This window comes from Mustela erminea, chromosome 6 (assembly GCF_009829155.1).
Source record: "Mustela erminea isolate mMusErm1 chromosome 6, mMusErm1.Pri, whole genome shotgun sequence".
Lineage (NCBI taxonomy): Eukaryota > Metazoa > Chordata > Mammalia > Carnivora > Mustelidae > Mustela > Mustela erminea.
In genome coordinates, this window is record NC_045619.1 from 3,094,886 (window position 1) to 3,338,728 (window position 243,843).

Sequence of the window (243,843 nt, forward strand, 5' to 3'; positions counted from 1 at the left end):
ATCTGACCATCTGCTACCCCAGAACGCTTGCTGGACCCTTGCTTGCTGGGCCACTGTGCAGGGAGGGAGATGGGCACCTGTCTCCAGTGAGGCAGCGACTGTGTTCGGCCACTAGAGGCCAGTGCAGCCTGAGGGGGCCAGGTGGGCGTGCCAGGACCAGCTCAGTGCACCTGGGGAGCAGGGTGGGGCCAAGGTCCCTTGTTGCCTCCAACCCCAGGGTGCTCTGAGGTGCCACCACTGCCTGGGACATGAATCCTGTGCCCACCACCCTGTGCTCACAGTACTTCGAGTTAGCCCAGAGACTGGGACTGTGGAGCCTGCCCAACTAGCTTCCAGAGCCTTCCTGGAGCTGAGGCCTGGCCAGGAGTGGGCAGGTGCAGATAAGTAAGGTGCTGGCCTCTCAGGGAGCACCTGAGGGAGTCAAGCTTCCAGGAGGGAACTTCACCTAGGGGAAACCAAGGGGAAACCTTGGTTTTGGGCCCCAAGGGCTCCAAACCCCAGTCTAAGGGCCTGGGAGCCTGAAAGAAACTGCAGCATTTCTATTTAGAAGGTTCTGGAAACTTGTAACCAAGACAACAATTTTATTTTTTGTCCTGATGATATCTGGGTCGTTCAGGGAAGCTCTAGCCCATGAAAGTTCTTGCCGGGGTTCCGAATCCCTCCACTCTCTTGCTTCTCCCAACATCCTGATTCGTTCAAGGTCTCCTCTTTGTTTTCCCACCAGTCAAAGCTGACCAAAGGAGAGGGCCACTGGGGAGGGGGTGGAGTCGGGGTGGAGTCGGAGTAGGAAGAGGGGCTTAACCAACGGTTTGCAGGAGGTTTTCCCCTCTGAATTCCAAAAACAGGGTAAAGCGGGGGCCCAGCCTGGACTTGCTTCTTGGCTTTTCCCACTGGGGTGTTTCTTTGACCCCTCATCATTTCAAAATTGGCTCAGAGATTTTTTTTTTTTTTTAAGATTGTATGCATTTATTTGTCAGAGACACAGCGAGAGGGAACCTGAGCAGGGGGAGTGGGAGAGGGAGCAATAGACTCCCCACTGAGCAGAGGGCCCAATGCGGGACTCAATCCCAGGATGCTGGGATCATGACCTGAGCCGAAGGCAGATGCTTAACTGGCTGAGCCACCCAGGTGCCCCTGGCTCAGAGATTTTTTGTGTAAGAAATGGATTCCGGAATTCATGTGGGTTCTGGTTTGAGCCCCTAGCAAAAGTGTTTCGAGATGCATCTCAGAACAGGTACAACACTAGAGATCCACAGCTTCTACCTTAAGAAGAATTTTTTTTTAAAGCACTCACTTCCCGTGAAACACCGCCTGGGCATGTGCAAACTATAGAGGTCAATTACATTCACTGCGCGCCTGACCCTGAGGGGGGCGGGGCTCCAGGCACAAGGAGCGGCACTAAATGGGCACACACTCCAGGCATGGGCACCCCTGCTAACCTCCAAGCTCCTCCCACTCTGATGTGATCCCCCCAGCCTCCGAAGGGCCCCAGAGTCAATGAGTGCGCTGTTGGTCCGCAGAGCGGGTGGGCCCGTGGGAGAAGGGGGGAGAGTGCTTGGAGCCGCCCTCTGGGGAAGGGCAGATGGCACGACACAGCCTCACGGGTGGTGCCAGCCAGGCCACCAGACATGGGAGCCCCTTCCTGAAGCCTCAGGCACTGCCTTCGCTGCCCACCGCTCGCCAGGGCCTCTGTTCACTTTCTGTGAACACAGAGTGGACTGGAGCAGGGGCTGTGCTCAGACAAGCACCCCCCATCCCCCGACACTGGGAGAAAGTTGCAGCCTCTGGCTTTCCATGAGCAGGGACACGGGCCTGCAGCCTTCAGCTCACATCTTCAGCCCTGAGCACCAAGGCAGGGAGGAAACAGTTGTGACCCATGACCTTGGGCTCACTGACAAGGACACAAGAGTAGGAAAGGTTAGCCCCTGGTAGATCTGCACCCAAATCAGGCCTGTGCCAGTCTCTTTATGCACTCTCTCCCTCTCTCTCTCTCTCTTTTCTTTCCCCCTTTTAACGTTGTAATCTCTACACCTAACTTAGGACTTGAACTCCCCACTCCGAGATCAAGAGTCGCATGCTCCACTGACTGACCAGCCAAGGGCCCCTTTGCGGCCTTAAAGACCCTGCAGCCACACTGGGAATCTAGACTACTCTTGTCTCCAGCATCTCCTCCAGACCGGGCCCTGGCGAAGGGCCCACAACTGCCTAGTGGCAGAACTGGAAGGTGACCCTTGCAAGGTGCTGGCCCTTTGAGAAGTGTGCCATCTGCTCACGCGGCTGGAGTCCCTGGATCAGGGTGGGAGCCGCCTTCGGTTTTCACCCCCATGCCCGCCCTTTCTCACATTGGTGGACACAGGGCTGGGGCACAGAGGCAGTCCGCCATGTGCGGAGTTCAGTGTATGATTGCAAAGCCAACCCTCCACGACCCCCCGCGTCCCCCGCTCCCTGGCGCTCCTCCTGACCTGGCTCAGGTCACCCCCTTGCAGTTCCCAAAGCTTTCCCCTGTTGGTGTGCCTTCCTAAGCACGCAGTCTGGGCCTTTGGACCCGTAAGGGACTGTAACAGCAGTGTCTCCCGGCCTTTCCCGAGACATCAGGTTAGCGAGATCTGTCCGTGCGCCCCTCCCTCTCCCGTCCCTGGGACCAGGAAGTGGCCCAGGAAGGGGCCCAGCCCCGTCCCGCTGTCACCGTGCAGTCCGCAGGTGTCTTATTCCAGGAAGGCATGCCCACGCCCAAACTCCGTCACTGCATCTGAATTTTCAAAAACCAGCAAGCACAGTGTAACAGAACCTTTTGTTTATGTAAACCCAGCCCAACCTGTTTCAAGTCCTGTTGAGAGAGGCACTCTGGGTTCTCTCCGGCCTGAGTCCCCCTTGTCTTCCCCACCCTGGCCTGGAGCTTTCCACTGCGGAGCTCTGGCCTGGGGGGGGGGGGCCTCCCTGCCCTCCCCACTCTCAAACTCCTGCCCTTTGATCCTCCCCAACCAAGAGGAAGGACCGACCCAGGATGTCCTGGACAGTCACGCTTGAAGGACCAACTTTTCTCCTTCCTTCCCCTCCCTTCACAGACGCCTTTCCGGGAAAGGGCTCGCCAGTGGAAACTCCCAGATTAAAAGATCCTAAAGCAAATCTACCTTTAAGGCTAATAACCACCTCTTTAAGTCTTGCTAATAGGAAGAAAATGCTCATATTTGGCTCTAGCCTAAAGACATTGTTAACTGGTAACTTTGAGCGATATTGTTTGTGTTGATTTTTTGCCGCCTCCTCCCACCCCCATCCGCACTCAGGTTGGAAATGCAGAGGCCGGAACCTCCCGTGTCCAAAGGACCTGCTTGAAACATCTCTCACTGGATCGACCCGGTGGAGCCTTCTGGGACGGAGACTCCACGGACTGGCAAGGGGCGGGAGTGGGGTCCCTGCGCCCCGCGCTCTACTGAGGGGCCAGTGCATCTTCCCGCCCCGGGGTGGCACAGTCCTAAAGTCCCTGGGGAGATGAGTGTCAAGTCCTAACCCCGCCCTTTAAACCGTGCTCTGCAGAAGGCGGGGGGGGGGGGGGTTCCACTTAGTTCTAAAGCCCCCATCTCCATCTGTTTCCCCACAGAAGGCTGAGGTGCGGAGGTCAGTTCCAAAGCTCCCTCCCCCGGGCTCGTCCCCGCAGGCGACGGGGGCGGGGAGGCGGGGAAAGGGGTGCTGCCACACTTCTAAATCGCCCGCAGGTGGCTCTCCGCTCCCGGCCGCGGCGCTTCAGAAGGAGACAGGAGGTCCCCGGACGCGGACCGCGCGCGTCCACGAACGGTCGGGCTGGTTCCTCCCATGTCCCCACTCCAAATCCTAAATGTCAACGCAGCCCGTTTTCCTTTCCGTTTAAAAGCTGCGCTTTAAACTCGGTGGGACCCGGATCCGGTTAGTTGCCGATGGCATTTCCAAGTTTTGTCGGGGTGAAGCACTTTAGCCTCCCGCATTGTGCTGTGAATGTGTGACCTCCCTCCAGCCGCGGCCGCGGTCCCCGACCCCGGGCGGGCCATGCGGCCCCCTCGCGGGCACCTCGGCACCCGCCCTCTCCCCACCCTCCCGGGCCCAACCTGCGCGGCGGCCCGCGCGGCACTCCCCGCGGACCAATTCTGCCAGCGTGGTGGCGGCGGTGGGGGTGGGGGTGCTTCGGGCCGCGCCCCGCCCGGGACCCGCAGAGCCGCCGCCCCACCGGTAGCTGCCGCCGGGGGGCCCCCCTGCCCTGCCTTTGCCGGCCCGGCTCCCTCGGCCCCGCCCCCCGGGGAGGTCGGGTGGGGAGGCCGCGGGGGAGTGGGCCCGGCCTCCCCCGGCTGCGCCCCCGCGTCTCCATAGAGATCCTCCTGGCGCTCACCTCCGGGCCGGCTCCCCCCCGGGCTGAACAATGCGCGGCGGGGCCGGGGGCGGGGCCCAGCTGGGCCGGGGGCGGGGAGAGCGCGGGCCGAGGGGGCGCCGGCAGAGCGCACCGCCCAGGCAGCAGCCGGCCGCCGGGGTCTGAGCGGCGCGGTGCGGCCCCGCCGGCTCCGGGAGCGCCGCCCCCGCCCTGCCCCGGGCCCGCCCCGCTTCCCACGCCGCCCGGCTGAGCCCGCGCGGGAGCCACCTGGAGCCGCCGGCAGCCGCCGCCACGGCAGGTTGATGCGCGGCGCCCTCCCGGGACGCGCACAGGAGCCATCTTGAAACCAACTTCGCAAACTTTCGCAAAGTGCTCTCGAAGTGGAAGCTGCGGGGGAGCCCGGGAGCGCGGCCGCCGGTGTCCCCGCCGGGGCCCCCGGGGAGGCAGGGCGCGGGCCGCCCCGAGGGCCCGGCGCGGGGCGCGCAGGAGCCCTCCCCCGGCCGCGCCGGGTGGATGCGGAGCCGCGCCGGGTGCATGGATTGTGCTCGGGCGCCCGGCTCGGGCTCGGGCTCGGGCTCCGGGCCATGGCGCCGCCGCCGCCTCCCGTGTTGCCCGCGCTGCTGCTCTTGGCCGCGGCCGCCGCCCTACCCGCGCTGGGGCTGCGAGCGGCCGCCTGGGAGCTGCGCGTGCCCGGCGGCGCCCGCGCCTTCGCCCTGGGGCCGGACTGGACCTACGCGCTGGACGCCGCGCGCACGCCGCGGGCGCTGCGGGAACTGCTGGACGTGAGCCGAGACGGGCGGCTGGCGGGGCGGCGGCGCGGACCGGGCGCGGGGCCCCGGGGCTGCGTGCGCCTGGGGGGCAGCCCGCTGCCGCTGCTCGTCCGCCTGGCGTCCCGCGGCGCCCCGACGGCCCTGAGCCTCCGCCTGAGGGTGCGCGCGCACGGCCCGGGTTGCGGCGCCCGGCTCCGGCGCCGACCGGCCACCGGCGCGGAGCTGCGGGCGCGGGCTGTGCTCACGGTGCCGGGGCCCCGCGCGGTGCTCTGCATCCCGGCCCCCGGCGGCGGCGGCGGCAGTGGCGGGGCCACGCTGCACTCGGCGCTCGCGGCCCTGACCACCTTCCCCGCCTGTAGGTGCCCGCCGCACCCCGGCCCCCGCTGCCCACGCAGATCCGTCTGCCTGTCGCCCGGGGGCTCGGCCCGCCTGCGCCTGCTGTGCGCTCTGCGGCGCGGGGCCGGCGCCATCCAGGTGGAACTGGCGCTGGAGGCGGCCGCGGGGACGCCCTCCCCGGCGCTGGCGCTGTCTCTGTCGCCGCCGACCCAGCCCCAGCCCCAGCCCGGGGCAGTGGCGGCTCGGCGGGCTCGGCGGGGCGCTGGCGGCAGCACGACCCCTCAGTTCCCGCTGCCTAGCTACCAAGTATCCGTGCCCGAGAACGAGCCGGCCGGCACAACGGTCATCGAGTTGCGCGCGCACGACCCGGACGAGGGCGAGGCGGGGCGCCTGAGCTACCAGATGGAGGCCCTGTTCGATGAACGCTCCAATGGCTACTTCCTCATCGACACCGCCACGGGCGCGGTGAGCACGGCCCGCGCACTGGACCGCGAGACCAAGGACACGCATGTGCTCAAGGTGAGCGCCGTGGACCACGGCTCACCGCGACGCTCCGCCGCCACCTACCTCACCGTCACAGTCAGCGACACCAACGACCACAGTCCCGTCTTCGAGCAGTCCGAGTACCGCGAGCGCGTGCGTGAGAACCTCGAGGTGGGCTACGAGGTGCTGACCATCCGTGCCACCGATGGCGACGCGCCCTCCAACGCCAACATGCGCTACCGCCTGCTGGAGGGCGCGGGCGGCGTCTTTGAGATCGATGCGCGCTCGGGCGTGGTGCGCACCCGGGCAGCGGTGGACCGGGAGGAGGCGGCCGCCTACCAGTTGCTGGTGGAGGCCAACGACCAGGGCCGCAACCCAGGCCCGCTCAGCGCCACCGCCACTGTGCACATCGTCGTGGAGGACGAGAATGACAACTACCCCCAGTTCAGCGAGAAGCGCTATGTGGTGCAGGTGCCAGAGGACGTGGCTGTCAACACACCTGTACTGCGCGTGCAGGCCACTGATCGGGACCAGGGGCAGAACGCGGCCATCCACTACAGCATCGTGAGCGGCAACCTGAAGGGGCAGTTCTACCTGCATTCCTTGAGCGGCAGCCTGGACGTCATCAACCCACTGGACTTCGAGGCCATCCGGGAGTATACGCTGCGCATCAAGGCGCAGGATGGAGGCCGGCCTCCGCTCATCAATTCCTCGGGGCTGGTCCTGGTGCAGGTGCTGGATGTGAACGACAACGCCCCCATCTTCGTGAGCAGCCCCTTCCAGGCGGCCGTGCTAGAGAACGTGCCCCTCGGCCACTCGGTGCTGCACATCCAGGCGGTGGACGCGGACGCAGGGGAGAACTCCCGCCTGCGCTATCGGCTGGTGGACACAGCCTCCACCTCCGTCGGGGGTGGCGGGCCTGCGTCCCGGGACCCCGCATCTCCCCCGGACTTCCCTTTCCAGATCCACAACAGCTCGGGCTGGATCACCGTGTGCGCGGAGCTGGACCGCGAGGCAGTGGAGCACTACAGCTTCGGGGTGGAGGCGGTGGACCACGGGTCGCCGCCCATGAGCTCCTCGGCCAGCGTGTCCATCACGGTGCTGGACGTGAATGACAATGACCCGGTATTCACGCAGCCGGTGTACGAGCTGCGTCTGAACGAGGACGCCGCCGTGGGGAGCAGCGTGCTGACCCTGCGGGCACGTGACCGGGATGCCAACAGTGTCATCACCTACCAGCTCACCGGCGGCAACACCCGCAACCGCTTTGCCCTCAGCAGCCAGAGCGGCGGCGGCCTCATCACCCTGGCGCTGCCGCTGGACTACAAGCAGGAGCGGCAGTACGTGCTGGCCGTGACCGCGTCCGATGGCACCCGCTCGCACACTGCTCAGGTTTTCATCAACGTCACTGACGCCAACACCCACCGGCCGGTTTTCCAGAGCTCCCACTACACCGTGAATGTCCGCGAGGACCGGCCGGTGGGCACCTCCGTCGCCAGCATCAGCGCCACCGACGAGGACACCGGCGAGAATGCCCGCATCACCTACGTGCTGGAGGACCCCGTCCCGCAGTTCCGCATCGACCCGGACACGGGCACCATCTACACCATGACCGAGCTGGACTACGAGGACCAGGCCGCCTACACCCTGGCCATCACCGCCCGGGACAACGGCATCCCTCAGAAGTCCGACACCACCTCCCTGGAGATCCTCATCCTCGATGCTAATGACAACGCGCCCCGCTTCCTGCGGGATTTCTACCAGGGTTCCGTCTTCGAGGACGCGCCGCCATCCACCAGTGTCCTCCAGGTCTCCGCCACCGATCGGGACTCGGGCCCCAATGGCCGCCTGCTGTACACCTTCCAGGGCGGGGACGACGGGGACGGGGATTTCTACATCGAGCCCACGTCTGGCGTGATCCGCACCCAGCGCCGCCTGGACCGGGAGAATGTGGCGGTGTACCTCCTCCGGGCCCTGGCTGTGGACCGGGGGAGCCCTGCGCCCCTCAGTGCCTCAGTGGACATCCAGGTGAACGTCTTGGACATTAATGACAACCCCCCGGTGTTTGAGAGGGACGAGCTGGAGCTGTTTGTGGAGGAGAACAGCCCCGTGGGGTCTGTGGTGGCCAGGATTCGTGCCAATGACCCCGACGAGGGCCCCAACGCCCAGATCATGTATCAGATCGTGGAGGGCAACGTGCCCGAGGTCTTCCAGCTGGACCTGCTGAGCGGCGACCTGCGTGCCCTGGCTGAGCTGGACTTTGAGGTCCGGCGGGAGTACGTGCTGGTAGTGCAGGCCACCTCAGCCCCGCTGGTGAGCCGGGCCACCGTGCGCATCCGCCTTCTGGACCAAAACGACAACCCGCCCGTGCTGCCCGACTTCCAGATCCTCTTCAACAACTACGTCACCAATAAGTCCAACAGCTTCCCCACGGGCGTGATTGGCCGCATCCCGGCGCACGACCCCGACCTCTCCGACAGCCTCAACTACACCTTCCTGCAGGGCAATGAGCTCCAGCTGCTGCTGCTGGACCCGGCCACCGGAGAGCTGCAGCTCAGCCGGGACCTGGACAACAACCGGCCCCTGGAGGCGCTCATGGAGGTGTCTGTTTCGGGTGAGTGGCCGCCCGGAGAGCCTCAGGGACCCGCCGGGGGCCTGCCCTACCAGCCGGGGCGCATCTGGGCAGGGCCCAGGCGGCTCTTCGGGGATCTGTGGGCTCCGGTTGGAGGATTGGTGCCACGAGCTGCGGGGCGTGCTCCCCGCTTAGGCCAAGGGAGTGGGAGGGTACGGCACTGCTTCCCTCAGCACTTTTGCTGGGAGCAGGCTCGGGCTGCCTCAAGTTCAGGACCGGGGCTTTTTTTTTTTTTTTTGGCGCTTTCCTCCACGGGCTGTGTCTCCTGATTGTGCTATGAAAAGTTGGTCTGCAGGGCTATCTGAGTTGTCTGGTTTGCTTGGTACCGTTCTGTGGTCAGCCCTCCGCCTGTCTGGAAAGATCAAAGGTCACCGCCCGCCCGGTGTGCTGCATGGAAATTGCTGGACGGTTCCCTGAGTCACCCTGTAATCGGGTGGCAGTTGGTTCCCGTGATGTCTCTTTTCTGTCTCCTGCAGATAATAACAATCCCGCTTATGTGTGCTCGTCTGTCTGGGAGCGCTTTGAAAAGCATAGCCTCGTTTGATCTTGGCTTCTGCTCCTGGACACGGGCTTGTAATTTGGGTCTTACTGAGAGGCCTGCCCAGTGTGGTGGTGGAGGAGCTCAGTGCGGGTTCCCCGGTGTGGGAACCCAGAGGGCCTGCTCGGGGCTGGAGGTGCGCAGTCGGGCAAGGTGGTCTCGGCTCCGTCAGCCTAATGCCCGGCAGCAAAGAGCGCGCCCCATGCCGCCGACCCCCGAGTGCCAAGCGGGGCCCCCAGGGCCGGGCGGATAGAGGGCGTGGGAATTGGGAGACACAGCGGCTCCTTAAGGGGGCCCGCCTGTGGGCAGGGTTGGCTGGTGCAGACAGGTGCCCTTAATGACGAGACCAAACTATTACCAAGAAAGGCTTGGACCGTGGGTTGTTTGAGTCAACGTTTCGGCTGACTTATTTGAACAATAAATGATTTCAACACAGTGTCACCGCGGGAGCCCTCCGAGAATTAAAAAGGAAATTCTCTGATCTGTTTTGTTTTCACCTTTGGTTATCAGTCGTTATACGCCAAGGGTTGGGTGGCAAACAGGTCCCTGTTCCAGTTGTTTGCTTGTGAGATCCGGAGCTCAGGGTCCAGTTCTGCATGGTGCGACCATTCGCCAAGGCTTTCGGCGGCACAGTCTCTCCGCAGGTGCATACTGTAGGTTTTGTGGGGTCATGTACATGCGCAGGGGATACGGAAGAGGCCCTTAGGGGGAAGTTGTTAGCGGGCTTATGGGTATTCCGAGCAATGACCTGATACCAAAAATTGTTTCCTTCCCAAATCCCCACTTGGGTTTGCCCGGTTTTTGATCCTTCTACTGCTCTGCGTGCTTCGTACGACACAGTGGAAAACAGCCCGTGCGGAAATGACTTGCAACACCCTGGGGTTTTGACTGCACAGGGGACACAGGGGGCCTTAGTGGGAACAGTGCGTGTGGAAGCAAGGATGTTGTGTGCGTCTGAGGCGTCAGGAATGTGGGCCCCCCTGTGGCAGCCGGATAACAAGGCTTAGGATGGATTTCATCCCCCCAGAGGGGAGTTACTGAGAGCTGGCTTGCCTACCTGGAGGGGCCGCTGCTTTGGACCACAGCTGAAGGTGGGCTGGGGTCCATGCCACGTGGGGGACTGTCGCAGTGGTCTCGGTGACCCAGGGCCGACATAATGCTTCTGCCCCTCGGGCACTGGGCCTTCTGGGGGGTCCCCCAGGAATAGGTGGTTCCCTTTCGCTGGGTTCTGATCCGACAGCGGGTGGCTTTATAAACCCTTGCACTTAACATGGACACGCACCCTTCCGGGAACTGGGAGGTGAGCGGTGTTAGGATCCTTGCCTGCGAGAAAATTCTGGAGGAATGCGTTGCGGGGCTGACCATTCCAGCGCCAAATCCTCGCTCAGTGCTGAGTCTGTGCTGAGGTTTGAGGGGGGGACACCGGGGTGGGCTGTGGCCCTCACCCCTTAACTGCTGCTGAGTGCTCGGGCAAAGCCAGTGGCTGGAAACTCTTAAAATCTGTGATTCCAGACGGCAGAGCGTGGGGTAGGAACAAAACAGAGCCCGAAGTCAGTCTTTGAATGAACCGGGGTGGATTCTTAGGTTTTGTAAAGGAACAATGGAGAAAGCTGTTATGGGGGACTCACACCCTGTTTTCATTGAAGTGTTATAGGCTTTTTGGGATTTACAGCCGTGCCCTAAAGCCTCTGATGCCTTATTACCGCCCTCGCCCTCGAGGTGCTGGATGGAGCAGTTCTGTGGGCGCCAGGCCAGCAGGTCCCCGGCAGAAGAGGCTGCTGGGAAGGTGCGCAAGGGGGAGGGGCGTGCAGGGGGGAGGACTGTGCGGGGGGGGGGGGGCTGTAGGGGAGGGCTGGGGGGGTGGGAGGCAGGAGGAAATGGCTTCAGGAGAGAGCAGCTTGGGGGGACCCGGGGACCAGGAGGGCCTTTCCTTTTGCCAGACCAGGGGTGTCGGTTAGCGGGAACGTTTTAGTAGATGATACTGATGGTTTCACACAGATGCCCGAGGTCAGAACACTGTTTGAAAATGTTTTTGAATTAAAAAATAGGCACGTTTGAATAACGGCCAGTGTTTGGAGGACAGCCAGCCCCACAAAATGCTCATTCTCTGTGTGACGGTTTTTGAATGAGGTTTAAAATTCTGTGATTGGGACCTTTTTATGGCTGTTGTATGAAAGCCGTGTTTGCATTTTTCAAAGCAGTGTGGCCGCCAGCCCTGTGGGACCTTCAGGCACCTCAGGCTTCCCTCTAATCTCTCTGGATGTCAGGCCTTCGTCCCATTGGCATTTTCAGTCCAGCCGCAACGTGTGTGCCCGTGGGGCTGGGGCTGGACGCGTGCGCAGCAGAGCGTGGCACTTGGTGGGAAGCGGTCCTGCGTCTGTGGGTGTTGCCAGCCCGTGGATGCGGGAATGTTGGCGTGTGTGGGGTAAGAATGACCCGTGTCGCTGGGACACGCCAGAAGATGGGGCAACGCCGTGAAGTGAGATCGGGCAACCTCAGGGCGCCTGGGGGGCACCGTCGGCTGAGAGCCAGACCCTTGATCTTGGCTCAGGTCTTGCTCTCGGGGTCTTGAGACGGAGCCCGGCATTGGGCTCTGTGTTGGGCGTGGAGCCTGCCTCAGAGATCGGCTGTGGTTTGCCTCGGTGGGGAGTACGTGGCCTAGGGCCGCCTCGGCCTGGTGGAGCTTTAGAGCGCATCTGCCTCCTTAAATACAGCGAGCGGGTGGAGGGGACTTTTCCATGGGTGATGCAGAGCCAGAGTGGAGGGCGGGCCGCTGTCCCAGCAGCGCCAGGATGCCTGGTGTCAGGGCTCTTCCCAGTATCACTGGGAGCTGAAGCCGTGTGGCTGTGGAGCTGGATTCTTCGGTGACACCCAGTGCCCCGGGAGTTCGGTGCTTCTCACAGCCGGTGGGCATCGCAGGGCCTTCCGAAGCTCTGGGGACAGTCGCTTGCTAGCTTACGTTCAGAAACACCGGCTCCGAGCCAAGAGCGTGTTTATCCTTCCACTGAGCACCTACTGTGTGCCAGGTGCGGCCCTGCTCTCCCGGACGCCGGTGGGGGACGGAGGATCGGAAGAACGCAGAGGAACACAGAACTGAGATCGTGGGGAGGGAGATGCAGGGTGGGGGAGGCGGCGTGGGGACCCGTAGTCTTGCACACGAAGCACCTTCCCAGCTGGGGAGCGTGTGTGGCGGGAACCCCCCCCATGCAGAGGGCCGACTCCGGAGGGTTTGGGGCCCATCCGGGAGATTTGGGGAAGAACCGGGTGTGTCTGAGCTGCACATGGGGAGGTGGCTCTAGGCGGTGAGCTGGGAGGCGTGGGGGTGGCCGAGGAGTGTGGGGGGACAAGGCGGGGCCTGCGTGGTTAGACGGTGAGATGTGGGGGGGATGGGCTTGAGCGGCCCGTGTGCTCTGCACCGGGGCCTCCCCGGGCACTGCCTGTCTGCGCAGGGCGTGGTCCTGCCAGGAGCACGCCAGGGCCCCCGAGGCTTGACAGCAGCTGCTTGCAAGGGCAGTGCTGGGGTTTGAACCCATGGCTCCGAAGCCATGGTCTCTCAGGCTGTGCTTTCCAGAGAAAACGGGCTCCAGGAGCACGAGGATGAGGTCAGGGAGGAAGGCCCCCTGAGCCGGGTGTCCTTGCAGGGGGGGTCTGGCTTTGGAGGCAAGACCAGACCACGTGCGGCTGGGGAACCTTTGATCTTTGTCACTGTGACGGCTGGACACGTAGGTCTGGGCAGAGGCCAGCTGGAGTCCTGGCCGGAGGCGGTCAGCATGGCCTCAGCAGTGACAGAGAGGGCTGTTGTGACTGGGGGTGGTCAGTGACCAGTCTGCAGGGGTGTGAGGGCATTAGGGCAGGGGATGTGTGTGACGGGAACGGGACCGTGGTGCAGCCTTGAGGAGCCGTGGCCGGAGTGGCCCGTGGGCAGGGGTGGATCAGCCTCGCAGCTGGGGCAGAAGCAACCACACCCAAGGGAACCCTCTGGGGGCTGAGGGTCCCACCGTGGGTCACCCGTGGGGCAGAAATGTGGCTTGAATTAACCAAAAGGAGGTCCTTGGTAGCGTCACGAGAGCCAGAGTAGCGGGGGGCTGGGCAGCCCCTCTGAGGAGCAGGGGAGAGGCTTGCAGGGGTGAGGGAGCCAGGCTGAGGGCAGGGGGGTGGCTGTGGGGACGTGGAGTGAGCAGTGACCTGGCTGGGTTGAGGGGCGGGAGGACTAGACCAGTCGGCATGCACCACCACCACGCTGGCCACCCCGTCCCTCTGTCTGTGCGGCTGTTCACCCTGTGTGATTCCGGGGGCACCGGGAGTGAGGGGGGCACCGTGATGGCAGAGCAGTATCTGTCGGGGCCGCGTCGAGCGTAGACAGGGCTGCCCGGGAGGGTCGGTTCTACTCCTCTTTGACTCATAGGACCTGTGATGGGGGATTAGGGGGTCCAGGGCCAGGGCCACGGGGCTCCTAGACTGCTCAGGGCCAGGGCAGCCCATCTCAGCACTGGCTGCCTGGTGACAGGAAGTCTCCTGGTGGTCCCACCTACCAGCTAGAGCGACAGGGAGACTGTTTACATGTGGGCAGAGCGACAGGCAGTGAGCCCCTTGGGAGGAGGGTACACAGACCCTGTATGATGTCGACTGGCATTGGCAGTTTGCCGGCGACACCCAAGCTCCGTCCAGGGCCGGGTGCCCGCTTTGGACAGCCCTCTCGGGGCCGGGTGGACACGCATACCTGCTCCCGGCGACGCCCGAGAGCTGAAACCTGCGGGGGACCCGGGGTGGTGGGATGGGGGCTGCCTGGGCCTGGCAGCCGCCGAGGCCCCGAGAGGTGTGTTGTGTAGCTCAGGGCCACGAGCCTCCTCCCTGCCCGCACTCGGATGCAAACAGAGCCAGATTTTATCGTGTGGGGCAGAGCATGTGGAAAATCTTCCCGAACTGGCATGACTCTTCTCTGCTCACAGCCTAGGGGGTCATAGTTTTCTGGTGTTTCTTCTTGTCCTGTAACCTGAACGCGCAGGTTCGTACGAAAGCCCGGAGGGTTCCTGGATCCCGAGGGGTGGAGTGAATGTCCCCCCGCTTTCTGTGGGTTGGTTTTGGGAGGGTCACAGGGGCGACCTGAGGATGTGTGGCAGGGTTGGGGTCCCAGGTTGTCAGGGTCGGGGACCTGGCCTGGAGTTTGTGGGGGATAACAGGGGCCCCCTCTGCTTTTCCCCTGTGAGTAGGTGGTCCACAGTGGTCGTTTACAGACAGAGCCCCAGGGGCCTGGGAGAGGGTCCCCCCGCAGAGACTGCGGCGGCTCGTCTGCCCCCCACTCTGGGCACTGGGGGGAGGCTGACACAGAAGACAGGATGCAAAGTGATCCCTCCCAGCACTTTGGATCCCTCTGTGCCTTGGGGGCTTGGCTCCGGGGGAACGTTCTACAGCTGTGGCTGATTCTCACGACTTTGCTTCAGGTAAGGACTTGCGGATGCCTTGGAAATCGGTTCCCCTTTTTGGGTGTGAACATTCCAGAGCTGGGGAAAGCCTGTCACCAGCCCTTCCTCGTTCTGTCACTCCAGTGAACGCCTCCTGACGTCCTGGAGATGGGCCACGATTCTTTCTTAAACACGCACACGTGTGCACCTGTGCTCACACACGCACGGACACACACATGTGCATGGACTTCAGCACACGCACACACAAGCATGCTCATGTGTGTGCACACATGGACACAAGCACACACACGCACATAGACATACACGTGCAAATGCACGGGCACAGGCACATGCATGCATAAACGCACGCATATGCACAGACACAGGTACAAACATGCACACGTGTGCACACAGAGACACACATGCAAAAACATGTATGCACACACACGTGCCAGGGATCATACATGAACAAACACACAGACACACAAATACATACACATACACACGCACACAAATCCACACAGTTTGACCATTTTGGAGGCAGACTGTGTCGCATAAGCTTTCCTTCCAGCCACCCCAACCCGACACTCCGTGTCGACATCTGCAGCCGCGGTGGGGTCCTGTCGGCCAGTCTGGTGATCCCTTGGGGCTGGTGACATGGTGCCAAGCTTGTGGGTGTTCCATGGACCGTGGGCCTCCCGTGAAAGGGGTTGTGTTAGCCTTTAGCTTCCAGGGTCAGCCACTGGGTATTGAGGCATCAAGCGTGCGAAGTGTGGCTGGTCCCTCACAGTGGCTGTTGGGACAGATTCCGTGGCTACTTTTGCACAGCTGTGTCCGCGGCGTGCCCTCAGTGAGCAGTGAGCAAGCCCCGGGCTGGTGTCCTTTCTGCACTGATCTTGTGCGACGGGATAGTCCCTCCACCTTCTGGGCGGGAAGCAGATGGGGAAGGACACACAGCCTGCTTTGTCGTGTGGAAGTGTTAGAGGGGACACGAGCCCGCCCCCCCCAAGGCAGGGCAGGGCGCCACCTCCACCCCTCTGATCTTCCCATCTGCCCGCCTCCGTCTCTCCCCTGGGGCTTTGAGGTCAGGGGGTCAGTTTCTGATCTCGGCACCCCTGGAAGGAGACTGGCGTCAGAGCCAGGATGATACCCCAAGAGGTGGTCGTCTGAGAGCCTGTCGCCCCACTGCCTGGGTTTGCGTGCCCCCTCCCCAGGCTCTGCCTTGTCCCCTGGCTGCAAACCTGAGAGTGCCCATTTCACAGGCAAAGGTACTGAGGCTGCAGAGCTCCTGGCGGTAGGTCCAAGTCTGGAACCATGGGTGGCCCCACTGTCGGCCAGAGGCTAAGCCCTGCCACGAGGAGCTGTTGTGACAGCAGCCCTGGGGACCCAGAACAGGAGGGCTGTGGGTCACGTGTGTGTCACGCCTGATTCCATGGGAGCGCTACGGTGAGCAGGGGTGCAGCTGCTGCACAGTGAGGGAGAGGGGGTGCAGGGGTGCAGCTGCTGCACAGTGAGGGAGAGGGGGTCCTGGCGGCTGTCCCTGAGTCTTTATGAGCCTCCTATGGGCAGAGCTGTGTCACGGGAAACTGGAGTGCAGGACCTGCGTGCATCAGGTACGGGGACGGACCGGAACCAGTGCTGTGGTCAGGGTCAGAGGCAGCCGGGAGGTGGCCGGCATTGTGGAGCTCACGTGGAACTGACGTGCCCTTGGGGGCCCTCCGGCTTCCAGAGCAGATTCTCCTGGCCAGGGACCGACCAACCTTCCTTCCTCCCTTCTCTCCTTCCCTCTCTCCATCAGTCAAGATTTTTCCTTCTTTTTCCAAATAGTCTGTTTTCACTTCCACTTCTGGGTGTGTGTTTTGTTTTGCTTTTGTCTGTTTTTTTTTTTTTTTTTTTGTTTTAAAAACTGTCTCATGGAAGTGACACTTGGTTAGGGTAAACTTGGAGCGGCTTGTTCAAACAAAGTCCTGTGCTGTGTTAGCATTCGGAGATAAGAACGCTCTCCTGGGGCCGCAGACTTTCATCAGGGAGATGACTGGTGAACGACTGTGGTCACAGAGTGAAATCGGTCCACCGCCGGGCAGCCCCGCTTTGGAGACGGCCTCCTCAGCCGTGGTCTCCACAGCTGTCCCTCGTTGCGCTCTGACGCAGCCCGGTGTGGGACAGAGCATGGGGTTTCCCTGGCAGTGAAGCCCGATGGCCCCCTGAGTGCTGATGGCCAACGCTGGTCAAGTCAACCCCCTCTGGGCCTCACAGTCTCCCCTGGAATGAGGCGGTGGGACAGTCATCGTCCAGGACCCCCGTCCTGGCTCCAGCCCTGGAATCGCGCTGTGGGTGAAGGACCGGAAAAGCAGAAACCCAGCCTGAGGGTCTGGCTGTGTCTTGGGAAGCCTGTTTGTCGCGGTGAACGTCGCAGGTGCCGAGAAATGACCTCGTTTAAAAGCTATCATGAAGTGTTCGCGAATCACGTTTCTAGTAAGGGACTGATGTTTCGAATACGTCGAGAACTTCCGCAGCTCAACCACGGAGAAACAGACGACCCGATGGAAAGATGGCAAAAACACTTAGTTGGACGTTTTGCCAGTTGAGACGTGCGCACGGTGACGGACGCACGAGAGGGCTTCGCGCCACTCATCCTCGGGGATGTGCAAACCAGAACCGTAGCGAGGTGCCACGCCCCACCTTTAGGACGGCTGTTGTAGAAACAAAAACAGAGCAGAAAGTAAGGCAGGGCTACCACAGGGAGAAATTGGACCCTAGTGCTTTTTTGAGTGAAAATTGGTGCAGCCACTGTCGAGAGCCGTGTGGCGGCTCCTCGAAGGATTCAACCTGGAATCCTGGTGGGGTCCAGGAATCCCGCTTGCGCATATCGATGCAGAAGTAAAAGCAGGACCTTGACCGGGTTCCGGCATCTGTACGCTCAGGGCGGCTCACGATCCTCAGAAGGTGGAGGCTCCCGGGGTCCACGGGCAGACGGATGGGTGAGCGGAAGCAGTGGGTTCTCGTTCAGCTTTGAAGGGGAGGGAGAGGGGACCCGTGCTACAGTGTGGAGGAGGAATGAGACCCTCGTGCTCCGTGAAATAAGCCAGACACGAGAGGACCCCTGTTGGAGCAACGGTGAAGATTCTGGGGTAGCGGTGTTCATGGACACTGGAAGCAGGGTGGTGGTCGCCGGGGCGGCGGGGGGGAGGCAGGCACCGACTGGGGACCGGCTTTCAGTTCTGCAAGGTGAGGAATCCCGGAGACCCATGGGGTGACGGTGGCACAGCGCGTGGACTTAATGGCACTAAACTCTATGCTGAAACATTGTAAAGCGTTAAATTTTGTGTGTATTTTACGACCCCAAAAAGCTGATAAAACCCAATGTTCTGACCACTCGGGCTGGACGTGTGGGAGCAGGTGCCTCTGCCTGTGGTTTCAGGTGTTTTGTTTCCCCCGGAGCTGAACAGCCCCACCCGGCCCCTTTGGTCCTGTCCTGGGCCCTCATTCTCCACCGGAGTCCTGACCCTGTCCACAGCCATAGGGGCGGGGGCTTTAGGACGATTTCTGTGTCTGAACATGCGTGACATCTCTCTGGTGCTTGATCGTGTGTTAGGAGCTGCAGGATAAGCCGAACCTTTAAAAGCCCTGGGAGTGAGGAAGGCCCTCGGGGCGTCGGGTGCCACGGGGACCCTAGTGCCCTGCAGCCCAGCGGGGGGGAGGCTGGGGCCTGGGGACCGGGCCCGACCGCACTGCCTGGGCAGAGGAGGGGTGTGAGGGTGTGAGGGTGTGGGCCCGAAGGCCGTCGTCCTTGCCCGTGGGGGCCTCCGGCCACGCCTCCTCCCCGGGACGGGTCTTGGGTTCAGTACCACTTGTCTGAGCACACGTCTGGGCATTTGTTGGCATTTTAACATGTTTAAGCAACTGGGCAACTGGGTTTGATCTTTCCCTGTTTCATTTTTTTAAGATTTTATGTAATTATTTGCTAGCGAGAGACAGCGAGAGAGGGAGCCCAGCACAGGGAGGGGCAGAGGGAGCAGCAGACTTCCTGCTGGGCAGGGAGCCCTACGCGGGGCTCGATCCCGGGACCGCGGCGTCATGACCTGAGCCCAAGGCAGACGCTTAAACCCACTGAGCCCCCCAGGCGCCCCCTCTTTGATTTTTATTAAGGGTGTGATTTGCCCCATTAAAGCGTATATTTCTGTAGGCATTTGGTGCGTTACAGTGATATGCTACCCCGCCTCCACCTGCTAAAGCCCTTTCGTCACCCCCAGAAGAGACCCCAGGCCCATCCCGGTCGCTCCTTGTGCCCCTGCCCCAGCCCTGGGGAGAAGCAGCAGGCGTGCCCGGCCTCCGTGGATAGCTGGGCGGCAGCTTCTGTGCCCCGTGCGGGCTCTCGTGTCTGGCTGCTTTTGTCGAGCGCCTTCCTGGGGGTTCGCCCGCCTGGTGGCCTGTGTCCGTGCCCCAGGCCTCTTCATGTCGGCTCTCTCGGGCCACCACGGCCACCAGACTTCCGTGGGCGAGTGACTTCTGTCACCATATGCACTAGCGCAACCTCGGAAGACTGGAATATTCCATGGGAGCACCCGACGCAGTGTCAGCTCCAAGGGTGACGCCCTGAGGCATGAGGGGGACACTCACCAGGGTCCCAAGCATGCGCTCCCTCCGTCTGGGACTTACAGCTCCCTGGAGTTCTGGCGTCTTCTGCGGCTCAGCCCTGTCTTCAGGAGTCGCCAGAGCTGCTCCCTGAGAGGGTGCCAGGTGTGGGGTCACCAGCGGAGGCACCTGGGTCAGGACAGGTGGCAGCCCTTGCCCGTGGGCCCAGGTCTTACGGGGTGCGGGGTCGCTGACTTCTGCGTGAGCGGAGCCGTGAACCTTGTGGGTTGGGGAGACCCTGCGGATGGGGACGGTCGGGAGACTTCTCAGGGAGGTCAGGAGCCCGCAGGGTCCTGGGTGGGTCCCAGTGAAGGGTGGGGGCAGGGGGCTGAGTGTCGGTGAGCGGCCCCGGTTAGGGGCTTGGAAGCTGCATCTTCTGGTGGTAGGAGGGGGGGCCTTCTCAGGAACGGACCGAGCTTGTGGTGCAGCCGAGCCACTCCCAGGCCTCAGGTGCTGGGCTGCAAGGTGGTGGGGTCCAGGGTCAGCCAAAGTTCCGTCCTCCAGGTCAGAGGCAGGGGTGAGGGCAGTGTCTTGGGATTGCTTTTGGCTCTGCTGTGTGAGATCCCTGCTGGGCACATCCTCTCCATCTTGCGTCTGTCCGGGGCTTGTGCGCACAGAGGATCCGAATTCCGGATTTGTAGCCCTCCACCACGTGAAACGTGTAGCACAGGCCCCTCTCTGTGCCCCCTGGAAGGTCCTGCTTCCCTTCAGATCCTCGTGGGCCGCCTCCTGGGTTTCACGCGGGCTTCCTGGGAAGCCAGAGTAGCCGTGAGCGGGTGCAGGGGAGGTTCGGCGAGGGGCCGGGCCGGGTTCCTCAAGGCGACGGGCTTCCTGTGTCGGCTCCTGGGGCTGTGACACGGCTCCACAGACCAGCAGCTCAAGACAACAGAAATGTATTCGCTTACGGCTCGGGAGGCGGGAAATCTGGAATCAAGGTGTCGGCTGGGCAGCCTTTGGAGCAAAGGGGCTGGGAGGCTTCTTCCTGTCTCTTCCAGTTCCCGGTGGCCCCAGGATCCTTGGCTTGCCTCGGCTCACCCCGGCTGTGCTTCTGTTGTCCCGTGGCCTTCCCGCATGTCACCTGTGTGCCTTCTCTCGTGGTAAGGACACCAGTCCTACTGAGTTGAGGACCCACCGTACTTCTCTCAGACCCCATCTCAATTTCCCTCTTTTTTTTTAAGTAGGCTCCATGCCCAGCGTGGAGCCCAGCGCGGGGCCTAAACTGAGATCAAGAGTCAGATGCTTAACCGACCGAGCCCCCCGGGCGCCCCCTTAATTTATATCTTTATTACATCTGCAAAGGCTCTGTTTCCAAATCGGGTCACACTCACAGGAACTGGGGTTAGGACTTGAACATCTGTTTTTGGGGGACACGGTTCAGCCCCTTCCAGCACCTGCCTTCACGTTCAGGCACGTAGCTCTGGTGTCGTGTTCTGTGGGGTGACGGAGCTCTGCTTTGCTGGTGGGACCCCCGAGTTGGCCACCGGAGTGGTCTCCCTGATAGTGATGCCACGGGACCCACCGGGGTCCTGCCCCTTTGTCCTCCTCTCCCCTTGGGCTCCTCCCGTGAGACCGAACAGCGCAGGGGTTAAGGCTCCCGATCCCCGCGTCACTTGGGGGAGGAGGGCACGTGCTCCCGGGCATCATGTGGGAAGGAGCAGGCGTGGCGTGTGTGGACCAGTGAACAGGGGCCCGGAGGGGCGGGGCGGGTGGGCGCGGTCCGAGAGGTCGGCACACCCCGCCTTCGTCCTCTGTGCCTCGGTGCCACGTGACACAGCTGTGGGAGGCGCCTTTCCAATGCAGCTGTCCATCCTGAGTGTGGAAAATTCTCTGATGTGGAATTCAATGTTCTGCAAACCTTCAAAGAGGAAAGAATGGAAAAATGTGAACGTTTATTGTTCTGAGCGGTTTCCCGTGCATCCGGCACGTGGCCGTCGGGGGTCAGGGGTGTGTGCGTGTGTGTGCAGCACAGGAAGCTGAGCGATGAGTTCGAGCGCCTCGGCCGGGATGCCTCACAGGACCGCAGATGTGCCCGAGAGAGCGGTCAGGGGCTGGGCCGGGGGCTGGGCCGGGGGCTGGGGCTGGGCTCGGCACCCGGCCGGCGCCGCTGATCGCCAGGTAGAAGGTGGCAGGTGCTGGCTGAGTCTGCGGGGAGAACCAGGCTGGGGCGGCCCCGGAGGCAGGAAGCCGAGGGCGTCAGGGTCAGCACGGCTGTCCGAGAGTCCCCGGGGGGCCTGGGAAATCCACTGTGTTTGTGGTGGGGATTCTGTTTCCTCCTCCCGTTGGTGCTGCCCGTTGGCCTGGCGATTTTAGAACCGAAAGTGAAGTTGGAACAGTGTGAAAGCGGGCCCAGCTCCTTTCCCGCAGCCCGGGGACCTGAGGTGGGGGAGCCCACGGGGCGTTTCTCCCCGTCCGTGCAATGGCCTGTTGGGTGAGGGCTCGCCTCGGCTGGGACGTTCTGGGTTCTTCCAGAGCGTTTCTACTTCTGAGCTCTTGGAAGCGGACGACACCAGCCTCTGAGTCGTTCCCTAATAACCGCTTCTTAGAAGAACCAGAAAGATGGTCCACGACACGGGTTTGAGTGGGAGCGCAGGGGTCAGCGGCACGTGGATTTGGGAAGTAGGGAGGGGCGTGTGGTGGGGGGTCCCTTGGCTTTGTGTCCCTGCCCTCGGGGTGCTGCTTGTGCTCGGGAAGGTCGTTCTCACACCCTACGGCCGTGCAAACCAGTGAGAGCCCGAGCGAGGGGACTCTGCTGCCCGGGAGCCGAAGGCGCCGTGGGGGCTGAGGGGGTTCGGGAAGCCCCGGGGGTGCTGACGCGGCCAAAAGGGGCTTTGCCGGTGTGTCCTGTCCTGTTTGGTTTGCCGAGCTCAGACTGGGGCCACGGTCCTGCAGTGTCATGTGGTCGTGTCCCGTGGGTCGGTTCCACACACTCATCGGTGACGGCGTCTGGGAACGGGTGGCCGCCTAGCCAGCCGCCTGCTTTTCGGATTCCCGAGGGCGGGCTCAGGTGCGAGGGGTCCCCACGCCCACGAAACGCACCTGCTCAGCCATCTCCAAGTGGACAAGCCCGGGGCATTTGGGACATTCACACAACCTGCACCTCCGCTGTTCAGTTCCAGAACATTTTTCTCACCCCCCAGCTGTGCGGCTTTGGGGTTACTTTGTTGTTATTTGAAGAGATAGAGCCAACGAGACTTCTCCGTGCCGACGGATCGGTGGCGGCTCTCGGCAGCATGGAGGCCGCCTGTCTGGCGGGGAGGGGGTTCTGTCCATCATCATCTCAGGGTCGTGGGGTGGTGCGTGCCGGGACGGGGGGAGGGGGCCAGAGGGGCCGCTGTAGCCGAGGGCTTGGTAGGTCTGCCCTTCTGCACCGGGTCAGAACCGGGAGCTTCTGCCTCAAGAGCTGGAAACACAGCCTTAGGGCCTTTGCTGCCATCCGTTGCAGGCGGCCTGTCTGCCGGCCCTGGAGTGACTGGTTGGCCTGGTTGCTGGCGCTGGAGGGGCTTCAGGCTGTGGGACCGCAGTGCTCAGATGGGGAAGGGTCTGGGCAAAGCAGGCTGCGTGGCCTTCCTTGCTGTTACCTCGCTGGACGGTCCCTTTCACGTGGTGCTCTGGACGCCGTCGGAGCCTCGGTCCTTCAGTCCAGGGTCCCCCCGGCGCTGACCGGGCCCCTTCCCGAACCGCCAGTCTGTCCATGGCTCCATATGTGGCTCCTCCCCCCCATCTTCTTCAGTGCTGGCCCCTCTGCCTGGACTGGACAGATAATGTTCACACCTTCGTCCGAAATAGAGTTCTGCCCTCCCCCCCCAATATCTCACTTCCTGCAGCCTCAGCCGTGGCTGTGACAGAACCAGCTTGGAGACTTGGCCCGGAGGTGGTGGGGGTCCCGGTGGGTTCCTGCACTGAGAGCCCCGGGTCACCCAGGACCCTTCTCTCAAGGCACTTGTTCATGGGATGGAAGCCCAATGGCGGGGGCATGGAACTCAGGGTGCTGGGCCCGGTGGCCCCTGTGGCTTCCTGGTCATCTGGTGGGCATCCCCGCTGTGCGCCCACTGTCCCCGTCACCCGCGTCAAAGCCTCACCCTGCCCCGGCAGCCTGCCCAAAGCCAGGTGTCCTTCCCATGACCCTCTGGCAGCCATCTGCGTCCTAGAGCTTGGCCCGGACGCCCGCTGGCTTGCTCGGGAGCCCGAGCACAGATGGGCGAGGCCAGGCAGGGTGAGCGAGGCCAGGCGGGGTGAGCGGGCACGCAGAGGGAGGGTTTAGTGCTGTACCCGGGAGAATCGGGCTCTCCGGGGCGTTCCTGTGCTCTCCTGCTTCTCAGAGACTGGCTTTCCGACCCAGATGGCCCAGGCAGTGTCCGCGGTGGGAGCAGAACCGCCCAAGGGCGAAAGGAGCGGGAGGGAATTAGGGCCGGAGGAGCAGAAGGGAGGCTGCTCCCACCTCTCGCCCCTCGGTCATGGCCTCTGTGTCCGGGGCACAGGTGCTGTCACCCTCTTAGAGCTGTCCATGCCCCCCAGGGCTTGGACTAGGTCAGCCGAACTCTCCCCAATCTGAGTTAGGAATGAATCCACTCTAGCTCGGTGCCCCCGGGGGGTGGTGGGGGCAGGGCTCCTGCAGGGGCTCACAGGAAAATGTGGGCATCGGCGGAGATGCAGAGCCGAGAACTGAGTGTGGAGGTGCCCGTGTGGGCCCCCCGCCTCCCAGGGACGGACGTGTGCAGGAACCCCGCGTTCTGAAGGTGACACGGGCTCTGGGTGTGGGGCTTGATCGGATGCCAGGAGGCCAGAGCTGACCAGGGTGCTCACCTGCCGGGCTCAGGAGCTGCAGGCGCAGACAGGCATCCCTGGGTGGGGGGCTCTGGGCTTTTCCCGCAGGGACTTGCACTTGCTGGCGGCTTGCGGGGACGACTCAGGTGGTAATGCCGGGGTCACGGCTCATGTGGCTGCACAGCCGAGCTCCTCACTACAGCTCTGACCTGCAGGGGGCAGGGGCACTTGGCTCCTGATGCTGGGAGGGGGACACCGGAAGGGGCGGCCGTGTGAGAGGCCCTTGTCCTGCCTCCCTGCAGGGGTCTGGTGATGACCGATGGCGTGTGCTGTCCTCGAGCCATATGTCCCTCCAGGACCAGTTCCCACTGACTCGCAGCTAGACAGGCAGGGCCTCAGGCTTCCAGATCAGGACGTGGTTTGGGCCTCAGAGAAGGAACCTGGGGGCCTGTTTCAAGGTGGGGCTTCTGTGTCACGCAGGTCAGCCGGGCACGTGTGGTGTAGCTAGTACAGGCGGGAGCCTCCCTGGCTGGCCTTCGACATGGTCATCTTGGGGTCCCGGTCCCTCGGCCTGCCCCAGGTGGCACGGCGTTCCCGCTGGGTGGGGGCAGGCATGCAGTCAATGTTGGAGACTTGTCCATGCTCAGGGACTTGGGCTTGCTGGCGGCTGGGAGGTGGGAGGAAGGTAGGGAGCCGGGGGGAGCTCTGGGAGGAACACTACGTTGGGCATCGGCGCGGTCTTCATGCAGCTTTTAGTCTCTGGGCCCCTGTCCAAGTGAGCATCGTGCAGGTGAGTGTGGGCCGGACGGACTGACGGACAGGATGGAAGTGTGCTCCAGGCCACGCCTCCCCAGCCCCCCGCTGTGCGCAGGGCGTAAGGGTCAAGGAGAGCAGCCCCCCCAGGTGGGGTCTCATTATGGCAAATCTCAAGCCCTCCAGCCCCCCGATGGTCTTTGTTCCTGTTGATTAAGGGGAGAGCGTGGTGTGCGGCACTCAGACCAGAACCGCCATGAGCAGAATCACCGCCGCGCCGGTGTAGACGTTTTGGTGGAACTGCTTCAGACCTGCCAGTGTGGACACAGGGGCCGGCTGACCCGGGCTTCCCAAGAAACCTGACTCAGGACCCTCCATGGGGGAGTGGCTTTGAGCGTGGATTTTAACTTCTTGCCAACGTACAGACTGTTTGGCCTGCAGTGCCAGGGGCATGGTACCCCTCATACTGTCTGGTTTACGGAGGATTGCAGTCGGCAGGGAGACCCGGGCTCGGGGCGGGGATGTGCCAGCTCAGGGACCTCAGGACGGAAATGACTTGTCCTTCCCCGAAGGCAGCAGGATGCCAAGCGTGTCGTGGCAGAAAAAACTGATGTTGGGAAGAAAAGGGAGGAATCCGTCACTCCACAGTTATGTGGCCCGGGCAAGGGGACGCGTTCATTCAATGCCTGGGCTGAGTTTCGAGAAGGGAGGCGGGTAATTGGGTCTAATTATCTGGAGACATTCGCAGGGCTGGCAGCGCCTGGATGCCGAGGGTGCCCGGGCCCTCCGACCCTCCTCCTGCCCGCCCACCCGCCCGCTCTTCCCGCCCCCTCTGCCCTGTGCCCTCCGTGTCACCCCCGGGCTGCCCCATCATGCCTCGGGGGTTCCAGGGAACCGTGGCCCCGCGGAGGGTCAGCCCCGCTGCCCGGGCGCCCCAGGCCGTGGTATCTCTCGGCTCTCGGCGCTGCAGATCCCCAGCCCAAGGGGAAGACATGGTCCGTGTGTTTGGAATGAATGACGGGAAGCACGCCGAAGAGAGCACGGCTGATGCTGTGTCGTGGAACGGAACAGAAGGAAAGGTTTACTCCAGGTCCTGCCTGCCCCGGGGAGCTGGGACAGCATGACCAGCGGTGGCTACGTGGACTTGCAGAGCCCGGGGGAGCCTTGGGGGAGGCCTCTGGGCCGCATAGTTTTGTGCTGGTTGCCCGCATGTTTTCTCTGTATCAATTGTGTTTTTGAAAAGAAAACCAGAAAAACAGCCGAGCAGACATAGCACAAAGGCCAGCACCGTCCATTTTTAGTTTTTTAAAGCTTTATTAGGGGATATTAATAGAAGTTGCTTTTCAGAATCAGAAGCATGTTTGGTTCATTCACAACGAGAAGCACACTTGTTCTAGAAAATTCTGTGTAAAGGAGAACACAGGAAATCACCCCAAAGCCCAAGCCCCGAGTGAGTCCTTGCTGCCCTCTGGGTTTGAGTCACAGTTTCTCTTCTGCTCGTTTGGCCCTTTCCTGTGGCCGTGTGCTTGCGGGGCGGAAGGTGGCCTTCCTGCTACTCAGAGAGTGACCGTGGGGCTCATCCTGGATGGGCCACACGCCTCCCTCCAGGCCCTGGTGGCAGGGTTGTCATGGCGATGGCGCTCCCCAAGCATTCAGGAGGCACCTCTGGGGCCGGTACACTGAAGGGCCGGCCCTTTGTCCCGGAACAGTGGGACCCAGAAGGACTGACCGTGTGTCCGGCTCACTTTAATTACCTTGCAGGGATGCCCCGGGGAGGGGCGCTGCGGTCCCCTTGGGATGAGCCCAGCAGCCGGGCGGTCTCTTCCTTAAATGTTCAGGTGTGGAGCCCTCGCTTCAAAACAGTCCTCGGGTCATTTCCCAGCAGACTTAGCTTCTGTGGCTCCTTCACCTTAATGGATAGGCCCGAGGCAGACTGCAGACAGCTGCCCAGAAGCCCGTCCCTGCGTGCTGGCCGGCGGCGCCCGTTCCTGCATGGTGGATGGCAGGGCTCATCCCTGTGTGCTGGCTGGTTCAGGGCCAGCCCAGGTCACTGGCTCCACAGCCAGCTCCTGAGCATCTCTGTGTCCTGTCACCAAGCGCTCTGGAAGGGACATGTCCCTCTCCCGTGGCAGCCCCACAGCCAGCAGCTTCCTCTCCTCCTGGGCCTGTGTGCTGCACGCGGAGGGGCTTTCTCGGAGGAGAGGGAAGCTCCAGCTCGGTCACCTGTGCCCCTGAGAGGGACGTCGTCAGGACTAAACGGAAGAGAGGGCGGCTCCGGGGTCCTGCATGCCTGCTTGGCTGGGCCACATACTCAACAAACGGCCTGCTGTGTGCAGGCCTTAGGACCGGCCCTTGTCTGGGGCTGCCCCGGGCTGTCCGCCATCCCCAGGAGCCACGGAGTCCCTCTCCTTGCCTCTGTCTGTTCCCAGAGCAGGCCTGCCCCCGATGCTGTTGACCTTCGCGGCTGGGGTGGTCTCTGGCGGGGCTGTCCCGAACATGGCAGGGTCCGGAGCAGCGTCCCTGGCCTCCAGCCACTGTGTACCAGTTGCTACCCCAAGTCGTGACAACCGGACACATCTCCAGACGTCCCCACATGTCCCCTGCCCCCCCCCCCCAAAACACTGAGACGACTGCTCTCGAGCCAGGCAGCCCGTCCAGAGGGCCCGCTCCAAGTCTGTCGGTCACCCTGTGACTCCCTGTGCCTGACATAGCCCCCAGCCCTGGGGGGCACCCAGGAACCCTGCAGGGCTCATGGTGTGTGCAGTCTGGTGGCTTTGACCTGGGACCGATTGCTTTAAGACAGAGCAGCATGGTAAAGGCACGAAAGAGAGGTCCAGCCCGGGTCCCGGGTCCTGGGTGGAGAAGCTGGCTCAGCCTGGCCGCGTCTGGCTCTATGATCTGGGGTCCCGTCACCCTTTCTGAGCCCTCGTCTCCTCGTCAGTAAAGGGGTGTTGTAAGTGCCACCAAGTGGACATCCTGGGCCCTGGCAGCCTGCCCTGTGGTCACCTCCATGTCCCAGGTCCGCAGATGCAGGGTGGGCTCAGCTCCCAGGGCACACTCATACGGCAGAGGCTTCCCAGCATGCCCCATGGGACATGTGCTCTTTATAGATTGTGGAACATACTTGGTCTTGGGATCAGGCAAACCAAGGCTCGAGAGGATCCTTGGAGGGAAGCAAGCTTTGGAACTGGGGCTGTCGGGAGAGACCCCAGCGGGCAGCTGCGGTGGGGAAGGGGGGCCCATGGCGAGGCATCAGGGACACTCGGAATTTGGCAAGTAAGCTATGTGCTTTGGGGAGGGGAGGGGCCCGTGTATGTGAGAAATGCCACAGGTCGAAGGCTCTTCCAGGAGGACTCGGAGGGGCCGTGACACCAGCAGGTGACAGGTCTGCCCCACAGACGCCTGCTGCCCAGCTCTCCATGCACGGGTACTTGCAAGCGCATGACCTAAACCTGCCCGGGCTCACCCGGCCTGCCTACCAGAAGCTTCCATCCAGGAGGCTGGTCAGCTTTGAAGGTCAGCTAGCGCAGGGGACATTCGGGCGAGAGTTGGGGGGGAGGGGCTCTGGTCAGGGGCCGAGAATGACCCCCGTGTCAGGACTATCGCCTGGACAGACGCCCGTGGAGCACCATGGGTGTCTGGGCAGGGCAGGCCGAGGGCTCTCCCCGAGCTTCCTTTCTCGGGGGGTGGGGGTGAGGGTAGGGTGCACGCAGCAGGGAGTGTGTGAGAGGGAATGCCGTGGAGGAAGTGGGTGTGGGGGAGCAGGACCTCAGGGCCCAGTCAGGAGGTGCTGCTCTCCAGAGGAGCCGTCCCAGGGGCCTCCATTTTCGTTCTGGGAGACTGTCACCTGCCTGCCCACCTGGACAGGGGCCTGGTCATACACGCCACTGTGTCCCCAGCTCCGTGCTGGCTCCTTGCAGGGTCCACCATGGTGGCTGGGAGGGCCACTGGCCATCAGGGGCACTGGCTGGGGGGCGGGCAGACGTGGACGCAATGTAGGGGCGTGCAGAAGGCCCTGGGGCGTGCCCGCCTCTGTGGCGCTGAGTCTCAGAGAGGCCCGGGCTGGCTGCTGGCTGTGGGGACCAGCAGACCAGGACTGCGTCTGCGAGCACTGTGTGGCCGTCACAGCCACGGGGGCCTGGCCCCCCAGCGTGGTTGTTCTAAGCAGTCCACGGCCAGGGGACAGGTGGTCAAATGGACGTAGCTCGAGATGGCATGCAGAGGGGGAAGCAGGTCCTGGGAGGTGGGCGGGTTCATCTCTCCATTGGGTCAGCCTGCACATCCTTATTGAGTACCGAGCGTGTACCAGGCTGTGTTCTGTCCCGAGGACTTGACGGAGAATGGAGCAGGTAGCACGCCCCCTCGCGGCACTTACCCTACGGTGCAGACCACTGTCCGGCCAGACAGGGGCGCCCTGCACTTCAGGGCAGGGTGGGGAGCCAGGGGTCATGGCTGGCCTGTTTGGGGGCAGGAAGGGCCCAGTGTGCAGCCTCTGACGCCTGGGTGCAGGGCGTGGAATGAGAAGTGTCAGGGACAGGTCATTCGGGCTGAAGGGCAGTGAGTGGCCTGCTGTGGGGGCCGTGGGAGGAGCGACTGGTGGGGGTGTACCCTCCCACTGCAGGCGGTGGGGCTGGTCTGGGGGGCCCCAGCCTGGGCAGGTGAGGGCCGCTGCAGCCCCCCACCCGGGGCCATGCAGGAGGCTGGTGGAGTCCACGCTGTGCTCTGTGTCGGGTGGTGCGGTCAGCGTAGGGACCCCTTACACGGCCTCAGAGTGCAGATCTGCCCACCTACGGGGGGGTGGCCCCTGGTCTCCCCCACCCTGCACTGGGGAGCAGGACAGAGGCCCCCGACAGGCCTTGCTGGGGCCCCTGGCTGCTGCTCTGAGGGTCTCCGTTGGAGCCGGATTTCTGGTGTTTGGAAGTCGTGCTCACTGTGTGTGCGCCTGGTGCATCCAAGGGGTGCCGACGCCCGAGAGTGGGCAAGCCCCCCGCCCCAGCCTCTGTCCCCCGTTAGCGGGCATCTTGCACAGGGATCCTGGCGTCTGTCCGCACGTGGACAGCGGCACAGAGATCCGAATGTCAGAACACAGTCAAGCGTCGTCAGCTTGGTGTGGCTGCTGTGCTTTGTGGGGAGCCAGGCGCCCTGAAGGCTGTTCTAGAACCTAAATGTCCATGTTCTAGGACCATCTCCCTGAAGCAGTGGTCTTGGAAGAGGGTGAGAATTCTGGAGGGTCGGACACCTGTCTGCATTCGCTGGGACTTGGGGGTGGGTGGGGGAGCAGAAGGGGACCCTCGGTGGTCTCAGATCTGTGAAGGGAAGGGTTGAACTGGGGTCTGGAAAACAGAGGGGAGTGAAGGCGTCTGAGGAGGGCAATGGGCTTCCCCCCGGAGCCGCCGGGCCGTCGGGACAGCTGTCCTTCCTGGTGCCGGCTGCTCAGAGGCACTGCCCTGTGGAAGCTTATCAGTCCTTCCAGAACCAGCTGTCATTGACGTCTTTTGGGGGGAGGGGAAGGATGGGTGAAAGAGATTTATTTTACTTAGGAAATTCTTAAGACTCTGACTAGTCAAAAAAGTAAAATGACCTTGTGAAAATTCAGGTGATCAGAAACAGAGTCACCGCTTCCTGCATATCCTCCTAACGTTTCTGGGTGTAAATGTGTGCAGTATTTCGGCATTTCCCCTGTGCACCCCCAAACGTAGCTCGCTTTGTAAATGAGTCAACAGACTTTCCATCCAGCTTATGAGGACCGACCCTGCTCTTCTTAGTCCTTGTGGCGTCTGCCGTTGTGCGAGTAGAATGTGTTGTGTTCAGTTCCCGCTTACTGCGTGTTTGCTTCCAGATTCCCCTTTTGCTCTAAGAGTGTTCCAGCAAACATGGGTGTGGTGCGTGTGCGTGTGTTTAACTTGGAGGTTGTCCTGAATAATACATTTCTAGGCACTAAACTGTTGGTGTCGAAGTTCTGCTCACTGTATTCTGGTAGCCGTGGTCTGATGGCCTGTGGGACGTGAGGACTGATTTGCACTGGAATGAGCGGTGTTTGCAAACCCTCAGTGTTCGTATCGTCATCGCGAAGACAAGTCTCATCATTCCTCTGTCATCCCTGATCCTTCTGAGAATTTGCCAGTTTCTTTCTGCAGTTAGATCCCTTCTCTTTTATGGATGTGTAAGATTCAAAATGTATCTAGAAATACACGGATACATATTGATACATTTACTCTTTAATGAGGATACATCTGTCTATTTCTTAACTTGTTACAAATACTTTTTTGCAATTTTGTATTTTCCTTATAATTGATGATATCTTTTCAATCCAATCACTGGGATCTTCACGTTTTTGTTGTAAATACAGTCGTTTTCATTTATGGCTTCTGCGTATCCTGGGACACCATGCTCAACCTTTTTGGGCTCCAGTTTCTATTTTTTAAGATGGCCAACCTTGTAGGGTTGCTTGAGGATTAAATGAAGGAATGATAATGATGTCCAGCCATCAGGACCTTGCCTGGCCTCTGGCCCCTTGTCTTCTCCTTGCTGGGAACTGACCCCCGCTGCCGCCAGTCGAGTTCTCTCCATCAGTGACCGCTGGTGGCCATCATGGAGTGATGGGAGGACAGGGAGCCTCCGGCTGGCTCCGCTCCTGGACAGACAGCCACGAGGAAGCAGACAAAGCCTGGTCGCAGCTCCTGGCCTGCAGCGTCAGTGTCCTCTAGCTCCTAGTGGTGTCCGGCATGACAGGGCCACTGGAAACAGATGCTGAATCTTCTAGCACGGGCTCTGGCTGAGCAGCAGAAAGCCCCCTGGTGACTTGATTCAATACCACCAAACCGCGGCAGGTGTGGTTTGTGGGTACAGGGCCCCATTCCCGGGGGTAGGCCTCTGAGCCTGCTGGGTTCTTAGGCTCTGTCCCTGTGAGGGCCAGAGGCTGCCGGGTATTGTTAGTAGAGTCGAGTGGGACAGCCACACCACGATGTCACGGGGAAGGAGCCTCTCGGGGCAGAGATCAGAGAGTGTCCTGGAGTGGCAGGCCCAGTGAGAGCCCTTCAGATGCTCACCTCGTGCCCTGGGGTGCGGGTTTCCGGGGGGCTCCGGGAAAGGGACCTAACCCGACCAGTCCGGGCGTGAGCGCCTGCACAGCTCCGGCTCCACGCCAGTATCGGGATGCCTCTCCTCCCTGTTCTGCCTCCGACGGAGTGTGCGTCCTGCCAGAAACCTCTCCCTCCTGATTTGTTATTGTTCAGTAGTTAAAGTTAAGGGGGGAAAGTCAGAGAGAAGAGGGGAATGTGCGGATGGATCTGGGGTCCAGATGTCGCCTGGTGACCTCGGGTTTGTCACGTAACCTCTCAGAACCTTGACTTTCTTGCGTGATAAATGGGGACTGTGGTTCTCATTTCGCAGGTGTTTGCGAAGCGGATAGCAGAGGATTGGCCAGAGGATTGGCCCTGCCCTGTGCCCTCGGGGCTCTGGGAGTGTCACCCTTGTCACTAGTGATTTCTAGAGCGTATCGCCCAATAAAACGTCCCGTTTTCTATGAGGCTCTTGTGCATCGTGAAGGAACCTGTCAGGAGTTTGCCCTGTTCCCTCAGAGTAGAGACGGGTCCCAGGTCGCGCTTGCTGTGCCTTCTCCAGTACTTCCCCGAAGGACAGTGACCAGATGGTTTGGTTTTACCTTCTCCTCAAGTCAGGGAAGCTCGCAGTTATGCCGCAGGGGACTTAGGAAATATCCTGTGATTCTTTCTGGGGAGCCAGTCCCTGAGTTAGTGGGAAGAGGAGTTCAGTTATTCCTCATCGGAGATGTTCAAATCAAAGGCTGATGCGGGTTTCAAAATGACGTTTCCGGGCACCCAGGTGGCTCGATGGAGTGATTCAGGGTTGTGAGTTCAAGCCCTGCAGTGGGCCTAGAGCTTACTTAAAAAAATAATTGAAAAATAAAAAAATAAAATAACGTTTCAGTTCTGCCTTTGTAGAGAGCCTTAAACCCCGGTGTTAGGAGTGTGGCTGGGGAGCGCCTGGTGATTGGGCTCTGACCGGCCCCCCACACAGGGGCCCCCTCGCCCGGGTCATGCGTGTTGGAGGTTTTCATTGTGCATTTGAGTGGCCAGGAATTCAGACCCAGGATGGTTCTAAAGTGCCCTTCCAGGACCCCAGGACGGAGTGCCTGCAGAGTCATTGTTGTAAATTCCCCCAAAGACCAAGAAGCCCAGGTGTGGGCCTCCTGGGCCTCTGTTCTTTTGTGACAAGTTACGGCGTCATTTACACCCCCTGTGGAAGGGGGAGCCCGCGTCACTTTGCCAGTGGCCTTTGTGCGGGCCCCATTCAGCCCGCCCAGTCATCTGAATAGGCACTGAGCCTTCGCTGTCATTGTCCCTGGGGTTACTCATCAACGCGGGGCTGCCCGTTTCCGTGGTTACCGCGGAGCTGTGAATGTGACCCCAGCCTTGGGGGAGGGGCCCAGCCGCTGTATAAAAGGGCACCTCCAGCAGGAGTTGAAACCCTGCACCGGGGTTTGGCTGCTGTGATCCGAGAACTTTTCCTTCTGTTCCCTGTGTCCCTCCCTTGGGGGGCTGTGAGCCCAGTTTTCCCATTAGAGCAGCACCGTGGGCCTGGGGTGAAGGGGTGGCCCCAGGGAGAGGGTCAGGGCTTTGGTCTAGGAGGGGCCTGAGCTGTGGCACCTGGCTGCCTAGGGTTCTGGGAGGCGAACACAGAGGAGGCCGGGTGATGGGGCGATGGGCCAGGAGAGCAGGGGTTGCTTGACTCGCCCAGCATAAAGTTCCTGGGGATGGAACACCCTGTGCTCTTGCTTGGGGTGGGGGGCGGCTGATGGTGGCCCCCGTGGGCTGTGTCCCCGTTCTTGCTGTGGTAACAAAGTCGTGAGCATCCTTGGGCCGGCCGTCTTTGCGCGTCTACACCACAGCTCCCTGAAACAAGCAGACACATACAAGTGGATTTGCCATTTGGAGCGTGTAGGATATCTACATTGAGATCAGATCACCAAATTGTTTTCTAAAAGCACGTTGACTTGTTCACGTGTGTTCCCCAAGCTTGCTGTTGCTGTCTGAGATGTTTGCCTGTCTACTGGCTGGAGGATAACCTGTTGCTGGGTTTTTACCTTTCCCGGATTCCTTTGAAGGGGAGCTTCTTTTCCAGTGGGGGTGTTGGCCTTTAGCGTTTCCTCTGGGGCCGGTTCCTGGTCTTTTTCTGGGTGGTTTCTGGTTGGGGTTGAGCATCCCCGCTTCAGGGTCTTAGAAGTGTCCTGTGTGTTCAGTGTTTTCCAGTCTTATCTCCGGTCAGACCCGGCTCGGCTGTGGGTGAGATGGTATGAGGCCAAGGCTGTTTTTCCCAACTGTCTCAACAACTTGATTTGCGGACTCCAGGCCCATCTCCTTTATCGCAGATGGCAGCCACACGCCCCCCATAGCATCCCTACCCGACACCACCCCACTGTTTGAATTACAGGTACATTACAGTGTGTTCCGAAAGCAGTAGTTTTTTCCATAATTTTCTTGGCCACGCTTATGGATTTTCTCTTCTTTTTTTTTTTTTTTAAAGATTTTATGAATTTATTTGTGAGAGAGAGCGCACGTGAGCATGAGTAGGAGGGAGGGGCAGAGGGAGAGGGAGAAGCAGACTCCCCGCTGAGCAGGGAGGCCGACGTGGGACTTGGGACTCGATTCTAGGACTCTGGGATCATGACCTGAGCCGAAGGCAGACGGTAACCGATTGAGCCACCCAGACACCCTAGATTTTCTCTTCTATGTGACCTTGATATGTACCTTATAAAGGTCTGTTGAATTTAAAAAAAATCCCCCCCCTTTTAAAGATTTATTTGAGAGAGAGAGCACGAGCACGAGCAGGGGGACAGGTGGAAGGGGAGAGACTCTCAAGCAGATTCGCCACGGAGTGTGGAGCGCGAGGTGGGGCTCGATCTCACGACGCTGAGATCATGACCTGAGCCGAAATCAAGAGCCCGATGTCGCTTAACCAACTGAGCCACCCAGGCGCCCCACTCCTGGGAATTCTGGTGAGAATCCCATTGTGTTTATGGATTATTTTGTGTAGGGGTTGAAGAGTGGTCTTCCCAAAAGACACATTTATCTAGAACCTGCGGCTGTGACCTTACTGGGAAGGGGTCTGGGCAGAGATAATGAAGCTAAGGGCTTCTGGGTGAGATTTGCTTGACTTGCGGTGGGCCCTCCATCCAATGACAAGTCCTGAGAAGACGAGGGAGGGGACACAGAGGGAGAAGGACCCTTGACGGCCGAGGCAGAGACTGGGTGGTGCAGCGCCGAGCCCAGAACCCAAGGATTGTTGCCGCCACCAAAGCCGAGAAGGGCGGGGCACAGATTCTCCTTTGAGCCTCCAGAAGGAGCTGGTCCTACCAAGCTGGCACCTTGATTTCAGACTTCTGGCCCTGTGGGCTGTGAGGGAATAATTTTCCCTCGTGGTAGGCCACGAGTCTGTGTTAATTTGTCGTGGCAGCTCTCGGAGACTAATACACTTTGGAACAAAGTGGTTTCTTCACGCTGTTTTCCTTTTTAGAAACATGGTACCTTTCTTCATTCCGTCATATCTTTTGTAGTAAAACCAACCACGTTTACAGCAGATGTATTTCATTTCGGGCTCACTTATAGGGATTTGGTCGGTTTTGCTCTGTTGCGGTAAGGACTCTCTTGTTTTCAGTTGCCTTTTCTGACTGGCTTTTGCTGGTGTTGAAAAGTGATGACTTCCTGCCCTGTGATTTTGCACCCAACCACCGTCTCGAGCTCCCATCTTAATTAAAATAATTTCTCCTTTGTTTTCTCTAGGAGCGCTGTCGTGTGGTCACCACATACCATAGCTTTTGTTTCTTTCTTTCCGCTCTTTTATCTCCCCTGCCTCTTTTTTCTGTCTTCTTTCATGGTCAAGTGGTGTTCACCCTCTCAGACGCCGTGCAGACCCTGTTTGTTCCCGAGCAGGTTCAGCCCTCCCGGCGTGGAGTCCCGTAGTGAGCTCTTGAGCAGAGAGACGCGCTGATGCTGGTCGCTGGTGATTGCTGAGCTCCGTTCTGCCAGCGCGTGAGAATCGAGGTCGTTCACTTCCTCAGTCAATATTCATTTAGTTCCTCCTGTTTGACCAGCTTTGTTTGAGATGCCAGCTAGGCAACACTGGATTGGGAGTCTTAGCCCCAGAGTGCCTGGGTGGCTCAGCTGGTTAAGCCACTGCCTTCGGCTCGGGTCATGATCCACTCTGCAGGGAGTCTGCTTCTCCCTCTAACCTTCTCCCCTCTCAGGTTCGCTCTCTCTCTCTCAAATAAATAAATAAAATCTTAAAAAAAAAAAAAGAAGAAGAAGAAGTCTTAGCCACAGCAGTAAGGCAAGAAAAAAAACCCCAGATATGCTTTACTGTAAATGATAACACTCCTATTGTACACAGATGATATGGTTACACACAAGGAAAACCTGGAAGAAAATGCAAATAAATGATTAAAATAATAAGTGAGTTCAGCAGGGTTGCGGGAGACTTGGCTAATGCACAAAATCAAATGAAATATATTATTTTTGGTAGCATGGAAAGATCAAAGAGCCAAAAATAAATCTAATAAAAGTAAAGCGCTTGACAGATTCAGGAAGACTTGAATAAATTGGAGCGGTCAGAGTGGTTAACCATTTCCACGGATTAGAAGTCTTCATATTGTGAAGATGTCATTTCCCCCAGACGTTTGCACGGATTTAGTGCAGTACTAACCAAAACCCGTGTAAGTTTTATATGTGTGCCAATTGTATGTAAATTTTATGTGGAAATAAAATTGGCCAAGAAGAGCCCAGGCAATCGTGAAGGAAAACTAGGTGGGGGACCTGGTCTGCCGGATGCCCAGGCTTGTTAGAAAGTCCCTGTGGTTAAGAGGGTCTGTCAGTGGCCAAGGATAGCCCCAAAGAAGCTAGCAGCATTGACTAAAGCGCCCAGAAAACAGACTTCACTATTTAAAAGCACAGCTGACTGGGGCACCTGCTGGCTTAGTTGGTAGAGCGTGTGACTCCGGATCTCAGGGATGCGAGTTCAAGCCCCAGGTTGGGCACGGACCCTACTTTAAAAAAAAGAAAAAAAGAGCACAGCTGGTCAATAAGGAATAGATGAAGAAATCAGAGCTGAATTACTAATCTTCTTCAGTGTGAGGTATCTTCCAAGGGGTCTTGTTTATGCGTCCCCCTCACTCCTGCCTGCACCCCTGCACGCTTGCTCTCCCACAGAGGCAGCTCTGGACATGGGCACCACTCCTGCTCGCGGGTCCTTTCCCTCTTAACCAAGATGCTGCTGGAAAACGGGAGAATCCCCTCAAATGTAGCTCACAAGAAGGGCTGTGGGGTGTAGGTTTCCACGTGCGGGGGTCAGGCTCCGTGTCGTTCTGCCAAAGGAGCCCCGTGTGGGAGAGAGAAGGTGTGCTGCCCTGCTCTGTACCCTCCTTCCTGGGGGCACCTGCACAGACCCGTGGGCGTAGTCCCCACGCAGACTGACTGGCTCCACACCTGCAGGCGAGGGCCCACGCAGTGGCTGTGCATGGCTCTCCTGGGCACCCCGATGTCAACGGATCACCCCGCAGCCCAGCTGACTGCTCTGTCCCAGAGCAGGTGCTGGGACCTAACAAACTTTTTGGGTGGGAGGGCGCTCCCTTGGGGTCCCACGCGGGGCACGGGCTTCTGCGTGGGGTTGGTGCACAGCGGGCCTGACCGGCTGCAAGGAAGGATTTGGTTCAGTCTGTTTTCTTATATACAGGTCTCTCCCCCAGAGAGACTTTGAATAATTTCTGTGTTCACTTTGCCTTTTAATCCTCCCTCCTGTTACCAAGAGCCTGTTTCTAATGCAGAAGAAAATGCCTCGATGTAAGAACAACACAGGCTGTTGGTTTTGAGAACCGCGGGGTCAGTTGTCGGGAAGAGGGAAGGAAGGAGGTCGTTTTCGGCTGTGGCTGGACGTTAGCCAGGAAGACGGGGCAGTTAGAACAGGAGGTGTTTTTGAGTGAGAATTACTTAAGCTCCTTGTTTCTCGCTTATATAAACGACACAACAGACCCGTTAACTGAGACCACTGACGGCGGACGCAGTGTAAAGTAGAATTTTACAACGGGAAGGTGGACTTGTGTTTTGCAACGAGGCGAGCCTGGGAGCGCGGAGATCTCCGGCAGCCGGCCGGCATGTTGGTCCGCCTCTTCCCTGGATGGAACGGGGTGCGCACGCCCCGGGGTCTAGCCTGGAGCCCGGGAGCATCTGGGGTGGGCATCCGGCTCTGACCCCGCGGGCTGCCGCGGCCCCAGCCCCCCCTTCGCCTCCCGAGTTGTCCCGCGTCGCGTCTCACAGCTCACGGACGTGGGGACTTGGCCTTGTCTTCGTTGCTTTTTACAAAATAGGGTGACTTTGTCTTTTCTCTCTCTTTTTTCTTGCTAATTTATAAGAAAGAAATCTTTAAAAAACCTTTCTGGCTGGGTCTCCTCAGTGTTCCCCAAACAGGGGCGATCTTGCCACCCAGGAGACGTTTGGCGGTGTCTGGAGGTGGTTTGGCTGTCGCGGGATGGTGTGCGTGCGTGTGCGCATGGGATGGTGTGTGTGTGTGTGTGCACATGGGATGGTGTGTGTGTGTGTGTGTGCGTGCACATGGGATGGTGTGCGTGCGTGTGTGCACGGGATGGTGTGCGTGTGTGTGTGTGCACATGGGATGGTGTGCGTGCGTGTGCGCACGGGATGGTGTGTGTGTGCGTGCACACGGGATGGTGTGTGTGCGCGTGCGCACGGGATGGGGTGTGTGTGTGTGCGCGTGCGCACGGGATGGGGTGTGTGTGTGTGCGTGCGTGCACATGGGATGGTGTGTGCGCGCGTGCGCACGGGATGGTGTGTGTGCGCGTGCGCACGGGATGGTGTGTGTGTGTGTGCGTGCACATGGGATGGTGTGTGTGCGCGTGCGCACGGGATGGTGTGTGTGTGCGTGCACATGGGATGGTGTGTGTGCGCGTGCGCACGGGATAGTGTGTGTGTGTGCGCGTGCGTGCACATGGGATGGTGTGTGTGCGCGTGCGCACGGGATGGGGTGTGTGTGTGTGCGTGCACGTGTGATGGTGTGTGCGTGCACGTGGGATGGTGTGTGTGCGCGTGCACATGGGATGGTGTGTGTGTGTGCGTGCACACGGGATGGTGTGCGTGCGCGTGCACGTGGGATGGTGTGTGTGCGCGTGCACGTGGGATGGTGTGCGTACGCGTGCACGTGGGATGGTGTGCGTGCGCGTACACGTGGGATGGTGTGTGTGTGTACGCGTGCCCGTGGGATGTGTGCGTGCGCGTGCACATGGGATGGTGTGTGTATGTGTGTGTGCGTGCACACGGGATGGTGTGTGTGCGTGCGCGTGCACGCGGGATGGTGTGTGTATGTGTGTGTGCGTGCACGCGGGATGGTGTGTGTGCGCGTGCACGCGGGATGGTGTGTGTGTGCGTGCACGCGGGATGATGTGTGTGCGTGCACGCGGGATGGTGTGTGTGCGCGTGCACACGGGATGGTGTGTGTGCGCGTGCCCGTGGGATGGTGTGTGTGCGCGTGCACACGGGATGGTGTGTGTGCGCGTGCCCGTGGGATGGTGTGTGTGCGCGTGCCCGTGGGATGGTGTGTGTGCGCGTGCACGTGGGATGGTGTGTGTGTGCGTGCACACGGGATGATGTGTGTGCGTGCACATGGGATGGTGTGTGTGCGCGTTCACATGGGATGGTGTGTGTGCGCGTGCGCACGGGATGGTGTGTGTGTGTGCGTGCGTGCACGTGGGATGGTGTGTGTGCGCGTGCACGTGGGATGGTGTGCGTGCGCGTGCGCACGGGATGGGGTGTGTGTGTGTGTGCGTGCACATGGGATGGTGTGCGTGCGCGTGCGCACGGGTTGGTGTGTGTGTGTGTGTGTGCGTGCCCGTGGGATGGTGTGTGTGCGTGTGCGCACGGGATGGTGTGTGTGCGCGTGCCCGTGGGATGGTGTGTGTGCGCGTGCCCGTGGGATGGTGTGTGTGCGCGTGCCCGTGGGATGGTGTGTGTGCGTGTGCGCACGGGATGGTGTGTGTGCGCGTGCCCGTGGGATGGTGTGTGTGCGTGTGCGCACGGGATGGTGTGTGTGCGCGTGCCCGTGGGATGGTGTGTGTGCGCGTGCACACGGGATGGTGTGTGTGCGCGTGCCCGTGGGATGGTGTGTGTGCGCGTGCCCGTGGGATGGTGTGTGTGCGCGTGCACGTGGGATGGTGTGTGTGTGCGTGCACACGGGATGATGTGTGTGCGTGCACATGGGATGGTGTGTGTGCGCGTTCACATGGGATGGTGTGTGTGCGCGTGCGCACGGGATGGTGTGTGTGTGTGCGTGCGTGCACGTGGGATGGTGTGTGTGCGCGTGCACGTGGGATGGTGTGCGTGCGCGTGCGCACGGGATGGGGTGTGTGTGTGTGTGCGTGCACATGGGATGGTGTGCGTGCGCGTGCGCACGGGATGGGGTGTGTGTGTGTGTGCGTGCACATGGGATGGTGTGCGTGCGCGTGCGCACGGGTTGGTGTGTGTGTGTGCGTGCACGTGGGATGGTGTGTGTGCGTGTGCGCACGGGATGGTGTGTGTGCGCGTGCGCGTGGGATGGTGTGTGTGCGCGTGCACGTGGGATGGTGTGTGTGCGCGTGCGCACGGGATGGTGTGTGTGTGTGTGCACGTGGGATGGTGTGTGTGCGCGTGCACGTGGGATGGTGTGCGTGCGCGTGCACGTGGGATGGTGTGTGTGCGCGTGCGCACGGGATGGTGTGTGTGCGCGTCCCAATGGGATGGTGTGTGTGTGTGTGTGCGCGTGCACGTGGGATGGTGCGCGCGCGCGTGCACGTGGGATGGTGTGTGTGCGCGTGCACGTGGGATAGTGTGCATGCGCGTGCGCACGGGCGTGAGTGTGAGCTCCTGACATCTCAGGGACGGGGCCGGGGTGCTGCTCAGTGCCCTTCATTGCAGAGGACACCCAGTGCAGCAGAGAACCATCCAGTATGAAGGTCCACAGTGCCCGGGGGGGACCCCTGCTTTGGAAGACCCCCGCCGCGTGGATTTCAGCAGAGCCCCTTCCTGTGCCAGGAGCGTGCCTTGACCCGGTGGTGTCAGAGTCCCCAGAGGAGCTCACTCCGTCCTGTGACAGGCAGCGGGCTTGGTGGGCGGCACAGGCCGGGGCCCCCGGGGGCATGTGGGTTTGCATTTGGCGGGTCCTTGACTGGTCCGATGACCCTGGGTAGGTCATTTAAGCTGCTGACCCTCGGCTGCCTGGGCTCTAAAACAAGGGAAATGGAGGAGGACGGAGTGTGGAGCTGGTGGGGCCAGCCAGGCTGGGCCCTTGCGGGGGGGGGCGAGGGGTTTGTTCATGGGGGGGACATGGGGGACAGGAACTGGACCCAAGGGTGAGCAGAGGGATGGCCCGCAGGACGTTGCTGTGGACTCTCCTGTTGTTTACAAGTGAAGCCCAGCCCCCCCCGACACCTACAGGTGGCAGCTGGTGCCATGCGAAGGGGCTGTGTCCCACTCCAGGTCGTGTTTCAGACCAGGTGATTGTGACCCTAGAGGGCCGGGTTTGTCTGTCATTGTGACGTCCAGACTTCAGATGGACGGAGACCAGGAAGGTATGGATGCAGACGGCCACAGGTGTCCCCACCCGTTTCTGGAGCCCAGCTTGGCTCAAAGGTCCCGGGGACCCTGGAGGCTCCCTTCCTCAGCTCCTGTCCCGTGAGACGTGAGTTCACGTGGGGACCCTGTGAGTCTGAGGACACGTGCTGCGCACACTCGGGGAGCTTGGCCCTTGCCTAGGGTCTCACGTGGCCAGCTCAGCCCTGCTGAGGCTGAGCCCACAAGGGGAAGGAGGAGCTTGCTCTCCCGCTGACCAGGCCCAGGTCTGAGACCTAGTGTCCTTGGAACCCGGAGGCCAGAGAGTGTAGGAAACCCTGGCATTTTCCTGGACAGCCCGAAAGCTGTTTTCAGGGGCTTGTGAGAGGGCGGCCTAGGCCTGCCCCAAACGCTGGCCTCTAGGGGCCTGCAGAGCCCGGGGCTGGGGACCATCTCTGAGGGTGGGGGGCTGGGGCAGCAGAGGAGCCTCGGAAGTGGAGTGGCAGCAGTCCTCTCATCACAAAGGGTGTGACAGTAACACCCCACCCCCCACCCCGGGCACCCGTAGAGGCTGGGGCGCTGGAGCTCAGGCCCTTCCTGCCATCAGGGCGTATGCCCTTCGCAGTGGCGGTGACAGATGGCGTCTTGCTCTGCCCCCGGGGTGGGAGCGGTGGGCAAGCCAGGCCTCAGGGTAAGAGTTCAAGCACCACGTTGGGAAGCACACCCCCCACCCGCACCCCGGCTGGGAAGAAGACCCGGAGGTGATTACCGTCTGGCACTTCGGGTGTGACAGCTTGAGGAATCGGGACCACGACTTGCCCGTCAACAATGCAGGGCCAACAGAAAGCCCTCAGGCCCTCTTGCGACTGGTCACAGAGCAGAAGCCCAGCGCCAGTCCTGGCCATGCACTTCTAGGTGAGCGTATAACCAGCAGGAGAGGGGCCTGGCCCCGTGGGGCGTGGGCACTCGGGGGTCTGAGCTCAGCTATCCCCCCCGCCACTCTGGCCCAGCTGTCCCATGCTAGAAAGCGGCAGGGAAGGGCGAAGGGGCGGTCTGCCCACTGCAGCTGTGGCGGCTGTTCCTGGAGACCGTCCTGCCGTGGCCCGGGGAGCCATTGCCCCCTCTGTGTCCTTCCACGCGGCGAGTGGGCCACCCTGCGAGTGTCCCCTGGTGCCGGGCGCAGCTGCATTGGCTCACTCGCCTGGGGAAGGGGGTCTCTGGCTGTTAGAACCACATCCCCCTGATGGTCTCAGTGGGTCCACACGTGGCTCTACAGGCACACATGCAGGCAGGGAGATGCTTATGCACACGCACACACACACACGTGTGCACACATGACTCACTGGGCCTCTCTGGACGCTCCCCGTGCTGCATTTCCTGTGTGCTGCACTTGGGTCCTGCAGCTAACTGGTGTGGGCAGAGGCTTGGGGCAGGCCTCTCCCCCACAGCCCTCCTCCCCCTCCCGCCAGCACCCTACACCCTCCCCCTAGCATCCTCACACCCGTCCCCCCCACCCCCCCCCCGCACCCTGACACCGTCACTCCCCCCAATACCCCCCCCTCCCCCGGCACCCTGATACCCTCCCCCCCACTTCCCCCGCACCCTGTCACCCCGATACCCTCCCCCCCACTTCCCCCGCACCCTGTCACCCCGATACCCTCCCCCCCACTTCCCCCGCACCCTGTCACCCCGATACCCTCCCCCCCACTTCCCCCGCACCCTGTCACCCCGATACCCTCCCCCCCACTTCCCCCGCACCCTGTCACCCCGATACCCTCCCCCCCACTTCCCCCGCACCCTGTCACCCCGATACCCTCCCCCCCACTTCCCCCGCACCCTGTCACCCCGATACCCTCCCCCCCACTTCCCCCGCACCCTGTCACCCCGATACCCTCCCCCCCACTTCCCCCGCACCCTGTCACCCCGATACCCTCCCCCCCACTTCCCCCGCACCCTGTCACCCCGATACCCTCCCCCCCACTTCCCCCGCACCCTGTCACCCCGATACCCTCCCCCCCACTTCCCCCGCACCCTGTCACCCCGATACCCTCCCCCCCACTTCCCCCGCACCCTGTCACCCCGATACCCTCCCCCCCACTTCCCCCGCACCCTGTCACCCCGTCTTCCCCACCGTCATTCTCACCCCCCCATGGCACCTCCCACACCTTAATTGTCTGTGGCCCCGTCTGTCGCCCGCACCGGCTAAGAGGGCAAGGCCGGTTCTTCGTCCTGGCAGCCCTACATCTGGGCCTGGCGCACGGACGGCTGCAAGTATTTGTTGAAATAATGAGCGACAACAATTTTAATTAGTTAATTTGAGTTTAGATTGCAGATTAGAATCTTTAAAAAGGTTTATTAGACCAAATACTTTCTCGGTAGACATGAATTTGTAGGCGCGGTCGCTCCGGTGGCTCTTGAGGGAACTCAGACGTCCTTTGCAGGACCCGTGGGGTAACTGTGCGGGGGGGGATCCACCTGGTTACTTGTAAGTCGTCTCTTAATCCTTAATAACAGGAAATCTGATATTAGACTAATCTCTTCATCTGCTCAGGCCCACGCTGAAGGCGCCGGAGCGAACTCAGAGCTGGTGTTCTCCTGCCGAACCTTGCAGGTGTGAGTGTGTCTGTGAGTGTGTGTGTGTGTGTATGTGTGTGAACATGTATGCGTGGGTGTGTAGTGAGAGTGTGCTGTGTGGTGTGAGTGTACAGTGCGTGAGTGTGTGTGTGTGTATGTGTGTGAGTATGTATGTGTGTATAATGTACGAATGCAGAGTGTGGTATGTGTGTATTGTGTGAACATGTATGTGTGTAATGTGTGTGGTGTGCATAGTAGAGTGTGTAGCGTGTAGTGTGTATGTAGTCAGAGTGTGTAGTGTGTGAGCATGTGTACGTGTATGTAGTGTGTGACTGGTGTGAGGGTGTGTGTGAGCGTGTCTGTGAGTGTGTCAGAGCGTGTGTCTATGAGAGCGTGACAGAGGCATGGTGAGGAAGAGGGGCAGGGCCTGGAGGCTCTAGCCGTGCATACAGCAGGTGCTCAGTGCACAGCCAGGTGGCCTTTGGGGGTGGGGAGCAGAGGTGAGACCCGCTGGCCTTGAGGGAGTGGGGCTCACAGGTAGGGGTGGGGAGCCCCAGGTGGACCCGGCTGCGTCTCCGCGAACACTGCTCCCGGCCGGGTCCTGAGCTGTGGCCCTGGGAGGTCCCTGCCCACTAGAGCTCCCTGAGAGCAGAGTCCCATGGATTGTCATGGTGCGGAAGGCCACCGTGGTTCCCTGTTCTCCCCTTTCTGGGGGTCACTGCTCTGGTTCCAGCCCGTTCCCAAGACCACTGGGCCGCGTGTTCACCTGGGATTGTGCGGAGCCCGCCGAGCCCCCACCCCAGGCGCAGATGTGGCTGGCAGGGGATGGGGAGCCGGCTCAGCTGCCCGACCTGGGGACGCTCAGACGCAGGGCGTGCCGTGAAGCCAGAGTGTCGGCCGGCCTGGTGGGATTTTCGGCTTCCCTGGAGGTGTTCCCTCCCCTCAAGGCTCCCCTGACCCCGAGCCCGACTCCGAGCCTGACCCCGAGCCCGACTCCGAGCCTGACCCCGAGCCTGACTCCGAGCCTGACCCTGAGGCTGACCCCGAGCCTGACCCGGAGCTCTCCGCCCGTGCCACCTGCTCCCACGCCGGCCTCACCCGTCCAGACGGAGCTCCGAGTCTTCCTTGCATCTGACCGCTCGCCGCCTTCCGACCAGGCCTCCAGCTCATTAATTTCAGGGGCAGGGAGTTGGGGGGCCGCTAACAAAGGCGGCAGAGGGGGACCCACCGAGCGACCGAAGAGGAGGAGGGGGGCTTGTCTCCCGCCAGAAACACATGCGAGGTGGGAGGGGCGTCTTTGTCCTGCTCCGTGAATCCGGGAGACGAATGTCCCCCTGTGGGTGGAGGGAAGGAGCCCCGAAAGGAGTAATTAAGAGACTCAGCAGCAGAAGCCCACGTGGGGCGTGATGAGGGCGGGAAGGAAGGAGCCGGAGACTCGGGGTCCCCGGAGCATGGGCGGGACTCCGCTCCCTCGCCCTCCGCCGGCCTTCCCAAACCACCGCGTCCCACCCCACTAATGTCACGCTCAAGCAGACTCTTGAAATTTAGGATAGGAATTTCCTTAGCAAATATTTAACCAGAAGAAAAAAAAAAAATCCTTGCTTTTCTGTGCTCAGCACTTGGGATGTAAGTTGCAAATTAATAGACGTCTGGGCCAATATTTGATCTTTTCTCCAAAAGAAAATGATTTGTCGGCTCTTCACTCGGCTGGAGGGCAGGGCCCCGGCAGCAGCAGAGAAGACGGGCTGCTGTTGGTGGGAGGCTTTCCGCGCCCCCCACCCCGAGGGCGGGTGGCCAGGCGGCTGTTGGGTCCCCCAGGCAGCATGTGGCGGGGTCCCAGCAAGCACTCAGGGCAGCATCTCCCACGGGGAGGGGGCGCTGTGAGCGGTACCCACCTCCCACCCCGGGCCTGGCCAGAGCCCGTGTGGCAGGGAGTGCGGCCATGGGGGGGGCGGGTGCTGCTGCTTCTGTGGGAGGGCACTTGCCCTCTGCCCCACAGGGGGCCTGGCTGGCCTCCACCTTCTGACTTGGGGAGCTAACCCATCAGGGGTCAGGGGTCTACTATAGCCTCTCAGGGCTATTTGCATTTCAAAAGAGGTGCCAGTAAAATTCTTCTGGAAGGGACTTCAGGGCCCCAGAGCAGGGAGACATTCGGGGATACAGAGCGTGGCCCGTCTAGTCCCTGTCAGATGCTGTGCAGTCTCTTAAGGATGGTGAAGCCCACGGCGGGCAGCAGCTACCCTAGGCTGGGCAGGACGGGTGGGGGGGCCCCGTGCCCTGCAGGGGCTGAGCTGCTGGCGGAGGGAGAGCCGTGTATATTCCAGCTGCCCTGGCCAGCTCCCCGCCACCTCAGGGAGCCCACCAGCACCTCTGTTTCTCTTCCCCCTTTCCCCGGACTCTGGACTGAAGGGCCTCAGAGGCTCTTTCCCACAGGGGCATCAGAGCTGGGCCGGGTCTGGAGCCCACAGGGGCATCAGAGCTGGGCCGGGGTGTGGGAGCCTGGGGAGTTCTGACCTCTGTCTGGCTCTGGGCTCCCTGTGCTCATTGTCCTTACCTGGAAGCAGAGGAAGGAGCGTCTGATGCTGTCGGTCCCACTTGCCTTTGTTGCTGCACATTTGCTCTTGAATAGGTACAAATTATTGGTATTAGACATCCTTACAGCTCCCTCTCCTCATTAAGCCTCCGCAGTTAATAATTATTTTCTCTCTGTAAAGTGTTGGTGTGAAGCAGCGGGTAGACACGGGCAGGCTGCCAGGCCGCCTCCCTGTGCCATGGCAGGAGGACTGTAACCTGCATCCCCATCACTGAAGGCCGTGGGCCCCGGGCGCACCCCTGAGCCTCTCTGGGCCCCACGTCTCTCACCTCCGGGGGGTGGGAGCCCTCACAGATCTCTGGGAGCAGGAGACCCCATCACCCTGGTTTTCCTGGAGAGGAAACTGAGGCACGGGAGATTTGGGAGCCTGCCCAAAGTCACCGGGGTGAGTGGCAGAACAGGGTTGTCTCAACAGTGTGTCTGTGAGGGCCAGGCAGATGCATGGGGCCCTTCCTGACCAGCTTTTTGTGACCCAGGTGTCACACGGCGGCGCTCTGCCCTCCTCTGCTGGTTGACACCGTCCCAAGCCCACCTGAGCTCCAGAGGAAAGGAACCCAGGTCTCACCTGTCGCTGGACGGTCGTCGCAGCACCTGTGGTCATTTTTTTAAACCACCACGCTCTTGAAGCCATCGAGCCCCAGACAGGGACAACTTCATGTCCTTCCTAAGCGTCCTGTCTCTGGGCACAGTGTCCCCGTTCAAGCCGGAAACCCTTCCGCCTCGTTCCTTTGTGTGAAATCCTCCACGCCACCCCACTGCCATCTAAAGAATTTTTCTCGTTTGGGAAGAGTTCAGACATGACGTGGAGGTGGGATAAAATGTGTGCGTATGTGGTATAAAGGACAGCAGCGAATGCGTGTTCCGTTTTTGCGGGTTCTGTGGCTATGTGCGGCCATATACACACCGTATTCGGGATTTGAAATCCCAGAACCCTCTGATCCCACAGGTTTCGGATAAAGGGTTCTGGACCGGTCCCATTCTGTTCTGGCCATTTCCCACCAGCAGGGAACAAGCCGTCCGTCTCCGCTTGTCCTTGTCATCACCTGTTGGTGCCTGGTGGCTTCTTAATTTTTGCCAGTCTGGTGGGTATAAGATTGTACTTCATTGTGGTTTCAGTTTGCTTTTCTCAGATTACTACTACTCAGATTACTACTACTACATTGATCATCTTTTTTTTATTATTTTTTTTAACCTATTTCAGGGTCAAATATGCTCCAGTTTGTGGCTTGTCTCTTTGTTCATTTTTATAATGAGGTTCTTGGCAAAGTGCTTGTATTTACTGTCAAAATTATACATTTTCCTTTTAGGTTAGTGTTTTATAGGTCTTAAGAAATCCTTACCGATCTCAAGATCATACATGTAATTTTGCAGGATCTCTTCTGAAATTGGTTTTACCTTCACATTTAAGTTTTTAACTCCCTGGGATTTAGTTCTGCATTCGGTGTGAGGTAGGGATACAACTTCATCTTGTTCTCCATATAAATGAGCGATGGTCTCCGGACCCTTTATGGGGTAGTTCCACGCTCCCCACTGTCCGTCCACTTGTCAGGTTTTCATGTGCATGTGGGTCTGTCCTGGGCTCTCTGCTGTCCACAGGTCTGTTGGTTTGCTCCATGCTATACTCTGGCTCCTGTAGATGAAGACAGGTCCTGCCTCTCGTAGACCTTGTCCCCTCCCTTCTTCACGAGTGCCCTGGCTGTTCCTGGCCTGCCCATCTTCCGTGTAGATTCGTCTGGGAAGGACCCTGTGGGGCTTCTGGTGGGAATGGCCTTGCATCGGCAGATCAATTTCAGGAGCTACCTTTCCTACCGTGGCTCCCCATATCCGTCTTTGTCCGTAGTTCTTTATCTGTGTCAACAATCCTTTGCATCTGTCTGTTCTTATTTATAAAGGGCGTTTGTGTCCTTTATTAGATTTATTTTTTTTTTCAAAAAAAGAGTTTAGTTATTTATTGTAGAGAGAGGGAGGGAGGGAGCACGTACAGGCACGTGCGCATGAGCGGGGCAGGGCAGGGCGGAGGGAGAGAGAGACTCTCAGGCAGACTCCACACTCCGCAGGGACCCCGGCGCTCCATCCTATGAACTGAGGTCACGAGCTGAGCTGAAATCAAGAGTCGGACGCGTAACCGACTGAGCCACCCCGGCGCCCGTGTTACTAGATTTATCCTTAAGTGTGTTGTATTTTGGTGCTATTATAAAAGATAAATTAAAAATTGCATCTTACGAGACTGGCGTAAGGAAGTGCGTGTGGTTTCTGTGCGCCGCTCCTCTCTCCAGCGGCCGTGCTGAGTGCCCCTGTGCCTTCGGACAGTTGTGGAGCCTTCGGGGTTTTCTAGGCGGACAGTCATATTTGTGAATAATGAAGTTGTGTCTTCCTCTTTTCCATTCATTCGTTCATTCGTCATATCATTCATTCTTTCCCCTGCGCTGGCCTTGGCCTCCGGTCCAGTCTGGGGTGGCGTGCTGATGGGGAGCACCACGGCTGAGAGCGGAGTTGGCTGTTGGGTTTTCGTGGACGCCCTTCATTGGCTTAAGGAAGTCTCTTCTGTTTGCCAAGAGTCTTTATTTCAGAGGGTTGCAGAATTTTATTGAAGCTTTTCCTCTACTCATTGGGGTGCACATGTGTTCTCTAACAAAGGTGGTCTGCCATGGCACCCTTTTTCCAGTGCTGAATTCCCGAGATCAGCCCAGTTTGGTCTGGAAAGTTCTCCTTTCTCATATATTGTTATGTTTGCTTGACCGTTTCCTTTCTCAAGGAGGCGCTGCATCGTGTGCAGGAGAGACTTGGCGGTCATTCTTCCCTCACGCGCTCCTTGTCTGATGTTTGGCGTCACGGCTGCAGTAACCTCACAAAACATGGTCGTAGTGTTCTGTTCCCACTGCCACAAATGGCTGTGGACTTGGCAGCTTGAGACAAACCCAGATTTGTTCTCCTGCAGTTTAGGAGTTGAAGGTCCTTCGTGGACCTCCCTGGGGTGGAACTGAGGTGCGGCAGGGCTGTGCTCCTTCTCAAAGCCCCGGGAGAGCCAGTTTGCCGGCACCGGAGTTCCTGGGCGCATGGCTGCCTCCTCCCTCTTCACGCCATGGGGCGTCTCCCTGAGTCCGCTCTGTCCACGGCTCCTCCTTCTTGGCCACCCCCTCTCTCCTTGTGAGGGCCCGGGGATTGCACTGGGTGCACCTGGCAAGTCCGAGCTGCCCCCTATTTAAGGTCTCTCGTTGACCAGCGACCTTAACCTTCGCCACGTAGCCTAGCATTCTGACAGGTTCCGGGCTTTCGGACCAAGCCCCTTGCATAGGAGGCATGATTGTGGCTGCCATACGTTGCCTTGGTAAGATTTATGAAAGTGCCAAGGGACAGCAAGAAGTGCCCTGCCCACCTGCTCCTTGGGGCCACCCCCAGGGTCCATGTCTCCTGCCCACAGGCCACCTTGTCTCCTGCTTCCTTCGACCCCCTGGAAGATTGTGGGCAGTCGGTGGTCAGAGGACGTTTTCCCCCCAAGACAAGGCACCTGGCTATGGAGCGTGAGGCCTCTAGAGCCAGGCCCAGGTTGCGGTTCCCCACCGCCCTGGGCAGCTGCTATGGGCATCCTGCTCCGGAGGGGCTGCAAGGCTCGGGGCTTGGGGCACCTTAAACTTGGTCACCCGTGGCTCCCAGGGACAGTCCAAATTTCAAAGGCACTGCTGGTGACATTCCCCAGTGTGTTGGGCAGCTAGAAACTTGCATTATTAAACGATGCTAAGAGAGCATTCTTCAACTAATACGCGCAGCTCCAGCCAGGGGAGGAGCAGAGGAGGAGGAAGGGCACGTGTGGATTCTCACCCGGTTACCACCTGCAGGGAGGCCGAGGGCCACCGGGCACTCTGACCGTCTGGGTGGCTGGAGGAGGAGCTCGAGCTGGGGTCTCCCTGGCTGGGTGGTGGATGCGACAGAGCCTGGGACGTTCCAGACTATCCTTCCCAAGTCTGTGGGCCGGTGGTGGGCCGGTGGTCTGTGCGGGTCCCTGGGCTCCGTGACCAGCAGGCTGGGCTGCACTGGTGGGTTTGTTAGTAATCTTGTCTTTAAGGTTCTCTTGGGCCGACGGCCGCTTCCTGACGTGTCCAGGGCAGGAGAATATGGGGGGGCCCCCGTGCGGGTATCGGGAGCCACATTGTCTCGCTGGAGGGTGTCGTTGGAGAGCAGGGAAGGCTTACTGGCTCTTGGAGATCGTTTTGGTTCATGGGGCCCCTACATCGCTGCTTCTGTCCTGGGCCCAAAACCACTTGTTTCAGGCCTGGGTGACCACCGTGCATCCCAGCCAGGGGTTCAGTGCGGCTGGACTTCTAGATCCTGTCCAGCGGACATTCTTACAGATCGTGTGGTCGGTCCTTGGCACGAAGCAGGGACAACAAGTGTTTCCTGGGGAAACTCTCCACGTGATTCCGATGAAGCCCGAGGCATCTCACCACTGCTGTGGACCACCCCGCCGTGAGGCTCCTCTTTCGATCCTGGGTTAGCTCGGTCCCGGCAGTAACCCAGCGCTTCCATGGCGGAGGGCTCCGTCCAGCCGCCGGGCCTGCAGCGGCCGCCCCGCTTCTCCAGGTCCGCACGGTCCTTTGCTCATCCCCGACTCTCTCCACGGCATGGCTCTAGGGAACCGTTCTTAAAATGCCTTTTAAAATATCTGTTCCCCTTCGGATGACATCACGCCATAGAAAGCAGATTTTTATGACACTTAACTCCTTTTTCCTTTTGTTTTCCACGGAGGTGAAATCGGCACAGCACGGAAGGGTCCGTTTGGGAGCGCTCTGCCCGCCGTCCGCGCAGGTGCCCTCCCTTGCCCCGGTCCGAGCATCCCGTCGGCCCAGAGGAGGCCCGCGCCCGCCAGCACTCACTGCGCTCCCTTGGCAACCCCGCGTTCCGCGTCTGCTACCGTGGACCCGCCTGCTCGGGACGTTCCACATAAACCCGTCATACAACACGTGGCCTTTTCTGCCTTTTCCACTGTGTTGGAGGCGCAGCAGTGCGGTAGCCTGGATCTGCTCTCGTGCCCGTTGGGGCCGAACAGTGTCGCAGGGCAGGGATGGCCCACACTGGGCTTCCCCGCTCCTCTGCTGACGGACGCTTGGTTCCGCTTTTTGGCTCTTGGACTCTCACTGTGACTCGTGTGCAGGTTTTTTTTGTTTTTTAAGATTTCATTTATTTATTTGAGTGGGAGTGAGCACGAGCGGGGGAGGGGCAGAGGGGGAGGGGAGGCAGGCTCCCCGCTGAGCAGGGGCCCGACGTGGGACTCGATCCCAGGACCCTGAGATCATGAGCTGAGCCGAAGGAAGAGGTCCAACCGACTGAGCCACCCAGGCGCCCCTCGCGTGCAGGTTTCCTGTGTAGATTTACGTTTTCGAGTCTTTTGAATTCTGCCAGGGAGTGGCATTCCAGGTCTTCTGTTAATTCTGTTTAACTCCTTGAGGCTCCAACCCTTAACTTGTAACTGGAAGTTCTTTATCTTGACAAGAACGTGTTTGCTCGGGGTCTCAGCGCTCTGCTTCTGTGGCCCGGGCTTCCCCGGGGAGTCTGTTACGATGTCGTCTTCTAGAGGGTTCCATCAGCACAGACTTGGTGAGCGAGGTCAGTGTTGGGGGGGGGTGGTGAGCAGGGAGTGGTCGGCCGGTTGTGGGCCCACAGATGGGCTGGGCCGAAGGAGGGGCCGGGGAAGGGGTGTAGGTGGGGGGCCCGAGGTCACTTCAGGTGAAGGAAGAGTGGGCTGGGGGTCGCCCGTGGTTAGCGGGGACGGTGCACGCTGTGACCGGAGGCTGGGCTTGGAGCCCTGCAGGAGTGTGGCTGCCCCCAAGGTGGGGGTCCAGTGATGAGCACCGGTGGCTGTGGGGGAGGCCTGGGGGTGCTGGCAGGGCAGGGGCTGTGAAGACCTGCCTCCAGCATTTGGAGGGAAGGGTCCAGGGGTGGATTTATAGGGTGAGGAGGACTGGGATTGCAGAGGAGAGACCCAGGGGGTGGGCTTCCCCAGGGGGTCATGAGTGGCCCTCTCTCTCTGTTGTTAGGCCAAGGTCGCAGGCACATGGGGAGGGAAGAGGGGGCCGCTGGCTCTGCCCTCTTTGACCCTCGGCCCCTGGCACCAAGCAGAGGTGCGTCGGCACCTTCAGTGCCTTGCAAGGTCACTGCTAGGTAAACCCCGGGGCGTGTTGGGAGCACGCGTGAGCGGCGTCCAGGTGTTGGTGGACGCTTGAGGGCCCCTCCCCCGTGGACAGAGCAGGGGCGCGGATCTTCCCTGGCGGAGTGCCCGTGTGTCTGACTCTGACGTTTGCCCCACTGTCCCCCATCACGTGTGTCACCCTGTTCCCATGAAGTGAGCCCACGCCCAGAGATGCAGGTTCTGGGTTTGGCTTTTGCTGCTACAAGAAGAAACCAGATGCCGTCCCGGTAGCAGATGGAAACGACCTGCCTGTGGTCTGCCCTCAGTCTGGCCTCAGAGAAACAGCAACCGCCTCCCGCCCCCCAGAGAGGAACTGAAATCCATTTCAGACCCAACCCCGCCCCAGCAGGCCCTCCCTACCTGTGGTGAGGCTGTGGGCCGGGACAGGATGAGGGACAAGCGAGCAGCCTTTGTCTCAAACCGGCTAGACGGCAAACGGCGCCCTGGGGATTCAGCCACTGCCGGCATCCCGGGCTGTGCCTTTCAGGCCTGGCAGGGCGTTGCCAGACCCTGGGGTGCACTGGGGTGAGGTGGCAGAGACGCATGGCAAGTGGCCTTGTCCCCTCCTGGCACCGGCTTGGTCTTTAGCTGGCTGTCCCCGAGTCCCCAGGCGATCAGAAACTGCTGTCTCCTCCCTTGTGGGCTTGGCAGACCCTCCTAGGTCAGGTCGACAGCCGTCTGGGCCCTTCACCCCCCGTCCGTCGGACTGGAACCCATTCTGGGTGGGCCTGCCGCCTGCTGCCGAGTAGCCTCGGCTGGGCTTGTCCGTCAGCCCCTCCGTCCCTCAGGGTCCTCATCTGTGGAGGGCCTGCAGGGGTGTCCCTCGCAGGCCGTGACAAAGGTGGAAGTGACGGTGCCGGGGAGGATGTTGGCCGGAGCCTGTGCTTGGGCCACACTGTGAGAATCTGGATCTGTCCCCTATGGTGAGCACAGGGGCCAGCGGCCTTGACCCATGTGCCTCCGGACCCTTGCCTCCCCCCACACGCTGCATTTCCATCTGTCCCGGGTTGACTAGCAGGCCCTCAAGTTCATGTTCACCTGGAACCGGGTTATTTGGAGACAGGGTCTGTACAGATGTGATCACAGTAAAGCTTTGGGATGAGCTCATCCTGCATTGGAGTGGGCCCCGACCCGACGACTGTGTCCTTTTAAGAGGGGAATTTGGACACAGACACACATGGGGAGGAGGCCCCCAGATGGCCAGGCAGAGACTGGAGAGAGGTACCCGCAAGCTAAGGGTTGCCAGCAGCTGCCTGCCCCGGGGAGAGAGCTGTGGGACAGACTCTCCGTCAGAGCTCCAGGTGGAACCACGCTGGGACGCCTGATCTCAGACTTCGGGCCTCCAGACCAAGAGGATGAACGCTGCCTAAGCCGCCCAGGCTGTGTGCTTTGTTATGGCAGCCCCAGGACACTGACGCGCCCTCTTGCCCATGATGGGCCAGGCCTTGCCTCTGTTTTGCTGCCTTTTTTTTCAAAGACTATATTTATTTATTTTGAGAGAGAGAGAGAGAGAGAGTGAGCGCACATGAGGGGGAGGAGCAGAGGGAGAGGGAGAAGCAGACTCCCCGCTGAGCAGGGAGCCTGGTGTGGGACTGGATCCCAGGACCCGAGGATCATGAACCAAGCTGAAGACAGATGCTTAACTGACTGAGCTGCCCAGGTGCCCTCTTCTTTGTTTTTTGTGCCGAGAAGGTGTTTCCTCTCCAACCGAGACGACCACCATTCCTCCAGGACACCCACCTTCCTGCCGCCTTCTGGGGTCGCATTGGCACCACGCCTTACCAATGTGGCTCTGTCCCCTGCGGGCTCCCGGCTCCTTGGAGGCTGCAGTGGGACCTCTCCCTGCAGTGCCCCAGGGGTGGGCTCCCCACCAGGGACAAGGTCGTGGGATGGCCTCTGTGAAGACCCACGGAGCAAACCTTCACTCGTAGTATCTGTGGCTCTGCGGGAAGCACCTGCTGGTGGATGTCCCGCCACCATGGTGGGACTGTTCTGTCTCTCTCTTCCTGTGACCTGGGGACAGCGAGGTGACTCACCTTGCTGAAGAAAGCAGTGGAAATCGCACTGGCCTGATTTGGGGCACCTCCAAGCTGGTTTGTGGCCCTTGCTTGTGGGCAGAGCCCCAGGGGAGCTCCGCGTCTCCTAGAATGAAAATGGGCTCTTCAGGGATAAACGCTGTATGAAGTAAAATGGTGCAGGAAGGTCTAGAGGGGAAAGTAAAAGTCACCTAAGTAGCAGCAAAGTGACAGCACTCCTCCGAACTGTCAAGGTCACCAAAGCAAGGGCCATCTGGGAAGCTGTCCCAGCAGGGCAGAGCTAGAGGACGTGACGGCTGGCGTGTGAGGTCCTCGAAGGGGTCCTGGACCAGGACAAGGGCAGCAGGGAAAACTAGGGAACTAACGTGATTCTGTCCATGATAGGGGGACACGGTGCTGAGTATGTACTGTCTCGCGACACTTCTGTAAAACTGTCCATGATAGGGGGACACGGCGCTGAGTATGTGGAGGCTCCGTACTGTCTCGCGACACTTCTGTAAAACTGACACTGTGCTCAGGTAAACGCGCATCGAAGACAAACAGGGACACGAGCAGGACCCGTCACCCTCGCAGGTCTTCGTTTACTTGCCGATAGCTCTAGGGCTCTGCACAAACGCGTGTTCTTGTCTGTGGGAAGAAGCAGCTCACTCTTCCCCTAGCATCACATCGTCAGATCTGCCTCACTGTCACCCTCTGTTGTGGTGGGGACACACAGCGCCCCATGTTGGGGACAGCCGCAGTGTTTCCGTGGCCCCCGAGGATGGGCAGTCGGGCGTGTGCCTGTGGAGGCCCAGAGATCCCGCCCAAGTGACCCAGGTTCAAAGCGAAGCCATCATCTCCACAGGACCTGGGGTGTCCGGGATGATCGCGGGTCTGAAGGAGGTTGACGGTCAGAGTCCTGGCAAGAGGGATGCTCTGTTTTCTTGCGCGTCCGACCTGAGTTAATGTGTCGGTGCTTTGTCCCCGAGTGGAGCGGTCTGTCCCTGGAATGCAGCTCCCTGTTCCCGGGCGTTCCTCCATGCAGTGCCCTCCCGGCAGCCTACAGGACGGCGGTGGAGATGACAAGGGTGTTTCCTAACAGCTGGCATCGGGAAGCAGGCACACACTACCCTGTATCCTGTATTATTATCATGGGAAGAAGGAAAGAAAGACAGACATCACCAAAAAATTAGCTTACGTGGCACACTGAGACCCAGATCTGTGTGTGTGATGTCCGTCTTGGGGTTAAAGAGATGCCAGTGCAAACCCTCGTTTTTCCCTGCCCCTCCCTCCTTGCGTGCCCCCTCCCATGAAGGTTTATCTGGCCACTTCGGAGTGCCAGCAGCTGGTACAGCAGGAATGAGACCTGAAGGTTCTCAGTCCTCATGGGCTCCCAGGGGAGACACGTACACACAGTCCGGTCGGGCCCCTCCTGAGCAGGAGAGTGGGGGTGTGGCAGAGTGTGGATGGGGGAACATGGGGGGTCCCTGTGACGGGACCCAGATGACTGAGGGAGTACCCTCCAGCCGGCAAGGAGGTCGCACGCTGGGCAGAAGATAAGGTGTGCAAAAGCCCTGGGGCAGTGAGGGGCGCCCAGGTGGCTCAGTGGGTTAAAGCCTCTGCCTTCGGCTCAGGTCATGATCTCAGGGTCCTGGGATTGAGCCCCACATCGGGCTCTTTGCTCAGCGGGGAGCCTGCTTCCTCCTCTCTCTCTGCCTGCCTCCCTGCCTATTTGTGATCTCTGTCTGTCAAATAAATAAATAAATAAATAAATAAGTAAATATATTCGTTTTAAAGAAAAAAGGCCCTGGGGCAGGGAGATCACATAGGACCCCCAGATGTTGTACGAAGTGTGGGTTTTATTCTGGAAGCCACTGGGGGCCCCGGGGCCTGGCGGGATGAGGTGGGCGTTTTGGGATGCCTGTGCGAGGACCATGGTGGGAGGAAACCGAGGCAGCTCCAGGTCAGCCCACATTCCGGGGAGGGGCACGGCCTGTGTGGGGGGAGGGAAGGAAGGGACCGTGTCCTGCCACAACGTGCTTCTTGCCTTAATTTACTTCTGACTTGGCGGCCCCAGGCCCTTTGAATGTGAGCTCCCAACTCCGCTCCGTTGTGGCTCTGAAGAGGTTGTAGGCGGAGTGTGCCCTTCCCTTGCGGGCTCTCCACACCGAGGTGACGCCGGGCCTGCTTCCACTTTCTAAATTTGGCCCTGCTGGGTTTTCGTGAGGACGAGCTGGACCAGTGGCGGAGCGCCCCGTGCCCGTGCTCCTGAGCCGGGCTGCTGTCAGTGGGGCGCACACGGGGCCCCCTCCAGCTGTGAAGTGGGGGATGCCGGTTTTCTCTGCATCTGAGGATCTCGGGTCTGCCGTGGCCATCAGACGAGGTACCCAGAAATACTGCGACTCGGGGACACTTATGTTTTTCTTGTTGGGACAAGTTTGGTGACTCAGGTCCCTCCCGAAGGGGCGTGTGGTGCTCCAGTGGCCGAGAGAAACATTCCCAGTGTCCACAAGCTTCGGTGCGTCTGTCCCAAGTGATTTGGGGCTTTGTGGGGACTGTGCTAGGGCCACAGGGACAAGGTGGCCCCCGGGTTTCGCCGTGTGACTTGCCTTCTCAGTCATCCTGGTTTTCCAGAAACAAGTGGGGAAGGGTCCCTGCGTGGCTCCTGTGCTCTGGGGAAGCACCCCAAGGCTGCGAGTTACGAGCGGGTAGGAGGGGTCCCCCCAGGGCTCCCTGGCTTACACAGATGTCTCTGTGCCCCACGGAGCTGGCGGTGCACTCGTGAGGGGCACCGGCTGGAGCACGTTGGGGGAGTAGACGGGAGGATTGGGCACAGCTGCAGGGACGGAGAAACCAAGCCGGGCCAGAAGGGTGTGAACCTGCCAGGTTTTTCTCAGGGACCCCTAGCACATTGGGGGTGAGGCCTGGGAGGCAGGTGAAGGCCCCCTGGGCATGGCAGCTGCGCCTGTCCGGGTGCTGGGGAGGCTAATGGTACCAGCCTAGAGCTACGCTGGGAGAGCCCCCGTGGCCGGCCCTCGGACAGCTCCGCTGAGGCTGGGCTCAGAACCGATGCTGTGCTCAACAGCGTAACCCGGATGTTGCGCCCTCTCTGGCCTCACAGCCCTACCTACCTCGACGCGGGGCTCGCTTACCTCTGTCGGCGCGGGTGCACCTCGTCTCGTGTGTGTCTTTCTAAAGCAGCATTTGCTGAGCGTCTCCTCCGTGCGGGGCTCGTAGGGAAGCATAGAGTAGAGCCAAGGGAAGACGCGCCGTCTGCGTGGTGCAGACCAGGGTCGACCTGGACAGCGCCCTCCTGGACACTGTGGGGTCTGAGCTGGGCGGGGCTGGGTGGGATCAGAGTGGGGTCTGTCTTCTAGTGTCTGGAACAGCTACAGAGGTGGCAGATGGGGCTCGGTGTCCCCATGGGTCTGGAGCAAAGCGTATGAGGTGGGGGGCTCGGGCGGCACGGGGCTGGGTTGTGGGTGGTCCTGGGATGTCCTGCTGAGCGGTTGGGGGGCCCATGGGGTTCCTTTGAGCAAGACAGACTCCGTGGGAGCCGTGCTTTGGGAGGCCGGGTGTGGGGGGAGAACGGGGGCTGGGAGCAGGGGTCAAGGGGTGGTCACTGGCGGGGCGGGACGTGGGGCTTGGGGAGGCTTGGGCTCGCCTCTGCCACACTGAGTGCATCCGAGGCTGTTTCCAGGTGGGACTGGAGGGGCCCAGGACTTCGAGTGACCCCGACCCCCTGTGTCCACAGATGGCGTCCACAGCGTGGCCGCGCTCTGCACCCTACGGGTCACCATCATCACGGACGACATGCTGACCAACAGCATCACCGTCCGCCTGGAGAACATGTCGCAGGAGAAGTTCCTCTCCCCGCTGCTGTCCCTGTTCGTGGAAGGCGTGGCCACGGTGCTGTCCACCACCAAGGACGACGTCTTCGTCTTCAACATCCAGAACGACACGGACGTCAGCGCCAACATCCTGAACGTGACCTTCTCGGCCTTGCTTCCCGGCGGCGTCCGCGACAAGTTCTTCCCGTCGGAGGACCTGCAGGAGCAGATCTACCTGAATCGGACGCTGCTGACGGCCGTGTCTGCCCAGCGCGTGCTGCCCTTCGACGACAACATCTGCCTGCGCGAGCCCTGCGAGAACTACATGAAGTGCGTGTCGGTGCTCAAGTTCGACAGCTCGGCGCCCTTCATCAGCTCCACCACCGTGCTCTTCCGGCCCATCCACCCCATCACCGGGCTGCGCTGCCGCTGCCCGCCCGGCTTCACGGGCGACTACTGCGAGACGGAGATCGACCTCTGCTACTCCAGCCCCTGCGGCGCCCACGGCCGCTGCCACAGCCGCGAGGGCGGCTACACCTGCGAGTGTCTGGAGGACTTCACGGGTACGTGGGCTCCTGGGGAGGCGGGGGCGGCCCGGGGGGCGGGCGGCGGCCTCGCCATGATGGGGGGGGGGCCGGCATCTCCTTCGTGACACGCAGGCAGGCGGCAGGTTTCCTGCCAAATGCCCCGAGGTTGCTGTGGACCCCGCGTGATTGGACTCACCCTCTTTTTTTTTTTTTTTTAATTAAGATTTTATTTATTTGTCAGAAAGAGAGAGAGCACGAGCAGGGGGAGGTAGAGAGTAAGGCAGGCGTCCCGCTGAGCAGGGAGTTCGATCCCAGGATCCTGAGAGCATGGCCTGAGCTGAAGGCAGACGTTAATGGACTGAGCCCCCCAGGTGCCCCCGGAGTCACCCTCTTGGTGAGGAAGATGATAGAGCGAGGGCCACCTAAAAACCCGCACCCGTGACGTGGCATGCGCTGCTCTAAGTGGCTTCAAACCGGAAGGGCTTGATTCTGGCTTTCAGGTTAATTGGTCCTTGTGCGTACTGTCCCTGGGGAAGCCGGGAATCCTTTGGGTTGGAGAGACGGGGCTCGTTGTTCACGCCCTGTTGTCCCCGTGGAGATGACTCATCTTCACCTTGAAGGGGCTCCTGCCTGGAGACGTCCTGGCCAGGTGCAAGGATGCATCTGCCTCTGCTCCAGCGGCAGCTGACGATTATTTCTGGAAACACGGAGGCCGAGCAGTACAGAAATGCACGACCTTGCCTTGGCCTTCCATCGCAGGTCACGTAAGATTTTGGCCCGTTTGAGAGAGACATTTCCGGGGGCCCGGCGGTGAGCAGCCTGGCGTTCGGGAAGGCTGTCTGGGATCCCGTGGGACCTCACGCGTGCCGGCGGGGGCGTCGTGATTCCCGTGCGGACCGTGGCCTCGGCTGTGCTGTTCGGAATCCACAGCTGAGACGTCGTCGGCGGCTCGTGTGGGACAGGACACAGTTCTCGGGCTTAGAGCAGGGATGTAGGGTATTAGTGGCTGTTTATGAAGCAGGGAGAGAGTGGGGTGGGGGGCACGGAGCGAGACGGCGGCTGTTCACGCGCTCTGCATCGGAAGAGGAGGGAGGGGCTGTTGGCAGCCGGGGGAGATGGGGTGCACGCCCCGGCTTGCTGGGTCTGAGCCCCGGACTGGCCGCAATCCAGCGGTGCGGCGAGAAAGGCACCTGATTGCCGGCCCCGTGTCTTCCCCTCCCCCGCCTGTCTGGGGCGGGCTGTCCGTCTGTCTGTCCCGCTGGGGCCCGGAGGTGTCTCCCCCACTGTCTCCCTGAGTTGTAGCCCTGAACTCCTGCCTATGCCGGGGCATGGTGGTGAGCGGGGAAGGAAGGCTAAGGAGACCCCTGGGCCCCTGCTTCCTGGACGATGTAGCTGGGGCTCTGGTCGTGCTGCGAGGCCAGGACCGAGCTCCCGTCTCCCTGGCTTCTCCCTGCCCCGAGCTGCCGTGGGAGCTCCGTGGAGCTTCGCCGCGTGGTGGTGGCAGGTGCCCGCCTCTCCTTCCCTGTTCGCTGCGGTGAGCCGGCCTCTCGGCCTCTTATGCGGTGGCTGACAGGCAGCGGCTGGTGATGCGGCAGCCCCCCCTCCCCCCCGTGAGCTGCCGTCCCCTGTCCCCTCCCCTGCACGTGGCCTCAGCCGGGAGAGTGCTTCCTCCTGTGACTCCTGCTTCTGATGGAGAAGCTGTGGCCCCGGATGCTGGGGTGCTCTGGGGACGCAGCTGGTGTACAGTTACTCCCTTGCTCCGTGAGTATTAACTGAGTGCCTACTGCTCGCCTACCCAGTGCCCACATCAGACTTGCCCCTGCCCAGCTGGGTGCGCCACCCATGGTTGTCTGCGCAGCTGGCCCTCTTTGGGGTCAAGACAGGTGGCGATGGGGACCAGGAAGGGGACAGCCCCTCAGGCAGCCTCCACATGCTGGCGGAGGCCTCGGGTGGGGTCTGGTTGGTCCCGGAGACCAACTTCACCTTGGGGGCCACAGGAGGCCTGGGTTCCAGAGGTCCTGGATGTAAGCGTGGGGCTTTGTCTGGGCGGGGAAAACCGGACCTGTGGACCCTTGATTCCCTCCTAAGAGGGCTCGAGCCGCTGGGTGGATGGGACGTTTTCATCACGGGAGTCATTGCTGGAGAAATAATGACCGCGAATGGCCCGGTGTGTCATCGCCAGGAGACCCACAGAGTGCCGCGAGGGGCAGGGGCGTCATTTGAGTGTCTCTGGCCCTAAAGTCATCACATGTGTTTCCCTCGGAGATGAGACAGGCTCAGCCTGATTGCTTTTCCTCGGTCCCCCTTCCTCGGGGTCTCCCGGGCTCCCTTTGAAGCTCTCCTTCTCTTGCGAGCGATAATTGCGCTCATTTGCTGGTGCTGAAGGCACGCCTGTCGTCGCGAGGGTTTTGTTACCTGCTCCCTGGTAAGCCGAGCCCCGGCCGCGGCGGGGAAGCTGGACTCGGCCCAAGGCCCCCGGAAGACCCCGGCTTCCTGTGTGCCGCCGTCGGACAGGAGATGGGCTGCGCGAAAGAGGGTGTCTGTTAATCTCAGGCAAGGCTCCTGAGTCTGGGCAGAATATCCCTGGCGGCTCTCCTGCGTTTTTCTTAAATCCGTGCTGGGCTCAGAGCCCCAGGGACGGGAGCACCGTTGTTGCAGGGGAGCCCGGCCCCGCTCCCGGAGGAGCAGACAGGATGGCGGACCATGCTGTGCACGCCTTCTCCTGGGTTCCTCCTGAGCCCCGCAGATGTCGCCCAACGAGCTGTCCCCTGCCCTGTGAAGGTTCTGGAAGGTTTCCCGACATCCTCGGTGCCGTGTTTATGGGTCAGTGGCTCTGCTGTCATGTTGGGTAGAGATTCCCTTATTTCTGTGCCTCTCAGGGCAGTGGTAACTTGCTGCTAACGGTCCTGAGCCTTCTGTGTGCTGTGCTGTTCTAGATGATTCCACATTTGGTATACCCCGAGTCCCCACGTTGGCAACAGGCCCTGTCTGTTAGTGGGGTGACTCAGGTGCAGAACGGAACAGTGTCTAGTGGTTCTGACTGGGGGGATTCTGCCCCCAGGGACATTTGGCGCTACCCGAGGACATTTTTCTTTTAAGATTTTATTGATTGATTTGAGAGAGAGTGAGAGGGAGAAAGCGTGAGCATGGAGGGCAGAGGGAGAGGGAGAATCCCAAGAAGACCCCGCACTGAGCGTGGAGCCCGACACGGGGTTCGATCCCACCACCCTGCTCGTGGTCTGAGCTGAAATCTGGAGAATGCTCAGTACAGTTCGCCACCCGGGTGCCCCCCCAGGGCATGTTTGGGGCAGGTGTGAGAACGCCCGGTGTGCTGCCCAGCGTCGCACGGCGCCCAGGACGGCCCCGCACAGAGCCATCCCGCTGGCCAGTGTGTGCTGGGGCAGGGGAGCCCACGGCTGCCGGCGGCACGGGGACCCAGGATGCCAGCCCAGTGCTCTGCTTCTGGGCTCTGGCTCGTCCACCCTCTGGACTCAGGGGTGGCACGGCCAGGCTGTGACCTGGCCCTTCTGGCAGGTGTGTCCCAGCTTCTTGTAGGAGGTGCCTCCCATGTGCAGTGCACGGAGGGTTCAACGTGCAGCACGATGACGGGTGCAGGAAGGGAAGTGATGCTGAGCAGGCCAGCCGCCCGGAGAGGCCACCCGCCCGCTGCCCGTGGGGCCGGCAGGATGCTCTTCCTTCCCAGAGACACTGGACCTGATTAAACCAGGGCCTGACTCCGAGTCCTGGTGTTGTGGTCTCTGTGTCTGTCCCTCCTCATTCCCTCCCCTGCTGACGCTCACCGACGGTGGCTGTGGCGGTGGCTTTGGCGGTGGCTGTGGCGGTGGCACGGACGGAGTGTACCAGCCTGGCCCTTGCCCCGTGTCTCTGACAGCCCCATGAGGTGTGGGACCATCGTCATCCAGTCTTCAGAACACCAAGTGGAGGAGCTGGGTGGGGGGCCTGGGGAGCTCCGTCCTGAGCTCCTGTGCTGCCCAGGCCAGGCTCGCCCACCCCCGCCCCTCCTCCCTGGGCTCACAGGACATAAACCCCTCGTGCCCCCCATGACTCATCAGCCAGCACAACCCGACAGTTGTGGCTCCATGTCCTGTCCCATCTCTCCAGCGCGCCTGGGAGACATTGCCCCTGGAGTGGGGGGGCCTCACCCTGCGTCTCCCGCCCCGCGAGCTGCTCTCTGCGGAGTGCCCCGAGAGGCCAGTGACAGGTGCGCTGGGTCACGTCCGTGCTGCTTAAGCCTTCCCAGGGCCCCGCTGCTCTCATGCATAGTCGGTGGCCCAGGTCCGCCGTGTCTCCAGTGGCCCTTCACTGGCCTTCCGGAGACACGGCTGCTGTCGCTGAGGACCGGCGCGGGAAGCGCACCTTCCCCCACGTCTGTGCCCTAGTCGCGGCCCCGACCCCCCGTCTGCCTGGTGCCACCTGCTCCCTCCTCGGTGCCGGGCACACAGAACCTGCTTAATCGGTACCTGCGCACAGGTGACGGGGTCTGGCCCGTTTGTCCGTGGAGGCCAGAGAAGACGTCCTAGGGGTTCTCCTGTATCGTGCTCAGAGCAGTGCCCTTGCTGCTTTTGTCACTGAGCTGGAGCGGGCAGGAGAGTCCCTTCTCGGGGGTGGGGGGTCACCAAGGTGTTTATGACTCTGCCCTGCTGGTGGGACGCCTGGCCAAGCGCGTGTTCTTGCCGCACAGCCGTGGGCCGACGCTCGCTCCCGGGCTTCTCACGCAGGAGTGTCTTCTTGTGGAGCCCTGCCAGGTGGTTTATGGTCCCAGGTGAACGTTGGGCCTCGGGGTGCATTCCTGAGAAGGCGGCAACTTTGATATCTCGGGGGGCGGGGTGGGGAGGGGGCAGGGTCTCCTGTGGAGGGAGGCCTGGCGGTGGCCACACCCAGACGGGGACCATCGGGGTGCCCCTCCGCTGTCGCCATGGCCAAGTCTTGTGCTTACGGTCCTGGTGACATTAGACCCCGAGAGCGCCTGACTGGACTCAGGGTGATTCAGCAAGTCCCAGAGACCAGCTCTGCCGCACAGCGGGAGGCCTGTGGCCCACCCCGGGCTTCGGCGTCCGGGCTGTGGACACGGCATGGTAGCGGGGGCTCTTCTGCTGACAGTTGGCCTGCTCTGGGGGTCAGTGGGTCAGTGGCCACTTAGGAGAGTCTCAGTGATGCTGGCTTTTTGTGCTAACCACTCCTGGGTGGAATGTCCCAGTTTTCCTGAGGGAGGGCCTTCTGGGGATCTGTCCTTGTGCTGGCACCCCCAGGGCCGGGGCCCAGACTATCCCCTGTGCTGACCCCCTCGGGCTGGGGGCCCTATCCCCTGTGGGGAGCTGTCCAGGACCAGGGCATTCTGAGAAAGTTCAAGGCCAAAGAAACTGTTAGTATAAAAACCTAATAACCTTTTCTGCTAAGAAAAACATTTAAAATCAATTCTGGCCCCTCTTGGATTATGTTGTTAGAAAAACGCACGTCACTCCAACCGCATGTTTTATCTTGAATTCTCTTGTCAGCGTCCAGACCCTGTGGTCATTACGTGACACATGAACGTGCGGCACGGTCCCAGGCCTGGACCCCGCGCCTCTGTGCCAGTGTCGGGGTGGGGAGCACCCACACAGCGCAGGTTTGGGGGCTCGCCAGCGCTGGCCGCGGTCCCCGCGGTTAGAGGCCCCCCCTCGGAGCCATCCGCGAGGCCGGTTTGGTCCTTAAACCGGAGGGTTCCTGGTTATTCAGAGTGAGAATCATGGCCTGGCCGGTCAGGAAACGCCTGAGCAGAACAGAGTTCGCCCTCGGGAAACGGTGCTTTTCGGGTGGTGGGCGCGCTGGGACCCCCTCTCCCGCCCTCTGGCTTTGGCTCTTTCTGCAGACCCCGGGGCAGCCGCTGGCCCTTTTTGGCCCGTTACCGCACAGCTGCGTGTCGCTGCCCTCCTGGGCGACTTTGTTCTCTTAGACTCGTGCACTGGGACTGCGGCGAGGGTAGATTGAGCCGGGAATCTCGTGTTCACGGAATTCGCAGTGTCCTCCAGTCCCGGCTGCGTGGCCGCGGGGGGCGAGGACGGTCGTCAGGCTGACCCCGCGCGCCCCGGTGGGCTCCTGTCAGCCCCCTGCAGGCGCCCACACGAAGGAGCCCTCGCCGGGGGGCTGGACGCCACAGAAACCGGTCATCTCACAGGCCCGCAGGCCCCAGTCCGGGACCGAGCAGGGCAGCCGCAGCCCTCCGGAGGCTCGAGGGGAGGCTCCTTCCTGCCTCTTCACTTCCGGTGCCTTGGGTGGCCCTCGGCGCTTGTCCCTGGTCCTGTCCCTGGCCCTCCCCCGGCGTGTGGGCTGGTCTGCGTCCCAGTGGCCGCTTGAAGGACTGTGGCGCTGAGGCTGGGGTCCTCCCTTGTCTAGTGTCATCTTGTTTTAACTTGATCGCGCCTGCAAGAGCCTGTTTCTGAATAAGGTCACGGCCGCAGGTGCCCGGGAGTTTCAGGAGTCGAGTGTATGGTTTGGGGGCGGGGAACACCATTCCACAGGCTTCGGGCTGCTGGTGATCAGCCGTGATGTCCCCCCCCTTGCCAGCCTGCTAGTCGGGCATCCGCTGGGGCCAGAGGACCCTCCTGGGCAGGTGCAGCCTCCTGCGGTTTGTTTCTCTCTTAGGGACCTCAGCCCGAGAGCCTCCCCGCCAGCCTCACGTGGCGGGCAGGTGAGCTGGCCGTGGGAACGGGCTGGCCAGGAGCGGAAGTGTAAACAGCATGTCCAACGTCCAGCGGTGAGCCACCAGCCCGGGGATGTGCCTCCTGCAGGCCCAAAGCCCCCCCGTGCTGTCACGCTGCGCCGTGGGAGGGGGACGTGGCTCTGGGCCCGCAGAGGCTGGGCTCACCCGGTCTCCCCTCAGCCAAGCTCCTGCAACAGCTACCTCAGGTCCACGAATGAGCGGGTTCAGTGGCTGTTCGCGGGTCTGTTCTCTTAGGGCTCCTCCGGGAGGCTGGGGGGAGGCTCTCCGTTTCCAGCGTCCGGCCTTGGCCTGAACTCCTCGGCTCCTTTCCCAGAGGGAGAAGGGGAGAGGGAGAGAAGCTGCCTCCTTGCTGAGCCGGAGCCCGACGCGGGGCACCATCTCACAACCCTGAGATCATGACGGGTCCTCGACCGACTGAGCCCCCCGGACGCCCCAGGACACGGACATCTTGGGGTCTCGGTCATTGTGTTGAGACACCCCTGCCCCCCCAGCAGCACCTGGTCCCCACTCAGCCCTCAGCAGACATCTGTGGCAGGCATGGGTGAGCAAGGCCTTTGCCGTGGCACCCCGTGGGGGTCGGCTGCACCCCCCCAACCCCGGTCTGGGCCCAGGGCCATCAGGAGATGCTGGGAAGTCTGGCTTGCGTCCCTGACCTGAGTTTGGCAACCCCAGACATCCCCAGGGAGAGTGGTTTCTGGTGGCATCCATTCCCCAGTGCCCACGGCTGAGACCTTTCCCCGGGGTGGACAGACACCCAGTGCTCTGCTGTGCCCCCCGTGGGGCTGGACGGTCAGGAAGGCAGGGCTCACCCGGAGCTGCCGGCCACAGCTGGAGCGGGGGAGGGTGTGTTAACCAGGGCTCTTGGACTCTTCTGCTGACTCCAAGCCACGAGTCAAGGAAATGGGTTCTTTCTGGACATCGATCTTTCCCGCCTCCTCAGCACCCCGTGGGAAGTGGAATTTGAACTGTGTAGGGGCCGAGCGGCTGTGTGTGGAGGACGGAGGTTTCCATCAGCATTCCAGCTGAGTTTGGACACGTTTGCTGTTTGAAAACTGGCTCGGTTTCCCTACAAACCGATAACGTAGGGGGGGAGCCCCCTTCCCAGCCTCGAGGCGCGCAGGGGCCAGCTCTCCCTTCCACCGCCAGGTTCTGCCCCGCGGCCAGGGTATCCTGCCCCGCCCTCCGCCCTCCGCCCTCCCCCAGCTCACCGCTCCGCCTGGGCGGGCCCTGCCTCTGTCCCCCTGGGGGCAGGGCCCCACCCGTCCCCACCCGTCCCCACCTGCACAGCCTCTCTTGAGGAGACCTCCTGCACCCAGCCTCCCTCCCACCGTCGGATGTCTCTGTGTCATTAGGACTAAATCATAGTCCTGTGTTGATGGTGTCATCTTGGAGATATCGCAGATGGACGCCCAGGCCACAAGGTGCCGCCCGGCCCTCCAGCACCCCCGCAGCACCTGGAGAGAGGCCGCTGCAGAGCCCCAGATGGGCGCACAGGGAGCCCTGAAGTTCCCACCAGGGGGACTGTGGCTTCTCAGGGTGTGGGTGTCCTCTGGGAAAGCTGTGTCCCGCCAGGACCAGGGGAGGTGGGCTGGGGCCCAAGCGGCCTGAGTGAGGACCCTCTCCCAGGCTGCGTCTCACTGTGGTCCTGACACACCTCCCAAGCGGCCGCTAACATCCTTCTGAGCCCACGCCCCGGGCCCGGCCCCTGACTCAGAAGGATCGTGACTTCGCTTCAGAGGTGTTGGAGGTGCCCTTGTTGAAGGGGCTGAGATGGGGATCTGGGCACTCGGTGCCGGTGGTCAGCTCCGTGGACCCCGGTCCCCATGGCATCCAGGGCCCTCTGGTTGGCCTCCCCCAATCCCCACCCCTAGTCTGCGCAGCTCAACTCAGTGAAGTTCACCTGAGTTATGTTCCTTCGGCGCCTCCTGGGTCCTCGGCCACTGGCAGCAAGGGCCACCACGAGGGCCTGGGGGTGCAGAGGGCACTTTGCCACCAGCAGCTCCTGGTCCCCTGAAGTTCACGTGCTGCAGCTTTCTCTGGAGGCCGGAATCTGGCGGGTGCCCTTGGTGTGACTCAGATTGGCTCCGGGGCTTCCCTGGGGGCCTTCCAGCGGCAGGAGTGCTTCTCACGGTTTTAGAGGCCAGAATTCTGGAATCAAGGTGTCACGTCCCTCCTGACGGCTCTGGGGAGGGTCCTCGTCTCCTGCAGCTCCCGGTAGCCTGGGTGGCCCTGGGCTAGGGGCCACACCCCTGGCGTCTGCCTTCGTGCTTGCACGTGTGGCAAGGACGTGGGATTGCTGGGGCTGCTGGTCCGAGGCGGCTCGATGTGACCGCATCTCTGCCGCGCAAGGCCGTGTTCACTGGTTCTGGTAATCAGGACGTGCACGTAACTTTCGGAAGCCTCTGTTACCTGCCCTCAGGGTTGCCTACTGCCTGTGCTCCCCACGGCCTTCTGGGCATGAGGAGGCAGAGGGTGGGGAGGGCAGCCCTTTCCTGAAGGGAGGGGTCCTCGGGTGCAGCGGGCCTGGGGCTGGCTGGGACTGGCTGGGCCCTGTGCCTGCTGGAGCCCTTCTGCTTTGAGCATGAGGCGTTTCAGACGCACACTGATCTTTCCGGTCAGCCGGGTTTCAGCCCTCCGGTGCACGGGTGACTCCAGTCAGTGGAGCTGTGGGTAAGCCCGACCCGTTTTTCTTTCCTGCTGGAATGCAGTTTTTTATTTATATTTTAAAAAATGGGTGTGTCGGGGTTCTGGGAAATTGCTCCAAAGACAATAATGAAGTCATTTGAGAAGGCCCAGAGAAGGCCCAACCCGGACGAGCCTGCAGTGGTCGGGGCTTCCGGCTGCCCCTTCCTCCCGGTGCGGGGCCCAGGCAGGGGGGCCGGCAGGTGTCTGTGCTCTTTGCAGAGGCCTTTTCTGGCAGCCTTGCCTCCTGGGGGAGGAGGCTCCAGGGCAGAGACAGTCACCGGGAGGTAAGAAAAGTCAAATAGCGGAGGGGGGAGTGGGAGCGGGCTGTGGGGGGGCGGGCGGATGAGGCCTGCAGTGAGCCAGCAGGAACAGCGGGCCGGGTGCTCAGCTGAGAACTTGACAGAATCCTCTCCTTCCGCCTTGACACCAGCCCCCGGCAGCCCCCTGGGGCTAGGGATCGCTCCGAGGCAATGCCCAGAAATCCTGCCTCCGGGGAGGGATTTACAGCTGGGGAAACTGAGGCACTGGTGGGGAGCCTGCTGGGGACAAGACAGCTCTGTCCCTGGCACCCATGCTGGGGGGGATTGCTGAGGCCCTGGGTGGGCGGAAGGAGGGAAGGGCCAGTTTTCCTGGGGTTTAAGCATCTCTAATGTCCCCTCCCCTTTTTCCAGAGACCCTGAAGCGTCGCCGGCCCCTTGCTCTCTGTGCTTCTCCTGGGAGTGAGGCTTCTGACACGAACCACACGTCTGGTTCTGTGGTTCTGTCCGTTTTGTTCAGCTGCAAGAACCTTTCGCGACCTGACCTCCGCTGTGAGGACGGGTCAGCGGGCTGGGATTGCCGTCAGGTTCCGCGTCCTTGTGTGCGAGGACGTGTCTCCAAAGCCATTTCATGTCGGAGCTGCTGGGCCCTGCGCCCTCTCCTGCCGCTCCGTCCTCCGCGGGCCTTACGGATCCGCCGCCCTGCCCCAGCGTCAGGCCTCAGGGTGCCTGGAGTGCGCCTCCCCTGGCGTGCCCTCCCCTTGCTGCCTTTGGAAACTATCATTTTTCTAGTTCGAAGCCCTTAGCTAGATCTTCAGACTAGAAGGGAGTTGTCGTTCTGTTTATCGAACAACTTAAGTCTTCAAATTTGTGCGCACCCTCCCCCTCGTGGGGCCCGTCCCCAGACCTCCTCCAGTCCCGAGTGTCTCCGCCATCTGGCTGTGCCCCCTCCTGGCTGGCCGGGACCCTGTTCGTCTGTCTCCAGCCCCGAGCATTCCCGGGGGCAAGTTCCGAAGCTGGCTGTTGGCAGATGCTGGTCTGAATCCCCATCAGCGTCTTCTTGCTTCCGGACCCGCCCTCCGCTCCGTCCTGCCGTGACCATCACACACCTCCGCACGCACACCCTCCACAGCCCACACATGGCACACACGCATACACGTACACACATATACACAACACACACGCACATATCACACACCACACACAACCTACACATCACACCCACGTCCCCTACGTCACACACACACCACACACTCACACCTCATGCACACACACACCGTACGTGCACACTTGCACACACGCCTCACTCTTACGCCATCTGCTTCCTTGGTTTTGTTCGCCCGCCGGTTCTCTCTATGGTGAGACCAAGGGGCTCGGCCTCCCCCTCCTCGCTCACAGACCTCCTGCCGCAGCATGGTGTCCTGATGGCCGGGATCGGGGTCCTCCTGCCCTTTCTGGGGCTGAGTGGTCGCCCGGCCCCTCACGCCACAACCCCCCAACATCTGGGCAGGTCCCGCTCGAAGGCTCCCACGCCCAGGCACATCTCTTCCTTGCATTTTTGTTACGTACAAAAAATGGTATGTTTGATACCTTCTGCCAGGCCTCAGTTTCCCCGTCTGCAAGATGGCCACATAGACAGCCCCCTTACCTGGTGCTGTGGGGTTCAGAGCAGTAGGGAAGCAAGTGCGGGGCTGGCCAGCAACCGCCCCCCCATAACCCCGTGTTTCTAGTGGTCACGTTGCAGGCACACCCTGGCCTCCAGCCCAGTTTTCCAGGGGATTCAGCTCCCTCAGCTGGAGGGTCTGTGGCTCTGACACCGAGGGCTGGGGCCCTGGGTAGGCACGCAGTGTCCCCTCACTCCCAGCCCCAAGGCTGGTGTGGGACAGGCATCCTGTCACAGGTGTGTGCGTGAGGCCATGGGGGGAGGGGCCTCGGCTCCTGCCAGCTTGTTTTCATGGTCAAGAATGGTTTCAGGCGGTTGGGGGGACTCTCCAAAATTTCCGCTTGGGGTTCTGCCTTTGTGGTGTGAGCAGGAGACTGCGCCTGGGTCCCTTCCCTGCGGGGGCTCGTGGCGTGGCGCGTTACTATGCATTATTGAACATGGGTGTCGGCTTGCGCAGGTGAACCCGATCCCGGGCATGGGGGCGGGGCTGGCAGTTGTCTGGGGGGGCGGGGCACGTGGTAGGAGCCGCAAGCCTCGTCCCAGAGTGGAATGGCCCAGAGCAAGTGTTTGACTCCAAGCAGGATGTTGGGATGCGAGAAGCCCACGCTTCGTTTGAGAATTCCCAGAAAAGGGAAGAGGACGTTCACTCTGGATAGGAAGTCTGTCTGGGAACACTTGGAGTTCATCCTAATAGTCGTTTCTTAGGAGAACTATATCAAAACTTAAAGATGTGGGGCTCACTAAGTTCGATCCAAGTTCGTTCCCTAAAGTGAGATGATTTTTAGCGTTAAAAACGACCTTATCGCCTCTCTTCCGAGCTCCGTGCTTGGGGTGTCAAGTTGGAAGCTTGAAATGGGCCACGCGGGGAGCGTGCACGCCGTGGAAGTGGGGGAGTGCTACACATCGGGGCCCCCCACCGAGGCCTGGCTCCTAGACCTGGCCAGCTCCCCACTGCATGGGACAGACATCACAGAGGAAGCGCTCATGGACGGACGATCATGTAGTCCACCAGCCACAGTGGCGGCTGTGGGAAGCACCCTCAGGAGACCTGGGGTCACGGAGTGGAGGTCCCAGACCCCCGACAGGGGACGCTTTGCAGGCTCACCCAGGTCATCGGAAGCCCCACTCAGATCTCTCACTGGCCTCTTCCGAAAAGGCGTGTTTAACTATGAAAGTAATTCTTTGTGTGTTACGTCAACATTTTCCCAACACCGCGTGAATCAAATACATGAATTATGTAGGTTTCACAGTTTCGTGCAAGCATTAATCACTGGCTCGGACCCGGGGAAAACCTGGCATTTCGTGACTTCATTTCAGGAGCATTTGCCGTGTACCTGCCACGTGCTGGGTATCGTCGGGTGCCCCCTCTGTGTCTGGCCCCCTCTGTGTGCCGGACATTCCTAGGCTTGGCTCCAGCAGCCCCTGCCCCCGCCCTGGAGCGTGGGGAGGCGGCCAGTGTGAGCCCGAACCGGAACTCACTCTCTAGAGGGAGGCTTTTGGGCTCTTTAGCATCTGTCGTGGGACCCTGGTCCTGGTCAGGCAAGCAGGGGAGGTTTGCTAAGGGGAGGATGCCCAAGACGGTGTTGCATCTAGGGCCAGGGAAGCCACCCGCAGAGGCCAGGAGAGAGGCCCAGCCCCGTGGAAGACGGTCACCGCTGGGTTATCTTTGTTCGTGGTGAACACCCATCCAGAATGTTGGGACCCTTGCATTAACCCGTTGCATCCCCCGACTGCCCCGTGAGGAGGGAGACGGTGTGGCTGGAGTGTGGGGTGTGCAGTGGGCAGATGTGGTGTGCACGGGGCCAGGAGTGTGGCTAAGGGCCAGGCCCCAGGGCTGAGGCGGGTCTTCACGGAGCCAGTACCTCGCAAGGCCAGCCTTCTGGAAAGCTCTGTCTGGCGTTATGTGAGGCACAAGCAGGTTTGTAAGTCAGCAGGTGTCTGGCCTGGAGTCAGGGCGTCCGCGGCGAGGTTGCTGTGATTGTGCGGATGGGGGGAGCTGCATGGCTGGGGGTGCGGGCGGCCATGCAGGTGCATGACACGGGACCCCAGGAGGCGGCTGGGCGGCATGAGGGGGAGGACGGGGGAGCGAAGGGGGTGGCTGGCTCTGGGCTTGACACCCCCGGACAGAGGGTGGACCCCGGGGGATGGGGTTTGAGCTCTGGGCTTTCTGGGGCCGTGGTTGGGTTGGTTGGGGGCTGGGCCCAGAGGAGAGCACCTGAGGCCTGGCCATGGGGGGTGGGACGCTGCCTCCTTCGCTGGCCTCCGGACCAGGCTGGGGAAGAGCGCTCCTGAGGCCGGAGATGCGAGGTCTCTGGGGTGCAGCCCCAGAGTCAGATGCTGCTGCCCTCGCACCACACGCTGAGGCCAAAATTTACTGCGATTGTAACTTTAGGACGAACATGGAGGACTGTAGTAGGTTAAGTAGTGCCCCCGCCCCCCGCCATTCAGATCCAGAGCCTCAGGATTGTCCTCGCTTCCAGATAGGGTCTTTCGAGTCGTATTAAGTTGAGCCTCTCAGGAGGAGAGCCTCCTGGAGTTGGGGTCTGCCCTAAATCCGGGGACTGGGTGTCCTTGTGGGGGGGGGTGGATTTGGGACACAGGGCAGGTGTGCAGGTGAAGATGGAGGCAGACAGTGGAGATGTGGCCACGAGCCTGGGAGCCACGGGAGGCACGGGAGGCAGAAGGTGCTAGAAGGATTGGGACCATCCCCTGGAGCCTCCAAGGAGACCAGCCTTGCCCACACCTTCATTCTGAACTCCTGGCCCCCAGAACTGTGAGAGATTACGGATTCTGTGGTTTTAAGCCACCAAATTTGCTGTGATTTGTTCTGGCAGCCCTAGAAGATGAATAGAATCAGAAATGAAAAAAACAGCAACCCAAAAGCGTTACGGTTAAATCAACACAAACAGCCCCACGGGGACCTGGTTTTATTTACAGCTTATTTAACATCACATGATCTGCCAGGAGCGGGCAGGGAGAGCCCCGTGGTAGCGTCTCCACCTTTCTGTGGACAGCGGCCGGCGGGTCCCCGCGAGGCTGTCCTTCCTGCTCCCTCCGAGGAAGGACGTCTGCGGCCGCGGAAAACTGCTCTGGCAGCCGGAATGCCGAGCAGCGGCGCGGAAGTCGGATCTGCCAGAGCGGCCGAGCTCTCTGGCCGGTGTGCGGGGCCTCCTGTCTCTGGGCCGCGGAGGACATTAGAGGCCGGGTGAGGGGCGGGGCCCTCCGGCCAGGGGCTGCTGAGGGCAGACCTCGTGGTCCACGGCCACGCCGTGGGAGGGTGGTGGGGGTGGGGGCTTCACACTCGGCAGGTAGATGTGGGAGCGCCTGGCCCGGCCCGGGGGCGGATTCTGGAACAGCTCGGGGCGGAGCCCTGGGGGAAGGGCCGAGCCTGGCCTCCCTTTGTTTGCCGTCAGGGTTTGGGGCACACCCCGCCCTGTCCCCGCACGGTGGCTCTGGTCCAGGATACACTGTGCTTGGCCACCGACATGCCCACCTGGAACTTGGAAAGCAAACACTCCCAGATGTCAAACACATTTCTCCAGCAGAGATTAGAGAACGTGAAGTGTACGCAGGACAAACACCGCAAGCAAAGGGTGGAAAATGGGCGCAGAGAAGTTAAGAAGGCCCCAGGCCGTCCACCCAGAGTGTGTGGGGGAGGGTGTGTGTGTACGAGCAGGTGTGCGACAGAGTGCGAGCATCGTGATGTGTGACACCATGTGTGCACATGTGTGAGGGCACACGTGTGTGCACAAGTGTGTGCTGGCGCGTGTGAGGGTGCACTCGTGGGACTTTATGAGTGCGTTGTAAGGGTGTGTGTGTGCAGCTGTGTTAGTGTGTGTGCGAGAGTGCATGTGTGTGTGAAGTTATTATGTGTGAGGATAAGTGTGTGGGGGGTGGTGTGCATGCACACCCGAGTCTGTGTGTGTGCAAGCACAAGTCTGTGTGGCGCTGTGGCGGGGCCCAATGCCGTGGCGGGCAGAGCACCCTGGTAGCGGGAGCCGACTGGGGGACAGCAGTGCCTTCGAGGGTGGAGCTTCGAGGGGGTCTGGCGGGTCGGTGGGCTTCTGACCTTTTCCTTTCGCTTCGGAGCAGGGTGCGAACCAGGCCTTTCTGTGAGCACTTGCCTGAGGGGCAGCCCGGCCCGTGCCCGTGGGGAACAGGTGTGTGGGCTGCTGGGGCTCCGGGCCTCAGCCTCCTTGCTTGGCCCGGCGGGGCTGGAGGGGTGGGCTCAGCCCCGGGGCGGGAGCGTTCACTGGCCTGCTGGATCTGCGTGGACATGGGATTCGGCGAGTCGTCAGCAGTGTGCAGCCCCCTCCCCTGTTTTTGACGGGGCTCAGACTGGAGGCACCTTTGCTGAGCGAGTTGTGTTTTCTGGGACTGTTGCCACCGGTGATGAAGACGGGGGGGGGGGGGTCAGTCAGGCAAGGAGGGGGGAGGCACACGTGTTCAGGAGCACCGTTTGTTTCCCATGTTCATCACAGGTCCGTTTTGCCTGTGTCCCCAAAATAAGCTCCTGTGAGGATTCCGTCAGGCGACCCAAAGCCTCTCCTTAGTCTGTCGGTGACCGCGCTGTCTGAAACCTGTGTGTCTGCGTCGCCTGCCTGAGACGCGCTTCTGGGCTCTGCGGCGGGCTGCAGAAGGTGCTAGAAGGAGCCGCGTGTGGCGGCGGGCGTGGGGGGCGCAGGGCCGTCCTCTGCTGTCCTGTCTGCCCGCTCCGCGATGGCCAGCCCTGGGCCGACTCCTTGCGGGCTGCTCATGGCGTGGGACCGGCCCCAGCAAGGGCAGCTTCTCGGCCGAGGGGTTGTGCAGGGACGACCTGGGTGCAGGGTCCCAGCTGAGAGGCGTCGGTACCCGGCTTGCTGGGGCTGCAGAGGGATCGGTGACCTCCCATGCGGAGACGCCAGCGAGCTCGCTGTGCACACACATGCAGGGGACGGCTGCGTGAGCACCGCGAGCTCCCGGACACCCGGGGCACTCGGCCCGCGACACCCTGATCACGGACGTCCAGTCCCAGATCTGTGAGGAACGAGTGTTGTTCAAAGCCACCGGGCCTGCGGTGTTCTGTTAGTCGGCCCGGACGGCCGAGACAAGGCTGGGGGCCCCGGTGACAGCCACTGCCGCGTGAAGGCTGCCGTCGGTGGGCAGCAAGGGGACTCGGGAGGTCTGTGACCTGCACCCTGTCCTGCTGGCCCCCATTGATATTCGTGACCGTCTGTGGATGGAACATTTCTGTGTGGCCCCAAATACATGAACAAAGGCGAACCTCAAGCTGATCGATGTCGCCAATAAGACACAAAGGGACGCTGGCCTCCCCCGAAATAAATGCACAGAGGGCGCCTCTGTCGTTGGCCACAAATGGAAACTCTCACAGGGCGCTCGCACCTGCTGCTGCTGGGGGCCGCTACGTTCTGCCTCCTGTTTGGAGGGCAGCGGGGAAATGTTTGTCATAATTATCCGAGTCTAGACTGTGTCCCCTCTGCCTCAGTGCGGGGAGGGCCTTCCTCGGGGGGCACGAAGGCCAGGCCAGCACGGAGGGGCCAGAAGAAATTGGCAATAAAAGAAGCTTTAGAAGCACCCAGTGGGTCCGCTGGTGACCCGTCTGCCTTCGGCTCAGCTCATGATCTCAGGGTCCTGGGATCGAGTCCCGCCTCGGGCTCCCTGCTCAGCGGCGAGCCTGCTTCCTCCTCTCCCTGCTCTTATACTCTCTCTCTCTCCCTTTTCAAATAAATACATAAAATCTTTTAAAAAAGAGGAAGTAGCAGCAGAAGCTATGAATAGCTTATACACAGCGACAGTAGCGCCGGTGGGTCGTCCGCGGGGTACCGAGCAGCCGTGAGCAGTGGCAGAAGCCCAGGCGCCAGGGAGAGCCCTGGGCAGCACCAGCCGGGCATCCAGCGTCCCCAATCGTTCCTCGGTGGGCGTGCAGGAGACCGCTGACAACTGGCACTCTCCGTGCCGTGTTTTCGTGTAGTGATTTTTTCTTAGATGTGAATACCGTACTCTCATTTTATTTTTTATTTTATTTCTTTATTTTTAAAGGATTTTATTTATTTGAGCAATCGAGCGAGCTCACAGAGGGAGAGGGAGACGCTGACTCCCCGCCGAGCAGGGAGCCCGACACCGGGGCTCGGCTGGAGGCCTCCCGCGGGGGTGGCCCGGGCGCAGGGCGCTCCCGCGGCTCCCCGGTCTCCCTCTGCTCTGACTGCGCGGCCGCCGCCCCCGCACGGGCGCTGGAGGGGTGTGAGGACCCCTGTTGGTCTCATCACTTCCAGCTGATTCTCTCCTAAGAGAGGGTCCTCACGGCTGCACTTGACTCTGCCCCCCAGAGGGTGGGGCCCCCGCAGGGCTGGGATGGGGATGGGGCCCCCTGCGGAGGAAGCCCCGGGCGTGGATGCCAGCAGCACGGTTCCGGGAAAGCCGGGTCCCACAGCGTCTACACTGCACCTCGGCCCCCGGCCCTGCCTCGCGGCTCCTTCAGGCGGCGGCCCTGGCGGCTCGGGGCCCGGGGCTCGGGGTGACGTCCCCCGCCTCTGTCTCGTCCTGCAGGAGAGCACTGCGAGGTGAACACGCGCTCGGGCCGCTGCGCCCACGGGGTGTGCAAGAACGGGGGCACCTGCGTCAACCTGCTCATCGGCGGCTTCCACTGCGTGTGTCCTCCTGGCGAGTTCGAGAGGCCCTACTGCGAGGTGACCACCAGGACCTTCCCGCCCCGGTCCTTTGTCACCTTCCGAGGCCTGAGGCAGCGTTTCCACTTCACTGTCTCCCTCACGTGAGTGTGGCCCCGTGCCCCTGCCGAGCTCCTGTCGCGGGAGGGTCATGGGTCCCTGCGGCGCGTCTGTCCGGGTGCCCGCGGGGCTGCGTCTGCTGGTCAGGCTTGGCTGTAGGACTGGCTGGCCGATCGGGGGGTGGGGGGCTGCACATTGGGAATAGGGGACCCTGGGGCAAAAATGTAGACTTTCAGGATGGCGGCCATGGAGGGCTGAGCCCAGCGTGGGTCCCTTACGGTGGCCCAGGTCACACGGCGGGAAGCCAGCCCTTGCCTTTCGGGTCCTGCCCACTCGCCGACACCTGGGTGCCTCTGACACCCGGCGGCCGGAGGTGGAGGGCGCTTGGCGCCAGACGGCGGACTCGGCTGGGCTTCCTGCCTCGCGTTCCGGGGCCCAGCGGCCCGGAGGCCCTGCTCCCCACCTGAGATCACGGCGTGGGCTTATCGTGGGCTCTGCTCGCTCTGTCTGCTGATGTTTCTCCAAGAGAGTGGAGGTTTAACTTAATTGTAAAAAAAAAATCTATCATTTCTACTTTAAAGATTCCATCAGGTTTAACTTAGGGAGGTGGATGTATTTTTTGTTTGGTCTTTAGTGCCGTTGTTTGGGGACTCTTACCGTGGTCTCCTAGTGGGAAGGTAGCGCCCCATGTCCTTCGAGCAGGCACCCCCTAAGCGGCTCCCCTGCGAGCTGCCCTTTGAGGACAGGCTCCTCTCTGGGGGTCCTACCCTTGAACCGGTGAGGGGTGCAGCCCAGAATAGTCGGGAACGAGGTGTGATCTCCTCGGTGAGTGGCCAGGACGCAACCCCGCTGGCCCGAGCCCCCTGGAGCCAGGAGTGGCTGCGTCAAGGGAAGAGATGTCCCTGGGAAGTGCAGTGAGCGTGCTGGGGACAGGGCAGGACAGGGCAGGACGCTGGGGACGGGGCAGGAGGTGGGAGCCAGCTTGTGCCAGCATGAGGGCCACGCAGCGCGTTCTGAGTATTAAGCGCGGTTGGGCCCCCCCCGTGCGCTGTTTGCTCTGGCGCTTACTGACCACTTGTCATGCATGAGGCGCTCTGGGTGAGATTAGGTAAGTCAGAAAGGATTTTAAAAATGTCCCTAGGGATCTTAAATCCAAGGGGGCAGGACCCTGGGTGTCAGAGCTGGGGAAAGGGCCCTATTACGTGGCGATCCCAGGTGAAGCCCGCTCTGGCTCCAAGGGCTGGGCCGTTGGACACGGGGTTCAGGCCCGCCGAGCTCTCTGCGTAGGCGTCCCCAAGCTTCCCTCCAGAACTGAAAGGAACATTTCTCTTCAGAGCTGCTTGAGGCACAGGGCCCACCTCGGCCTCTCCCTGAAGCGCTCACTCTCAGTCAGGTCCTGTCCCCTGTCTGGACATTTCTCCCTTCACGGTCCCCAGCACCTTGGTCCTATCCTCTCTCCGTGGTGACCTGGCGTGACAGCGCCGGACTCATCTGCTTGGCCCGAGTCAGCCTGAGTCCTGCCAGGCCTGCCCACTGCCGGGGGTAAAGCCTGCCCTTCCCAACGGGATGCAAGTCCTCTGTGGCCTGGGCCCGAGTGCCCCCCAAGTCCGGCATCTTGTGCCCTGTGATGGGGCCGCCCTCCCTCGCTCGTGGCCTCACCCAAGCTTTCCCACCTCCTGCTGGCCCACCCACCCCCACTGCTTCCTCCGGGGGACCCCTCCCCAGGCTGGACAGTACGTGTGTTCCAGCTCTGGCTGGGCAGGTGGTCACTGCCCGCTCGTGCACTCCCCTCTCTCTGGTGTCCCTGCCTGTGGGGTCAGGCTGCTGTTGACCCTGGTGCTCTGTCCGCACCTGCCAGCCATTGGGCTGAAGGTACAGGGGCTTTTTGTCTTATATCCTGATGCCCCAGGTACCCCGAAGTCAGCAGGCGCTCGGCCGCTTCTTCCTGGCCAGTGACCTCAAGATGCCAGCTTTAATCAAATAAAGCGCTGTGATCATGGAGCCCAAGTGGGAGCTCGAGGCCTGGCATCTGACCCGAGGGTGCCACCCCCTCCCTGGGGCCCGAGCGGGGAGACAGGACACGGGAATCTCCTCGGCTCTCCAGGACTGCACTGTAGGTTCCTGTGACTGTAACCGCCGTCCTGAGACTCGGGTCACCTGGGGGCCCGCGGTTTTGAGGTTGTTGCTGTTTTATTTCGACCCACAGTCCGCGGCTCTGCCCCATTCTGTTAGAACAGCTAATGGGGTCCATGCCTGGGCCGTGCTGTGAGGGCTTGGGGTGCAGACGACGTGCCTGGCTTTCGGGACTTGGTCCGGCCCACCTGTTCCCCAGGCTGCAGCAGGAGCGCATGGCGTCTGCCTTCGGCGTGGACGGCTCAGCTGGGCCACGCCTGCCTGGCCCAGTGTCCTGGCTCTCTGCCCACAAGACCTGCCCCAGAAGGGCTACCCCATGGGCACGGCCTCCAAAACGAGGGCTCTGCCATGGGATGGCTCTGGACGCTCTGTGCTCCACGTGGCTTGACGTTTAAAACATCACGCTCCCGCGGGCATCCGCCCTCCAAACCAGACACGTTTGTGTCTTCAGGCAGACGTGTCCCTGGCATGTGACGGGTGTTGGTTTGGGAGCACGTGATGTTGACATCTGTAAGGTCGTGGCAACCCTCCCCCCGCCCGGGGCGTGGCTGGCAGCCTGCCTCACATGCTCGCTAGTGACCGTGGGTGGCTGGTGGGGCCCCTGTTGGGGACTGACCTAAGAGGTGACCGGAAGTCCCGGTGGGGGAGCAGAGACTGACAGGAAGTCTGCGACTCCGGACTCCGCGACTAGGAAGTAAAGCGTTTGACTCAACGTGCGGGGAGCTAACGGGACGCCCACTTGCTTGTCAGGTGCAGCGTTTTCAGGTGATCCCCCTGCCGGCAGCCTGTGCGGCCCCGGTGCCTCCGGGAGTAGATTTTGAAGGAACGACTTCCAGAAACCATGGAAAGTCCTCCCAAAACTTGAGCAGAGGAGCCGCCCTAAAACTGTTCATTTTAGGGAACTCAGGGAAGGCTGGAGGCCCATGTCTGAGGCTGGTTCGAACAGAGGCTCCTTCAGAAACAGAGAAACCAGCCTTGACCCAAAGGGAGTAGTTCTGCCCCCCCTGCCAGCCCCCCGATCCAGCCCACTTGGGACCCAGTCCCAAGTTTATACAGGACACCTTCTAGGGTCTCTGTAAGCGGGTGTCCGGAGGCGTGGCTGTGACGCAGGGATCGCTGGGTCTGAGGGGCTGGCCTTCCTGGGACCATGGGGTTGGGAGTAGGACCTCTGAGGGTGTAACTCTTGTTGAAGTAAGTGGCTCTTAGCTCTTCAGAAGCGTGAGGTCTGACAGGTCTGTTTTATTTCACGAACCACTTTCTCAGTTAGTCATGCTTTCCATGCGTTCACCTGTTCAGCCCATCGTTATGAAGCTCTTCTGTGGGCCCCGTCTTGGGCTCCAGGATGCAGCACAGAATGAGTCATTCCCTCGCCCTTAAGGATCGTAGGTTCTTTTTTTTTTTTAATTTTTAAAAAAAGATTTTATTTATTTGACAGAAATCACAGGTAGGCAGAGACGCAGGCAGAGAGGAAGGGAAGCAGGCTCCCTGCTGAGCAGAGAGCACGATGTGGGGCTCAATCCCAGGACCCCGGGATCATGACCTGAGCCGAAGGCAGAGGTTTTAACCAACTGAGGCACCCAGGCGCCCTGGGATCATAGGTTCTTAAACACAAATAAACAAGCAGGATAAGTTCTGAAATCGACTGCATGATGTGATAGATTCAGCGGGGCTGGGGGCACAGTGTGGGTAAAATGAGTTACAGAATAAAGCGCATTAGAGTGTCTCTGGAGAGATCTGCAGAGAGGGGGAAGATTTGGCAGAGGGAGCAGCAGGTGCAAAGGTCCTGGGGCAGGGAGAACTGTAATGTTTGGGAGGAAAAGAGCTGGTGTAGGTGGCGTCCAGTGGTGGAGACAAGGGACAAAGGCCCTGAGGTAGTCATCAACACAGCCTCCCTGCATGAGGGGACCGCGTACCTGTGTCCTGGTGAGCGCGCATGGGGATCCGTTTCTAGGAGCTGAAGATTCCCGCCATGTGCTCCTGTTCAGACATCTCCGATTGGTTCAGTGGCTTTTAGGACACCATTCAGATGTCATCTATTTGTATTCTGCAGCCTGTGGAAACCAGATTCCTCTGTGCAGTCTGGTTTGCTGCTTCCAGAAAAGAACATCGCTAAGCAGGTTTTATGGGCTGTCAACCGCTCATGAGAAAGATGAGTGCCCGGGCATCAGTCTTCCCTGTGTGTGGCCCTGCGCTCAGCCGTGGCGGGCTGGCCGTGCCGCGTTGTGGCCGCCTCTTGCTTCTACCGCCCGCATACCTTCTGTGCGGGGCTCATTCGTTCTGTGACGTGCTCCTGCTTGGTCCCGCAGGTTTGCCACCCGGGAGAGGGACGCCCTGCTGCTCTACAATGGGCGCTTCAATGAGAAGCACGACTTCATCGCCCTGGAGATCGTGGGCGAGCAGGTGCAGCTCACGTTCTCAGCAGGTGGGCCCCCCTTCCCCAAAGGAGCAGCTCCCTGAGCCCTGCGCGGGCACCTTGTTGGTGGGAACCACCCCAGTCCTGGGCAGCGCCGTTTCGTGTGCTTACCCACCGCTCCCCTGTTTCTTCTAGGAATCTGTGCTGGGGTGGGGAGGGGTAGGAATCCAGAACGCACAGTGGTGTTCATTGCGGTGTGCTCCATGACACCGAAAATACGGAAGACATAGCTCAGATTTCCAGGTGGGGAGTCACTGTACGTCTTCCATCAGCGATATTTGAGAACCCGTTAACTGCGTTATCCTCACTGTCGGCACAGAGCGTTCTTCTGGACTGTCTTCTTCGTGGCCCGCTAATGTGTGTTCTCTCCGACCTCCCCCCACCCCCCCGCCCGCAGGTGAGACTACAACCACGGTGACACCCCAGGTTCCCGGGGGCGTGAGCGACGGGCGCTGGCACTCGGTGCAGGTGCAATATTACAACAAGGTAGGACGGGCCCCTCCCCCACACGTCCCGTCTGTTTTAAGTCACTTATACTCTGCAATTTAAAAATGGCTATACTCACTGGAAAAGGGACTGAGGCAATGAGCATTTGTTGAGGGTGTGTGTGCTGGGGTGGGGAGACCTGGGGACCCCCAGGGGTCACCCCGCGGCACAGGAAGGCACGGAAGGCGATCACACATTGCGGCTGCCTTGGCTCGAGTCATTACTGGTGGCCTCGATTCCTGGCCATTCACACGTGAACCCAAAGCCCGAGTTATCCACTCCGACCTGGACGTGACCCGAGGCAGAGTCAGAAGGGTCTTGGAGGAAATGCTGCGAAGCTGTAGGCCGTTTGGGTTTCGTTTTATTTGGCTGTGCACGGGCTTGTAGGGAGACACGTTAAGTGTTTTCATCAGAATGCTCTGTTTTCCCTCGCTGTGGTTTTGGCAAATCACTTTTCTCTTTCCCGGGGAACTCCGGGGCGGCTCCCCCCATGGGAAGGTGAGGGACAGCAGCCTTCTCTTGGGCACAGGTGAGGAGACGGCACCCCTGTGTCCTGGAGGGTCAGCGGCCCCCCCGAGGACAGGGCTGTGTCTCCGTAGTGTGCGGCCGAATCCCTCTGAGCTCAGGGCTCTTCTGCTCTTCTGTCTGCCTGAGTCTGCCCGCGCCGGCAGGACAGATGTGGACAGAGCCACGCTCCGTGGGTTCTCTGTCTGTGGGATGTGGGCTGCTGCATCCAGCAGGAGCCATGAGGACAGATTGGTGGCAGGGCTCCTCTGAGGCTGACACCCCCCCCCCCCCCCCCCGAATGGCCCTAGGATGGGGACTTGGAGTTAGTGGTTTTTCTGGCCTGGACGTATCCAGGCTTTTGCTGGAGTGTTGCCCGTGCCCTTGAGTAGAGGGAGGGAAGGTCAGCGCTAGGGCACCTCTCATTTCCCGCCTCCGCAGGGCCAAGAGGTGCCGCCACCAAGCACGTCCCGCCCCATGGTCTGGCCCCTGCGGGCCTCTGAGCCAGCCCCGTCTGCCTCTGGGCCTTACCCCTGTGGTGTTCACAGAACGCCGGGGGCCCACGCTCTCTGGTGCCGTGTGCTTCTCGGTGGCTGCGTGCCAGCCGGGGTGCCAGTCCACCTGCTTGGGCCGAGAGGCCCGTCTGGAGCCCAGGTCCTGTCGGAAGCAGAGAAGGCCCACCTGTGACTTCTGCCTGCTTGCGTGGGAACCTGCCTCCCCAGGCCCAGCTGATGGCTTTGGGCTATGGCGCCGTGTCGGCCTTGGCGTCCCCGTTGGGGTCCCTGCACATAGCATGTTCTAGAATCACCTGTGGATGGTCCAAGAGCCACATGTCTCAGTTGAGCAGGGTCGGGACTCCTAGTGGGGTCACCTCTACTTGGGTCCTAATATGTTACCCTCGGCCGTCACCTATGTGCCGGGAGCACCCGCCGGGGACCTGCCCACGGGTAATGTCCCCCCACAGTGCACCCCCAGAATGTCCCAGAGGAGGGAGCCTCCCGCCGGGAGCCGCGCAGGGGTGCGTCCTCATAGCCTGCGGTTTCCGTTCCCAGGGCAGCAGCGCTGAGCCAGGCCCTCAGCCTGGGATTAGGCTGCTCCTTTCCTGGGGCTCAGCTGCTTCCTCCGTTGCCGAGGTGATTCCACGCGAGGAACCGAGCGGTTGTCGTCAGGCTTCCGTGGTGGGGTTTGTGGGCCACACAGCTGTCTTGTGGGGGCGGGGGAGGGGGCATGTTGTTTCCACAGGACTCTGCGCCCGGGGCTTTTTTTTTTTTTTTTTTTTTAAAGATTTTATTTATTTATTTGACAGACAGAGATCACAAGTAGATAGAGAGGCAGGCAGCAGAGAGAGGAGGAAGCAGGCTTCCTGCCGAGCAGAGAGCCCGATGTGGGGCTCGATCCTAGGACCCTGAGATCATGACCTGAGCTGAAGGCAGAGGCTTAACCCTCTGAGCCCCCCAGGCGCCCCAATGCGCCCGGGGCTCTTAACGTCCCCAGATGCGGCCACGTTCTTTGGCGCGGTCTGTAGCCCCGGGATAAGGGGTGAACGTGACTCAGGAAATGGTCCTTAAGGGCTGGTGGCTCTGCCCTCCGGACCCTGGTTCTGTGGTCTGTGCTGACTGTGGCCCTTGGTGCAGCCCCACTCGCCTGGGCCCCCCAAGTATCTCAGCCCTGGGCCCCTCCCCTGCGCTGTGCATAAGACAGCGTGTCCGAGTAGTTCGGGCAGCCCGAGTGGGAGGCTGAGTCAGGCTGAGACCACCTTCAGGCCTGGAGGGACAGGCGGAAAGCAGAGCCCACAAGGACAGAGTCGCGGAGAGAAGCCACTTACGTGGGACAGTGACCTACCTGGAGGCCCTTCTGAAGGCTTGCCCTGCCCTCCCTCTGATCCCCTGTTGGGCTCCCATGGGCCAAAGCCAGCCAGAAGCCAGACGCAGTAGGTAGGGTCCATGTGGGTTGGCCTCCGACGCAGGGAACAGGCCAGAGTCTGTTTACTTTTTCTCTGCTTGATGACATCGTAGACAAGAACGTCCGTTGGGGTCATTTGCTCTCCGTGAAGGGAAGACGCGCGAGCGCTGGGTTCTCCCTGGGAAGGTGTCTCTGAAAGCAGATGCTTTGCACAAACATGTTGGTCTTTGCCGGGCCTGGCGGAGCCCCTGCCGCACCTGGTCTGGGGCAGCTCGGGAGGACCGAGGACTGGCGATCTGACGGGCAGACGTGCGTTTCTTCTGAGGCTGTTTTGCGGGATAAACGTGCACCACCAACGCGCAGAAGAGCGAGCGTGCCCGATGGGGAAGGCTGTGCCTCCCCCCGCCACCGGGAACTCAGGCTTGGGCGCGGGGCGGGGAGAAGCGCGCCCCTCACGGAAACAGCTCTCACGTGGGCGTCCGCCTTTTTGTTCTTTCTGGAGAGACTCTGCGAAAGGGGGTCACACCCTCCCTGGGAGCCTTCTGTGTGCCTGGGGCTACTCTCAATGGGCCGCCTGCCGGGGTCCTGGGGAGGCCCCTAGCTCTGCTCCAGCATCTCTCAGCCCCAGGCTGGGGGCACAGACGTCATTAAGGGAGTGTTCCGTGAGATCCTGGGGAAACAGGATGGCTCATCTGCCTTGGCGGTGCCCACTAGCCGTCTGCAGGGTGACCTCCTGGCCACTGGGCAGACAAGGACTGTGCAGGGCTTGGGCCTCGGAGCTAGAGCGGGTGCTGGGGGTGGGGTGTGAGCAGGGCCGACGGGCTGGGGATTTTGATGTTGGGGAAGAAGGGACTTAGGAGGGGTGCAGTAGGTGTCTTCGCCTCAGCACTGTTGACACCTGTCCGTGGTGGCTCAGTCTCCATCCCAGGGGCCTGCAGGGTGCTGAGCAGTGTCCCTGGCTTCTGTCCATTAGCGCCAGTAGCACCCCTCCGTCGTGACAACCAGAATTATCTCCCGTCCCTGTCACGTGTCCCTGAGGCCTCAGCAGGGGACACTGCTGCGTTGTGTGGCCCTACATTCCTGGACGAGGCGGTGGAGCCCCTCGTCACTGGGCCGGCGGCACAAGCCCCAGTGGGCTTGGCCTGCCCTGGCCCAGGGCCACGTGGGCTACCTTTTGGAAAGTGCTGGAAATATTTCCATAGAGCGCTCCGGCGGAATGGAAACTCTCCCCTCCGCATCAGTGTGCTCGGCTTCTCATCGGGCGGAACATCCAAATGCCCGAGATTTCCATGACCTTGGGGAAAGGGGCCAACCAGAGCAGGGGTTGTTGGGAACTGCTCTCCTGGGCATTTCTTCAAATCACTCATCACCTCTTGGGTCTGAGCCTCACCCTTAGAACTCCAGGTGTCCTGAGGGACGTGGGCGATGCTCGGTGCGGTGCGGAGGGATGGCCCCACACGCCGCGCTCTGGGGTTGGGGAGGGCGTGGGTCTCTCTCTGCTTGACTGAATGTTCCAAAACACTCAAGGGCTTCAGAGGCGAGGTGTGTACTTCTTTCCAACACCGTGCACGTGGCAGCGTTCGTAAGGGTCACGTTTAATAGGCCGCGAGATGTCGTTCCCTGGTAGAGCCCCGCCTCCAGAAACGCAGGACTTGTTCAGTAGAAAGGAGGGTCGTGCGTGCAGTGCGGTGTCGCGCAGCCATGAGAAGGGATGTGGCCGAGCTCTGTGTGCGGATGTGGAAGACCTCTAGGAACATGGCTCGAGGGTTTAACAAGGACACTGAAGACCAGGTTGTGGACGGGACAGTTTTTTTTGTTTTTTTTAAAAGATTTATTTATTTGTTAGAGAGAGAGAGAGAGAGAGCGTGCACCCAGGAGAGAACCTGAGCAGAGGGGAGCAGAGGGGGCGGAGGGAGAGAGACCCGAGCAGACTCCTTGCTGAGTGTGGAGCCCGACCCTGAGATCGTGACCTGAGCCAAAATCAAGAGTCGGACTCCAGCCACCCGGTCGCCCTGGTCCGTCCATGTTTTAATTTCAAACTGCAGACTTGCAGAAAAGTTGCAAAGTTAAAACAAGAACTCATGTTCCCTCGGCCCAGGTGCCCCGTTGTTGACATTTTTCCACTTTCACTTTACCATTCTCTGTCCGCCCTCCCCCAGCACCCGCAAGCCCGTCCTCTCCCAGGCTTGCGTCTGCTGCTCCGAGCCCCTCGGTGGTCAAACCTGTGTCCGGCGTCCCTGTGCTGGGTGTTGGCTGTGGCTAATTCCGTCAAGCCATCTGCGTGTATTGGTTGGCTTTCCGCTGTACCGAGGAGTTCTCTCTTCCTTCTGTGTATTTATATTATTGTGGTTTCACAAACTCCTGTTTTATTAGATGGATCATAATCTCCTTTCATTAACCTGACGTGCAGATTGTTTCCTGTTTGGCCTGCGTCTCAGACGTGGCAGTAGGGATGCAGGGGTAAGTGCTGGCCATGCGTAGCTCCGGGCTTTTGGCAGCTCCATGGTTTTTATGAGTGCTCCTTTGCTTTTTGGCAGAAAAAGACATTCCAGGCTTATTTTGTACTTTCTCTGTCCCAACCCTGGAGTCAGCCATTTACTCACAGAGCTCTGGATCCTTTGCGAGAATGGCATTTGGGAACCAAGATCGGGGTGCAGGTGTTCTTATTGCTGCCGGGGTGTCTTGCTCACCGTCTCTATCACCGGGTGGAGTTGGGACGTGTAGCTGTGTGTAGGTGTGCACACACCAAAGTTCTGATTTATTTCAATCCTACTTCTTGAAATCCTTGAACTCCATCCCAACACGACAGAGTTAATCTAGTTTTTCCTTTTTTTTGAGATTTTATTTATTTGACGGAGAGAGACACAGTGAGAGAGGAAACGAAACACAGGCAGGGGGAGTAGGAGAAGAAGTAGCAGGCTACCTGCCAAGCAAGGAGCCTGATGCAGGGCTCCATCCAGGACCCCAGGATCATGACCTAAGCCGAAGGCAGATGCTTAACGACTGAGCCACCCAGGTGCCCCTAGTTTTTGCTCTTTCATGTTTGTAACTCTTTTCTCTCAGTGAGAGACCTGTTCCCATTATCCTCAATATGGTTATTTATTTTCTCAGTCCACTGTTATTTAAACAATGTGTTGGCCCACTGGACCACTGACTTACAAGCTGCTCACTCCTTGGGCCTCTCTACCATTGACTTCAGCAGGTGCTAGGAACAAGGGGCCCTAATAGAGATTTGGCTGATATAATAGATTATTCAGAAAGTAGAGGAAGGAAAGAAGGAAGAGAGTTTGCTTAAGATTGTTATAAACTTAGAGGTGATGAAATGCAAAATTCCAAGATACGTGGGTTTGCAGCTAGAGCAGTGCCTCGAGGAAAAGTCATAGCCCTAAAACTACTAAGGAAGAAAAGGAAAGTCTCAAATCAGTAATAAGCTTCTACCTTGAGAACCTCTGAAAATAAGAGCAAAATACACTCAAAGCAGGCAAGCAGAATGAAGGAAATAATAAAGAGAAGAGGAGAAACTAGAGGAGTCGAAAACAGAAAAACAATACAGAAAATTGATGAAACAGAGAGCTTTGGAAAGATCAATAACACTGGTAAGCTTCTAGAATGACTGACGAGAAAAGAAAGACAACACAGTTCCCTCTGTGAGGAATAAAACAGGACATCCGTACAGACCCTGTGGATCCCAATGGGTAGCAGAGAAATTTCACATACAACCCTACCTACATGCATTTAAGGCCCAGATGAAATGATCTAATTTCTCAAAAATACAAGCCACCACAACCCACCCAATATGAAATAAAGAATTCAATGACCGCATTACTATTAAGGAAATAGTACTTGTAATTTAAAAACTTCCCCCAAACTCTGCAGGCCCAGATGGTTTCACTGCAGGATTCTACCAAATGTTTAAAGAATGACACCAATTCTATATGGTCTCTCCCAGAAAAATAGGAGAGGAGGGGTTGCCTCCCAGGTCACTGGGCCTTTTGTAGTACCCCGATGGGAAACCTAGATGAAGACGTCACAGAAGAAGAAAGCCAGAGGCTGGTGTCCCCCATGGCTCATGTCCCCACAGAGGGCCCCCCAGTGGCCTCAGTGGGTGAATGGTGAAACGGCCGGTGGTGCACCCCTGCCACGTTATGTGGGCCATGACCCAGGATGGCCCAGGGTACTCGCAGCAGAGTCCTGTGCGGAGTGACGAACGCCGGCCTCGCCAGCTTACATACCGCACAAGTCCATTTATAAAACATTCCCGAGGTGTCGAAAGGACAGAATTGGACAGGAGATTAGTGGCTCTCCGGGGTCGAGGTGAGGGCAGGAGGGAAGTAGGCGTGGCCGTCGAAGGACAGGAGGTGGGGTCCCGGGGGCGACGGACCGCCCTCTGTCCTGCCTGGTCAGCACCTGCACTAGGCAGGCTCCTGCCGCTTGACGATGTTCGCTCTTGGGGGAAACTGGGGACCAGCGCGTGGGATCTCTGTTATTTTTTACAACGGCATGCGCATCTAAAATGATCTCGAAATAAAAGGCACAATTAAAGGAGCTTTGAAAGGTAGATAAATGGGTGCTGGTGTTTGTCTATTGTCTCTGAAGGGCACCCCCTCCCCCCCAAACCCCAAATCCATCAACAGCTTGTATGAGAAACCTTCTGCTAGGTCACAGACCACCCCGAGGTGAGGTGTCTTAAAATGCCAGATAGTTCTTATTCCTTGGGGTTCTGTGTGGCGGAAGCATCATGGCTTTTTTGGGGCCAGCAGTCTACCCGAGGTGAGGCGTCTTAAAATGCCAGATAGTTCTTATTCCTTGGGGTTCTGTGTGGCAGAAGCATCATGGCTTTTTGGGGGCCAGCAGTCTACCACGTGGTGGACAGATCTGGGGTTCCCCGGGCCCGGAATGTCCTCTGTTGCATCTGCATGGATGGGTAGTTGATAAATACCGAGCATCAGTGCTCTTGTGACAGAATTGGAGGGCCGTGTCTGCCACCGCTTTATGCTTCGCCTGGGCCTGAAAGGTTCGGTACCCCCCTGGGGCCCCAGCAGGCAGAGAGGAAAGCCTGGCGAGCCGCCTCTGTGGGGGTCTGGGCCGGCGGTCCCCAAAGGAGGGGAGGGCCCAGCCTGCGGGTGGCCCAGGGACTGGGACTCACACGCTTCCTGTCCAGCACGCGGCCTCATCAGATGCTGGATGGTCACCTGGTTGGAAACATAACTCCTGCCCAGGACTCACACAGCCCCGCCCTGGGGCCTTTGTGTCCCACGGCCTGGCCTAGAACGTCCGCCGCGGGCCTGGGCTCCGGGTCTGGCAGCCGTCGCCGTTCCGCACCTGCCACCCGCCTTGCGCTCCCGCCCCTCCCAGCTTTCCCTCCCCGGCCCAGGCTCCCCGCCTTTCCTTGCCTCAGCCCCACCCCCGGGACGAGGACATTACTGACCAGGGCCCTCGCCTCCCTCCTTGGAGGAGGAAACGGAGGCCCCGAGCTAGGCTGTGGGGGCCACAGGTGGGCCAAGCGGGTCCAGTGCCCACGGGTGGCTTCGTGGATCCGAGGGCTAGCACGGATTCCCAGAGCCTGGGGGTTTGTGCGTGGCCCAGGGGAACCAGGGGCCTGGGGGGGTGTCTCTGTGTTGCTGTCCAGACTGGGGACTGAGAGGGGCCTGTTAGGGTCCCAGCAGGAGCAGGCGAGGGTTTGCACGCGCGTGTGTGTGTGTGTGTGTGTGTGTGTGAGCACGTGCATGTGTGTGCTAACAGACGTGTGTAGTCACAAGTGCGTGAGTACGTGTGAGTGTGTAAGTATGCATCTCCTATAAGCCTTTCTCCCGTCATCTGAGGCGGCTTTCTGCAAAGGTGTCCTGGGGGAGTGGGTTGAGTGCTGAGCCCACCTCGGTGACCCCAGGAGCCCCTCCCTGGCGCCAGGGCCCCTTGCATGGGACCCTGCGGGCTTTTGCTCACAGCGCTCCCTGCCCCACCTGTTTCCAGCGGGAAGTAGCCGGCCGTCAGACCTCTAGACCCCACTGTGGAGGGCCGTGAACTGCTCATCCAGGGCCTGGAGGTCCCCCCGGTTTGGTCGAGTAAAGCCCCCCAGAGAAGGATCATTACCCCAACTTTCAAAAAAGGTGTGGTTTAAACTTTAGGAACCCCTACCTTGAGCCCTTCGCTTGACCCTCCTTGGAGCAAATCTGCATAAACTCCCTGGTTCCCAGAAAACCCCGGGGAGCCTGCTGGCCAAGCTGGCCGCAGAGGGGGGACCGGACCTCTGCTGGCAGGGACAGTGGTGGAGGCTCCTGGCCCCCCGCACAGACTGGGGAGCTTTTGTCTGGGGCAGTGAGGGGCTGGCACTGTGCCCCGTGGATCTCGTCCAGAGCAGAAGTCACCCCCTCAGAGATCACTGGGGCCTGGAGGAGACGCTCAGGACCCCGGGGCCAGCACACAGGCCTTCCAGATGCAGCTCCGGCCGTGCCCTTGTCGTATACGTCCACAGAGCAGCACAGGGCTCCCTTCTAATCTGTGGCAGGAGTTGTTCAAGAACTAGGCTCGGACACCTTGCCTGAGGAACAAGGCACTGGTGTGATTTTTTACTTTTTTAAAGAAACTCTAGCGTGAGCTCTTGGTTCTAACCCTTGTTGAAAATCTTCTCTTTTTAATGCCCCCAAACACGGAGCATCTGCTGGCCCCATCCAGCATTTTCTGGGGCTGCTCCAGAGAGGAACCAGGGGCTTCCCCGAAGGCGTGGTTACGTGCAGGCTGCAAATTGCTTTTTCTCTAAAGACGTAAAAGAGGTTTTTTTTTTTTAACTATAAGAAAATATTAGGACAACAATACAAAGAGAGCAACCGCTTGAACTTTTTTTTTTGGGGGGGGGTTTCATCCCATCTTTTTAGCAACACATGGCAGCAGGAAACTTTGGGGGAGCACTCCCCCCGCCACGCCTGGTGTGGAGCCAGACCTCGCATACAATATGCATTTAGTCCTACAAGGAAGGTGCTATTCTTACCCGTTTTACAGATGAGTCTGACGGGTAAGGAAGTCAGGTGACTTTCCTACGTGGGGTCAGGATGTGAACTCTTGGCCTCCGGGAGGTGATGCTCATCGTAGGCTGTGGACGCCGCTGTCCCGGGTCCCCCGCAGCCTTCGTTCTCACGGCTGGGCGTCCCGTTGGCGTGAGACCAGCTTCAGGCGCTCTGCAAAGGGGCTCACAACCACTTCTCCGTCCTCTTCCCGAAGGACGCTAGAGGTGGTGGCTGTGAACTTTTCCAGTCCCCGGAAGAGGCTGCCCAGGCGCCGAGTGGTAGGGACCCTGCCCCCGGCCACTAGCGGGTGAGGGAGTCGGGAGCCCCGGCCACTCCCCAGCTGCAGCTGGCGCAGGAACTTGGCCTTGTCTCCGAATGCAGAACTGTCTGCCCCACCTGGTGGCTAGTCAATGGCCTTGCCTGAGGGCCCAGTCCGGCCGCCTAAGGGGGGAGCTGTGTCCTCAGGACAGAGGTTTCTAACGTCCATACAAGAAACCAATCAAGAAATCAAGAGAGATCTGGGCTTTTTTTTTTTAATTCTTAACGTTAAGCTTGAGGACTACATACTTTCATACCCTAACTTTGGGGAGCTTCTGCTGGCCACTGAGTTTTTACCCTAGCCCCTGACTGCAAATGCAGGGGAGGAGGAACAGGGCAGTGAGCTGTAGCTCAAGACCCATCTCCTGGCCTGGGCGGTGCGCCCCAGCTCCACTCGGAGGGCGGGGCAGCCCGGTTCTCGGGGAGCAGGCTGTTTTGTCCTCGTGGAGACACAGCATGGTGCGCCGAGTTCTAAAGATGCCCTGGGGAAGCCCGTGTCGTCCGTGTAGCTCGCGGGCAGATCCGGTGCAGGTAGGCCCAACGTTCGTGGCTCCCGTGCATGGGTCTGATATGGCCAAGCCTTGTTTGGGGATCCGGCATAAGCGGGCAGGTGGGGTTCCTGCAGCAGGGACTTGCTTGGGGGGTGGGGAAAGCAAGGCAAGTCGGGGAGAGAAAAATCTAGTAGCCTGGGGCGCCTGGGTGGGGGTGGGGGGCTCCGTCCTTTCAGCGTCCGCCTTCAGCTTAGGCCTTGATCTAGGGTCGGGGGTTGAGTCCCCTGTCAGGCTCCGTGCTCAGCAGGGAGGCTGCTTCTCCCTCTCCCTCTGCTCCTCCCGCTGCTTGTGCGCATCCCCCAAATAAATAAATAAAATCTAAAAAAAAAAAAAAGGCAAAGGAGACATCAAGTAGCTTAAGAGCTTGAAGAAGAATCAAAGGGTGCGGTGATGGCAAGTGGTTGGGGCTTGAGGTTAAACCCCCCAGGTTCCTTAATCTGTCTTTCCTACATCCCTTCTCTGGCCCTTTCTTGTGTGGTGCCGGGGTGCTTCCCCGCCAGCACCTCGATGCCCCGGAGTCCAGCTTGCCTGGGGCAGGGATCCTGCCAGGAGGGCAGCAGGGAGGCCACACCCATGTGGTACAGGTGGAGAAACTGAGGCTCAGAGTGGTTTCCAGCTAGACCGTGGTCTGCTGCCTGCCTACCAGCGTGGGCGCTCCGTCCGGCCCCGCTTTGGGCCTCCCGGGAGTCCGCACCTCAGTCCTGTGTTTGAGTCCCTCAACGTCCTGTCGGGGGCCCCCTTAGGAATCTGGTATGATCCTGGAATTATGTGTGCTTCTGAGGGTTACTCTCATGAGCCTGTCTTCCCATTCGCTTCAAAGAAATGCTGTGCCTGCTTCCCAGGGAGGGCTGTTCGCCTCCGAGCAGGGATTGGGGTGGGGTTGGGGTCCGGCCCACGTTTCCCAGGGTAGCGGCCGTCACCCGTGGGCTGTGTTCAGCAGACCCTCACGTCCGATCTGAGCCTCCCTGCATGTGAGAAGTGACAGCTTGGTACATGTTCAAGGCTGCATTTTGACTCCTTGTGACATTCCCAAAGTCCACCCAAGTGTGAATTCTTTGACGTGAATTCTGGTTGATCGTTTCTGACCCAGAGCACGAATCCATTTACTTCCCAAGACTTGCCGCTCCTGGTGTCTGGTTTCGAGGCGCCCCCACGCTGCCTTCCCCCCCACGTCCAGCACTTGAAACCGAACCCCACCAGCCTCCCTGATGAGGAATTGTTTGCCGCGGGGTAAAAGGCTGTAGAAATGTGAGCACTTCGTAAGGACCCAGCGCTTTTGTGCAGGCAAGAAAATCTCCACCAGCTGCTTGAGAGCATCTGAATGGAGGTGCGGGGAGGGTCTGCATGTGGAGAAGAAAATAAATTGAAGGAGAAAGTGATGACTTCTGATTGCCTTCCTGAAAATCAAGAACCTGGATCGGTGCGGAGTCACAAAGCTTTTTGCTTTCAGGTCCCCTGCCCAAAGCACATGACAACCCTCTTGGTTTTTCTCAGTTGATGGCAGGGGTGAGCATGGTGGGGTCTGTCCTTGCTGGCCCCAATTCTGTCCACCTGCCCCGTGGCTGGCTCTGCTCAGAGGCCCCTGTGCACCCTGGTGTCCAGGCCGGGCTGCTGCAGGTGTGGGGTCCCCCGAGGTCTGGCTGGCCGCCCCACCGGGCAAGCTGAGCCCAGGGAAGAGAGAGGCAGGGATGCCAGCCTTTGTCCTACCTGTGTCCAGCTCCCTCTAACGTGAGAATTGTTGCCACGTGACCCCCTCACTTCCCGTGTCTTTTTCTTGTGTGCTAATGCGTGGCGAAGGTTCACAGTTCTTAAGAATATTAGAGACCGTTTGTTTTTGTCTTGTTCTTTATCTCATTCCTCTGTACCCGTGCCAGCAGAGCCCCCGTGAGCTCTCTCATTCGCCTGTGCCAAATCCCCACGTCCGCGCTCTGAATGAGCAGCTTAAACCGTTCTCTCTTCTTCAAACACGAGAGCTGGACACATGGAAGCTGGGGGGGCTGCCACGGCGCTCCGATTTCTGCCCCGTGGGGAGTTCCTTCCACACACTGGCCGAGCCGGGTAAGACATGCTTTGTCTTCCGTTGGCAAGAGCCGATGACCCGAGTCCCAGTCTAGTGCTCCTGCCCGTGTGTTCGATTCGCTTCTCAGCCCGACCCGGGCTGCCTGCACCCCGCCCGCCCGCGAGCCGCTGCTCTGTCCCTGCATTTTATTGCGGGTGACGGTCTTGACACGTGGGCCACGAGGTGCATTTTATCCCCACTTTCCAGATCACAATGGGAAGGAGCTTCCCATCTACCTGGTTGCCCGGGTAGATCGCGCCACGGGGGTCGAGGAGGGCAGCCGCCCATCCGGACCACCGCGGTTCACGTCACGGAAGAGCCGTTGTCATGTGAGCGTCTCCGAGCCGCTCGGCGCGTTGGTGAATATGGTGCCACCGCCACCTCTGTCTAGGTCGGAGATCTTTCCAGTACCCTAAGAGGACTCTGTACCCCCAGCACTGCCTCTGCATCTCCCCCAGCCCCCAAAACCTCCGGGCTGCCTTCTGTCTGTGGATCTCTGTGTCCTGGACATTTCACATAAGTTGAGTCCTGCGGCACGGGACCCTTTGTGTCCAGTGGCTGTCACTTAGTGTCCTGTTTTGGAATCCCATTGTGCTGTAGCCGCCATCACTGCTCCGTCCCTTTTATTTTTTTAAAGATTTTTATTTATTGATTTGACAGAGATCACAAGTAGGCAGAGAGGCAGGCAGAGAGAGAGGAGGAAAGCAGGTTCCCTGCTGAGCAGGGAGCCCGATGCGGGCCTCGATCCCAGGACCCTGGGTTCATGACCAGAGCCGAAGGCAGGGGCTTTAACCCACTGAGCCACCCAGGTGCCACTGCTCCATCCCTTTTAAAGGTGGCATCATAATTCCGTGGAATGCATAGGCCATGTTTTGTTCACCCATCCTTCCGTGGACAGACGTTTGGGTGGTCTCCCCCTCCTGCTATTGCCTACGGTGCTGCTGTGGATATCGGTGAGCAGATTTTCGCGGCAGTCCCTGTGCTCAGCTTCTCGGGTCTGTCCCCAGCAGGGGAGCTGCCAGGTACCACAGGGACTCTAGGATGCGCACCCCCCACGTGTCCCCAGGCCCCCGCACGTGCCTCACCTGGCATGCCCTGCATGTTCTGCTGCAGCGGCTGACCACATGGTGGCTGTTGGCATGTGGGGCGGGCGTGGCAAGTCGCTGCCCCCCGTGCTGCGTGTTCTGGGGCCTGAGAAGGGGTGGGACAGTGGGGCACTCTGTGGGGCACTGGTTTTCCCGGCTACTTCATGGTGTCTCTCCGGCTGGTCCCTTTCATTCCCCATCTAAGAATGCTCGCTCTCGTGGCTGGAAGGGCCGTCGCTTCTGACCTGACCGCCCGTGGGTCCGGGAGCGGGAATCGAGAAACAGGTGTTGGATGGTGTTTATCAGACCCTGTCTGTTGTCCCGAAAGCCAAGCTTGCTGCTTTGGTGAAGTGTCATCAGGCTCTGAAGTCTGTCTTCGCGGTGGGCTGTCCTGAGTCAGCAAGTGTGCTCTCAGCACAAGTGTTGGCGTTCGTGGGGCCTTAGCCTCCTGTCACCCCCCCCCCGCCCCGCCCACTGCTCTTGCTTGCATCCCGGGACCTGGCCCGGTGCTGACGGACAGCTGTTAACCATGACTGCAGTCTCGCAAACGGCAGCTCAGCCTCATGAGAGCTTTCTGAGGATAAATGCCACTTACGTCTTCAGAGAAGTCTCCCACCCAGCCTCCAAAATGTAAATTATAAGTTGTAGAGCTAATGCGGGGCTCGCACGGCCTGGGGACTGTTCTTCCTGAGGACAGCACCTAGCACTTAAGCAGCCCTTAATAGGCACTTGGACGTGTTTTTCCAAAGCACGCTGCTGTAACAGAGTGAGAAAACAGATCATTTTTTTTTTTTAAAGATTTTATTTATTTATTTGACAGACAGAGATCACAAGTAGGCAGAGAGGCAGGCAGAGAGAGAGAGAGAGGAGGAAGCAGGCTCTCCGCAGAGCAGACAGCCCGATACGGGGCTCGATCCCAGGACCCTGGGATCATGACCTGAGCTGAAGGCAGAGGCTTTAACCCACTGAGCCACCCAGGTGCCCTGAAAACAGATAATTTTTTATACTCATCTCACCGTTGCTGAATCAAAGGTGGAATCTTTGAGGATGCAGCTTCTCAGATCTTGTGATCTCATCAACTGATACAAAAGAAAATGAAGAAGGTTATCCAGGAACCAAGGTACTGGGTGGCCTGGTAAAAGCCTCCCTTGGATTCACCCAAGAAGGGTTCCTGGGACAATCATGTGTCTTCTATTGATGTCACTCTCGAAGTCCCTGTAACATAGAGAGGACAGGCATTCTAATATAAAACGCTTTTCTGTGGGTAGAGAAACCGAGGATCAGTGATGAACCTTTTCTAGTCAGATGGTTGGCTGAGAGGGAGTATGAGGCTCAGGTGGGGTCACCATGTACAGTGGTGCAGGCTGTGCACTGCACAACACAGGGGAGGAGAGCATTACCAGGATGAAGAGAGCAGCCCGTGGCGTCGCAGCTTGGCCACCTGGCCGAGCTCCTGTTATCAGCAGCTCCTTGTCCTGCCCAGTGTCCTCCATCCAATAGGTACTTCTCTACTCCTTTGAAGACCTGAAGTTTTCTTTTCGAATGAACTGTGCAGTTGTCATTTCCTTGTTAAAAGACATGGATTTAATTAATTTAATTGATTCAATTAAATTCTCCTCTTTTTTTACAACTGCCTGTTTTGAATACCGTTGTAAAGAAGTATAAAATTGTACCATATTACAAACTCAGGCAGACCCAGAGCTCTCACGGTGGACACCAAGTCTTGTTTTTAGGGGCTATGGGAAGGGCTGTCAGGGCCGGGAAAGCACGTCCCCTCTGTGGGGAGGAAGGAGCCCTGTGTGCCGTGAGCTGATTGGGAGGCCTAGAGGCACTTCATACGCACCACGGGGTTAATCCAGGCCACCCGCTGCGGGCCGGTCTTGTCGTCACCCGGGCTGGACAGATGGGGACCGTAGCTGCCTGGCCCAGCCCGAGCCGGCTGTCGGGCTGCCCGCTCCTTTTCCAGAACTTTGAGACCTGCATGCTCACATCGTTGGTGGCGTCAGCAGGCTCCCGGGCCCGAGCCGGACACCATCCGAGGGCTGTCTGGAGCACGTGCTCGGGTGCTAGAGGGGCAGGCTGGGAGACTGGGGGGTTCCAGGGACAGGGTGGGGTTGCCTGGTGTTGCTGTCATGGACACTGACCACAGCCTCCTTGAGAAGGGACCCTGCTTCTTCCAGAAGTGAGCCAGCTCTCTCCAAAGCCACCAGTTGGGGAGGAATTCTTATAACCAGTGCTCGGTGGGGAGACCGTGTGCGTGAGGCCCTCAGGGGCGGCCGAGGAGGGAGAAGCTCCGAGGCAAGTGGGGCTTGGCCTTGGGGCTGGAAGTGTGTCTGGCCTCCAGTAAGGGGCACAGGAGGGTCATTCCAGGATGAGGGAAGACCTGGCCCAGGAGTGCCTGGGGGCCCAGAGGGGCCACTCCCTAGAACGTGAAAGTGTGCGTGGGACCCGGGTCAGGAGGCGTGTGGCCGCGGGACCAGCCATTGCTTGGACACCAGGCAGAATATGGGGCAGGAGGCGTCTCGGGCTGTGGTGCTGGCTGCTGTGGCAAATTCACAAACCGGGTGGCTAAGGACACCAGAAATTATTCTATGATGGTTATGGAGGCCGGCAGCCCAGGATCGAGGCGTCAGCGGGGCCGAGCTCCATCTGAGGGCTCCAAGGGCAGGCCCCCCTTTGTCCCTCAGATGCGGGTGGTGCTGGCGGCTGTTGGGGCTCCTGGGCCTAGGGTGCCTCCCTCTGTCTTCCTCCATCGCCACATGGCCTTCTCCCAGGGCTCTGTCTGGGCCTCATAAGGTCGCCAGTCACATGGGACCAGGGTCCACCGTCCTACACTACCTCGTCTGCTAATCACACCCGCAGACCCTTTATTTCCATGGAAGGTCACGTTCCGAGGTGCTGGCAAGGACATACGTTTTAGGGGTACCCAGTACAGCTGGTTTAGGGGACTAATTTAAAACAAGGCTGTCCACACGTGGCCTTCCTATGTCCTCGGTGCCTGTGCGCGATTGGCACGTGCCGCCGGTGGGAGCCCACGCTGACGCCTTCTGTGCTTTCTCTTCCCGCAGCCCAACATCGGCCGCCTGGGCCTGCCGCACGGGCCGTCTGGAGAGAAGGTGGCTGTGGTGACTGTGGACGACTGTGACACGGCCGTGGCTGTGCGTTTCGGCAGCCTCGTCGGGAACTACAGCTGCGCTGCCCAGGGCACACAGAGCGGCTCCAAGAAGTGAGCATCCCGGGAGAGGGGAGGCCCAGGCACCCCCCCACCCACCCCGCCATGACTGCTGCTCCCCAGCAGGGTCATCCAGGGCAGGACCCTGATTGGATGCAGGCGCCTTGGACTCAGCATCCTGGCCGCCCCAGTCCAGGCTGAAATCAGGGTCCCTCCCATCGTTCGGGGCACCTTCTGTCTGAATGTCAGAACCTTCTAGAATAAGTCCCCTTACCACTTCTGCCAAAGTAATGGCGAGGCCAAGTCTGGCTTACAGACCCCAGAGACCATGGGGTCGCCGGCCCCCGTCCGTTGGGCATGGATCCCTGTGGTCCGGTCCACCTCCCTCGGTGAGAGCCTGGAGATTCTCTGCGGATCGTGCTAACTCAGAAACTGACCTGCTAGTGCAGACAGCCGACAGGCCGTCCCTCCAGCCAGAGCAGACAGTCCTGTTCCTTTCTAATCGTGTTTTGGTGGCATATTCGGCAGTAAGTTTGGAAGCCCACTGTTCGACCACCCAATCTGTGCCGAGTGTCCGGAGTGGTGTGGGGGAGGTGGGGTCGTGCCCATTTTATGGATAAGAAAGATGTCACTGGACAGATTAGGCCCCTTCTCCGTGGCCATGCAGGTGCTCACGCAGAACCAGGGTCTAGTTTGCTGTGAGCTCAAGGTCATCAGAGGTCGGAGGGGGTCGTGCCACTGTTTGGCATGGGCTGGACTGGTCGTTCTGCGTGGGCTGGGCTGGCCCGGCTGCAGATGGGACTCCATTTGGATGTGGCTTGGGTTCGATGGGCTGGTGGTGGCCCTGGAAGTAGGATCTGGCTTTTGTGTCCTGGCCCATTGGCTGCCTGCTTCCCTGTTCAGTTGTCGGTGCTGGGGGTGTCCGGTGGCATACGCCACCGTGATGGGATGGCAGCATCGGGACCCCAGCGCCCCCTCCGGCTAGCCTGACCCAGAGGCCGGACGGGTCGGCTTTGCATCCCCAGGTCGCTGGACCTGACGGGCCCTCTGCTCTTGGGCGGCGTCCCCAACCTGCCTGAAGCCTTCCCGGTGCACAATCGGCAGTTTGTGGGCTGCATGCGGAACCTGACCGTGGATGGGAGGAACGTGGACATGGCCAGCTTCATTGCCAACAATGGCACAAGGGCAGGTAGGTTGGGGACAGCCACCGCCGCAGCCCGGGCCATGACTGCTGCTCAGGCGGAGCCCATGTTCCCCTAGCTGTGGGCCTGCAAGTGGGGAGCCCCGGCTCATGGAGGTGCTGCTCGGGGGCTGGGCGTCCTGCAGCGTGCGATGCCGGGTGCCACAGGGCTGGGCAGTGCACCCCTGGTGTCCCAGCAGGACAGGCATGTGTCCTGTGCCACTTCTGATGGTCCTCCAGCTCGTGGGGGTCTCAGGCCAGCCTGCCTCCCCTCAGGGCTGTTGCTCCTGGGGCTGTCTTCCCACCACACGGGTTGGTCTCAGCAACCATTCCCCTGCGACCCATGCAGTCCCCTCGTGTTCCCCGCTCTGTGTCCCCAGGCTGCGCTGCTCAGAGGAACTTCTGTGAAGGGACCTGGTGTCAGAATGGGGGCACCTGTGTCAGCCGGTGGGACACCTACCTCTGTGAGTGCCCACTCCGGTTCGGCGGGAAGAACTGCGAACAAGGTGAGAGGCTGGCCTGGGGGCCTGCCCAGCCTCGGGGCCTCGGGGACCTCCCTCCGGGGCGTCTGGGCTCCCACGGTGGCGTGTGTGTCCTCAGGCATGGGCTGCGGTGGGGCGTAGGAGCACACGCAGGACCCGGCTGGGGGCGGTGTGCAGGAAGCTGGGGCGGCGGCTGGGCGGACACGCGCCCACCCCAGAGTTCCTGTTATGGAGACCGTGAGCCCAGCCAGAGAAAACAGATGCCAACGCTGGGTTCAAAAGAGCAGGAAACAGACAGCCCGGGGCGCATGAGGCTGTTGCCCCCGGAGGCAGCCCCCAGTTGGTGTGCCCTGTGCTGTCATCGGGCTGTCCCCTTCGGGGGTGCCCCTATGTGACACCCGGGGTCTGGAGACAGTGAGGCCCACCCGGCACCCGGTTTATCTGAGTGTAACAGACCACACGAGGCTCTCAGTCCCCCCATTGTCACCTCCCTGGTCTCCCCCAAAATGTGCCGGAGCCCTCAGCTGGCCAGCGGCCTCCCCACTTCCATGCCCATCACCAGGAACAGAGCAAGCGACAGTGGCAGGTGTGCCTGGGGGTCGGAGCCCACCCGGACACAGATGAGGGCTGGTTAGGCTGTGGGGTTGGGGTGGGGTGCTGGCACAGGTGTGGTAGTCACGGCAGGCCCATACTGTCCTGCTGGGGGACCCTGCTCCTGCCCCCCGGGTGTCCCAGCCAGTCGGTGGGAGGTGGGACACGTGGGTTGTGATCACAGTCCCCCAGCACCCCGTCTGCTGAGCCCAAGGATTCAGGCCACCGGGTTGTGCCTGCCAGCCGGCCCGAGAGCCCCTTGTCATGCCCTCTCTGGGACTGAGAACCTCCCCACAAGCCTGTCTCCCCCTCCCCGGGAAGGCGGCAGGTGACTCAGGGGTGGGCTCCTGGAAGCCTGCAGCTCCCGGACTCAGGATTGGACGCTGGACACGCAGAGTCCAAGACTGGCCTTTGAATTGAAATGAAAATCCTGCCCGACCCCACCCCTGCCTCCCCGGGAGCCTGCCCTGCCCCCCTGCAACTGAAGAAGGCTCCCTGCGGCATGTCTGATGTCCAGGGCCCCGCACTTCTGTGTCCACAGTCATGCCGCACCCCCAGCGCTTCAGCGGGGAGAGCCTCGTGTCCTGGAGCGACCTGGACATCACCATCTCCGTGCCCTGGTACCTGGGGCTCATGTTCCGGACCAGGATGGAGGATGGCGTCCTGATGGAGGCCGTGGCGGGCGCGTCCTCCAGGCTCCGTCTCCAGGTGAGGGAGAACCGCGTCCACCCCCACCCCCTCCCCGGGCAGCGGCGGGGCCGGTGTGCGCCCGAGGCGGGCAGCCCGAGCTCCCAGGCCGCATGCACGGGCCCCTGGCGCCCAGGGGCAGGGAGGGGACCTTGCCACTTTCCGCCCCCCCTCTGCCCGCACCGGCCCGGCGGGGTCCCCAGCGAGAGTAAGAAAGGAAACACGAGCCTGCTTTCCCAGCAGGCCGCACAATCTCGCCATTCATACGCGGGAAGAGCGCAGGGAATCCAGCGTGCATCTATGGTTCCCACGGGGGGGTCGATTCCAGCGCTTTCTTTCTTCTTTTATCGCCGAGATGGAGTAGGTGCGGGGCTGGCTGGACCCATGGCCCGGCCTCTCGGCTGCAGAACTCAGCCAAGGTGTGTTTCAGATCCTGCCTGTGGCCCCCGGGTGTCTGGCACTGGAGGTGGCGGCGAGCACCTGCAGGCCGGGACAGGGGTCCCTGAGGCTCGAGGCTGCGGCCACGGGCGTGAGGGGGCCGTGTCGACTGGCACCCTGACGTTCCTGGGTCCTCCTGAACTGGGAATCCCCTTCTGCGGGTGCTGTCTTAATCTCTCTGGACTTTACTGTTTTGCTGATTAAAAGCGTCGGGTAAGCAGTCGCTAAAACCCTTTAAAACGTGAAGTTGGTACGCCGTCCTGGTGTTTGGTTGTTGACACGCCGTCCTGGTGTTTGGTTGTTGACACGCCGTCCTGGTGTTTGCTCCACAAGCAGCTCCCCCTCGCGTCCTGCCAGCTCCGTGGACATCTCATTTGGGGGAACAAGGGGCGTTCCTGCAGGTTGTGCAAGTCACCCAGCGACGCCGGCGGGCGGGCCAAGTCCCGGACCTCCCACCCGCGCCGCCAGCCTGGGGTTTGATGGGCTGCAGGGTTCGGGGGACTCTGCCCCGGCGGGGCCCCGGGTGCAGACCCGCCATCTCCCGTCTCCGGGCGCTTTCTGTCTGCAGCGATGGGGGGATGGGAGGTTCTTGAGCAAACCCTCTCTCTCTGAACACCCTGGACTGGGGTGCCACAGCCCAGGGTTCTCCCCCGCTCCAGAAAAGGCCACCTTGTGACCCTTTTCAAACCCCATCTGCCTCCCCACATGGCGGCGGCCGGTGGGACCCAGGATTAGAAGGAATCCCATAGCCAGGTTGCTTTTTCCTGCCTTTCTTCGGGAGTTCTCTTCAAGTACATGTACGTGTCTGTGCATGTGTGTGTGTGGACATGCGTGTCTGCACACGTGTGACGGAGGATCCGGGTGCACGTGGCCACAGGAGCGCCGACCCCCTTCGCACGGGTCCTGCATGGTCTTCAGCCACACCGAGTCTCCGTCCAGACCGAGCTCCTCTCCTGCCTCGGGGCCGGACTGGCTCGGAGCTCCGCACTGTGCCCCAGGGTCGGTCTGCCCGGCCGTAACGGCTCCCCCGGCGGTGGGGGTTCCTCACGGAGCTGTGTGTCCTTCCTCGCTGCTGCCCTGGGCCCCGGGGACTGCACGTCCTCGTGCGGAGTGGACTTCTGTCCCCAGGCAGAGCGGGCTGTGCTGCGGTCAGAGGTCAGACGTGAGATGGACCCCACGGAGCGTCCACCCCCGTCTCTTTTCGTTCAGGGAAGCCTCGTTCCCTCATCACCCAGCCTCTGTGGCGTCCACATCACCCCCTTCCATCGCTCCTGTGGGCTGCACGCCTGGAAACACCTGTGAGTGGCGGGGACAGCAGGCAGGGACAGAGGCACTGCCCGGTGCCCCCTGTGAGCTCCGTGTCAGAGGTCAGCAGGGGCGGGACCCACAGACCCGTGAGGACAGGGTCTCAGGGGGCTGTGACTCACCCTGTGCGGGCAGGGGGCTGGGGGCCACAGCCCCCCAGCAGAAGCCTCTCTCCCCAGACCTGCCCTGCTCCCCTGCCTGCTGGCTCAGCCCCAGTGCGAGCCCATTCAGGTCACAGTGAAGGTGCAGGCTGTGTATCCCATAATTACAGCTGTCACTGTGTTCCCCTTATTAACTCGTGATTTCGTAGGTTTACCAGCAGTTCCAGAGGCTAGCTCTGGGCCAGCACTTGGCAAGCTCAGTTCTGCCTCGGGATGGTATTTTTCCTCTGTGGTTGTTTCGCTGTTGGAACAAATTAAATTGGCTGTTTTGGACTCAGGTGATGAATTAGAACTTGCAGGTTGTCATTTGGCAGTGGGGGTCTCTGTAGGAAAAAAGTACGCTATCAGGAGGAACCAACAGTGAAAGCCAAAAACTCCCGTGTTGTTTGAGTAATTACGTTATGGATAGCTAATCCAAAAATTTAGGGTTTGCTTTTGGCCGGGGACTATGGCCAGCTCCTCCCTGTGGAAGTCTGGGTGGCAAGACAAGTGGCCCTGTGGGGATCCTCCAGGTCCTCCAGACCCAGAAGTCCACTCCAGGGCCCAACGGGTCAGCTGGGGAATACGGGCATGTTCTGCGTTATTTCTACGTGGTGTGTCTGAAGGCAGGCCTCCTGCAGGCTTGTGAGCCCTGTGGGGCAGCTGCGTAGGTGTTCCTGGCGTCCGGGGCAGCCCGACCAGCTACAACCAGCTACAGCCAGCTGCGCAGTCATCCCGCAGCCCACACAATTCGGGTAATTGCTCTCAGGCGCCCTCACTCCGCCTGCATTGTCAAGGGGGATCACCTGGCTATTGTCGAATGCTCCCCTCCGATCCGGCAACAGACGGGAGAGGGCGGGCAGTCGCGGCGCGTGGGCCTGGGAGTCGTGCTTTCGCCTTTGTCCGTAGACAGATGTCATGTTTATTGTTGATCACCGGCCTTGGGCTTCTGTCGGCAAGGGGGGTGAGAGAGCACAGCCAGGGGGGTGCGGGAGGTTGACTGCACTCCTGTGGACGAAGAGTCACCTTCTTGCTGTCACTCCCGACTAAGACTAAAGGCCAAAACACATAATTAGTTGTATTGTCTTTATAATCAGCTGAAAATACCTTCTGTTTTCCCATCATGATCTCTTTCTTAATCCGTGGGGTACGTAGAAGTGTTTCGGGGTGCCTGGTGGCTCCCTCGGTTGAGCGTCTGACTCTTGATTTCAGCACAGAGCGTGATCTCGGGGTCTCGAGATCGAGCTCCGTGTTGGGTTCTGCACTGGGCGTGGAGCCTGCTCTGGATTCTGTCTCTCCCTCTGCCCCTCCCAGCACCCGAGCTTATGCACACTCTCCGTTCCTTTCAAAAAAAAAAAAAAAAGAAGATTTCTTTTTAAAGATTTTATTTATTTATTTGCGAGACAGCATGCGCACATGCAAGCGGCAGGGAGGGGCAGACGGAAAGGGAGAAGGACAGACTCTTGAGCAGACTCGGTGCTGAGCACGGAGCCCCAAGTGGGGCTCGATCCCACGACCCTGAGATCAAGACCGGAGCTGAAATCCAGAGTTAGACGCTTCAGTGACCGAGCCACCCAGGCACCCTGGGAGTATGTTTGTGAATCAGCAAACAGGTGGCATTTTCTAGTAAATCATTTTGTTGATTCTGGCGTAGCTGCAGGTCGGAGAAGGCATGCTGTGGGACTCCAGAGCCTCGAAGTGCGTGGCACTTGCTTCCCAGCCCAGCATCTCATCTTTCTTGTGAATGTCCCACCTTTACGTTCCGAATATGTGTCCTGCAGTTGGGTTCTGGGTACATCAAATGAGTGAAGTTTGCTCATGGGGGTGCTCAGACCTTCTTTGTCATTGATTTTTTTGGTGGTGGTGTTTCTCTGCTCGGTTACTGAAGAGACGTGAATTGAAAAAGTTTGCAGCCCTCCTGGTGGATTCACATCTTCGCCCTTTTAGTTCTGTCAAGTTGCGCTTTGTGCATTTTGAGGCTGTGTTATTAGGTGCATACAAAGTTAGAATTGTTTTGTCTTCCTGGATAAGCAGTGCTGTCATCAGTATGAAAATTGCTTTTATCTCTGGAATTTCTTTGTTTGCCTTCAGGTGTCCTTTGTGTCATTCCTAGAGCTACACCAGATCTCTTTGGTTGGTGTTTACATCCTGTCTTTTTCCGGCGTTTTACTTTCAGCACTTCTGAATCTTTACATTTTAGGCGTGTCTCTTTGAAACAGTGCGTTAATAGTTGTTCGTGTTTTTCTAAACTGTTCTTTGCTTGCGATGATCTTTCAGCGCGAGTGTCTTATGTGCGTTGCCCGGCTAGGTCCTCACCTTCTTACACATCTTCAAACTGGCTAGCTTGAATCTTGTCTCCCGAAAGAGAATGTTTATCCACAAAAATAAGAGTCTAATGGTCACGGAACTTGTTTCCTTGCAAGTTCTGTGGTTCCCACTATTGTTCTCAAGTCTGTGTCTGATGACTCTATTTTACAGACCCCTGGGCGGGGCGGGGGCGGTGCTCTGTTTCCAGCCTCTCTTGGTGTTCACGCGCACCGGCTTGTCTCCTCCCGTGCTGGGTTATTTTTGATCGAGTGCCGAGCATCATATCGAAGACAGTGAGAACTGGAAACTAGAATGGTGCTGTCCCTGCCCCTCATGTTTGCTTCCAGCAAGCCCTGCCCCCACCCTGACCGGGGTCTGAATTCTGGTTTTTATTATCCCAGCGCCGGGAGACTGGAAAGCTCTGCTGTTTCCAGCCTCCGCTGTGTCTTCCAGAACCAGCTGCCAACGGTCAGCAGAAGCGAACACCCCAAGTCCGGTCCTACAGATTGCCGTCTTCTACCTGGTTGTGGCTCCGTCAGTCTGCCTTGAGTCACTCTGACGCCTTCAGACGGCGATGCTTTAGTGTCTGTCTCGCGGTTCTCGGTGTTCTTGGGGGGTGCTGGTGCCAACTACCAAGTCCCTCATTAGGACAAATAAGATCTGGCGTCGCTCCTGGCTACGCTTTTTTTGAACATGAACACCTTAGGCCAGTTACTTCGCCAGCAGCTGTTTTTTTGTTTTGTACAAACACATAAACGTGGTGGCCTGAATCCCGTCTCATAAAGTGGAACGCGCGCCTCCAGAAACTCCAGAAATAAGAGCTCGGAACCGCACCTGGGGTTGTTCCCGGTAATTAAGTCCAGTGGGCTTTATCTTACCCAGTTCTGTCCACAGTTGACCCTTCTTGCCCCAGAAAAAGGCATGTAAGTCTGAAGAGTGATACAGGCGATAATTAGAAACGAAACTTGGCCTCATTTTTAGGTCCGTCTTCGGCCCCGTGCCCTGGGGTAGGTCTGTGTACGTGGCTTTGTTATTTAAGCGACTGCAGAGCATTTTCTGTTCTGTTGTCATCAATTCAGCTGGTGGGTCTGGCTCTCCCTGTCCTCCAGATCCTAAACAAGTATGTCCAGTTCGAGGTGTCCCATGGTCCCTCAGACATGGCTTCCATGAGGTTGTCCAGGTCCCGTGTGACTGACGGGGAGTGGCACCACCTGTTGATAGAACTGAAGAGCGCCAAGGAGGGCAAAGACATCAAGTACCTGGCGGTCATGACCTTGGACTATGGGTTGGACCAGGTGAGTTGGCGCCTGTACCCTCTTTGGAACAGACACCTTCCCCGGGCCCGTGAGAGAACAGAGTGACCCCTCCGTGTGCCCGGACCTGCCAGAGTCCTAGAGGACTTGGGGACACACATTCTGGGCCCCCGCCTGAGTTTGGGTCTCACAGGCTGCCTTATGCTGTGGGCGCCAGTATCTGTGCCTTTCTAGACGGTCAGCTCCTGGACTCTGTGTGTCCCGTCACAGTGCCGTTAGCACCTTCCACGGTGGTTCCTTGTAGCAGAGCTGTCCTGAGTCATGACAGCGTGCGCGGTTCTGTGCCTCTGGGGCACATAGATGAACAAGGCACGGGTCCTTACCCCAGCATGGTGCTGTGTGACGGCGGCTGAGCTCATGAGCCCCGGGGACCAGAGGGGGCCAGGGCACACCGGACAAGTGTCCCAGATGGGCACGTGGCACTCCAGGCAGGGCTCACTCACAGCACGCTTGGTGAGCCACACTCGATGTCCATGGTTTGCAGACAGTAGCAAGAGGCCTTTTTTTCTGGGACACTTTGGGCTCCTGTTGAGTTCTGTGCCCTTAGAGTCTGGGTGCTTCTCCCCCTTGGTTCTGAGAATAAGCAGCTGTCATGTTGAGGACGCAGCCCTCCAGGGCCTGATGGTCCAGTGGGAACATCCTTACTTCTGGCCACGGTGCACGTAATCTATACCCACTGCCATCTTGCTGCCGTCTCCCGAGCTTACCAGCGCTTTCTCAGAGCGGCTCGGGAGTGGCGCCACTACAGAGCTGGCAGCATTGCCCGTGTCCCCCCAGTTGGCCATCTTGGCTGTGCTGGGATGGGGACGTGTGTCCTGCGACCCAGTTCCCACTCCTACCCGTCCCCCACACACAACCCAGCTCACCCCCCGCCCACCCTGTTTGGAGGCCCAGATGCCCTAGGGCTGTGGGGAGTTGGTCAGAGTGACCGTGTTTCGGCCTTCGAGCACGTTCCTCCCAGGGGTCCCAGCCCGTGGTTGTAGCCCCCTCTCCCCGCTCAGGACACGGTGCAGATCGGGAACCAGCTCCCAGGCCTCAGGATGAGAAGCGTCGTCGTGGGCGGCGTGTCGGAGGACAAGGTCACGGTGCGCTACGGCTTCCGGGGCTGTATGCAGGTACGGCAGGGCCGTGGGGCGTGCCCGGTCACAAGACGCCCGCAGAGGCGTTGTTCAGCCCGCTGGTTTTCAGTAAATGAATGACGGGTCTCAGCCAACCCCACCGTAGCAGGTCCTGCTTCCAGCTCAGACTCATCCTCCCCGCGGTCCCCCTCCAGGCCTCCCCCTGCATCCCCGTCCCCACGCCACAGTCCGCCACCTGCAGCTCTGCCCTCGTGTCCTGTCTGGAATGTGGCCTTTGCTGCCCCCTCCCCGTCCCCCACACTCACCTGAGCGGTGCCACCGTCGTCGTCCCCTGGAGCAGGTGTCTAGCGGCAGCCGGAGTGAGCTGTTGATCAAGTCGCCCCGGTCATGCCCCTGGGCCTCCCGCTGCAGAGAAGGGAACCCTATGTGCCTCCCCTCCACGCGCCCACCCTCCCCAGGGGCGGCCTTCCATCTCCCTGCTGTCCTCCAAGGTGGGACTTGCTGGGTGCGGCCACGTGGTCCCCATCCTCTGCCGGGATGCCCCGTCCCCCGAGGCGCCTCGCCTGCCTTCATCCACGGCCGCGCTCTCCCTCCGCGTCCGCGGCCGCGCTCTCCCTCCGCGTCCGCGCCCGCGCTCTCCCTCCGCGTCCGCGCCCGCGCTCTCCCTCCGCGTCCGCGGCCACGCTCTCCCTCTACCCTCGCTTACTTTTTCTTCACGCACCAACCATGGTGCTTTGGGTCTTCGTTTCCGGGCAGCTGGTCCACCTACCTGGACCACACGCCCGAGGGCAGCACACGTGACCCTGCCCTTCCCCGTGCGGGTCCAGCTCTACACAATGAGGCATTCCTTCTTGGGGACCCGAGAGAGTTTGGGGCTCTCTTAACCCCTGGTTGCCTTTTGAGGCCCCTGCAACCCCAAGAGGCTGGACTGAGCCTGGCTGCCCCTTCCTAACTCAGGGAGTGAGGATGGGGGAGACGTCCACCAACATCGCCACGCTGAACATGGACGACGCCCTCAAGGTCCGGGTGAGGGACGGCTGTGACGTGGAGGACCCGTGCTCCTCCAGCCCCTGCCCTCAGCACAGCCGCTGCCGCGACACCTGGGACGGCTACTCCTGCGTCTGCGACAAAGGTGGGAGCCCGCGCCCGCACCCCGCCGTCCTGAAGCCCGCGGGCGGAGGGCTGTGCTTTGGTGTGGAGAGTGCATCGGGGCACGCGAAGCAGGAGCACCCCCGCCGGGGCTGCGGGTCTGCGAGGCCTGAGCCTCCCTGACTGGGAAGAGGGGTCACTTCTCAGAGTGGATTCGTACATTGGTCCTCACTTGGGACGTGGGGCCTCCGGGCTTTATTCTGAGAACGCATGATGAGAGGGGGAGGGAATTCGTGAGAAATCCCCACGTTCAAAGTTGATACTTTCAGTGGCTGCCTGGATTTTGAGGGGCTGCGATCCCACTGTGTGACCTGGGGTGGCCGGGACTCCCGTCCCGGTGGAGGGGGACCCAGGAGGCCCGCGTCGCTGCGTTTCCAGGTCCAACCCACCGCACTGTTGGACACACTGTGTCCCGGGACACCGAGCGAGACACCACGTCCCTCTGTGGCGGCGTGGCAGGAGGAGTAGAGTCTGGGGAAGATGCAGACGGCCCGAGACGTCTTCCCCCGAGGCTCTGGCTCTGCGGCGGGGACGAGGAGCGTCGCGGGCGGGTTCTGGGGTGGCGGTGACGCTGGCCTGTCCCCACAGGGTACTTCGGAAGGCAGTGTGTGGACGTGTGCCATCTGAACCCCTGCGAGCACGTCTCGGCGTGCGTGCACAGGCCCGGCTCCCCGCGGGGCTACGCGTGCGAGTGCGGGCCCGGCCACTACGGCCAGTACTGCGAGAACAGGTAGGGCAGCCCCTCGCGAAGCGCGGCCGCCACGTCCTCCCACGCCTCTCCTCTTGGTCGCGTCACACAAAGGCACACAGAATTGGGGCTAACGTGGGCAGAGTTCGGGTTTTTTTTTCAAATTTGTCATGAAATGAATAAGACTCTGAGCGAGCATCTCCAACTAACCCCGTTGGAGTGGGTTTGCAGCTGAACCACGGGGCAAGCGGAGCGCCTGCTTCCAGAGCCCCACCGCGCATGCAGCCGTGGGTGCCGAGCCGCAGGGACCCACCCCGTGAGCCGGAAACAGAACGTGGCTTTGTGGGGCTGTGGGAGCCTCGAGCGGTGTGGCCGACTGGAGCCCGGGTCTCCCAGGGCCCTAGCTGCCGCGTGGAGCATGGGAGGAGTAGGCGGAAGTGGGAGGTGGGGGTGGCCTGGAGGCAGACTGTGTCCCCAGGGGCTGGCACTGCAGGCACAGAGGGCTGAGGGGGCTGTAGGGAGAAGGGGTCACCAGAGCTCCGGGGTCCCCCTGTCGTACATGCAGACCCACAAATGTACAGAACCCCCGGCTCAGCTGTGTTGCTGTGGTGGTTTTTATGCTCATGCTGTGTATACTGTTGGTACTTAATAAATAACTGCTTGCCAGGTGAGCGAGTGAGTAGGAGAGGTGGCCTGCTGGTCAGGTGGGTGGACGGAATGCCGTCAGCCGAGACAGAAAGCCCAGGGCGGCCCTTCGTTTCGAGGAGCCTGAGGGGTTTGGTTGGGGCATGCGTCCCACGGGTGGGTGAGCGGTCACTGGGGAGCGGCAGGGGTTGGGGGGGGTGACAGCGACCAGCAGTGGCCAGAGCCTGGGAGGGGTGAGCCTGACCTCACGACCTTTGATGTCCCACGTCTTGGGGCCTGCTGGGCGCTCAAGAGCAGGCCTGGGCACGTGTCCTGATCCCAAATCCACCAGACCCAGCCCATGGCTGCTCAGAGCTGACCATGGCGCCTGTCACGTCTGTGGAAAGGCAGCTTGGCTGGGGGCACACAGGCAGTGTTTGCCTCAGGGCACCCCAGAAAGCATGGATGCCCCAGGATCCCGTGTTTGGAACTGCCCACAAGGGATCTCATGTTGACAGACATCCCAGGTCCTACAGGATGGTTTCCCGGGGAGGCCGGGCTCCGTGGGTGCCACTGGGGCTGGGGCTGCTGCTGGAGCTGGCCCGGCTGTGGGGTCACCTGTCACTGAGCTTCCCCATGAGCCAGGCGCTGTCGTCCCAGTGCTGGGACAGAGTGAGCACAGGTCAGTGCTGTTCCCCCCTGCAGGGAGTGTGGCAAGGTCATGCTCCTAGGAGGCCCAGGTTGGGATCCTCAGCTGTGTCTTCCAGGTAAAAAAAAAAGTGAGCAACAAACCATTTTAGAAATAAGTTTTGTAGTAGACGCCTGGAAGTAGGCTTCTATAGACCTGGGACCCCTGGAGTCTGGGATCAGAAGGGGTCAGGGGCGAGTGAGGTTGAGAACCAGCAAGGGGAAACTGAGGCTACTCCGGGGGAGGGAGGGTCCAAAAGCAGGCCCGGTGAGGCTCCTGGCCTCTGACATCTTCCTCTGGCTCCGAGGATGGTTATGCACACCTACCCTCTGCTCTCCTATTTCCCCAACAGGATTGACCTTCCGTGCCCCAAAGGCTGGTGGGGGAACCCCGTGTGCGGACCTTGCCACTGTGCCGTCAGCAAAGGCTTTGATCCTGACTGTAACAAGACCAATGGGCAGTGCCAGTGCAAGGTGAGCCCGGCTCGCGGGCAGATACTGGCTGCGTTCCCACCCCCCTCCGGTGGCCACGCCTAGAGATAGTTGTGTGCACACCCACGTGCACACACACATGCACACTCAGGTCCTGAGCCCCGAGAGATGGCTGTGTGCACACCCCTGTGCACACACACGAGGTAAGGTCCTGAGCCCAGGGAAGCAGCTGCTCACCGAGGCACTGAGTACCCTGGGCTGGTCTTCACGTGGACACTGATGTGGAGCCCTGAGAACTGAGTCGTCAGCCGCACAGCCACTTGGTAACAGGAAACGATAATTTCCATGAGGTTTGCTCAACCTCAGCACCGACCACTGTTCGACCTCTGGGCCGTTTTCCTGGGGCTCTTGTCACGCTGGCCCTTGAGGATGGCTGAAATTTCTAAACCACGGAAAGCTTTGCCCACACCCCAGCCGGAGCGTCTGTGTTCTGTGCAGCACAGTCACCTCCTCACAGCATCAGACCTGCCGCCGTGCTCCCGGGCAGGCCCTGGGTTGCTGCCCCCTGCGGCATCCTGGGGAAAGCCACTGCCCTTCAGAATCGTGTCTGCACGGCTGTTGAGCTGCCGGTTGTTTGGAACCCAGAGGAAGGATCTGTCTCGTTGGATGAGGACCGTGTGCTGCGGGGCGTAGTTTGCCGGCCCCAGAGGGGAGGTCGCCGGCACGGGTCCCGTCCGCACTCCGGGAGCTTTAACACTGGGAATGTCCCCCCGTGTGCTCATGCACTTCTGGAAACACAAATGTCTGCTGAAACGTTTAAATGAAAAACCGCACGGGCGGGAGCAGATGGGGACCGGGGAAGCCACACAGAGCCGCATGGCAGTCGGCACATCCATGGGTGGCGTGGTGGGCAGGAGGGAGGCTTGGAGCGCATTTCGAGAAATTGTGCCTCGAATGTTTCCTCATCAGAAATTATAGAAAATACAGAAAGGTGTCAAAAAGTGACGCCCATGCTCCTGCCCGGGTGACTGGTAACGTGTTTGTGCCTCCTCCCAGGTGCTCCAACACACATGGTTAGACCTCCCTGTGGGGACGGTTCCATGTCCCTGCCTGACATGGGACCGGGACACAGGCCGTGGCTCTGCTGAGTCACAGCCCATCCCACTCTTCAGCAGGGGACGCTTGAGTCCCCTGCAAGGGCAGTATGGCCAGAGATGGGCACTAACCCAGGACTTGGCAATCTGAAGCCCGTGCCCTTGACCATTCCCTGACCTGCCCAGTGGTGGACCTTCAGGTGCCTTCTAACTTTTCACAATGAAAAAAATACACCACGTACATCTCCATCTGAATCCAGGGTTTTTTGAGGACAGATAGGTAGGTGGCCCATGACAAGTATTAGCTAAGAAGTTAGGGGGTTACTTTCCCAGACAGTGCACGTGCCCCGTCGGGCACAGCGGGCAGCTCAGAAGCCACTCGGAGAGGGGGATGTGGGTGGAGGGCGGCGGGGAGAGGCCCGGGAGCCCGGCTGTAACCTTGGCGCACCCAGGAGCCATCCTGCGGGAGAGGAGCCTGAGTCCCATGCTCCCCTTCTGGTTTTGCAGGAGAATCACTACAGGCCTCCTGGTCAGGACGCCTGCCTGCCGTGTGACTGCTTCCCGCACGGCTCGCACAGCCGGGCCTGCGACATGGACACGGGGCAGTGTGTCTGCAAGTCTGGTGTCATCGGCCGCCAGTGCAATCACTGTGACAACCCTTTCGCCGAGGTCACCACGCTCGGCTGTGAAGGTCTGAGTTGCCCCTCGACCCCTTCGGGCCATGTCAAAGGGACAGACTACTGGGCTCTGCACACGTGCCCGTGTCTGCGTGTGCACCACACACTCCTGGGGTCCGGGGAGCGTTCAACAGCCTCATGGTCTGACAGTGTGCGCTTGGCCTTCCATGATCTGGCCCTCCTGGAGGGCACGGGTCAGAGCCTGGGTCCCACCTTCCCCTGTCCTAACCCAGATGAGGGTCCGGTTCTTGGTGGGGGCAGAGGACTCCAAGAGCCATGCACACTTGTGGGCATGGCCGTGGCTGGCTGAGCAGCCTTCTTTTCCCCCTGTGACCCCAGTGATCTACAACGGATGTCCCCGAGCATTTGAGGCTGGCATCTGGTGGCCACAGACCAAGTTCGGGCAGCCGGCGGCGGTGCCCTGCCCCAGGGGGTCCGTGGGTAAGTACCATGGCCTCTGGCATCCATTCCAGGCAGGAGCTTGGTCGAGGCGTGCAGCTTGCGAAGATTTGGCCAAAGCGTCCAAACTCGTGGGATGTTCTTTAGCCAAAGTGTTGGGGGAAGATAAAACCTTGTTCTTTAATAATAAATGACAAAACCTGGAAAAGCCGTAATGCAAACATGACACACGCCTATGGGCCGGGACGCAGGCTGCTTTGCCCCTCCCAGTGCCGGGTTCTCTATAAAATGGGGGTGGTAGCTGTGTCTACACCCTGAGGGGTGTCCGGAGACCCAAGGGGATAACCCACCAAAGCACCCGGCTGTGAGTCGGGTTCGTGGCTGGCGTGCAGAGCCCACAGATGCTGTGGGTATTTGGCAAACGATGGACTGGTTTCTCCCTTTGTGGACTTGCTCACGTGTTTGCTCACGGCGGCTGGGCGGCTTGGGCAGCTTCAGCGTGGCCCCGGGCACGTGGGGAGAGAACTTGGGTTGGTTTTGTGGCCGTGGCACCTGCCTGTTCCTGGGCTGGCCGAGGGGTGTGCATTGAGCCTGGGGTTCACACCTCCGCTGGGCACACTGGGTTCCGGTACACACAGATCAACAAGCACGATCACTAACTGGGGTTTCAGGTCTTCCTCCCTGTTCCCCGTTCCCTAGGCAACGCCGTGCGACACTGCAGCGGGGAAAAGGGCTGGCTGCCTGCGGAGCTCTTCAACTGCACCACCGTCTCCTTCCTGGAGCTCAAAGCCACGGTAGGCCCCACCTCGGGGAGCTGCGTGCACCTCGGGGAGCTGCGTGCGTGCGGGGTCGGGGAGCGTGGCCGGCGCAAGGCCCTGCATCCCTCTGGCCGGGGGCTAGGCCCGGCTCAGGACCGTCGCGCCCACGTCTGTCCTGAGTGCCCACGGCGGGGCACAGCTGCTCTTCCCGTCAGGACCAGCCCTGCGTCTGGGTCTGCAAACGGGGGGTCTCCATATTCTGGCCCGCTGCCCCGACCTCGCCCTTCCTCACTGCCACTCCCCCGGTGTCTCTTTCCAGCACGTTTTGGCCTGACCGTCCCTCCTCTTTGGTCCCAGAGTTACTCACCAATGTCCCTGTTTGGTTTGGGTTTTCAAGTTCTTGCCTGAAAAGGAAGTTTCTACGAGAAAGGATCAGGTTTTCTGAATCACAGGAAGGAGCAAAGCAGCCGTGGTGGGCATGCAAACATCTCGTGTGCTCCCCCTCCCCAGAACGAGAAGCTGAGCCGGAACGAGACACGGATGGACGGCGACCAGTCCGTGCGGCTGGCCAAGGCGCTGCGGAACGCCACGCGCCTCCCGGGCCCGCTCTTCGGCAACGACGTGCGCACGGCCTATCAGTTGCTGGCCCGTGTCCTGCTGCACGAGAGCGGCCGCCAGGGCTTCGAGCTGGCGGCCACGCGGGACGCCGACTTCCACCAGGTGATGGCGTGCGGCGGGTCACCCCCGGGGGGCCCCGCGGTCCTGTGGGGCTTGAGGGCGGTGGGGGGTCCGTGCTCAGCTGTGCGACATCCCTGCTCTCCACGTCCTCAGGGCAAAACTTCGCTCTGCACCCGGGCCGGGCCAGCGTGGTGACCGGGGACACTGGGTGCGAGTGCTCGGGGCGTTTGGGCGAGGACACGTGTGGGGCATAGTCTTGGTGGTGGGGACAGTCACCGTCACTGACAACTGACCCTTAGTACCGGCCAGCAGTCTGCGTGGCTTCCGTGTGTTAGCCACTCGCTGCCTGCACGGCCTGTGATGGTGCGTGGTTGCTGCCCCATTTTACAGGTAAGGAGACCGAGGCAGAGAGAGTCAGGGGCATGTAGCTCCTCGGGGGCTCAGAGTCTCCGCTCCCGCCTCGGGGTCCTGCTTTCAGAGATACGAGGTCTCATATAGAGACCATCCTGTTCTGTGTTTAAGTAACGGGTCCCTAAGAAATGTCTGTTCATGGTGGTCGCTGAGGAGACCCTCATTCATCCTCACATGTCTGAGCTGCTGGGCAGTGAGCGTCGGCAGCCATAATGCCTCTGGACCCCTCCCCAGGCCTCGCCGTCTACGCAGAGACCCTCGGGGAACCTCTCTGTCCATGCAGAGAGCCCCTGGGGAACCTCCCTGTCCACCCCCGGGGAACCTCCCCGTCCACGTGCCTTCTCCCCTCTGCATCTTGGAGTGTACGTGGGGGAGCCCCCAGCAGAGTGTCTCCCTGACGCACGGCTCCTGTCCCCCAGGGTCTGTCCCGTATCTGATCCTGCCCCGCCTGGTCTCAGGGAGCTGGAGGCTTTCCCGAGCCTGATGTGCCCCTGCCTCCCGCCATGTCACCTCGGCCTCCTGGGGCCGGGCTCACTCACCTGCTGAGCGCCGTCCGTCTGTCTGTCTGTCTGACAGGACGTGGTCCACACAGGCAGCACGCTTTTGGCCCCAGACACGCAGGCCGCGTGGGAGCAGATCCAGCGGAGCGAGGGGGGTGCCGTGCGGCTGCTGGGCGGCTTCGAGGCCTACGTCACCAACCTGGCGCGCAATGTTCGGAGGACCTACCTGAGGCCTTTTGTCATCGTCACCGCCAACATGAGTAAGGCCGCGAGTCTGCGGGGCTGAGCGGAACGTGCGTGTGCTCCGGGGTCGGACCCCAGGGGGCCTGTCAGGGGGGCCCTGCTGGGCTGTCTTTAGGGGACGGTCAGCAGCTCTGGCCTCTGGTGCCTTGTCTGCAGCAGGGAGTCAGGACCCTCCTTGTCCTCAGAGCTGAACCAGGGAAACACACACGTGACTCCTGGGCTCTGAGCGGGAATCGGGGCGGGTCAGAGGCTGTGTGGTCGGCTCTGGGAGGTCTGCAGGCCTCTTGGGACAAGGGTGTGAGGCTGTCCAGAGGGGCATGGCCGGGGTCAGGCTGCGCGTTCCTCCCTCCAGACTCACCGGGGGAGGCACAGACCCAGGGAAGGACAAGGGACAGGCCAGCCAGGTACCTGGGTGGCGGGGGGATGTCTGCCCTTCCTGAGTCAGGGGCTGAAGGTCAGCAAGCAGGTACCTCGTGAACCGAGTCACCCCCAGCGCCCGGGAGGTGCCATCCTGAGGTCCAGGGGTTTCCACGGTCAGACTCCTTCACAGGGAGAAAGCCCCAATGGTAGAACCAGCCCCCACCTGACCCACCCAGATGGAGCTGGCCAAGTCCCTGAGTGGGGGTCGGGGCTCTTGCAGGGGAGGGCCTTGCTTTCTCCTCTTGCGGATGTTTATTAGGCCGCCAGGCAGGGCGATGGGGAAGCACGGGGCGGGGTGGCGGGGTGGGGGGGGGATTGCCTTGTGCACACCCGTCACTGGAGGGGCTGAGCCTTAATCTGGAAGTGGTGGCCCTCACTGGAGCCCAGCCGCCAGCTGGGGCGCGGCCTCCAGAATGGGGCGGGGCCTCCTGAATGGGGCGGGGCCTCCTGTGCTGGCCAGGAGATGTTCTGGCTTCTGCATCTCCTGGGCCCTTGGTGGGAGGGGGGGCCGACGGGCCTGCCTTGTACCGGGGTGGCGATGGGCTCAGGGCCCCGTCATCACTGGGGGTGGGAAAAAAGGATGCGCGTGCTTCTGCAGAGCTGGCCTCGGGGCCGGACAGGACCCGGACCCGGACACAGTGCCACCTGCAGCCCAGGGCCTCCTGGAGCACTCAGGCGGTTCCAAGTGTCCTGCCTACTTCTGCCTGCAGCCCCTCTGGCCTTGTCCCTGATGCTCTGTGGTGGGGAGCTTCCGTCCTGCACTGGGTCCTGTCTGTCCTCCTGTGTCCCGTGTCCCCTGCCATCCCTGACCACCCAGCAGCTCGGGGTGGGTGCCTGGCCTGTCTGTGTGGGCAGCTCGTGGGCACCCTTCCTGTGGGGCTGTTGGACCAGTCAGCTCAGTGGGATGACGTTGGGGGTCATGTGCAGGGGTGACACTGGGCCTCTCTGTGGGGAGGCTCCTCAGAGCGGTGGCGGTCGGTGCCAACAGAGGGGTGACCCCCAGCCTCCGAGAGCCAACAGGACTCAGGAGCCCCTTGGGTCGATCCGAGTGTCCACTCGGGCTCTGCCTCTGCCGGCTGGGGAGTGGGTTCCTATTCTCCGGCCATCTTGTTCTACCCCAGCCGGCCGGTCCCCGATGCCGCCGGGACGTCTCACTTCACCCTCAGGGCTGGCGCTGTGTGACTCAGCGGGTCCGGAGGGCGCGGCAGAGCGGAGGCCACTCTGTTAGGAAGGCTGTCGCCGGTCAGGGTGCCGGCTCTGTTCGGTCTGGATGCGGAGCCGGTGGAGGGCGCTCTCGGGAGGAGCTGGGGGCTGGATGACACGGGGGACCTGTCCCCACAGTTCTGGCCGTCGACATCTTCGACACGTTCAACTTCACGGGAGCCAGGGTGCCGCGATTCGAGGACATCCGTGACGAGTTCCCGAAGGAGTTGGGGTCATCGGTGTTCTTCTCCGCTGACTTCTTCAAGCCGCCGGAGAGCAAAGGTGAAGCCTTGTGGACGCCACGGTGCCCCGCTGTTCGGGGGAGGGGTGGGGGCCTCCGAGGGTCCTGTGGGTAGGAACAGAACGGTTCCTAGTAGCGGAGCGTGTTGTGTGCGTGTCACACGCATGCCCTGAGAAGGGGGCCGCCGTGGGGCGTGAGCTGGCGTCGGACCCCCGTGCCGTGGCCAGGCGTCTCCGGCAGGTACTCGGCTAACTCATGACGTGACAAATGAGATAACACCTGACACACGTGTGCACTAGTCTTCCCTGATGGGTGGGGGAAGCTGCCTCTACCTGTGGGTAATTGTAGAACCTGCCCGCCCCCCAACCCCCGCCCCCCAACCCCCGCCACCGCCAAGCCAGTTTTTCAGTCCTGGGTTGGGGTTACATTACCAAATGGCTTAAACGTTCAGAATTTTCTTTTTCTTTTTCTTTTTTAAAAGATTTCATTTCTTTATTTGAGACAGAGAGAGTCAGAGAGAGCATGAGCAGGGGGCAAGGGTAGAGGGAGAAGCAGGCTTCCCACCGAGCAGGGAGGCTGAGGGGGGGCTCGATCCCAGGACCCCGGGATCATCCCCTGAGCTGAAGGTAGACACTTGACTGAGCCACCCAGGCGCCCCTGGGATTTTCTTAGAGTGTATTTTTCACGGATCCACTCCAGCTACTGAAAATGTCTTAAAATAATGGGGACGTGACAAGGTAAAATTCTGTAGTGGACAATTTACAGTTTGAGGTGTTCTTAGTAAATCAGTCGGTCAGCTGCGTGGCGTTATTATTCGGGTGTCGGAACCTCTGGAAGAGGATTTTACTGCGATGCGGGATCCACACCGACACCATCTTTCATACCGTCTTTTGGGCCGGCCTGGGTTTTCCCGCCCTCGGCCGAGTTCCCAGCGGTCGTCAGCACTGACGGACGTGCGGACCCTGCAGATACCGCCGCTCATCCTGACCCAAAAGCATTGTCCGTGCTCGTGCTCCTTAATGGACCCCGGTCCTCCTCTGTGTCCGAGGCTGAGGCATCCGGAGTGGACACGCAGGAGCCTCGTTTGCTTTAGACAGTCCCGCGAGAGAAGCTTCTGGTGCTTGCTGCCCTCCTGGCCTTGGGACGGCGGCCGGCTGACATCAGTCCCCTCAGCTCCGTACGTGATGCCACGTTCAACTTGTCTGTTAGCCGGAACCATCACCACGGAGTAAACCCCGCCAGATCTTTTAATGATGGGAAGCCTCGGCCGCAGGGCTTGGGTGGCTCCTCCCCCTCCCACTGCCCAACACCTGACAGGTCCCCTGGAAGGCAAGCAGAGGAAGAAGCATCCTGTGCTCCCAGAGCCAGAACTCAGGGCAAGATCTGGGTGGACGACCTTGCAGGAGCTAGAGAGGGTGCAGTCTAGCCCCCGGCCCCTGGCATGCCCCCGCCTCCTGGTATCCCTCCTGGAGGGGCCGCCTCTCTTCTCTGAGTGCTTGATGTTGACATAGAGCCCTAGGGCTTGGCCCCAAGGGCTGACCTCTGCCTGCGTCGGTCCTCGGCCTCAGGCCTTGGCAAGCCAGTGCAGACGCTGACCTTCCCACCTCGGCTCAAATCCTTCTTTGCCCCGACCGGCCCCTGGACAGGTTTCATCCCAGCCCCGGACTCCGGGCCCTTCTCCCCCCCTGCCCTGGCCCAGCCTTGGCCCAGATAGTGTGTGTGTGCGCGCGCATGCCCGTGGGAGCACGCATAAGGCTTTTCTCCCGAGGCGAGGGAGGGGCCCCTGCCTGCCCTCCCGGCAGGGCTCCCCTGGGACTCGCTGGCTAGCTGACTGGTTCGCTGGGGATGCAGGGAGCCACTCGAGTCGGGGAGGAAAGTAAGGTTCCGGCCACAGCCATGCACCGGCGCCGGGAGCCAACACCGGGCAGGGCCAGGCCTGGGGTCTGTGAGCGCCCCGGGACGCGGTCCGGTGCGCCCACCACTGCCTCTGGTATGTTCGAGGCTGCCCAGAGTTGCCGGCCCTGCTGGAGGAGCGCCCCTGGCGAGCGGCCGCGGGGACTCAGCCGCCTTCCACTGCCGGGAGCAAGCCGCCGAGAGGCAGCAGGACCTGGGGGGACTGAGTTGGCAACTTTCTTTGGCCTCTACTCTGTCGGTTGTCCAGGAGTAAAGGACCCATAAATGTCACGTCTGACCCATTGGGTGGCGTCTGGCCCATGGGCAGAGGCCTGGGGAGGGTCATCTGGCCTGGGGCAGCACCTGACCCTCTCACTCAGGAAAGCCCCCGCCTATATCCCCCCCCCCGCCCCCGGAGGAGGAGCTGGGTGTTGCTGAGCAGTGTTGTCACCAGTCATCGGCCCTGAGCAGGGTCAGGAAGATGCTGAGGGTGCGTGTGCCTCCTCAGAGGGGCAGATGCTGTTGGTCACACGGCATGTCGCCGGCACTGGTGAGCCGTTCTGAGCTGCAGTGGCCCCCCGCACGGGGGCCAAGAGGTTCCCTGCCCCACTGCACCTCACAGCCCCTCCACAGGCTCCCCTGGGTCTTGCCCTTTCTAGAAGCCCTGTCCCTCAGGGCTCGGCCCTCCCGCCTCCCTGGAGCTCAGCCTCCCGTGCTCAGTGCTGGGCGGTCTGGGTGGCTGCAGAGCTGGCTTCTGGGCCACCCAGGGCATTTTCTTGGTTGTTGAGAACGTGAGTGAGTGTGGCCAGGCTAACAGAACGTCAGAGGGGACTGTCCCTCGGCCGCTGGGAAGGGGAGGGCCAATACTCCCTCCCGTGAGCCCGTGTGGACACAGGGGCTGGGGAAGTTTTCAACCTTCCTGCGCCCGTGCTCCCGTGCCCCGGTCAGTGGCATGATATCGTAAGCGCCTACGCCCCAAAATACGTGTGCGGACGTATTTACGCGGGCCATATGCGACTTCTGTGTCCTTAGAGCACGTACAACTTCACACACCCCTGTCATTCACGTGGAATCAAAGCAGGGGGCACAAACCCACGCAGACGGTTCCCCGTCCCCATCCATCCCTCCCAGAGCAGCCCCGGTGTCGCCCCCTGTGTGGGGTGAGGGACTCGGCCGCTTAGCCCGTGACAGCTATCACCTTTTCCTGGGTCGAGCTGAGCTGCTGGGAGCCGGCGCCGTCCTGGTCGCTCTGGGAGCGGAGTTTAGTCACGTTCCGTCCGTCCGCAGTGTTGGGCAGGCACTGCCACCTTCGTCCCCAGGAATGACAGTCTGTCCCTGTCCCCTCCCCCAGGCCCTGGAAGCCTCTGTGCTGCAGTCGCGTGGGGCTCTGTGTTTACTCCGCCGGGGCCCAGCGAGCATCTGTGACCTCAGGAGGCCCCTGCTCTGGCAGGAAGCGGCCTGGTGGGCGCACCGCCCCGCGCTCACGCTCCGCTTGCATTGCAGGGACCCCCACGGTGCGGCCAGCCGGTCGGAAAGCTGCCCCGCAGGCGGCGCCCCCGGGGCCTGGCGCAGAGGGGGAGGCCCCATTCAGGAGGCGGAAGAGGCACCCGGACGAGCCCGGCCGGTTCGCCGTCGCCCTCGTCATCATCTACCGGACCCTAGGCCGGCTCCTGCCTGAGCGCTATGACCCTGACCGCCGCAGCCTCCGGTAAGGCCTGTTTCCGGAGGATTCCAAAGGGCTTCCCCAGGCATCCGTGTGAGGACATTCCGCCGTGAGCCTGGGCCACGGCCACAGACCACTGCCCTGAGAGCCCCCGAGATGAGGTTCTGGGCATCCAGGTGGCCCTTCCATGGTGCTACTGCCCAGCTGGAGGTGACCAATGCCCCGCACACGCCCCATCGCTCACAGAGCCGCGGCCACAGCCCGGGGCCTTTCTTGGGGACAGCGGCTGGGGCTCTGGCTCCGGGCCTCCTGGAGAGACGTCTACAGTGCGTGCTTCTGGGGTCGTCAATGCACAGATTTGAGACAGGCGTCTTCTAACTGTACCTTTTCCCGTGTTCTCACTTCTCCGCCCCAGGCTGCCCAACCGGCCAGTCATTAACACGCCGGTGGTGAGCGCCGTAGTGTACAGCGAGGGGGCCGCCCTGCCCAGCCCCCTGGAGAGGCCTGTCCTGGTGGAGCATGTCCTGCTGGAGACCGAGGAGCGCACCAAGCCCGTCTGCGTGTTCTGGAACCACTCCATCATGTAAGGGTGCCGCCAGCGTGAGGACCCTTCGTCCTCCCCCCCCGCCGGAGCTGGGCCCCGTGTGTGGGGTCTGCCATGGCTGCTGGAAGCTGGGACGGACGTCGGTGCAGCTGGGCGCCTGTTCCTGTGCAACCCAGACAGACGTGCCCGCACATCGTGCTGCAGACGGACTGAGTCGGTGTCGCCAAGCAGGCTTCCAGCCGGGAGCTGGTGGCCAGCGGGAGCGTGCGGGCGCCCGGCTGCAGGGGGCTCGTGCTGGGAAGCAGGCTTGGCTGGGCAGGGATCTCGCGGCTCCTTTACTTTCCAAAATCTAGTTAATGAGCGAGCAGCATCGTGCCGGCGTGTGAGAGACGCTTGGCTTACAAAGGCAAGAAAGAAGGGCCACTTGCATGGCAAGGGACACGCGAGGAGGGGCCGTCTCTCACGGCGCAGGACTGGATCTTAGCAATTAGCTGTTGCCTAATTACCCTCTGTGCCTCCGCAGTGCTTCTCATCCCCAGATCTTGGGGCTCTTGGCAGACACGTATTAGCCTTCACTGGCCCTTTTACAGATGAGTAACCGAAGGACCAGAGAAGTTACTTGATTTTCCCAGAGGGAGGGAGGGCGGGGCTCTCTCCGAGCCCGGGACACACCCTTCAGCCCCTTGTCATTTGGGGCTTCCCATCCGTAACAGGGAAGTCATAATTGGGCCCTGCTTGCAGGCGGCTGCCGTAAAACATCGTGCAGTCTGAAGATGAAAGTGCAGAACGAACGTGGGGTATTATTTCCTGAAGCGCCTAGACTCCAAAGAAGGCTGAAGTACAAAGCAGCCCTTTTAACAACTGACTAATGTGTCCGACAAAAGGGGCGTGCGGTCCGCCTGAGACATCCCGGTTGAAGTTTTATTGTGAGATGACACAGAGACCGTGCACTTCAGAGGATTGCTTTAGGGCGCTCCCCAGCCATGAAAGGGAAGAGAGAGTGTGCACGCAGTCCCGAGGGCCGTTGTCCTCACAGCACGCGGCGTGGGCTGGGGGAGGCAGGCGGGCCAGCCTTGGGGGTGCTGGATGGGCTTTCCCAGGGGCGGCGGGGCCTCCGAGACCCTGCTGGTGGAAGGCGTCCCTCTCACGCCTGCCTTTTCTCTGCAGGATCGGGGGAACGGGAGGGTGGTCGGCCAAGGGCTGCGAGCTGCTGTCCCGGAACCGGACCCACGTCGCCTGCCAGTGCAGCCACACGGCCAGCTTCGCCGTGCTCATGGACGTCTCCAGACGCGAGGTGGGCGTGGCCCCCTGGGCAGTCCTGCCCTCCCGGCGAGTGTGTCCAGGGATGAGTCCCTTTGGAGAGTCCGTGCGGCCCCAAATTGAGTCCACGATTTACGCCTGTGTTCGGGAGGGTTGGCTGGAATCTGCCAGGATTCCCAAAACAAAACTCCTTGGAAACTCTTTTTCAAAGGGGCTGGGTTGTAAATTAAAAACCCGGTGGCAGACCCCCAAGCCTCAGCCCAAAAAGAAAGCCCTGGAAGAGCCTCACTTCGAAGCTGGATTCTCTGTGTTCTCTTGGATGGTGCTGTGCCGGCCCCACTTTAAATTTTAAGGGAGAACAGAGCCGGCTGTCCGGAACAAAGGGAGGGTCTCCCGTTAGCACCGCATGCACTGGCCCGGAGACAGAAGAAGGGGCTCAGTCAGGAGCCCCCGCAGCCAGCTGATGTTTAACCTCTGGCCTTTTCCTGGGCCTGGGAATGCAAGGCTCTGGGAGCCTGCGGGTAAATAGAGGGAGCAGGGCCGCGGCCCCCAGTGGGCGGGCAGCAAGGTCAACCTGGGCTCTGACGGGTGCAGATCCTGGTTTCTAGGAACCAGAACAGAGGCCTGGGGGGCTTCACCTGGCACCTTTTCTTCAGGACTGGGATGTGTCCCAGGAGGCCAGGTCATTGTCCCTCCCAAAAGCTCTGTGGCTTGCAGGTTCCTGTCACATTGTTAGGAGGGTGACTGCTGCTGATAGCGGCCAGGGAGACAATAGGGAAGGGTGTGGCCTCAGGTCTTCCCCTGACTGCCAGGCTCCCGTGGGCAGGCAGCACTTTTGAGCTGGGAGCCCCGGGGTCCTGGCCTGGAGGAGGTTAGTTATTAGTAGTCTCACAGGCAGGAGGAAGCCGAAATTTAGGGAGAAGAAGTGGAACTAGAAGCGGGCTCACTGCTCCCTGCCCTGGGGCCTCAAAGCCAGTGCTGGTCCAACAGCAGGAGGCAGCCCCTGGGCCTCCGGAGGGCAGGAGGAGAGCCCTGAGCCCTGAGCCCTCAGCCTCCGGGGCCCAACCCCCTCCCGGCTGCCCAGCAGCTCAGCTCCCGTGGTAGCCGTGGCACACCCGCCTTCTGTGTGCAAGCCCCTCCCGGCTCCGAATTTGGGGGGGGCAGGCTGTGCATCTCCTGGATGGTAACATTTATGTATGGAGGGTTGTTTTGTTTTAAATGTTTTTTTTTTTTTTAAACGTTTTTTTATTGGGGCAAAATACACAGGATAGACATTCACCACCGCAGCCACGTGTCAGTGGATGCCGACCCGCTCCAGAACTTTCTAACGTCTCATTAATCCATTCGGTGTTTTCCGTGGTTTCTGGCAGCCTGAGAACCGTGTCAGTCGTGCAGGCTCTGCCCATAGTAAAGTCGACCTTAAAGTGCCTTTCCTGTGCAAAGCCCCACCCGGCCAGGCCTCATGTCCACCCCCCCCCACCTGCAGCACGGAGAGGTCCTGCCCCTGAAGATTGTCACCTACGCTGCCGTGTCCTTGTCGCTGGCCGCCTTGCTGGTGGCCTTTGTCCTCCTCGCGCTGGCGCGGACGTTACGCTCCAACCTGCACGGCATCCACAGGAACCTCATCGGGGCGCTCTTCTGCTCCCAGCTGGTGTTTGTGATCGGGATCACCCAGACCGGAAACCCGGTGAGTTCCCGGGCGCTGCCCCCGACCTCTGTAACTGACAAAGGAGCGGGTGGAAGTGACCGCGCCGGAGACCGGAAGTGGGTCGGCCTCGAGGGAGGCGAGGACGGGGCGGCGAGCGGCGGCTGGCAGAGCTTCCGTGGGGGGCCTGAGATCAGAGCCCCTGTGCGGGCTAGGGGAGGAGGGAGCGGGTGCTGATGGCCGGGAGGCCTGAGATCAGAGCCCCTGTGCCGGCTAGGGGAGGAGGGAGGGGGGGCTGTTGGCCGGGGCAGGGTCCCTGGGGCGTGGGGTAGGGAGCAGCCTTGAGGCTGAGGTGGTGGCACAGCCGGTAGGACGCGTGCGAGAGCGAAGCCGGGAGCTCTGTGGCTTCCGCGGTGCCTGCCTGGTGGCAACGTGATTTTCCATTTTTACAGCAGGATTTACAAAACACAGGGTCAGCATGCTGACCCCGGAGGTGGTGGGGGCACGGCGGGCGGCGGAGGCTGTGTGCCCGAGGCTTGACACACACGCTTGGGCTCGCTGAATCCCCCCCGGCCCTGGGAAGGGGGAGCATCCCTTCACACGGGAGAGGCGCCCAGGGACCAGTGAGGATGAGCGAGTGCCCGTGGCACACAGTTCCTTCCATGCGGGTTCCCTTACGTGTCCATCGCGAAATGGGGACCCTAGAGCCCTGAGGCGCCGCGAGGCCGGCTGATGGGCACGTGTGTATGTGGGGACTCGGGAAGTCTGGAGGTTACTCTCACCTAATCCCGATCTCTCCGAGGGTGAGCGGCGGGCTCTCGGTGGGCCATTCCAGTATGGCCAGCACATGCTGTTGACAGAGCTGTCATTTCTTCCTTCCCCATGCGGCGAGGACCTGCTGGTTGTCTCTGGGTTCCGCCTACCCGAGACCCAGGTCCAAGAGGCCCTCCCGTCCCCGCCCAGGGAGCCCCCCTTCCTGGCACGGACACGAGTGGTCGTCGTAGAGTGTCACAGGCCAGAATGGTGTCCCGGTGGCAGGTTGGGGAGTCGTGCTTGGTTAGGGAAGGACTGACCATCCGGTGGGAGAGGTCCAGGAGAAATCGGGACAGGTTGGGGAATCTGGTCCCCCAGAGCCTGAGGGGCCCTGCCGGGCAGTGCCGTGTTCCTTTTGCAGGCAGCTCGTGCCGCGGAGAGCGCAGCCAGCCAGTTAGGAAGCTGCCCAGAGGTCAGCAGAGCGGCAGAGGGGCTATCCTCATAGGTCCGCTGCAGAGGGGCTATCCTCATAGGTCTGCTGGGTGGAGGTGAGGCCCAGAGCCGAAGCCAGGACAGCGGGCAGGGCGGGAAGGGCAGGAGTCAGGGCGAAGTGGGCAAGGAGGGAGGAGGAAGGGTACCGCAGGTCTCCGGAAGGGGGACGAGCAGGGAGGACACCCCAAAGTGAGGTGAAAATCGAGACAGAGTGACTGGTCTGGGTGTGGCTGGCCAAGCCCTTGGAGGCCGAGGGGAGGCATCTCCCCCTCGTGGAGAGGAAACGTGTCTGTGGGGGTGGGTCAGCCCTAGGAGAGGAAGTGTCCTAAAAGGCAAAGAGGGAATGTTCTGGCTCGCTGGTCAGGGCCGCTGGCACACTTGAGCTCTTCCTCCTCGTTTGCTGCTGGCAGCGGGCTCCCCTTGAGACCCTCTGGGGCGGCCAAACCTCCTTTGAAGGAAGGGGTAGGTAAAGGCAAAGTGTCACAGGAAGACGGCCTTGATGGCCCCGGGGGCTTCTTAGCGGTGACTCGGGGAGCACCGGGCCTGGCAGAGGAACCCCCAAGCGCAAACTTCCTTGCTGCTCTCCGGGGCGCTGCCCGTGGTGCTGGGCCGGGGTTGGGGAGAGGCGCCATCGCCACGTGGGGCCCTGCAGGGTTTCCGTGCATCCGGCGGGCAGGTGGACCTCTCCCTGCCTGTCCTTATCAGCGCATCAGACAGGTGAAGGCTCATCTCCAAACCCTTCAAGCGTGCCCTTGAGTGGTCTCCACAGAGGCAAGCCACGCCTTGCAGCCACATACCGCGTGTGAAAGCAGCGAGGCTGTCCGCTTCTTCCAGGCGCGGAGCGCGAGAGAAGGAATGCTGGCCGCGTCATTCGAGGGCCTTGGCCCCTTGCCTGGGTTTTATGGGTTTTCTGTAAACTCACAGTCCCGTCTCTGGGCGAGGTTTTTCATCTCCCAGATTACTGGCAGGTTGAAATGATTTATTAGGCATTAGCATTTTGTCTTTGTTCTGTTTCTGGAATAGGTAGTACATTTAGGGCAAAAGTCTGTACACGTACAGCCCCATTAAATTTTAAAATGTATCTCTAACACTTCTTTTTTTTTAAAGGTGGTTTTGTGGGTTTACTTTTCGCATGATTGAAGGCAGCCAGCCAGCCAGCCTCCTCGCCGTTGTCCCTTGTCTAAGCCCACTGTGCTTTGCATGTGGGGACCCTGGGAGTGGTGTGGGGCTCCCCCAGCCCCAGGCTCGCCCTGGCGTCCGGGCTGATGGCTCTGCTCATCGCCCAGGGCAGACCTCCTGTCCCCCGACCGTGGGGTCCAAGGCGGAGAGCAGGTTGTCCAGTCGTAATGTGCAGTGCCATCTTCCCTTCTGGTTGAGTTCCTGTTTCGCCCCGTGTCGGACAGATGTCAGGGCTAGGAGTTTCCTCCTCCGTCTCTGGGGTTTTGTTTCCGGGGAGAAGCCGGCCTGTGCAGGCTGACAGCGGCAGCAGGGGTGACGTATGTTCCAGCCAGCCTGTGCTTGGGTCAGCTCCCCGCAGGGTACACTGGCCTGGCACCTGATGGAGCGGAGTGGCCTCCAGTATGGGCCCGGGTGGTGGCCCTGTGTCTGTTGGGTGGAGGGTGGGCGGGGGGCTCCTTGGCGGGGACACTGAGACCCTGGGAGGTTGCACGGATGGTGTGGCAGCCAGGACTAGGCAGAATGTCTCAGGAATGGGGCGGGACTGGGATGTGGCCTGGGGGTAGGACAGCTGCAGGTTGTGGGTGGGTCCAGCAGGGGTGTGACCAGGAGGGGCGGGCCGAAGAGTGGGGTGGGGCCAGGAGTAGCGGGCTGGGTGTGGGTGTGGCTAGGATGGACAGGGCCTGGGGGTGGGAGGGGTCAGGAGTAGGGGTGGGGGCAGGAGGGGAGGGTCGTGGGGGTGGGGGTTGGGGGGCCAAGAGGGCCGGGGCTTTCTCTTCCGTCCCCTCCACGGTCCCCTCTCCTCAGTGCCTGCCTGGCGTTTTAGGTCCTTGAAGGGGCGCCTGCTCTCCCCCAGCTGGGCAGCCTGGGGGCCCGGCCAGCGCAGCCCCTCCCAGGGGGCCCCCATGAGGCTGCTCTGGGCCGAGGCACGAGCTCTTCGAGGCCTGGCCTAGAGCACCTCATGGTAGATGATTCACACAGAGGCCGGACTCCCGGTGTCCGCGCCGCGTCCCCAGCCCCTCCCCGGCGCTGCTTTCTTCCCATTCTCAGGGACACTGGGTCGGCTCGTCCGGGTCGGGAGAGGGCAGGACGCTGGACCTCCGCTGCCCTGTGGAGGTGGTTTTCTTTTGGGCACCGGCCGGAGGGCAGCCCTGCCTGGCCGAGGACAGGACAGACAGACGCGCTCCCGTGGTCTGGTTTTGGCGGGAAGCAGAAGGCTCTGTTAACTTGGTGGAGGCGGGAGGACCTTATTTGGCGGTGAGGTCACGAAGCACGAGGCTTCCCCTCCCTCTGGCCACTGCTGGACCCCGCAGACACCCCCACAGGGGTGCTGGGTAGCGGGTGGAGGCCTCACCGCAGTTGGGCCCGCAGCCTGGGCTGGCTGCCTTCATGCTATTTCTTTTAAATTTAAATGCCTGGAGGAAAGAATCTGGAGCCATGACAGGAAAATACGTTTCCAGCTTCTAATGAAAACGCTAGAGGCTCTGTCCACCCCCTGTCCTGTGGCTGTGCTCACTCCAGGCACCGATCTGGGTTGGGCGGTGGTCCGCGCCCCCCCCCCACCCCGGTGCCTCCCTCTCTGTCCTCTGCTCCACTCGGGGAGCGGAGACACAGCGCCTCACCGCCCAGCCGTTCCTGCGTGAATCACACAGAAAAACCCAACTAACTCGGTCTCCCTACTCTGACCTGCAGACCCTCACATTTGCGCAGTGCGCGGACTCGGTGCCTGCCCTCGGCGCCCGGCGCGCGTCTGGCCCCTGGTCCGCGGGGTGGGGCGGGCCCCGCGGGGCCTGTGCTGAGCCAGCGCCCCGTGCCCTGCCCCCACAGTTCCTGTGCACGGTCGTCGCCATCCTCCTGCACTACGTCTACACGAGCACCTTCGCCTGGACCTTTGTGGAGAGCCTGCACGTCTACCGCATGCTGACCGAGGTGCGCAACATCGACGCCGGGCCCATGAGGTTCTACTATGTCGTGGGCTGGGGCATCCCGGCCATCATCACAGGTGAGGACTGGAGGAGCCGCCCTGCTGGGGAGGCCTGGGCCCGGGGCCCACCACTGCGTGGGCAGCCCACGTGACCTCATCCACCCCGGAGCCCACAGCTGGTGAGCCCACACCCCTGGGCCCGGGCGGGCGAGCTCCCTGGCCTCCTCTGGGTACCACAGACACCCAGCGGGACTGGCCCCTGGCAGAGGAGGCCCTCCCCGCCCTTGCACCTGTGCCGTGAGTGTGACCACTCGGTGCCCACTGCGGGGGTGCGTCTCTGGTCAGGGGTGGTGTGGGCTCCTTGAGGGCTGAGTGCTGTCTGCTTAGGGTTCTGTCTGTGGCACCTAACAGACAGAAACTCCACGTCCGCCCGGCGTGTGGGTGGGTGGGTATGTGCACGTGTGTTGTCTGTGGTGTGTGTGTTGTGTGTGTGGGATGTGTAGTCTGCATAGTGTGTGTGTGTGTGTGTGTGTGTGTGTGTGAAAGGTCTATACGTTGTGGGGTGTGTGTGCATGTGTACCCTCTACTGTATGTGTGGGGTGTGTGGGGTCTGTACGGGACGTGTGTATGTCATGTGCGTCGGTTGTGTGGTCTGTATGTAGGGTGTGTATGTGCTGTGTGTGGTCTGTATGTGATATGTGTATATAGTGTGTGTGGTGTGTGTGGTCTATGTGACATGAATGGGGTGTGTGTATATGGTGTCTGTGGTCTGTATCTGACGTGTGTATGTCGTGTGGGATGTGTGGTCTGTATGTGATGCATGTGTGGCATGTGTGTGTCTGTATGTGACGTGTATATAGTGTGGGGGGTGTGTGGTCTGTGTGTGATGTGCGTATATAGTATGTGTGGTGTGTGTGGTCTATATGTGACACATGTGTGCTGTGTGTGGTCTGTACGTGATGTGTATGTAGTGTGTGTGCTGTGTGTGGTCTGTATGTGACGTGTATGTGGTGTGTGGATCTGTATGTGACGTGTGTGTGCCGAGCTGGGAATGCTGCTTGTGGCCACGTGCCCCCTCAGGCCGGCCCTCAGGAGGGGCCCCTCCCGGGATGAGTCCCCACTTCCCTCCCTGCTGTCCAGGACTTGCGGTGGGCCTGGACCCCCAGGGCTATGGAAACCCCGACTTCTGCTGGCTGTCCCTTCGAGACACCCTGATCTGGAGCTTCGCCGGGCCCATCGGAGCAGTTATCATTGTGAGTCCGGGAGTTTTGCAGAGCCCATGATTCTTGGGGGTGTGGGAAACTGGGCGCGTGGGCTGGAAGGGGTTTTGGGGGCCGGTGGGGTCCTTGGCTCCTCAGAGCAGCCCGTTGGGCAGGAAAGGGTGATCTCATGGTGCTGAGGCCTCGCCATTGGACCTGCGGGTTCGTCCCACGTCTGTGTCTTCGTCCACTGGGAGGCAGCTCGGCGTCCACCCTCGGGAGGGTCCCGCAGGCAGGGGGGCGTGGGAGCCCTTCTCATCCCAGCCGTACCTGGAGATGCAGGCGGAGCCCCTCAGAAGCGTTGGGTCTTCTGATCTGTTGTGGCGACACTGACCAGCCGGCCACCTGACTTGGGTTTTTAAAAAAACGTTTTTCAGGTCAACACAGTCATTTTTGTCCTGTCTGCGAAGGTTTCCTGCCAAAGAAAGCACCATTATTATGAAAGGAAAGGGGTTGTGTAAGTGGGTCCCAGTGTGGGACTAAACGCCTAGCAGAGCCCCCTGAAGGCGCCCGTCTCCCTGTGCCCAGGCCCTTGGCCACCCCCCAGCTCCGCCCCGGGGGACATGACGGCCACGTGGATGCATCAGCAGGCTGCAGTGGGGAGAGGCCGTGGGCAGCGGGCACGTAGTGGAGGAGAGGGAGGGCGCTGAGCATGAGGAGGCCGGGGGCAGGCCGCCTTGGCCCATGGGACCCCGGGGACAGTAGGGGGTAGGCTCTGCAGCAGCTGGTGGCACAGGGAGCAGGATGGGGCCCTGTGCCCCTCGCCTAGGCCCTGTTAACCGATGGGTGGAGGGGAGGAGGGGGTGGTGACGGCTGGGTCTGGGGAGGTGTGAGGGGCCGGGATGCGACGGGGAGGAGCCCCGCAGGGTGTTGGGGCTCGGGGGTGCGGCTGGGACTTTCTGGGTTGGTGGCGATGGTGATGCTGTGGCCGCAGGAGTGGAGAGTGACCAGGTGCTCTAAAAAGTTTTGGGAAGTTAAGTGGCGGGGCTGAAGGTGGGCCGAGAGGGGGCGGGTGGAGGGGAGGGCGGAGCCCGGAGTCACGCCGCCCCGCCCCCGGCAGCCCCCTGCTGCGGACCGCCTTCCTGCTGCTGCTGCTCGTCAGCGCCACCTGGCTGCTGGGGCTGCTGGCCGTGAACCGCGACGCGCTGGCCTTCCACTACCTCTTCGCCGTCTTCAGCTGCCTACAGGTGGGCCGTCCTGTCCCGGTGACCTGGCGGGCCTCGCTGGGGCCACCCTTGGTGAGGTCATGAGTCGCTTACGCTACCTCCTGTCTGAAAGGCCTGGGGGAGATCCTGGACCGGCGTCCGGGGCAGACGGGCCACGACATGGTGGTCCCCGTGTGGCCGGAATGTGCCGGGGATTCCCGTGACGCCAAGGAACCCGGGGTCCGGAGCGCAGCTCTGTCCAGGGCCTTCCCAGGGACCCCTGGGGCACTGTCCCTTGCTCAGCCGGTGCCGGGGCTCATCCTCCCTCCGCGGGGCAGCGTACATCCCACTTTTGTCTGCGGGGACGGTGTTGGCCATTTACGGTTTGCACTGAGGGCTTCCCAGCAAGTGATGTCATGTTGGAGACGCAGATGGACGGGGGTGTGGCTGGGACCAGCCCCACCTTGGCCCCTGGCATGCTGGCTGCCCTGTCCCCGCTCCCCTGGGCAAGCAGAGGCCCCGGGGAGGGGGCTTCCAGGGCGGGCCCCCCGTAGCCAGGCTGGCTCTGGGCACTCCGCGGCACATGGTGTGGCCGTGCTGTCTGCTTCCTTGGGCAGACGGGTGTGCCCACCGGCCTGGCAGCCACAGGACCCTAGCTGCTTCGCCGCCAGCCCATCCCTGCCCTGACCAGCGTCCCCTCCCTCCAGGGTCTCTTCGTCCTCCTGTTCCACTGCGTGCTCAACAGGGAGGTCCGGAAGCACCTGAAGGCCTTGCTTGCTGGGAAGAAGCTGCACCTGGATGACTCCGCCACCACGAGGGCCACCCTGCTGACGGTAGGTGGCGCCCGGGGACCGGGGCGGGGCGGGGGGAGGGGTTTGCCCTGTGGGTCTCTAGACCAAGCATTCAACATAGCTGCCGGGTCTCCATTGACCCTGGCATCAGAGAGCCCCTTGGAGAGTGGCATTGAGCTTGATTCCATTCCTGACATCCGGGGAAGGGAGCAAGGTTCACTAGATGGGGTCCATCCTCATCACAGCCCCATTGTTCAAGGTCACAGAGGACAGGGCGGCAGCAAAAGCCGTGGCTGCAGGCAGGAAGACGTCCTCAGACCACTGTGGGGGCTGGGGGTGCTGTCCTCCAGGCCGCCACGAGGCCTGTGTGCTCTGTGCTGTGTGGGGGCACCTTCAGGGTGCTGTCACCGGGGCTTGCTGTGGGGACAGAGCCGACCTCTGCAGGCCAGTGGCCTCTGCTCCGGTGATAACCGTGCCCCCTCCCGCAGCGCTCCCTCAACTGCAACCACACGTACAGCGAGGAGCCCAACATGTTCCGCACGGCCCTGGGCGAGTCCACTGCCTCACTGGACAGCACCGTCAGGTCAGGCCTGAGCCGGTGCCCTCGCTTGTCCCGGGGGCACAGTGGGGCGGGGGGAGGCCCAGCTCTAGGGGCGAATGCAGGCTGCATTCGCTCGGAATGGCCCTAGTGGTGTGCCCTCCTGTTCCAGAGGGCGTGTGGCTCCCCACGCGCTCCGGGAGTCTTTCGTGGCAGCAAACCTTCCAGAGCCCCGTGGGGCCACCTTGGCACATGCGAAAGGTGCCCAGTGATGTTGGGTGGTCGTGTCATGTAAACCCCGGAGTGATGGCGCTGAGCCCACCCTCCTACCCCCTCTCTAGGGACGAAGGGGGTCAGAAGCTCAGCGTGTCCTCTGGGCCAGCACGGGGCGGCCATGGGGAGCCAGATTCGTCCTTTGTCCCCAGAAGCACCAAGAAGCACCATGGTATGTGTCCCCCGGAAGGCGGCCCCTGGGCATCTCCTTCCTGGGGGGCTGGTGGGGGGAGCTTCTTCCTGGCTCTTGTCAGGCCCGGGGGCCTCTCGGTCACTGGACGTACAGGCTCAGAGGACGTCTGTGGCCCATCCCATTCAGAAGGTCCCCAGGGGAACGGTCGCTCCCCCGTGCCCAGCTGGCCCCACTCAGCCCTTGGCCTGAGCCTCCGGCCCTCCCGCCCTCCCCGCAGAGCAGGACTCGGACTCGGACAGCGAGCTGTCCCTGGATGAGCAAAGCAGCTCCTACGCCTCCTCGCACTCGTCAGACAGCGAGGACGATGGGGCGGAGGCCGAGGGCAAGTGGGACTCGGCTCGGGGCCCCGTCCACAGCACCCCTAAAGGTGAGGCAGTGTTGGGTGGCGTGTCTGAGGCCTGCCTCCTGTGATGGAGAGCAGCGGCAGGGGTGTGGACGGCAGGGGGGAGGTGCTGGCCGGGGAAGGTCCTGTCCACAGCATCTGCAGAGCAGAGGCAGGGAGGTCTTTGAGGGTCTCTCCGGGAACCCCCACTTCAAGGACGCCACTTGCTGGCCCCGATTGTTGCTGGGGGGCCCGTGTTGAGGCGCTGGGGTGTTGAGGCAGGGCACTGTGGGCTGGGCCCCGCTGTCAGCGGTAGCTGCCCCACCGAGGGCGGCACCTCATCAAGGGCGGCACCGCCTCGGCCTGCAGCTCTGCCCGCAGCGGCTCAGGGCCACGTGGGACGCAGGCTCCCCGCGGAGGGACACGAGGGAAACTTTCAGGGGGGCAGGGAGTCCCCGCTGTTGACGGCCGCTCTTGTGCCTCAGTGGACGCCGTGGCCAACCACATCCCGGCCGGCTGGCCCAGTGAGAGCCCGGCGGGCAGCGACAGTGAGGAGCCTGGCGACCAGCCGCGCCTGAAGGTCGAGACCAAGGTCAGCGTGGAGCTGCACCTGGACGAGCAGGGCAACCACTGCGGGGAGCGGCCCCCGGAGCAGGAGAGCGGCGGCCCGCTGAGGCCTGCGGGCGTGCTCCCCGGCCAGCCCCCGGAGCAGAGAAAAGGTGCTTTGGGCGTGGGGAGGCCCCGTTGTTCCCTGGAAGCTGGGGGACCTGGAAGCCCCTCAGCGGGGGAAGGGACTGGGTCCGGGTGGGGACAGGAACAGAGGGGCGGGGCCGGGGTCCCAGCAGGGCGAATGGGTGGGGTGGAGTGCAGTTGGGGGCAGGACAGAGGTGCAGGTCGGTGGAGGGTGGGGCAGTGGGCGGGATGGGGCGCGGGGAGGGGTCTGGGTGGGGTGCTGGGGGGGGCGGAGTGCACGCTGGTGGGGGGGCCCAGCGGAGGGGGGGGCAGGGGCGGGGCACAAGAGTGGCCAGTGCCGGTGGGTCCGGGTCTCCACGGGTCGGCTTCCCCGCACAGGGGTGACCCTTTGGGAGGGAAGAGCAGGGGCTCCCCTGGGCCCAGAGTCTGCTCCTCGGGTCCTTGCCCCGGCCGTGGCAGGCTGACCACGACTCCCCACCTCTCCACATCCAGGCATCTTGAAAAACAAGGTCACCTACCCGCCGCCGCTGACCGAGAAGAGCCTCAAGTCGCGGCTGCGGGAGAAGCTGGCCGAGTGCGAGCAGAGCCCTGCGTCTTCACGCTCGTCCTCCGTGGGCTCGAGCGACGGGGCCCGCGCCCCCGACGGCACCATCACCATCAAGAGCCCACGCCGGGAGCCGGGGCGCGAGCACCTCAACGGGGTGGCCATGAACGTGCGGGCCGGGAGCGCCCAGGCGGCGGGCTCCGACTCCGAGTGAGTAGCCTCGGCCTGGGCTGCAGGGCAGCAGGAGCGGCCCTGGCCAGCTTTCCCATCATCGCCTGCCCAGGGGACCGGTGTCCAGTCCAGACAGGAGCCCCCGGGGCTGTGCTGGGGTCTTGTGGAGGGAGGGGCTTCAGCGGGGTCAGGGGCAGCCCGCTGAAGGACAAAGTGGACTTCTGACCAGGGCGGGCCCAACTGCCAACATCCAGGGGGTGGCCGCATTGGCCAAAGCCCTAAACCCCTGGCCAGCCCTGGGAGTCTAGGATTTAAGACCCTGTGGGACTAAGCACTTTGTAAGGATCTTGGTCCAGGAAATCAAGCCTCGGGGGACCCTGCAGAGGAACGGAACAGGGATCTTGGCTCCAGCCGGGCCTGCCGGCCTCCCCATGGCTCCTCCCTCCTGCAGACTTCTAAGGGAGGAGCAAAGAGTAGGAGCCAGGTCTTCTAGAATGGCGCTCTGAAAACTGAGTTTGGTTGCCCCGCAGCAGGGCAGGCTGTGTGGACGCTGATGGGCATGGCCCTCCCAGGGGCCCTGGGTGTCAGGGTGCAGACTCGACTGCCCCCTCTCTTGCCTAGTGTAGCTATGTCCGCGTGCGAGCTTGTCTCTCTCTGTGCCCCCTGACTGGGGGATTCTGCCCCCCCCCCCCGTCCTGAGTTGGGGGGGGTAGGTGTCTGCCCCCGCGTGACCTCCAACCTGGCCCCCCTGCTGGCTTCACGCATAGCAAGGGCCATTCTTGCTGACCTCCACCTGCCTGATGGCTTCTTCCCACGCACAGAGGCAGTAACGAAACTTCAATCTGAACCGTCAGGAAACCATGAGACAAGCCCTCCGTCTCCAGCCAGGCCTCTGTGCTGCACTGACACACCCTTGGACCATGGAAACCCAGGGGCCACTGCCCTGGCAGTGAAGGGGGCCCTGCAGTGGCAGCCCCATGACTGGTGTGACCCACAGTCCAGACACAAAGCCCTGGGCTACCCCCAGGGGCTCAGGGCCCAGCTGAACTGTGACAAGTGCCAAAGGCCACGGGCACAAGGATGCATGTGTGGGCTCCCGGGCTGGCTCATCTGGATCCCGACTGCGGACAGAGGCAGAGCCGTGCACCGGCAGGCTAGGAATGGGCCCAGCACGAGAGCTGGCAGGGCCGGAAGCTGCCAGGCCTGGCTTGCTGGGGTTCGGGGGTGCCAGGCATAGGCGGAAGACGGAGGGCCACTGGCCATGCGAGCGCCCCCTGCAGCACAGACCCCTGGCCGGTGGCCTTGATGGCCCTTTGCAGAGACATTCCTCGTCTCGAAGCAAACTACTGTCTTTTGTTGAAAACGTGTAGATACTTCTCTATATATTTGTACGGGACTCTGAGAAGGTGGAAAGCCTGTGTATATTTTGCATTTGTACTGTTGATACTCGGAGATCCGTGGGATGATCTCTATTTTTTTATACAAGGAAGATTGCACAGTTGTACTTGAACCTGGCATGCGTTGATGCAACTGGTGTCCCGGTATATCGGAGTGGGAAGTGCGTCGGGGAGAGGCTGTCCTCGAACAGAGGCTCCTGCCCCTGCGCTCGGCCAGAACGCGGGGATTGTGTGGGCATCACGAGCAATGGCCTGAATTCACGGCGCATGTTTCTGGGACGTGTGTCCTCCGCTCCCAGCCGCCCCAACTGTGATGGATCAGAGACAGGGCAGCCTACAACTGCTGTAGCCTACGACAGCCTACGGCAGCCTTCGGCAGCCTATGACGATCCGTCCCACGGATCTCCCAGCAGCCTGCGATGGGGCGGGACGGAGGGAGCCCCCCCAGGTTGGCGGTGGAGAAACGCAGGTGACCTAGCTCTGGCAGTTCCCTGGCCGCCCCCATCCCGAACTCATGCTCAGCCTGCAGCGCCTCCCTGGCCCCTGTCCCAGTCATGGGGTACCACAGGTGGGATGTCTTTTGTCCCTCTGCTCCTGTTCCTGGTGGATCTTACAGTGCTCACATGTTCCTGATTTAGATGGAGGCGTGGGGCCTTCCAGGATGTCACATTCCTTCCTGCCAAATCGTCCAGTTCTTTGAGACGCCGAGGATCCCCGGGCGGGCTGGGGCCCCGCCCCCAGAACCCAACCAATTACTTCATTTTGCTTCAAATGGCCAATTGTGCAGAGGGACAAAGCCACAGCCACAGCCATGGTTACCAAGCTGTTTCTTGGAAGCTCGTACGAGGAGCGGCTGTGCTATCCCACAGTGGGCACTTGGCACGGCGTGGCCGCAGGGGCTGTGGAGCGGGGCCCAGAACGACTCAGACGCGTCTCGCTCTTGCGTTTTGTTCTTCCAATCAGGCGCCCGGGCGCACGGTTAGCACAGCTGCGCCCGCGTACGGGAAGCCGTGAGACAGGAAGAGAATCCGGCCAAACGCGAAGCTGTCTGCGCCGTGTTCTGATGGAAACGAAACGTGAGCACTGTTCACGACCACACCGGGAGCAGCAGGTGCGGGGCGGGTCTCAGGCCACACACCGCACACAGGAGGGACACGACACTGCAGGGTCCACATGCGGGATGAATTACAAATGTGCCTCAGCGGGCGAGCGGCGTTCCGAAGGCAGAAGGTGTCTGCAGATGTGTACCCGACCAGACCTTTTCCTAAGTACAAACAGCGAACACCCTCGAGTCGGGACCCCCCCCCCCCCGCGTCCTCACTCTTCTACAGCTGGGTCCTGCCCCTTGAGCTGCAGTTTTCAATCTGATCACAACTGTTACCAAAAAACAACTGTCCGTTGTATTAAGACAGGAAAAACTGTAAACCTATTTTTGTGACTTAAGACTTTATGAGAAATGAGACACTGGAGATTTTTTTTTTAACAAATGTCTATTTATTAATATTGGAAACACTGGAATTACACCAGAGAAGTCTGCAATAAATTAAGATTTTTGAATTTGTGTTTCTGCTGTGCTGCGCTTCCCTGGCCCCACTCCCTGAGCCAGCCGGGGACTGTGGACAGGGTGTGGGGGACAGGCCCTGGGGGAAAGGAACCGTACTGGAAATTTCTGTCCACCCCCTAACGCAGTCGGGATGAGCAGGCCCTGTCTGGGGTTCCCCAAGAGCGTTAACTCTCTCCCCACGTGTACAGCACCAGCCCTGGGCCTCCTTCCCTCAGGGTCTGGGAACCTGGGGCAGTGGTGGGGCCTGGCAACTGGGGTGCCCATCTGGGAAACGGGAACAGGGGGATACATGTCTTACCCCTCAGCTCCACCCCCTTCAGCCTGCCCAGGGTCTCCTGAAGGTCGCCGGGGGTGGGGTACAGTCCTGGGCCGGCCAGCGCAGGGCAGTGCAGAGTCTCAGCTCATGAACCTGGCCTCCTGGTGCCCCCTGGCGGACAGCTGACGCAATGCACAAAGTGGCCTCCTGCACTTGGGTGGTGGCCTCAGGGGCACGCGGAGGGCAGGCTGTGCCCAACGGAGGGAGGGTGGCACCACCGGCTGGAAGGCTGCCATGGGCCCCACCACAGGAGAGGCTTGGGTGGCCAGAGCGGCCGCTAGGCCAGCTGGGAGCCTGGCGCTGGGCTGGAAGGACGGGCAGCCCCCCCCACCAACACCTGCCTGTGCCCGAGACTTCCACCTGGCTGCCCTTCCTCCTGTCCCTGCTGCCGCTGCCCAGGCTCGGCCTTCCCAGCAGGACAAGAGGCCCAGCCACCAGGGCCGCGGATCGGGAACCCCGAGGCCCGGGAGGCCCCACGCTGTCCTGTGAGCTGGTGGAAGGAGGCCGGGGTTTCAGTCCCCGCCTCGACCACCGCCGAGCACAACGAGCAAGTGCGGGATGGGGGCAGGCCCGAGCCGCCCGCCTCTCAGGGCCTCCTTTATTGGGCTCAGCTGCCATGTGGACGGCTGGAAAGCCCGACCCTGAAGGCCTCCTGCTGGGTGGGGAGCAGGCAGGGAGGCAGCAGCTCCCCCTGTCACAACGGTGTGGAGGGGAGAGTCTGTGCTCTGGGCACAGCCCCAGCACCCTGACCGTCCCTGAGGGCGACTGCGTTCATCCTGCCTCTGGGAGGGGGCTGGCACTGAGCTCTCAGCCCCCCCATGGCAGCCTGGCCTTAAAGCCCCCCCCAACGGTGCAGCCCATCGGCCCCACTCAGGGTCCCACTAAACGATGGCGGGGCCCACCCTCCTCGCTGCCTCTGCCCCAGGCCGGCAGGGACGGGCCGCCAGGAAGGCTGGTCTCGCCAGCAGGCTGCAGCCGCCGCACCAGAGCTGAGAGGTGCCGAGCGGGGTCCCAGGCCTGGGCCTCCCTTCCTGGCTGCACGGGACGGCGGCTGCTCTGCTCCCAACACACCGTGTCCTGACGTGCTGGGGACAGAGGTCTTAGGTGCCCACCCCTGCTCCTGAGCCGCTGCACAGGACTTCCTAAATCGAACCCCCATCCCTGACTGCCACCACGCCCAACCCCACAGCCCACCTGGTCGCCCATTCCTTCCCCACCTGCACCTCAGACGCCAGAGGAATTTTCTGTTCAAAAACACCTGCCTCCTCCCTCCTCTTCAGAAGGAAGCCCTCCTCCCACTGTAGCACTCTGGGGCTGAGATGACCGTCACCCCACTCTGGGCTCCTCCCTTGTGGTCTGCGGTCTGGGACCTGCCTCTGTGGGCGGCAAGCGGGGGCGGGGGGGAGGGTACTGGATGGCTGGCACTCAAGACCCCAGGCTAGACCTGTCACCACCAGAGGCCCTCAAGGGTGGCAGCTATGGGACAACCTTCCCAGGTGCTCCTCTAGCAGCACTGTGCCTGGAGGGATAGGCTACCTCTGGTCTAGAACCTTCTGTCCATAGAAGACAGGAAACCACACTTCTGGCCCCCACAGAAGCCTGGCTCAGTGCACCAAGAATGTGTCGGGTATGAGGCTAGTGAGAGGAGGGAGCCCAAGCTCTGTCCCTGGTGCCCAGCCCCCACTGTCAGGGCAGGCGAGCCGGAGGCGGGGGCTCACGGACCCGGCCCCCACGCGCCCCACAGGCACTGAGAAGAGAACGGGTCGGGTCCCAGGCGTCTGCCCGCCTCCCACCCGCAGGGCCACCCGGCCTGGCGGAACCCTGACATGCACAGAGGCAGCAGGGGTCACGCTGGGACTCCGCGGGGGTCAACAGTCCCCCTGGGCCACAGGCTGCCCCGCACAGAGCGCAGGGGGCTCTGAACATCTTCACACTTCTCTGCCAAGTAGCTCCGGCCTGGCCTGCTGCCCTCTCACGGCGACACACAAGCATACCCGCACCCCCATGCTGGGAGCTGTGCGTTCTCCCAGCGCCACGGGGAATCCCTGAATCCCTAGTGTCACGGCGTGACGACACTAGGCCTTTGGGAGGCACTAGGCCATGAGGGTGGCCCCAGGGAGACCCCTCGTCCTGGCCACTGGGGCCACAGTGCGAAGTCAGCCGCTGGCGAACCACAGGGGAACCTCAGCCAACCACCGGTCCCCACTGCCATGAGACAAAGACGTCTGTCGTGTGTCCGCCGCAGGAATGGACACCGCCTGCCACCAACCCCCCGTCGCTGGGATGAAGGCCCTTGGTCCTCCTGGTTGCCATGTGACTGCAGCCGAGGCACCGGGCACTCAGCAGGGGGAGGGACGACCTCCCCGCAGCTGCCCCCCGCTCGCATGGCCGCGGGGCACCCCTGCAGGCCAGGACTCGCCCAGGTCCCACCATTGTTGGCTTTCCCAGGGGAAGGAGAGTGCGGCGGGAACGGGGGGAGGGGGCTTGTGTCACTTGGCCGGAGCTGTGCGCCAGAGGCCCGCACCCCTCAGGAGACCCCATTAGACTCTGTCCCAAACACACGCTTTATTGGGTGCCGCCCCGCATCCCTGCTGCCTCCTCGCCGGGCCGCCTATGTGCTTGCGGGTGGGAGACCTTCCCTGGGGCCCAGAAGAGCAACTCTATACACCGGGTACTCGGGACCCACCCACCAGGCAGCAAGTCCTTCTGGCCAGAGCACCAACTTGGGGAAGATAGGACAAGCCTTTCTGGGGCTCGCCCGGCACTGTGAGGCCAGCCCGGCTAGAACCGGGGCAGCAGGCTCAGCCACGCTCCCCTGGACAGCTCCACACTGGGCTCTGCTCCTGCAGGGCTGCTCCCGGGCACGCAGCAGCCGCTCAGCTTCCTTCAGAGCACGGGGCCCAGCCCTGGGCCATCGCTGGGGCTGTCGCTGGGGCCCTCGACGGCCACTCTGGACTTGCTCTTGCCCTTCTGGAGTATGTAGGCAGATGGCCCCAAGCGCAGGATTTTCCCGCTGCCCAGACACTCCTCCCCTTTATAGAAGACGGCAAACTAAGAAGTAAAGAGGCCTATGTGAGCTCTGTGGGGCCCGGCGCCGGGTGCCCACCAGCAGCCAGGAGTGTGGGTCTGTGGCTGCTGGGCTGCGGGCGTGGGGGAGGGCAGGCCCAGACAGAGCAGCTGGGCCCTCCCAGCATCAAGCAGGGGCAGGTATCACTGGTGTGGCTGGGGGGTGGGGGTGAGGGGGACACCAGGCACGGGGGGGCCGCGGCTTCCACCCTCACTGGCTGCGTGAGTCACGCACTCGCGCCCAGCCCGCAGCTCAGCACCCCCAACCTGTAAACGGGGCGCTCTGGCGGGGAGGAAGTGCGGTCTGTCCTTCCAGAGCACGGAGGCCACTGGCCAGAGCCCTCTCGGCCACACGTGGACGTGGAGAGAGGCCCGGTCCTGCCTTCCATCCGGGTTCCCCGCCTCCCTGGGCAGCCCGGGCGCAGGGCCAGGCACATCCCACTCACCTGTCCCGGGGCCAGGGCCCGCACAGCCCGCACAGCTGTCACCCACACGGTGCCGTCTTGGTTGAGGGTCAGCACACAGGGCACTGGGTGAACAAGAGGAATCTTTGGAGGGGGCCCCAGCCTTTCCACGTGTGGCCAGCCCCAGGCCTCGCACCCCCAATGGATGGAAGGAGCATCGGCAGCGGGGGCCACAGCCGGGGCGGCTCAGTGCCACCTGCTTCCTGGCCTGCCACTCCAGCACCTCCAGGACACGTCCTGCACGGTGGACGAGGGCGGCCACGCGGGCCTCAGCGCCTTCCCGTCAGGGCTCCCAGGGAACACAGGCGAAGAGGGGGTTCCGAATACGTTATGCAACCTGAACATTGGGGGACGCTCCGGCCCCAAATCTAAGGACCGCGCAGACCCTGGGCCCCCCACCCCCCGCAGGGCCCCTCCCGCTCGGTCACCTAGCGCCATCTGGTGGCGGAACCGGAAGTGGCACTCCATCATCTTGTCCCGGACCAGGGCTGCCGGCGGCTCCTCCGCGATCCAGTGCACGCGGTTGGTCCGCAGCAGGTCCCTGTACAGAGCCGGGTGGTCTGTCCGAGGGGCCTGTGGGGCAGAACGCGCAGATCAGGACACGGGAGCCCTCAGCAGAGGGGGCCCCCACCCCAAGCCTGCGCTTCATCAGTAGTGACCCCAACGGCATGCTGACTGCTGACTACGGCGTCCGCCCAGAAATGCGTGGGACCACCCCACGCCGCTGGAGCCCATTCTGCACGGGAGGAAACTGAGGCGTAGGAGGGAAAGAGTCTTGTCCAGTCACACTTGACGAGCAGCAAACCACGGTCAGCACCCGCCAGTTCCAGCCTCACGTCCTGCCACACCTGCCGAGGCAGGGCCCGCCACGCTGCTGGCTTGTCTCCAAACAGTCACCCCAGGAGCCCATCAAACTCCAGGCAGCAGGGGAAAGAAGGCACAGGGCCGGCTCCCCGGGGCTGTACTGAGGCCCTCTGACCCAAGCCCCAGGCAGGGGTACCCACACGGGGACAGATGCCAGGTGACGACCCTCCTGGTTTCTCAGAACGCAACAGAGACCACTGAAGTTTTAAACGAAAAGCACTTTAATTTACGTGTGACCACAATCCCTGTTCCGGCTGTGACGCCCACGGCTCTTTGAGGAAGGAGATGGCCCAGAATCAGTAGGCCAGGTCTGCCAGCCGCTCTGCCTGTGTCTAAGGCTCCTCCAGCCCTGTGCCCGGGCACCCAGCTCTCCCAGGGCAAGGGCTCTCGACCTTGGTACGGCTCAGACGGGAGGCTGAGTCATCTGTTCAGGGTGGGGGCTTTCCTGTAGGATGTCGGGGGACCCCCTTGGCCTCCACCCATCAGATACCATAGGGACACTGCCGAGTGTCCTGGGGGCGGGGAGGAGCAGGGCCAACTCACCCTTTTTGGGAAGCCCTGCTCCAGAGCCTGGGGACAGGGTCAAGTCACTGCAGCCCACAAATGGCTCTGGTCCCGGCTCGGCTGCTTCCGTGTGTCCAGCAGTGGCTTGCGCAGCCATGGGCCAGCCCTGTCCTAAGCACTGAGGGACCTTTGGACTCTTGCATAAAATCAGAAAAATAGGATCTGTTCACAGCCATTAACGTGTCTGCCAGAGTGGCCGGCATACAGTTAAGACCCTGATGAGTACCTTCCCCAAAGCCCTGCTGATACTTCGGGGGCCAGTCCCAGGAGGACACAGAGGCAGGGATGATCCATCCGCCACTGCTGCTCTGTAGGACGCCACAGCCCTGCCTGGTCTTCTGCCACAAACAGACCTCGGTCGCCTGTCTCAAAGGCCACCCGACTCACCACAAACACGTCGCCCGTGGCGCTGTCCTTCTCCACCACGTACCAGGGCTCCCGCAGGCCGCCCATCTTGGCTCTCTGGCCCAAAGTATACAGGAACCAACCTAGGAAAGACGGTTCTCAGCAGCCGGCACCAGCTCCTTCATATCACCCCCCTCTTGATGGGGCGCAGAGCATGGGGGGAGGGGCAGCAGTCGGGAGGCTCTGGGGGCCCCCGAGGGGTAGGCAGTCCAGAACAGCTGTGTTCACCCACCACAAGCCTCAGCCCTGACCTCATCAGGGCCGTGTCAGGCTGCACCTCGTGCCCCGCCAGGAGCCATGCCAGCTGCTGGACCACCCAAACCAGGGGCTGCAGGGACCAGTCCTCCGGAATGTGCCCAGAAGCCCTAAGTCCCCTCCTGCTGAGCCCCCAGGAACCCCTCTGATGGATGAACTGCATGGGGGGCTGGGGCATCAGGGCTGCCCCCACTTCTCTGTGTACCCCAACCGTGCAACAAACATCACAAGACTGGATGGCTAGCCACCCCCCCCCACCCCCCGAGGAACAGCACTAGCACAGAAGAGACCAACTGAGGGGATCTCGTCCTGCTGGAGACCAGCTGGGAGGGAGCATCCTGCAGGCCTGTCCCCTCCTCCCGTCTTAGGAATGCATGGGGCTTCTCTGCCCGGCTCCCCAGGAGCCCTGGACAGCCAAGTCCAGCTCCCCCAATGGGAAAGAGAAGCCTTCTGCCCAATCTGGGTCGGGGGATTCCAAAGAGCCATCAGTGAGCCTGTCCATGCCTGAGCACCAGCCCCTGTCCTCCCCAACAGGTCAGACACGTTCTGGGTCAAGACCTACCTGGTCTCCAGCCCCCAAAGGCTTCTCTCTGATGCCCCGGGAGCACAGGCCCACCACTCACCAACCCACTCTCTGTCCTCCCACTGCAATGTGAATGCTGGGGCCTGACCTGTCTGCTGCAGCCTCCCCACCCCGAACGTCTGCCCCCAAGTGCAACACCCCTGCCTCATGGGGACACCCTCTGATCTCGTCCTGTCCTCGTCCTAGATCTGGAAGCTCAGCCTGAAGTCAGTCACACTTTCATCAGGGTGCACCTCTCTGTGTTCTCACGTTTTCTTCCCCTGCAGTGAGAGGGTACTTTTACTTACAGAGACACAACGCGGGTCTTCCCGAATCGGAGGGCATCCCTCTTTATTAGCTGCTAGGCCTCACGGAGACCACGCGCAGCACTGGCCACCACACTCGCTCGAGCCACCTGCGACCCCTGCCCACAGGCCTCTTGGACTCACGCGCGGACGCAGATGAGTACAGGCTTCTTGTCTGACTCTCCCAGAGCTGGAACTTGCCCCACGACTCAGGGAGTTTATGACGAAAGGCACCCAAAGGTGGTGTCTCACCTTTGTGTGTTCCCAGAACTTTATTGTCTTCTATAGAAATGAATTTACCAGGCCGGGGCTGTAAATACTGAAAAACAAGCAAGGTCTTACTCACGAATCCAGGCCCACAGCAGAAATGTGCCTCCATTCTTTTGCCTCTAAGAATACTCACCTGAAGAATGAAATTTTCAAAATTTCTTTTACCAACGAAACAGATGCCCATGCTCTGGAACGAAAGGAGAGCCGAGCGTGAGAACGGACAGGCAGGTGTCCGCAAGAGAACAAGCCGGTGCCGGGAGAACAGCAGGCCGCGGGCCTGGCTCTCCTCGGCCAGTACCCGCATGCGCCGGCCGGGCCCCGCAAATGGACCTTGAGGGCTTTCAGAGTGTCTCAGCCTCCCAGGGTCTGCTTCAGGCACCCCCCCGGGATCTGGTGAGTAAGCAAGGCCACACCACGTCCACCTCCACAGGAGAGAGAGCCGGAGCTGGGCCAGCCCTTCGGACCACCATCCGCAAGCCGCGGGGAAGCCGGGAGCCGGGGTGGGCCTGGGAAGGAGAGCAGCTGGGCCAGAAGCTGACACGCGCAGGAGAGTCAGAGGAAGGAGCGGCCCGTCAAGGCGGTCTCCTCTAGCCCAGGAGACAAGCGGAGGGTGCGCTCCAGCACCGCTCCCGCCACACGGCTCTCTCACCGGCTCTCCGCTTGTGTCTCCCGGAGATGTGGCCCCCCAGCTGCCACCACAGAACTACACCCAGAACCCGAACCAGTGAACAGAGGGACAGAGATGATGGGCGGATGCATGCATGAAAAGATGTCTTTCTTGGGGACAATGACTTGCTGATAAAAAAGGTCATGCTCATTCCCAGGAAGACAAAAGGGCAGCAGCAGCCTCAGCTAAAGGTGACCCAATCCCTGACATGGCCCGACCACACTGAGCACACCGGGAGCACCAGACCCCAGCCATGCTGGCCTCACCGTCATTCCAATGCCCAGGCTCTTCTTGCCTCAGGGCCTTTGCACACCCTCTTCCCACTATTGGGGCTATTCTCCCCCAGCTGTCTTTGAGACACTAAATCCTATTCATCCTGAGGCCTTACGTTAAATAAAATGTTAACTCCCCAGAGCCCGTCTCTGGCTCTAGCCCAAACTAGTTAGAGCCCACAGGTGCCTCCTACACATTTTCCAGCTTTGCCGTGGTATGTTTCGTGTCTGTCTCCCCTTCCTGTGAGCTCCATGAAGGCAGGAGTGAGGAGCCCATGTGCTCTTACCCTATCCTCAGGGGCCATCAGCAGGGCACCCAGGACAGGAAGGCCCTCGACAAGGAGGGGCTAGACTGTGTGAAAAAGGCAGATCTGTGAGCAGGCAGTGACAAAGCCCCGGCCAGGGCGCCTCAGGGCCCTGTCCTTTAGCCCTCCCCTGGCAGGCTGGGCCAAGGGCACCCCAACAAGCTAGCCGGGCTGCTGTGAAAGCCGCTCACCCAGAGGGAGAAATCGTGTCTGAGCAGCTCCTGGAATGTCAACAGCGTGTCCTACTGCACGCGTGACCCGGGCTCTGTCCTGACGCTGGCTCCCGGGGAGGAAACGCCCAGACGGGGCCGCGCCCCCGCTTCTCCGCAGACCGTGGCCGCGAGCACACCCCCCTCAGTCCTACCTCCTTCTTCTGAAGCACGTGATGGAGTCTATTCTCAGCAGCTATTTTCTTGACAAAATCTTTCGTTAGCCCCCCCAGAGGGAAGAGGGTTCTCCTCAGGGCATCTTGGGAAACCTGGCTGAGAAAGAAGGTCTGGTCTTTAAAGCTGTCAGCTGCTTGAAGAAGTTTAACCGCTGCCAAGAGTAAAGAACAAAACACGGTGCGGGAATGAACATAACGGTCCTTGGCCGCGGGTCCCGTCCCAGTAGCTCCTCCCTGCTCTGTCAGAGGCAGAAAGCAGTGCTCAAAGGCAGACCACCAGGCAAGACAGACAATCCCGTGCTTCAGGGGAGACGGGTTCTCAGCCCGAGTTTAGGCGCCGTTAATAATAAGTCTACGTGATCAGGAAGTTTAATCCAGCTCCCTCCCTGGGTCATGGTACTTTACAGACCCAACTCGGCACAGACCCGCTCTGAAGAGGGGACGTGAAAACGAGCCCAAGATACGCGCAGCCGAGCATGAGAAAGCTGGACGCGGGACCCCCGGAGGACGGGGTCAGCCGCTCCCCACGCCCCCCACCGTCGCGGTCAGGAGTTTCCGCGGAAAGCGGGTTTCATTCAGAGTCACGCGGACATCTGTGCGTTGCTCCTCCACGGCCTCCCCCTGCTCGTCTCCCTGGCAGGGAAGCGTGTCTGGCTCTGAGGCCTCGCCGCACAGGCGTGACTGACCTCGGCCCGTGACACTGGGTCAGAGAAGGAGGCCCGGCTCCACTGCTGGGCCACATCACAGCCGCAGGCCCGTGCCGGGACCGCCGCGATTGCAAGCAACAGACTCCCCAGTGTCAAGTTCAGCGAGCCACGGGAAACGGCATGTGGGCTTTCGGTACCGGAGCTCCGACACTCCTGAGATGCAGCGCGAGGAGAGGCCGCCGCACGGCACCCTCAGGGCGTGCGACGTGTGCACTGGGGCCCATACGACGCACGTGTGCCTGTCAGCTCCACAGTCGTGTGGGGAACACGGGCTCTGGGGAGGGAACCTTCTCCACCCGCGGCCTCAAATGTGAGTCTCACTTTAACCATCGGAGGGTCCATGACCCCGATTTTACAGACGAGGAAACTGAGGCTGAGCTCGTCGGAGAGGTGCAAAAGCACACGCAGGCGTGGCCTTAGTCCGAGTCCATCCCTTCCTATGCGCAGAGCAACACGACCGGCTGAGAAATGGAAAACAGCCAGTCATCGGGGAGGCAGGCTCTGCCAAGGCCACTTTCTGCTTCAAAAGCAAGACCGGTCAGCCGCGTACACGGGGCCTCAGGACACTGGAAGCAACGGGCATTTCCTCACCACTCCGAGTCAGCATAAAACAGACCCCACATCTGGGGCGCCCAGGGGGCTCAGTGGGTTAAGTAAGCGTCTGCCTTTGGCTCAGGTCATGATGCCAGCACCCTGGGGTCGAGCCCCACATCGGGCTCCCTGCTCGGCAGGGAGCCTGCTTCCCCCTCTCCTCCCACTCTATCTGTGTCACACACTCTCTCAAATAAATAAAATCTTAATAAGTAAATAAACAAATAAATAAGACAGGCGCAAAATCTTTTTTCTTTAAAGGAGGCCAGTGATCTTAAACCGTAGAAGGGTCATGGTCCGGCGTTTCAGTCACACCCCTTCCAGCTCGGCCCCGGTCAGGCCGGCGCCGCGCCCCCTCCACATGGGTGAGGCCTAACCAGGCGCCAGGCCGGGGCCCAGGAGTGCCGACAAGCCTAGGGGGGCTGTGCGCGGCCCCGTGTGCGCGGCCCGTGCCCGTGCTGCTCAGGGACCAGGTGAGGTCTCCAGGCAACTAAGTAAGAATTAGAGGAAAAGCGCCGTGTGACTAGAGAGCGCACTGAAAATGAAGACTGCCACGACTCCACGTTACATCGCTCAGGAGCGCCCGTCAGCGCGATCGGAGGAGCTTCTGAAGGCCCGCGGCCTCACATAAAGGTCCAGACAGCTCCGCAGTGCAAACCGGTTTCTAGGCGGTGAGCGGTGGAAATAAATCCTTCAGCCATTCAGGACCCTTCAATCCGTGTTTACTTGCTGACTTCTGCTGCGGAGCGCCCGTGTGGCAGCGCTCTGCCTTCTTCCCGACACGGAGGGGCTTCCCAGGACAGGGGTGCCGGGGGCTGTGAGACGCGGCCCTTGGAAGCAATTGGAAGGGAGGCCGAGGGAACCTGTCCCCTCTCCCTACGTCTGTACCTGAGGCCCTGGTGGCAAGCGCGTGGCTAAGGGCCCCGCACCCCGTAGGCAGCAGAGGGAGACCGTCCCAAAAAGCAAGCGCTGCCCTTGTCTGCGTTCAAATCAGAAGGTGATCTGCATCCCCTCTGCTGTGAAGAAGGGGCTGGGTTCGAAACCAGGCCAGCCAAGCACCGCCAGCAGCCTCGGGGCTCCGCAACACAGCAGACGGCCACACGGACGGGGTGGCCCCCTGAACAGACTCCGTGACATGGAGGACAGAGCTCGACTGGGGCCTGGTGTAGCAGAAATAGCACAACTATGGAGCTGGGCCAAACAGGGCTGAGCTCCAGCTTGACGGCCACATGCCGCCTGGTCAAATGACTCCATGCCTCAGTTTCCCCACCTGTGAGGTGGGGCGAGCGCTTCCACCTCTGCTCTCAGAGGGGCCTAGCGGAGCGCGTGCCCGTCACAGCTGCGCGCGGGGGAAGGGGCAGGTGCGGTGAGGCAGGTGCTCGGCGGACCAACCTTCCGGCGATCCCACAGCAACGGAAACTCCTTGCTCAGACGTGGCTCTGAGCGCCCCTCACAATGGCGTGAATTTCTCTCTTCTACACACGAATGTACGCCAGGACGAGCCAGCAGCAGCCCTGCTGACAGCTGGGCATTGTTCTGGAAAGGTGACACTCGGCTCCCTCTAATGCTGACACACGGCTCCGTATCCACCATCTCTGCACACGCGTTCTCCAGCAGGCCCGAGTGTCAGGCCCCAGCGCCTGGGTCCCGCAGAAATGCGCACACCCTGGTCTCGAGCCCTCAAGAGCTCATGGTAAGCACCGCGGCCATGGGAAGCTCCAACTATGAACAAGTATTTCCTCAAACACCTGGGAACCTTCGAGTCACTGGCAGAGTGTAAGGGCTGGGTCAGAAATCACAGAAGCAGGTTCCAAGCAGGCTCTGCGGGGAGGTGGCCTCCTGATGTTTACTCTTCAACACCCGCCAGCTAGTGCAGGCCACACAGGGACGAGGCGGCCGCCTCCACGACACCTGCCGCCACACTCCACTAGCTCCCTCTGCGCACCCACCCCTGCGGTCTGACCCGGCACTTTTGCTTACCATTCCTGACTTCAAAGCGGTTTCTGAAAAGCCCTTCTGGCCTCCTAATGTGCTTCTGCTGAAAGACTTCCTCGTCTTCCAGTGAGGTCCTGGCGTAGTGGCCCGTGGCAACTGCGTCTGCTCCTGTGAGGTTTTTAAAAACCCAAGATCAAACTCCAGACTCGCATGTGTGGTCGGGCCGCCTCGGGCCTTGGGAGCTCCCAGAAGTCTGCAGACACTAAGCCTTGCGCTGGACAGTCTGCACCGATGGCCCAGCTCCCTCCCAAACACGGAGGTCCAGGCGAGGAGGCCCTCCACAACACGCCAACATTCTCATCAACTGTGGCCTTGAACTCTCCATTTACAAGGAGACAACCTTGCTACAAGGTTTTACTGCAGCTTTATGGGACTTTCAAAAGTCTGTATCTATCCACTCATTCACTCTAGCTTAAGGAAAGAGATATGCACACAAAAATTTAACGATAAAAAGTTCATTTCAGTGTCTCCTATACTAAGGAAAATTGAAACCACCAAAATGTTCGGAGAATATGAAATTAAAATGCCACAAGAATGGCGCCGCTCTCAAGGAGTTTTTCATAATGTTCAATAGGGGGAAATACATAATACTATAATCCCACTTTTTAAAAAATATTATTTATTTATTTGAGAGAGAGACAGTGAGAGAGAGCATGAGAGGCGAGAAGGTCAGAGGGAGAAGCAGACTCCCCATGGAGCTGGGAGCCCGATGCAGGACTCGATCCTGGGACTCCAGGACCATGACCTGAGCCGAAGGCAGTCGTGTAACCAACTGAGCCACCCAGGTGCCCCCCACTTTTTTTAATGCACAAAGATTAGGAAAAATATGAGAAAGTCCATTCCTTTGATTCCGGGAAGAGAAATGATAGATGACATCTCCCTATTTTCACTCTGCTGTCATGCACTTGAACTTTGAACTTTTTCTGATACCCACACGTTATTTCCACCGCAGTGAAGAACCATCCAGCATATTCCATCTCTTCCCTCCCCGTTATGCAAAAAACCAAAAGAACCTACTAGAGCACGTATTAGTTCACAACCTTTCCCTGAACGAACACTTCAGATGCTCCACGTGGCAAGAGACTCATTCCAGGAAGGGGCAGCAAACCGAGCCCGTGCCTTGCCAGCGAGACGAGCTCAGTGTAAGACGAGAGGGACACCGAGCATTAGCTGCTGAGGGCACCTGGCGGCTCAGTCAGAGGAGTGTGCAGGTTCTGATCTTGGGGTCATGCGTTCAAGGCCCACACTGGATGTAGAGACTTACTCAAAAAAAAAAAAAAAAAGTTCTATCCATTAAAAAACAACACAAAAGGGAAGTTCTGGTAATACTGGTCTGACATGAGCTGCAGTAAAACAGCAGACGGCGCCTCGGCTCAGGAGTGGGCTCTCCAGTTTGTCAAACGCATTCTCCACCCTAAGGCAGATTCTTACCAGCACAAGAACTGTTGTATATGAACTACCAGAAAAAGCACATTTGGGAACCTGTTATTATACCTTGATTGCTCTTCAGAGAGGAAAACAACCCTCCTTAAATCTATTTCCCCAAACAACGAGCACTTACACTGCCAAGCGTCGAGTCCCCCGTGCCATGCTGCCCACGCGGGCAACTCGGATGCGCAAGCGCGCCCCGCAGAAACTCCTTCTGACACGTCCCCAACAGACGGCCACCTCGGGCTGGCTCCCTGAGAGGCTAAGACAACAGGGAGCCACTCTCGCCGTAGGGAGGTGTCACCCTCTCCCACAGAGCTGGCTGCGCCCCTCCCAAGTGCGGTCCTTCTGCACGGCCAGGCCCTGCCCTGCGGGGTGCGCACATAAACAGAGGCCATCACCGGGCACGACCACATGGTAATCACCCGGCTCATCCGAGGTCCTGTCTCCTAACACTAACACACTCAAAACCAAAGTCACTGCACAAGCCAGGAACCTGTCGCTCCCTTCCTGAATAAACGGGAACTAACTGTAAGCCCCCCAGACGTGGCCCATGAGGGCATCCACGAGGGCAGAGCAGGGCCGATGCCTTTCCTTCCTGATACCCCCAACCACCAGGTAATGCCAGACTGCAGGCAGCCGGAGGCCCAGATCTGCTCCCCACCACGGACGAGAGGGAAGACTGACCCTAGTGAGCCAACTTGGAATACGATCTCTACCGAGGTTCAGTTTTGGCATCAGTCACTCAAACGCATCCAGAATTCTGGACCCTTTCTCTTGCAGGCATCACTGAGGCCTGTGACCAGTGTGTGCTCCTCCCCAGCGGCAGGGCCCTGTGTGCTGGCTCTGCAGGCCTAGAGTGAGCCCACTTCTGTCACTGCGGCACAGCTGATGCACAGAGCAGCCAACAGTCCTGAGACGCTACTGGACCGCTGGCACAGGACGGTCACAATAACGTCTCGGCACGTGGGCAGACGCAGCAAAGAGCCGCACAGGACAGAAGACAAGGAAAGGCCAGAACTGGAAATTTCTGCGAGGGCAGGGCAGGGCACAGAAGCGAGCATGTGGGTTTTAAGGCAGCAGAGGCCACAGGCAGCCCCAGAAAGCAAGGCAGCATCAGGGAGCCCCACAAAGGCACAGGAATGCCCCAGCAGGCAGACGGAGAGGAAAAATAAGAACTATGGAAACAGAATCTGCAGGCAGCTGTGAGCAGGGAGCAGGGCCTCCATGGGCTTTGAGAACAGATCACCAGGGGCACCGGGGTGGCTCACTCAGTGAGGTATTGGCTCAGGTCCTGATCTTCGGGTCCTAGGATCGAGCCCCACTCCCAGCTCCTTACTCAGCAGGGAGTCTGCTTCTCCCTCTCCCTCTGCCCCTCACCCCTGCCCATGCTCTGTCTCTCTCTCAAACAGAATCTTTAAAAAAAAAAAAAAAAAAAAAAAAGAACAGACCACTAAAATGTGGCTTCAAATCCAGGAGGGAAAGAAAGGCCCAGAAACCAAGCTACCCAGAGCAGGGGAATAAAGTCTCAGCAGGACTGGGAAAAAGGACACCCAGAAAGACACCGAAGCCGACTTTCCGGAGCTCTAAGGAGGGCCTGTGACACTCCCGCTGTGACCCTGCCTGCAACCGGGGCTGCTCTGAGCGAAGCTGGACCCGCAGGCAAGCTCTGGCGGCCCCGCTTCTGGCTCTCTGCCTGCGACCTGTTTCGGCAGGATGCTCAGAAGTTGGTGCTCCTCAACCTAGAGCACTGCCCCCACACCTGAGAGGTCCATGAAGAGGACACACTCCTTCCTTCCCGAGACCCTGTAATTTGCATATTGCCAGAAAGTTCTTTCTTACTCAGGACGATAACAGAATATTATCGTCTCCACTGCTTCCTTTCCTTCTGAAGATGAAACTGTTTACCGGGATTTGGCTCCTGAATATCTCTGAAAACCTTACAATTTTAAAGAGATTAAATGGAAAGAGCAAAACGACTTACCGAGATTATCCACAGCATAATGGAAAAAACAACCGAATTTGATGTGCTTGTTGCAGACTATGTCAGGATTAGGGGTCCTTCCTTTTTCATATTCACTTAAAAAGTCACTGGAACAGAAGAAAACGATTTTCATTTCTAAGTGAAACGTTCCTAAAAAAAATAAATCTACTGGGGCACCTGGGTGGCTCAGTGAGTTGAGTGTCCGGCTCTAGATTTCCGCTCAGGTCATGATCTTGGGGTTGTAGGGTTGAGCCGCTGGTTGGGCTCCGCACTTGGCACAGGGTCTGCCTGAGATTCTCGCTCTCCCCCTCTGCCCACCCCCAACCCGCTTGAGCTCACATTCTCTCTCTCAAATAAATAAATAAAATCTTTAAAAATGATTAGGTTGAATTACTTGCTTAAGTTAGCTTCTCCTTGTCTTACCAAAGCTACAATTTTCCGTAAATCAGGAGAGCTTCAGTGGATAGCCACGGTCAGTGTTTTCATCAAACGTTTGCATAAAGCCACTGCATTTCCCATCTGAATCTATGGTAACAGACAAAGCCGGACAGAAAGCCAGGGGTCACCTGCCACTCCGGCCCAGCAGCCACTCCGTCTCCCCAGAGGCTCACAGATTGTGCGGGGCCCCGTGCAGGATGGAGTCACTCAACCCCAGCCTCCCCTGACTCCGCCAGCAGAGGACGGCTTGGAGGAAGAACACGCCGGAGAGCAGGAACCCAACGACCCAGAGCCACCGCGTGGGGCTCCATGAGCTATTCCACAATCTCGGCCTGGGGACCCAGGTCACTGGGCGAATAAATGTGCCAGGTGATACTTTTCTACTGTGACTCCCGTACTTCTGAGGGCCAGCAATGGCCTGGATGCTTCCAGGGCACAGGCAGCCTGGCTGACCAGACGTGGGAGGACAGTTCGGCGACAAGTTCATGGTCTCACAGTATCCACTCTAGGAGGATTACGATGCCTGTTCCAGGAGTCTAAAGTGAGTATTAAAGGGTTGGGGGCACCCGGCTGGCTGAGCCGGAGGAGCGTGCGACTCTCGATCTCGGGGTCATGGGTTTGAGCTTCGAGCTGGGTGTGGAGGTGACCTCAAAATAAAATCTTTAAAAAAGAAAAAAGTTACAGGTGTATCTGGAATACCTGTGATCATTTTCCATTGAACCTAAAGCTCTGTGTTGCTCTACCATGGTTACAAATGACAACGCTGACCCAGAGGGCCACGTCACGAGGACACTGAGAATCTGCGTGGGGTCACAGGTCACACGTGTATCTTCAACTCCAGCAGGCGGTGCCACACGTCCCTACCGCCCCTCAGTCCTCTCAGGAAGGGAGAACACTTGTGTTGCTCTATATTTCAATTTTTTAACTGTTACAAAGTTGTCAAGAGTCTCATTAAACTCTTGCTTTACTCTCCGTGTGTCCACAGCCCCCAGAACATTTTCTACATAACAAGTTGTGAATGAATGCTGAAGAGGCTGAAGGTGTCCACCTGCTTCTGAAAATCTTGTTAACCATTTCCCAAACGGCTTAACGGAAAAGAGATCAGTGGCGTCAGCAAAAACCACGGAGCACAGCCTGTTTGGCGAGGGGACAAAACCCGTCTGCACCCCAGGAGGAAGACGGCAAGTGGAAAGAACACCCACACTCTGACCCTTGAAGCCCCAACGGGCTTTGTAACCGCGGAACTCAGAAGAAATCTCGGAGCTAGAGAGTGCTATCAGAGCGGTGAGCGTTCGGGGACTCCTGAGGGGCTCAGATGGTTAAGCGGCTACCTTTGGCTCAGGTCACGATCTCAGAGTCCTGGGACTGAGCCCCGCATTGGGCTCCCTGCGTGGTGGGGAGCCTGCTTCTCCCTCTCCCTCTGCCCCTCCCCACAGCTTGTGCACACGCTCTCTCTCAAATAACACATTTAAACAAAACAAAACAGAGTAGTGAGCGTTCAGAACGCCAAGATCACTAGCGCAATTCCAACCGCCCACCAGGCCACCAGGACGAAATGGAGGCAGAGGGCAGACTGGCCAGAGCCCGCCTGGCCTCCATTAAACGTGAGTTAACCTCCAGAAAATCACGTTCGCTCACACGCTTTCCAAACGTAGCAATGAAGGTGAAGTTTAAATCCGCCTGGATTTCTTGCTATCACCTTAAGCCCTGCAGTACTGAAAGGACGCCCCAAAACAGCTTTCCCCACCCACCCGGATTCAACGGCAAAGCTACCCCTGCCTCCTCTTTCTCCCACCCCCCGGCGGGGGTCAGTCACCAAGCCCCCCGGCACCATTTCCCACGTAAGACCGGATGGATCTCCCCACCAGAATGAACCCAAGTGCTTGTCGCAGTGTGGGTCCCAGGGCTGACATCCCACAGCCCAGTCTAGGCGGATGTTTAACAAGCAGCCCCGCCAGGCCTTCAGCCCGACCTCCGCTGCCAGCGGATCTGCCCCCCAGGGCTGCTGCGGCCGGCCGTTACCCCCACTCCACGCCCCGGTCATTCTCACCCTCGAACAGCGGCGTCTCCCGAGCTCTCTGCCTCCGATCTTCTCCCATAACTTACCCTACACTTGCCTCCCAGACTGCTCTTTTCAGTAATACAAATCACAAGAGCTACGTTTATTGCTCACTAATGTGCCAGGCACAGTGCTGGCAGCTTTATAGCTAATTTCATTTAATTCTTACAATAGCCCCATGAGACAATATCCTCATTAAAGGGATTTTAAAAAAAGGCTTAGAGAGCCAAGCGCACTGCCCACAGCCATGCAGTAAGTGGCAGGGTCAAGACTGGACCCAGGGATTTCCTGTGCACGCACCTACCCTAAACCTGCGCACATCACTGCTGCCCGGGACATCTTCGATGGCCACGCACTGTGCAGAGCCTAGCTGGGCTCCCCATACCCCAGGTCAAGCAGCCTTCCTCCGCAGTGACAAGAGTCCAGCCAAAGCTGTCAACGTTCCCCCCCAGAATGATGGGGATTTTCCTTGTCACCACTGCTCTTGCTATCCTGTTTGGAAAATCTTCTCTACTTCACTGTTATTTTCAAGAGCAGATCAAACCTCACCTCTTCCATGAAGCCCTCCTGACTGCTCCATTATGACCCATTTCTCCCTCCTCTGAACGTGCAGCATTTTCATATCGCTGGTACCTCCTACCCACCGCTCACCACTGTCCTCTCTGTTGAAGGGAACGTCCCCCTCCCACCGGGCTGCAAACTCCTGCAGAACGAGCCACAGCCTGTCCCCCTTGATGTCCCCCACACAGCACTGTGCCCAGTTCGGAGCAAGCACTGAAGGATCACCGTTGGCAGCTGTCACATTTTTGAAGTTTTTGTGTTTCACGTTTTCATGAGGTACCGGGGAGGGGCGCCTCACCTACTTCTTTTTCCCAGAAGCCTCTCACTGCTGACCTGCACAGGCATCCCCCATGCCACCTCTCAGGGAGGACCTCAGCCTTAGTTTCCTCACCCAAAGCTGGCAGCAGAAACAACTCAAGGTTCCTGAAGGCCTTAGGGAGACTTCCAGCAGGTGGCCGGCTGCTCTAGGACCTGCCATCCACGGTCTCTGGCGCCACCGCCTAACAGCAGTGGCCACGTGCCCCTGGTCCGGCTGACGACGGCAGTCCCTCCTGCAGAAAGGCGGTACGGCGCATCGGGAAGCCTTCTGCGTCTCTGAGAAGGACCCACCTGAACACATCATTCCAGTACTCCTTCACATAGGACACTTGGTGGAAAGGGATGTCGAGGATCCGGCAAACTCTGTAAGCATCTTCACAGTCCCTGTCGGCAGTGCACACTCCGTGTTCATCCAGGGAGTCCCAGTTCTTCATGAACACCCCTGTCACCTGATAGCCTGGGGGCGGAAGGGGGCACAAGTCAGAGTCCATACTCAATAATCGGAGTGTAAGCCACTGGCCTTCCCAGCTGGCCGAGACGCCCCTTCCCCCACACTCCTGTGACACTTGGTAACGCCTCCATCGTCACAGTGGGCTGCAGGACTGCAACTGTTGGCCTGTGTCGCCCAGGTGAGCGAGGTGCTGTATTTTCATCTCTCTGTCCCACCCTGTGTCTGCACAATGCCTGGCACGCGGGAGAGGCTCAGCAAACGGGTGCTGAACGACAGAAGAGCAAAAATTCAACATTTTTCAAAGCAAATAAAAACCACCATTCTGTTATTGAGAAAATAAACTAATTTCAAAGACTTTTTCCAATTATCATCTAGAACTTAGACTCTAAGCCATCAGACAAGAAGACAATTAAAATCCAGGCTATTTTATTATAAAGGTTGTACTAATTATATATTTAACCACCTTTATTTGACTTCTTCTATTTTAACGAAGTCCCCAACCAAATACCAGAAAGCCCAGTGTTAGCTTTTAAACATCTCAGCGACCCACTCAGGTGCCTACCCTGTGGGAGAAATGTTTAAGAAATGTTTCTCAGTGGTTAGGCTCAATGTAACAGAACCCAAGACGTGACTAGGTTTGTGACTAAGTTTAATAGAGTGTGCCGCCGGACACCCGCCAGACCACCCCCTCCACCCAGACCACCCCAGCCACGGCTGCCTGCAGTTAACCAGCCCCTACTGACTCTCCTCCAGCGCACACCATACTCTGCTGCGCTCCTGGTGCCAGTCAGCCCCCTTCTGCCATCCACCACAGCCCGGAGCTCTTAGAGAGCAAGGACTACGTCTCATCAACCCTGTGTCCCTGCACAGAGCCCAGAGCTAACGAGGTGCTCACAGAAGAGACGACCCCACACACAGCTTATCCTTCTTCTCAAGGACACGGACCCACTTAGGGGCCCAGGCGCAGGCACTCCCGAATGGGACCTGAGCCTTGTGGGGGGCACAGGATAGGACGTGCAACTCCCACAAGACTAGGGAAACCCATGATGCCAAGGAGAGGACCACGCTTTTCCTCTGCTAAGTCCATCAGCGGCCCCCACTGAGGAGGAAACCCCAGGGAAGGCTGGAATATGGAGTGATCGTCTGGATCCTGGGAGAAGGGACAGCCCACCTTCCTGAAGAGTAAAAGGAGTCCCCGCCGTCTGCCCACGGCTAGTCTGCCCCATGTGTCAGAGCACGTCACACACATCATCGGGAACCTTCAAGGGCTCCGCACGGTCTAGTCCCGCATAGTCCAAAGTCTCTCAGGTAACATCGGCCATAATCACTCTTTCCTTCGCCCGTCCAGACCCGGCCAACACTTGCATGCTTCTGACCTTCTGCTGGAGCTGCGGCCTGTCAGGAGCACTGTCCTCACACTTCACGCCGATGCCCTGCTTAGTGAAATGCTACTCCGCCTCCGGGTCTCGCCTTAAACACCACCACCACCACGGGTGAGGCTTTAAATCCCGATCTCAAATGACGGGTGCGCAGCGCGCCTACGTTGTTCCCACAGATCCAGTTATCTGAGACAGTGAGAGCGCTGCACGTGCACGAGTGGGTGGGGAGGAAGGGACAGGATCGCCAGCAGACCCCGACGAGTGTGCAGCCCTCCCCGGGCTCATCTTACCACTCGGAGATCAGAGATCAGATCAGAGATCGTCACCCCGGCGAGGCTCAACGGACTGCGCCACCCAGGCGCCCCGGGTGCCTGCATTTCTATTTAATAACCACGACTGTCTTCCGAGCGCCCACTGTGTGCCGGGCTCCGGGGTGACGCGGCGCGGGCTCGTGTCAGCTCATCCTCCCAGCGGCCCGGCGACGTGGGGGGGGTCCCCCCACCTTTCAGAGAAGGACGCTGGACGAACCGAGGAGCCCCCCCACGCCCCCGCTCCAGCCCTGCGTTCCGGGAGCTCAGAGCGGAGAGCGCACGCGAGCCACCCCGTGGAGGCGGCCTCACACGGAGCACGCAGCTCGGTCGGCGCCCGACCCGGGCACTCCCCGGACGCCTGCCACGGACGCTGGCGCTCGGCACCGGCGTGTCGCCGTGAACGGAGCGCACGGACGTTCAGGGGACATTTTGGCCGCACGGGCCCCGGCGGGGCCAGGACCGTCCCCGGCTCAGCGCAGACCGCGCCGCCGCCGTCCCCCGGGTCAGAGGGCCCCGGGGCCCCCAAAGTCGGGGATGCAGCCCGCCAGTGCATGGGGAACCTGGCGCAGCCAGAGTCCCCGAGAAGCGGTCGCTCACCTCTCCGCCTCAGCAGCAGCGCGGCCACGGCGCTGTCCACCCCGCCGGACAGGGCGACCACGACGTGCCGCGCCGCCTGCATCGGCTCACCGACAGCCTCCCGCAAGCTGGGCGACCGCTTCCGCGCCGCGCCGGAAGTCCCACCTCCGCCGCGGCGACGCCGACGCTCCCCGACCGGAAACGCGCTTTCACGAGCGGCGCTCCGGCCCCGCCCCGGCTTCCGCTCCCGAGGCTCCGCCCACTCCTCCTGCGCGCGCAGCCGCGCTCGGGCTCTCTGCTGCGCTTGCGCACGCTGCTCCGGGGAGGGGTGGGTGCTGTCCGCCTGAGCGCGGTCGAGGGAGCCGAGGTCGTCCTGGAGGGGTGCGGCGAGGAGCCGGATTCTAGGAGAGGGGGCCGTGAAGCAGGGGAGCGGAAGGATCCCGTGTAAACTTCGCGAGCTCTTCGTGGCTGCCCTGGGTTAGGGTTAGGGTTAGGGTTAGGGTTAGGGTTAGGGACGAGCGGGGAGCTGGTTGGCAGCCCGTGACGGCCACCTGGGCGGCGGAGCATTTGCGGGTCGACTCTGTACCCGCGCCTGCGGGAACGGACGTGGGGGACGGGAGAGAGGGTGGGGCTTGATGTTTCCGTCTTGCGGGATGTCCCGGGGGGAGGGAGTGGCCCGCCAGGTCCGCCCCCGCGCGTCAGGTGGCTCGGGCCATCACCCTCCGACGGGAGATGCGGCTGTTCGGGACCGGTCGCGCGCGGGGGCGCACGCGGGGCACCGGGCGGGTGACCGAGGCAGCACGTTTCCGGCGGGGGGGACGGCGGGCCGCGGAGACATCCGCTGGGCCTAAGGAGAGCGTGGGAAGGTGGAGGTGAGCAAAGCAAAGGAGGAGGCCGGGTAGGAAACCTGGCCGCGCCGCGCGGGCTGGAGGTCCGCTGACTGGCCGGCCCGGGGGCGGCGGGAGGGAAGGGGTGGTCAGTGCGGAGTGCCAAGGCAGGCGGCGGCACGCACCGGACCAGGAGCGCCCCCGGGCCCAAAGGACTGAGATTTGCGTTGGCACCTGACGCTGTGGTCTGCACAAGCGAGATCGGACACCCTTTAACTCCGCGATTCGGGGGGCGCCTGGGGGGCTCAGTGGGTTAAGCCTCTGCCTTCGGCTCAGGCCATGATCCCAGGGTCCTGGGATGGAGCCCCGCATCGGGCTCTCTGCTCAGCGGGGAGCCTGCCCTCCTCCCCCCCGCCACCTGCCTCTCTGCCTGCTTGTGAGCCGTGTCTGTCAGATAAATAACATCTTTTAAAAATAAATTGGCAGCTCTGACCTTTCTTCACTTCGAACATCTTAGAGTGGCCCAGAGGACACACCAATCATAGCATTAAAAGAAGCCTCTCTAAACAGTTGTATCTTTGCAACGTGCCATGTAGTCTTTCTGTTTGGTTCTCAGTCATGTTTAAAAACCGTTGGTGCTGCCCACTAAAACTGGACGGCAATTGGATGGAGAGCTACGTGATTTCATGTAGAACTGGAACCATGGTTTGAAAGTGCAAGGGAACAGGTGCGAATAGATGGGAATCAGGCCAAGAACACCCACCACCCAAAGCCTCAGGTTAAAACTGGGGTAGTTTCTTCACACTCTCTCAGTAGATTGGCAGTGGACCGAAAACATGGATCATTCTTAAGGATCATTTTCCTGAGGGCAGGAATAGCTTCAGGGTCTGGAGAGAAACAAGGAAGGCCCCAAGACTCTGTTTCTGAGAAGTGAAGCAGGACCTGTGACCTAGAGAGTCGCGACCACTGGTGCCAGGAGCAGCCACAGGGCGAGCTCCCTGACAGAAGGGCCGGTCACAGGGCCCCGTGGGGAAACAGGAATGATGGCCTTTTCCAAAGAACAAGGTATCAGCCAACGAAACACGGACGAGTGTCTGTTTCATCTCACACCTCCCAGAAGAGCTGACAGCAAATGTGGGGCGAACGTGCCGTTGAGTCTGGAGTGGCTGAGCTGAGGCCACTGGACATTTTGGCTCAGTCTAGAGGACTTCACCCTTCCTGGGTGTGGCATTTCGGTACAAGGTTAGGGCGGAAGTCCACTTTCCTGCCTGGGCAAAGGGTTTGGGTTTAGGTATGCGGCAAACCCACCCACGAGGTGGCTGAAACGTGAAACGGCTGAATGTGAAATGTTTGCAGCATTTTCTGCCGCTTTTCAGTTAAAGATCTGGCCTTTCAGCCGCTTTGGATGGTTCAGCCATGGGAAGGACAGCGACGTCCTAAATGCCATCTGTCAACAGTGATGTAGTAGTATGTGTAGGTTCTGGAGCTGTGCATCAGGAGCTTAATGAAATCCGGTAAAAATGGCATGAAGTTGGACGTCTTAAACCTGGGAGGGTGGCTCTGTAGTGGCCACCAACGCCCCTCACACTACTGTGTGGAGAACATGGCCACCACTCAGGGAGCTCGAGTATCTGTCTTTTTAACAGGATTAAAATCCTATTACTTCTGTCCTCTCTGGCCACACCTGTAGATTGGGCGATGCCCCTGGGCCCCAAGAGCCTGGCCGCTCCCCAGGCAGCCTGAGGGAGGGGAGGGGCCTTGGGCGAGAAGAGCCAGGGAGCAGGCCGAGGCCCAAGGCCCAGCTCATCCCCTTGGTTTGTTTGGGATGGCCAGAGCCCCACTTAATGTTTGTATATTGACTAAGAGTTTAATGTCCCTCCTTCCTATTGAACCGTAAAGCCGCAGGTGAGGGGGAGGCATGAGCTTTGCTCGCTTCTGTGTCGCTGGGAGCAACACAGCCTGCCTGTAGTAGTCTCCATCAATACGTAGGGCGCCTGTCCTCTTAAGAAGAGCTTGCGATTCTTGGTCTCGGGTTCATGAGTTCCAGCCCCAAGTTCAGTGTGAAGACTGCTTAAAACTAGATAAATAAGACATAAGTAACATGTGAAGGATGAGTTCCAGGCTTTGGGTTTTCCCCTGTGAGCTGAGGGGCCACATCAGAGGACACCCTGCATGAATATGGGAGCCTAGCATGCTTGTTGCCCACAGGAACAGAGCCGAGGGAGGAGGAGGCTGCCGTGATTCTGGTCGCTTCTCTGTCCCCCTGGCCAGGGAGCGTACCTAGAGCAGGGCACCCAGCTTCCAGAGTCTGAGCTAACGCAGACAACTCCAGGTAAGCGCTCACACGTGCAAGCATTCCTGCCTTTGCATGGAAAGCTCCTCCGCAAGTGCGGTGCTGTCCAGGAGACACGCGGGCCTTTTCCGGGCAGCCCAGGAGTCCCCTCTCCATTTGACACGTTAACCAGAGAAAGCTCAAAGCACGGCCCCCGGCTTGTCCCCCTCCGCACTCTGTGGACCGAGGCTCCTTGGTGTTGGGCAGGAAATACCAGACGGGAGCCCAAACAGCAGGCCCCATGACTCCGGTCTGCTGAGAGGCGACTGCACTCAGACTGCGAAATTTTCTCAAAAAATGAGGTATCTATACAGATCATTGGCTTCCAGGCCAGCTAGTTTTTTAAAAGATTTAGATGAGAATGGCTTCAGTCGGGGAAGAAACCTTCCAGTGGCCCTCAGCTCCCTCTACCAGATCGGCTCCTGCTTTGAGCACATGGAGGGGTCCTCCTCACCCCCGTGCCCACACGGGCTGGACCTCAGCTCCCACACCTCTCCCTCGGCCTGGCCCCCTCACTCCCCAGAGCAACCTCTTCTCCAGCTGTGTCCTGAGTGTGGGCTGGAAGTGCAGATTACTAGGCCTGCCCCAGACCTGGGCCGTGAGCCTGGGTCTGCATTTAAACCAATTTTTATTCATACTCAATTTTGAAAATCACTTGAAACAACTAAAGTTTGGATAACCTAGGGGCGCCTGGGTGGCTCAGTTGGTTAAGCCTCTGCTTTGGGCTCAGATCATGATCTTGGAGTCCTGGGACTGAGTCCCGCCAAGGGATCTCTGCTAGTGGGAACCTGCTTCTCCCTCTGCCTGTAGCTCCCCCTGCTTGTGCTCCCTCCCTGACAAGTAAATAAATAAAATCTTTAAAAAAAAAAAAAGAAAAGAAAAGAAAGTTTGCATACCTAAACTGATAGTAATAAAAATAGTTATGCATGTTTGAAAATCCAGACAACCTTAAAAACCAAGGTGTGTTTTAATAATTTTCATTTATTTTACAATTTAAGTCTAGAATATTTAACTTTCATACAAACTTAATTTTAAAAATAGTTATGTGCTATTTTATTTTACATCCAAAACAGAATTCTTCAACCGGAGCAACCGCACCTCCGCGTCTCAGCCCGGCACTCGGGCAACACGTACAGGAGACGCTGGGCAGCAGGTGACCCGGGAGCCACAAACACCCCCACCCCGGCCCACAGCAACCACTCCAGGCACAGGACCCTTACCAAAGGTTGGCTTTTCCCCCCAGTACAACTTCTCCTAAGATTTATTTCTAAGGGTTGAAAATCACCTTAGGACTGAAGGTTCTTTTAGAAAGAGTGAAATGAGCAAAGGACTGTGTTCTTCTCAGAACTTGAGAAGTGGAGAATCCACGTTTTCCTTGTCAGCCGCAGGGCTCAGCTGGATCAGAGGAGAAGCCAAGTCGATCAGCTGCAAGAAGCGACAGGCGGTGAGCCGTGCGGCCACACTGCCCCTCGAAGCCCATCGGCTCCCCTCGAGGCCTCTCTGCCGCAGCGCGGGGCCGCCAACTGCCCGGACAGCCTGGCTCAGGCCCGCGGACAGAGGAGCTGGAAGGGGGAAATGCCACACGGAAGGACTCGGAGTTCCCTTGTCACAGAGCAGGCACGGCGTGGGGGGGTGGGGTGGTGGTGAGGCCCTGTGGGGCCGTGATGTGACCCCCGCCCTCTGAGAGCCTGGGCTTCCCAGGCAGGATCCTATAGCAGGACCTGGTGCCCCAGGGGGGGTGTGCCCTGAGCCATGTCACTTTAGAAACCTCCCGGGCCACTCTCAAGGGTCACTGTGAAGCACCGTAGGACAAGGAACAGACCCAGAACAGAGACCACCCGAGGCGACATGGCCACAGAGCCCGAGGCGGCTCCTCACCTGTCCCACCTCCTGGGGGGCCTTGGACGCAGTGTTCCTGTCCATGTCTGGAGTGTTGAGCAGCAGGTCGATCAGCGGTCCACGCTCAGATCCCAGAGCCACATGCACCTCCGGACTATTGCAAAAGTCAATGAGAGGGACCTCGAGGCGGGCTGTGCTTTCAGCTTGTGGGGTGATGGCCAGCTGGTCCAGTCTGAGATCCACGAGAAGAGCCTAAACGAGAACACAAGACTTAAAGGCACTTCCAGGAACCTTCTGTCAACCATTCTGAGAAAACATAGGAGACCCAGGGAAGGAGGGGCCTTTAGGGGTTGGAATGGCTGTGTGGGCACCTGCTGAGTTCTCTCCTCTCTGGCTGCCCCCCACACAACCCCACCCCCATCCGCCGCCCCAGCCAACAGCCCACACCGGAGCTCCCTCCGAACCCCCCGTTGCTGCCCTGCTTCCCATGCTTGGAGCCTGGCCCTCTCCCATACGACACGGGGGTGTGGGGGGCAGGGTGTGGCTTCAGTCCCCGCTAGAGGCTGGAGGTGCACACTCCCTCTCTCTGGCATGGCTGGCACCGGAGGTCCCGGGGATGACGGATCAAGTCCTGGAGAGTGCCTCTGGGGACCGTTGTGCTAAGTCTGCCGGGTCACCCGGGGTGACACAGGTACCTCACTGGCGGCTGTGTCTCCAGGGGGCTGGGCCGCACCCAGGGCTACTTCCGTGCTGACGCTTTTTGCAAAACTCAAGTCCCTCTCCTCTGGAGAAAAGTGAAGAGCCTGTGGCACGGCCGACGGAGGGGACAAAGGCCCCTCAGGTGACAAGTCCTTGCACCCAGAGGTGGCCTCGCTGCTGTTCCTCTGCGTTGGTGCAGCTCTGCCAGACAGAGAAACAGAAATCTTAGGAGGGGGTCTGGGGATGTGTTGGCCTGTGGGCGAGGAGTCCAGCTTTGGAGGAGGTGTGTTACGTGGCGTGTGCCGTCCACGGCAGCTCCGACCATGCGCGAGGCTCCTTCCAGCCTTAAGCCTCTTCGTGGATAAAAATAAAAGTCTGAGGTCCTCTGGCTCTAACTGTTCGCTAGCCTGCTGTCCCCACGGGCCTATTTCGCTCCCCTTTCCTGGGGAATCTGGTAACTAGACAAGTACGTACTCCACGTTCGGCAGCAAGAAGAGAGACGCTCTGAAGACGATCAAGCAGGAAAATGGAAGAGTGACCGGGTGGGGAGCTGAGGCTTTCTGGAAAGGCCCCTGAGGTTGGCCCTTCAACATGGACTTCAACTGTGGACGGCGGTGCATTCTAGGCAGAGGACGGCCAGGACAGCCTATCTGCCATGTTGGGGGTCGGGGGCATCACGGCAGGAGCAAAGTGGTGGGGAAAGAGCAGAGGAAGCGGGGGGAGGCCGGTAGGACAGATAGTCTAGAGAATTCAGTTTGTTTCTCAGGAAATCTGGGTGTGGTCACCCGTGACCAACACCCTAGCAGCTAGACTGTGGGACTCTCCCGGGGACCCAGTTGCAAAGACCGCACCAGACCAGAGCTCTGGATGTGGGCGCACCTTACAGAGCCCTCTGTCCACAGGGCTCCTCCCAGTGAGAGGCCGAGGCCCACAGCGACGGGCGATCAGGACAGATGCTCTCCCTCCTTGCCCAGCCCAGCAGCCCAACCGGGACAGGACGCTGGGTGGGGACATGACAGTGGAACAAGCAGGTGCCCTCCCTCGCTTCAGAGGGCCACTGACAGGCCCCCGCGGCTGCAGCTGATCAGACATGATGAGCCTCGGCCCGGCTGGTTCCTGACAAGTGACTCACCCGCCAGACTAGGCAGACTTTCTAGTGGAAGAATCACCTTGGGTCCTGAGAGTCCGAGACGAACTTATTGCAGCCTTTACCTCTTACCTCACTGAAGACTTTTTCCGGGGCTCAGAAGAAAGCCGCCGAGCGGACACGCACAGAGGTGAAGCCAGAGCTCTGGGCACGGTTTTAGGGGTCATCACTGGAAGGCCAGAGAGCCGACGGCTGGCAGGTGTGGGCAGGGCTGACGTGTGCTTCCTACTCAAGGGGGTCCTTGTACAGCTTCCAAGTCTCTGTGGGGCCGCCACGGACGAGCGTCTAGCGGGAGTGCTATGGACAACCACCCTGGAAAAACAAAACTGGAGTCTTCAGCAGATGTGACTAAAAAAGATCTATCCATTCAGCCAATATGCTAATGTGGTAAAAACCCCAGGATTTCAACACGAAGGATAAAAGACTGAAGCCCATGAAGCCTGCTGGAGTTCTGCTCTGGGCAGGAAGGGCTGCCCCAGCCCCCCCGGGAGGCCCTGGTGTGGGCTTCTGGTTCCTCCATCAGTGGCCGCTCCGCCCTGCCCGCAGGTTCTGACCAGACATGACGGGGCACCCTCCAGGTGGGGTCGTGCACACGCACTGCGTGGAGGGGTCAGAGACATCTGGAAGTCACCTGATGGGGTAGGTGTTTCCAGAAGGAAAGGCAGACCCACAGTGGGGCCTGGCCTGGGCTCATGAGCGTGTCCACTCATTCCCGGGGGAAGGGCCCCCCAATCACGTGGGAGCCCCCATGAGTACATCAGGGCAGCTGCACATGTCTCGCACATCCTTCTTCCAACCTGGGCGATCCATGTGGCTTTGATGGCCAGTGAATCCGCCCATCTGTGTGGAGCCCGCCGCTGCTACTTTCAAGTAAACAAGTCGAAGCTGTCCTACCAACATGCGGCCCAAGGAGGGCTGCGGGGGATATACCATCCGTCAGGGACAATCTTTACGTGCTTCGGAAAGAGTCTGAAAACAAACCTTAATCAATGTTAACTGGAAAACTGAATCACTCCAGGGCACTGGCAGGAGAGGCGGGGCTCAGTCAAGCAGCCACTCCCTGCAACGTTCTGGAACCACTGCCTTACTCCCCTTACTGCTGAACTCCAGTAAGAACAGATGAAAATGCAAACAAATATGATCTTCATTGTAACCCAGGGAGGCAGGAACTACTGTCCTGTTGCACAGGTAGCGGACTGAGGGACGGGGTACAGTGAGGCAGGCCGTGGCTGTCTGGCCGTGGGTGCGAAGGCAAAGACCCGCATGGCTAACCCTGTGAGGGGAAGCATCCGTCCACCCATGAGGCACCTCCAAAGTTCACACTCAAATAAATGAAAGGCCAAGGCCAGTCTGTGGCAGAGCCAGCATCAGGGCCCCCGCTCTGGTGTCTGAGCCACCACTTGGCTTAACCCCTTACCCCTGCCCCGCCCAGCCCAGCCGTGTGCAAAGCAGCGCCCCCGTGCTGCACGCGGGGCCTGGAAACGCTGCTCCCCAGGGGGAGCGTCCTCACATCCGCCTCCTCTCCCAGTGGACGCGCGCAGGGAGCAGAGCTGGGACGGAGTGCCCAGGCAGCCGGACCGGGGCCAGGCTGTCACAGAGGGCCCTCGAACCCCAGCAGGTGGCAGTAAAGGGTGGCAGGGGAAGGACAGTCCTGGCCTGGGCCTCAGGCACGTGTGCATTTGTGCGCGTGCGTGTTCTGTCTGCCGTGCTGAGTGTGCGCCGTCCCCAGCACACCGCTGAGGAAACGGTCAGGGATGTCCAGGAACTCGCATTAGCTCACGGACCAGAGACCGTGCAGCCAGGATTCAAAACCCCCAGCCAGACTAATGACACTGCTCCGGTCTCTGCTCGTGGCACAAACGAGAGCCCCCTTTCACACCTGTAGGGGTGGATGTTTCTGCCACGAGGTCAGGCCTGAGAGTCAGCTCGTTATAGCACTGTCGGCAAGCCTGCGACTGTCACGAAGCAGATGTGACAGACCGACTAGGGATCAGGCCACGTGGGGCTGGGCTGTGGGGTCACCACACACCTGCTTGAGAACGCTCAGAGCCGAGCAGGCTCCTTCTCGGAGTGAAATAAACTCAAAGGATGCACCGACTCACCTCCCCACCGATGTGCAGGACTGCGGCCTCTGTGCTCGACAGGACCTCGGTGTCGTGCTGTCTGGGGGCTCACCTGGGCCAGGAGAGGAAGCGTGTACAATCTGTCACACATGGGGTGAGGGACAAACCCCCCATCCAGGGCTCTTCACCAAGAGCAACTCTCCTCAAACACTGAACGCTCTGGGGCAGGGCCCTGTTCCTAGGGTACCCATGTCCCCTCGACCATGACAGCTGGCATCACGACCCCCAGTGCGTGCAGCCAGAGGGAGCATGCTGCCACACGGTCACAGAGCGGGGTGTTCTGAGCAGGGTGGCGGCTCCTCGCAGCCTCGCCAGCCCGGACGTCGGGAACAGCCTGCCCCAGGGCGGGCGATGAAAGATGCTCGAGAGACAGCCCTGTCCCTGACACGGGGAGGAAAGGACAACCACACTCCAGAGTAGCTGGAGGCGCTGTTAAGGGCCCAGAACGGGCAGGAGAGGGCAGCAGGTGATGGGCACTGGGACCGGTACTATTCCTGTGGCCTCGCAGCTCGACGAGGCCAGCAGACAAAGGCCGTTGGAGGGCCACGGCTATGGGCATCTGGCAGGAAAGGAAGCAAGCTCTGCTGGACACGGTCACCCTGAAGAACCCATTTTCGCAAACACACTGGGCCCTCGGCTGGACTTTACGCTTTATCTCTAGGTGCGGTTTCTCCCGCGGGATCCAAACTCATGCGTTCACCCGCCTGCTCAGCCCAGGCCACAGGAGCCCTGCGGCATCTCCAACTCAACACATCCAGACTGGCCTGTGGGCCAGCGCCAGGCCTGCGCTTTCTCATGCCGTCCCCCGATGTGGGAGGCAGGCCCTGGGTGGTGTGCGGAGGCCCCTCCCCACACTGCCGCAGGCTCCCCCAATCTCCCAGCAACCCCCGCCCCAGTCTCTAGTTCACATCCTGGCAAGGCTTCCACCCAACTCTCCCAGTTTCCATTCTTTTCTTTTCTTTCTTTCTTTTTTTTTTTTTTTTTAAGATATTCTTCATTTATTTGACAGAGATCACAAGCAGGCAGAGAGGCAGGCAAAGAGAGAGGCAGAAGTAGGTTCCCTGCTGAGCAGAGAGCCCGATGCGGGGCTCGATCCTAGGACCCTGAGATCATGACCTGAGCTGAAGGCAGAAGTTTTAACCACTGAGCCACCCAGGAGCCCCCCAGCTTCCATTCTTGACCACGAGGGCCTCCTTGTCCCTCAGGGGAGGGCTCTGTTGAAGGCCTAAAGCCCCGTGGAGGCCCCTGCACTGAATTACTCCGATCCATTCCTCAGTCCTGAGGTGCTGGGGAGCCGGCCCCTGCTGCCCCTCGGCTCTCACCTCTCACCTCGCCCGCTAACTTGGCTGAAGCCGCTAGTTCGTTCAACAGCCACTCTCCTCTTCTTAGTAAGAACCGTCAGCGAGGCAGGAGGACAACCTGTCTCTGCTTCCCTGGCAGGTGAGCGAGGCAGGAGGACAACCTGTCTCTGCTTCCCTGGCAGGTGAGCACAGTCCCAGGACTGAGGCCCAGGCAATGGGGCAGAGATGGGCGTGGCACGCGCAACTCCCGAGAGCCTCCTTGCTCCTCCTCACCGGCCCCACCTTCGAGGCTGGGAGCATGAAGAAGAGGAGCTAATTACAGTAAAACAAGTCAAAGGAGGCCCCAGGCCTCCAAAGGAGGCTTCTGGGCCATAAAGGCCACCTGTGCGGGCCGGCGGTGCTGGAAACTTCGAACATCTGCCTGGAAAGCACATTCACGAGGGAGAGGCTACAACTACCATCTCCCTTGAGTCTGTGCTGTACAACGTTCACATTAACGCATTTCTTAGATGAATGTACCTCCACTGAACACCCACCTATTACCTGCCCGACACCATGCCGGTGCAGGTGGGGGAGGCCACAGCAGCCGGTCGTACTGATCATAGGATGCGGAGGGGAGCGGGAATTTGGGGGGTGGACCTAGACAGGTGGGAGCTACAGAGGAAAAGCTCTAGAAATGGGGAGGGAGCCCAGGCCAGCTGCACAGGGAACAGCAGCACATGTATAACAGCACGAGACTCCAACAGGCCATGATGAAGATGGCCAGTGGGAACAACTGTCATCACTCGTAGGGGGCTGCAGGACCGCCACGCCGATCCGGCCAGAGCGGAGACCTCAGGAGCATATATCACGTTCAGCAGGGACTCAGACAGGCAAGTATTCATAGCAGGGCTGCCTGGTCCCCAGGGTAACGGCTTCAAGACCTGCCCCATCAAAACTTAAAAAGAATCCACAAAAGGATCAAGTTGACCCACAATTTAAATGCCTTTCAGGGTAAGATTCAGCTCCTTAAAGCAGGACAACAAAACCCAGATATCAAAAATCCTGAACTTAACCATCTAAGAGATGATCAACAATTATTAAACATGTGAAGAAGCAGGAAAATGTGACCATCACCAGAAAAACACTTAGTGGTAGAAATGGACCCCAGCATGACAGGGAAGATGGCATCAAAGAAACAGGTTAAAAAAACCATTATAAATATGTTCAAGAATTTAAACAAACACTGTTAGGATAAAGATGGGAAAACTACCGTATCAGAAATGAAAAATTAACTGGAAAGAAAGATGTAAACGCGAAGATGTCACCTTGAAACGCCCAAACTGAAACACAAGAAAAGGTGGGGAAACCCAGGGCCTCCGTGACCGACAAGACCACATCGAGAGGCCTGTAATACTTGTGATCAAAGTCCCAGGAAATGAAGGGAAGCAAGAAAAAAGAATCTGAAGAAACAACGGCCAAGATTTTTCCCCCAGAATTAACACAAATATCAACCCACGGATCAAAGCAGCTCACAATCCCCAAGAAGGACGAACCCAAAGAAAGCCGCCTCAGAACTGCTAATAACCTACATGCTGAAAAAGAACAAGAGAGAGGACTTTCTGAGAGCAGCACAGGAGCAGCGATGGGGCAGAGGGGAGTGACTGTGAGACCAGAATGCTGCGGAGTTCTCATCTGAAAGGGCGCAAGCTAGAAGATGCTAGAGTGACACATTGAAGTGCTGTAAGAAAAGCCGGCACCTGGGTGGCCCGGGTCATGATCCTGGAGTCTTGGATCAAGTCCCACATCAGGCTCCCGGCTCAGCGGGGAGTCTACTTTTCCCTCTGACTCTCCCCTGTCTCATGCTCTCTCTTTCTCTCTCTCAAATAAATAAAATCTTAAAAAAGAGAGAGAGAGAGAGAAAGCTAAAAAAAACCTTATATAGAATCTGTTCAATATTTTAAAAACAGAGGAAAAACTCCTTACCAGTAGCAAACCTGGGGATCTTAAATTGACTTGTAGGGGTGGGCATGGCCCGCGTCCCACAGAGTAGGTAGGAGTCACGCCTTCTTGCACTCCCAGCTGCAGTCAGGGGAGAGGGCTGTGACCAGGTGGGGCCGGAGTTCGGCCCAGGGCCTCCCTGTCCTGGTGACGAGGCTTGGGCGAGAGCCGCTTCGGGGGGTGCCTTGGCCGGCTCTACCAGTGCCTCAGCGGTCGCGGCGCACCTGCTCTGCCGGCTGGAGGCACCCGCAGGGCTAGCCCGCAGAGGCTGCCGCGGCACGGCAGGGCCCATCCTGCCCGGATGGCTGTTGGGTGGCAGAGGCGGGGAAGCGCCCGTGGAAATCCTTGCAGGCTTGCTGGATCTAGCTGCAAGAGGGGACGTAAAATCTGGTTACCACTTAAGTTTCCATTATTTTTAAATTACTAAGTTACTTAGCACTTAGAGTTTTCGAATGAAGAAGGTTATTTATTTCTATCACGATGATTTCCTCATGATCAAACACAGGACCTGTGAGCAACATCCCACATGCACGTCAGGTAATGTCCCCACACACAGGACAAGTCTGGCTGCTCCTGGCTTAGCTGAGTGTGTCCTAAGGTACAAACTCCAGACACATTACCAAGACGCATGTAAGTATTCGTGAGTTCCAGCTTTCCCGTCTTCCCTGCTGTTGTCGACAGCAGACCTCTGCCCTGGCTGAGCGGCCAGAAGTGGACGGTGTTGTCGCGCGCCCCACCCCTCTGGTCAGGGAGGTTGCGAGGGGACAGGGAGAGAAGGCGCTGTCCTAGCTGCTTGGTCCCTTCAAATCCCAGGGCGGTTGGGTCACAGCAATCCCAGGGCACCATTTAAAACAGAAAGAAGATAAACCCGGGCAAGCACTCAGGTGCCAGTACACCCCCCACAGACGCCCATCTGGGAAGACTCCTGCAGAAAGCCCAAGAGGAGGGCTGAGGCCGCAGCCCGTGTCGCAGGGTGCGCACCAGCTTCGCAGTGCTCCTCACCGCACTCTGTCCCCGCGGACCTCACCAGCCCCGTCTGTGCACTCCACACCCACACACACACACCCCACACCCCACACCCCCCCCACACCACACCCCCCCACACACAGCAGCCGTCTCGCAGCCTTTACAAGAGGCAGGACTGCAGCAACCCCTAGTGAGAGCAGTGCCGTAGCCCTGCAGCCCCGGCCGCACAGACTGCACGGCCCCTCACTGGGGCAGGGATCCCTTTCCCCGGTCACGGGCACACTCCACTCTGGAGTCGGGGGCGGGCCGGTCACGCACTCCCTCTAAAGCCCGGACAATGCTGCAGGGGAGGCACCGTCCTGCCGTCCGTCCAGCTACGGAAACGAGTTCCGTTCTCCTCCCCACCACCGGGCAGGCAGGACTCCAAATCACATCAGTCCGATTCCAGAGAGGACGCTTGTCCCATTTTGTGAAGAAAATCCACACACGTCTAGACAGCAAATAGCACAGGACTAGCGGGTGGGTCTGGAAGAGACCCGAGGGCTGCTCCTCACCCAACCCCAGCACACCAGGGCTTCTCCCCTTCACCGCGAGATGGCGCCCTCGGCTCGCGGAGACCACAAGGCAGCTACCTTTAGTTGCTTCCGCTGTGGGGATTTAAATAAACGCTGAGTTGACTAGGGTCACTAAGTGGTCTGGAACAGTCTATTTTTAACACCTGTGTCTGGTTACATGTCCAGGGGCCAGTCTCTGTGTCCTTGCACGTTCGCAGGCCCCTGGAGCACAGGGCAGCTGTGGCGGTGTGGGGGGAGGGCACCCTAAACTAACCCCAGCGCTCTCCTCGGAGGAAGGGAGCGCCACAAAGGCAGGGACCCTGACACAATGGCCCTCACCCCACACCGCAGCAAACCCTCCACAACCTTCTGCGGAGCCAAACGGTCTGAGAGGGACATTGCCCTCAGGGCTGGGCCTGGCTAGGCAGGGGTGGGTCTGGGCACCGAGCTCCCCTCCGGCCGCACCTCTGCCGGCTGCTGAAGCACCCACGCTGGAAATCGCCGCTGGAACAGACCCGGAGGAAGACTTTCTTGAGAGCCCGCCAGCACAGCCAGGTGGTTTCAACAGGGTTTTCTTCAGCCCCAACTGCAGCAAAATGTTAAGAACAAAACAAAAAACCCAGAGTCATCAAAGAGTTCAAGATCTATACCCATGATCTATACCTTTCTTTGCAAATCTAGGGTTTTTAAATAATTGAGTGATGATCACCTTGAATTTAAAGGGAAAGGCCAGGCCGCAGGGCTCAAGCGTAGTTTTCCAAGACACACGCAAGACACATGGGACCTTGCTGAAAGGCCAATTTCTGGGCTCCAACCCCCACCCGCAGAGTCCGAGCTGTAGGGCCCAGCTTCTGGCAATTTTAACAAGTGGTTCTGACGCACAGCTCCGTTTAACCACAAGGCCAGGAAAGAACCGGCAGGGCTGTGGGCACCTGTGTCTGTGCCCATGAGGGGCAGAGCCAAGCACTGACAACCTGTTGCGTCTCTGAGGGAAGCGGGGAGCCGCACAGACACACGGATGCTCGGAGATGCCGAGTCCCGACCACGGAGCCCCCACCACACACCAGGCCGTGCGCTCTAGCTTCCGTCAAGTAGCCTCGCACCGATCCCATTTACAACCTCCCCCAACTTGATTTCAAAGACACACAGCACGTCCAGCGCGCTGCCCCCGAGATCGCTTTGCTCCAGGGCCACGCCTGCCTGCTGCCCTGCCGGACCCACCTTGTTCGGAACAGGGAGCGATCGCTTGCCTTGGACGGAGTGGTTTCCCCCAGCCGGTAGGCTGGCGGGCTCGCGGGCCACACTGGATTTGTCAGGGGCCGCGTCCCTGCGGGGTTCCTCTTCAGTGAGGATTTTCAACTGGGAAGGACTGGCTGCTATCCTTTTCATAGGCTGAAAATTGTAAGATGAAATGTGAGAACTGTCTGGTCTTTAACAACGTACAGAAGTAGCAAGGCTTCGGTGTAGAGCAATGGCGGGCACCACCCATCTTCCCGGGCTGCACACGCCTCTCCACTCATCAGCAGACAGAAGCGAACACGGCAGCCCGCTTCCTGCACCGAGTCACCATGGACGAAAATGATGATGGCTTTTGCTTCCTCATTAACAACAGAGGGGAAGAATACTAAGACCATTAGCAAGGAGAGAGATCCTCTAAAGCTTTTCCTCAATCAGGATTCTTAGCTAAGGATGATGAGGAAATTGGTTCTAGTAACAAAACTTTTAAAATGCTGTCTAGAAAGGAATCACTGATTAAAACGTCATTCCTTCTAGCAGAGATGCTGCTCAGTTGTAATGAATCTTCCGGGCAGAGTACTGGAAGCCATTTTTCTCTGGGCAGCAGAGTCAAACAAAGAATAAATTTCAGATAATATTTAGATCCAGGGGCATTCAGGGAACGAACCCCGGCTTATGTCGATAACCCCTTCTAACAAGGCCAGCTACGAAGAAGCAGCAGCAGATCATAAAGTAAGCACAGCATTAGAACAATAACTTTCTTTTTCCTTTACAGCATTTTAAAACTGAGATATAGCTCACGAAACATAAAATTCACCATTTCAAAGTGTACGTGTCAGGGGTTTTTAGCGAATTCACAATGTTGTACAACCGGCATCAACCCAAGACATTCTTGTTGTTCCTGAAGGAAAGTGCTAGCCATCAGCAGTCACCTTCCACTCCCGTCAACCTCCCCGCCTAGACAGCCACTAACTACTCCCCTCTCTACAATTCGCCTATCATGGTCCCTTCCTGGAAATGGGAGCATACGATATGTGAACTTTTGTGTCTGGCTGCCTTCCCTAAGCATGTTCTCAAGGATCATTCATGTCATACTATTTTCTAATATTGCATTTTCTTATTGCCTGAGTCCACCTGTAATCCCTACTGCGGTCCACAAACTCCCCATAAGACCCCGGCACTCCTTCTAGGCACATCACTTTTAGAAATTTACATCCCAATGGTCTCCAGGAAAATGACTAAAGGAACAGGCTGGCTATTTAGAGGAAGCTACAGCGACCATTACCCCTGTCTAGGCTTCAGTGTGGCAGACAAGATCTGAGCTCGGATCAGCCCTGGGTTCTGAGGGCAGGAAGTCATGCAGCTCGTGAGATGTCCTTATAGAGGGAAAAGGAGCTCCTAGGCCCTTGCTGGGTGGTTTGCACTGACCCAGACCTGCTTACAACCGTACAGTACCATTCCTCTGCAACTGGCTCAGAGAGCAGAGGCCTGGGGCCCAGGTTAGCAGCGGAGCTGAGAAATGGCGCACAGCAGGCTCTAACTGCTGCCTCCCCTCAAAGCAGGAGCTTCCTCCCCTGAGTAGACACAATGTCAGCAAAGCCTGGAAGCAGCCAGCCACCCTTTGACACCTTCCCCGACCGGAGCGCCCTGCCCCGCAAATCTCCAGGAGCCCCAGTGCACCAGAGTTGGCTAGCCATATCCCAAAGACCTGTCTGTCAACCGCCACTTCCCAGGACAGCTCATCCGCGTAGTTCCTGGGAGGAAACGGATCTGAACAAATGCACAGCTATCTTCCTTCCCGGAAGGGGAATTCTTGGAAGTTGCTTGTTAATATACATGAAATCCCTAATAAGTAGAAAATCTAGTGTTGTAACAAAGCAAAAGGACAAATTTCAAAAGGCATTCAGGACGAGGTGTTTTTAAGTCATCACAAGAGGAAGGTAGTTCCGCCCCTGTCCATATCCACCCCAAACCTAGCTCTCCAGGCTGTCCCTGCTCTTCATGGACTTTGTGTCTATACTTCCTTCTTTTCTTTTTTTTTTCCCCTAAGATTTTATTTATTTATTTGTCAGAGAGAGAGAGAACCCAAGCACGGGGAACAGCAGGAAGAACCAGCAGAACAGGCAGAGGGAGAAGCCGGCTCCCCACTGAGCAGGGAGCCCTGATGTAGGGCTTGACTCCAGGACCCCAAGATCATGACCTGAGCCAAAGGCAGATGCTTAACCAACTGAGCCACCTGGGGCCTCGTTCCTATGCTTCTGAGCCCTCAGCACAGCTATGTTTCCAGGCTTCTACCTGTCACAGTTTCCTTTAGGGTCATAAACCAAAGGGCTAAAACGGAAGGGAGCACCTAGCTCTCCAGACAGATGTTCTGGGATGTGCGTGTGTCTACCTGCTCCGTGGCCACAGGAATGTTCTTTCCTCTCGCAGAAAACGCCCGGGGCTGCACCAATTTGCTGATGACCTTTCTCTGAGGCCCTGACTGGTGTGGAGGGTGAGCAGTACTTGGTTCCGCTGGCAGAGAAGAGCGGGACGAACATGGTGGTCCCTGCGTCTGGGCGGGAGCCCTTGGGAGGGCCACTCCAGAGGGGGTCTGGGTTCCCAGGAGTGGTGTGCCCCGCAAGGGGCTGTCTGACAGATAATAGGTCTCCCTCTTAAGTGACTTGGGGCTTTTCTTCATTTCATTTTCTTTCTCAAATAGGCTTATTTTTAATTTTGATTCCTGTATAAATCTTTCCACGCCCTGGCTCCAGAGGTCTTCAGCTGTGACATCTTGGGCTGCCTTGCTTTTGCTCTCGCTTTCTATCTGTAAGGCGAGTAAGTGGGCTTCTTTATACACTTCCACAAATTTTTCCCCAGTGAGAGGGCTCCAGGTGAAGTGACTTTCTGAGGCTGACAAGAGAGGTTCCTCAGGAATGTGACGGTTTAATTCCAAGCTGGCAGCAACGCATCTTTCCTTATGCCCAACGGGTCCAAAGAAGACCTCATCATCTTCATTTGCACTGTTTTAAATAAAAGGATTATTAACAACAATGGCATTTAAATGAAAGACTTTAATGAATGACGTTAAACCCAAGGAAAGGGAAGAAAACTCATAATTTACCTTGAAGAAGACAATGAAAGATCGAAGTCAAATTTTTCATCAGCCAAGAGGAGAATGTCTGGGGGGGAAAAGTCCAGCATTATTTGAGGGTTGGGGCCAACAAAGAGAAACTATTACCAGGCTCTGCAGCTATAAAAACAACAAAATTTCACTCCCCAAAGTGTACCTTCTCGTCATCTTAACAGAGAGCTCTAGATGCTCCAACGGTTTTGTTTTCTTTTTAAAATAGCATAAAAAAACCCAATAATAAAATAAAATAGCATTGGCAATCCTGGGTTTGCTAAGCTGACCCAAAAATCCCAGTCCGCATCTTTAAGATATAATCTATTTTTTTTTTAAGATTTTATTTATTTATCAGAGAGAGAGAGGGGGAGAGAGCGAGCACAGACAGACAGAATGGCAGGCAGAGGCAGAGGGAGAAGCAGGCTCCCTGCTGAGCAAGGAGCCCGATGTGGGACTCGATCCCAGGACGCTGGGATCATGACCCGAGCCGAAGGCAGCTGCTTAACCAACTAAGCCACCCAGGCGTCCCTAAGATATAATCTAAAATGCATTCACCAAGTCATTCAACCAGTTTTTCAAGGCTAGATAAGTCATATTCGGGTATAGACAATTTTCAAAAGACCACCTGCTTCAGGTCCCCCAGAACTGAATTCCTTGCTTACAAACTACATCAACACCTACTCTTCCTTCAAAAACAAATTCAGTATTATTCCAGTGCACCCTCCGGACTCCACATGTATTTGCTGATGACCGGCTCTTCTTACAGCACACCCTGAACCCAGATGAAACTGCACCTGTACCCCCATCCGCACTTTCGCCATAGCTCCGTCAACAGCTCGCCTAGAAGCTCAACCCCCTCTAGCAAACCTCCACTCTCTCTAACAAACCTCGGGCTCCAGGTTAGCGGATCTCTTTCCTGGAGCAACTGCACCCTTCCCCTAGATCCCACACCCCATCCACCCCCATGCGTCCCTAGGGCCTCCCTGCCCTAACACCTGTCGCTGTGCTGCCCTGCTGTTCTGTAATGTCCCTTTACCTTTCTGGGACCCCAGCTAGAGTGTAAGCTCCTCCAAGCCAGAAAATGTCTAATGCTCTCACAAATTCCTTTATGTCTGGCTAAGGGCCCTAAGGGACACTTACAAATAATTATCAAAATGGGTAATTACACTGGGGGTAATAATAATTGCACTGAGTGGATATTTCTATACTGTAAAGTCTATACAGCAGTTTCACAATTCACATCTTATTTGATCCTAAAAAACAATGCAGCATGCTTACTAAAATTATAAAAATTTGAAGTATACTATTATCATAATTAGGTCCTAATTAGTCACTTCAATTATTCTTAATTACCTAATCAAGGAAAAGGTAGAAAGCACAAATGCACAAACACAATAAAGAGAAATGACCAGAGAGAGAGGAAATTAAAAGATTCTTAAGTTAGATTGCTCAACTCCATGCATATAAACCTAAGAACTGGGCTGAAATGCATAATTTTCTAGAAAACACTATTTTTTGTATTTAAATTACTTAAGTGGATTTATTTTTAAAACTGACTCCAGAAGAGAGAAAAAAAAAATCTTCATAGTTCAATTATCATAAAATAACTGCACTCATTTACTGAAGAGCTCTTGTCCTCGAAAGAGCACAAGTCCCAGACAGTTTCACAGGATAATTCTGTCAAGTCTTTCAAGAATGCATCATTCCAAAGTTATTTAGACTGCTTCACAGGAGAGAAAAAAGAAACCTTTAAACTTACTTCTAAGAAGCAAGCATAACCATTCCCCAAAACTCTAGTTAGCTCAATAAAGAAGGTTACAGACCAGACTCAGAAAAAACCCTAGAGAGGAATACTGGGTACCAGAACCCAGCAGCACATTAAAAGAAGAACACATCCCGACTAGGTGAAGTTTGTTTCAGGACTTGAGGACTGTAGGATGGTTTAATTTTACACAATCTAGTGACATGATTGTTATATTACCAGATCATAAAAGAAAGCCCTATATTGTGTCCATCTATGCTAATAAGACATATTAAAAAATGCAACAGGGGCGCCTGGGTGGCTCAGTGGTTTGGGCTGCTGCCTTTGGCTCGGGTCATGATCTCAGGGTCCTGGGATCGAGCCCCGCATCGGGCTCCCTGCTCTGCAGGAAGCCTGCTTCCCTCTCTCTCTCTCTCTCTCTCTGCCTGCCTCTCTGCCTACTTGTGATCTCTGTCTGTCAAATAAATAAATAAAATCTTTAAAAAAAAAAAAAAATGCAACATACCTTGTTGACTTTAAAAGCTCTTTATAAAAAGCAATAGATACATTAGAGACACATTTGATCATATAAGGAAGTATCTATCTCCAGCCAAAAGCCAAGGTCAGGTCTAATGGGACACGATCAGAAGCATTCCTTCTAAAGGCAGGAACCAGTGTACTCTATCAGTCAGGACAGGCTAACTTATGCTAAAGTAACAAACAACCCCCAAGCATCAGGTGCTCTATTTCCTACTCAAACTCTACGTCTGTTGAGGCTTGGGTCCTGCTCCACATCCTTCTCACTGCAGAACACAGGCTGATGGAGCCTGGCCCTTGTGCTAAGGGGGGAAACAGCAAATTCATACTAGTTCTTAAAGACCTAGAAGTGACACATATCACAGCATTCCCATTTCACTGGCCACCCTTCAAGTCACTTGAGCTGAATCCAGCTGCAAGTGGGCAGACAAGTACGATTCCACCATGTACCCGGGAGGGGAAAAAAAAAAAAGTAGAAAGGAAGAAGGAAAAAAAAAAGTGGAAATACTGATAAACAGCACCAGGACTACCACCTATATGTAGATGAACTCACAAACCGGCATGAGAGTTAGTGGTATCTAAAGAGGCAATTCCACGAAAGGCGGGCACACGGCCACGATGTCTGCCGTCACGACAAGCCTGGACACCGTGCTGGGCGCACTAACCAGTGCAATCAGACAAAGGAGAGAATCTGGAGGGAACAGGATCGCAGCGCACGGATGCTATAATCACAGACATGAAAAAACAAGCGAACACTGTTACAAGTAGCGAAAGGATAAAAGCAGGTGCCTGAGGACAAAATTACTGCACAGCAGTCAATGGCATCATATCTACAAAGAACAGTATGAAGATATGCTGGAAGAAAAGACCTCACTACAGTAGCCGCAAAACCCACTAAATTCCTGGGAATAAACCTAACACATGCAAGACAGATAAAAGAAAACTTAGTATAACATAAAAGTAGCACATCAAATTAAAGGGGGAAATGGTGTATTCAATAAACGGTATTTTCCCTTAGGGAAAATATATATAAAAGGAAAAAGAGGGGCGCCTGGGTGGCTCAGTCGGTTAAGCGTCTGCCTTTGGCTCGGGTCGTGATCCTGGGGTCCTGGGATCGAGCCCCGCATCCGGCTCCCTGCTCGGTGGAGAGCCTGCTTCTCCCTCTCCCTCTGCCTGCTGCTCTGCCTACTTGTGCTCCCTCTCTCTCTCTATCTTTCTGTCAAATAAATAAATAAATAAAATCTTTAAAAAAAAAAAAAAAAGGAAAAAGAAGGGGCACCTGGGTGACTCAGTGGGTTGAGCGACTGACTCTTGATTTTGGCTCAGGTCACATTCTCAGGGTTGTGAGCCTGAGTCCCATGTGGGGCTCCTCACTCAAGGTGGCATCGGCTTGAGATTCTCTCTCTCCCTCTCCTTCTGTCCCTCTCCCCGCTCACTCACGCGTGCATGCACTAGTGCTCTCTCTCAAAATAAATAAGTACATCTTTAAAAAAAAAAAAAAAAGGAAAGAAAAGGAACAAGAAACCATGAGGAAATTGTCACCTGGAGACAAGAGGTCTAACTATGACACCAAACAGGAAACCGGAGGAGACTGATAGTACAATACGTAAAAAAACCAATTTAAATCTCTGCATAGCCAATATCCCCATGAGCAAGGTTAAAGAAACAATAAGCAGGGGAAAACGTATCTGCGGCTCCCATCTCAGAGGGCTCATTTAAGAACGGTGCCTACAAACTGTAGGAAAACAAGCAGCGATGTAATGGAAGACCTGGCAAGTGACAGCACCAGATCAAATAACTGACAAAATAAAACAAAAGTAACCCTGAGATTCCACTTTTCACCTGTCAGGTTGTCAAAAAAACAGAGAGTTTGGTAAAACGGGTACAGGGCTGTGGAGAATGAAGACAGTCCACATAGCATTGGGGGAGGCGTCACTTAGTCACCCGGCAGCACCTACAAAAATCAGAAATGCGTGTGTCCTCCGGCCCAGCAAGGAGACCTACAGGCAGACATCCCACAGCCGGTCCTGGTGCCGTTTGCTGCAACAGCATTTGAGAAAGCAAGACACAGGACACAAACGAACGTGCACCCACAGCAGAAGGGAGAAATCAGTCCCCGTCCCCCAAGGCGGACCACTACACACAGACCAAAGAGAACAGCAGCGGTGCACGTGCTGACATACAAAGATCACCCCATAAACCCGTACCATGAGCAAGATGCGGCACAGGGCTCCACCTGCTCTAAGAGAGGGGCGGTCGGCCGGCTGTATACACAGACTGGTTTGCTCTTGCACAGATCGGGTCTGGAAGAGCAAAGAGACCGAAGACACTGCTGGCCATCGGAGGGGCAGCTGAGGGGCTGAGGGAGAGGCTCCAGGAAGCAGAAACAGGTTGGGTCAGATCCTGGAGGGTTTGCAAGGCACTGCAAGGAGCTTCTATTCTAGCCAGAGTGCAACAGGAAGCTATGGAAGGCTTAAGCCTAAGAGTTATGGTCTAACCTGTGTTTCTCAAAGGTTAGCCTGGCTGCTGTGTTGAATGTATGGGAAGGGAAGGAAGCGGTATCTGCTGAAATCTCAAATGCCCACGCAGGTGGAGGTGAGTTAGCGTGGCTGAGGCACGGGGTGATGGCATCCGGGTGGGGCTGGAAAGAGGCAGATCCGAATGCATTCTGGAGGTGGAAACAGCAATAAAGGGGGACTGAACGAACGTGGCCGCTTCACAACTTCGGTTGGTAAGTAGAGGGGCCATTTGCTTCCACAGGAGGACAAAGAGCCGGCGAAGAACAGGGCGAGCACATTGGGCTCGGAGTGCAAGCCATCCGGGGGAAGACGCCAAGGACAGGTGGATACAGGAACCCAGACTCTGGGGAAAGACTGTGTCCAAGACAAAACGGAGGCCCCGCTACAAAGCGGATGGAGTTTAAAACCTGGGAGCGTCTGAGAGCCCCTGGGGTCGGGGGGATCGCAGAGAGACCCCAGACCATGTCCTGGGAAAGATCAGCTTCAGAAGACGACAGAGGAAGAAGAGCTTGCAAAGAGGAGGATAAACCAGCCAGAGAGGTGGAAGGTTGTGCCTGCAAGTCAGTGGTGAGCACAAGCACACGGACGGACACGAAGTAAGGCTATGAGGGGCCGGGAGGGTTGGGACAAGGGCCGAAGTCCTCCAGCGCAGCCCATGGGACCGCACGCAGGGCACTGGTACTGCACGAGAGGGTACAGCCGGGAAGGAGGAAGGGATGCAGCGGCAACTATGTTTCTAGACAGGAGGAAGGCAACTATGTTTCTAGACAGGAGAGAGATGAGATGAAAGTGGCGAAGCCCCCAGGACGCTCTTGGCAGGATGAAGTGTCCAGGATACCCAGTCCACCGGCCTCACACGGATGTTGCCAGGAGCAAAGGATACAGGGACGCCCACATGCCTTAGGGGAAAGAGAGGAGGGTTTGGGCCTCCGCTCATCTCCGCGGCTGTCTTCTCACCCGATGCTCAAGCCAGACCCGGACAGAACAAGACCAGAAACTCACGGAGATTCGAAACTAGCCTCAGCCGACAGGAACCAGCAATGAACAGCAAGAGGAAACATCAGATTCGGTCACGCCAGTCCCGAGCGCCTGCCAGGTGCCAGGCTGTGCTCTCCGCCCCGGGTATACCCGGCGGGTCGGGCCGCAGAGAACCCCCGCTTTGAGGGAAATCCGAAGCTGGGGGGAACGCGAGGGAGAAAACCGAAAACCCAAGAGGCGGGACGGAGGCACACCGCTTAGGGCGGGGACGTGACTTTGGCCGGCGCGGGGCACCGGTGAGCGCCGAACAAACACCGGACTACGTTCTCGCAGATGCGGGCACTCGAGCTCCCCGACCACGGCGCTGCAGCGGCGAGGACGCACCGTTCTCCCCGGGGCCGTCCATCTCCGCTTCTCCTGGCGGGCGGGCTGGCGGCGCGTCCTCCTTCCACGGCGACGGCTGTCAGGGAGTCACTGCGGGGAGGACAGGGCCGGCCGGTGAGCAGGTGCGGCGCCCAGGCCCCCGGACGCCCCCGGACCCCGTGAAGGCCGGCGAGCGCCGCTGCAGCCCCGACCCGGACGCAGGGAGAGGGCGGCCGCCGGCAGGCGGGGAGGGGAATGGCGGCCGGAGGCCGCGGGAGGTGCCGCCGGGACCCTCTGCCTCGCACGCCCGGGGCCGCGCGCCCCCAGGCCGGGAGCTCCGGGGCCCTGCTCTGGACGGAACTCCACGGCCGAGCACAACGGAAGTCCCCGCGCTCGCGGCAGCGCCACCGAAAGCGCGAGAGGACCCCGCCCGACCCGCGGCGCCCCTCACCCGAGCGACGGCGACACCCGGCGGCCCCACCCCGGCCCGGGGTTTAAACGCGGCGCGGCGGGCGCGGCGCGGGCCGCCGATTGGCCGGTTTGAAGGCGCTGCGCCACGACGCCGCGCCCGGTGCATCCTGGGGGCTGGGGGCGGAGCCGCCGGGAGGCGGGGCGCGGCGCACATGCGCACTGCCTCCGCGTGCGGGTGGGCCGGGCGAGTCTCGGTGCCGCCCGCGCCCGGGGCTGGTCGGCAGAGGCGGGCGGGGGCTTCTTTGGGGCGTCGTGCCGGGTCCCCGCAGGCTTGGCGTCAGGGTAGCCGCGCGTGCCGAGGGACGTGGTTCCGACCCCAGCTTTTTGTCTGTACACGCAGGGGCTTCAGTTTCCCGCGAAGCGTGTCGGCGGGAACCGACCTGGGGGCGCGCGTGTGCCTCCTGCGCCCCCGCTTGCCGGTCGGCGCCAAGCCCCGGGCCCGCCCGCACCAGCGCACACCCGCCGGGGAGCTGGGTCTGTTCTGAGAGCAAGAGGCGGGGGCGGGCCGGAGGGGTGCGCGGGGCGCGTGGCCCGGGGGTGCAGTCCGCACGGGGAGCAAGAGCCCTGGTCCGAGCGACGCGGAGCACTGGCCAGTGAATGGTCAGACTGACCGCGCTGCGCCGTGGACTGTGAACCAGCTGTAAGTAACGCCCCGCTCGTGGCCGGGAGGGTGAGACACCGTGCCATGAAGCTGTTGCTCTGGGTATCTGGGACTGGTGGCTGGGGGAGGATGTGGGAAGGAGGGGCCTGGGATGCCTCATAGGGTCTGCCCTGGGAAGGTCTGAACTCCAGAGGGAGGAACACCTTTTTCAGGGGCGGAAATGAGTTGTTTACTTGGGGCAGATTGGATGGAGAGCTGTCCAGGGGGCAGCCTTCCCAGGCCCAGGACCTACGCCAAGGCTTCTCTATTGGCTGGCATCTGGACTCCACGTTGTCCCTGGTTTCCCATCACCCGCGCCCATCACCCTGTGTGGTTGTGTTCCCTCTCCACTTCTCTTGATTCCAGTTCCCTGTGAGACCCTGAGCCCCTAAAAGGCATGGCAGGGGCTCGGTTATGTGATGTCCCCCAGCCTCACGCAGCCCAGCCACGGACCCCAGGCAAGAGCTGGGAGAGTGGAGGCTGGATATTGAAGGGGTAGGAGGTGGAGAGAGGGGCTGGGGGGGGCAGTGTCTCGCAGTTTGGACAGAGCCCAGCCTGACCTCTGCATCCCTTTTATCTTGTCCTGGCATCTCCAACATGTCTTTTCTATCAAAGGGCGCCCTCTGTGGCCATTGGCTTCCCACTGCACTCGGATGTGCTGGGTCCACCAAGACCTCGCCTCCACCACCTGAGTTTCCGTCCATGGGGTTCCTTCTGAATTCTATTGTCTTTTGGCCTTTTTTTTTTTTCTTTAAGATTTATTTATTTGAGACAGAGAGAGAGGATGAGCATGACCAGGAGGGAGAGAATCTCCAGCAAACTCCACACTGGGCACAGAGCCTGACACGGGGCTCCGTCTCACAACCCTAAGACCACGACCCAAGCTAGACCCTCACCCACATGGCCACCCGGGCGCCCCATGAACTCCATTGTCTTTTGCTCAGGTTCCTGCTTAACTGGAGAAGAAAGGTGGTCCCAGGCACACCCAGCTTCAGGTATCTGTCAAGAGCCTTTGGGTTGTAAGAAACACAAAACCAGCTTCAGGCTGGCTTTAGAAAGAGGAGAATTAACTGACTCGAGGAACCGGGAAGTCCAGGAAAGAGGGGCTCGAAGGAGGGCACTGGGTCAGGTCATCTCCCAGCTGCCTCTCTGGGGTCCTGCTCACCCTTGAGCACGCTGGCTTTGCTGGGCCCCCCAGCCCAGGAGCTCCAGGCTTCCCACCACTTAGCAGGGCCTCCTGAGGGCAGCAACTGGTTTGGGGGTGCCCGTGCCCTGTCGATGGTCCGAAGGCCTCTGTGTGCCTGACTCAATCACAAGGCGCCTGCAACAGGAGCTCGGGAGGGTGCTTGACCCGGGTCCCCACAGCCCTGTGGGCACCCTCGCCAGCCTACAGTGGCTTCGAGGATGGCTTCCCCGAGGAGGGCTTCCCCAAGGAGGGATCAGGGCTCCTGGCTTCCCTGGCCAAGTTGTATCCTCCTTGGAACCAGGAGAGGGGAGGGCAGATGAAATGTGGGCAGGTAACAAGAGGGGACAGGTCAGGATGGGAGGGTAGGCTCCCCTCTGGCCTGTGTCCCTAGCTCCTGGATGGAGAGAGCACCTCTCTCGAAATCCTATTGTAACTACCCATCTTCTGGACTCAATGTCCCGCCCCCACGCCCAAGTTCAAGGAGAAGCGTGTCTCCTCAGGACCCAGCCTGGCACGTGGGAGATGATGAAAGGTGCCGCCAGCACAGTCAGGCAAAGGAACCAATTAACTAATTTATTTTAATCTCAGAAATTTGTCTAATCAGTTTGGAGGCCTCCACTGCCCCTACCTGAGTCCCTGCCTAATCTCAGCCTACACTGAAGGAACCTGAGAAACATCTAGGGGTGGGGAATGCCCCTCACAAGCACATTCCAGTGAAATCAGCAGCTTGCTCAGGAGTGTCACTGGGACCATGTTAAGATGGGGAAACAGAAAACTGGCTCAGATCTCAGTAAAGCTCCATGGACTTTGGTTTTTGCCAGGACAGGGCAACCCTGAGTTCAGTCCACAACCCCCAGAAAGTGTGCCCGCTCAGTGCATGTGCGCCCATGTGATCCAAGTCCTAGTGGGCAAAGGAAGCCACATACCTGAGGTCCCTTAATTAGCACCACCGGAGCCCCCTGGGGAAGTCCACAGACTTCTCCAGAGACAGGAGAGGGCCACCCCAAATGCCTGTGCTGCTTTGGGGGGGGTGCCACAGCTGGGGGGTCCAAGGTGAATCTCAGGGCCTCTGGTAGCTGTGACCCTGGGCAAGTCACTTCCCCCCATGGGTGCTCTCACCCAAAAGATGGGACAACGTATCTAGAATTTGATGGGGAAGACAAAAGGAGAGGGCTTATCCCAGGGGCAGCCTCAGGGGCAAGAGTGTTCCCCATGGGAGGACTCCCCTTCCCCCAGCCAAGCCAGCCCCCCCAACCCAGGAGGTACAAGAGTCCCCTGGGAAAGCAGTTTGCCAGGCAAGTGGCAACAGTGCTGCTGGCACATGCACCTTGGCCCTTGGCCCTTGGAACAAAGGGTTCCAAGATTCTGAGTCATGTCTAAAATTGATTTGTGTCCCTACTTCCCATAATGTTGCTGGTTACAGGGCTTTCTGCTTAAAGCTGCAAATTACTCAACAGCCCTAACAGACTCTAGCTGCTTCTAACCTCAGGGTTTAGGGGGCAGCTGATCCGACACTGGGGAGGGGCCCAGGTCCAGCTCATTGGAGGAGGTGGACGGCAGCGGCCTTTCGGATGAGCCGCTGGGTCAGGGGTGAGTTGGGCTTCAAGGCGTCACGCTCCATCAGAAGGTTCCTGTGGAAACGGACAAGATCTGTGATGGAACCTCCTAGAAGTGAGGGGGCCCTGTGATCCCTGGGCCCCAAGAGAGGACAGGCAGCTCGGGCTGGGGCTGAGATGGGAAGAGAGGGGACAGCATCACTGCAGAGGGAGGGACAGAGACCAACAGCAGAAGACCTGGTCTTGGCAGGGCGCCAGGTGGGTGGGGGAGGGCAAGGATGAGAAGGCAGGTCGGGGCATCGGTGTCGGGGAACGTGTCGGCACGCTCCCCAAGACATAACTGAGTGAGCGCAAGACCATGGCCTCGTCTGCCTTGGGAGGCTGGGGGCCCATCCGCCTGCCAGACAAGAAGGTAGAGCCTGCCCGGAGGGTGGTCGGGAAGCCACGCCGAGGCCGACTCAGAAGGTAAGTGGCAGGAGACCAGGTATGGAGAAACCCACGTGTAAACAAGTTCTTAAGGCAAAGACCCTGAACGATGAGTAACAGTGCTTCTGCGGGGTGAAGGGTGGGGTTAAGGAGGTGGGCCGCACTCAGAGTGGGGACACGACGCGTGGGGCACAGGGTTTCCACCCTGGAGGGCAGGGGAGTGAGCTGCCCGTCACCCCAACAGCAGCAGGTTCTCCTCTGTGGCCAGCATCTGCTCTGGGCTGCCGCCGTGGCGTGTTGTCCCCCAACACCCCAGTAGGCAGACCGCCCAGCTCAGAGGAGGCCCTCCACCCCCATGGCATGCCCCCACCCCACGCCTGCCCTCAGCCAGCCTGTCCAAGGGGCCCCACCTTCCCTGCCAACCTGAGATGCCAACTTGCACCCACACGGGGGCCTGGAACTCTAAGCAGTGTGACCTCTAAAGAAAGGTGTGTGGCTGTGGCAGATGGCCATGGAGGGGTGAACAGTGAGGGGCGCGTAGGACACATCAGCGATCCAGCCAATTCCAGCGCGCCCAGAGCGCGCACAGCTGTTTCATTAGTGCTGAGAACACCTGCTCTGCTCAGTGTGGAGACACTGTTGGGACAATGGGCCTCACGCAGCTTTAACCCTGGGCCTTTCTGCCTGACCTCCAGGGCTCAGCCTAGGGTCATCCCGACTTCACTGGGTCTCCCGACCCCTATTCTACCCACCAGGTACCCCACCGCCCCTCCCTGCCCCCTTTCTCGTTGGTGTTCCAGTGGGGTGCAGGGGACCTACAAGGACACCAGGCTGCCCATGCAGGGCAAGGCGAGCTGAGGCGTGGGACCTCCCAGGCTGCAGGTGAGGGCTAGGCTTTGCCACGCTTTCTAATTCAGGTGCCCCCGCCCCAACACCCCTAACCTTCCAGCTCCTGCTCCTCCTACCCTGACCACTGCGCCTGATCAGATCTGCTGGTTTGCTGGCCGCCTCTCAACTGTCTCTTCTTCAGGGCACCCTCCCTCCCTGAGTCCCGGCCAGCTCAGCCTCCAGAGCAAGGTGTCCTGGCCCGCACCCATGGCAAGTTGATGTGTGCGTGTGTACATGAGATAGTTGCTAGTGTTCCCACATGAGACGTACCTCCACATGCCAGGCCCTGAGTTGGCCTGCCCCTCCCCCACCTTCTGGAACCCAGCAGAGCCCGTGAGAAAGGGCATCCCGGCAGAGTGCGCAGCATGTGCAAAGGCCCAGGCCCCTGAAGGAGCAGGGCATGTTGGGTAACTATAGCTCAGCGTGGCTCAGCTGGGAGGGCTAGGAAGGGCAGGAGGGCCGGCCTGGGGGTGGGTGGACCCCAGTGGTCAAGTCGAGTGTGCTAACAGGGAAAACCAAGCCCCCCATAGCCTCACATCCTTGCAACCTCAAAGGTGGAACGGTGTCTGGCAGAGGGAGGTGGGAGTCTCGGCAGGCTGGAAGACCCTGGGAAGACCCCCAAGTGAGATGGGCAGCTCGGCTCAGAGATGTCCCCAAGCCTGGCATGGGTGTGAGCGAGGAACTCACCGAGCCACGTTCTTGTGGACACCGGATGTGCAGTTCAAGGCCGCGTGGATCAGCAGCTGGTTGAAGATGTCTCTCTGAGAAGTCAGTGGGGCAGGTTAGGCTGGTGTAACATGGGGTGAGGGCTGGGAGCCTCCATCCCACCGCGGGCAGGCCTGTTCTCGGGAACAAACTCCCCGCGTGTGGGAAAGACAAGGACACCCGCGCTCATGGGCGCTGACCCGGAGAGAGGCCGCCGGCAGCGGTGCAGCCCAAGGCTGGGGGCTCACCTGGGCGTTGCTGCCCCCGATCTGGATGATCCGGTAGCGGATGGGAAGGAGCAGTTCCAGAACACGTCCCGGGTTCCCGTTCTCAGCCTCCACCAGGGCCTGGCACAGGGGCAGCCCCACATCACGGGCCAGGAGGTGCTGGCAGTTCTCCCCGGGGGCCCTGCCAGCCAAGGAGGTGCCCTCGGTTACTGGCAGGACACCTTACACTGCCTGACTCAGGTGTCCTGAGGGAATGGGCCGCTCTTCCTCAGCCCAGCATTCCTGGCTCTGTGCCCGACACAGCAGGTGCTTGGGTCAGGGGTGCTGACAGGAGAAGCGGGCGGGAAGGGGAGAACAGGACTCTCAACCCCGGCTTGAACAGCCCTTTCCACAGGGTTGGACTGTGCTGTTGGGGGACCTCGGGCAGGTCCCCCAACGTCTGGCCTCAGTTTGCTCATCTGTAAAGTGGGTACAGTGCCAACCTCACAGGGCCGTCAGGATTGCACACCGTGCAGATAAAGCCCGGTGCTGAAGTTGCCCCCACGCTGGGGCACACGGCTGTCACGGCCCATGTCTCTGCTGGCCCACAGGTGGGGGTTGAGCTGGGTCATGGGGACAGTGGGCATGGTGGCTCAGTCGCTAAGCATCTGCCTTCGGCTCAGGTCATGATCCCAGAGCCCTGGGATAGAGCCCCACATCAGGCTCCCTGCTTGTCTTCTCTCTCTCACTGGCTCTTTGTGTGTGTGTGTGTGTGTGTGTGTGTGTGTGTGTGTGTGTGTGTCAAATAAATAAATAAAATCTTGGAAAAAAATAAAATAGAAAGAATCAGATCTTGGAGTGCCCGGTGGGCTCCCCAGTCCTTCCTGGGCTGACATGACCGCCGCTGAGCTGCAGACACCTTGCCTGAAGCTGCCTCCCCAGTGGAGGCCCATGGATCCTGCAGCTCAGCTCTTGGGGGAGGGGACGGGCAGGCGGCTGGGTTGGTGGCCAGCTCCAGCACCGCCCCCAGGACAGCACCAGGGGTCCCGGCTCCCACAGCTCCAGCCCTCCGGGGGGGAGACCGAAGGGTGGCTGCTTCCCTGGCCTCTCCTGGGACGGAAACTGGCTCCCACCCATGGCAGGAACCAGGCCAGGGGGCTGTGTGGCCACACCACCGCACCTCCCTCTGGCCAGTCTGCCTCAGCAGGCACTGTCCCCAGTTGGCAGATGAGAAGACTGAGGCTCAGAGCAGAGAAGCACTTTGTCCAGGATCTCAGAAGGTATGCAGCAAGGATTTCTGGTTGCAGAGCCTCACCGTGCCCCCTGTGGGAGGCGGCACCCATGGCACTGAGGCTTCCACCCCCAGCGGGGCGATGGAAAGGCAACTCTGGCTCCTAGGAGAATAGCCATGTCCTTGCGTGATATAGCTGGTGGGGGCACACACCTGTGGGACACACATAGGACAGCCACCCTCCATGGGCATCCCCACGGTGGCGTTCAAGTGGGGCCTCCAACCCCAGCCTCCTGGGCCAGTCTGGCCAGGGATGGAGCAGACCTCAGCCCACCCCCAGCACCCCATGGCCCTCCCAGCGGGTCCCTGGCCCCTTGGCATACTTGCTGGCATCCTGCAGGGTGGTCAGGAGCTCCTGGGTGGTCCCGGAGTCCCGAGCTCCCAGGGATGCCATCAGGAAGTGTGCATCGTTGAAAAGCAGGATGTGGTCCCGGCTGTGCTTCTGGGTTATAGGCAGGACCTCCTGCCACCGCTCACCCACAGACACCCCTGAGGGCACAGAGAAGAAACCTGCAGACCTGGTGTCCCATGTGAGCATGTCCTACGCACGGGCCTCCTGAACCCCCATGCCCCCCAGAGGCTCTTGTGTTCCAGCTGGGGAGGCTGGGCAGGGGAACAGGGCTGGCCGCTGGCCTCTGGCCTCTCACAGAGACCTTTGGGCCCCATTTATGTTAACCTCGTTTAATTGTAAATGCAGGAGACGCTTGCAATAGAGAAAACTACTGAAGGGTATGAAGTTTCTGGTCCCCTGGACGAAGCCCAAAACCATTTTTGAAATTTGTCCTGGGATTACCGTTGGCACCTGCTACCTAATAAAAGTCGGCAGAGTTAAATAACATTCTCTCACATTTGTGTCGGGATTTCTCGGCGCTCCCCGGCCCCTTTCCCCGCCTTGCGTGCCTCCTGACTCCTCGAGTTACTACCTCCTTCCTGCCTCTGCTCTGGGTGACCCCTATGGTAGAAACATTGCCCTTGAGCTCTGTCTCTGGCAGCAAATCAGACAGTTCTCTTGAGTGTCCGCCCTGCTCGTGAGGGAGCAGCGGCCTTTCCCTCCCCCCCACTGTGCTGCTAGCCTCTGTCCCCGCAGGCCTCCCTGGGCATGTGCCCCGGGGCACGAGGCTTCAGGGTCCCCAGAGAGCTCCAGGTGGCTTCAGAAAGTGTGGGCTTCGGCCTCCCTGAGCTCAGCGCCATGAGGCAGATGGGAATCCTGCCCAGCCCTGGTCTAGAAGGCTCCCTGCAGACCCAGATCAAAGCCAGACTCTTCACCGGTCTTCCTGGTACCTGGGCTCCAGCCACCCACCTCTCATCCTTGCCCACACTGACCCTGTCTTCGGCCCCTCGCGCGGTAACAGGCAGCTGGTTTCTGTGTCCTGGGGGCCCTGGACAGGCTGCTTTCTGCACATCACATCCTTTCCCACCTCTGCCAAGCAAAACCCTCCACGGGCCTCATGGCTCACATTTCACTCCCACCGGGAGGCTTTCCTGGAAACAGCTTGCCCTGTGCAGGCCCTCAACCCCACACTGTCCCGCCAGCCCAGGGCCTAGTGTGAGTAGAGCTTTGGCTCTGTTGGGCCTGAGGGAGAGGGGAAACCATCTGGCACCTGGGCTGTTGGCCAGAAGCACCAGAGCTGTGTTCACAGCTATCCAGGCTGCCTGCAGAGCTTGGGGTGACGGTGTTGAGAAACCTCTCTGCCTGAAATCCCAGGGAGTTGAGGAAATGTCAGCCTCTTCTAATAGGAAAGGAGGCAGCACACAGAGCCTGCAGCACGCAGAGCACCCGTGCTCTGCCGGGCTGGCGGGCAGGCGGCGGGAACGGCCCGGACCCTGAGCTTGCGCACCCAGAGATGTTGGCACTAGGAAGAAAGGGGGTGCAGAGGCTAGAACCCACTGGCTTCGGGCTGGTTGGAAGGCGGCTGCAGAGCCGGGACCCAAGGCCACACAAAGGCAAGCCGCTCGGGTCTGCGACAGGCCCTGGAGTGGCTCAGTAATGAGTTCCTTCCCCTCGCTCTGTGGGAGGGCAGAGGAGCCCAAGGGGAGGGCACAGGTCTGTACCTTCCATCTGCAGCCGGTACAGCATGGAACAGCTGTCCACCACGTCCAGCATCGCCCCGCTGGCCTTCAAACTGGGGAAGACCTGGAGGACAAAGGTGGTGGGCAAGTAAGGGGCCCCAAGGATGGGCCGCGTGTGGGGCCTGCACTGAGCCAGCCCTCAGCCAACGGCATCCACCGCCATCACCCTGCACCCTCAGCTTCCAGAACCAGCCCATCGCCCAGGGGTCTGGCCACGCCAGGTGCCAGACCTGAAGCAAGGCCCCGGCCCTGAGCACAGGCTGGGCGCTGGCACCTGTCCCCTCCCGACCCTGGCCTCAGACTACCCTGGAGGGTTCTGTGTTCATCATGTCCCTCACGGCATGGAGGGAGCCGTCCTTCTGTATCACCCCACAATCCTGACAGAACTCAAAGGGAGGAATCAACTGACACTTTGCTGACGGTTTTCCTCTGGGTTAGAGGCCTGGGCCCCAAGCATTTTTGTGACACCCCCCTACAGCCTTTTATTACAAAGCATGCAGGGGTTTCCCAAGAGCTGCAGTCAGGCTTCTTTTCTCTTAAAAGCTGCCTGGGGGCTGGAGGAGGGGGCAGGGGAGTCATGCTCACTGGGCCTGGGGCTGCAGTCTGTTTCAGAGACGGACTGTGGGGCTGGTGAGTGGCCTCAGTGCCATGGAACCCTAGGGTCAAAAACGGTCTTGGGGCAAATTTTGCGTGTGTTTTACTAAAAAGAAAGAAAGAAAGAAAAATTCCTGCGGGCAGGTCATTGGTTGTACCAAAGACAAGCCGTGTAAAAGGACTACAGAAAATTCCGGGATTTCGGGAAAGACCAACTTAGCCGTGCCATTGTACCGGCGCCGGCGGGGACCCAGTGAGCGCCTTCACCCTGTCCCAGCGGCGCCACCGCTCGGCAAGCACGAGGAGTTCTCTCTCCAGCTGCGTTTCTGGCGGAGACCGTGCTGACGGGCTCAACTATGTGCTAGAGACTAAAAGGCCAACGTCTGCCATCCACCGAGTTGGCTCCAGAAGTGGACTTACGTGGTTATCGTAGATGGTCAAGGCGGCCTCATATTCGCCCTGCAAGGATCAAGTGTGCGTGATCAACATGGGACGAAGGTCAGAGGTAACACCGCAAGAGGGGCTGGAGAGTCCATTCCCCTGCCTGCCACCAGCACCCTGCATGAGGGGATGGGCTGTGCTGCCTAGAGGGTCTGAGGGTCAATGAGCAGAAGCCCCTGTGCTCCGGGAGAGGCAGTGCTGACCTCTGCTACCCAACGGACAGTTTCTGTGGAGGCCTGAATGTCCCCACGGCACTTGTCGACGCTACAAGCTTTCTCGTGTACTTCTTCTAGTCTTTTCTTCTCTCTGTTTTCCTTTCAGTACCTTCAGTGGGGACCACTGCTCTCCTCCAGACCCTGAGCACAGCGGGCCCTCACCTTCCGGGGAGCTTCTAGATTGTCTCCATGGTAAGCACCACTGCAAGAAGGTGCTGAGTCCCTGGGATCAAGGGTGCTATCCCCGACCCTCACTTCCACTGGGACAAACCCTTTGGAGGCTCTCGTGTCTCCTTCGGGTACAATCTGGGCGGTTGGGGTTGGCCGTTCACTCCAGCAGCAGAGGACTCTCGGTCTAGATCGTCTCCATAGATAATATATATAATTTCCATGTCCAGGCAGTGAAAAATGACTAAGGTCATTTAAGCCTGAAAAGCTATTTGAAAACGTGAATGCTCCGTTACAACCAGACATTATCTAAATGTGCAAACGCAAAAAATTATCCCTGGGAGACAGCAAGAGGTAGAAAGAGACTGATTTCACTGGACGTCTAGACAGGTAAGAGTGGGCCGTCTTACCTTCTCAATCAGATACAGAGCCCAGTGCCAATAATTGTGACAAGCAAGCATATCGGAGTCCTGGGGAAAGAACGAGAAAATTCGAGAAGAATCTGACAGCCCGTGGGACCGAAATTACTGGCTGTGGTTTTGTGACGGGGCCGAGCCCCTCCCCACTCTTTGAGCTCAGGAAACGTCTCCTGGGGCCAGGTTGCCTGGGCCCAGCTCGGAGGGACTGGTGACGTGTCGGCCCCACAGCTGGAGTGGGAGGAGCAGGGCTGACATCCAGGCAGGCCTCAAGCCCTCCTTATGCACCGAGTGGAGAAAACGGGCGATAAATCCGTTGCACGAATGGGTGCAGAGCCCTGCTGGGTGTCCAAGTCCCAAGAAAGCCATGAGGATCAATAGGCCCCAGGCTGGACCCCTTCCAAATAAAGGGGGTGGGGTTGACATCTGGACAGTTACTACTGGCACCCGTTTGGCCCCACCATGGATGCCCGGCTCTTCCTTCTGAGGCCACTGCAGATGCTTCCTCCCCTCCCTGGACACTACCTTCCCTTTCTTGGGAAAAGAAACTGGCCACGCCCCTTCCCTGGCCCACGTCCACTCCGCACCTGTGCTTGAGGACATCCAGATGCCTTTGTCTCTTCTTCCTCCCACGCTGGCCGGCCTTAGCGGCTGTGCTCCATCTGGTCCCGGGCTGGGACACCCTCCATCTCCCCACCCTTTACCTGGCAAACCCCTACCATCCTTCCATACTCAGCTCAGGGTTTGCCTCCTCCAGGAAGTCTTCCCTGACCACTTCCCCCTCAAGTCCAATGGGGTCGAATGCCTCCTCTGAGTTTCCACATCCCTGAGAGTGCCCCCATCATGGTGTGGTTCATGGGCTGCTGGGAAACTGCTCACCCCACTTGACTGGGCCTTTGAGGACACAGAAGTCTGGGCTGGACTCTCAGTGAGGTGTCCAGGGTGGCATAGTCTGAACTCTAGTCTGGGGCAGGAGCCGGAGGAAAGGGAGCACCAGGTCACAGTATCAACTGCAGGGCTGTAATGCCAGGCCAGAGGCTGCCCGAAGCCACCACGGGGGACAGATGCAAACATCAGGGGACTAGCCAGCCTGGACTGCCTCATTTTACACATGACTGGAGCCAACACCCATAGGAACTCATATGGGGCCAAGGGCTTCATAGTTGTTACAATAGCAGGTGTACCAAGGGGGAAACAAAGCTCAAAGGGTCACTTTCTTGCCCCAGGGTCCAACCAGACCTCAAACACCTGTAAAATCACAGCATCTGGGGAAGGGACATCTGGGGGAAGGCCCTGGCCAGGCCTTCCCTGGGCTCCCTCGGGTCTGCCTAGGCAAGCCGCTGGCCCTCAGCAGGGAGGGTGGCCACACAGTTGCGCCCCCGACCCCAGACCCACTGCTCTTGTAAGAGCTAGCAGTACCTGCCTGGGGGAGCCTGAGGGCAAGACTGCACCCCACCGTCCCCCTCCCCAAGCCCTGGCTCAGGCTGCGCCAGTGCCTCTCCCGTCCCCAGTGTTTGTGGATCCTCAGAAAGATCTGGGTGTGAACCTCCCGGGATCATCGTTCTGAAAAGCTATCTCACCCCTGTTCACCTGCTCTGCCTAACTCCACTCCCACTTCCCGCTGGGACGTCCCAGGCCAGGGAGCAGCTTGGAGGGATGGAGGGGCTGTGCCAATCCCTGCCTGCTCCCTGCCCGATTCCTGGTCTCTTCCTGGTTCCCTCAGGCACTGAGCACCTGCTGCTCGGTGCCAGACACAGATGCCCCGCCTTGGCCAGCGGGACCTGGGGAAGCCCACCATGGCACAGAGGAGGGCTGGGCTGCAGACCACACCTGGACAGGTGGCCAGGCTGACCACCAGAGATAACCCTGGGGACACACGATGCACATAGAGGAAGGAGAGCTACGTGGCGCTGACCCCCACCCCAGGAGTCCCTGCTGAGCCAGCTGGTGGGTGGTGGCAGAAGGGGCAGCTCAGGGCCCTCCAGGTTCTCAGTGGGGACAGACTCTTGTGCCCTGGGAGTTTTCCGCTCCGTGCCTTTACACCAAATGCCCCAACACAAAACGTATTCTAGAATCACCTGCAAAACATTGGCAGGCTTGGCGGGGAGCCATGTGGCTCCGAGGGGGGACACTGTGTCTTGACAGAAACTCCTCTAAGCAGAACACAAGTTTTCCCAGAGCTAAGCTAAGCTGCACCCCGGAACTGCTGTCCATAAAGCCTCAGTTTAACTCAAGGGGCTGCCTGGGGTTTTCCAGGCAGGGGACCCGTGGACAAGAATCGTACCTTCCAGTGGGCTTCTGAGGACTGCATAAACTCTACTCCGTCCTTGATTTCTGCCTTCATCTCGTGAATGTGGGCAATGGTGTGCACCGACCACGCGTCTGTGGGGTTGATAGACAAAGCCTACACGGGGAGGGCGTGAAAGACGATTAGAGAGAACGTGGATCTGTCAGGCCGCCCAGGGACCTGAGACACCTCCAAGTGACACGGGGACGAGGGGCCCACGCTGGACGGGCACATGTGGGGCTGGCACAAGTGTGGGCACCAGGCTCTGCCTCAGAACGACAATGATCCCCGAGTCCAGCCCCGCTGAGCGTCCGCGTGCTGTCACTAGTGAGGGTATCACTGCCCACCTCAAAGCTGAGGGACCGAGCTCGGGGAGGCTGGCCGACTGACGCAGGACCGCAGCTGGCTCTTTCCAAGGCCGGGACTCGGCCCCAGGGCCCCACAGCCTCCTGCACGTGGCTGAGTCCCCTGCAACAGGCCAACCAGCCTCTCTGGGCCTGTCCGCCCTGGTGAGAAGCAACAGTGCCGCGGAAGTGAAGTGCCCCGGAAGATCCGAATGCTGAGCCCACCGCCCCACCCCCAACTCGGGCTCCTGGCTCCCCCTTGCAGACGACCACACGCCTATGAATGGCCTTCTGGGCTCGTTCTGATGTTCTTACTATTCAGAACAGTAGGCCCTCCCATGACCAGTGAGCTTGATGGTGACCGGCAAGGCAGGCGGGGCACAAGGTGGGATTCCGACCCCACCTTGTCTTCTTCTTTTCCTCCTGGGTTCAGCTTCTGTGTCCTGGGCACCTCCCGAACGCCAGGCCCAGAGGAGGCTGAAGCTTGAAGCAGCGGACCATCCACAGGAGCCCAGGTCTCCTGCACCACACACCAGATCACGACGTCCCCCAGCCCCGCTGCCTCGGTGCCCCATGCTTTTCCCAGAGGCAGAGTCCCTGGCCTGGCCCCCTGCTGTGGGGTCTCGGCCGATAGGTTGTCCCCAGCAAGCCCAGCCTCTCTGCTCCACCGGCTGCTTGCACAGGCCTGCCCAGGCCACGTGGGGACGCTGTAAGAAAGGGGCGTCCCGAGAAGGGACCCACTGAGGTGCTGCCCTCCTGCAGGGTGGACACGAGGCCTGCCGCTCAGCGTAGGGAGCGGGGCAGCTCCCAAGGTTAAGGCCCACACCCTCTGCGAGGGACTCCAGACCAGTTTCCTCACTGGGTCAGAGTCACAGAGGCTCAGCACCACCCAGGAGGTCCCCCTAGCCTTTGCCCCCAGGGCCTGCCCTGCCCACCTCCCCCGCCCGAAGCCTCAGCCTATCCCTGGGCTCCACACTTCCCGAGCACTGTGCTCCCCTGCCCTCTGCCCTTTGCTCTCTCTGCCCCTGGGGTTTGGCTTGCTAGGCCCACACCCCATGCACCACCAGCCTGAGGCCTCTCCAGACGCCAGCGGAGCCGGGTGCACGCAACTCGCTCTCCTGGAGGCGGGGCGGTCACTGCCACTGTGGGGCCCTGCTCTGTGATCTCTGGCATACTGGCACTGGGGTCAGAGTGTGCCGCCTGCAGGAGGGGGTGCAGCGGGAGAAAGGGGCATGAGGCCAGCAGAGCAGGGCTCCCCAGGCTACCACCTCCTTATGCCCCAGTGAGGCATAAGCCTGCGCCTTTTGTCTGTCCTCTGGCTTCTGGAAATATCCTGCCAGCCCTTGGCTGCCCAGATGGACATCACCGAAGGAGGGGGTCCAGCTGCCATGGTCTCCAGGGTACCTTCCTGTGGCTGACCCCCCCCGGACAGTGTGGCCTGCTCAGCCCAGCCGGGGAGCCCAGAGGCCTTGCAGGGAGCCATCACCCTGCACTCGAGTCTGGGCTCCATCTCGATAACCGGAACACATTTCAGGAACCTCATGGCCTCCTGGGGAGGGGTACTGGGGGCCAACTATGGCGATATCTGCGGGGAGGAGCACTGGGTGGGATGTGGGAAGCCGGGTCTGGTCCAGGCAGCCTGAAGGACAGCGGTCCGGAGAGGAGGCCTGGCCGAGCACCTGCTGTGCCCTCCCTGAGCTGCATGGAGTGAAGGAGGCTCCAGCCATGGCCCCTCTCTGAGCCGTGACCCCGTCATGGGGACAGTGAGGAAGACAGTGCCTCGTGGTAGACAGGAGCAGGTTAAGCAGCTGTGTATAAAGTGCCTGTATGTGTGACAGCCCCTCTGTGCCTGGCCTCAGTTTCCACTCGCCTGAGGAGAGGGGCTGGAGGACAGGGACTCCAAGGGCCACAGAGGACACCCCGAGCCCCAAGTCCACTGCCACAGCCTGCTGCCTGCTCCTGGGCCCCTGGTGAGGGGTGCCCACCACACGCCCGGGTACCAGCCGGCCCACCAGGAGAGCATGGCGGACGGACCCGGGCTGGCGGGCAGCACACACCCACCCTCCTCTGCACTTTCACCTGGGTTCCCTCCCTCTGGAAGGAGGCAGAGGTTCAGGGAAGGGCTGGCTGGCAGGAGCCCAGCCCCCGGGTCAGGGCCCTTGGGGAAGCAGCTTGCATCTGCAGTCCCGGGACATCTCCCTGAAGCTCTGCTCTGAGACAGACAGAGCTGGGGGAGCCTGGAGCTGCCTCCTGTGGGGCCGCGAGGGTGAGGTGAACACAGCCCCCTCGGCCTCATCACACCCAGGAAGGCGGCGTGCGGACTGCAGACCGCAGGACGGGAGGCTGTGCTCGCCGTGGCCACGAGTCCTCCCCAGTGTCTCTGAGGAAAGGGAGGCTGGTGTGCTCTGCCCCGTGTGTGCTCTGCCCCACCCGACGGCCCTCCCTGAGGGGTCGGCACCTTGGCAAGGGCCCTCTCACCTCTTTGGCCAGCTTCTCTGCCTTGTCAAAGAAGTTGGTTTCCATCAATCCAAATGAATAGATGCCTTTCACGTAGCTGAAAACAAAACAAAGTCTTCAGGAAAAGTGGCCTGTTTAGCCCTCAGTATGGGCTGAACCGTGTCCCCCAGAAGGACATCTGAACATGGACCCTAACATGAACATGGACATGGAATTAGGATGTTTTCAGACGGTGCAGTGGTGATGAAGTCCTACGGGGTGAGGGCCGGCCCCGAATCCAATGACCGGTGTCCTTACAAGAGAGAGGAGAGAAGGCTTGGACACACACACACACACACACACATACATGCTGGAACCACAGAACACAGGCAGATGCTGGGGTGGCACAGCTCCAGGCCAAGGAGTGCCAAGGACTGCCAGCTACCTCCAGAAGCTAAGGAGAGGTGAGGAGGTGAGGAGGGGTTCCCCCCTGGAGCCCTCAGGGGGAGCATGGCCCTGCTCATGCCTTCATTTCTGCCTTGTGGCCTCCAGAACGCTGAGAGCATGGATGTCTGTCGTTTTACGCTGCCCGGCTTGTGGCACGGTTATGCCAACCCTGGGAGATGGGCTGCCCTCCCCTTCACCAGCCGGGCACCACCCCAAGTCGCTGGATACTCTGGCCCGTGGGGAGCACCATTACCACAATTGTCCGACCCCCAAGCCCCGTCTCTAGAGCGGGCCCCTTGGCAACTCACACTCTACCCCCATCAACTACAGTGTCTCCCCTGAGAATGCCGGGGGCCATTTCCTTCCTGTCCGGTTGGGGGCACTCACTGAGAGGCACAGCCCAGGACGCCTCTCGGGGAAGCACCAGTGAGTGCAGGCTGGTGGTGGCTTCTAGGAGTGCCCAGCCCCTGGCCTGGCCTGACCTGTGCTCACTGGGCAGCTCCTCCCCAGACCCCAGCTCCTAGAGGCAGGGACCCTTCTGTCCTGCGCCCTCTTGGCCCAGGGCCAGCCCCGGATGGGCCTGAAGACACTTCCCGGGATACATGGGCACTATGATTTCTCAGCCATAACCGCCAGCAGAGTACTGGGCTGAAAGAAGCCTTCTCTCCTGGGGTTTGGAGGGATTACGGGAAAACATGATAGAGTGATGGAGTTCCTATTTGTGACTCAGACATTACGCTTACTGCCGTGCACACAGACAAAGCCTGGCTCTCGTGATTCACAGAAGCCACATCCTAGCACACTGGCTTTCAGACTTTTCTTTCAAATATTTATTTCTTTCAAACACTCAAGTATTTCTCTTAAATATTTAAGTATTTCCTTAAATATTTAAATATTTCTTTTAAATGTTTATCGGGGTCATTTCACCTGCAACATTTACACATGGACAGAATGCTCATGGTTTACCCTGTCCCATTGGGCTCTCGTGATGAGGTTATCTCACGGGCCCACTTGGCAGGGCTACAGCACTCAGTTGCTCGGCCAGACAATATCTAGGTGCTTTCGTGAAGGTTTTCTTCAGGTGTGATTAACTTTTAAATCTGTAGACTCTGGGTAAAGCAAATCACCCTCCGTAGCATGGGTGGGCCTCATCCAATCCACTGAAGACGTCAGAGAAAGGAGTGAGGTCCCCAGAAGGCATTCTTCTTCCAGACTGCAACACAGAGACCCTGCCTGATCCCGCAGACTGCTGGCCCGGTCTGTGGATTTCAGACTCTCTTGCCAATCCCTGTAACTTCATGAGCCAATTCCTTAAAATCAATCAACCAATCTCCATACATACACACACACACACACACTCGCACACATACATACGTGTATGTGCGTATAAGTGATAGGGCTACAGATATTCATACCCTCTTTGCTCTGTTTCTGTGAAGAACCCTGAGAACACAGCTCTCTAATCCATGAGCCCATCTGTGATGGACACAACCATTGTGTGGTTTTGTTTTTTTTAACTTGTATTTATTTACTTGAGAGAGTGAGAGAGAGAGAGAGATCATGAGCAGGGGGGAGGGGTAGAAGGAGAAGCAGCCTCCTTGCTAAGCAGGGGACCCCAAAGCGAGACTTCATCCCAGGACCCCGAACCATGACCTGCCTGAGCGGAAGGCAGCCGCTTCACCGACTGAGCCACCCAGGCGCCTCCATCCTGTGATTAGACACGATAGGGGTCTTTCGGTGTGGTGGTCACTAGGATGGCTCTGGTACTCAGGGCCTCCCTCTCCTCCTGAGAACGGAACAGAGATGCACATCCTGCCCTCCCCTGGCTGCGTGACCAGCTCCGGCCGACGACTTGGAAGTGGCAGAGTGTGTCCCTTCCTTTCTGAGCCCTGCCACTGGGAGCCCCCCAGGGGTGCCCTCTTCTCTCCCTCAGTGATCAGCTAGATCCTCTGGGTCACTGATGCAGGAGGGAAACAAGGACAAGGTTGCAGAGCCCTCAGCCCTCCTGTGACAGGTGTGTAGTACGTGCGAGAAATGAGCCTTCGGAGAATCAGATCTAGGAGCTATTTGTTACTGTGGCAGAACTACCCTGGGCTGATACGTACGGTCCTGCCTCTCCCACAGGACAGGACAGGATGAACAGCAAACAGAGAGACCTTTTCACTCACAAGGACACGGAGAAGAGCCACAGTAGATTCAGTATTTTTAGGGCAGGGTCATGTTTTCAGGGCAGAGGAGGGAGAAGAAGAAAGAAACGACGTGGTTTCCAGCTGGCACGTACCTGCTCAGGGGGATGCTGGGGGTCCAGAAGGGGTAAATTCGGGCCACAGAATCTCGCATCTGCTCCTGGTAGCCCAGGTAAAAATAGGCATCGTGGGAAAATTTTAGGGCTAACATGTCTGTTGGGTGGTCCCAGAGGATCTGTTCCCATAGTTCACAGGCTCTGGAAAAGTTCCTGCGAGACAAAGAGAGATTTCTCTGCAACACTGGACGTACAGTGTATCCACAGGAGGCAGAGAAGCCCTCGCTTCTTGCCAGTCCGCACCAGTTCAACAGAAATGCATATAATATATCAGGAGGGGAGCGGAGAGGGAGGGAGGTCGCGCAGAGAGGAGAGAGAGAGAGAGAGAGAGAGAACATACTATATATACACTCACACACAAAAGTTTCTGTGTTAGGTTGTGGCTCAGAAAATTGAAAAACCAGTGGGAAGCTTTACTCTGGAATTCAAACCAACCAAAAACTGGTTTAACAAGTTGCCAAAGCCGGTGAACCAGCTGCAGAAAGTCGGTAGGGCGGGGGGAAGCCCACCTTGGCCAGGCTGGCCACCGGCACTGACCCAGCAGAAAAGGCCAGGCACAATTTTCTTACTGCTTTGGAAGCCACATACCATCCACTCAGGTCACCTAGCTGGGCAGAGCGTCAACCCTGCCTGAGCAGATGCACTGGCTATCCCGGAGAGGGGCTGCAGGATCACGACATTCACACACAGGGGGACAGCTGTGGGGACAATGGAGGCAGGGGACAACCTTGAAGCCCACAGCAGACACTCACGAGGGTGTGTATGTAGCATGGATTATGTATGTATATGTATTAAGGATTTTGCCTTGAATGCTAGATCGGAAATCCTAGCCACCCGTCTCCTCATCTGTGGTCAGGTGCAGGCACAGCAGCGGACAGGGAGAGGGCCGCAGGAGGCAGGGTGAGGACCACCCCAAGTCCCCCTTGCCGAGGGTACTGGGTGCCCGTGGCATCGCCTGGCCAGGGAGGCTCTCACCCCTTGGCAAAGGTCTCCACCGCAGACACGTGTAGCCGCTCCCGCTGCGTCAGCGGCTGTGTTTGGGAAACCTCCACCATTGTCTTCACGGCCTGATCCAGCTCCCTGTCCAGCCGCACGGAGCTTCCAGTGCCGATCAGCACGAGGCCATTGGCGATGGCGTGACCCATAGCTGGGGAAAGGTTGGAGAGCAACGAGTGACCGCGACGGCCCTGCCCCGCCCCGCCCCAGCCAGCCTGGCCAGAGTGTGAAATAAACACCCCCCATCCCAGGAGGGCCCGGGCCGGCGGCCAGTGCGCTGCGCGCTGGGCCCCCACCACCGTCGGAGCTCAGCCGGACCCTGAGCGGCACACGGAGGAGCGGCACTGTGGACCAGTGTCTGCTAACAAGGGCGCTGCGGTGCGTGCCAGTGTCTGGGGCGTCTCCCCTCAGCCCTCCACTGGGTGGACCGGTTAGGCGCTGCCCGTGGGCTCCCATGGCCCTCCAGCCCTGCTTTCCCTCCCCTGCCAACACTCACTACCGCCCGCACAGAGACGCCAGGGAAGGGCTCAGCTGATGGTCCAGTGCCAGGGGCTGGTCTCTGAAGCACAGTGGGTCTGAGCCACGCCCATGCACGGAGAGCTTGGGGGTGCAGTGGGGGACGGGAGGGTCTGCCTCTGGCCCTTGCAGCAACCTTGCCGGCAGGTCCGCAGACCTCTAGGCCCTCCTTGAGCTTCCTAGGCCTCAGCCTGACAGAGCCAGGGTGTCTGCTGGCAGTTGGAACTCGGTCACTGGCCCAGGCCCGAGACCGAGGACCCGACTATAGTGTAGTGTTGGGATGACCCCGGTGGTCCCGGCTTCTATCCTGGGGCCAGAGGTCTGCTCAGCGTGCCTGAGCACACTCCTGACTCCTGGTCCCCTGTAGGCTGCGCTCAGCTTCCTTCTGCCCCCATTCCAGGCACTCTGTCCTCAGCAGGTTCCAGAATGCACTGGGCTGACCCACCTATGCCCGCGGCACACACGGCTAATCTGGAAGGCAGCTACTGCTCACCACTGTACCACCAACACTCACGTGGCTTATCTGGGATGCCAACTTCTGTCACGAGGTCTCTGGCTGAGGCCTCACCAGGGTCCCGAAAGGCTGCCATAGCTGCCTCTCAGGCTCCAGAGACAGGTCCGGGATACAGAAAGCCTTATGTGGTCCCAGCCACCCAACTACCAGCTGGGTCATTTGGGATACATTTCTGGTTCCCTTTCTTCCTCTGAGAAGTGGGATCAGTATCTTTCATGCAGAATTGACCGACAATGAGGGAAAAAATTAGGAAGATCCCTTCTGGAGAACCCGGCACCTGTACAAAACCAGCTGTTATTCCAAGCCCGACGGTGGCTGTCGGCTTCCTGCCCTCCCTCCGTGCAAATGCCAGCCCGATCACTGCCACCAGCCTGCCATCCCCATGCCAGCTGAGTCTTGAAGTCAGGGAACCAGAGAGGCAGGGGACCCACACGAGGGGGCTCAACTCAGGGATGGCATCACTCACCGAAGGTTGGATCCGCGGCTTTGAGCTTCGACAGGCAGCCCTCAATGCCACCAAGACTTCTGTCGTTGGTCCATTTGACATACTGAAACAGAACAGACAGAAAAGACCTGTCCCCAGGGAGTCCTTCGTTTGTGTTGACGAAGGCATGTGTCTCAGTCTGGATTTTCTCTCTAGAGAATTCAGGACTTTACAGTCCGAACTCCAAGCGACCACACCTGGGTTGGTGTCATGTGAAAAGACTAAACACCCAGAACTGAAGGCACGTTTTCTAGAAACGATCAGGTCACCATTTTCAGAAAGGAAAACATGTAACGGAAGCTTCGTCCTGACAGGCGACCTGCCCAGAGCAGTGGCTTCTTTAGTCAAAAGATGGGCCTTGAAATCCGGTACCACAGTAGGATTCATTCCTTCCAAAAAAGAACTTTATTAAACATTTAGGACAAAAATTTAGAAAGAGGCATGAAAGCCCAATGATCAAACTTAGTCTCACCCCCATTGGTAGATGTGTTTCTAATCCTTTTTTCCCCCCAAAAATGCTTATTTTGGGGGACACCTGCGTGGTTCCATTGGTGAGGGACAGGACTCTTGATCTCAGCTCAGGTGTTGATTTCAGGGCCATGAGTTTGGGCCCTGCGGTAGGCAAGAGAAAGTAAATAAAATAAAAATGCTCATTTAAAAAAAAATCCTAAAACCATAATAGTACACTGGATTTTATTTATTTATTTTTTAAAGATTTATTTATTTATTTATTTATTTATTCGACAGATCACAAGTAGGCAGAGAGGCAGGCAGAGAGAGAGGGCAGAGCAGGCCCCCCGCTGAGCAGACAGCCCCATACGGGGCTCGATCCCAGGACCCTGAGATCATGACCCAAGCTGAAGGCAGAGGCCTAACTCACTGAGCCACCCAGGCGCTCCAATACACTGGAATTTAAAACGTGTCTCATCACGTTTGTCTAAATGTCTAGACATCACGATGTCTAACCTACATCTTCACAGAACTAGCCAAGCATGTTTTCCTAAGACACAGAGGAGGCAGTCTAACACAGACTGGCACAGTCTGACCCTGACCCATGGGACAGAATATACACAGGCCATGCGGGGGTCGGGGTAGACCATGCCACATTGAGGACTTGGGCTGTGTAACAAATCAAGGGCTCGACCAAGGCCAAAAGGAGCAGGAAGAGCACAGAGCTCGCAGGCACACAGTGGAGTCCTGCGGCAAGCTAAGAGCATTTCATCGGCTGTGGCTTCTGCTTGGGTTTCTAAAAGCTTTTTCGGTCCTTAAGTCATATGGATGGACTTGGTAGGCAGTGCTCTCTCATTGCTCATGATAAACACCAGGTCTGGGGGTTTCTATTGGCATATACAGACCCAAGTGCATCCTGCTTCTGCCCTACCTGAATGCAGGAGCCAGCTCAGCTCCCTGGGCCTCAGTTTCCCCACCTGTCAGGGTAGTTGGACTGCGCCTCTGAGACCCTCCCAGTTCCAAAACTATAGGCTCCTTCGCTGGTGTTGGAAATGGCTGGGAACACGGTGGACGGGCTCAGAACAGTCAAGCTGAGTGCAATATAGTCGAAGATTTGCTCCAGTCCAGGGCCCCAGGCCCTCAGTGGAGGGGACCCACATCAGCCCCCGCAGGACACAGGGGGAGGCCCATGGAGGGCCAGCACCTCCATAAATATCCCACTGCTCTCTGCCCACCCCTGGGGCCACCTGTCAGCTGTGCCATGGGTCGGCAAAGATGCCTCCAACACCAGGCCCCAGAGTACATAAATTTCACTGTCACTGGCTCCTAAATTCATCATGAAATGGAAAACAGCATGCACCACTTTCCAAGCTGTGGGCTCTGGGGATTCAAAGCATGATGAAGCATGTTTGTGTCGCCAGGACGCCCTACTGTACCCAAGCTGACCAGGAGATTTGGGTCGCCACAGGGCTGATGGGCTTTGCTGCTTATAAAACCAGAGTACTGAAAAAGGTGTTAAGCTGTAGAAGCTTCGAGTCTGGTACCCGCCGTGGTCATCATTCAGCAGCTTTGCATGAGAGTGCCTCAGGCGATACGTGTGTTGGGCTAGAAATCGAAGCTCCCTGTGTTAGATGGGAGCGCGGGGCACAGCTGCTCACTTGCCGCAGGGCCGCTTACTTGCCGGCATAAAAAAGGGGATGCCGGAACATTTAAACATGAAAAATATGTTCCCTAAAAGCCTTCAGTAATTTTCAAACCTGCACGGTGGGCCTTCAGAGGGGAGACCACCGCATTGCTCGGGGAGCATACCTGGGTCAGGGTAGCATCGAACAGCTTGCAGGCCTCGTTGCTTGTGGTTGAGAGTGGGAGCCCCGCATCCTTCCACGCCTACACACAGCGAGAAGAGAACACCCCTTTATCCTCCAAATGGAAACCCCCCACACCCAAGCCCAGAGGGTCTCCAAATGCAGAAGCTTGTCACCCAGTCTGGGTTTCCAGAAACCCCAGCCTTGAGGGCATGGACTCTCAGATTTCAGAGACAGTGCAGAGCACACGAAGCTGAGCCCTGGGTGGGTGAACCTCATGTAAATTCCAGCGTGCAGGGGTCTCTGAGTAGCGGTGTGCCTCCGGGCAATGTCCTCTATCCGATCCTTGGCCGGCCCACATGGGGTTCTAGAGGACACATGGGGCACCCGTGCAGTGTCTGCTCAGAGAGCAAGCACACAGTACATGTAAGTCCCTGATAAGACTGAAGGAAGGTCTGGGAGGCCAGGAAAGGGGTAGAACGCTAGCCTGCTTGGTGGGGAGGGTGGTATTTCCATCTGGCCCGCAAGTCTTCTATCCGCCAAACACCAAAACAACGCCTCCCCTCTCTCAGCTTCATCAGACGACTCACACCTGTTCACCTTTAGAGCTGCCTTTGGGGCCCTAGCAGGGCCTCACAGACCTGCGACTCCCCTGGGAAGAGAAATATCCTGTACCCACCCATCCCCACCCCCAGGCCAGATTGCCTCTTGCATAACGCCGGGGCAAGGCCCCCGAACTCCACCTTCTTCTGCAAAATGTGTACAGGATTCCCACCCTGGAGGATCCCAAGCAAGCGGACGTCCCTCCTGTGCCGTGCCTGGGCTAATGCTTTTTAGGTCCCGGGGTCTCCGAGGGGCCGACACACGCGGCCGGGGTCCCACGGGAGGGTGCTCTGGTCCCTTCCTGCAACCAGGACGCACGCCAGGACCTCACGACCGACTCCCCAGCTGACCTCGGTTCCCACGCTGGTCGATCCCGCCTCCTCCGCGGGCGCCACGCCATCCCCGGGCCGTGGAGCCGGGCCGGGTTCTGCCTCCACTTACCTGGCAGTCACGCAGGGGAGCGGGAGCGGCCATGGAGCGGACAGGGTGGCGGGGCAGGTATCAGGGTCCAGGCGCCTCCGCAGCCTTGCCTATGGGGATGGGGGGGAGGGGCCGGACACCGCGGGGCGGAGCGGGCGCGCTCCCCTGCTCGCTCACTGGCCAGCGGCGCCGGCCCCGCCCCGGGGCGCTCTAAGGAGGTCCGCGCCTGCCGCGCCGGGCTTGGGCTGGAAGGGTACGCCGCAGTGGGAGCGCCTACCCCCCCGCATCAGACACCTAGCCTGGGCCACAGGGCCCGAGGGCGCTCCACCCCTGCCAGGGGACTCCTCCCTGCTGGGGGCCCTGTTGGGGACTCAACTGTAGAGTCCCTTGGGAGGCAGGGGAACCCTAGAGCAGCTACCACTTTCAAGCTCTTCAGGGTGCCATCTTAAGCCTTGCCCGGCACACATGCCTAGAGGTCGTTTTTTGGAGTTAAATCAAACTGAATGGCGCTCACTACTAGAGCCTGTAGAAGAAAATCTGCTACATGATCCCATTAGGTAATGCTGATTAATATGCAACTAATATATGCTCAGGAACTGATTCCAATGTAAACGCAAAAGAAACCAGAGACTGGAGGAAAAACGGAATTCAGATCCATGGGTGCCTCCACCCGCAGTACTGAAGATTCTCTTTTCAAGGGTACCGTGAGGCCTTGCACTGCCCCCATAGTGCTGTCCCCTTACTTGTGTGTGAGTGCCACGTGGGGGCGCTATTTTAATCTTTTCTGGTTATTTTTCTATATTTTTGGATATCTAGATCTTTTATAATACTACCATTCCCCTCTGCCTACCGTCTGACTTCCTTGTTCTACCATGTCTGCAAAACTTCCCAGAGTTTTATGTGGTTGTCACCACCAGAACACTGAACTTGAACTTGTCAAGGACAGTAAAGGCCTTCCTACTCCAAACCCCGTCGTTGCCTTGGCCACCTCTAGCACCTCCTCTTCCAATCTTCATCTGCTCTGACCCAGCAGACCAAGCTGCTCCTTTGATGAAATCCCCCTTCCTTTGGCTTTCAAGACACCACACCCTCCTGCTTTCGCTCCCACCCCACTGCCTGTCTCTGTCTGCCTCACCACTAAGTACGGAAGCGGCCAGAGTCTGTCTGTCTTCTCCATCTTGGCCTCCTCCCTATATGCCTCCTATGACCCCAATCTGAGTTTTCAGCCCTGACCTTTCCGGTTGTCTTAGCTCAGACTGATAAAACAAAATACCACGGAGGGGAGCGGAGTGGGGGCAGTGTCTGAACAGCAAGGACTTATTTCTCACAGTTCTGGAGCCCCACGGCCAAGCTCAGGGTGTCAGCATGATCGCTTCTCAGTAAGGGCCATCTCCCTTCCTTGCAATGGCTGCCTTCTTCTGTCCTGACAATGGCCTATCCTTCGGGGTGGTGCACTCAGAGAGAGAGGATAAGAAAAGAAAACCCTATTACATGTTGCCTTCAAAAGACCACTTTACGTATAAAGACATACATAATCTGAAAACGAAATGAATGAAAAAAATGATATGGCATGGAGACAGTAAGCATAAGAAGGCTAGTGTGGCTATTTTATTTCATTTTCCAGGTTTATTCAGATACAATCAACATATCATCTGGCATTGAACATCAGGACTTCCAGAGATGATTACTAGGGGTAAACAGAAACATCTCATCACGAGACAAGGACCAATTCACATGGACGTAACACCAATGTGTATCCATCTAATAGAGCCTGAAAAGACATGAAGCAAAGAAGGACAGAAAGAAAGGGTCAAAGACACAGTTTCCCAGTCAGCACAGGAGAGAGTAACAGCCTCTCTCAGAGAGTGATAGAAAACCAGAGAAAACCCAGGGAAGACATACAAGATGAAACACTTGGGTACCAACTCTCTTGATCTAGTTGATGGCTGTAGGACAACCTACCCAATGACGGGAGACACACCTTGTTTTTAAGGGCACCAGGACCATACAGCAAGGTAGACCACACTACTGTATGGGCTCTCAAGCAAGTCTCAGTCCATGCAAAGGCTCAAAATAAGATGGAATGTATTCTCTGACCACGATAGACTTAAGTTAGAAACCAGCATAACTGTAAGATTTCACACAAGCTCCAAATACTGGGAAATTAAATAAGCCACTTGAACTGATGGTTCAAAACCCAAACAGGAACAAGTAGAAATAGTTTAAACTGAATGATAACAAAACTAGGCAAGCATGCAGGAGGCAGTTAAGCAGTGTTTGGTGGGACATTTACAGCATTAAATGCTTCTAGAGAAACGAAAAAGATCTAAAGACAAGGATTTGGGGTTTCAGCTTAAGAAAGTAGGAAAAGCAAATCAAGAAACCCAGACTCAGACCTCCCTAGGCTCTCAGGAAGATCACAACACTGTGGTTTTTTGCCAGTGGAAGGGGATGCCAGCTAAGGTGGGGCCTTTCCAGGTAGTTGGGAGCCTGGGGCACCTTAATTCCATGAGCACTCCTGCTTGGAGGCCTACAGGAGCAGGAAAGGGAGGGGGACCCCGGAAGCCCAACCCCATTCCATGCTCCAGGGTGGTGACCCGCAGCCCGCGCCCAGCCCCCAGCCCGCGACCCCTCGCCGCCCCCACTCCCCCACCCCCAACACTAAACGGTTAGCCGGATCCCACGGCTACAGCTGCGGCTCCCAGGTTGCCCTTCGGCAGCACCATGCGGCCTAGAACACTGCTTCTCCTCCTCCTGGGCCTGGGTCTGGGCCTGGGTCGCAGACGCCTCCCGCGGCCCACCTATCCTGGCAGAGCCCTGGCTGCCATCCCCGACTCCCGGGCGACCGCCACACCAGAGTCCGGACCCCACCCACCGGATCCCGCCTTGGCCCGCCGGCCCTCGCCAGCCGCCGGGACTCGCGGCCCAGCCCTCGGAGACACGGCCGCGCTGCGCGCTTGGAGGGCCGTCCCGGGCCTCGGGGAGCCGGCCGGCAGCGCCCGCGTCCACCTGCGGCCCCGCGCGGCCCCTGGCGGCGGCGTGATCCTGGCCGGTGGCGGCCGCCTCTGCCTGCCCCGCGGCCCCGCGCGCCCGCTCTGTGTCCTGCTGCGCGTCCTGCTGCGCGCGCGCCTGGCCGCCGCGCCCGCGCTCGTGCACCTGCGGCTGTCTGCGCGCCGCGGCCGGCTGTCCCTGCTGTGGCGCACCGCGCTGCCCCGCGCGCTCGGGCGCCCGGAGTGGACCTTCTGGCTGGTGCCGCTGCGGCCCGCCGGCCCTCGGCGCCCCCGCCGTTCCACCTCCGACCTGCCGGCCGCCGGGCCTCGCCCCTCCGCGGGCTTCGTGGCCCAAACGCAGTGTCCCACGGATGGGCCCACGCCTGTTGTCCTGGAAGCTCTCACCTCGGATGGACCTCAAGCCATCCAGTCTTCCGTGTCCTGCCAGGTATCCCCAGAGGCGCCGTGTGAGATCACCATGGTGAAGATCAACAGGAACAAAGATGGTGAACCCTTGGTGCTGACCAGGAAGATGGAGGCTACCCTCAGTGTATCCATTAAGCACAACTGCCCTAACACCACCTCAATTGTTCCAGAGTGGGACGTCTTTCCCGTGCGCTCCGGAAACATCCCGGACTGGAGTACACCTTTGAAAACACGGGACACCAGACTTGGAATATCTCCACTACATTTGGAAATCCGCCCCAAAACCTTATCTTTCGGGTCGTATGCTTTCAGATTCACACTCAACATCTTTGATGCAAAAACAAAGATACTTAAGACAAAAGGCTCAGATTTCATCTATGTCAACATCACTAGAAGTGATCTATTGGCAGTTATTCCCGGCAATCCCGACTTCGTAATCCAATTCACAGACAGGCTGATTCTGCAAGGAAAGGCGTCCTCTGATGCAGATTCGGAAAACCCATCTGAGGGTTTGCTTTTTTCTTGGTACTGTACCACTGATCGTAAAAACTACCAGGGACATAAAATCACAGTGATGAGCAACAGCGTCTGCGCCCCACAGCAGACTAATCTGAACTGGAAGGAGGCCTCTGGTCCTGTCCTCACACTTCAGCCAGGAACACTGAAAGGTGGAGGTGTGTATTTCTTCAGAATGGTGATCCGCAAGGGTGATAGGAGAGGCCATATTGATAGAAAGGTACACGTGCTCAAAGGACCAGTCCCCACAGCAAACATCTCGTGTATTGAAAATTGTGATGCCGTTTTGGGTATTTCAGCCAGATTTTCTTTGTTTCTCAATTGCACAACTGGTTCAACAAGCCAGGATGTGTATAAATGGTCGATTCTGTCATCTCTAGGGGATGAGGTAAACTTTGATTGGGCAAAACACACCACAACAGGAAGGAATGGGGCTCATTTGTCTATAAAACCTTTTGCTTTGAAGGATTTTCCTGAAGCTAAGTTCTGGGCTTCTGTGCATTTAGCAACTTGGAGTGGGCATAACGTGGACTTGAAGCACCCGTTTGTTATCAACCATGTCCCTGAAACCGGAGAGTGCAGCATTAATCCAGCTACAGGAGTTGCCTTTGTTACCAGGTTTGTCATCTGGTGCTCTAAATTTTTGGATAAGAACATCCCACTTACGTACAAAATGATAGTCTCTGATTTGTATGGTTTGGGTCAGATCAGTTCTGTAAGAGAGAACACCTTGGGGGCCATCCTGTATTTGGGGAATGAGTCCACATCGCCCCCTTCATTTCTCCCCGTGGGTGTGTTGGCTAATCGTTATGCGATGAAGATATTTGTTCAGGTGTATGACTCTCTAGGAGCTTTTTCTCAGGCGACTTTGTATGCAACTGTACATGCCCCTACAGATAAAATCTCAGCGAAGGGCGTGCTCGATCGCTTATTCAATTTCACCATGGGACCAAATTCATCGCTATCTACTTTGCTTGACAGCCAGGAATTTCTACCTGCAGGCTATTTAATATATATAGCAGCTTCTGTTTTGAATAACATGAAACCTGAATTAAGTTTGGAAGCTGACAAAGCCAGACTCCGGGAATACCTTGTCAACCAGACTTTCATTCTTCCCAATAGCACTTTGGTGGAAATTAGCCAGGTAGTCATGAGTGTTACTGAGTTAACCCAGACGACCACTGGATTCACTCGAATGGCTCAGAAACTGGCTACAGTGAGGATTTGGTTAGCAAATCGAGCCCTACAGCAGTCTCGACAGAGTGATGCACACGTTCGCTCTGAAGAAGTAGAAACTGTGAGCACTGGGATATTAACAACTTTGTCTAATATCTTGAAACTGACTGTTAGCTATGAAGTGGTTGATGAGCCTTTCTACGTGTTGGAATCACTAGCAGACACAGTACTGGAGGGTAAAGTGCCAGGGAATGAGACCACCGCAATGACGGCCTCCAGCCTTAACGTGTATGTCAGGAAAACTGAAAGGTGGGATGTTACCGATATCTTCAGGAATGAGAAAAGCAGTCAACGTTATTTTCGTCCGATGCTAAATATGAGCAATATTCCTAGTTTACCTGAAAACGCTCCAATTTCCACCATGTTTTGTGAGTTTGCAGATGATCCCTTTCCTTGGATGAATGATCAGGAAAGCTGTTCGGCAGAGGTGGTTGGATTCAGGATGACAGGAACCACACCTGACGGCGACGTGGTCGAGATCATGCCTGATGTAGCAGAAGTGTACATCGCCAGAAAAAACTTGAGCTTTGCAGCTTTTAACCTCACAGTGGGACCCGAGAGTGAGACCGAGGGAGCTGATGAGTCCTTGAAAAGGACGACAGGGAAGTTTAGGGTTGAGGTGGACAGCAGTGTAGTGAAGGAGTTGCTGGTCCACATTGTGACCGAAGTGACCGTGTTGTTCACGGTGTTGGTGTACGCTGGCAGTGAAATTACCCCCACTGCTCTGGTCGCCACCTTCCTTGTGCCCCATGACTTCCCTCCCATGACCAACCAGAGTGACCTGTTTGACTCAGCCTGTGCCGTTAGGGAGGCCCGCGTGGTTTGCCTTCCAGCGTCCCTGCTGCAAGTCATAGCTCAGCGAGGCGGCTCGCCTGAGTGCACCTTGGTCATAGCTCTGCAGGCACCTCGTTTTGTCCTGGCAGCCAATGATAAGCTCGTGAGAATCGCTCTTTTCAGCGCTCACTGCCTAGACATGTATGGGATCCAGAGCGATTGGAGAGAAGATACCTGTGTTCTTGGAGAGAGGACCACGTGGCGAAGAGTGCACTGCATCTGCCAAAGGACAAGGAGGGTCCGGCGGCAGCTGGATCTAATAAAACAAGCCAGCCGGCACCTGCAAATCCACTTTCTGAAGGCCAATGTGATTGTGCTCCCTAATGCTGTGGATCTAAGGTTGGAGGTCATCAAGAACGTAACCCACAACCCTGTGACGCTCTTCACTGTACTTTTCATTACGATGATGTACATAATCCTAGCTTTCTGGGCTTTGCTGATGGATGGGAGGGATCGGTATCTTCGGCTACACGTGATAATTCTACTAGATAATGATCCTTATGATAAGGTGTGTTACCTCGTGACTATTTTTACAGGAAGCCGTTTTCGGGCAGGGACCAGGGCCGATGTCTTCATGCAACTTATGGGAACGGAAGGTGCCAGCGATGTGCATTGTCTGAGCCATCCGTATTTTACAACCCTCTACCGGGGAGGCATCAACACTTTTCTCCTAACCACGAAAAGGGACTTGGGGGACATCCATTCCATTCGTGTGTGGCACAACAATGAGGGCAAATCCCCCAGCTGGTATCTAAGCAGAGTCAAGGTAGAAAATCTGTTCAGCCGACACATCTGGCTGTTTTTATGCCGGGAATGGCTTTGTATTGACACCTCTTTGGAAAGAACACTTCATGTTACCGACCCAGACCAGCCTATCAACAGAAAGGACTATTTCCTGATAGAATCAGCTTACAGGATGGGGAGAGATCACTCGTGGTTCTCTATTTTCTCCCACAATACTTCTAGGGCATTCAGCAGGCTGCAGAGACTGTCCTGCTGTTTGGCAATTCTGATGGCCTCCCTTCTGTGTAATATTATGTTCTTTAATCTCGACAGACGAGAAAATTTGGATTCAGGAGAGGGGAGCTATGTCAGGTCAATGATGATAGGATTGGAAAGTGTGTTAATTACGCTGCCTCTGCAAATATTGATCATTTTTCTCTTCACCTACTCCCAGAGGGAACCTCGTGTGACTCTAGAAAAGGTATCTCCCCGGAAGGCTTCTTCCATGGAGCTAGATAATTTATACTGGGAGGAATTTCTGAGAAGATGGTATGCCCGTGAGTCTGGGGACTCATCCACCAAGGTGGCTTTGGAGCCTCCAACTGGGAAAAGGCCTAGACTTCAAAAGACTGCCCAGGCGCTGTCTGCAACACGGCAGCAGCCTAAGAAGAAAGAGAGCAGGGACTCAAGCACCCAGGCAACAAACATTAATGCCAGTAACACAAACACAAATAACAATCAAAATGTTCCTTCCGGAGAGCCGCCATCCCATGCGGGTCCCACTCGGGAACTCAAGGAGAAGAGCAATTTCGTTCTGCCTTCGTGGTGCCTTCAGATAGCGTGGGTGCTGGTTCTCGCCACGTCCATTGTATCTTCATTCTTCATTGTATTTTATGGGCTGACCTATGGCTATGAAAAGTCAATGGACTGGCTCTTCGCATCGTTTTGTTCATTCTGTATGTCGATTTTTCTGGTGAAAACGTCTAGAATTCTACTTCTGTCTGGCTTCAGAACACGTAGGCCTAAGTATTGTAAAAACCTTTCATGGGAAAGCCAGTTCCGCTACACTGAGATCGAGTTAAAGAGCACACTGAGCCAAGAAGAAATGCAGAGGCAGCACGAGCAGATCATGGAGCTCCAAAGATCGAGGATGTACCAGCCCCTCACCGAAGACGAAATCCTAATATTCAAGAGGAAGAAGGCAATTAAGAGAAGGGCTTTCCTGTTCCTGTGTTACGTTCTGACTCACTTCATCTTTCTAGCCCTCCTGTTGAGGCTCGTCGCCCTCCTGCGTCACACGGACAGCTTTTACTATAACCAGTTTGTTCGCGATCGGTTCTCTGTGGATCTCGGCTCGGTGACCAAGCTGGAGGACATCTACAGGTGGCTGAACAGCGTGCTGGTGCCCCTGGTCCACAACGACCCGAATCCAGCCTTTCTGCCCGACAGCTCCTCTAAAATCCTGGGGCTTCCACTGCTGAGGCAGGTGAGGGCAAGACCTGGCGATAAACTCTGCCTGCCTGCCAACTTTGCCCAAACCAGCATGGGAAGAGAAATCCATTGTCATCCCAGCTATGGCACTGACCCGGAAGACACCAGAAGCTACTCTGGCCTTTGGAACAAAGTTCTCAAGAGGCCTGAGGATAAGAATACCAATGGGTTTACTTACAAGCCTCCAGAGAAGATCTGGGGGTATGTCTCCCACGGACTCTTACACACCTATGGGTCGGGAGGCTATGCGTTCTATTTTTTTCCCAGAGCAGCAGCCTTTTAATTCCACCGTGAGGCTCAGGGAACTCCAGAGCAGCGAGTGGCTTGATGAGAACACGTGGGCCGTGATTCTGGAGCTGACCACCTTCAACCCAGACGTCAGTCTGTTCTGTAGCATTTCTGTCGTTTTTGAGGCGTCTCAGTTAGGAGTTGTGAACACGAGCCTATCCGTGCACTCCTTCTCGCTTGCTGATTTCGACAGGGAGACTTCGGCAGAAATCTACTTGTATGTGGCCATTCTCATTTTCTTTGTAGCCTATGTGGTCGATGAGGGTTATATCATCATGCAAGAAAGGGCCTCGTACGTGAGAAGTGTGTACAATCTGCTCAACTTTGCTCTAAAATGCATATTTACTGTGCTGATTGTGCTCTTCTTTAGGAAGCACTTCTTGGCCACTGGCATAATTCGCTTTTACTTGTCGCACCCTGAGGATTTCATTCCGTTTCATGCGGTTTCTCAAGTAGATCACGCCATGAGGATCATTTTGGGTTTCCTGTTATTTCTGACCATTTTGAAGACCCTCAGGTATTCCAGAATCTTCTATGACGTGCGCCTGGCTCAGAGGGCCATTCAAGTGGCCCTTCCCGGCATCTGCCACATGGCCCTGGTGGTGTCCGTGTACTTTTTTGTGTACATGGCATTTGGCTACCTGGTGTTTGGTCAACACGAGTGGAACTACAGTAACCTGATTCATGCTACGCAGACGATATTCTCCTATTGCGTTTCAGCCTTTCAGAACACCGAGTTCTCCAACAACAGGGTTCTGGGGGTCCTGTTCCTCTCATCCTTCATGCTGGTGATGATCTGCATATTGATCAACTTGTTTCAGGCCGTGATTTTGTCTGCCTATGAGGAAATGAAGCAGCCCGTGTATGAGGAACCATCAGACGAAGCGGAAGCAATGACCTATCTGTGTCGCAAGCTAAGAGCAATGTTTAGGTTTCTGACCTTCCAACCCAGGGACAAAGATGAACCAGAGTTCTTTGTCAACATGCTGTATGGGCAGCCAGAGAAGAAGAGCCGGCGGTATCTGGGGCTGAAGACCAGAAACATCAAGGGGAAGAAAATGGTTTACCTTGTTGTGTGATGAGTGACAGGGTCAAGACCCACAGGCAAGACCCCCACCCCTGCCCATGCTGGTTCTCAGATGTACGGAATGTTCACTGGCTCAGCAGTGTTCTCTTCTCGTGTCCTGCACAATGCGCACCCCTACATTCAGAAGTGTCTCCCTCCACCTTTGGCCTCTACTCCTGAGTGCTGGGGTGTAGGGCAGGTCTCCAGCGTGGGAGCCAGGGCCGATGTCCCTCTAGAGGGGAACTCGGTGTCCTTGGAACCCTCCGCTGTTTAGTGTAGTAGAGACCCGGAGTTGGGCAGAGAGCTCTAAAGCGTCCCCACTCTACTTCCCTAGGGAGGAGCATTCGCTCCTGCGACTTCTCTTTGTGCTGGGTGTCAGGAGTTTGTGGGTCCCTCAGTCACTTTGGGGAATCCCCTTGCAGAGCAGAGCTGGGAAACCCCTCTCATCCCTTGACTTCCCCTCCACACCAGACCTCTCACAATCCAGCTGGGCCAGGGCTGGAGGGCCAGTGTACCAACATCAGGATCTCTCTTTCTGTTTACGAATTTAGGGATGAGACCTTTAGGTCAGGAGTCTGAGCTTCCCATCTACGTCTGATGGCTACTGCCAGTTAAAGCTGTGAAATATAATACCATTTTTCTGACCATTAGACATGAATTTTGTTCAACAGCAAAAAGGCGTGTGTGTGTGTCTGTTTGTCAGGGGGAGTGGGCTCACACCGAAAGACAATAAGTGTTCTCTATATTGACTGTAAGAATTTGTCCATCTAGGTCTTGGGCTCTGGGTAATTTACAGCGTGGTGGATTACTTGAGAATAATAAAGAAAATGTGGTTTATTGTTTAAGAGCAATATGGCTCACAACTCTTAGAGTTCTGCTCAGAAGCATGTTCATTTATGTAGATGCCACTTTAAGCTTTATCGGAATTAAATGTGAGATTGCGCCTGTGAGACTTGCCGTGATTTCAGCGTGAGGGGTGTATGTACAGGTGGATCCTGCCTTCCCCATGGAGAGCCAGTGAAGGGGGACAACCCAAGCAGCTGGGAGACAACTTTGTCCCAAGGCTTTGATATTCACTGGGTGCCCCTGTGGTCCTGAGCTGTGCTGGAATGGCTCACAGACACGCACATGTGCTTTCCATGCCACTCACACAAGAGTGCCTGAAGGTCAGATTTAGATTTTCTTCTCTTTTTTAGGATGTTATGATTTGAGAGAGAGAGAGAAAGGGCAGAGTGAGAAGTAGAATCCACTCTGAGCACGGAGCAGGAAGCAGGCCTAGATCCCAGGATGGATCATGACCTGAGTGGAAGACACAGGCTAACTGACTGAGCCACCCACATGCCCTTCTCCTTTTATCTGTAAATATGTGGATTCTTTGGGAATCCTCTTTAAAAATACTTTGAGATATTGCTAATCCTTTGGATTGGTTTTCTTCTTATATTACAACTGGTAGGGAGCTCAAATTCAAAATTAACTTTATTTTCTACCAAAGAGAGTGATTTGCTCTTTCAGTATTTCCCATAGTTCCTGTAGTCCTTGTCCTAACTTGTGTAGCCTGTCTTAGGGCCTGAACAGTATTCTAGAGACAAGGTCATGTATCTGAGTGGTTACCGGTCGTACATGAAAAGCTTCATCCAGATGGTCCATCTGTGGGCAGACACAGAAAATAAAGTCCGCAGCATATAATCGTGGCTGTGATCCAAGGAATGCTCTTGCTGGAAGCACCCAGAGGTCCTATCTGCTAGTAAGAAAATCAGAGTGTTTCCTCAGCTCCCCTCTGTGCACGTCCCGGAACCGGTGTTATTCCCAGGATTACAAAAATGCCTTGTATCTTCCTTAATCCTCAGTTGCCCAATGGCAGAAGGCCCAGCCCCAGGCCTTTTGGCTTCAGGGGCAGCACAGTGCTTGGCATACATAGGGGTTGTGGGGCCTCGAGAGGGGCACGTTGGGGAGGCACAAGGGAAGAGCAGGTCTGACTGGGGCATGTGACCCTGCAGGCCAGAGGGTCCTCTGGAAGCTGGAGTAGGGCAGGCTCCGGAGTGCCGGGTCACGGGGCTCATCACCAAGGGCGCCATGGATCACAGCGCCATTGCTCTAAAGTGTCCATGGGGAAGGACAGGGCTCCTTTTGTACCTATCTCGTCTGTTCCTGGGGTGCACACAGACCCTGCTGCCTGTGGCGCAGGCCCAGGCCTGGGGACTCCTGTCCCAAAGTTTGTGTTGTGGGGTGGGGGGGTGCTGAGAGGGGACAGGGAGTCAGCAGGCTAGGAGCATGATCTCCGAGTTCCTCTTCCTCATCTTCAGCTTCTCTGACCCATCAGGCCTCACTGTGTCTTTCCTGAATCCCCTCTTTCCTTGGCTTCCAGGACACCACACCCTCCTACTCTCCATCTTGACCCTCTGCCTGTCTCTGTCTGCCTCTCCTCTAAGTACCAGAGACAACCAGAGTCTGTCTCCTTCTCCATCTGGGCCTCTACCCTACATGCCTCTGATGACCCAATATGAGTTTTCAGCCCTGACCTTTCCGGTTGTCTTAGCTCAGACTGATAAAACAAAATACCTCCGGGTGGGGGGGGGGAGCAGAGTGGGGGCAGTGTCTGAACAGCAAGGATTTAATTCTCACAGCTCTGGAGCCCCACGGCCAAGCTCAGGGTGTCAGCATGATCGCTTCTCAGTAAGGGCCATCTCCATCTCCCTTCCTTGCAATGGCTGCCTTCTTCTGTCCTGACAATGGCCTGTCCTTAGGGGTGGTGCACTCAGAGAGAGAGGATAAGATAAGAAAACCCTATTACATGTTGCCTTCAGAAGACCACTTTACATATAAAGACATACATAAGCTGAAAAAGAAACGAATGAAAAAAAGATATGACATGGAGACAGTAAGCAGAAGAAGGCTAGTGTGGCTATTTTCATTTCATTTTCCAGGTTTATTCAGATACAATCAACATATCATCTGGCATTGAACATCACGTGAAATGGACTTCCAAACAGAGATGATTACTGAGATAAACAGAAACATCTCATCATGAGATAAGGACCAATTCACATGGACGTAACACCAATGTGTATCCATCTAATAGAGCCTGAAAAGACATGAAGCAAAGATGGACAGAAAGAAAGGGTCAAGGACACAGTTTCCCAGTCAGCACAGGAGAGAGTAACAGCCTCTCTCAGCGAGTGATAGAAAAACTAGAGAAAACCCAGGGGAGACATAAAAGATGAAACACTGGGGTACCCACTCTCTTGATCTAGTGGATGTCTGTAGGACAACCCACCCAATGATGGGAGACACATCTTGTTTTAAAGGGCACCAGGACCACACAGCAAGGTAGACCACACTACTGTATGGGCTCTCAAGCAAGTCTCAGTCCATGCAAAGGCTCACCAATCAGATGGAATGTATTCTCTGACCACAACTGACTTAAGTTAGAAACCAGCATAACTAAGATTTCACACAAACTCCAAATACTGGGGAATTAAATAAGCCACTTGAACTGATGGTTCATAACCCTATCAGGGGCAAGTAGAAATAGTTTAAATTGAATGATAACAAAACTAGGCAAGCATGCAGGAGGCAGTTAAGCAGTGTTTGGTGGGACATTTGCAGCATTAAAGGCTTCTAGAGAAATGAAGAAGATCTAAAGCCAAGGATTAGGGGTTTCATCCTAAGAAAGTAGGAAAAGCAAATCAAGAAAACCATAGTCACAATCAAATCAGAAATCAGAAAACCTGGGCTCTCAGGGAGGTCATAGCACTGTGGTTTTTTGCCAGGGGAAGGGGATGCCAGCTAAGGAGAGCACTTTCCAGGCTGTTAGGAGCCTTGGCCCCCTTAATTCCATGAGCACTGCTGCTTGGAGGCCTATCTTGGCAGGCAGGGGGAGGGGACACCGGAAGCCCACCCCATTCCTTGCTCCAGGGTCATGACCCATGGCCCGCGCCACCCCCACCCACCCCAGGCCACGAGCCCCCTGTGGCCGTTAGACAGACCCCACCCTTGTGTTAGCGGCTCCCTGGTACCCAGGCAGGCAGCGCTATGCGGCCCAGAACCCTGCTTCTCCTTCTCCTACTCCTGGGCCTGGGCCTGGGCCTGGGCCTAGCCCTGAGTCAAGGCTTCCTTCAACGGCCCACGTCTCCTGGCAGGGACCTGGCTGCCATCCCCGACTCCCGGGCGACCGCCACACCAGAGTCCGGACCCAGCCGCCCGGATGCAGCCTCGGCCCGCCGCACCTCGCCAGCCGCCGGGACATGCGGCCCAGCCCTCGGAGACGCGGCCGCGCTGCGCGCTTGGAGGGCCGCCCCGGGCCTCGGGGAGCCGGCCGGCAGCGCCCGCGTCCACCTGCGGCCCCGCGCGGCCCCTGGCGGCGGCGTGATCCTGGCCGGTGGCGGCCGCCTCTGCCTGCCCCGCGGCCCCGCGCGCCCGCTCTGTGTCCTGCTGCGCGTCCTGCTGCGCGCGCGCCTGGCCGCCGCGCCCGCGCTCGTGCACCTGCGGCTGTCTGCGCGCCGCGGCCGGCTGTCCCTGCTGTGGCGCACCGCGCTGCCCCGCGCGCTCGGGCGCCCGGAGTGGACCTTCTGGCTGGTGCCGCTGCGGCCCGCCGGCCCTCGGCGCCCCCGCCGTTCCACCTCCGACCTGCCGGCCGCCGGGCCTCGCGCCTCCGCGGGCTTCGTGGCCCAAACGCAGTGTCCCACGGATGGGCCCACGCCTGTTGTCCTGGAAGCTCTCACCTCGGATGGACCTCAAGCCATCCAGTCTTCCGTGTCCTGCCAGGTATCCCCAGAGGCGCCGTGTGAGATCACCATGGTGAAGATCAACAGGAACAAAGATGGTGAACCCTTGGTGCTGACCAGGAAGATGGAGGCTACCCTCAGTGTATCCATTAAGCACAACTGCCCTAACACCACCTCAATTGTTCCAGAGTGGGACGTCTTTCCCGTGCGCTCCGGAAACATCCCGGACTGGAGTGCACCTTTGAAAACACGGGACACCAGACTTGGAATATCTCCACTACATTTGGAAATCCGCCCCAAAACCTTATCTTTCGGGTCGTATGCTTTCAGATTCACACTCAACATCTTTGATGCAAAAACAAAGATACTTAAGACAAAAGGCTCAGATTTCATCTATGTCAACATCACTAGAAGTGATCTATTGGCAGTTATTCCCGGCAATCCTGATTTAGTAATCCAATTCACAGACAGGCTGATTCTGCAAGGAAGGGCGTCCTCTGATGCAGATTCGGAAAACCCATCTGAGGGTTTGCTTTTTACTTGGTACTGTACCACTGATCCGAAAAACTACCAGGGAGAGGAAGTCACAGTGATGAGCAACAGCGTCTGCTCCCCAAAGCAGACTGATGTGATTTGGAAGGAGGCCACTGGTCCTGTCCTCACACTTCAGCCAAAAACACTGAAAGGTGGAGGTGTGTATTTCTTCAGAATGGTGATCCGCAAGGGTGCTAGGAGAGGCCATATTGATAGAAAGGTACACGTGCTCAAAGGACCAGTCCCCATAGCATACATCTCGTGTATTGAAAATTGTGATGCCGTTTTGGGTATTTCAGCCAGATTTTCTTTGTTTCTCAATTGCACAACTGGTTCAACAAGCCAGGATGTGTATAAATGGTCGATTCTGTCATCTCTAGGGGATGAGGTAAACTTTGATTGGGCGAAACACACCACAACAGGAAGGAATGGGGCTCATTTGTCTATAAAACCTTTTGCTTTGAAGGATTTTCCTGAAGCTAAGTTTTGGGCTTCTGTGCATCTAGCAACTTGGAGTGGGCATAATGTGGACTTGAAGCACCCGTTTGTTATCAACAATGTCCCTGAAACCGGAGAGTGCAGCATTAATCCAGCTACAGGAATTGCCTTTGTTACCAGATTTGTCATCCGGTGCAATAATTTTAAGGATAAGAACATCCCACTTACATACAAAATGATAGTCTCTGATTTGTATGGTTTTGGTCAGATCAGTTCTATACAAGAGAACACCTTGGGGGCCATCCTCTATCTGGGGAATGAGTCCACATCGCCCCCTTCATTTCTCCCCGTGGGTGTGTTGGCTAATCGTTATGCGATGAAGATATTTGTTCAGGTGTATGACTCTCTAGGAGCTTTTTCTCAGGCGACTTTGTATGCGACTGTACATGCCCCTACGGATAAAATCTCAGCGAAGGGCGTGCTCGATCGCTTATTCAATTTCACCATGGGACCAAATTCAAAGCTATCTACTTTGCTTGACAGCCAGGAATTTCTACCTGCAGGCTATTTAATATATATAGCAGCTTCTGTTTTGAATAACATGAAACCTGAATTAAGTTTGGAAGCTGACAAAGCCAGACTCCGGGAATACCTTGTCAACCAGACTTTCATTCTTCCCAATAGCACTTTGGTGGAAATTAGCCAGGTAGTCATGAGTGTTACTAAATTAACCCAGACGACCGCCGGATTCACTCGATTGGCTCAGAAACTGGCTACAGTGAGGATTTGGTTAGCAAATCGAGCCCTACAGCAGTCTCGACAGAGTGATGCACACGTTCGCTCTGAAGAAGTAGAAACTGTGAGCACTGGGATATTAACAACTTTGTCTAATATCTTGAAACTGACTGTTAGCTATGAAGTGGTTGATGAGCCTTTCTACGTGTTGGAATCGCTAGCAGACACAGTACTGGAGGGTAAAGTGCCAGGGAATGAGACCACCGCAATGACGGCCTCCAGCCTTAACGTGTATGTCAGGAAAACTGAAATGTGGGATGTTACCGATATCTTCATGAATGAGAAAAGCAGTCGCAATTATTTTCATCCGACGGTAAATGTGAGCAATATTCCTACTTTACCTGAAAACGCTCCAATTTCCACCATGTTTTGTGAGTTTGCAGATGATCCCTTTCCTTGGATGAATGATCAGGAAAGCTGTTCGGCAGAGGTGGTTGGATTCAGGATGACAGGAACCACACCTGACGGCGACGTGGTCGAGATCATGCCTGATGTAGCAGAAGTGTACATCGCCAGAAAAAACTTGAGCTTTGCAGCTTTTAACCTCACAGTGGGACCCGAGAGTGAGACCGAGGGAACTGATGAGTCCTTGAAAAGGACGACAGGGAAGTTTAGGGTTGAGGTGGACAGCAGTGTAGTGAAGGAGTTGCTGGTCCACATTGTGACCGAAGTGACCGTGTTGTTCACGGTGTTGGTGTACGCTGGCAGTGAAATTACCCCCACTGCTCTGGTCGCCACATTCTTTGTGCCCCATGATATCCCTCCCATGGCCACCCATAGTGAACTACTCGGCCCTGCCTGTGCCGTTAGGGAGGCCCGCGTGGTTTGCCTTCCAGCGTCCCTGCTGCAAGTCATAGCTCAGCGAGGCGGCTCGCCTGAGTGCACCTTGGTCATAGCTCTGCAGGCACCTCGTTTTGTCCTGGCAGCCAATGATAAGCTCGTGAGAATCGCTCTTTTCAGCGCTCACTGCCTAGACATGTATGGGATCCAGAGCGATTGGAGAGAAGATACCTGTGTTCTTGGAGAGAGGACCACGTGGCGAAGAGTGCACTGCATCTGCCAAAGGACAAGGAGGGTCCGGCGGCAGCTGGATCTAATAAAACAAGCCAGCCGGCACCTGCAAATCCACTTTTTAACAACCAAATTGATTGTGATTCCTAATGCTGTGGATCTAAGGTTGGAGGTCATCAAGAACATAACCCACAACCCTGTGACGCTCTTCACTGTACTTTTCATTACGATGATGTACATAATCCTAGCTTTCTGGGCTTTGCTGATGGATGGGAGGGATCGGTATCTTCGGCTACACGTGATAATTCTACTAGATAATGATCCTTATGATAAGGTGTGTTACCTCGTGACTATTTTTACAGGAAGCCGGTGTGGGGCCGGGACCAGGGCCGATGTCTTCATGCAACTTATGGGAACGGAAGGTGCCAGCAATGTGCATTGTCTGAGCCATCCGTATTTTACAACCCTCTACCGGGGAGGCATCAACACTTTTCTCCTAACCACGAAAAGGGACTTAGGGGACATCCATTCCATTCGTGTGTGGCACAACAATGAGGGCAAATCCCCCAGCTGGTATCTAAGCAGAGTCAAGGTAGAAAATCTGTTCAGCCGACACATCTGGCTGTTTTTATGCCGGGAATGGCTTTGTATTGACACCTCTTTGGACAGAACATTTCGTGTTACCGACCCAGACCAGCCTATCAACAGAAAGGACTATTTCCTGATAGAATCAGCTTACAGGATGGGGAGAGATCACACGTGGTTCTCTATTTTCTCCAACAATAGTTCTAAGACATTCAGCAGGCTGCAGAGACTGTCCTGCTGTTTGGCAATGCTGATGGCCTCCCTTCTGTGTAATATTATGTTCTTTAATCTCGACAGACGAGAAAATTTGGATTCAGGAGAGAGGAGCTACGTCAGGTCAATGATGATAGGATTGGAAAGTGTGTTAATTACGCTGCCTCTGCAAATATTGATCATTTTTCTCTTCACCTACTCCCAGAGGGAACCTCGTGTGACTCTAGAAAAGATATCTCCCCAAAAGGCTTCTCCCATGGAGCTAGAGAATTTATACTGGGAGGAATTTCTGAGAAGATGGTATGCCCGTGAGTCTGGGGACTCATCCACCAAGGCTGCTTTGGAGCCTCCAACTGGGAAAAGGCCTAGACTTCAAAAGACTGCCCAGGCGCTGTCTGTGACACGGCAGCAGCCTAAGAAGAATGAGAGCAGGGACTCAAGCACCCAGGCAACAAACATTAATGCCAGTAACACAAACACAAATAACAATCAAAATGTTCCTTCCAGAGAGCCGCCATCCCATGCGGGTTCCACTCTGGAACTCAAGGAGAAGAGCAGTTTCGTTCTGCCTTCGTGGTGCCTTCAGATAGCGTGGGTGCTGGTTCTCGCCACGTCCATTGTATCTTCATTCTTCATTGTATTTTATGGGCTGACCTATGGCTATGAAAAGTCAATGGACTGGCTCTTCGCATCGTTTTGTTCATTCTGTCTGTCGATTTTTCTGGTGCAAACGTGTAAAATTATACTTCTGTCTGGCTTCAGATCAAGTTCGCCCAAGTATTGTAAAAACCTTTCATGGGAAAGCCAGTTCCGCTACACTGAGATCGAGTTAAAGAGCACACTGAGCCCAGAAGAAATGGGAAGCCGACAGGAGCAAATCATGGAGCTCCAAAGATCGAGGATGTACCAGCCCCTCACCGAAGACGAAATCCTAATATTCAAGAGGAAGAGGGCAATTAAGAGAAGGGCTTTTCTGATCCTGTGTTCCGTTCTGACTCACTTCATCTTTCTAGCCCTCCTGTTGAGGCTCGTCGCCCTCCTGCATCACACGGACAGCTTTTACTATAACCAGTTTGTTCGCGATCGGTTCTCTGTGGATCTCGGCTCGGTGACCAAGCTGGAGGACATCTACAGGTGGCTGAACAGCGTGCTGGTGCCCCTGGTCCACAACGACCCGAATCCAGCCTTTCTGCCCGACAGCTCCTCTAAAATCCTGGGGCTTCCACTGCTGAGGCAGGTGAGGGCAAGACCTGGCGATAAACTCTGCCTGCCTGCCAACTTTGCCCAAACCAGCATGGGAAGAGAAATCCATTGTCATCCCAGCTATGGCACTGACCTGGAAGACACCAGAAGCTACTCTGGCCTTTGGAACAAAGTTCTCAAGAGGCCTGAGGATAAGAATACCAATGGGTTTACTTACAAGCCTCCAGAGAAGATCTGGGGGTATGTCTCCCACGGACTCTTACACACCTATGGGTCCGGAGGCTATGCGTTCTATTTTTTCCCAGAGCAGCAGCCTTTTAATTCCACCGTGAGGCTCAGGGAACTCCAGAGCAGCGAGTGGCTTGATGAGAACACGTGGGCCGTGATTCTGGAGCTGACCACCTTCAACCCAGACGTCAGTCTGTTCTGTAGCATTTCTGTCGTTTTTGAGGCGTCTCAGTTAGGAGTTGTGAACACGAGCCTATCCGTGCACTCCTTCTCGCTTGCTGATTTCGACAGGGAGACTTCGGCAGAAATCTACTTGTATGTGGCCATTCTCATTTTCTTTGTAGCCTATGTGGTCGATGAGGGTTATATCATCATGCAAGAAAGGGCCTCGTACGTGAGAAGTGTGTACAATCTGCTCAACTTTGCTCTAAAATGCATATTTACTGTGCTGATTGTGCTCTTCTTTAGGAAGCACTTCTTGGCCACTGGCATAATTCGCTTTTACTTGTCGCACCCTGAGGATTTCATTCCGTTTCATGCGGTTTCTCAAGTAGATCACGCCATGAGGATCATTTTGGGTTTCCTGTTATTTCTGACCATTTTGAAGACCCTCAGGTATTCCAGAATCTTCTATGACGTGCGCCTGGCTCAGAGGGCCATTCAAGCGGCCCTTCCTGGCATCTGCCACATTGCCCTGCTGGTATCTGTGTACTTCTTTGTGTTCATGGTCATCGGCTCCCTGGTGTTTGGTCAACACGAGTGGAACTACAGTAACCTGATTCATGCTACGCAGACGATATTCTTCTATTGTGTTCCAGCCTTTCAGAACACCGAGTTCTCCAACAACAGGGTTCTGGGGGTCTTGTTCCTCTCTTGTTTTGTGTTGGTTATGATCTGTGTATTGATCAACTTTTTTCGGGCAGTGATTTTGTCTACCTATAAGAAAATGAAGCAGCCCGTGTATGAGGAACCATCAGACGAAGCAGAAGCAATGTCCTATCTGTGTCGCAAGCTAAGAGCAATGTTTAGGTTTCTGACCTTCCAACCCAGGGACGAAGATGAGCCAGAGTTCTTTGTCAACATGCTGTATGGGCAGCCAGAGAAGAACAGCCGGCGGTATCTGGGGCTGAAGACCAGAAACATCAAAGGGAAGAAAATGGTTTACCTTGTTGTGTGATGAGTGACAGGGTCAAGACCCACAGGCAAGACCCCCACCCCTGCCCATGCTGGTTCTCAGATGTAAGGAATGTTCAATGGCTCAGCAGTGCTCTCTTCTTGTGTCCTGCACAATGCGCACCCCTACATTCAGAAGTGTCTCCCTCCACCTTTGGCCTCTACTCCTGAGTGCTGGGGTGTAGGGCAGGTCTCCAGCGTGGGAGCCAGGGCCGATGTCCCTCTAGAGGGGAACTCGGTGTCCTTGGAGCCCACAGCAGTTTAGAGTAGTAGAGTCCCGGAGTTGGGGGAGAGAGAGCTATAGGGTCCCCACTCTACCCATCTAGGGCAGAAACTTCTCTTGCTGCAACTGATTCCTCTGGGGTTCGGAGCCAAGAGTTTATAGGTCACCCTGTGCCTCTGGGGGTTTCCTTGGCAAACCCATCTCAACACCCCCCCAAGGCTCAACATCTAGGTGGGCCAGGGCTGGAGGGACCATGTGGTCAGGATGATCAGGATAATCAGGATCTTTCTTCCTACTTTTGAAATTAGGGATGGGACCTTAAGGTCAGGAGTCTGAGTTTTCCATCTACTCCTGAGGGCTACTGCCAGTTAAAGCTATAAAATATAATATTTTGTGGCCATTAGACATGAATTTTGTTCAACAGCGAAAGGTGTGTGTGTGTGTGTGTGTGTGTGTGTGTGTGTGTGTTTGTCTGTCTGGGGCAGTGGGCTCACATCAAAAGACATTAAGTGTTCTCTATATTGACTGTAAGAATTTGTCCATCCAGGTCTTGGGCTTTGCTTAATTTACAGCGTGGTGGATTACTGCAGACTAATAAAAAAAAATGTGGTTTATTGTTTAAGAGCAATATGGCTCGAACACTTACAGTTCTGCTCAGAAGCATGTTCATTTATGTAGATGCCACTTTAAGCTTTATCGGAATTAAATGTGATTGTTCCTGGGAGACTTGCCGTGATTTCAGCGTGAGGGGTGTATGTACAGGTGGATCCTGCCTTCCCCATGGAGAGCCAGTGAAGGGGCCAACCCAAGCAGCTGGGAGACAACTTTGTCCCAAGGCTTTGATATTCACTGGGTGCCCCTGTGGTCCTGAGCTGTGCTGGAATGGTCACAGACACGCACATGTGCTTTCCATGCCACTCACACAAGAGTGTCTGAAGGTCAGATTTAGATTTTCTTCTCTTTTTTAGGATGTTATGATTTGAGAGAGAGAGAGATAGGGCAGAGTGAGAAGTAGAATCCACTCTGAGCACGGAGCAGGAAGCAGGCCTAGATCCCAGGATGGATCATGACCTGAGTGGAAGACACAGGCTAACTGACTGAGCCACCCACATGTCCTTCTCCTTTTATCTGTAAATATGTGGTTTCTTTGGGAATCCTCTTTAAAAATACTTTGAGATATTGCTAATCCTTTGGATTGGTTTTCTTCTTATATTACAACTGGTAAGGAGCTCAAATTCAAAATTAACTTTATTTTCTACCAAAGAGAGTGATTTGTTCTTTTAGTATTTCCCGTAGCTCTCGTAGTCCATCTTCTAAGTTGTGTAGCCTGTCTTAGGGCTTGAACAGTATTCTAGAGACAAGGTCATGTATCTGAGTGGTTACCGGTCGTACATGAAAAGCTTCATCCAGATGGTCCATCTGTGGGCAGACACAGAAAATAAAGTCCGCAGCATATAATCGTGGCTGTGATCCAAGGAATGCTCTTGCTGGAAGCACCCAGAGGTCCTATCTGCTAGTAAGAAAATCAGAGTGTTTCCTCAGCTCCCCTCTGTGCACGTCCCGGAACCGGTGTTATTCCCAGGATTACAAAAATGCCTTGTATCTTCCTTAATTCTCAATTGCCCAAAGATAGAAGGCCCAGCCCCAGGCCTTTTGGCTTCAGGGGCAGCACAGTGCTTGGCATACATAGGGGTTGTGGGGCCTCGAGAGGGGCACGTTGGGGAGGCACAAGGGAAGAGCAGGTCTGACTGGGGCATGTGACCCTGCAGGCCAGAGGGTCCTCTGGAAGCTGGAGTAGGGCAGGCTCCGGAGGGCCGGGTCACGGGGCTCATCACCAAGGGCGCCATGGATCACAGCGCCATTGCTCTAAAGTGTCCATGGGGAAGGGACAGGGCTCCTTTTGTACCTATCTCGTCTGTTCCTGGGGTGCACACAGACCCTGCTGCCTGTGGCGCAGGCCCAGGCCTGGGGACTCCTGTCCCAAAGTGTGTGTTGTGGGGTGGGGGGGTGCTGAGAGTGGACAGGGAGTCAGCAGGCTAGGAGCATGATCTCCGAGTTCCTCTTCCTCATCTTCAGCTTCTCTGACCCATCAGGCCACACTGTGTCTTTCCTGAATCCCCTCTTTCCTTGGCTTCCAGGACACCACACCCTCCTACTCTCCATCTTGACCCACTGCCTGTCTCTGTCTGCCTCTCCTCTAAGTACCAGAGACAACCAGAGTCTGTCTCCTTCTCCATCTGGGCCTCTATCCTACATGCCTCTGATGACCCAGTATGAGTTTTCAGCCCTGACCTTTCCGGTTGTCTTAGCTCAGACTGATAAAACAAAATACCTACGGTGGGGGGAGCGGAGTGGGGGCAGTGTCTGAACAGCAAGGATTTATTTCTCACAGCTCTGGAGCCCCACGGCCAAGCTCAGGGTGTCAGCATGATCGCTTCTCAGTAAGGGCCATCTCCCTTCCTTGCAATGGCTGCCTTCTTCTGTCCTGACAATGGCCTGTCCTTCGGGGTGGTGCACTCAGAGAGAGAGGATAAGAAAAGAAAACCCTATTACATGTTGCGTTCAGAAGACCACTTTACATATAAAGACATACATAAGCTGAAAAAGAAACGAATGAAAAAAAGATATGGCATGGAGACAGTAAGCAGAAGAAGGCTAGTGTGGCTATTTTCATTTCATTTTCCAGGTTTATTCAGATACAATCAACATATCATCTGGCATTGAACATTACGTGAAACGGACTTCCAAACAGAGATGATTACTGAGATAAACAGAAACATCTCATCATGAGATAAGGACCAATTCACATGGACGTAACACCAATGTGTATCCATCTAATAGAGCCTGAAAAGACATGAAGCAAAGATGGACAGAAAGAAAGGGTCAAGGACACAGTTTCCCAGTCAGCACAGGAGAGAGTAACAGCCTCTCTCAGCGAGTGATAGAAAAACTAGAGAAAACCCAGGGGAGACATAAAAGATGAAACACTGGGGTACCCACTCTCTTGATCTAGTGGATGTCTGTAGGACAACCCACCCAATGATGGGAGACACATCTTGTTTTAAAGGGCACCAGGACCATACAGCAAGGTAGACCACACTACTGTATGGGCTCTCAAGCAAGTCTCAGTCCATGCAAAGGCTCAAAATCAGATGGAATGTATTCTCTGACCACAACTGACTTAAGTTAGAAACCAGCATAACTAAGATTTCACACAAACTCCAAATACTGGGGAATTAAATAAGCCACTTGAACTGATGGTTCATAACCCTATCAGGGGCAAGTAGAAATAGTTTAAATTGAATGATAACAAAACTAGGCAAGCATGCAGGAGGCAGTTAAGCAGTGTTTGGTGGGACATTTGCAGCATTAAATGCTTCTAGAGAAATGAAGAAGATCTAAAGCCAAGGATTAGGGGTTTCATCCTAAGAAAGTAGGAAAAGCAAATCAAGAAAACCATAGTCACAATCAAATCAGAAATCAGAAAACCTGGGCTCTCAGGGAGGTCATAGCACTGTGGTTTTTTGCCAGGGGAAGGGGATGCCAGCTAAGGAGAGCACTTTCCAAGCTGTTAGGAGCCTTGGCCCCCTTAATTCCATGAGCACTGCTGCTTGGAGGCCTATCGTGGCAGGCAGGGGGAGGGGACACCGGAAGCCCACCCCATTCCTTGCTCCAGGGTCATGACCCATGGCCCGCGCCACCCCCACCCACCCCAGGCCACGAGCCCCCTGTGGCCGTTAGACAGACCCCACCCTTGTGTTAGCGGCTCCCTGGTACCCAGGCAGGCAGCGCTATGCGGCCCAGAACCCTGCTTCTCCTTCTCCTACTCCTGGGCCTGGGCCTGGGCCTGGGCCTAGCCCTGAGTCAAGGCTTCCTTCCACGGCCCACGTCTCCTGGCAGGGACCTGGCTGCCATCCCCGACTCCCGGGCGACCGCCACACCAGAGTCCGGACCCAGCCGCCCGGATGCAGCCTCGGCCCGCCGCCCCTCGCCAGCCGCCGGGACATGCGGCCCAGCCCTCGGAGACGCGGCCGCGCTGCGCGCTTGGAGGGCCGCCCCGGGCCTCGGGGAGCCGGCCGGCAGCGTCCGCGTCCACCTGCGGCCCCGCGCGGCCCCTGGCGGCGGCGTGATCCTGGCCGGTGGCGGCCGCCTCTGCCTGCCCCGCGGCCCCGCGCGCCCGCTCTGTGTCCTGCTGCGCGTCCTGCTGCGCGCGCGCCTGGCCGCCGCGCCCGCGCTCGTGCACCTGCGGCTGTCTGCGCGCCGCGGCCGGCTGTCCCTGCTGTGGCGCACCGCGCTGCCCCGCGCGCTCGGGCGCCCGGAGTGGACCTTCTGGCTGGTGCCGCTGCGGCCCGCCGGCCCTCGGCGCCCCCGCCGTTCCACCTCCGACCTGCCGGCCGCCGGGCCTCGCCCCTCCGCGGGCTTCGTGGCCCAAACGCAGTGTCCCACGGATGGGCCCACGCCTGTTGTCCTGGAAGCTCTCACCTCGGATGGGCCTCAAGCCATCCAGTCTTCCGTGTCCTGCCAGGTATCCCCAGAGGCGCCGTGTGAGATCACCATGGTGAAGATCAACAGGAACAAAGATGGTGAACCCTTGGTGCTGACCAGGAAGATGGAGGCTACCCTCAATGCCACCTACAAGTACAACTGTGCATACTCCACCTTAGTTGTTTCGTACTGGCAGGTGTTTTCCGTCAACTCGGTAAATGAACTGCCCCAGTGGTACAGACCATTGGATATTCCAATCGCGAAATCAGGGAGGGTGCCAACATTTCTACATATCCCTCCAAAATCTTTAACTTGGGGGGTGTATGTGATGAGATTCGTAGTCGACGTCTATGCGAATCGAAATTGGCCTCAGGCCTCGGCCTCAGATTTCATGTATGTCAGCATCGTTAGAAGTGACCTAGAAGCAGTTATTCCTGGGGGTCCCAACAGAACAATCAAATTCACAGATCAGCTGGTTCTGGATGGAACGAGGTCCTCTGATCCAGATTCGGACAACCCTTCGCAGGGACTCCATTTTTCTTGGTACTGTACCACGGATCCAAAAAACTACCAGGGACATAAAATCACAGTGATGAGCAACAGCGTCTGCGCCCCACAGCAGACTAATCTGAACTGGAAGGAGGCCTCTGGTCCTGTCCTCACACTTCAGCCAGGAACACTGAAAGGTGGAGGTGTGTATTTCATCAGAATGGTGATCCGCAAGGGTGATAGGAGAGCCCATGTTGATAGAAAGGTACATGTGCTCAAAGGACCAGCCCCCGCAGCATACATCTCGTGTATTGAAAATTGTGATGCCGTTTTGGGTATTTCAGCCAGATTTTCTTTGTTTCTCAATTGCACAAATGGTTCAACAAGCCACGATGCATATAAATGGTCGATTCTGTCATCTCTAGGGGATGAGGTAAACTTTGATTGGGCGAAACACACCACAACAGGAAGGAATGGGGCTCATTTGTCTATAAAAGCTTTTGCTTTGAAGGATTTTCCTGAGGCTAAGTTTTGGGCTTCTGTACATCTAGCAAGTTGGAGTGGGCATAACGTGGACTTGAAGCACCCGTTTGTTATTAACTATGTCCCTGAAACCGGAGAGTGCAGCATTAATCCATCTACAGGAGTTGCCTTTGTTACCAGGTTTGTCATCCGGTGCTCTAATTTTAAGGATAAGAACATCCCACTTACATACAAAATGGTAGTCTCTGATTTGTATGGTTTTGGTCAGATCAGTTCTGTAAAAGAGAACACCTTGGGGGCCATCCTGTATTTGGGGAATGAGTCCACATCGCCCCCTTCATTTCTCCCCGTGGGTGTGTTGGCTAATCGTTATGCGATGAAGATATCTGTTCAGGTGTATGACTCTCTAGGAGCTTTTTCTCAGGCGACTTTGTATGCGACCGTACATGCCCCTACGGATAAAATCTCAGTGAAGGGCGTGCTCGATCGCTTATTCAATTTCACCATGGGACCAAATTCATCGCTATCTACTTTGCTTGACAGCCAGGAATTTCTACCTGCAGGCTATTTAATATATATAGCAGCTTCTGTTTTGAATAACATGAAACCTGAATTAAGTTTGGAAGCTGACAAAGCCAGACTCCGGGAATACCTTGTCAACCAGACTTTCATTCTTCCCAATAGCACTTTGGTGGAAATTAGCCAGGTAGTCATGAGTGTTACTAAATTAACCCAGACGACCGCCGGATTCACTCGAATGGCTCAGAAACTGGCTACAGTGAGGATTTGGTTAGCAAATCGAGCCCTACAGCAGTCTCGACAGAGTGATGCACACGTTCGCTCTGAAGAAGTAGAAACTGTGAGCACTGGGATATTAACAACTTTGTCTAATATCTTGAAACTGACTGTTAGCTATGAAGTGGTTGATGAGCCTTTCTACGTGTTGGAATCGCTAGCAGACACAGTACTGGAGGGTAAAGTGCCAGGGAATGAGACCACCGCAATGACGGCCTCCAGCCTTAACGTGTATGTCAGGAAAACTGAAAGGTGGGATGTTACCGATATCTTCATGAATGAGAAAAGCAGTCGCAATTATTTCCATCCGACACTAAATATGAGCAATGTTCCTAGTTTACCAGAAAACGTTCCAATTTCCGCCATGTTTTGTGAGTTTGCAGATGATCCCTTTCCTTGGATGAATGATCAGGAAAGCTGTTCGGCAGAGGTGGTTGGATTCAGGATGACAGGAACCACACCTGACGGCGACGTGGTCGAGATCATGCCTGATGTAGCAGAAGTGTACATCGCCAGAAAAAACTTGAGCTTTGCAGCTTTTAACCTCACAGTGGGACCCGAGAGTGAGACCGAGGGAGCTGATGAGTCCTTGAAAAGGACAACAGGCGAGTTTAGGGTTGAGGTGGACAGCAGTGTAGTGAAGGAGTTGCTGGTCCACATTGTGACCGAAGTGACCGTGTTGTTCACGGTGTTGGTGTACGCTGGCAGTGAAATTACCCCCACTGCTCTGGTCGCCACCTTCCTTGTACCTCATGACATCCCTCCCATGACCAACCAGAGTGACCTGTTTGACTCAGCCTGTGCCGTTAGGGAGGCCCGCGTGGTTTGCCTTCCAGCGTCCCTGCTGCAAGTCATAGCTCAGCGAGGCGGCTCGCCTGAGTGCACCTTGGTCATAGCTCTGCAGGCACCTCGTTTTGTCCTGGCAGCCAATGATAAGCTCGTGAGAATCGCTCTTTTCAGCGCTCACTGCCTAGACATGTATGGGATCCAGAGCGATTGGAGAGAAGATACTTGTGTTCTCGGAGAGAGGACCACGTGGCGAAGAGTGCACTGCATCTGCCAAAGGACAAGGAGGGTCCGGCGGCAGCTGGATCTAATAAAACAAGCCAGCAGGCACTTGCAAACCCACTTTTTGACGACCAACGTGATTGTGGTCCCTAATGCTGTAGATCTTCGGTTGGAGGTCATCACCAGTGTTACCCGCAACTATGTGACGCTCGTCACTGTACTTTTCATTATGCTGATGTACATAATCCTAGCTTTCTGGGCTTTGCTGAGAGATGAAACAGATCAGTATCTTCGGCTACATGTGATAATTCTACTTGATAATGATCCATATGATAAAGTGTGTTACCTCGTGACTGTTTTTACAGGAAGCCGTTGTCGGGCCGGGACCAAGGCGGATGTCTTCATGCAACTTATGGGAACGGAAGGTGGCAGCGATGTGCATTGTCTGAGCCATCCGCATTTTACAACCTTCTACCGGGGAGGCATCAACACTTTTCTCCTAACCACGAAAAAGGACTTGGGGGACATCCATTCCATTCGTGTGTGGCACAACAATGAGGGCAAATCCCCCAGCTGGTATCTAAGCAGAGTCAAGGTAGAAAATCTGTTCAGCCGACACATCTGGCTGTTTTTATGCCGGGAATGGCTTTGTATTGACACCTCTTTGGACAGAACATTTCGTGTTACCGACCCAGACCAGCCTATCAACAGAAAGGACTATTTCCTGATAGAATCAGCTTACAGGATGGGGAGAGATCACCTGTGGTTCTCCATTTTCTCCACTATCATTGATAGCCCATTCAATCGGCTGCAGAGACTGTCCTGCTGTTTGGCAATGCTGATGGCCTCCCTTCTGTGTAATATTATGTTCTTTAATCTCGACAGAGCAGATGAAATGGCGTCAGGAGAGGGGAGCTACGTCAGGTCAATGATGATAGGGCTGGAAAGTGTGTTAATTACACTCCCTCTGCAAATGTTGATCATTTTTCTCTTCACCTACTCCCAGAGGGAACCTCGTGTGACTCTAGAAACGGTATCTCCCCGGACTGATTCCTTGGAGCAAGAACATGCACACTGGGAGGAATTTCTGAAAAAGTGGCACGTTGAGGAAAGTGCTCATGCACCCACCAAGGAGGCTTCGGAGCCTCCAACTGGGAAAAGACCTAGAGCTCCGAAGGCTGCCAAGGCGCTCACTACGATAGGGCGCCAGCAAAAGAAAGGACAGAGCACGGTCACACGCATGCAGGGACAAAATAAAAATGCCAGTAACGCAAACACAAATAACAATCAGTTTGTTGCTTCTACAGAGCCTTCTTCCCAAGCAGGTCCTGTCGAGCTCAAGGAGAAGAGCAGGGTGGTTCTGCCTCCATGTTGCCTCTATGTAGCGTGGTTCTTGGTTTTCGCCACGTCCGGTGTATCTTCATTCTTCATTGTATTTTATGGGCTGAATTATAGCTACGAAAAGTCAATGGACTGGCTCTTCGCATCGTTTTGTTCATTCTGTCTGTCTGTTTTGCTGGTGCAGCCATGCAAAATTATACTCTTGTCAGGCTTCAGAGCTGGTAGGCCCAAGTATTGTAAAAACCTTTCATGGACAAGCAAGTACCGCTATATTGAGATCGAGCTTCAGGGCGCGATGAACCGAAAAGAAAGGAAAAGGCGACACCAGCAGATCTTGGAGCTCCGAAGATCGAGGATGTACCAGCCCCTCACCGAAGACGAAATCCTAATATTCAAGAGGAAGAAGGCAATTAAGAGAAGGGCTTTCCTGTTCCTGTGTTACGTTCTGACTCACTTCATCTTTCTAGCCCTCCTGTTGAGGCTCGTCGCCCTCCTGCGTCACACGGACAGCTTTTACTATAACCAGTTTGTTCGCGATCGGTTCTCTGTGGATCTCGGCTCGGTGACCAAGCTGGAGGACATCTACAGGTGGCTGAACAGCGTGCTGGTGCCCCTGGTCCACAACGACCCGAATCCAGCCTTTCTGCCCGACAGCTCCTCTAAAATCCTGGGGCTTCCACTGCTGAGGCAGGTGAGGGCAAGACCTGGCGATAAACTCTGCCTGCCTGCCAACTTTGCCCAAACCGGCATGGGAAGAGAAATCCATTGTCATCCCAGCTATGGCACTGACCCGGAAGACACCAGAAGCTACTCTGGCCTTTGGAACAAAGTTCTCAAGAGGCCTGAGGATAAGAATACCAATGGGTTTACTTACAAGCCTCCAGAGAAGATCTGGGGGTATGTCTCCCACGGACTCTTACACACCTATGGGTCGGGAGGCTATGCGTTCTATTTTTTCCCAGAGCAGCAGCCTTTTAATTCCACCGTGAGGCTCAGGGAACTCCAGAGCAGCGAGTGGCTTGATGAGAACACGTGGGCCGTGATTCTGGAGCTGACCACCTTCAACACAGACGTCAGTCTGTTCTGTAGCATTTCTGTCGTTTTTGAGGCGTCTCAGTTAGGAGTTGTGAACACGAGCCTATCCGTGCACTCCTTCTCGCTTGCTGATTTCGACAGGGAGACTTCGGCAGAAATCTACTTGTATGTGGCCATTCTCATTTTCTTTGTAGCCTATGTGGTCGATGAGGGTTATATCATCATGCAAGAAAGGGCCTCGTACGTGAGAAGTGTGTACAATCTGCTCAACTTTGCTCTAAAATGCATATTTACTGTGCTGATTGTGCTCTTCTTTAGGAAGCACTTCTTGGCCACTGGCATAATTCGCTTTTACTTGTCGCACCCTGAGGATTTCATTCCGTTTCATGCGGTTTCTCAAGTAGATCACGCCATGAGGATCATTTTGGGTTTCCTGTTATTTCTGACCATTTTGAAGACCCTCAGGTATTCCAGAATCTTCTATGACGTGCGCCTGGCTCAGAGGGCCATTCAAGCGGCCCTTCCCGGCATCTGCCACATGGCCCTGGTGGTGTCCGTGTACTTTTTTGTGTACATGGCATTTGGCTACCTGGTGTTTGGTCAACACGAGTGGAACTACAGTAACCTGATTCATGCTACGCAGACGATATTCTCCTATTGCGTTTCAGCCTTTCAGAACACCGAGTTCTCCAACAACAGGGTTCTGGGGGTCCTGTTCCTCTCATCCTTCATGCTGGTGATGATCTGCATATTGATCAACTTGTTTCAGGCCGTGATTTTGTCTGCCTATGAGGAAATGAAGCAGCCCGTGTATGAGGAACCATCAGACGAAGCGGAAGCAATGACCTATCTGTGTCGCAAGCTAAGAGCAATGTTTAGGTTTCTGACCTTCCAACCCAGGGACAAAGATGAACCAGAGTTCTTTGTCAACATGCTGTATGGGCAGCCAGAGAAGAAGAGCCGGCGGTATCTGGGGCTGAAGACCAGAAACATCAAGGGGAAGAAAATGGTTTACCTTGTTGTGTGATGAGTGACAGGGTCAAGACCCACAGGCAAGACCCCCACCCCTGCCCATGCTGGTTCTCAGATGTACGGAATGTTCAATGGCTCAGCAGTGCTCTCTTCTTGTGTCCTGCACAATGCGCACCCCTACATTCAGAAGTGTCTCCCTCCACCTTTGGCCTCTACTCCTGAGTGCTGGGGTGTAGGGCAGGTCTCCAGCGTGGGAGCCAGGGCCGATGTCCCTCTAGAGGGGAACTCGGTGTCCTTGGAGCCCACAGCAGTTTAGAGTAGTAGAGTCCCGGAGTTGGGGGAGAGAGAGCTATAGGGTCCCCACCCTACCCCTCTAGTGTAGAGCATTCTCTTGCTGCGACTGTGTCCCCGGGGCTGGGGAGCCAAGAGTTTGTGGCTCTCGTAGTCCCTCTGGGGGTTCCCTTTGCAGACCAGGCCTGGGATACCCCACCCAACACCCCATCCTCCCCATCACACCGCCCCCCCCCCACCCCGGACCATTTAGCTTGGCCAGATCTAGAGGGACCTTGTGCCGAGATCACGATCTATTTTCCAGCTTTTGAATTTAGGGATTGGACCTGAAGCTCAGGAGTCTGAGCTTGCCATCTACTCCTGAGGGCTACTGCCAGTTAAAGCTGTGAAATGTAATAATATTTTCTGGCCATTAGACATGAATTTTGTTCAACAACAAAAAGGTGTGTGTGTGTGTGTGTCTGTGTGTGTGTTTGTCTGTCTGGGGCAGTGGGCTCACACCTAAAGATAGTAAGTGTTCTCTATATTGACTGTAAGAATTTGTCCATCTAGGTCTTGGGCTTTGGGTAATTTACAGCGTGGTGGTTTACTGCAGAATAATAAAGAAAATGTGGTTTATTGTTCAAGAGTAATATGGCTCACAACTCTTAGAGTTCTGCTCAGAAGCATGTTCATTTATGTAGATGCCACTTTAAGCTTTATCGGAATTAAATGTGAGATTGCGCCTGTGAGACTTGTCGTGATTTCAGCGTGAGGGGTGTATGTACAGGTGGATATTGCCTTTCCAATGGAGAGCCAGTGAAGGGGCCAACCCAAGCAGCTGGGAGATAACTTTGTCCCAAGGCTTTGATATTCACTGGGTGCCCCTGTGGTCCTGAGCTGTGCTGGAATGGTCACAGACACGCACATGTGCTTTCCATGCCACTCACACAAGAGTGCCTGAAGGTCAGATTTGGATTTTCTTCTCTTTTTTAGGATGTTATGATTTGAGAGAGAGAGAGAAAGGGCAGAGTGAGAAGTAGAATCCACTCTGAGCACGGAGCAGGAAGCAGGCCTAGATCCCAGGATGGATCATGACCTGAGTGGAAGACACAGGCTAACTGACTGAGCCACCCACATGTCCTTCTCCTTTTATCTGTAAATATGTGGTTTCTTTGGGAATCGTCTTTAAAAATACTTTGAGATATTGCTAATCCTTTGGATTGGTTTTCTTCTTATTACAACTGGTAGGGAGCTCAAATTCAAAATTAACTTTATTTTCTACCAAAGAGAGTGATTTGCTCTTTTAGTATTTCCCGTAGCTCTCGTAGTCCATCTTCTAACTTGTGTAGCCTGTCTTAGGGCTTGAACAGTATTCTAGAGACAAGGTCATGTATCTGAGTGGTTACCGGTCGTACATGAAAAGCTTCATCCAGATGGTCCATCTGTGGGCAGACACAGAAAATAAAGTTCGCAGCATATAATCGTGGCTGTGATCCAAGGAATGCTCTTGCTGGAAGCACCCAGAGGTCCTATCTGCTAGTAAGAAAATCAGAGTGTTTCCTCAGCTCCCCTCTATGCACGTCCCGGAACCGGTGTTATTCCCAGGATTACAAAAATGCCTTGTATCTTCCTTAATTCTCAATTGCCCAAAGGAAGAAGGCCCAGCCCCAGGCCTTTTGGCTTCAGGGGCAGCACAGTGCTTGGCATACATAGGAGTTGTGGGGCCTCGAGAGGGGCACGTTGGGGAGCCACGAGGGAAGAGGGGGTCTCAGACTAGGGCATGTGACCCCGCGGGTGAGAGGGTCCTCTGGAAGCTGGAGTAGGGCAGGGTCCCGAGGGCTGGGTCACTGGGGCTCAGGTCACCAAGGGTGCCACAGATCACAGTGCCATTGCTTTAGGGGGAAGGACAGGGCTCCTTTGAACCTATCTCATCTGTTGCCTGGGGTAGGCACAGACATTGCTGCCTTTGGCGCTGGCCCTGACCTGGGGACTCCTGTGCCATAGTTTGTGTTGGGGGGTGCTGAGAGGGGCCTGGAGTCAGCCGGCTAGGCTTTTCCTCATCATCAGCTTCTCTGACCCATCAGGCCACACTGTGTCTTTCCTGAATCCTCTCTTTCTTGGCTTCCAGGACACCACACCCTCCTACTCTCCATCTTGACCCACTGCCTATTTCTCTCCACCTCACCCCTAAGGACGGGAGGCAGCCAGAGTCTGTCTCCTTCTCCATCTGGGCCTCTACCCTACATGCCTCTGATGAACCCAATATGAGTTTTCAGCCCCGACATTTCCTATTGTCTTAGCTCAGACTGATAAAACAAAATACCTCCAGCGGGGGCGGGGGGAGCGGAGTGGGGGCAGTGTCTGAACAGCAAGGATTTATTTCTCACAGCTCTGGAGCCCCACGGCCAGGCTCAGGGTGTCAGCATGATCGGTTCTCAGTAAGGGGCCATCTCCCTTCCTTGCAATGGCTGCCTTCTTGTGACCTGACAATGTCCTATCCTTCGAGATGGGGCACCAGAGAGAGAGGATAAGAAAAAAAAAAAAAAAACCCTATTACAGGGCACCTGGGTGGCTCAGTGGGTTAAAGCCTCTGCCTTTGGCTCAGCTCATGATCCCAGGGTCCTGGGATCGAGCCCCACATCGGGCTCTCTGCTCAGCCGGGAGCCTGCTTCCCCCTCTTGCTCTCTGCCTACTCATGATCTCTGTCTGTCAAATAAATAAATAAATAAATAACCTTTAAAAAAAAAACCCGTATTACATGTTGCCTTCAAGAGATCACTTTATGTATAAAGACATACACAAACTGAAAAGGAAATGAATGAAAGAAAGATATGACATGGAGACAGTAAGCATGAGAAGCCTAGTGTGGCTATTTTATTTCATTTTCCAGTTTTATTCAGATACAATCAACATCTGGCATTCGAACATCAGGTGAAACAGATTTCCAAACAGAGATGATTACTGAGATAAACAGAAATATCTCATCACGAGACAAGGACCAATTCACATGGACGTAACACAAATG

At 58.4% G+C, this 243,843-nt stretch overlaps 6 protein-coding genes and 1 long non-coding RNA gene across 15 annotated transcripts; 4 read left to right on the forward strand and 3 right to left on the reverse strand.

Annotated features, from left to right (window-relative positions):
* Nucleotides 1–4,456: 4,456 nt before the first annotated feature.
* CELSR1 (cadherin EGF LAG seven-pass G-type receptor 1) lies at nt 4,457–138,610 on the forward strand. 3 transcript variants are annotated; one of them, XM_032345900.1, is made up of 35 exons: nt 4,460–8,539; nt 58,374–59,012; nt 76,849–77,071; nt 81,467–81,582; nt 81,971–82,059; nt 98,548–98,705; nt 99,677–99,840; nt 100,212–100,337; nt 101,446–101,612; nt 106,891–107,076; nt 108,096–108,209; nt 109,131–109,305; nt 109,911–110,052; nt 111,675–111,795; nt 113,355–113,538; nt 113,864–113,965; nt 114,623–114,717; nt 115,192–115,401; nt 116,347–116,530; nt 118,275–118,418; nt 121,774–121,978; nt 122,349–122,516; nt 123,645–123,771; nt 125,224–125,424; nt 129,631–129,805; nt 130,868–130,980; nt 131,364–131,443; nt 132,047–132,173; nt 132,839–132,964; nt 133,411–133,505; nt 133,802–133,905; nt 134,144–134,293; nt 134,734–134,967; nt 135,434–135,695; nt 136,478–138,610. In XM_032345900.1, exons 1-35 carry the CDS (start codon nt 4,921–4,923, stop codon nt 136,500–136,502), a joined length of 9,150 nt encoding a protein of 3,049 aa, XP_032201791.1. In that variant the 5' UTR covers nt 4,460–4,920; the 3' UTR covers nt 136,503–138,610. The 3 variants fall into 3 exon arrangements, with proteins under 3 accessions (XP_032201793.1, XP_032201791.1, XP_032201792.1); XM_032345901.1 differs by lacking the exon at nt 58,374–59,012; XM_032345902.1 differs by lacking the exons at nt 129,631–129,805; nt 130,868–130,980; nt 131,364–131,443; ... (6 more) ...; nt 135,434–135,695; nt 136,478–138,610 and adding an exon at nt 126,557–126,640 and having other exon boundaries at nt 4,457–8,539.
* LOC116592625 lies at nt 73,477–74,804 on the forward strand. Its single transcript, XR_004286543.1, has 3 exons — nt 73,477–73,507; nt 74,395–74,462; nt 74,784–74,804. It is a non-coding gene; the product is annotated as an uncharacterized LOC116592625 (long non-coding RNA).
* Nucleotides 138,611–141,478: 2,868 nt separating the features above from the next.
* Nucleotides 141,479–160,293, reverse strand: TRMU (tRNA 5-methylaminomethyl-2-thiouridylate methyltransferase). Of its 3 annotated transcripts, XM_032345904.1 has the most exons (11): nt 160,137–160,291; nt 157,690–157,855; nt 154,023–154,129; nt 150,596–150,718; nt 147,297–147,469; nt 145,822–145,875; nt 145,671–145,737; nt 144,279–144,379; nt 142,892–143,036; nt 142,446–142,528; nt 141,479–141,984 (listed from the first exon to the last, which is right to left on the reverse strand). In XM_032345904.1, the coding sequence occupies exons 1-11, from the start codon at nt 160,216–160,218 to the stop codon at nt 141,820–141,822; spliced, it is 1,266 nt and encodes a 421-aa protein (XP_032201795.1). In that variant the 5' UTR covers nt 160,219–160,291; the 3' UTR covers nt 141,479–141,819. The 3 variants fall into 3 exon arrangements, with proteins under 3 accessions (XP_032201795.1, XP_032201798.1, XP_032201794.1); XM_032345907.1 differs by lacking the exon at nt 160,137–160,291 and having other exon boundaries at nt 147,297–147,410; XM_032345903.1 differs by lacking the exon at nt 141,479–141,984 and having other exon boundaries at nt 141,991–142,528; nt 160,137–160,293.
* A 3,947-nt stretch (nt 160,294–164,240) lies between these two features.
* Nucleotides 164,241–184,893, reverse strand: GTSE1 (G2 and S-phase expressed 1). Of its 2 annotated transcripts, XM_032345908.1 has the most exons (12): nt 184,815–184,893; nt 184,385–184,474; nt 178,223–178,280; nt 177,512–178,121; nt 175,105–175,275; nt 174,349–174,469; nt 172,349–172,729; nt 169,062–169,134; nt 167,032–167,271; nt 165,809–166,013; nt 165,153–165,365; nt 164,241–164,699 (listed from the first exon to the last, which is right to left on the reverse strand). In XM_032345908.1, exons 2-12 carry the CDS (start codon nt 184,404–184,406, stop codon nt 164,616–164,618), a joined length of 2,178 nt encoding a protein of 725 aa, XP_032201799.1. In that variant the 5' UTR covers nt 184,407–184,474; nt 184,815–184,893; the 3' UTR covers nt 164,241–164,615. The 2 variants fall into 2 exon arrangements, with proteins under 2 accessions (XP_032201799.1, XP_032201800.1); XM_032345909.1 differs by lacking the exon at nt 184,815–184,893 and having other exon boundaries at nt 184,385–184,803.
* A 2,319-nt stretch (nt 184,894–187,212) lies between these two features.
* TTC38 (tetratricopeptide repeat domain 38) lies at nt 187,213–210,596 on the reverse strand. 4 transcript variants are annotated; one of them, XM_032345911.1, is made up of 15 exons: nt 209,262–210,596; nt 208,222–208,299; nt 205,945–206,026; nt 204,428–204,599; nt 203,432–203,605; nt 200,746–200,821; nt 197,921–198,040; nt 195,631–195,690; nt 194,817–194,855; nt 193,785–193,866; nt 192,056–192,221; nt 191,757–191,885; nt 190,484–190,643; nt 190,218–190,291; nt 187,213–188,291 (listed from the first exon to the last, which is right to left on the reverse strand). In XM_032345911.1, the coding sequence occupies exons 1-15, from the start codon at nt 209,292–209,294 to the stop codon at nt 188,198–188,200; spliced, it is 1,539 nt and encodes a 512-aa protein (XP_032201802.1). In that variant the 5' UTR covers nt 209,295–210,596; the 3' UTR covers nt 187,213–188,197. The 4 variants fall into 4 exon arrangements, with proteins under 4 accessions (XP_032201802.1, XP_032201801.1, XP_032201804.1 ...); XM_032345910.1 differs by lacking the exon at nt 209,262–210,596 and adding an exon at nt 208,492–209,230; XM_032345913.1 differs by lacking the exon at nt 191,757–191,885 and having other exon boundaries at nt 209,262–210,591.
* Nucleotides 210,597–221,469: 10,873 nt separating this feature from the next.
* On the forward strand, nt 221,470–230,022 carry LOC116592542 (polycystic kidney disease and receptor for egg jelly-related protein-like). The gene is made up of 2 exons (XM_032345707.1): nt 221,470–221,483; nt 222,950–230,022. The coding sequence occupies exons 1-2, from the start codon at nt 221,470–221,472 to the stop codon at nt 229,716–229,718; spliced, it is 6,783 nt and encodes a 2,260-aa protein (XP_032201598.1). The 3' UTR covers nt 229,719–230,022.
* Nucleotides 230,023–232,364: 2,342 nt separating this feature from the next.
* LOC116592543 (polycystic kidney disease and receptor for egg jelly-related protein-like) lies at nt 232,365–241,122 on the forward strand. The gene is made up of 2 exons (XM_032345708.1): nt 232,365–232,378; nt 233,838–241,122. The coding sequence occupies exons 1-2, from the start codon at nt 232,365–232,367 to the stop codon at nt 240,598–240,600; spliced, it is 6,777 nt and encodes a 2,258-aa protein (XP_032201599.1). The 3' UTR covers nt 240,601–241,122.
* Nucleotides 241,123–243,843: the final 2,721 nt, after the last annotated feature.

What these genes read in the sequence shown, in the direction of transcription:
- CELSR1 (XM_032345900.1), top strand. Translation starts at nt 4,921, where the DNA reads ATGGCGCCGCCGCCGCCTCCCGTGTTGCCCGCGCTGCTGCTCTTGGCC. An exon ending in CCTCCAGGCTCCGTCTCCAG is followed by an intron (nt 101,613 to 106,890) that starts GTGAGGGAGAAC and finishes CCTGTCCTCCAG; the next exon opens with ATCCTAAACAAGTATGTCCA. An exon ending in CCATCGGAGCAGTTATCATT is followed by an intron (nt 130,981 to 131,363) that starts GTGAGTCCGGGA and finishes AACGTTTTTCAG; the next exon opens with GTCAACACAGTCATTTTTGT.
- TRMU (XM_032345903.1), bottom strand. Translation starts at nt 160,218, where the DNA reads ATGCAGGCGGCGCGGCACGTCGTGGTCGCCCTGTCCGGCGGGGTGGAC. An exon ending in TTATGCTGTGGATAATCTCG is followed by an intron (nt 150,719 to 154,022) that starts GTAAGTCGTTTT and finishes AAAACCTCACAG; the next exon opens with GAGCAGACGCAGTTGCCACG. An exon ending in CCGCTTTGAAGTCAGGAATG is followed by an intron (nt 147,470 to 150,595) that starts GTAAGCAAAAGT and finishes TACTCTTGGCAG; the next exon opens with CGGTTAAACTTCTTCAAGCA.
- GTSE1 (XM_032345908.1), bottom strand. Translation starts at nt 184,406, where the DNA reads ATGGACGGCCCCGGGGAGAACG. An exon ending in TTCCTGTGGCCACGGAGCAG is followed by an intron (nt 175,276 to 177,511) that starts GTAGACACACGC and finishes TACAATTTTCAG; the next exon opens with CCTATGAAAAGGATAGCAGC. An exon ending in CGCTCCCTGTTCCGAACAAG is followed by an intron (nt 174,470 to 175,104) that starts GTGGGTCCGGCA and finishes ATTTTGCTGCAG; the next exon opens with TTGGGGCTGAAGAAAACCCT.
- TTC38 (XM_032345910.1), bottom strand. Translation starts at nt 208,578, where the DNA reads ATGTGGGCCGGCCAAGGATCGGATAGAGGACATTGCCCGGAGGCACAC. An exon ending in CACGCTGGAATTTACATGAG is followed by an intron (nt 208,300 to 208,491) that starts GTTCACCCACCC and finishes CGCTGTGTGTAG; the next exon opens with GCGTGGAAGGATGCGGGGCT. An exon ending in CCTCAGAAGCCCACTGGAAG is followed by an intron (nt 195,691 to 197,920) that starts GTACGATTCTTG and finishes TTCTTTCCCCAG; the next exon opens with GACTCCGATATGCTTGCTTG.